Source organism: Mesoplodon bidens (assembly GCF_964165515.1).
Source record: "Mesoplodon bidens genome assembly, chromosome: 8".
NCBI classification, from domain to species: domain Eukaryota; kingdom Metazoa; phylum Chordata; class Mammalia; order Artiodactyla; family Ziphiidae; genus Mesoplodon; species Mesoplodon bidens.
This window is the reverse complement of record NC_138165.1, coordinates 24,393,309-24,681,666: the sequence shown is the minus strand read 5'-3', so window position 1 is coordinate 24,681,666 and position 288,358 is coordinate 24,393,309. Positions and strand designations below refer to the sequence as shown.

Below are 288,358 nucleotides of genomic sequence, written 5' to 3'. Positions count from 1 at the left end.
ATCGTTTGAATCTCTAAGTCCTCCATCCCCATTCCCAGCACTTGAAATAATTGATACAATTTTTTTTTAATTTATGTTTTGGCTGCGTTGGGTCTTCATTGTTGTGAGCAGGCTTTCTCTAGTTGTGGAGAGCAGGCGTTTCTCTTGTTGTGGAGCACAGGCTCTAGGCACGCAGGCTTCAGTAGCTGCAGCGCGTGGGCTCAGTAGTTGTGGCTCGCAGGCTCTAGAGAGCAGGCCCAGTAGTTGTGGCACACGGGCTTAGTTGCTCCAAGGCATGTAGGATCTTCCCGGACCAGGGATCGAACCCGTGTCTGCTGCATTGGCAGGCGGATTCATAACCGCTGTGCCACCAGGGAAGTCCCAATACAATTGTTTAAACATTATCAGTCATCAGTTTAGAATACAGTTTAGAAAGGAGTCACCAGTCTCCTTTCTGGAAAGCAAGTTGGAGAAGAGAGTGTGTAATAAAGAAGGGAGGGAGGGGCACAGTACCTGAAAGCAGAGGGGAGAGGAGCTGAGGACTGAGGGGCTGGAGGGAAAACAACCACGTCCTGTGGATTTTTGCACAAAGTCACTGAAAGTTTACATCAGGTTTTGGGCCTGACATACCTGGCACCACTGCTGCCAATTAAACCTGGTAATAAGTAACTCTGGGAAAATGCACCCTTGTCTGCAATAGAAGGGCCTTTCCAGGAGTTCTGGAGGCGTTTGATTACTTCCCTGAGATGCTGCAGGCCTCCAGGGATTCTAACCAGCATAATGGATTTTTTAAGAAAATGGAGACAGCTGAGCAAGGAAGCTTCGTTCAAGTCCCGGGGGGATGATAATGGTTTGGTTTAGGACTCCTTCAGATCTGTCTGAAGGAAGAAATCTCTTACTGGAATCGTTTGTTCATGGTTAGGGAGGGGGAGAGGGAAAAGGCATTGGATTTTGTATTATGAGAACCAGATGGATCCCAGGCCCTGCTTTAAAATATTGAACGATCTCTCCATATATAGAATGAGCTAGCAATGCTCCTCTTTCCCTGCTTCCCAGGTGCGCTGCAAGAACAAATGGGACCAGCACTGCCACTCACTGGCTTTGTGACCTTGGGCAAGTTCTTTAAACTGTGCACCTCGGTTTCCTCGTGTGTCAAATGGGACACTACTTCCCTTAATCAATGAGATAATCCACAGAAAGCTCTTAATACAGGGCCTGATATAGAGTAAGCGCTCAATAAAAATCAGCTAAAGTTATTGCTAACACCCTGAGCCATTTGGACAAGTTTAATTGATGATAAAAAGGCAGCTGAACTACCAAAAGGCAAGATAGCGTCAAACTGACCCGTGAGTCAGCAGCATCAGCATCAGGGGTAGCTTGTTAGCAATGCAGAGTTTGGGGCCCAACACCAGCCCCGGTGTGTTTAACAAGGTCCCCAGGTGATTCATATTCAAGTTAAAGTTCAGGAAGCAAGAACGTAGAAGCACTGACATATCTACCACTTAACTCTCTAGGTCACTTTGGGCGGGCTCCTTAATCTCCCCGTGCTTCTTTTGTCATCTATAAAACCCTGGCTCTCGGGGCCGGGCCGAGGTGGTGGTTGAGTGACGTAATCTGGGCTAAGTATCTGGGGTGGTGTCTGCACGGGGTAAGCGCCCTTCAGGATTGGCTGCTCTGCTCTCCAGCCCCACCCCAAACCCTCCCCTACCCAGGAGCCTTTGCTGCTCTGTTTTCCAGCCCTCCCCGCAACGCGAGAGACTTGCACCTGGGGCCATGGTTCAGCAGGAACCGGACGGCCAGGTTCCCGTGCTGGCTCCCCAACCTGGAGAAAGGTCTGCCTGTCTGCCTGGACAGCCACCTGACTGTTCCAAGTCTCAGTGTTCTTTCCCTCTGTTAAAATTGGACCAGTGACTGTGCCTAGCTCTTGGGGATGCCGAAGCACTGAGTGAGATGTGCAGCAAAGGGCCGGGCCAAGGCTCGCACTTGGGTTTATCGTCGGGCACGTACTGATTGGAGTCCACGCTCCAGGCTCAAGTGTGTCCCTGACCCACTGGAGCGCTCTGCCTCTTGCTGCCCAACCAACGGGTGCAGGAACTCCCTGGGTACCAGGGAGGACAGGACCCAAACCCTTCCAGGCAAAGGAGAGAGAGAAGGCAGGCTGGGCCAGGTGAGTAAACCAGCCTGACGCCTCCCCAGGAGCCTCACCTGGATTCCCCTCTAGCCCCTAAGCCCATGAGGGTGGGGCTCAGCGGCAAGTTTGGGGAGCGTCTGGCGTTTTGCCTCCACATAATGAGTGTATGTGCTAGGTGTACTGTGTGGATAAAGAATAGAAGAGTCCTGGGGCTTCCCTGGTGGCGCAGTGGTTGAGAGTCCCCCTGCCGGTGCAGGGGGACACGGGTTTGTGCCCCGGTCCGAGAAGATCCCACATGCCGCGGAGCGGCTGGGCCCGTGAGCCATGGCCGCTGAGCCTGCGCGTCCGGAGCCTGTGCTCCGCAATGGGAGAGGCCACAGCAGTGAGAGGCCCGCGTACCGCAAAAAAAAAAAAAAAAAAAAATAGAAGAGTCCTGAAGGCATAAGCATGATGACCAGACGGGAGACTCATCCCCATCTCTGTCTGTTCTGGGCCTGCCAACCTGTGCTGTTAGGATTGAAGGAAAGGCCAGTATGTTATCCCATCTAATCGTTGGCTCTAACACCTTGTTTTCACAGTTCCTCTCAGTGACTCTGGTGGCACCACAAGAAGTGTGTCCTTTTAAGGTATGAACCCGAAACTCCAGTGGGCTTCTCTAAAGTTAGTGGAGAGCTTTTCACCTACTTCAGTTAAATTGGTGGTGGGAATCTCATTGCTTGGAGAAGAATCTTGCACAATGAACATGAGAACAGTTTTTTTTGTCTGTTTTTGTTTTTTATTATATTGAAGTATAGTTGATTTACAATATTGTGTTAGTTTCTGGTGTACAGCAAAATGATTCAGTTATACATACAAATATATGTATTCTTTTTCAGATTCTTTTCCATTATAGGTTTTTACAAGATGTTGAAAATAGTTCCCTGTGCTATACAGTAAATCCTTGTTGTTTATCCATTTTACATATAGTAGTGTGTATCTGTTAATCCCTAACTCCTAATTTATCCCTCCCCCCCTTTTCCCTTTTGGTAATACATGTTTGTTTTCGATGTCTGTGAGTCTATTTCTGTTTTGTAAATAAGTTCATCTGTATCATTTTTTTTAGATTTCACATATAAGCGATATCATATGATATTTGTCTTTCTCTTTCTGACTTCACTTAGTATGATAATCTTTAGGTCCATCAAGGTTGCTGCAAATGGCATTATTTCATTCTTTTTTATGGCTGAGTAATATTCCGTGTGTGTGTGTGTGTGTGTATACAGATATGCACAGTGTACATAGCATGTATGTAGTAAAATGAATTATTTTTAGTACTGACATAGCACTGTAGTTTTGTGAATGTCTTATATCTTTTTTCAGGGAATAGTTTATATAGAATTTCAGCCTTGGGTGCTAGCAGTGAAGTATAGTACTTCTTCCTGGAGTCTTGGGGAGATGTGCTGTTCTCCATTTTCCGGTTTACAAGACTGGGGTATTGTGTTATACTACAAAGACTCTTCATTTCAGGAGCTTGTTTTCAATGAGACTAATTATTGGTATTAATACTAGAATTAAAAGAAAGTATAGGATAGATGCAAGCTGTCCAACAGCCATATATGGGTACTCCACAGGCTGTCCTCCGATTCATGTTAGTGTCAGTAAGTCTGCCACTAATACACAGAACAAGAATTGACTGAAGGGCCAAAATATTATGCTTCGTTGTTTAGATGTATGGAGTATGGGAATGAATGCCAGGATTAGGATTGAGAGCAGCAGGGCTAAGACTCTTCCTAGTTTGTTGGGGATTGATGGTAGAATTGCATGCGAATAGAAATGCATGCGAATAGAAAGTACCATTCTGGTTTGATGCGTCGTGGCGTGCTGAGTGGGTTTGCAGGGGTGTAATTGTCGGGATCTCCTAACAGGTCGGGTGAGAATAGCGCTAGTATTAATGAGGCTAAGATTAATAGTAAAGTGCCCAAAATGTTTTTTTTTAAATGTATATATTTAATTGTGTAATAGGGGGTGGAATGGGATTTTGTCTGTATCGGATGGTATTCCTGTGGGGTTGTTGGATCCTGTTTCATGGAGGAATAATAGGTGAACGGCCGCTAGTACTGTGATGATGAAAGGGAGAATGAAGTGGAAGGCAGAGAATCGTGTTAGCGTTGCTTTATCTACGGAAAAACAACCTCAGATTCATTGGACAAGGGTGGTGCCGATATATGGGATTGCTGAAAGTAGGTTCGTGAGAACAGTTGCGCCTCAGAATGATATTTGTTCTCAGGGTAGGACGTAGCCTATGAATGCGGTGGCTATGACTATAAGTAGCAGGATAATTCCAATGTTCCATGTTTCCTGAAAGGCGTAGGATCCACAGTATAGGCCGCCTCCTACGTGGGCATAAAAGCAAATAAAAAACATGGAAGCTCCATTTGCGTGTAGGTACAGGATGATTCAGCCGGAGTTGACGTCTCGGCAAATATGTGTTACTGACGAGAAGGCAGTTGTTGTGTCTGGTGTGTAGTGTATTGCCAAGAATAGGCCTCTTAGGCCTTGTAGGATTAGGCAGATGCCTAGTAAGGAGCCAAAGTTTCATCATGAGGAGATATTTGATGGGGTGGGGAGGTCAATGAATGTGTTGTTGAGAATTTTTATGAGCAGGTGGGTTTTTCGGGTGTTGGTCATTGGTGTTCTTGTAGTTGAATGGTAATGATGATTTTTCATGTCATTGGTCATGGGTGAAGTCCATGTGAGAATAATGATGACATGTATTGTATTTATTTTAAGCATTATTTTTGTGATTAGTTTTGTGGGGTTTCTTCAAAGCCTTCTCCTATTTGTGGGGGTCTAGGGTTGATTGTGGGTGGTGGTGTTGGGTGTGGGATTGTGTTAAATTTTGGTGGTTCATTTCTAGGTTTAATGGGGTTTCTGATTTATATAGGGGGAATATTGGTTGTGTTCGGTTATGCAACGGCTATGGCCACCGAACAGTGCCCTGAGGTTTGGGTTTCTAATAAGGTTGTACTGGGAGCATTTCGTTTAGGGTTGGTAGTAGAGTTTTTAATGGTACTTTATATTTTGAAGGATGAAGATGTGGAGATTGTGTTTGAGTTTAATGGGCTGGGAGATTGAGTTATTTATGTTACTGGTGATTCTGGGTTTTTCAGTGAAGAGGCTATGGGAATTGTGGAGTTATATAGTTATGGTACTTGGTTGGTGGTTGTTCCGGGTTGGTCATTATTTATTGATTTTGTGGTTATTATGGAGACTACTCGGGGTAATTCAATAGGAGTATGCTGAGGGTGATAGTAATGAGGAATGATAAAAAGTAGAGCTTGATAAGGCCTTTTTTGATTTGAGACTAATGTGGAAGATTTTAGTTGAATGAAAGCTGTAGTCTTTGGTAGGATGGTTTCTAGTCAGATTAAGTCTAGTAAGGAGGTTGCTAATTTTGGGCTTATTAATAGATTTAGATGGGGAGGTAGGTGGTGTATAATGGTGGGGAAGTATCCTAAGAGAGTGGAGAACTTGGAGGAGTCTGATGGGTGCATATATTTTAAGTTTTGTGTGTTAAGGTTGATTTCGAATGCTAGTACAAAGCCCAAGGTTCTTACTACAAGGGCAGTCAATTTTAAATGTAGGGGTATGGTTATTAGGGGGATGGTTGTTGGAGGAATGCTGTTGGAGATGAGGAAGCCAGCAAAAATACTTCCGATAAACAGGCTCTTGATGGAGTTGATTAAGAGGGGGTTGCCTCTGAAGGAGAGAAGCGGGGCTGTCGTAGTAGTGCAAAGAAGATAATGCGAGTGCTATAGATGGTTGTGAGGGAGGTAGCGGTTAGAGTTATTAATAGGGCTCAGGTGTTGGTATAAGACGTAGTGGCGGTTTCGATAATTAGGTCTTTAGAGTAAAATCCGGTGAGAAAATGTATTCCTGTTAGTGCTAGGCATCCAATGATAAGGGCTGTTGCAGTGAAGGGTAAAAGGTCTCGAATAACGCTCCTACTTTTCGAATGTCCTGCTCGTTGTCTAGGTTGTGAATGATAGACCCAGAGCATAGGAACAATACAGCTTTAAAGAAAGCGTGTGTTCAAATGTGTAAAAATGCTAGATGAGGTTGGCTGAGGCCAATCGTTACTATAATTAAACCTAGTTGGCTGGAGGTAGAGAAGGCAATAATTTTTTTAATATCGTTTTGGGTGAGGGAGCAGATAGCTGTAAACTGGGTGGTAAGGGCTCCTAGGCAGAGCATTATTGTTTGACTGAGTTTGTTGTTTTCTATTAAAGGGTAAAATCGGATAAGTAGGAAGACTCCTGCTGCAACCATTGTGCTTGATTGGAGGAGGGCCGAGACTGGGGTAGGACCTTCTATTGCTGAAGGGAGTCAGGGATGAAGTCCAAATTGGGCTGATTTTCCAGCTGCGGCTAGTACGAGTCCCGCGAGGGGTAAGTTTAAAGAGTTTTGGCTGAGCATGAAAATTTGTTGTAGGTCTCATGCGTTTGTGTTAGATAAAAATCATGCCATTGATATGATAAATCCGACATCTCCCATGCGGTTATATAAAATTGCCTGAAGAGCGGCTGTTTGCCTCTGCTCGCCCTTGCCATCATCCGATAAGCAGGAAAGATATGATTCCTACTCCTTCTCATCCAATAAAAAGTTGGAAGAGGTTGTTGGCTGTCACAAAGATTAGTACAGTGATAAGGAAGAGGAGTAAATATTTGAAGAATTGGCTGATACAAGGGTCGGAGTGTATGTATCATATTGAGAATTCTATAATGGATCATGTGATGAACAATGCTACTGGTACAACTGTGATTGAGAAATAGTCTATTTTGAAGCTAAGTATTAGTTTGAGAGTTTGGATGGTAATTCACTGTCAGTTTGAGATGAATATTTCTTGGCCTATGTGAAGGAATATTATTGTTGGGATTAGACTAGTAATGAAAGCACAGGAGACAGTATTTTTTACATATGATGGGTATTTGTTATTTTTGCAGAAGTTCGTGCTGGTTATCATGATTGGAATAATTAGTATTAGTGATGTAATTAGGGCAAAAGAAGAGAATAGGTTTATTACTTTTATTTGGAGTCACACCAATTCTTTGGTTCCCAAGACCAATAGATAACTACTGTCCTTTAAAAGTTTGAAAAAACCATACTATTAGGTATGGGGACATGATTTAACAGTTCTTGCAATACTTTTTTGGTAAATAAGAAGTCTTAGTCTTCTGTTGCTAGATTCACAATCTAGTGTTTTTAAAAAATATATCTACAGTACAGGGGACCAAACTAGGGGTTTAGTGATAGGAGTAGAAATGGAAAGGTATATAGGGTTATAAGAGCATGTTCTCATGTGTAGAAGGGTATAATGTTATTGACATGGTGTGTATGTTTGCCTCGTTGTGTTTTGATTAGTATATACATGGAGTACAGGGTTGTAAGTACAATATTGGTTCCTATGAGGATAATAGTGAGATTTGATCATGAGAAAGTTGCCATGACTACGAACAGTTCTCCGATTAGGTTAATGGTAGGGGGTAGGGCGAGGTTTGTTAGGCTTGCTAGTAGTCATCAAGTAGCTATCAGTGGGAGAAGAATTTGTAGGCCCCGGGCCAAGATTATGGTTCGACTATGAATTCGCTCGTAATTTGAGTTTGCTAGGCAAAATAACATAGATGATGTGAGGCCAAGAGCAATTACTAGGGCGGTAGCCCCTATATAACTTCAGGGGGGTTGAATAAGGATAGCTGCGATAACGAGTGCTATGTGGCTGGCTGAGGAGTAGGTGATGAGCGATTTTAGGTCTGTTTGATGTAGGCAGATAGAGCTAGTTATGATTATTCCTCATAAGGAAAGCATAAGGAAAGAGTATGCTATATATTTTGTTAGAGGGTTAAGTATTGATGTGATTTGCAGCATGCCATAACCCCCGAGCTTTAGTAGTATGGCTGCAAGGACTATGGAGCCTGTGATAGGGGCTTCTACATGTGCTTTGGGTAGTCAAAGATGGAGGCTGTAGAGGGTCATTTTTACTATAAATGCTATCATGCAGGCTAATCACATACAGACGTTGGACCAGGAGATGGGTAGTGGTTGGGTTCAATATTGGAGTAATAGGAAATTTAAGGAGCCTACAATGTTTTGTAAATATGTTAATGCCACTAGTAATGGAAGTGATCCAGTTAGTGTATAGAATAGAAAGTAGAGTCCTGCCTTAAGTCGTTCTGTTTGGTTACCTCAGCAGGTAATGATAGTAAGGGTGAGGATTAATGTGGCTTCAAATATAATGTAAAACAGGATTAGTTCTGTGGCGGTAAATGTTATGGTTAAAAGTGTTTGAACATGATTAGTACTGTGAGGTAAAGTTTTTTTTCCGCATTAGTGGTTCTTTGAGTAGGTGGGATCGCCTAGCCATTAATATTAGAGGGGAGGAGTCATACTGTTAGGATTAGTAGTGGTGTGGAAAGGGAGTTGGAGAAGAATGTTAATGAATAGTTGAGGCTATTGTCGTTGAACTGATTAAGAAGAAGTAGGCTTGTGAAGCTAATTAATGGGCTGTGGGTTGTGGAGTTGATTCAGATCATGTTGTTGTTGTTGTTGTTGTTTTTCTCGGTTACGCGGGCCTCTCACTGTTGTGGCCTCTCCCGTTGTGAAGCACAGGCTCCAGACGCGCAGGCTCAGCGGCCATGGCTCACGGGCCCAGCCGCTCTGCGGCATGTGGGATCTTCCCGGACCGGGGCACGAACCCGTGTCCCCTGCATCGTCAGGTGGATTCTCAACCACTGAGCCACCAGGGAGGCCCTCATGTTTTTTGATAGCCAGGTCGGGGGTATTAGTATGATTGTGGGGATGATAAATTTTTAGCATTGGAGAATGTTGAGGTTTTGTACATAATCAGTCCCATATGTATTCAATACTGTTACTAATAAGGCTAATCTGAGAGCTGCTTTGCAGGCTGCGAATACCAGTAGGATGATTGGTATTATGCTGGCTAAGGTGAAGTGCGAGTTTAAGATTGTTAGGGGGGCTTCCCTGGTGGCGCAGTGGTTGAGAGTCCGCCTGCCAATGCAGGGGACACGGGTTTAAGCCCTGGTCTGGGAAGATCCCACATGCTGCGGAGCGGCTAGGCCCGTGAGCCACAACTACTGAGCCTGTGCGTCTGGAGCCTGTGCTCCGCAACAAGAGAGGCCGCAACAGTGAGAGGCCTGCGCACCCCGATGAAGAGTGGCCCCCACTCGCCGCAAGTGGAGAAAGCCTTTGCACAGAAACAAAGACCCAACACAGCTAAAAATAAATAAATAAATAAATAAATAAATTTAAAAATAAATTTAAAAAAAGATTGTTAGGGCTGCTAGGATAAACAGTGATAATATTATACCTTGTAAGCAAAGTAGTGAGGATATTAGATGAGATCGGTATATTAGTAAACCTATAAAGGATATGGTGAAGGTTATTATAATGTTTATATGTACTAGAGACACTTGGTAGTTATGAGTTTAATCACAATCTAATGAGTCGAATCACTTGTTTTATTTTAAACTAAATACCATGTTCAGCCCACTCCAAGCCCTTTTGAGTTCACTCGTAGGCCAGGCTGGTTGCTAGTACTGAAATTAGAAACAGGGTTATGATAAGTATTGTTTCTAGGTTGTTTGTTTGGGTTGCTCAGGGGAGGGGTAGTAGGAGGGCAGTTTCTAGGTCGAAGGGAAGGAAGGTGATTGCTACTAGGAAGAATTTTATAGAAAAGGGTAGGTGGGCGGATCCTGTAGGGTCAAATCCTCATTCGTAGGGGCTTGTTTTTTCTGCTTAGATGTTTAGTTGAGGAAGTCAGAAGGCCATAAGTACGAGTAGTGAGGCTAGTATTGTGTTTGTTAATAGGGTCAGTACTAGGTTTATTGTTCTTTTTCGGGGTGTACTGAAACTAACTGATTGGAAGTCAGTTGTACTAATTAATACTAAAAGGACTATGAGCCTCATCAATAAATAGATACGTGAAGAAATAGTCATACAACATCTACAAAATGTCAGTATCAAGCAGCAGCTTTGAAGCCGAAGTGGTGGTTGGATGTGAAGTGGAATTTTAGTTAGTGCAGGAAACAATAAGAAAGGTGGATTCCAATGTAATCCATGGAAGCCTGTGGCTACGAAGAAAGTTGACCCATAGGCCCTGTCTGAGATTGTAAAAGGGGTTTTGTGCATATATATACATACACATACATACCACATCTTCTTTATCCATTCATCTGTCAATGGACACTTAGGTTGCTTCCATGTCTTGGCTATTGTAAATAGTGCTGCTATGAACATTGGGGTGCATGTATCTTTCCAAATTAGAGTTTTTTCCGATATATACTGAGGAGTGGGATTGCTGGATCATATGGTAGTTCTATTTTTAGTTTTTTAAGGAACCTCCATACTGTTCTCCATAGTGGCTGTGTCAATTTGCATTCCCACCAACAGTGTAGGAGGGTTCTTGTTTCTCCACACCCTCTCCAGCATTTATGATTTGTGGTCTTTTTGATGATGGCCATTCTGACTAGTGTGAAGTGATGCCCCATTGTGGTTTTGATTTGCAGTTCTCTAATAATTAGCAATGTTGAGCACCTTTTCATGTGCCTGTGGGCCATCTGTATGTATTCTTTGGAGAAATGTCTACTTAGATCTTCTGTAGGTGGGCACAGTTTTGATTCCAAGTCCAGAAGGGACTAAGGGAGTAAGCCCTGTGGAGGTTGGGACTTCTTCACCAGCTCCACGGCCTCCCTTCCAAGAGGGGCAGCGTCTGCCCAGAGAAGGGCCTTGAGTGGGCAGGCAGGCTGGGCCAGAATCCTGGCACTGCTACTTCCTTGCTTCCTGCATGACGTTAGGCTAATTATTTCTTTCTCCTGAAAATCAATTTTGTCTGCAAAATGAAGGTAATAAAACATCCTTGTGTAGCATTGTCATGGGAATGAAAATGGAACATAACTTTATAAGAATCCAAAGTGAAACACTTGAGAGCGTGAACGGGTCGTTATTAGTAATTCCACAGGAGCCCGCCTAGCGGCACTGTCCCCGACAAAGTGGCACATGGGGTCTCCTTAATTAAAGGGCACATGCTAGGTGCTCAGTGAGTGGTAGGTCATTTCTATCGTTACATCTACTTAAGACAGGATTGCCAGATTAGCGAAGAAAGGTTGTGTCACAGGGCCCAGCAGTAAGGTGAGAATTATGGGGTTAGAGATAAAGTAAATGTAGCCAAGATTCAATCCATGAATCACTGGGATTATTGCACACAATTAGCATGAAACACAGGTTAGTCAAAGTAGGGAGGAAAAGAGGGTGGGTAATAAACCAGTCCCAGGAGTAGTTTGGGAAGGAGGTGTCTAACACAGGCAGTGGTCTCTGGTCCAGCAACAGGTCTTGCGACAAGCGTGAATAGAAAGTCACCCTCTGGGGGCTTCCCTGGTGGCGCAGTGGTTGAGAGTCCGCCTGCCGACGCAGGGGACACGGGTTCGTGCCCCGGTCCGGGAAGATCCCACGTGCCGCGGAGCGGCTGGGCTAGTGAGCCATGGCCGCTGAGCCTGCGCGTCTGGACCCTGTGCTCCGCAACGGGAGAGGCCACAGCAGTGAGAGGCACGCGTACCGCAAAAAAAAAAAAAGTCACCCTCTGCTCTGACAGGGCCTCCGGTGTCCCCTGTGGAGCTGGGTTCTCCAGCGAAGAACCTTCAAGTCAGTGGACTCAGTGGTCCCATGTTAAGGAGTCTGCCAGAAGCGAATGAGACTGCGCCCCAGGGGGTCTTGTCTCTATCAGTTGCTCCTCCTGTTCCAGTGAAGTTTTTCCGAGGACATTACCAAACAATTTCCTTATCTAAAGTAACAATTTATCACACAAAGACACCACAGTCCTATACTGGATGTTCCAAAACAACTAATATGGAAGTTCGTGTTGGCCACTGCAATTCCATCTTGAATTACTTAACACAGCTTAAATCCTATGAGTTTCACACCAGATGAATAGGAATCATGACATGAAAGAAATCACATCATAACACAGGGTCTGAAATATTGCCTGAAAGTACTTTTAATAAAAAATTAGTTGTTGTTTATCTGAAATTCAAATTTAACTGGTTATACAGGTACCTTATCTGGCAACTCTTGTTTAAGAGCCTCAGGTCACAGGGACTTAAGTTATAGAAGTAAAACTTTTACAGCCAATGCCATGAAGAGGGATTGCCTCTTAGAAACAAACGGTTGCATTGGTTCTTTTCTCCCAGCAGTCACTGGGGTTATTTTGGAGCTGGCTTTAGGAGAAGGGGGAAGAGAAACCAAATGAGGGTGAGGGGAATGGTGGGAGGTGATGGAAGGTCCAGAGAAACTGGAGGGAAGATGACTAAGATCTCCTGAGGAACAAATGGAGACAACCCTAGACCCTTCCAGGGTGTGGAGCTTTAAGAGATTAAGGACAGAATGAGCCCTTTGGGGGAAAGACAAAGAGGAGTTTGGAAAGCTCAGAGGGAGGTGATGAGTTGTACTTCCAATGCCCTGAAGGCAGGAGGATGGTTACTGGTAACTGGTGTAAAGTTTCCGGTGTTGTCTATTTCAACCCTGACTTTTTCCGTTTATTATTTACCCGGAATGTGCAGAGGAGAATATGAGCGGGGCTTTTTCTTCATTTGCTCTCTTTTTTTTTACCTCAAAGGTGATTTGAGAGCTTTCTCTCTCCTGTTGGTGTGAGAAAAGACAGTAAGAGAAGGAGGGAGATGAACCATGGTCACCTACACACTGAGTGCTGCAGGCGCACGTGAGAATCAGTCCTGGGGCTGTGCTGCGGGCAGGAGTGGGTCTGGGAAGAGGTGTCCACCGGCAAGGCCAGGGCTCCGCAGTGGTCCTGTCTGACTCAGAGGGACACCTGCTTGTTGGTGGCGGGGCTCCCCCTGGACTCTGCAGAGCCAGGACTAATGTGAGCACCGAGGCTGTCATTTTTGCAGCAGGGCCCTGGGAAGACTGGCCTCTTGGCTGGGGCGTTGCCTCGGTGGACCCTCAGCCCCTTTAGCCCTTCACTGATGGGCTCCCCCTCTTTGGGAGGGGGTGGTATATTTAAGGCAATTTAAGGAGTGATGCAAGGGATGCAAGCTATAGGTGTCTTTCTCACTACTGCCCACAGACATTCAGTCTGGGTTAAGCCCCTGTATACACACAAACACACACAGAGGCATCCCCTTTTTCTGGTTGTGAGAGGAGCAACTGAGAGCCTTTCCCCTTTCTAATCTGAGTCCTGGAGTGGGAGGGAGAGAATTCCACCACCAGTCCCTTCCTGAGATCAGACGGCTTGGTCGTATGGAGGTGACGCAGTAGAAGAGGCTATTTGATAAGCCTTTCTAGAAAGCAGAGCATAAGACAGCTGCAGGCTCTTACTCGGCTGTTTACCTCATGATCAGGAGAGAAGTTTGCTCCCAGCAATTGGGGTCAATTCCTTCTCTCTTTCCCCTTCCTCCCCATAACCCACACGAGGCCATCCGCATGCTCCCCTACAATCCAGCCAACCAAACCGCACACTGGGGCCAAGACATTGGAGAGAAGTGGAGGGTGGCACCGAAGGCAATCACCTGGCTCCCGCCTTTCTCCTCTATGGGATTCAGAGTTTTTCATTTGATAATCCCCTCACTCAGGTTTCAGCATCAGATGGTTTCCACTTTAGCTCCTGTTCCCCAGGGATGTGACTTCTTGCTCATTCGCACACACAACAAGGCAAACCTGAGTGAGAGGATTATCCAATGAAAAGAAACTATGAAGCCAGTTAGGAGAAACGTAGGCAGAAGATGGGTGTCAGGTGTGTTCCCTCGCGTCTGCCCTCCGCTTTCTCTCTCCAATATTTGGATTCACATGTGTGGTCCAGAACTAGAGTTAAATGTACTCAACAGAAAAAAAAAAAAAAACTTCTTTATTCTGAGATTATGCCCTTCCTAATTTTTGGTGTTAAAAGTTCTTTTTTTCCCATAAAATGAAGGTCATAATAAATGATGATTTAAAAACTGTTCATAGTTAGCAATATAAGATGTTAGCAGACTCATGTCAGTCCCTGAAAACAATTTCTTTAAAATATTTTACGCTTACACTTGAAATCCAGAAGTCTGGGAAGCACTGAGTTAGACCCTTGGCGCCCCAGGTGGCTGGGCCACAGCAAGCATTCACATTCAGGTACCCCACGTGGCACTCACAGGCACACCTCTGCGCTGCAGCATCCTTTCAGGACAGGCAAGGAGGTGACGGAGCAGACTCTTTCCGACATCATGGATTCTAGGGTAGAATAAATCTAACCTTCCACTGGTGTCCTTATTATACCACAGAAATTGATGAGAAATTCAACATGCATTTTGGCAGCAAAATGTTGCCGTGTTTGAGAGTTATGTGTACAAAGCCGCTGAAATACATTCTCCACCGGATTCTGCATTTTTTTTTTTTTTTTTTTGCGGTACGCGGGCCTCTCACTGTTGTGGCCTCTCCTGTTGCGGAGCACAGGCTCCGGACGTGCAGGCTCAGCGGCCATGGCTCACGGGCCCAGCCGCTCCGTGGCATGTGGGATCTTCCCGGACCAGGGCACGAACCCCTGTCCCCTGCATCGGCAGGCGGACTCTCAACCACTGCGCCACCAGGGAAGCCCCCGGATTCTGCATTTAATTAGCCCTGTTGCTTTCTAATTTTGTTAAATTGAACAAATATACATTTGAATCCTAACTGGACAAACATGGAATGAGGGGCTGTGGGAAAACTAGGAGTGGATCAGATGTGGCCTCTGCCTTCCAAGAGGTTACAACCCAGTAGGGTGATAAGAAAATGACCAGCTGTGGTAAAGGGAGGACAGTGGGGGAAAGGCATGAGATGACTCAGTCTCGGGGGTGGGGGGGTGGGGAAAAGGGGAACAGTTCAGAGGAGGCAGAGGTCACAGTTGACAGGGGACCAGCAAAAGCATGAGAAAGGTGACATCTAGATGGACCAAACTATGTGAGCAATGTGGGAGCTGCAACTGTGTAATCACCTGAGTGTCCCTAGATCCCTGTACCCAGTAAGTGCTCAATAAGTGTTTGAAGGGTTAATTAAATAAGTATTACTGGTGATATATGTGCTAGTTAAAATAAAGAGTTACTAAACACTATGTTTTTCTTGGGCTTAGAGCATTTGGGGAAAGCTCTTAGTTTAAGCAAGTTTTATGTGTATATACTAAGGGATGCTTTCTCACATTTCAATTCAGTGGCTGCAGTACTTAACATTCAGCACAAGAGGGCGCTGCTGCCCAGCTTACTTAACTAAAATAGTATTTCTCTAGGTTTGCCTATTTTTTCTCAAATTACAGTGTAATATATTGTGCCACTTAACTGCCCTCCCCCCAAATAGCCCACCAACCCCAAATTTCCTATCAATACAATAAAATTATTATCGATGGTGCATTATTTTCTGAAAAGAATTTCTCCTGTTACATGATTAGTAGGAAAAAATATATTAAAAAACATTTAAAAATATATAAAATATATTTTAAAAGTTTTATAAACAAATACCTTAGACCAGGCAGACTGTTCTTCAGAGCCCTAAATAATCCAGGGTTTCCCGGTAATGGGAGCTTTGCTTATAAAAATGCTTTAGGACTTCATATATGTGGGCAACAAATCTGAGATAACAGTCACTTCTACGTGCCCAAGGTTTCATGAGGATCAAAGGCTAGGAGAGATGTTAGTTGAGTCCAGACCTTTGAACTTAGGATGTGCAATTTCTTTTGCAAGGAGCTACAAAGTGTAGATTACGAAGTAGCCAAAATTCTTGTGTCTTGGATAAGAACACCTGGTATTTATAGTAATCAGAGTTTGGGGGAAAATTAGCAAGTAATTGTGTATATGATTTCAAAGGAGTTCTGATTTACTAACGAATTATTTACAGAGTTTTTCCAATAGCAAGCTTCCTAGTACTGTACATTTAAAAAAAACACTTGAATTCCCCAAATCAAATCTACATACTGTTTTTCAGTGACATTGTTTCTGTCAAAGTGTGTGCTGTTATCTAAAAACAGCCCCTAAAAATGACAGTGTATAGAAAATTTAAATGTGGGAGGTAGCATTATTAAGGTAAAAGGAGAGCAATGTGTTTTTAGCCACCTGCCAATGAAATAATAGAAAGAGTTTAAAGTGAAAGAATATTTGCCCAATTCATGAGCAAATTCAACCTATGTAAAGAAATCTGAATTTCATCTGAAAGAAAGAAAACAATCCCTCTGGTCTTCCCAGAACTATTTCATTATTTATGATTCTTTTTGGAACTGTAAGTCCCAGATTTCTGCCCTCACCAATGGCCACACTCTCCCATGTCTCAATGCCCATGTTTGTACATCACCTTCTACCTGTACTGTTGTTCCATGCTTTTCACTCTTGAAGGGCAAGGACCAGGGCTTCTTGATTTTTGTGTCACTTACAAAGCCTAGCCAAGGGCCAGTGGTGGGCTCTTCATTCACGTTTAGAAAAAAGTCACAGTCAAGGGTGACAGATAAATAAATCAAGGAGGAAGAAAATGGGTTCTTAATACTTAAGGGTTATGTGTTTGCTTATTTCTGGATGATTGGTTGTTAAATCTTAATGCTTCAGTCAAGAGGTAGCAGGGGTGGTGAGGAGCATGGACTCAGGCACCTTGGGTTCAGATGACAGCTCAGCTGCTTCTAGCTGTGTGTTCTTGAGTAAGATTCCTGTCCTTTCCATGTCTCAGTTTCTTATTCAGTAACGTGGGATGATGCCGATGTTGATATGAAACTTCCCACATAGGGTTTATTTATAAAATGTGCAGAACAGTGTCTGACATACAGTAAATACTATTAGTGATTATAAAATAGAATAATTATATTGACTGAGATGTAGTCAAAGTGTACATTGTTCATTAAAAGCCAAATAAAGCTTAAAAAATGTAATGGAGATGGAGTGATGAAAATGTTCTCAATTATATAGTGGTGATTGTTGCATAGCCTTGTATACTAAAAGCCACTCAATTGTATACTTTCAAATAGTGAATTTTATGGTATGTGAATTATATCAGTTACAAAAATGTAATGGAGAAAAATTCAATTCAACAAATATTTATGGACACATAATAGGTACTCAACCTTGTCCTGGGCTTGGTGGAGGATATAAAGCAGTTTAAGACATAATCTTTGCTCTGGAGGGTATTGTTTAAGGAGCACCTGCAGTGTCATTGGCACCTTCCCCAGCGTGCTGGAGGACACCACTCTCCACATTTCTTACACTGAGACTCAGAACGGTTACGTAGCTTGCCCAAGGTCCCACAGGAAATATGGGTAGCAGGAACCCAGCTGCTTTCTTCAGGTAGGGACAGTCTTGTTGAGGACAGATGATTTACATCTATAGAGTAACTAGTGAAGCAAACATCACAGGAGGTCATCAGGCCCAATATGTGGAGTAAGGAAAATCAAAAACAGCAGCCAGTGGTAGGGAAGGTTTTCTGGAGGCAAAGGCCTTTAGAGGGGTCTTTATAAAAAGGGGAGATTTGTGCATGTGAGTCACAGTGGGAGTAGGCATCCTAGATGTGTAAGAAGTGCTCTCTGACCTGCTTTTCCTAGAATTATGCATATTCTCAGGTTGAAAGCCTTATAGTGGTCATGTTAACAAACACGACATATGAGACATTCAGCTGACACAGTTGAAGCCATAGGCATTTGTTTGGACCAATGACACCAAGGTAGGATGTCAATGAGAGAACAGGAGAACCTAAACACAATTTAATTTGCTTGACTCACCACCCATTTGCTTCTTTCGTCATTTATTCAGTACTTTTTTTTTTTTTTGAGCGCCTACCTGACTAATACCTGAGAATATAAACAGAAATAAAATGCAATCTTTGCCTTTCAGGAAGATTCCAAGCTAGGAGTTGACATCAGACAGGTATACAAGAAAATAAAGTGATAAGTGATATATAGCAAAGGGCTATAGAAAGGTGAATGGAAACACAGACTTAGAAACACTACGCTCAGTTGACGTTCAAAAAATAAAGATTGGGGCTTCCCTGGTGGTGCAGTGGTTGAGAGTCCGCCTGCCGATGCAGGGAACATGGGTTCGTGCCCCGGTCTGGGAAGATCCCATATGCCGTGGAGCCTGCGCGTCCGGAGCCTGTGCTCCGCAACGGGAGAGGCTACAACAGTGAGAGGCCCGCATACCGCAAAAAAAGAAACAAACAAAATAAATAAATAAAATAAAGATTGTTGAAGAGGTTTATTTTTCGGGCTAAAACGTATACTCTTGCAAAGTACCTTAACAGGGCCTTTCCCAGCTGATAGAAGGACAAGAAAGGCTTGGGGAAGAGGTACCCAGGGCTGGGAAGAGACAGGAGACCCCTCCTCACTCTGCTCATGTGAGCTCCCTGGCTGGTGGGTGGGCCACTTGCCCCAAAGTGCTTTTAAATGTAAAGTGGGACCATTTCTCTTCTCTACCTTTCCGAGTGACTTCCTGAGGGAAGATATGTTGGGGCCTGGTTGGAAGAGGGAGCCAGGCCCCTTAAGGATAGGATTCATCTCCCCCAAGAGGAAAGCAGTTTCTCTATCTGGGCCTCACTTTCACCCAACCCTCACTCAGGGACTATTTTCAAGGATAAGAAAGGAGCAGTTTTTGATTTTAAACAATAATACTTTTAATTGTGGTAAAATACACATAGCATAAAATTAATCATTTTAACCATCTTTTAGTGTACAATTCAGCAGCACAAAGTTGTCCAACCGTCACCACTGTCTATTTCCAGAACTTTTTTCATCATCCCAAACTGAAATTCTGTACCCCATTAAGCAATAACTTGCCCCTCCCCCCAGCCCCTGGTAACCATATTCTACTTTCTGTCTCTATGAATTTGACTACTCTAGGTATCTCATTTAAGTGCCATCATATAATATTTGTCCTTTTGCGTCTGGCTTATCTCACTTAGCATAATGTTTTCAAGGTTTATCTCTGTTGTAGCATGTGTCAGAATTTCATACCTTTTTAAGGCTGAATACTATTCCATTGCATATGTGCATCACATTTTGTTTATCCATTCATCCACTGATGGACACTTGGCTTGTTTCCACCTTTTGACCATCGTGGATAACACTTCTCTGAACATTGGTGTACAAGTATCTGTTCGAGTTCCTGCTTTAAATTCCTTTGGGTTTATACCGTCAAGTAAAATTGCTGGATCATGTGGTAATTCTGTTTTGCTTTTTTGGGGGACCACCAAACTGTATACCATAGTGGCTGCGCCATTTTACATTCTCAATACCAGTGCACAAGGGTTTCAATTTCTTCACATCCTTATCAATAGCAACTGCAGAAGAATGTGGAAAGGATCCTGAACTTGAGTTGAAAGAAGTCAAGTACCGTTTCTGGCTTTTCCTTTTTACACCCTTCCCTTCCCAGCTCTGCTTTGTAATAAAATATTTATAGGGGAATAATTTTAGATTTACAGAAAATTTACAAAGATAGTAGTCTTAGTCTGTTTGGGCTGCTATAACAGAATACCTTAGACTGGGTGAACAACAGAAATTTATTTCTCACAGTTCTGGAGGCTGGAAGTCTGAGATCAGGGTGCCAGCATGGTTGGGTTCTGGTGAGGATCCTTTTTGGAGTTGCCAACTACAGACTTATTGCTGTGTCCTCACCTGGTGGAAAGGGCCAGTTAGCTCTCTGCAGCCTCTTTTTTTTTTTTTTTTTTTTGCGGTACGCGGGCCTCTCACTGTCGTGGCCTCTCCCGTTGTGGAGCACAGGCTCCGGACGCGCAGGCTCAGCGACCATGGCTCACGGGCCTAGCCGCTGCACAGCATGTGGGATCTTCCTAGACCAGGGCACGAACCCGTGTCCCCTGCATCGGCAGGTGGACTCCTAACCACTGCGCCGCCAGTGAAGCCCTCTGCAGCCTCTTGAACAAGGGCCTCTTAATCTCATTCATGGGAGCTCCGCCCTCATGACTAAGTACCTCCCAAAGGCCTGACTCCCTAATACCACCATATTGGGCATTAGAATTTCAACATATGAATTTGGGGAAGACACAAGAAATTAGACCATCGTAACAGTAGAGAGAGTTCCCATATGCCCTTCTCCCAGCTTCCCTCACTATTGACATAGCATGGTACATTTATCCAAACTAAGCAGTTAAGATTGGTACAATAGGGCCTCCCTGGTGGCACAGTGGTTGAGAGTCCGCCTGCCGATGCAGGGGATACGGGTTCGTGCCCCGGTCCGGGAGGATCCCATATGCCGCGGAGCGGCTGGGCCCGTGAGCCATGGCCGCTGAGCCTGTGCATCCGGAGCCTGTGCTCCGCAACGGGAGAGGCCACAACAGTGAGAGGCCCGCGTACCGCAAAAAAAAAAAAAAAAAAAAAAAGATTGGTACAATACTATTAACTAAATTATAGACTTTATTCAGATTTCATCTGATTTCCACTAAGGTCCTTTACCTGTTCCAGAGTCCAATCCAGACACCATATGGCAGTAAGCATATCTGCTTTTTAACTTTTTTTTTAAAAATAGAGGTATGAATGCCAGATAACAGCATGTTAGTTTCAGGCTCACAACATAATGATTCGATATTTATATACATTGCAAAACAATGACCACAATAAGTCTAGTTAACATCCATCGTACATAGTTACAAAAAATTTTTTCCTGTGATGAGAACTTGTAAGATGTACTCCCTTAGCACTTTCAAGGGCTTCCCTGGTGGCACAGTGGTTGGGAGCCCGCCTGCCGATGCAGGGGACACAGGTTCATGTACCGGTCCGGGAAGATCCCACATGCCGCAGAGCGGCTGGGCCCATGAGCCATGGCTGCTGAGCCTGCGCGTCTGGAACCTGTGCTCCGCAACGGGAGAGGCCACAACAGTGAGAGGCCCGCGTACTGCAAAAAAAAAAAAAAAAAAAAATGCAGTACAGTATTATTAACTATAGTCACCATGCTGTACATTGCATCCCTGACTTATTTATTTTATAGCTGGAAGTTTGTACCTTTTGTCTCCCTTCACCCATTTTGTCCCCCTCCCCTCCAGTCCTCACCTCTGGCAACCACCAATCTGTTCTCTGAATCTATGAGCTTGGTTTTGGGTTTTTATTATAAATTACTTTTTTTAAGTTTCCATATATAAATGAAATCATTCAATATTTGTCTTTCTCTGTTTGACTGATTTCACTTAGCAGAATGCCCTCAAGGGCCATCCATGTTGTCTCAAATGGCAAGATTTCATTCTTTTTTATGGCTGAATAATATTCTTCTTTGTGTGTGTGTGTGTGTGTGTGTGTGTGATATTTTCTTTATTCATTCATCCATTGATGGATATATAGGTTGTTTCCATATCTTGGCTATTGTAAATAATGCTGCAGTGAATGTTGGGGTGCATATATCTTTTTGAGTTAGTGTTTTTGATTTATTTGGATAAATTCCAAAAGTGGAACTGCTGGATCATAGGTTAGTTCTATTTTTAATTTTTTGAGGATCCCCCATACTGTTTTCCATAGTGACTGTGTCAATTTACATTCCCACCAGCAGTGCATGAGGGGCCCCTTTTTTCCTCATTCTCTCTAGCACTTGTTATTTCTTGTCTTTTTTTTTTTAATTGAAGTATAGTTGATGTACAATATGGTGTTAGTTTCACGTGTACAGCAAAGTGATTCAGTTATATATATATATGTGTGTGTATGTATATATATAAATATAGATATATTTTTAGATTCTTTTCCATTATAGGTTATTACAAGATACTGAATATAGTTCCCTGTGCTATACAGTAAATCCTTTTTACTGTTTATTTTATTTATCTATTTTATCTATTTTATATATAGTAGTTTAGTATAGTAGTTTGTATCTGTTAATCCCATACTCTCAATTTATCCCTCCCCCTCCCCTTTCCCCTGTGGTAACCATAAGTTTGTTTTCTATGTCTGTGAGTCTGTTTTTGTTTTGTAAATAAATTCATTTGTATCATTTTTTAGCTTCCACATATAAGTGATATTACATGATATTTGTCTTTCTCTGTCTGGCTTACTTCTCTCAGTATGATAATCTCTAGGTCCATCCAGATTGCTGCAAATGGCAATATTTCATTCTTTTTTATGGCTGAGTAATATTCTATTATATATATACTGTATCTTCTTGATCCATTCATCTGTCGATGGACACAGGTTGCTTCCATGTTTTGGCTACTGTAAATAGTGCTGCTGTGAACATTGGGGTACATGTATCTTTTTGAATTATAGTTTTGTCTGGGTATATGCCCAGGAGTGGGATTGCTGGATCATATGGCAACTCTATTTTTAGTTTTTAAAATACTGTTCTCCATAGTGGCTGCACCAATTTACATTCCCACAACAGTGTAGGAGGTGCCCTTTTCTCCACATTCTCACATTCTCCACATTCTCTAATACTTGTTATTTCTTGTCTTTTTGATGATGGCCATTCTGACAGGTGTGAGGTGATGCCTCATTGTGGTTTTGATTTGCATTTCCCTGATGATTAGTGATTGAGCATCTTTTCCTGTTGACCATCAGTATGTCTTCTTTGGAAAAATGTCTATTCAGGTCCTCTGCCCATTGTAAAATCAGATTGTTTTTTGCTATTGAGTTATATGAGCTCTTTATATTTTGGGGATATTACCCCCTTTTCAGACACATGATTTGAACATGTTTTCTCCAATTCAGTAGGCGGCCTTTTCATTTTGTGGATGGTTTCCATTGCTGTGCAGCGGCTCAGCAGCTTTTTATTTGCTGAGACCCTTCTGACACTCTCCTCTCTGAGCCTCAGTTTTCTCACGTGTCCAATGCGAACAATGATAACAGCAACCTCTACCCACAGGGTACGGTGAGGACTGAGTGGACAGAAGTGAGGGTGTTTTGTGGGCGGTAAAGCTTCATGCCCGCAAAAAGGAGCATCATTGATGCCTGCAGCCTCCCTCCTTTCACCAACTGGCCTCCCTGCCCTGCACCAGGTCTTGTGCCTCTTGCTGACTGAGCTGCCAAAGGCCGTCAGAGGGAGGCTCTGCCACCAGGCCTGCCCTGGCCAGAGGAGTCCTGGCGCTCCTGGCCCCGTAGGTGGCACTGACCTGATTGAGGGCTCTAGCCTCTGGCGGGGCCTCCTCCCACTGCTTCCTCTGTATTTATAAAGCTCCTCCAGGTGCTGGCAGTTTGACACTTTGGGGATGGAGAGAGGCTGGAGGTTACAGGCTCAGCTCTTTCCCTGGGCATTTGAGATGACCACTTGGGATATCCTCTGGCCACAGAGGGAGGAAGAAACCATGAGTTGGCTCAGCTGCTTTTTAATTCTCTCCAGGTTGGGGTCGGGGAGGGGTGGTGGGCTGAGGGTGCAGGGGTGATATTCTGAGTCTGGTTTGAGAGATTGCAGGAGCTGAGCTCTGCATGCTCTCTCCACTCCTGGCTCCCTCTGGGGCTTCTTGGAAGGATCTCTCGTTTGCTCATGGCCACTCTCTCCCACATGGCTTCTTGGTTAGTGCTTGTAGTGGATTGAACAAGGGCCCCAAAAGGTCCTAACCTCTGCTACCTGTGAATGTGACATTCTTTAGAAATAGGGTCTTTGTAGAGGTAACCAAGTTGAGGATCTTGTGATCAGATCATCTTTTAGGCCCACCCTAAATCCAATGACAGGTGTTTTTATGAGACATAAAAGGAGGCAACACAGAGGCAGAGGAGGTCATTGAAGACAGACACAGAGATTGTAGTTATGCTGCCACAAGCCGAGGAACGACAGAGGTTGCGGCAGCCACTACAAGCTAGGAGTGAGGCGTGGAGGCCATTCCCCCTCAGAGCCTCCGTAGGGAACCAGCCTGTCAACACCTTGATTTTGGACTTCTGGCCTTGTCCTAGTCAGCACTGGCTGTCGTAACAAGGCACAACAGACTGGGTGGCTTAAACAACAGAAATTAATTTTATCACGGTTCTGGAGATTGGAAGTCTGAACTCGGTGCCGGCATGGTTGGGTTCTGGTCAGGGCGTTCCTCCTGGCTTGCCGACTGCTGCCTTTTCACTGTGGCCTCACATGGCAGAGAGAATGACAGACAGCAAGCGCTCTGGTGTCTCTCCTTAAAAGGGCACTAATCCCATTATGAGGGCCCCATTTTCATGACCTCATCTAAACCTGAACTCCCCAAAGCCCCATCTTCAAATATCATCACACTGGGGGTTAGGGCTTTGACATATGAATTTGCAGGAGGGACACACAATTCAGTCCATAGCAGGCCTCCAGAACTGTAAGAGAAAACCTTTCTGTTGTTTCAGGCCACCCAGTTTGTGGCAGTTTGTTATGGCAGCCTTAGGAAACTGAGACAGTGGTCCCCCCCACTTCCCTAGGCACCCTCCTCAGTGAGACCACCAGTCCAACAGGAGACTTGCAGGCCTCAGCGGGGCCAAGGCAGGTAGCATGCTTGGGGAAAGCTGAGGATGTGGATGAATGGTGTGACAGCGGGCCTGGACCCTCTGGGTCCAGACTCAGTGCCCCCGGGAGGACTGGCACTGGGCAGCTGGGGGCTGTCGTGGGTGCCCCTCGTCTTCGGCTACATCACTGGGGAGGGGGACCTGGCACTGCACTTGGCGGTGATTCATCAGCATGAGCTCTTCCTGGATCTCCTCCTAGGCTTGCGGCCTGGGCCTGCAAGATGAGCTGGGCCAAACAGCCCTGCCCCCGGCAGCCATCCTGGGGAGGCATCCAGGGTGCAGAAGTCACATGTGGCAGGCACCAGGCTGCACATGGTGGGGCCACGCCGCGCTGCACCTGCTGTGCCACATCGCGGCTCAGGTGCCCACCTGGTGCGCGAGGAGCTGCCCACGCCTACCTCAGTCAGGGCCTGACCACAGCCCAGCACCAAATGCCTCCGCTGCCTTGTACCTGGAACCTACTTAGAGAAGCGGTGGGTGAGGAGGACTAGAAACTGCAGCTCTGGTCTGAAAACTAGGAGGGCCACGCCCCACTCCACACGCCGTCATCCTCGAAGATGCAGAGATGGTCCAGCTGCTCCCAGGAGGTCGAGCTGACCTCAGCAAACCAGGACCCACGTGAGGCCGGAGCCCTCTGCCCTCGGCGGTGGAGACCCAAGCAGCTGACTGGTGGGAGATTCTCCTGAGGGCAGGCTTGGGCCCTGCCGCCCCCAGGCACGCGTGTGCACCCTCCGGGGCAGCCCTGCTCCTGCCCACCCCCTCCTCGCCTGGCTCTTCCGAGCATGGAGCATCTGAGTCTGAGGAAAGGATGACAAGCCTAGCTTCTGCAGCAGCAGTAGTGACAGCCCCTGCTGGGGTGAGGGCGTGAGTCGAAAGGATAGATTGGACGGTCCAGCAGCGGGGGCAGGGTACACTGGCGGGTGGGAATGGGGAGAAGAGATATCAGGCAGAGGACTGAGACCGACCGTGGGCTGGAGCAATCGGAGAACTCAGGCAGCAGAGTGCACGTGTCCTCTTGGAGCAGTCAGCACAGACTTGGACAGTAGTGGTTGAAAATTAAAGCAACGGCAGAGGTAGGACTCAGGCGGAAGTGGAGACCGTGGGCCATAGTGATTGGCAGCCAGAGGCAGTGACAGGTGATGTGGGGGAGCGAGAGGTGAAGCACTCAGGTGGAGGAGAGAGACTGCAGTGGCTTTGGCCGCTGAAGAACTGGAGCGGGGCTAGGACTCGAGCAGTAGCAGTGGGGGAAATGACTTTGAAAATGGTGGGTTGAGAACTAGGAGCAAGGGAACTCAGGCTTCAAAGCAAGACCCAACTGTTGGGGTGTGAGGAGAGAACTCAGGCAGCGAGGAAAGAGGCAGCCGCCTGCGCCCTCTGCCTCGACCCCCTACCCCCAGGGTGAACACGATGGCATCGTGGTCCCCAGTGATTGGAGCAAAACCACATACCTCCCACCTCAGCCTCGAAACGTCTCCGCATCTGATTGGTTTGATTGTTAATACAATTTCCAATTTGATAAAACCCCAGTTCTGACAACCAGAAAAGAAAAGAAAAGAACTTAGGGATTCGAGCTCTGAATAATTTCTGCTTCCATTTTTCAGTCTATAATCCCCACCCCCCAGGAAAACTTACCCGTCTTGTTCCAGTTTGAGGATGCTCCTTATTTCCCAAGAAGTCACCCCTTTACCCAGACACACTCATCAATAAAGCCACATGGGGCAGGACAGGGCTGGGCGCTCACCTCTAGGTGGGGGCGACCGATCCCAGCCTTTCCTCCCGTTTCATCAGGAGATCAGCCCTTAATGAAGGGGAGAGATTCCAAAGGTGAAAGTCCTTGACTTGGTGACAGATTGATGCAACAGGTATTTAGGGGCTGGTGGGGCTTCACACTGTGACATTGTTGTACCCACTCAGGGCCACCCTGCTGGCTTCCCGGACAGGTGGTGAGCAGGGAACATATTGGAGGGCCTCACTTTTAGGGGAGAAATGGGCTATTTGATGTAAAGGAAACAGCATGAGGGCAGGAGTTAAGAGACCTGGCTTGTCACTAACTAGCTCTGTGACCTGAGGGAGGTCACTTCTCTGAGCCTCGGTTTCCTTGTCCTTAGAATGGACAACATGATTTTTTAAGTTCCTCCTCTGAATCAATAGTGAGTCCTGGGGGACTGTGATAAATTAGGCAAGCAGCAGACTTGGGTGCTGAATCTCTCTCCCTCTCTCTTTTTTGGCTAATTGTAGTAAAATATACAGAATGTGAAACTGGCCATCTTTTTTCATTTTTATTTTATTTTTAATTATGGTAAAATACACATAAAATTTACTGTCTTAACCATTTTTAACCATTCAATCAGTGGCGTTAAGTACATTCACAGTGTTGTACAACCATCACAACTGTCCATTTCTGGAACTTTTTCATCATCTCAGGCTGAAGCGCTACCCATTAAGCAATAACTCGCCCCTTCCCCAAACCTTGGTAATCTCTATTCTATTTTCTGTCTAATGAATTTGGCTACTCTAGGTACCTTCTGTAAGTGGAGTCATACAATATTTGTCCTTTTGCATCTGGCTTATTAGCATAATGTTTTCAAGGTTGATCTGTATTGTAGCATTTATCAAAATTTCATTCCGGGCTTCCCTGGTGGCACAGTGGTTGAGAGTCCACCTGCCAATGCAGGGGACACAGGTTCGTGCCCCGGTCCGGGAAGATCCCGCATGCCGCAGAGCGGCTGGGCCCATGAGCCATGGCCGCTGAGCCTGCGCGTCCGGAGCCTGTGCTCCGCAACGGGAGAGGCCACAACAGTGAGAGGCCCGTGTACTGCAAAAAAAAAAAAAAAAAAAAAAGTTTCATTCCTCTTTGGGGTTGCATAATTCATTATAAATGTATGTATATGTATGTGTGTGTGTGTGTGTGTATACATACACACACCACGTTTTGTTTATCTATTGATGGACATTTGGGTGGTCCACCATTCGGCTATTGTGAATAATACTGCATTGAACTTTGGTGTCCAAGTATCTGTTCAGGTCCCTGCTTTCAGTTCTTTTGGGTGTATACCTAGGAGTGGAATTGGTGGATCATATGACAATTCTATGTTTAGCTTTTTTTTTTTAATATCTTTATTGGAGTATAGTCGCTTTACAATGTTGTGTTAGTTTCTGCTGTATAACAAAGTGAATCAGCTATATGTATACATATATCCCCATATCTTCTCTCTCTTGCGCCTCCCTCCCATCTACATTTAGCTTTTTGAGGAATTGCCAAACCTTTTTCCCTTTAGTTTACTCTTAAATGAAGGCACTCAGTCCTGCCACGGGTGTGTGATGGGGAGTCCCATGGAGATGTAGATTGCACCCACCTGCATTCAGACAGGCTGCCTGGCACTGCCATTCCCCGTTCTCCCTGGTACTGATGTGGATCAGATGTGTTCTGGGGAGCTGATGGCCATTACTGAGCCCAGGGCTACACATATTCTAGTTCTGGGGTGAACTGCCTTGTGGCTTATAGGTTGCTATGGAGAAAGGAAATAATTTTCTCTCCTTGTCCAGAATTGCAGAAATGATGATGATATGTGCACACATTTCTGATTTCATTTATAGAACTAGAACCCCAAACAGGAGTGGGGTAAGGACTGGGGGAAAAGGCAGGTGGTTTAATTGGGAAGGCAGAAAGATGGCTGACACTAGGACTGAACCTCTCAGAAACACTGACCAGAGTCGCAGGATGGCCCAGATGGAGCCAGAGTTGATCCAAAGAGCAAGCGAGCAGATGAACTGGCCCAGCCCAGAGCTGCTTTGAACCTACAAGGTCTAGGTTCAAATGTCAGTTCTGCTTTTTATGGGGGGCCATGAACTTAACCTTCCTCAAGTTCAGTTTCCGCATTTGTAAAACAGGGACAGTCATGAGAGTTCTGAGGATAAATAAAAACATGCCTGCGAGCCCATTCCCACAGTGCCTGGGCCCACACTCAATACAGGTTAGGACCTCTTTTCCCTCAAACACCAAGCATCAAGCTCAGGTGCTGTGTTAGACTGGGAAGACCTTCCCTCACCTCCAAGTTCTACTTTAAAGCATGAGTTTTTGAGCAAGTTTGCATTGTGGTGGCCATTCTAGAATTTTCATATTGTCTTTCTACTGCTTTCTTTCTCTCCAAGTCAAATGTTTTATCTTTTTGGGACTGGTAGATGGGGCTCTTTTAGCAGGTACAAAACTGACTTTTAAGCAAAGGATAGACTCTTTGCGTAAAATTTAAAAATTTTAAAAACTAACAGAAAAGCTCAGCTATCCTGGGCAAAATTCTTCTGGACACTGTTGGAAATGAACGCTTCATGTAGCAATCCAGATTCATTTACTGCAAAGGGTTCACTCTCCAGGCAGCTACAGCAGGAGCGAAGGGAGAAGCAATGTGAAGACACTTTGAGGCCATAATCTTATGTAAACAGAAACTTTTGTCATGAATAATAAATACAGAAAATTAAATGTTTGATAAGTGAGCATGTATCCAAGTAGACAAATTTCCCTGTCGCTGAGCTTCCGCTCAGCTTTCTGCTCATCCTTGCTGATTTAATTCAATGAGCCGACCTGCAAACACAGCCAGCGTTCCGATGATACAGACGAGCATGAAGACTCCGAGGAGAATGTGGTCCATCACCATTGCAACATACTTCCATTCCTCGGCCGCCTGGGAGAGAGGAATATGTTAGAATTTCCGTAAGATGATCATGGACTCACGATGTTCGTGCTATCCATCATCTAGGGGCCCTTCAATCTGTTGATCATCCCTCCACTGGCATTATGATCTTTATTTTTTAAATAGGTTATTCACAATATGATGACTTGCTAAGATGGCCTAGGGGGTCTCTGGGCACATCTTACGTCAGTAGCTGCCCCTTGAACGCCAACCTTCCCATCAAGCCAAACCCATCCCTCTGTGCTCGAGCATTTGACCATTTAAACAAGAGGTGCAGATCTCAAGCCACAGAGCTTACGTTATTGGACTCCTGGTCTGACTTCATGGTCTCTGCAATGTATTTGATGCCCTCAATGGCACTTTTCACCTCGGGGTGTTTGATCAGGGGAGAGTGGAAACCCATGGGTGGAGGTCCCGGCTTCCCAGAAATGTCAGAAATATCAATGTCTTCTGTAAAAATTTTTTTGTCTTGTTTTTCTCTGGATGGTCTTTTCATCGTGGAGAAGAACATGATATTTGGGATAGTGTCGATAAAAACCTATAACAAAATAAAAAAGAAGTCCATGTATGGGAATTATTGTCAGCAGGGCAAGCATCAAAGTCTGATTTTGCATAAGCAATGTGACCTTACGCGAATCATTCAGCTTCTCTGGGCCTCAGCCTCTTTGTCCCTAAAACAAAAGGACTCTACTAGATTTTCTCAAAGCTTCCTCGTCTGTATCCTGAGACCTGTCAAATGACTAAGGCTAACAGAGATGATTCTGTAATGCCAGCAGCTTGCCACTGGAGGGAGCCTGTGTGCAGCTAGTGACTCAAGAAACCAATGAAGCTTAAGCTTCCAGACCCTCTGTAGGCACCCACTTCTTTCGAGGCCTGTGTCCTCATGATCAAAAGGTTAAAGAAAGGGCTCCTCCCACTAAAAAAATATATATAAGGTTCCGGCCCCACACTGTTTTCTTCTGTTTCTTGTTCCTGAAGAAATGCAGCATAGGTATTGCCAGGAGTCACTTGGCCTTTAGAGAAGCAGGGGACTGTCTCTCCTCCCAAAAGAATACATTGCAAGCAGTAGTTTCTCTGTCAATTCATAACAAATCTTTTGCATTGTGCACAAAAGACTGGACGTTAGTGTCTCTGTGAAGATGTATAAAAGAACCAACATATTGGAAATGTTAACACATTTTAAAATTCAGTAATGTAAATATTTGAGACCAAGTTCCTCACTAAAACTTTTTGACAATCTCTCATCAAGCCCCCTCCCTACCCCCACTCCCAATTTCTAGCCCTTATTCTAGTCTCAGCAGATGATTCTACCAGCAAAAAAATAAGCAGTCTGTTCACAAACTGGAAGACAAAAACAGACATCTCAAGATTTCAAAGCATTTGAATAAAAGGATAGTGATTTATTCATCTTCTCTAATCAAAGAGATTTTTAAGGTTGAGTTTGGAATGGGCTTTGTTAATTCTGGTTTTCTTATCTCCCTGGGGTGGTTGCTTGAGTTATTTATACCCAGTAAGAAGCCAAAGAAAGTTCCTTCCCCAAAACCCCTACAGCCCAGAAAGGACTTTCCGTTCCTAAGTGCCCACAAGGGTTACCTAGGAGGCCACTGGCCATACAGAAGAGTAGACCTGCGGATGCCTTGAGGGAGGGGCGGCCCTGTGCAAAGTGTGCCGGGGCCTTGCTCACTCACCTTCCGCACCCACTCAGGCATGACGTGGGTGCTGGGGGAGCGGTGGTGCGTGTTGATGACGATGACGGTGATGATGATGGATGCGATGACGAACACCATGGTGAACAGCATGTACTTCCCAATCAAGGGCACTGCACTGGAGGTGGAAGGGATCAGCTCCACAATGACCAGAAGGAACACGGTTAAGGACAGCAGGACAGAGATGCTCAGAGTCATCTTCTCTCCTGGACAAAAGAAGAAACAAACACAACACACCTGTTATGGGCTAAATTGTTCTTCCGCCCTAATTTATGTGTTGAAACTCTAAGCCCCAGCACCTCAGGGACTGTTTTGGAGATAGGGCCTTTAACGATGTAATTCAATTAAAATGAGGTCTTAGGGTGGGCCCTCATCCAATATGACTGGTGTCCTTATCAGAAAAGGAGATTAAGACAGCCACACACAGAGGAAAGACCATGTGAGGACCCAGGCTGAAGACAGCCATCTGCAAGCCAAGGAGAGAGGCCTCAGAGGAAACCAACCCTGCTGACGCCTTGATCTTGGACTTCCAGCCTCCAGCACTGTAGGAAAATAAAGTTCTGTTGCTTAAGCCACCAGTCTGTGGTCCTTGGTGAAGGCAGCCCTAGCAAACAAGCACACCACCAAAACCCAAGGGTGAGAGGAATGTGACCGTCATGTTCTCAAGGTCTCGTTGTGGGGAATTTTTTCTGCAGAATTTCCTATGAGACCTTGGCACCTTAACTCTGCTGATGATGGCAAGTGGCAGGCGTTTCCATTAGAGGCTGCCAAGCAGGAAATTCTACTTCACCTCTTGCCCAGCATTCCGTTTCTTGGCGGAACTCAGGGAACCCAGGGAGGTTCTGGGTGGTAATCGAGACCCCAGATGGCAGTTTTTCCATCTGCAGCAGAATGTCTTAAACCTCACCAAACTGAACTGCAGCCTGGCCTACTTGTTACCCAGCAGATGGATGGGCAGCACAGAAGTACATGTATCTTTTTCTCATTGTGGGAGCAAGCTGCAAGACCAAAGCCGAGAAAGGACAAAATCAATGATTTCACACCACTCACTTTCTCATCTTCATCTAAGGGGATGATTTGGGTTTTTTTTCTTGTTTTGACTTTTTTTGTTTTTCATGCTAAGGGATGAGGGATTCCCCTTCCCCTGAATCTTTTCTCCAGGCCCTACAATTTCAGGGTGAACAATTCCCAGATGGTGTCTTGCTTGGACAAGTAAACAAGAAAGCCAGGGGCTGGATGGCACTGGAATATTTTTGTGGGGATTGACCAGCTCAGATGCAGTAGAGAGACTTTGGAAGGGACTTTCCTTGGGATGGTCTTGGTGTTTGTGTCCTGGGAAACCCCTCGTGTGGCCCTGCTTTACAGTGTGGAGCTTTTTGCATTCTGGATGCGTCCAGATGCTAGGAATATACACAGGATCCAGAGTGGATGCAAACAAGATACTGTCAGTTTCTGGTGGGTAGGAAAGTCTTCAAAAGTAAAAAAGAAAACAGAATTATAAATATAAAATATTGATCAAGGTACATCAAATTTCTTGATTAATGATAATGATAGCTAACAATTATCAAGCAGTCTCACTGTTCTAAATGCTTTTCAAGCATAAATTATTTAATATTAATAGAAACTCTGATTAGTTTCCATATTGCCCTGCCTAGAGTTTTCTCTCTTTAAGAAGCTTCATTTGATTAGAAAGGTGAAAAAATACTTGTTTGTGATCATTTGTTTAAGAATGAGTACAATCCCTAGAACATATGTTCTCTGGGGAAAATTCTGCCTTATTCTCTACCTTATCCCTGTCTTGTAACAGTTGTTTAAACGGTATATGTTGAGTGAGTGAATGTGTAAGGTTTTTTTTTTCTTGTTGGAAAGTTGGATTTAGACTTCTGTGGGGTGTTTTTTTTTTTTTGGCCTTCTGATAAAATTGTTATCTCTCATAAGTTTGAGGACCACCTTACCATCTTTCTTTTTTCCCTGCTTGTCTGCCGTAAATCATTTAAGAGCAGTGACTTGCTTGCAGGCATATGTGTTCCCTTTCCCCCTTTTCTGTAGATTGTTGGTGTCTGGTGAAATTATGTCACAGATGTGATTACTCAGTAGGAGGTAAGTAAGTTGTCCAGGCTGATATGGGAGAAAGAATTGCCACTTGGGAAGTATGGTGTTGTGTGTAAAGATACTGCCATCTGGAGAATAGATACACAAAAGCTATTTTCAAGGGGCAAGCCGTGGGCAAAGGAGGCAAGACCTGATTAGTCACATACAGCAAGTGACTTCATGGGGAACGAGGCATCGGTAGTGTCTGTGATCCACGCCTTACCCAGCACATTTCGGGGCACACAGCAGGTATTCAGCAAATAGGTGCTGGTGGTTATTCACTTAACCAGACTGAGCTATGTATGCGCATCTTCAGGGTCCCATTCAGCTCTCTGCCTGCTCTGTAGTCTGCCCCAGCTGGGATTTCACCACTGCACATGGCCAGTCAGTACACGCATCCTCCCAGGGATGATGATTTGGGTCCGTCTGCCTGTATTTGTTTATTAGCCGTGGTTATTTCTGGCTTCCCCCAAAATAATAGCCCGAGATCCGTCAGGGTCAGCAGCTGCCGCCATGGCAGCTGCACCCACCTGAGTCTGTGGGCAGGTAGAACACCAGGCCGGTTAAGAAGGAGAAGAGCAGGCAGGGAATGATGACGTTGACGATGAAGTAGAGAGGCAGGCGCTGCATGACAAAGTGGTAGGTGATGTCCAGGTAGGGGGTGGAGGGGCAGCAGGCGTAGAACACCCAGTGCTTCCAGCCCCGGGACTCCTTGATCACCCATTCCCCACTCTCCATGAAGTTGCTTAGGTCTGGCTGGTCGCTTTCCTGAGAAGATGGAACGAAACTTTGAATTCCCAGCCTCCTCACCCTGAGGAGGGGGAGGGTTTCCTAATCAGCTGTGACAAGGCAACCGATCCCAGCACTGTCACATACCCAGGAGGGACCCTGGGTTACCTTCGCTTTGGGGTAAAATAAGGGGGTTTGGACTATTGGGATTCTCCATGTTGACTATACATTCAAGTCACTTGGGAGCTTTAAAATATATTGGTGCCCTAGCTCCACCCCAGTCTGATTAAATCAGAATTCTTGGGCCTGAGCCTGGGCATAGAGAATTATTTAAGCCCCAGGTGGTTCTCTTATACAGTGCATCAAGAGCCTTCCCAACCAATTGAGAACCATCAAACTAGACAATCCCCAAAGTTCGAATGGGTGCTGAGAGCCTATGATAATGGAGGGGCAGAGTTGGAGACCTGAATCATGCTTTTCCTGCATCCAACCTCCTCACAGTTAGGTCACCACCTACCGGGTTGATGGCCACCACGGATCCGTCATAGGTCCAGGTGCCCAGCTTCATGCTGCAGTTCTGTTCGTCAAAGGGAAAGTGGGTGACGATGATCTCACAGTAGCTTTTAAAGATGGCGGGAGGTGTCCACGTGATGTGGCCAGTGTAGTCCAGGAGCACTTTGGTGAACTTGACAATGGCAAAGTCACCATCTGCACTACAATTGGGATAAAAGAGGAACAGGGATCCAAGTGACAGATGAGCCTTCAATTCTGCTTGGGGATGTTAACGGGAGACAGTTGTTAATTATTCAGGTGCTAATTATAGAAGCTTTCTTTTGCACTTCATCGCTTTTTATCTGTGGCAATGTTTTTCAAATTTGTCTGATAATAAGGGTCACTGGGGTGCTTGTTTAAAATATAGATTCCTGAATCTAAAAAATAATACAAGTGAATCTTTACAGAACAGAAACAGATTCACAGATAGAAAACAAACTTATGGTTACCAAAGGGGAGAAGGAGGGGGAGGGACAAATTAGGAGTATGGGATTAACGGATACAAACTACTATACTTAAAATAGATAAGCGGGCTTCCCTGGTGGTGCAATGGTTGAGAGTCCGCCTGCCGATGCAGGGGACACGGGTTCGTGCCCCGGTCTGGGAAGATCCCACATGCCGCGGAGCGGCTGGGCCCGTGAGCCATGGCCGCTGAGCCTGCGCGTCCGGAGCCTGTGCTCCGCAACGGGAGAGGCCACACAGTGAGAGGCCCGTGTACCGCGCACACACACACACACACACACACAAAAGATAAGCAACAAGGATTTAGTGTATAGCACAGGGAATTATATTCAATATCTTGTAATAACCTATAATGGAATATAATCTGCAAAAAATCTGAATCTCTATGCTATATACCTACAACTAACACAATATTATAAATCAACTACACTTCAATAAAAAATAAAACAAAATATAGATTCCTGAGCACCATCTAAGTGCTGAATCAGGATATCTAGGGATGAACCTGAGAATCTACAGTTTTAAAGGAATAACAAGTGACACGGATTCACTGCATCCCAGATTTTTCTTCCCAGTCCTCAGTAGTATTTGTGATGTCAGTCTCCATGTATCCCTTCTCTGATATACTTTGAAAGTTAATTGAGAAGAAAAACAGGAATTTTAAATAAAAACATGTCTAGTGGCTCATTACGGTGACAAGCACGTTAAAGAAGGGGTCTATTACCTTTAAAGAACTATTTAGACCCCAGTGGGGTGGGGTCACAAACTCAGATGCTTCCAGGGCCACGCAGGCAAGGAAGGAGGGAGGGTTGAGCCTGGCATGGGGAGAGACCCTCTCTCCTCTGAGGAAGACACCACTCAGCTCTGCCGTGGTGTCTGCGTGGGAGCAAAGGCTCCATGTTGCCTGATATCGGATTCTTCCTTGGAAGCTGGGAATCAAGACTTTTAATCCAAAGTTGCCACATATATATATATATATATATATATATATATATATATATATATTTTTTTTTTTTTTGCGGTACGTGGGCCTCTCACTATTGTGGCCTCTCCCGTTGCGGAGCATAGGCTCCGGACGCGCAGGCTCAGCGGCCATGGCTCACGGGCCTAGCCGCTCCGCAGCATGTGGGATCCTCCCGGACCAGGGCACGAACCCGCATCCCCTGCATCGGCAGGCAGGTGGACTCTCAACCACTGCGCCACCAGGGAAGCCCCAAAGTTGCCATATTTTTGAATGTTGGATTTTTCTAGAGAAGTTAAAAATTCAGATTTTAATGTATTTCCCAATTTTCAAATGTTGGCAATAATTTCTCATTAAAAAAGGCAACATGGTAGATAGTAAAAAATAACAAACTATTTCTGCAGGTCTTGTTCAGTGGGTGGTCTGCTCATTCCAGAACAGCCTGCGCTCCAGGGCCTTGGCAGAGAGCAGGACAGTATAATAGGTGCTGAAAAGCGGGTGGGGTCTACCTTGCTGGGCTTTCAGGGACATGTGTTATATATTGTGCCTCACTTCATAAATCAAGAGATTTTCTTCTCATTAATTTTTCCTTGGGACTGAGAAGAGGCTCTATCCAGAAAACTATGCAGCTTGAGACCCTCCCAACAGAGCAGAGGGAAAAGATGGTCTGTCTCTCCTTCTAAGCAAGTGAAACAGGATTCTCTCCCCTATGAGGGTCTTTCTGAGTGAGCTTAGCAAAAGGACCTGAGGATTTTAATTGTTTCCCTCAGATTCTCAGTGAAAGAGAAACTTAACTCTGAGAGATAGACACTCTGTCCCTATGAACATACTTGTCCAAAAGTTTACACAAATGATTGTGTACTTTGACTCAAGTTTGAATCCCAGGTCGGATTGGAAAATATGTAATAAAATATCAAAGTTGGGGAGGGTCGTCTTAAAAGGTATCATTTCTGCTCACTAGCCCTGGCCACCTTCCCTGGTGAGTCTGCTAGAACGCACAGCCTGCTCGCTCCAGACACGTGCTGTAGAATGTCAGACCACAAATCCTCTAGGCCAGTGTTGAATGCTCCTGCCTGGGAAGGATGCTCTTTGCAATGAACATTCCCTGACAAATGAAGGGCGTATGATAATGAACGTGTCATTAAATTGGAGTGTCTTGAATCACATTATAATTTCACAACATGCAGTCTGTCACAGAGCCCAGTGGATGGGCTACATAGGCATCCCAGGCCATCAGCAGCACGCGGCATCTTGGGATGCTGTGAGGGTGTGATGAATAACAACCCCAGGAGGTTCAGACCTATTGGTTGGAAGGACATTTAATTCCAAGGAACTCAATTATATGACGTTTGGGTTCCTTGGATAGTTGCCATATACCCTACAGGAGCTCTCAGGGATTAAATGTCCCCCACCCTGCAGCCCTGTTTCAATTTGGCTCTGATAATTGTTTCTATTCATAACACGAGACACCATATGGCACCCCTAGCATGTCAACTTGGCTCTTGGTTTTTAAGGGTTATTTAATGTGAACAGTGGTGAGACGCATGCCAAGAGTGGCAGCCCTTCCGTTAGGGCACTTGGGCTCCACCTGCCCCCATAATGTCGGCCTCCTCATCCTGTCTGTTTTGCTTACTTGTTATAAAGAACTAGGTCTGGGCGCCAGATCTTTTCCGATGGAATGTGAATTTTTTTCACGCCACCATAGTCGTCTGGGTTCCATTTTAAGTTGTAATCCACCCATTGCTAGAAATGAAGACATTTCGTCGATTAAAAATATTTTTAAAATCTAGGGTTATCAAGAGCTCTGATGAGCATGGTAATTCAGGTATGGACAGAAATTGTGTTCCAGTAAGAAGGGTTTGATTCAGAATTCAGTTTTCCCTTTAGTAACAAGTAAGAGCAAACACAGAGCACTGAGTACATGCAGGAACTGTTGTAGGCATTTTACCCATATTCATCATTTAGACCTCACAAAGTTCCCATGAGGTAGGAGTGATTATTGACCCCATTTTACAGGTGAGAAAACAAAGGTAGCCCCAAGTAACGCCACCACATGGTAGCAGATCTACCAGGTACACTGCCCACCTTAGGAAAGGAGAACGACCCTATTTGGAATGTTTTCCTCAAGCAGGCAACATCATATTTTTAAAAAGTATTATATTTTCTTCTACATTATGAAAGAAACGTATACCCAATGCAGCAAATTTGGATAACACAATGTTGAATTGTCTCCCCCAAATTAATATGAAGTTCTAACCCCCAAGACCTCAGAATGTGACCTTATTTGGAGTTAGGGTCTTTACAGAGGTAATTAAGTTAAAGTGAAGTCATTAAGGTGGGCCCTAATCCAATATGACTGGTGTCCTTATAAGATGGGGACATTTGAAGACAGATACATATTCAGGAAGAAAGTCATGTGAACGTGAAGAGAACCAATTCTGAGCAAAGCAGAGAGGCCTGGAGCATGTTCTCCCTCACAAACTCAGAAGGAACCAATTCTGCCAACACCTTAATTTTGGACTTCTGACCTCAAAAACTGTGAGACAATAAGTTTCTGTTGTTTAAGCTGTCCAGGTTGTGACTTTGTTCCAGGAGTCCTAACAAATTAATACACACAGAAAAAGCACAAAGTACAATAAAAAATAAACACCAAAACATGATCCACAGTCCCACTACCCCAAAATATCTACTTTTAACATTTTGGTACATATCCCTGCTACCTAAATTGATTCCCTCTGGGCCCATGTTAAATTTCAGGTGAATAAAAACAACATGAATGCAATTATCTAGCTGAGTTACCTGTTTCAGACGAACATTGGTTGTCACGATCTGATTTACTTCATCCTGAAAAAAAGATAAGGCCCCATCTTTAGGAGGACAAGAGGGGAGCCAGGGGAGGATGCTCCAGGGTGGGAGGTGTAGAGAGCCTGGAGCTCTCTTGTCTCACCACGTTGATGAGCTGTATCAGCTGCAGGCCCACCGTCACCTCCACGGCCTTGCGGTGGTCTTCCACGGGCCGTACGACGCTGTTGTAGTTTTCAAATAGCTTTGCCACCAGGCGGGTCTCATGTTCGGAGCCCAGGACGAGGCCAGCTGAGACAGCAAACAACACACTCACTGTCAGAGTCTGCTCCCACCCTCGACACACACTGACTAACGTGGGTAACTGAGGTGTGGCCAGCTCATGGAAGGCACGCAGGCCCCCTTGTTGAAGGGCTCCCTGATGCAGCTATTATTGCCTTGAATTCCTTTCCAAGTGCAGCTGCCAGTGTGGTCCCTTCCCAGTGGGGCATGCCAGATTATCATGCATTTGTACTTTGGACAGATGACATTCCTTCATCCCGCATCTGGCTGCATCAAGTTTGCTAGGAACACGCACACACAAGAAGAAAGGTCCACACAAAGTCGGTGTTGGTATTTCAGAATCTGGTCATGATGCAATGAAATCTCAGATTGGCTGGCCTCAGAGCTCATGATGCTATGAACAGCCCACAATTGATGCTGATTCACACCCACTAGGATGTTATTCCATAATTAACAAAATTAAAATTGACAAATATTGGTGAGGTTACAGAGAAACTGGAATCCTCATATGTTGCTGGTGAGACGTAAATGGTGTAGCTGCTGTGGAAAGCAGTTTGGTGGTTTCTCACACAAGTTAAACACAGAGCTACCATATGACCTAGCAATGCCATTCCTGGGTATATCCACAAATGAACTGGTCATACAAAAATTTGTACATGGGGTGGAGGGTGTATAAATTAGGAGGTTGGGATTAACGTATACACACTACCATATATAAAATAGGTAACCAACAAGGACCTACTGGGCATTACACTCAATATTCTATAAAGGAAAAGAATCTGTAAAGGAATATATATACATATATATATGACTGGATCACTGTGCTATACACTTGAAACTAACACAGTATTGTAAGTCAACTATACTTCAATTTAAAAAAGAAACCAAAAAAACCCCAAAGCCAACAAAAATGTGTACATGAATATTCATAGCAATATTTACAATAGCAATATGGTAGAAACAACCCACATGTTCATCAATGGATAAATGGATAAACAAATTGTGGTATATCTATGCAGTAGAATATTATTCAGCCATGAAAAGGAATGAAGTTCTGATACATGCTACAGCATGAATGACTCCTGAAAACATTATGCTAAGTGATAGAAGTCAGACACAAAAGGGCACATTGTATGATTTCATTTATATGAAATATCCAGAATAGGTCAATCCATAGAACAGAGAGTAGGTTAGTGGTTACTAGGGACTGTGGGGACTGGGGAATTGGAGTGACTGCTAATGGGCCCAGGGTTTCCTTCTAGGGTGATGAAAAAGTTCTGGAATTAGTGGTGATGGTTGCATAACATTGTGAGTGTACCTAATGCCACTGGATTGTGTACTTTAAAATGGAAATTTTATGTAATGTGTATTTTACCATGGTAAATCTTACATACTTATGTATTTTTCCATATTTTTTTTTTTTTTTGTGGTACGTGGGCCTCTCACTGTTGTGGCCTTTCCCGTTGCGGAGCACAGGCTCCGGACGCGCAGGCTCAGCAGCCATGGCTCGTGGGCCCAACCGCTCCGCAGCATGTGGGATCCTCCCAGACCGGGGCACAAACCCGCGTCCCCTGCATCGGCAGGCAGACTGTCAACCACTGCGCCACCAGGGAAGCCCTCCATAATTTTAAAAATAAAAAAATAATCACTGCTGATGGGCCCATGCCCCAATTAAGTTGCTAAGAGTGAAAACCACATGTTCTGCTGACCTGGGTTTGGGGCTCCTATTTGGAGCATGAATGATTCCAAAGAATCTTTACTACGTTTTCCTTCAGCATGGAGGGCAATATCATCCAGTATTCTCAGAGCCCACAGGCTTTGTGTGTTGAGCGTGATGTGGTCCTCACCAGCAGGCAGGCAGACATTCTTGCCTGAGATTCCGAGAAGTGGGCTGACTTGTCTGCGGTCATGCAGCTAGGGCAGAGCTGAAGTTAGAGCCGGTCATTCTGTGCCGTGCTCCTGTACTCACTTTTAATGTTATGAATGTGCTGGAAACTGTACAGCGACATGTGCCATTATTCCTATGAGAAAATGTGTTCCAAATTCCAACAAGTTCCTTATGAAGGATCTCTGTAACTCAAGCCTGCTGTGGTTTGGGGGTTGCCTGTTCAGGGCTGGGAGAGGAAGTAGACACACGATCCATTTGCCCGGATTCATGTAACCAGATCTCCCCTTTCCACAGGTTATTGCTGAAACTACACTTTTTCCCTGGGCCAAGACAACTTTAAAATTGAAATGAGTGAGATGCTTTCTCTTTTTTCCCAGTTGTGTTAACTGATCACCGCTAAGGCAGGTGATTGGTTTTTTATTTTTCTCCTTCAATCCTAAGTTTGGAAGTGTTTGTCAACAAAATAATTATTAAGTAAAAAGTAATTCCATTTTCTATCTTTATTGATCAACAAAAATAATAACTAACACACCCAACTTGTTTTGTGCCAGACATTTTTCTATGTGCTTTATATGTACTAAGTCTTTCAATCCTCATAACTGGGTGTGGTATGTACTATCATTGTCCTCACTTTACAGATGAGGAAATTGAGGCCCAGATTTCATAAATGGTGGAGCCAGGATTGACACCCAGAGCCCATGCTCTCAACCACTATTTCTCATCCAGAACTTTATATCAGTTTGAAATAACCAATGCTATGGAATGAATTGAAACATTTTCATGCTCCCAGAAGTATGTGTTTTAATTAGCCTGTAGAGCTTTATTAAAGGTCCTGTATTTGTATTATCTTATTGAATCCTTATAAAAATTCTATGAGGTCAGTCTTTACTCCTACTTCACAGATGGGAAAACTGAGGTCTGGAGAGCTGAGCCATGCATTCATCACTCCCAGCTAGTTAGAGGTAGGATTATAAGTGGAGGCTGTCTGACGAGAGGGCCTGTGCTCTTTACCACCTCCCTAAAGGCAAATGTATCATGTCCATTCGAATTTTTGAAGGTTTCAGTATAGCTCAGATATCTTCATTATGACCTTCCTGGACTCTCTATATTGAATGCCTTACCTAGCCTACCTCTTCATTTCTAGTTTCCCAAATTTTCTGAACCTAAAAGGGTCTGTGCAGAGCTTTCATGTGGCATCTCCCCCAAACTACCTGCATTTGAGGACCCTTAGAGCAGCATGTTGTCCAAAGACCCAGGTCTTGCAGGTGCCCCACTGAGCCCCTGGGATGCAGCTGTCCTCTGTCCTCCACGCCTAGTCTATCCCGGGGCCCACCCAGCCCACAGTGGGAGCAATGGGGGACTGGCGTGGATCACTGAGTGCCTTGGCCACTGGGTTTGAGGTTATCGCTTTGGTGTTACCTTGGGCTGCTTATTTTTAAGTGACCGTTTATTCCAGTTTGACAGGAAGAACATACTAGAAAGCAACAGAGAGAGCAGATGGTCAGCATTCTGTGGCAGGAAAACTATGCAGGCCAACCCTAAGTTCTGCTAGGGAGTAGGGAGCACTGGGGAGCCAGGCACGGTCAGGGTTCCGGGGATACTCACTTCTTCCTCTGCACCCTTGCCAAGGCCAAGGGGCCTTGTGCCTTTCGTAATGAACTTCTAAGGAATTTCCAAGGAGGTCTCCATTTCTTAGACCATATTCGTTGGTATTCTTTTCTTTTTCCTCCCCAAAGCAGGGTAGAGTGATAGAAAACTTATAGGACCTGAACTCAGAATTCTAGGATTCTGTTCCCAACTCCAGTATGGTCTGGAGAATTGGACCATCTCTTCACGGATTCAATAAATCACAGTAAATACTTTCTTTAAAAGGCAGGATGTAAATTAATAAACACAGACAAACACATATGTAATGTCAGAGTCTCCCTTTTCAGCCAAATCATGCTGGTCATCCCTATTCAGATGGTGGTAACATTAATTCAGTCACATATTCGTTGAACATTTGCTGTGTGCAAAGCATTTTTTGAGTAGCTTTGAGGTTTTCCAACATGAATCGGATACAGATCCTGTCTTCCTACCTTCATGGACATTGATATTTTCCATTTATATAAATAACTGTAAACAAGCTGGAAAGTAATATGCCATAAGCAAGGTGGTAATGAAGTGCTTGGGATTCCTGAGCTGGGGGAGAGGAAAGGTTGTAATGAATGTGCTATAAAAATAGAACAGAGATCATTATGTGTTACGCTAACATGGGAAAAAGTGTCCCTCACTCTTGCCCCCAAAGGACTGAACCTAAGTAGGGGAACCCAGCCACAATTTTAAAGTGTTCTTTTGTACCATACTAGTCCAATCTGTATTTTTATGTGGGGAATAGCTTGGTGGGTTGGACAAAAGGAATTCTGTCCTGTTAATAGTCACCTTGGGTAATTCTTATCTCAACCTGGTACTGTGTTTCTTCCTACCTTTTCAATTTCAGGCTGTGTTTTCTGACCATGCACATAAAAAATGGAGTCTGATCACATTCCAAAGTTTGTACATGAAGTGACTTTGGGAAGGTCAGTCCATGTCTTTTAGACTCAGTTTCCCTATAATATAAATTTGAAAATGTTGGATTGCCTCATCTTGCTCTAAATTTCTGTTAACTATCCATGTGAATTGACACCAGCAAACTCTAGGTTTGATCTAAATACATATCACATACTTCAAAAAATAGCTAAACTTGCATTTTTGGAGATCCTTGGTGTCCTAAAAGATCTCTTAAGGATTTTTATATATAAACATATCACTTAAGAATTTCCATTGAGTGTGGTGTTTGCAAACACACATACACACACACACACACATACACACACACACCACCACCACCATCACCACCAAGCCAGCTTTGGTTTGATCGAGTCCAAATCCCAGAGGATATAGTTTATCAGAGTTTAGGCTATTTCCTTCAACTCTGCTATTGAAAACCATTTATAATAAAGCTCTTCACCTCTTTTGCCCAGAAGACCTGTGTTTGTCAGAGCAATATTAGAGAATAGAAATCACAGAATGTCAGTCGCCTTGTTTCTCAGTTGAGATGATATCACCAGTAAACTTTTATATGAAGCAATCAGCAAACATCTATTTCCCTCGACCGGAAGTTTGGGATTCAGGATAACTTTTCAGCTGCTGTGTTGTGACACATTCCAGAGCTGAACGCAGGTCAAGGGCTGTGCAAGGTTTTATGGTTTCAATTAAACCCAAATCTACATATAGTAGTGTCCTTAAAAAAAAAAAAAAGTAGGCCGTAATGCATTCATACGAATTTTTTTTTTAGCTTCAGAAGTTTAAAAAATTACAAAATATTTCATCTCTCATGGAGAGCGTTTAGTTACAGTTATGAAAAGGTTTCTCCCTCCAGCACATGGAGCTGTCAATCAATCCTCTTCATTATCAGAATTCTCCTAGAGCCATAAAAAGACTTGTTAACTATATTGCTTGTGATTATAAGTCACCCTTCTAAGTTCCTATAGTTGTTCAACTATGATAGCAGCTCCGGGATGGTAGAAGAGGTGCTGAATCAGATCGTACGGATTTACTAAGATGCAGGCACTGAAGGAAAGAGAGATTGCATGTCTACTTTGTACCTTTTGATCAGGCAGCTCCTATTTTAATTGGATAACCCAACTAAAAATCTTTATCCACAAACCCAATCAAGCCAACATCGGTGAGAAACAGGACAGAGCAGCCTGGGGCTGGTGAAGCCCTGCCATTCTGTGTTCCCATCAAAGAAGCAAGACTCTGGTTCGGGGGCTTCTAGTGCTTCAGCCTCAAAGGAGAGCCCCGCAGCCCTGGCACTTACCTGAGCAGAGGCCAAGGAACAGCAGGAGTGGCCGGGGCTCCATGGGCTAGTGGTGGGGTGTTCGCCTGGGCCGCTCTCTGGCTGGACACTCAGCTGCTGGAGGGTTTGGCAAGTGAGTGAGCTGAGCCAAGCTATTGTTTACACCACCTGTTTGTGGCAGTGACAGCTGGGCTGCCCGGAGCCCTGGAGCCCGGGGCTGAGGTCCTTACGTTATTGCAGGGCGGACAATTTACACAACTGCTGGACCTTTGACAAGTTGAGGGTGAACTGCACGGTGTTTTCAATGCACCATGAGTCAGGTCTTCATTAAAAAAAAAAAAAAAAAAAAAAAAAAAACCACGTTAGAGTAGGGAATGAATACTCCCTCCCTTTTGTATAAACCAGAACCTCATCTGTGTAGATTGATTTGATCAGGGTCACTGGGTCTGAGTAGCTAGTCAGCTGTGTGTGTAAGACACTGATCATCCTAAATCACAAAAATCCACATTCTACAAAGAGGAAAATTTATTTGCTCTGGTTCCCTCTAGGCTGAGAATGCCTGGGGCTTCTGTGAGGGAAGGAATTTGAGAAGAGTGGGGTTGGTGTCGCTGGAGAGCATTCCATGTTTGGTTGGGTTTGGTTTCAAACAACGGTGGCTTCTTCCATAAAACTGGTTTTACGATGGCCCCCGGAGTGGCTGTCCCCAGCCCTGTCTCTGTACCAGGCAATACCTATCCTGCGGTGCGCCATTAGCGACAGCAAACAGCTCACCTCCCATGTCCTGTTATTCAAGTGAGAAGTAATTAATGGGAAACTTGTCCCACTGCATAAGCGCCGTTCCAGGCTCCTACTTCCTGCGGTCATTCCTCTGCCTACTCTCACTCAGGGAAGCAAAGAGCAGAGTGCTTCAGTTTTTCAATTTATTTGTATAAAAAAAAATATCCGGGGCTTCCCTGGTGGCGCAGTGGTTGAGAGTCCGCCTGCCGATGCAGGGGACACGGGTTTGTGCCCCGGTCCGGGAGGATCCCACATGCTGCGGAGCGGCTAGGCCCGTGAGCCATGGCTGCTGGGCCTGCGCGTCCAGAGCCTGTGCTCCGCAACGGGAGAGGCCACAGCAGTGAGAAGCCCACGTAATGCAAAAAAAAAAAAAAAAAAAAAAAAAATCCCGAAAGCCAGTCGTTAGTGATTGCTCAGTCAGAGAAGGATTTTTACCAAAATAGAAAAGGGAGCAGTTATTTAAAGACACCCTGCCGGTTCCTTCCTTGCTTCCTTCTCAAATTGAATCAGGTGATGAAGCTCCTTCACCTCAAGCCCAAGAACAGCATCCTGGCCAATTCCTCCATTCCAGTGAGTCCAAAGAAAGAATTAGGGAAAGGGCTGGGAGTGTAGAGAGCTTAGAGTCTGCATTATTTATATATTTTTTACTTTAAATTGTGGGAGATGTGCTGTCAACAGAAAAATTGATTCCCTCCTTTCACATAGCATGGCACTGTGGCTACAAAGCCAGGGATACATCCCTTCACCCTGCCCCTTACATCTACATGGAGCCATGGGACTGAGTTCTAGAAAATGAAATGGGAGGGGAAATTTTATGAGACTCACCATCCTCCCACTGGAGCTCATCCATGCTCTTCTAGTCTCTGACTGGCTGGAATGGACATGGAATGGACATGACCCCCAGGGTGACCTTGGAAACCACATGTTGAAGGGGACTTTGCTTTTGATATCCTGAATCCTTGAATGACTCCAGGGAGGAGGGCGCCCCATTGACCTGGTTACCACCCAGCTCTATTTCATGAGAGAGAACAAAACTTTGACTGTGTCAAGCCATCAAAATTCTTGGGTTTATTTGTACAGAAGGTAGTTTTATCATTGTTAATACAAAATTTACTCCCTTGCATTGGGGATCTTAAAACATGTAGCACAGTGGGGAAGGTAAGAAAATTGGTACTGGAGGCAGAAAAGATGAAGATAATAGCAAATTACTTAATAAAACTGTTGTCCTGGATTTCTTTCTGAGCAGAGTATGTACCAAGCCGGTGGCTCTAGAGGAGGTTGGAAAACACAAAGTCAGTGTTACTTGTTTTGTTTTTTGACCACACAGTGTGGCTTGCAGGATCTTAGTTCCCTGACCAGGGATCGAACTCACGGCCCCTGCAGTGGAACGGTAGAGTCCTAACCACTGGACCTCCAGGGAATTCCCAGTTCTTACTGGCTTTGCTTAGGGAGTCTGTACAAGGAAGAGTCAAGCTCAGGCAACATTGGTTGGTTCAAGAACAGAAATGAAAGGGATAGGATGAGTCCAGAAATCTGGAGCCTTCCACTTTGAGCCCTAAGAGTAAGTGATAACATGGAGGAAAAAAAAAAAAAAAAAAAGGCTCTGAGCAACAAAAGCCCATTAGGACTTCTCAATACCTGGTCTCACCACTGTAGCAAAAATCGCTTAAGGTTGCTCTCTTCACGCTCAGGCCAGTTTCTTTCCCAGAGGGCTTCAAGATGGTTTCCATTAAGTTGGAGGAGAGAAGCCTAGGGGCTAGGGTGCAAAGAGGTAAATCAGGCTTGAGAATTGTGTCTGGTAAAGAACCTAGGTGTGCATACTGTCATGCGCGAATGACTGCAAAGAAAGATTTCAGAAGCTTACTAAATATTTGAAGGAATTGTATGGCCAAAGAATTCTGTTTTTTTTTAAGAGTTTTTTTTTAATGTCTTTATTGTAGTATAATTGCTTTACAATGTTGTGTTAGTTTCTGCTGTATAACAAAGTGAATCAGCTATATGTATACACAATCCCCATATCCCCTCCCCTTTTTTTTTTTTTTTTTTTTTTTTTTTTGCGGTATGCGGGCCTCTCACTGTTGTGGCCTCTCCCGTTGCAGAGCACAGGCTCCGGACGCGCAGGCTCAGCGGCCATGGCTCACGGGCCCAGCCGCTCCGCGGCATGTGGGATCTTCGTGGACCGGGGCATGAACCCGTGTCCCCTGCATCGGCAGGCGGACTCTCAACCACTGCGCCTCCAGGGAAGCCCTATCCCCTCCCTCTTGCATCTCCCTTCCACCCTCCCTATCCCACCCCTCTAGGTGGTCACAAAGCACCGAGCTGATCTCCCTGTGCTATGTAGCTGCTTCCCACTAGCTATCTATTTTACATTTGGTAGTGTATATATGTCCATGCCACTCTCTCACTTTGTCTAGAGTCTGTCATACAGAGTGAAGTAAGTCAGAAAGAGAAAAACAAAAACCGTATGCTAACACATATATATGGAATCTAAAAAAAAAAAAAAAGGTTCTGATGAACCTAGGGGCAGGACAGGAATAAAGATGCAGACGTAGAGAATGGACTTGAGGACACGGGGAGGGGGCCGAAGAGTTCCTGAACTCAGACTACAAAAACTCTTGTTGCCCAAGCCTTGAATCAGTCCTTGGGTGCCCAAAGACGCACTGGGGGAAAGCAAGCTACAGTCTCTGCAGGAGGGCACTGTCCACACTGCTCACCTCACATGCGGCCTTGGAGATAACGGACCAGGAAGAACCCCGGCAGAGGGCACATCCAAGAGCCACAGAGGGCAATGGACAAGGGAGCTCCGCCCAGAGAGCAAAATCAGAGACTTAACCAAGGAATTGTTGCAGACCCTCTCAGCGCCCAGCCACGTTCCCTTGGCTTTCACCTCGACTTGGAGAAATCTACTGACTGCCCACACCTGCAACCCTCTACCTGAGATTTTTTTTTTTTCCTGGCTGTAGGACAGGGGACACGATGGAAGTGCAAGGGAATTAATGCCCCGCAAAACAGCCCTCAACCACTGTCGGAGGATAAATTCCCGCCTAGGATGGGATAACTGAGGCACTCTCTGCACTGCGTCCTAGGGTTCGTCCATGGGATGGAGTCTTGGTTGCCCCTAGCGTACGTGGCCTGACAGCCTTGCCTTTATTCGTTTCTGTCTCTTTTCTGTCTCAGTGTCCCCACCCTGCCACCTCTCTGATAACCCCTTGCTGGGTCTGCTTCTGGGGAAATGCAAATCAAGACAGAATTTCTTGCACTGTCTGGGCAGGGGATCTTCACGATGACGTGAGTGGGTGCCTTTCCCACGTTTCCACCATCTTACCTATTCTCTTCTGTGGGTGAACCGCTGGAACTGCAGACTAAAAAAAAATATATTAAGGGGCTTCCCTGGTGGCGCAGTGGTTGAGAGTCTGCTTGTCGATGCAGGGGACGCGGGTTCGTGCCCCGGTCCGGGAAGATCCCACATGCCACGGAGCGGCTGGGCCTGTGATCCATGGCCGCTGAGCCTGCGCGTCCAGAGCCTGTGCTCTGCGGTGGGAGAGGCCACAAGAGTGAGAAGCTCACGTACCGCAAAAAAAAAAAAAAAAAAAAAAAAAAAAATATATATATATATATATATGTTAAAACTGCTATCATCCACAGGAGTAAACCTATTTTTTTCATTGAAAAGTTTATTATTAAAGTAATTCAACTTTCTTATAGAAAAATTGGAAAACAGATGAACAAAAAGAAAAACTTTTACCCATGATCCTTCTACCAGAAACATCTATGGTTAATGGGTTATTTTATATACATTCAGACTCTTTCCATGCATTTATGTATGTTTTATGTATTTGTGTATTTATTTTCACTGACCCCAAACCCTGCTTTATGTTGCTTGAAGTCAAAAGATTTCCTTTAAGTTTTAGGTTTTTATGCTAGGGAAATGATATTTTCAGGAAAAGATTAATTTTTTTGCAGGTTTATTGAGGTATAATTGACAAATAAAATTGTAAGATATTTAACGTGTACAATGTGATGATTTGACATCCATATACATTGTGAAAGGATTCCGCCCATGGCTTCATTTATTAAAAATTTTTGTCACTGGGCATTGCTATGTGCCAGGCACAGTTCTAGACATTTGGAATACATCAGTAAATAAAATGAAGATTTCTGTTCCTTGGGAAAAATGCATTCTAGTTGGCAGAGATTATCAATAAAAAAATATATAGAACTATACTCCAATTAAAAAAATAAATATATATACAGGTAATAAGTGAACTATTTAGTATCTTAACAGGTCAAAATGCTATGGAAAAAGTAGAGCAGGGTAAGGGGGATCGGGACAGCTGGAGAGGGCGTCGCAATTGTAAACGTGGTAGGTTGAGGGTACGCTTCGATGAGGATGAGGCATTTGAGCAAACACCTGAAGGAGGCGCAGATATCTGTGGTATGAGCATTCTAGGCAGAGTGAGCAGCAGTAGAGGTCCCCAAGGGGAGTGGGCCTGGAGTGCTGAAGTCGGAGCAAAGAAGCCAGCCCGGCAGGAGCAGAGTGAGGGACGGGGAGACGGCCAGAGGCTGAAGTCAGAGAGTAGCCTGGGGGCAGAGGGGACTCAGCACACCTTGTAGACTTTTACTCTGTGTGAGATGCGGAGCCCCTGCATGGTTTTGAGCAGGAGTGACATGATCTGACACATGTTGTAAAAGGGCAACTCTGGCTCCTGTGGCGACAAGAGGCTATAGGGGAGACAAGTTAGGAGCTACACAGTAATCCAGGAGGTGGATGGTGGTGGATGGGACCAGAGTGGATGCAGTGAGGGCCGTGAGAAGTAGTTGGATCTGGGAACTATATTCTGACACTAGGGCTAACGGGATTTCCTGAAGGATGGGAGCTGGATGCGGGGGAAAAAAAAAAAAAAAAGAGAGAGGATGATGATTAAAGATGATTTGCAGGGTTTTGGTGTGAACATTATGAAGGTTTTATGTGCCAAGAAGTGAATTAAGGAAGGCTGTGGATGGAGCAGATTAAAAGGGAGGAAAATCATGAGTTCTGTTAGTTTGAGGTGTCTATTAGAAATCTGAGCTGGCAGTTGGATTTAGGAGTCAAGAGATTAGAGGAGAGGACTAGACTAGCATAAATGGTGCTTAAAACCACGACTGGATAAGATCAAAGGAATGAGGAGAGAGAAGAGAACTAACATCACAACCACAATGAGTTATCACCTCACACCTGTCAGAATGGCTGTCATCAAAACGACCACAAATGACCCATGTTGGTAAGGTTGTGAAGAAAAGGGAACCCTCGTGCACTGTTGAGGGGAATGTAAATTGGTGTAGCCACTGTGGAAAACAGGATGGAGGTTCCTCAAAAAACTAAAAATAGAGTTACCATATGATTCAGTGATTCCATTCCTGGGTACATATGCAAAGAGAATGAAAACACTAATTTGAAAAGATACATGCACCCCCATGTTCACAGCAGCATTATTTACAACAGCCGAGATATGGAGCAACATAATTGACCACCAACAGATGAACAGATAAAGAAGACGTGGTATATGTATATACAATGGAATACTACTCAGCCATAAAAAAGAAGGAAATTTGCCATTTGCGGCAGCATGGATGGACTTGGAGGATATTATGCTTAGTGAAATAAGTCAGACAGAGAAAGACAAAGACTGTATGAGATCACTTATAGGTGGAATCTAAAAATTACAACAAACTAGTGAATATGACAAAAAAGAAGCAGATACAGAGAACAAACTAGTGGTTACCAGTGGGGCAAGGGAAGGGAGAGGGTAAGATAGGGGTAGGGGATTGAGAGGTACAAACTACTGTGTGTAAAAGAAATAAGCTACAGCAAACGGAATATAGCCAGTATTTTATAATAACTATAAATGGAGTATAACTTTTCAAAATGGTGAATCACTATGTTGTACACTTGAAACTTATGTAATGCTATAAATTAACTATACCTCAATTGAAAAAAAAAGTTGGGAAGAAGAGGAGGATGCAGCAAAAACTGAGAAGGAGGAAACACTGAGGCAGGAGGAGATTCAAGAGAGGATGGGGTTCTGAAAGCCAGGTGAAGGGCTCTGCAAGGAGGAAGGTGTGGCCCGCTGTGTTAAATGCTGCTGATGGAGCCCATGAGACGAGGACGGAAATGACCACAGGGCTTAGGAATATGGCGGCCACTGGTGACCTTGACATGTACAAAACCTGACTGGAGTAAGGTTTAAGAGGGGAGAAATTAGAGGGGCTTTACTGCAGGGCATAACAAGGAAATGAGAGAGAAGTCATCAATAGAAGTTGTTTTGTTTTGTGCCCTTTTTGGGGAAGGGAAAAATAACAGCATATTTACATGATGATTATAATGACCCAACAGTAACAAGAAAAAAAATTGATTGTGTAGTAGGGAGCTGGAAGAAAACACCCATATAAATGTTTTCAAAAATGAGATTTACTATACATACTTTTCCATAACTTACAGAGTATATAATAGGCTCCCAGTCAAATAATGTCTCTACATTTTCATTTTTAATGGCTGTAGAGTATTCTATTTTTTAAGTGTATGATAATTTGTTTAACCAACCCCTTATCACTGGACTTTTGGATGATTTCCTTTATTTATTTATTTATTTTGCTGTTACAGGCAGTCATGCAGTGGACATCCTTATAAACCAGGTAATTTTCTGATTGTTGCCTTAGGATAAGCTCCTATAAGTACAAGTACTGGGTCAAAGAATGAAAAGGTTTTAAATGATTTTAATGCATATCAAATAGCCCAAATCCCTGTTTTAGAATTGATCAAAGCCATTCAGGTCTGCCCTTATCACAATTATATTTTTCTGTTATACCTATCACAGTTGTGTACTGTTACATTTATTTGTGTGATTTATGTCTGTCTCTCCCACTAGACTGCCGACCAGTGAGTGCAGAGACAGCGCCTGATTTTGCTCACTGCTGTATCCTCAGCTTTTGGCCCAGATCCTGACCCATGGTAGGCATTCGGTTAATAATTATTGGTGATGGAATGAATAAATGTAAAGCTTAGTTCAATGCATAGGGGAGAAGATCACACTGATCATGTCATTTGGAGGTAGAATGAGGGATGGCAATGAATTGCTCCAGTGCCTCTCAGGGTACCTGGTACATAGCTACAAAAGTGTTTGTAATTGACTAATTAAATAATGCATGAATGAAGGGTACTGCTTTTACAAAAGTTCACCTTCTTGTGTGGCTTAGTGAATGGAATAGTTGTGGATCCTCCCAAGGTCACTTCTTTGGAGAAAACCCTCAGTCTGTGTCTATTTTGGTGCCTCTCCCAGGAGCCTGGCTATCCCTTAGCCAAACCCTCCTGTTCCCAGCACTGAGCTCCTCCTTCCAGCGGCCAGCAGGTGGCAACAGTGGGTCATTGAAGTGACGGTGGGGCGGCTCTCCTGCCTGGAGCACCGCCCGCGGTCCCCAGGGCCTGTCGGGGTGCAGTCCACCCGGAAACCTGAAGGCAGGAGGCTCAGATGTGTTCCTGGGGACCCCGGAGCGGTGGTCTCCCCTCGGGAGAGTTGGGAAAGAGGGATCAGCTCTCAGCCCAACGACAGAGTCTATTTTATAGTTCACAGTTGAGCCAGGAATCCTTACTGGACAGCTCAAGAGCTAAATGAGACTCATTTGAAAACCTGGACTAGTTCTGGCTCTGAGATTTTATCCAGTTCACACCAACTGACCCGCCTCTGTCATTGTCTCAGTCTGTCTGAAATGGTCAGTTTCTTTTAATTCAGTTTTTTTTTCAGCCAAGCTCAGTGCCCGGCAGTTCAGGCTGACAGTTTTGTAGGAATTACTGGATCTGTAATCATTGGGTTACAGAAATGCTTCTTATGACGTACAAGACAGGTTGCTGCCCGCTCACCATGGGTCCACCTTATCTTGGTGCTGTTTTATTCCAGAGGCTGGGATGGATTTGCCCCCATCCACCTTTGCTCTCTCTCTCTCTCTCTCTCTCTCTCTCTCTGCTTTGTCCCCTTGAGACTAATGATAGGGAGGAAACTACCATTTGCCGAGATCCAGCCGTCTACCATTTCACTCTCACAGCCACCAAGAGGGGTGGGTGTATGTTAATGTGTCCAAGCCCACTTAGGTCGTAAGTACCAGAGATATTTCTAATTCCATATGTGGTGCTCTGGCCACTACACTCATGGTCCAAACTGTGCTCCAAAAGGCCCCTCAGAGGGGAGATGTGGCCTAGCGGTGGTGTTTCTTGCCTCTCACCTTTGCTTCATCTAGAGCAACTGCACTTGGACTTAAAAGAAAAAAATTATATACATATGGGTGTGCGTGGGTGTGTGTATATATTCTCCTTCTAAAAGGAAAGCTTACATAATATTTTATGTATTTATATAAAATATAAGCAGAAGTTCTGAGCCTCACAGGATATGTTGATTCCAGGGTGCATTCTGACACGTGACTCATGACAGAAATGTGCACTGTGGCTATAAGACAAAGCAAAGTTCACGGGAACTGCAGCAAGGCCTTGGCCCTTGCAGCGCCAGGGTCTAACCACTTGATTAATTCAGGAAATGCTTTGATGACAAAATCCTTCTGCATCTGGCTTCTCACGTTCTCTGGGACAAACACACATCAAGGAAAATGAATCTGACGCAAAATCAAATGTGTCCCGCTCCCACTCTCTGCCTGTAACAAAGGGTGTGTTTTGAACTGTTCTTTGTCACCCAGAGTCTGGGTAATAGCAGTCTGAAGGAAAACTAAAGAAGCCTGTGAGGCCAAGTTGAATGACAAGTGAAAAACTGGGGCAGAGAAAGAGGGAGTGGAGAGAGAAAAGCCTCTGGCGGGGTCTCTGGAGCTGGGAAGGGAGAGAGAGAAGGAGAGAGTGCTAGTCAGAGAGGAGTCCAAACAGTATTGTTAAGGAACTTTGCTGGAGATTTAAAGTACACTCCTACCTTTGGTATTTTCTCAAGAGACAGAAAAGATTTGAATTGTTTTAATTATATTTTCCTGCAGGGCTGGGTCCAAGACTGGACCGTGTAGGATTCTGGGTTTGTATCGGTTACATAAGCAAACTTCAGTCTTTGCTGTCGTCTGGAAGAGTCAAAACCATGCATGTTTTTCAATTTCCTTTTGTCAGCTGCCTGAGTTTCTATTCTGAGAGGTGCAAACTGTTAAACATTGTTGTTCACTTGTGTTCCCTAAATAACTTTTAATTAGTTTTAATTTGGACCAAGAATGTTCCACTGTTGACATAGTGACAGGAGTTATCAAAAGTAAAATTAATAAGGAGATCCAGAAAAAAACTTGCACTAACATTATAGTATTTTATCATATCTATCTCAGCAGAGACACAGATAATTTTAATTTTGTAATGTTGGTGTTTTAATGATTTTCTTCAAAGTAATGATTGCATTGGAAAGAGGTTACTTAAACCTTATTTTTTACTTCTCAGGCATCTTTCACAATGGAATTTTTGTGTTGTCTTTCAATGAAATTAACTGCATTAGTGCAAGAAATGCAGTCATATCAGCAACTGTATGTAGCCTTTGAAACCTCATGTCGAGCTGGATAGTTATTGCTTTCATTACACAGTGGAAAACAGTGAGCAATGACACTTTCACCTAAAAAACTGCCAAAGAGAAAAGCTTGTCGGGGCTCTCAGAATATCATAAAGCAGACAACACAAGAAATTTCAAAATGTTGGAGTTTTTAAATCAGCTCTCTCCTCTCCCCTCCCTTGTCCTTTAGGACAATGGTGTTAGTGGTCCCCTAGCCATTAGTGCATAATTCTAACAAAGACTTGCACACCCCTTTGGCTAAAAAGTAGCCAAATATCAAAGAGCTACTAATCTTGGGGTCAGCCCTTTTTCCAAAACGAGTAAGGCCTTCTGTATCCTTTTGGGTAAAAATCTGGCAAAGATCACAGAGAATTTAGTAAAGGTTTCTGATACATCAGTGGAATATCCTATGAGGATTCCGCCCATGAGACTAATCCAAGCATGCTCTAGTTTAGTCCAAAAACCTATAAAGTCATAAATGCATGAGCGGGTTTCTTTAGTGAAAGGCTGTGACCTGCGGGGTAAATTTGCCAAGTGCAGCAATCAGCTGTGATCCTGTCTACACTCTCATCTTCATCATGCTCTTAAGTACTATGTAATTTGGTCCTGGGACCACTTAGCTAACTACAGGTTAGAAGGATGGAGCTTGAATGTTACTGAACAACTGACAGAATTATTTAGTATTCTGCAGTTCAGTGAAAAGAGTATAGATGTGCTTGAATATTTATGGAGTTTTACCTTCTCTTTTTGTTATAGAGTTCTTACAACAAATTAAAACGTGTGTCAGCGCCATAATGATCTAGATAGACTTTTAAGGATTGGCTAGCCGAGACTGAATTTTATTCAAGCACTATTTCATTTGTCATGTTGGTGTAACCGAGCAAGGGCTCGTGTGCCCACAGTGCAGAAAGCCAAACTCTGACAGTGGGTGTTTGTGGCAAAGTAAGGGTTTATGTCAGGGCTCCAAGCAAGGGAGTGGGTGACAAGCCTCAGATCTACTCCCACTTGGTCTTCGAGCTAGAGGTTTTCTTAAAGGGGAAGAACAAAGAAGCTGGGATTAATCATTGTCTTGTGACATTTCTTATTCATAGTTTCGGGAGTCAGGATGCCTACCGTTTTACGTCTCTGGTCTGGTGGTCCATGACGGGAGCAGTGGGGATGGGGTATGTCTGTTAGCTCATCTTGCCCTGGAGAAACAACCTGAGTGTGTACGTCAATGATGTTACTGACCACAGCAATTTTAGTCCTCTGACTCTGGTGGATTAGTGTGCAGTTAGCAGAGGATTGAGGTCAGAGGGCACAAGAAAGGGAATAAAGTTTTGGATAGAGAGGTTAATCATAAACTCAGCAGGGGAACTTGGTTTTAGGGAGACTCGGTTTCACTAATTTTAAGTATTTTAGCCTATTGTATGGCTGTGATTGGTACTGTTTAAACTGCCAGCGTCTGTGCGTCCCTTCTGTGCTCCCTGACAATGTATCAGTGGCACTAGCTTGGCTTTGTCACAGCTCTGGGCACAGTGGCAGTCCCTGGGGGTCTCTGGAGCTCCTAGATAGACACGGTGCATCTGCCTGGAGCTTCAGTTTTACATGAAGCCTTGCAGAAAACAAAAGTAATCAATTTAACCATTTATTTAATGTGCTTCCAATTCTTTATTTAATTTGCTGTGAAGCAAGCAGAATTAGGCATTAACTATGTTATGATTAAAAACTAAATATTGGCTAATACTTGCAGTGAGAGAATAACAACTTGTAAACCAAGAAGTGTGTCTGTTTAGCTGGCAGAGTTCCAGCCAGAAAAGAACTGGTGACATGGGGGAAAAAAAAATATGATGACAGTTGTCCTAGGAGAGTGATGGGCCATAGTCCCACCTGGCCCAAAGGTGAGGCAGCCCAAAGCCTGCTGCTCTCATCTCCTATCAAAGTCCTCTGTCACTGGACAGGAACTCTAAGGACTACTGTTTCCAACCCGAGGAAACAGGACCCGTCCTGTTATGTGAAGTCCTGAAAAACCTGGACCAGCTGAGCATGGGCAGAGCCATTAGAGAAGTTCCCTCCCACCTCATCCTGGCCTGCACTGGGCACAAGGACATCCTCCAAGAATTGTCCCCATTACTCTCCCAGACTGGCTATGGCACCTCCCAACTCCTGTGCCTGAGGTGCCACGGATGGCACCTTGAATGGGCACCACCCTATAGCACACCCTCATTGTACCCCTGCCCTCACCCGTCTACCGCACTATGGGCAGCACAGCCCTGCTCACATCCAGTCCTTGTCCCTGGTCCAGGCTTTGAGTTCCTGTCTTTGTGTGGCCCATTCCCAGGAATAAGGACTGAATCATTTAAAGCCTGATTTTTCTGTGAAAATAAATATGACTGCAAAATTCATATGACCGTGAAGACCTCAAAGAAGATGGGTGCTGTTTGTGGCCCCTTTGAGCGGTCCCTGGGGGTGCATTCATCCTCCTCCGCTGTTAGAGCGCCACCAGTATGTACACTTGAGAAGCACGACTCCAGGGGGCATCACAACAAGGTGAAGGATGCATCTGTGATGTCCTACCCTCCCCACCCCCAAATTGGGGACAGTGCTCTTCAGAGGGTACGTGTCCTGCTAGAATCAGGGAAAATTCCATCCAGTTCCAGATATCCGGCCTCCTAACTGAACACCTGCAATGCCTTTGTCCCCTCCTGCCAATCTGTGCAAAATGTTAGGGAAATAAGCCAGTTTTCCTTCTTCGTGGGCTCACAAGTTGTACCAATTTAGTGCAGACTGGTCCTTTTCTCTCATTTTCTGTAAATTTGTTTTCAGAAGTATTTGAAGTTGTTTTAGTGAAATTCAGCTCTACATTGCTTGTTTTTCGTTTCAAGAAAGACAAAGGCAGCTTTGGCTGGTGCTGGGGAAGCTGAGCTCAGAAAGCTCAGGTAGGATCAGGGGCTGTTGTGGCTTCCTTGTGATGATTTGTGCAACAAAGCACGTGGCCTGGGCTCCATCCTCTTCCCTGCCCCTTAGAAACTTGGGGAGCCCAGGCAGGAATGAGAAGCCTTTCTGAGCATGTGACTGTCTGTGGATGGAGAGGTCCTGGGATGACCTTTTCCTGGACGATTGACTGCTGTCCCTTGCCTGGCCTTTCCTCCTTTCTCCTGCCCTGAGGGCTTTCAGGATGCATTTTGGGTGGGAAGAAGTGTACCATGGGGGTCACTCATTGGAGATCTGATTGTGAGAGTCTTTGGTTCCAGCCAGGCTGGTTCCAGGCCCAATTCAGTTAATTCTGGATTAAGATTGAGGGTCTGACCCTTCTCAGAGAGCCCTTCCCTCACAACCTCTTAAAACATAATTTCCCAGAGACTGATCTTTGGTTTGTGTTTCCTAGAGAATCACTGGCAAATTTGGAGGATTATACTTCCGTATTCATTTCTACGCTGGTGGCTAATTAGCACGTTGGTTAAGAAGGATCTTGCACATTTATTAGAATGGTCATCTTAGCAGTGTGTCTCCAGGGTCTGGCTCTGGGACAAACATCCCCACCCTCCCAGCTGCACAAGGTTTGTGTGTCCCTTTTTGTCCTAAACCAGAGTTCTCTCTTGTACCATAAGCATGAAGACTTTGCAGATGGAAATTCATCCCTGAGACACGGGGGCAGAGCCTCTGCCTGCCCCCAGATGGCTTAGGAAGGGCGAAGAACGGTTCAGAGGAACGAAGCTAAGAAAGCGAGAACCATAGAACTAGGTCAGCTTAATTCTAGGGAAGAACTGGGAAGCAGGTTTGGGGAACGAGAGGTTACTGTCAGAGACTGAGGGAGACGCACCAGGGAGCTGCCTAGGAATGTGGGAAAGGACCCTGGTATCAGGGTGGAAAGACCCATGACTTCAAGGAAGAGAGGCTGAAGAAAATCCTGGCTGGCTGTGAGCAGGGAGAGGGTGAAGGTGTGGGGTGTGGGGAAATGGAGAAAGAAATTAAGGAGAAATTCAGACAAGCCAGGTAGTGCTGGCCTGTACAGGAACATGTGACTGGCCTGCGTTTATTGGGTCCTAAATTTTCTCACACATCAGTAAAGTAACTCTTCCACCTGCATTAGAATGGGATGCATGTATACCCCTTCTCTCTCCCTGCCACCCCCAAGATGATATAAGGACACTTGTTTGGGGACATAAATTCTAATATGTTTGATTTTTTAAAAATTAGTTTCATCACCCCAAAGTTATGCTTGGTGCATTCATGGTCTGCCTTTATGCTCTCTGAATTTGCCTTTTCAAAGCCAGGCTCTTCTCCAAAAATCCACTCTGGCAGGAGATCAAGGGTGGGCCCAATGTTCTTCAGCTAATGATAAAATTCCACAGTGAAGCTTTCCCAGCATCATCCAGAAAGGACCCAGAACTAGCAATCTGGCTCTGAAAACCGCAGCATATGTCCCTATACAGACTGTGCATCTCGTCTGAGCAGCATCCCTGTCACCGGCCAGCAGGAGGATGGCTCGGTCAGGTGGGGGCAGATGGTGCCCAGAACAGCATGCCCCCAGGCTCATCTCTGGTGTCCCTTCCGAGTCTTTCCCGCACCCCATAGCCACGGCCCTGCCCCTTGCCCCAGTGCCAGTGCTGTGGTTTGCTTATTTTGACGTATTCATCCCCGACATGTCCAGATGAAAGGCAGGAAATGGGCAGTTCCAGTTCCCATAGCAGGAGTGGTTAGACCATATTGCATCACATCTCCAGGCCGGTCATGGGATCCTGGAGGCAAACTCAGTGCAGGTTGACCTCAGGCACCGCACACACTGGGCGCCAAACCCCCTGCACGGAACCCCTTCTCACCACGGACTGCCGGCAGCCTCGCTCACTCCCACTACTGCCTGTGGCTGAAGCCACCTTCTCAGAAGGTCACTCGCACTGGGACTCCCCACTGCCCCGAGGGGCGTGCCCCAGAGCCAGCCCACTTCCTGCCAGCCACTCCCAGGCCCGGGTGGCCTGACTGTGTCTGAGCAATTAATGTGGAGCTTTCCCTGCGAACAGGAAGTGCCCCCAGATCTTCAGGGCAGAAGTTTGAAAACCCCCAGGATTCTAAAAAAGTGGCAGAAGTTGACCCACCAAGACTCAAGCAAAGGAAAGAAAAGAAAAAAGAAAAACAAGCCAAGGCTTTGCTGTTTTCCCTGAGTGACTACTGGCTTTTCCTGCAAGCCACCCAGTCAGCTAGAAGATTCTTCTGTAAATACGTCATCTTTTCCATGAGACATAAGTAAGCATCGCTTCCACCCACACTCAGGATGTTAAAACATTTGAAAAATGATTTGTTCTGGACCAGAAAAAACCTTACAGGAAGAATTCCATTCCTCTTCCACCAGGTGTGTACCATGTGTCTGGGTTATGGGGACGGTGGGGACTGTAAGTGTACAGTTCCTGGCCTTGGTGCAGTTACACCAAGCTCTCGTCGACAGGCCACACAGAAAGAGCATTTGTGCATTTCATTTCCTCGGGGATGATTTTTGAAAGTGGCTGTAATGCACCTGATCACATTCAGATGTGTTCCGTGGGAAGCGGGTGATTTGAAAGTGCCGTAAAGCCAGCTTGCAAGGTGCCCAGATAGAGTGCCACTTCTTGTTCAACAGAAGCCACTAAAGACGAATACTCAGGGATGATAATGTGCTTTTGTGCCTTTGTCTGGGGCAGCTTATTAAGGTAGAGACCCCTCAGCGTTGACAGGACAACCCCTTCCTGTGTGTTCTAGGAGAACATAATTGGCTACAAAACCTTTTCTCAGTGTCACCACTGCCACATACAAACCCAATTAGCAGCAGTGAACTCCGATGACTCCTGGGAACATGGAAATCGCACGTTCTACAGCTAATCAGACCCGTGGAATGGTGGCACATATCCCTGTCCTCAGGAAGGTGGGATCCGGGGACCACAGCGGGGCTGGGTTCTCGCAGAGCCCCCATATTCCACTGATTTCAGAGCCCCCCTTTTTGGGTGAATTACACGGTCTTCAGGGATTAACAGTCAGAGACCGGCTTCTGTCTGCTCAAGGCCTCTGGGTCTGGGAGCACCACAGTTTTACTGTGAGGCCAGAGATATTCAAAAGGAGTCATCTATTTCTTAATTCAAGCACAGCCCCTCAGTCCTCTCCACAACTCCCTCCCCACAAATCTGGATGGATTTAAGAAACCCTTTGTTTCTTGTGATCTGACCCTCCTCCCAAGGACTAAGGAATCGTACGTTCTGACTCCTGAGAGACGAAACAAATACATAATTTCAAGGCATGGAAGGATGCTCTGGCCCACCCCTATCTCAGTTTAAATAAATAACATAAATGCCTGCAGGCAGGTGCTAAAAGCATGTGCAGAGAGAAAAATATTAATGCAAAAGGACAAGACCAAAGGAAATACTTGCCTAGTTTTGGAATCGTTATTATGACGGGACTATGGTGATCGTTAATCATTGCCACGTGGGATCATAAGCTGGAACAGGCACACTAGGCTCCGGGCACCTTGCTCCTAGTAATAAAAGTCCCATTTAGAAATAAGCTTCTGGCTAGAGCAGCTGGGCTCAAATCGACTGGCCCAGCAGCCATGCAGGAGGCTGACACAGAGCCTCTCTGGAGGTCATGCTTTACCCTGATTGGTGGTCTGGTTGTTTCAGGCGCTCTCCACTGCCCATGGGACAGGTCACTCCTCTTTTTCCCACCCAGCGATTGATGGGAAGAGCCCACTGGGTGGGGGAAGCCTGGCTATTAGGGTAGGCCTGCAGGGCTGGTGCCAGAGTTGGAGGCTTTCTCTTTTTTATTTGACATGTGCTGTGCTGGGTTCGTCTCCATGGAGTTGGGTCTGCTCTGGCCTCTGGCAGCAGAGAATATTTGGAAAGAAGTAGGGTGGAAGTCTGTGGAATCAGAGACCTGGGGAATCAGCTGGAACTCTCACCTGTAAGCAACGGAAGCCAACTCTTAAATGGCAGAAAAGGACTCTTAAATGGTGATGGGATGGTCCAGGTTTACAGGGGGGCGGGAGAGTGAGCTTGGAAAAACAGAGGCCTGAGGGTTCAGCCACAGTCAGGCCCACAGGCAAAACGACTCCCAACCCGTCTTTCCATGACTCTGCGCCCCCTGCTGGGGATCTCGGGGCATCGCAGCCCCCCAGGCACCGCTGGGACTGGACGCGGCCACCGTGGCTGAACGGCTGCCTTCGGGCCGCAGACACAGGACCCCAGAGCGCGGCCACAGGGCTCCTTCCTGGCTCCTGCCACCGTTCTGGCTCCTCATTCAGGTCCAGAGCTGCCCCAAACGGTCAAGACCGGCCACTTGCCTGTGCCTCACAGGTGTTTATCGCGTTGCTTGTACGCCTGAGTTCTGATGCCGGTTCTCCCACTTTTATTGTCAGTGGGCTTTAATGAAGATGAAAGGAGACATCTCCTGAGCTCTGGAGGTTCCTCTCCTGTCCCTACACCCAATCACCTCTGGTCCAAGCCTAGTATTCTACTTGGTGGGTATCCATGCCCTTCCCTTCTCTTTCTCAGGTTGTTGTCATTTTTATTTTTCGCCTTAGAAACTACATCGGGCGAGAGGGCGGGTTGTGGGCCAAGATCAAATGTGCCATTGCTCTGCAGAAAGTTTAGGGGGGCAGGGTGGAACCAGTGGCCAACTAGCGGCCAAGGCAAAGGCGAGACCTGATTAGACAATGCTAAGCATCTGTCAGAATTCCCAGCACCTGGAACAAAGCTTCAGCTGGGGGCTTCAGCCAGGGTCTGCAGCTTCCACGGGGAGTGGGGGAATCTCCGAGAGCAAGGAGACATCTCTAGCTGCAGGATGGAGCCGGAGCCAGGAGAGCTCGTCCCCCAGCCAGGTAGGTAGGAAACGGAGTGGGCTGGAGAACATTGGGAGGTTTTGAAAGAGTACAACAAGACTCTGTTTATCTTCTCCCTGGCTTCTGCAGCCGGTCTGCAGTTGGGATAAATTCAGCACAGGAGGAAGAGGCAGTATTTCCTCCCCCTCTCTCCTCCCATTTTAGGTGAGAGGAGGAGGTGGCATGGGGGATAGAGAAAGATCTGGCGAGCTCACCAGCTGGTGCTGCGGGGCTGAACACAGCGAGCTTGCTCTGTGCTCCCACAGAGAGGGACCCAGACAGGAAGGAGAGGTGCCCTCTCTCTTTATCCCTTCCCCCATCTCCTTGAAATCAGGATGGAGGGAGTAGGTAGCCCCTGACACGGTGGGATCCAAGGGTCTCCACAGTCAGCACGCCCCAAGCAGAGCCCCACCTACCAAACCGGGCCATGTAGCTTCTGATGGGGGCCGTGATTTTGGAGAACAGCATTGCTTCCCGCAGACCCAGGTGAAATGCAGTCCTGCTGCCTGGGGACAGTAATGACTAGCTCCACCCCCTCTGCAGAGCTGGTTACTGAGGGGTGGGTGAGAGATTTCCTCGATGCTAGTGAAGGGGAGGGGGGAGGGAGCACAGTGGCAAGTGCTCTGGGCGTAGGGGTCACTGAGGCTCTTGGAAAACAAGGGGCACCTGGGAGACTGGAATGAGTGAGCAACAAGGGATTGGGGACAGGATAATCAACTCATGGCCTCGTGGCCACTAAGATACAGCCCCACCTCTCTGTAGCTTGAGGAAGAAGCTAGAAAGCTTTGCTCCAGCTTTCCTAAGCCCTGTTGAAGCCTCTCACAAGAGCCTGGGTCCGGACAACATGCCTAGATGCCTCTCGGGCTGCGTGTTGGCTGTGGAGATGGTGGAGGGAGCCCAGAGGCCAGTTCACTTCGCAGGGAGAAGTAACTCTCACAGCCGGCTCTAGGGACAGTCTTAAGCAGGATTTTATTTATTGTTTCTATTTTCTAAATGGTTCGTTTTAAAATTTGGTTCAAGGCCTTGTAGTTATGGAGACGAGATACTCGGTCTCCACTTAGCTCATCTTGTGCTTTTTCAGGAACCGTACAAGGGCCTGCCACATCTGGTCTTGCTTTGAGCTGCAGTGTCTGTACTCTGAGAGCATTAATGCAGGTTATAAAATTATAATGCTGATGATAAAAGTCTAGCTGTAGTGTTAGCTACTATGGAAAAATTCTTGTCATTGGTCTTTTCTGTGGATTGGGCTAAGCACCTCTATCTGTATACTGCTTATCACCATAAGTAAGGGTCAGGTTTGGCTTTGTTTTGCTTCATGTGTGTACTGGTGTTTATAGCCAAGCTGAGAAGCAAACTATTGCCACTCACCATTAACAAGTAAGGGCTGATCCTTTGGTTGCTTGGGCTCCTTATTAGGAAGTGTGATATTTGGTTATTACTGAGCTCTGCCTGGGTGGGAGGGTCATTTTGAGTGGGCCCAGCTTGGGACCTGGAAGCCAGCATTGCCAGAGGGTGGTTGGCCACTGGGAAGTCTAAAAACCTAGAAGGGAGCTAAGGGAGGTGGGTGAGAGCCATGTCTTGTTATGCTGTTTTGATAAAGACATCACAAGTAGGCGAATGTTACATCATATGTGTGATATAGACACATGTATGCAGATATGTTAAAAAGTAATCTTCTGGTGGTGGAATGTGGGTGAATTTTTTTCTTCGTGTTCTGTGATTTCCAGGTGTCTGCTCTGAGAATAGCTTACTATTGTGATGAAAGGAAGAAGGCCACAAATATTAGTTTGTAAAGAGAAGGAACAAATTTTTATTTTCAAATAACATGTACAGTAGGATATTTTTTCTAGAATTATGTGTATAACTTGTGTGTCCATCTACCTGTCCATCCACCCATCCATCCATTTATCCACCCACCTACCCATCCATCCATCTTTCATTTATCCATCCATCCATCCTTCCATCTGTGTATTTGCACAGAAAGATATCTGGAATTGTGTTGACCAGATGTTTGTGATGGTTATTTCCGGGTGGCGAAATTTCAAATGCCTTTGTGTTCTTCATACTTACCTCTGTTACTTGAAATTTGTAATAATGAGGTACATTTTTTAAAAAGAGCGTCTCTCTTCTATTCCTGGGTGAGCCCCGGTCACAGAGCCCAAGTGAGCGCTCCCAGCAGGCAAGGCCAAGCAACACCCTGACCTCAGGCCCCTGCTCCCTAGTGACACTGAGGCTGCCTGCTGAAGCCCTAGTATGGCAGGTGTGCAGCTCAGCAGGGAGGGAGCCAAGAGGGAGATGCAGGTGACACCTGAGCTCTGTTTAAAACCCACAGCCAGTGGCATCCTGAGCCTTTGATGTATGTTTTATGCCCGGCTGGCTGGGTCTGTAGCTGGCTAGGGCTTGTGGTTCACAGCTCCAGGGTGGCAGCTACAAGCCCCCGGGTCCCTCTGCCCCTAAGAGTCTTATTCTTGTGCGGTGTCTCTCTCACCCCAGTTACCCTGAAACTGGCATAGGGGCTCCTGTGGAGGGATCTCCAAGGGTCCCTGGGTTTGGAGGTTGCCAAAGTCAAGGATGTGTCTGTTAAATGTTTTTAGCTCAAGTAGAAGAGCCAGGCAGGCGCTCCTTGTATACGGGTTTGCAGAGCATCTTCTGAGTATTGGGGAGCTGGGAAGCAGCAAACACTTTCTTACCTGGGGTGAGAGTGAGAACGACAACCACTTAGGAAAGCAGGCTGGCATTTATTATCTAGTAGAGGGGAAGAGATACAGACACTGTGACCAGTGAATGCTGTGCTTCTGGAAATGTATAAGGATGATCATTGGAGTGTTTTACATAATATCCCCAAACTGGAAACAACCCACCATCCATCAACATGGATAGCATACATGCCCTAAATAACTGAGCTATGTCTGTACAATTGAAGGCTATACATCTGTAAAGATCAACTAACTACAAGTAGGTGCAATGACGTGGATGTAACTCACAGACATAAAGTTGAGTGAACGGAGCAAATTCAAGAATGTATACAGCATTAGTCCATTCATGCAGAATTCAAAAACAAGCACAACTAAACCATCTTTTTAGGGATTGCATATAAAAGTGGTGAACATATGAAAAAAAGTCAAGAAAAATTATTATAAAAGTTGGGATAGGGTTACCCCTGGTGGAAGGGAAGTTAGAATCGGCCAGGGTTTCCCAGGGTGGAGGGGGCTCCTGGGGTGCCTGGCAATGTTCTCCTTAACTTCGGTGCTGGCGACAAGGATGTTTGCTTTACAATTATTCATTCAACCCATCAATTACATCTCACCTGCTTCTTTGAATATATGTTATATTTCACAACAAAAATACTAAGAAGAAAAAAAAAAGCAAAATGTAGCAAAGGGATCTTCCAGCCTCCATGTCTAGAAATGGCCTCTTTTTTTTTACCTGTAGGCTCCCTTTATTTCAAGGACCTCAAGCAGCATGTTTGTCCAAGTCTCTGACCAGGGTCAGAAATCAGTAGGCTTTTATTCCGCAGGTTCGTCTATGAGCTTAGCCTTGTGCCAGATACTGGTGGGAGTCAGAGTGGGGAATGTGCTGCCTCCAAGACGACAACACATTATGAATAACGGTGAAAACACCAGACCAGGCTACAGCGACTTCCAGTGCCAGGGCACTTCTTAGGAGATGGAGCTCTGTGAAGGCTTGACCATCAACTTCTGCTGCTCCCGAGGATGGGTTGGCTGGTGACAGCAGTGGGTGTGGGGAGGGTGGGAAGTAGGAGAGGGTGTTGTGACGAAGGAAAGGATGTCACGAAAGATGTAGGGAGTTGTGGAGGGTTGGGGAGGCCAAAGAGGCCTGCCTGACCAGATGGCCAGGTCCCCATGGGTGTGTAGGGGAGGCCAAGTGTTGCTGGATTGATGGGGGTGGCTCAGGAGGGTTTAGAACACCAGGATGATGAATTTCCCCTGCATCCCCACCTTATTGCTAGTCTAGGTCACTCAGTCAGTCAATAGATCATCACTCTGCTGCCCCCAGGCACGTTATAGTCTAAACAATCAATAGAAGAGAATTGAACTGAGAAGACATGTAGAAACCCTCAGAGAAACATAGATGAGTGAATATGAGAGAATTAAAATATAAATACAATGACGCTCTTTGCCAAACTCCATTAGGAAAAAATTCTCATCTACCCCCGGAAACACATTGATCAAAAGTCCACAGGGACTGGGAAACAGCATGATACTTCTTCAAAAAGTTAAACGTAGAGTTACTATATGGTTGAGCAATTTTATTTCTGGGTATATACCCAAAATAATTGAAAACAGAGACTCAAACAGATGCTTTGTAAAGCCATGTTCATAGCAGCATTAGTCACAATAGCCAAAATGCGGAAAAAACCCAAGTGTCTATCAGTAGATGACAAAGTGTGGATAGACAAAGTGTGGAATATACATACAATGGAATATAATTCAGCCTTAAAAACGGAAGGAAGTACTGATACATGCTATAACATGCACGAACCTTGATTGCATTAAGTGAAACAAGGCAGACGCAAAAGGACAAATACTGTATGATTCCACTTATATGTCATCGTTTAATGGGTAGAAAATTTCTGTTAGGCATGGTGGAAAATGTTCTCGAAATAGAGAGAGGTGTTGGTTGCACAATCTTGTGAATGTTCTTAATGCCACTGAATTGTACACTTAAAAATGGTTAAAGTGGTAAATTGTGTTATGTATATTTTACCATGCACTTGGAAAAAAAGCCTATAGGGGCTGTTATGAATGGAATGTGTCCCCCTAAATTCATATGTTGATATCCTAACAAACAGTGTGATGATATTAGTAGGTGGGACCTTTGGGAGGTAATTAGGTCATAAGAATGAAACCTCATGAATGGGATTCATGCTCTTATAGGATGAGACAAGAGAGCTTCCTCTCTCTGCTGTTAGCTATGTGAGGATACAGGAGGGCAGTCATCTGTCAACCAAGAAGCAGGACTTCACCAGACACTGGATCTACTAGCACCTTGATTTAGGACTTCCAGCCTCTAGAATTGTGCGAAATAAATGTGTGCTGTTTAAGCCACCTCATTTGTGGTAATTTGTATTAGCAACCTCAGCCAACTTAGACAGGCTCAAAAAATTGTTCCTGCATGTTGAGATAGAGGAGAGAGACCAGGGCTGTGGAATCATTTCTGAATAGCAGGTAAGACAGAAAACAAGGTAAAGTTTCCTCGTTGAAGACTGAAGAAGGAGAAGAAAACACTGTCCTTGGTGGGTTTCTGGAGCTCCGCCTGTAGCCCCGTCAACATCAGAGATGACCCAAATGACCAATGACCGGGTAGACTTGGCCATTTCTTGAAAAGTAGCCCAGCTCTCTCCTTCCTGCACTCATGCCTAAACAAAGGCCAACCCCAGCTACCCTCCAAGGAGCCATTCCTTGAAAAAGTACTTTTTAGAATTCTTCTTTTAGAAGAACAAAAAAAAACCCCCAAAGTTAGCAAAAGGAAAGGAATCATAAAGATCAGATCAGAAATAAATGAAAAAGAAATGAAGGAAACAATACCAAAGATCAGTAAAACTAAAAGCTGGTTCTTTGAGAAGAGAAACAAAATTGATAAAACATTAGCCAGACTCAACAAGAAAAAAAGGGAGAAGACTCAAATCAACAGAATTAGAAATGAAAAAGAAGTAACAACTGACACTGCAGAAATACAAAGGATCATGAGAGATTACTACAAGCAACCATATGCCAGTGAAATGGACAACCTGGAAGAAATGGACAAATTCTTAGAAAAGCACAACCTTCGGAGACTGAACCAGGAAGAAATAGAAAATATAAACAGACCAATCACAAGCACTGAAATTGAAACTGATTAAAAATCTTCCAACAGGGGGCTTCCCTGGTGGCACAGTGGTTGAGAATCTGCCTGCCAATGCAGGGGACATGGGTTCGAGCCCTGGTCTGGGAAGATCCCACATGCCATGGAGCAACTGGGCCCGTGAGCCACAACTACTGAGCCTGCGCATCTGGAGCCAGTGCTCCAGAACAAGAGAGGCCGCGACAGTGAGAGGCCCGCGCACCATGATGAAGAGTGGCCCCCGCTCACCGCAACTAGAGAAAGCCCTTGTACAGAAATGAAGACCCAACACAGCCAAAAATAATTAAATAAATTAAATTTAAAAAAAAATCTTCCAACAAACAAAAGCCCAGGACCAGATGGCTTCACAGGTGAATTCTATCAAACATTTAGAGAAGAGCTAACACCTATCCTTCTCAAACTCTTCCAAAATATAGCAGAGGGAGGAACACTCCCAAACTCATTCTACGAGGCCACCATCACCCTGATACCAAAACCAGACAAAGATGTCACAAAAAAAGAAAACTACAGGCCAATATCTCTGATGAACATAGATGCAAAAATCCTCAACAAAATACTAGCAAACAGAATCCAATAGCACATTAAAAGGATCATACACCATGATCAAGTGGGGTTTATCCCAGGAATGCAAGGATTCTTCAATATACGTGAATCAATCAATGTGACACACCACATTAACAAATTGAAGGATAAAAACCAACAGATGCAGAAAAAGCTTTGGACAGAATTCAACACCTATTTATGGTAAAAACTCTCCAGAAAGTAGGCATAGAAGGAACTTACCTCAATATAATAAAGGCCATATATGACAAACCCACAGCCAACATTGTTCTCAATGGTGAAAAACTGAAACCATTTCCACTAAGATCAGGAACAAGAGAAGGTTGCCTACTCTCACCACTGTTGTTCAACATAGTTTTGGAAGTTTTAGCCACAGCAATCAGGGAATAAAAAGAAATAAAAGGAATCCAGATCAGAAAAGAAGAAGAAAAACTGTCACTGTTTGCAGATGACATGATACTATACATAGAGAATCCTAAAGATGCTACCAGAAAACTACTAGAGCTAATCAATGAATTTGGTAAAGTAGCAGGATACAAAATTAATGCACAGAAATCTCTTGCATTCCTATACATTAATGATGAAAAATCTGAAAGTGAAATTAAGGAAACACTCCCATTTACCATTGCAACAAAAAGAATAAAATACCTAAGAATAAATCTACCTAAGGAGACAAAAGACCTGTATGCAGAAAACTATAAGACACCAATGAAAGAAATTAAAGATGATACAGACAGATGGAGAGATATACCATGTTCTTGGATTGGAAGAATCAACATTGTGAAAATGACTATACTACCCAAAGCAATCTACAGATTCAATGCAATCCCTATCAAACTACCAATGGCATTTTTCACAGAACTAGAACAAAGAATTTCACAGTTTGTATGGAAACACAAAAGACCCCGAATAGCCAAAGCAATCTTGAGAAAGAAAAATGGAACTGGAGGAATCAGACTCCCTGACTTCAGACTATACTACAAAGCTATGGTAATCAAGACAGTATGGTGCTGGCACAAAAACAGAAATATAGATCAATGGAATAGGATAGAAAGCCCAGAGACAAACCCATGCACATATGGTCTCCTTATCTTTGATAAAGGAGGCAAGAGTATACAATGGAGAAAAGACAGCCTCTTGAATAAGTGGTGTTTGGAAAACTGGACAGCTACATGTAAAAGAATGAAATTAGAACACTTGTAACACCATACACAAAAATAAACTCAAAATGGATTCAAGACCTAAATGTAAGGCCAGACAATACAAAACTCTTAGAGGAAAACATAGGCAGGACACTCTATGACATAAATCACAGCAAGATCCTTTTTGACCCACCTCCTAGAGAAATGGAAATAAAAACAAAAATAAACAAATGGGACCTGATGAAACTTAAGAGCTTTTGCACAACAAAGGAAACCTTAAACAGGATGAAAAGACAACCCTCAGAATGGTAGAAAAGATTTGCAAACGAAGCAACTGACAAAGGATTAATCTCCAAAATATACAAGCAGCTTATGCAGCTCAATATCAAAAAGACAGACAACCCAATCCAGAAATGGGCAGAAGACCTAAATAGACATTTCTCCAAAGAAGATATACAGATTGCCAAGAAGCACATGAAAAGCTGCTCAACATCACTAATCATTAGAGAAATGCAAATCAAAACTACAGTGAGGTGTCACCTCACACTGGTCAGAATAGCCATCATTAAAAAATCTACAAACAATAAATGCTGGAGAGGGTGTGGAGAAAAGGGCACCCTCTTGCACTATTGGTGGGAATGTAAATTGGTACAGCTACTATGGAGAACAGTATGGAGGTTCCTTAAAAACTAAAAGTAAAACTACCATGTGACCCAGCAATCCCACTACTGGGCATATACCCTGAGAAAACCATAATTCAAAAAGAGTCATGTACCAAAATGTTCATTGCAGCACTATTTACAATAGCCAGGACATGGAAGCAACCTAAGTGTTCATTGACAGATGAATGGATAAAGAAGATGTGGCACGTATATACAGTGGAATATTACTCAGCCATAAAAAGAAATGAAATTGCGTTATTTGTAGTGAGGTGGATGGACCTAGAATCTGTCATACAGAGTGAAGTAAGGCAGAAAGAGGAAAACAAACACCGTATGCTAACACATATATATGTAATCTAAAAAAAAATGGTTCTGATGAACCCACGGGCAGGACAGGACTAAAGACACAGACGTAGAGAATGGACTTGAGGACACGGGGAGGGGGAAGGGTAAGCTGGGATGAAGTGAGAAAGTAACATTGACGTATATACACTACCAAATGTACAATAGATAGCTAGTGGGAAGCAGCCACATAGCACAGGGAGATCAGCTCAGTGCTTTGTGACCACCAAGAGGGGTGGGATAGGGAGGGTGGGAGGGAGACGCAAGAGGGAGGGGATATGGGGATATACGTATGCATATAGCTGGTTCACTGTGTTATGCAGCAGAAACTAACAGAACATTGTAAAGCAATTATACTCAAATGAAGATGTTAAAAAAAATTCTTCTTTTATTGTGTGAGCCCACCCTGGACGCTATTTGAAAAAGAAAATAAATTTAAAGATGCTGCAATGTGTTTACATATACCCAATGGAAATTTTGCTTCTCAGACTGCTTGAGCAGAAAACCTCACATCCCCATGGCAACCACATTCCACCGTGACCACGCATCTCTGCCAGGTCACCCACCCATTTGTAAGCCTCAGCTCTTCAAGCCCCTCCTGTCAAACACATGGGGCCCAAGTGATACCACCCACTGCGGTAGTTCCACGCCTCCAGGATTGTTGGTGAGGGCTTGTTCTAATCTGTAAGGGACATTTCCAGAGACCCATGTAACCTGGGGCAGGGACCAGCTCTTCTTGGAAGTCATTAAGAGACAGAGAACTCTGGGGGAAGCCATCGCCCTGTGGAAATGCAAGGCCCTTGCAGCCTACTCGGGTTTGGAGCACGGAGATGAGGGGTGCGCCGCTGACCGGAAAATCAGCCCCTTCGTAATCACAGGAACTGCGAGTCCCACATTCAGTAAAGACTCAGCTGATAATTAGATCCTTAATGCTTTATTCCCTTGAACAGAAATCATGACCCCTTTATAGGGTCTCCATTGCCATCTTCCCTTTGATGTTTCAGAACAAGTACTTCTTTCAAATGTGTGTTCTCAGTACCATTTTCAAATAGCATTTCGGAATGGCTGACCTATGCTAAGGCCACCTTCCCCTTCCTCAGTGGGGTAGCCGGGGGCCTGTCTTCTCCCACAGTCACCCTTCCCTGCTGACACAAGAAAACCTTTGCAGGGGGTTGTGGGTAGAAATGAAAGCCTGCAATTTTGATGTTTCAGGGTCCCCAGCCCCTGACTGGCCAGCATTCCCCTCATCTCTCAGTTTTCATAATCAGCGAGTTTTGAGATTCCAGGCCTGAAGTCTCTTTCCCCACAAAATTGCAGAAAGCCTCAGGCCCTCCGAGAACTAACTTGGTATGTTTGCCCTTTGGATTATATTTGATTGGGTCAGACTTCCAGTATAAGGAAGACATACATGAAAGAAAGCAACTGTTCATGTTGTTGGTGGATCACAGGGTTTTTTGTTTGTTTGTTTGTTTTTCCTTTACTGCTTTCCCTTGCCTTTGAGAAAGTACAAAGTAGGGGAGGGGGAAGTGCTTCCTAACAGGCAGAGTTTCTCTGCATCTTAGGCTAAAGCTGGGCTGGGCTAGTCCTCTGCTGGGCCTTCCCTGAGGCTCCACAACACCCGCCATTGAGGCGGGTACTTGGCAGGTATTCCTTGCGCAATGTCCCCAGCTCCCAGCTCAGAGTGACCTTCCACCAAACCCTTTGCTTCCCCCACCATAAAGCTGGAAAAAGAAGAAAGAACAGTGGTTTATGGGGTGTAGGCAAGAAAAGAAGTCTTTGACATAACCCATATTCAGCTCAGTAGACATGGAGTGGTATGGACTTTGCAGAATGAGAATCTGAAAAAAAAATGTATAACTGAATCACTTTGCTGTATTAACATAAACACACTGCTATATATAAAATAGATAACGAACCAGACCTGTATAGCACAGGGAGCTATACTCAATATTTTGTAATATAAGGGAAAAGAATCTGATTTTGCAGAATGAAAAGCTCTGGCTTTCCTCTGTAGACAGAGCTATCAAATGAAAGTGAGCAGCAAGACAAAGAAGAAAGCATGGAGGGGAGAGAGAAGCAGGGAGAAAGCGGGAGAGAGGATCAGTGTCTCCAGGAATCCAGGCCTGACTGTCTAGCCCAAGCATTTTTAGGTAACGCCTGGCTTTTCCTCCCCTCCCCTCCCCTCCCCTCCCCTCCCCTCCCCTCCCCTCCCCTCCCCTCCCCTCCCCTCCCCTCCCTTTCTTTCTTTCTTGACAAGATGAAGCTTCTTCCCTTAGGCAGCTCTGTTTTATCTTGCTATACCCAGCCAGAGCTATAAGGATTCAAGCCTGTCTTCACAGATGTTTCCTTTTAATCACCGTAATTAATATTAATGGTGATTAATTTTTAATTAGGACATATCAAGGAACACACTGGCAAAAGTGCCCACTGGTCATTTGAATAAGCTTGATTTTGTGAGGCCATCGTCCTTTTGGCTTGGCCACCTGTTTCACAGACAATGCATCGGATCCCAGAATTCTCTGATAATGTGTTAATTTCTCCTCCTAGATCTGGAACAAAACCAGGGTGTTTCCAGAGCAGAAACAGTGGGGAAGTGAGCTGCCCTGACTGATTTCTCCTCCCACCTCTGAGGAGGCTGTGAAGGGACTCAGTGGGGGGAATCTCCTCTGATCTTTCAGCAGTGCCACCGGGAAGAGGAATTGTTGTTACCTGGTGAGCATTCACTGAGGCTCATTCTGTGCAAAGCACAGTGCAAAGTCAAGTGGCTTTGGGAATCCAAAGCCAGAGGGCATCCTGGTTCCTCCTGCTCTGACAAAGTGGATGGATGCCTTATTCATGGGCCTCAGGGAACAGTCCTCTGTAGACAGGCTGGTGGATGCCAGTGAACCCTCCCTCACTAATCATGTAGAAACCATTCATAATGTGCAAACTACCCTCATCCGGCAGCCAGCCCAGCACCAAGGTGCTGATGGTGGGTGAGGACGCTTCCGGGCAGGGAAGCCTGGTGTCAGCTCCCTCACCAGCAGCTTCAAGACGTCAGAGTTATATATTATTGATTCGTGCCTAGTACTTCTTAATTTCTCTCCAATCATTCATGACTTTACCTAAATCAGTGTTTTGAAACAGATGTTAAGGGAGAAAATGTTTTTAAAGAAATTAGTAAGTTTGCAGAAAAACAAGGCTTTCCATGTACAAGTTGCCAGTTCACTTGATCTCAAGTTTTTTTTTTAAGGCAAATCTTTTCAGACTCCTTATTATGCTAACATGATTGCAATCTTTATTTATTGATTTATTATTTTATTTATTCATTCTTGGCTGCGTTGGGTCTTCTTTGCTGCGCGTGGGCTTTCTCTAGCTGTGGCAAGCAGGGGCTACTCTTCGTTGCGGTGGCTTCTCATTGCGGTGGCCTCTCCTGTTGTGGAGCGTGGGCTCCAGGCGCGCAGGCCCTGTAGCTGTGGCTCGTGGGCTCTAGAGTGCAGACTCAGCAGTTGTGGCACACGGGCTTAGTTGCTCCATGGCATGTGGGATCTTCCCAGACCAGGGCTGGAAGCCGTGTCTCCTGCATTGGCAGGCGGACTCCCGACCACTGCGCCACCAGGGAAATCCCATGATTGCAATCTTAATAAAGGTGGCATTGACGCTTAAACAGCTGACCCTTGAACAATGCGGAGATGGGGGGCACCAACTCTCTGGCACAGTCAAAAATTTGAGCGTAGCTCATAGGTGTCTGTTTCTGCGGTTCCTCCATTTTCATGGTTCTACTTCTGCTGATTCACCCAACCGCGAATCCTGTAGTAAGTATTTATTGAAGTGGACCTGCGCAGTCCAGATCCCTGTTGTTCAAGGGTCAACCATATAGTGTTTCCCAAACTTATTTGACTCTAGAGCCCTTTACTCTTGAAATAACTGTTGAGCTCCCCAGTGTATTATCAGACTGCCTGCTAATAAAACCAAACTAGGCTAACTGGAATTGAAGGCACTAAGCAGAGAACCACGGCAGCCGAGCAGTGTTGCAGAAGGGGGACGTCAGAGGGGGGCTTTGCAGGGTTTCGGGGGTCTGGGCTCAAGTGTTTAAGATGTGTACTTCAAGGTGGGGGAATAGAGTCATTTAAGACTGGTGAACATAGCAAGGGTCTTGAGAGGTAGGCTGTGGTTTGATAAGCAAGCTGTTTGCCCAGGTGAGGAGTCTCAGGTAAAGGGATCTGCAGGAATTTCCTGAAGCAAAGACTTATCTTCCTCAGGCAAAGGTCTCTTGGAACAGAGAGCTAAGTCATGTTGACACAAGCTCTTAGGCCTTCTACCCGTGTGAGGTTGGTGCAGGTTGTTGTAGTTCTGAGAACAATTTGTATTTCTTACACTTTGTGGAATGTTAGTCTCATCAAATGTGGTCTGAGAAATATGGACTCCTTCTTAAAGTGGTTTAATATGGTTCCTGTTAGAACCCATCTTCTTCTTCTGACTTAATATCTAATTTAGGTTAGGCTATGCGATTTTGAACAAAATTTGAGTAAGAAAAATATTGAGGACAGGATCAGACTTAGGTCAGAAACTAGGAGGTGAGACTGTGAAGGAGAGCACATGAAGCCAACTACATGTTGGACTCTTCTTTCTTATTTTCTGTATTCTTGATGTTCTGGCATTTGAGGCCTTCATCCTGGAGAGACCGGCTGACCCAGGGTTAGCTAAGTCCTAGAGATTGCAAAGGACTCTTAGGAAAGTTGCACGTTTGATGTGCAAACCAACCAGTCCAGAACCCACATCCCCAACTGTCTTCTTTATTAAACTCTCACAGACCAAGCCCATATTTCCCCTGCCTTAAGTCACCCTAGTGTCAGGTCCTGGACAACCAGGGACCACCCCTATAGTCCAGAGCCCATCGAAATTATTCAAACTATCCAACCGAAACCAACTCAGGGAACCCACCCTGCCTTGTTCGCTCCTTCCCAAGAGAACCCCAATAAAGACTCTGGGCCATGCTCTGCTGTCTTCCCTACTGCTCCTGACAGACCCTGGTCCATCCCCCTGTGGCCCTGCATGGCTCCTGTTCCTAGGGATCAGCATTTCCATGTCTGTATGTCTTACCATACCTGATTAAAACAAATCCCAGGCACGTTTTAACATACCAAGAGGAAATGCAACAGTCTGCACACCAGGGACACATTAGAATCACCCGAGAAGCTGTCTGCCCAGCGCTTGCGCACAGAGGGTTTGATTTAATTGGCCTGTAGTAGGGCCTCAGGTGACTCTAATGTGTAGCCAGGGCTGAGAAACGCTGAGCCAGTGGTTCTCAAAGGGTGATCCTGGGACCAGCAGCATCAGTATCACCTGGGGCCTTGTTAGAAATGCAAATTTTGGGCCCCCACCCCAGATCTCCTAATTCAGAACCTCTGGCAGTAAGGCCTTTATCACATTCTCCAGGTGACTCTGAAAGACGCTAAAGTTTGAAAACCATTGCACTGGGCTAAAGCAGGGCAGAGTCAGAGAAGCAGGCCACCGGCGGGCTGAGGGCCTGGAGCCCTTACCTTTATGACTACATTTAACGCCATCTCCTCGTGCTGATCAACCACTTCTTCGCTTCCTAGAATCACGGCGCACCCCATGAATTGTGGTATGTTGTATTTCCATTTTTGTTTGCCCCAAGGTATTTTTTAAATTTCACTTTTGATTTCTCCTTTGACCCATTGGTTGTTCAGTAGCATGTTTTTTAGTCTCCCCGTATTTGTGTATTTTCCAGTTTTCTTCTTATAATTGATTTCTATTTTTATACCATTGTGGTCAGAAAAGATGCTTGATATGATTTGTCTTCTTAAATGTATTGACTTGTTTTGTGGCTTAACATATGATCTAATCTGGAGAATGTTCCATGTGTGCTTGAGAAGAATATGTATTCTGTTGCTTTTGGGTGAAATGTTCTATACATGTCTGTTAAGTCTGTCTGGTCTGATGTGTCATTTAAGGCCCATGTTTCCTTATTGATTTTGTCTGGAATCTATCCACTGATGAATTAAAGTCCCCTCCTATTATTGTATTGCTATTCTCCCTTCAGGTCTGTTAAAATTTGCTTTAAATATTTAGGTGCTCTTAGATTAGGGGCATAAATATTTATAAATGTTATATCCTCTGGTTAGACTGACCCCTTTACTGTTATGTAATGGCTTTGTCTCTTATTATAGTCTTTGTCTTAAAGTCTATTTTGTCTGATATAACTATAGCTATCCCAGCTTTCTTTTGGTTTCTATTTGCGTGGAATATCTTTTTCCATCCCTTCGGTTTCAGCCTGTGTGTATCCTTACTTCTGAAGTGAGTCACTTGTAGGCAGCATATAGGTGGGTCTTGCTTTTTTTTTTTTATCCATTCAGCCACTTTTATGACTGTTGATTGGAGAAGTTAGTCCACTTACATTTAAAGTAATTTTTAATAATTGTGTACTTATTGCCATTTTGTTAATTGTTTTCTGGCTGTTTTTTATTTCCTCTTTCCTTTCTTCTACTCCTGCTCTCTTCCTCTGTGACTTGATGATTTTCTGCTGTGGTATGATTAGATTCCTTTATCTTTTGTGTATTTACTATAGGTTTTTGCTTTGTAGTTACCATGAGGCTTACATAAAACAACTTATAACAGTCTATTTTAAGATGATAACAAGTTTAAGTGCATTCTAAAGCTCTACATTTTTACTCCCTCCCATGTTTTTGATGTCAGAGTGTTCCTAGAATCTTGGGACAGAGCTGGCACTGATGTAGTTGAACTTAACCTTTGTATGCCCCTATCATCTCCTCTCTCATATAGTTTGGATACTATTTTTTAAAAAAACTTGAGCAAATTATTCCTCAAAACTATGAATTTTCTTTGGTAAGAATAAAAACTGTCTTAGGAAAATGTTCATTCCTATGGAGAGGCATCCAAATATCAGGCCAGGCCTTGATTTTTTGCACAGACAAGCCCCAGCCTGTGGCCACATTTTACCTATAGACACATCAGAGGAAACTCACTGGTCTGAGATTGGTACAGTGAAAATCAGAAGATTTTTCTGTTTTCAGAACATTCCAAGTTTACAACATTTTACCTCTGGAGGGCCCTTCTTGCTAATATTCTTCATTTTAATCTCTAAACATTACCTCCTCTGCTTTTTGTGTTACCACAGTGACATGGGCAGTTAAGTAGTTATGATTCAGAACTAGAAATGCATCTTGCTTCACATGCTGACGTTACCTGCTACAATTAATCGTGACTGTATCTGAACAATAATAAACACCCTAACACTTTCAGAGCTCCAAAAACTCGGTCAGCAACATGCTTATACTTCTTGTTTTGTGCTATCCTGTGGAATAAGCAATAATGGAAAAAATTTACATTGTCAAATATGCTATTACTGACTATATTAAAATAGTCTCTCTTCAGCAAAGAACAAAAAAACCTCATAAATCAGGAGTTTCCTTACACTGTGTGTTGATGAATGAATCATATTTTTAGCTTAGCTCTTTCTTGATTTTTGGTTTCAACACATGAAATATCAATTGATGTGAGATGCCTGTGTGATATGCCAGACTGGTGAAATAATTTTACTTTAAAAGTTATTTAAGCATTTGCTGAGAGGCCCCAATGACTTTGATAAGGTGGAAGAATGTGTTGAAATCAACAAATGTTTGAATCTATAATAACATTATGAATACAACCTTTTCTAGTAAACTTGCTAATTGGTCTTAAATAGGATTTGGTATACTAGTAATAACCTAAGTCCTTGACTATACAAAATCTAGAGAAAACAACTTCAGTTTTTTCCCTTCATTACTATTTGGGAAATGCTAGGGCTGTCACAGTCTGTTTTAGATAAATGGTGACTCTGAGCTGTCAGGTTGAGACGGCTTTTCCCAGAAAGACTGCCAACTGTGCGTGGAATTGGCCAAAATGAGCTAAGTGCACTCAGCTGCAGTAGACTGATACCATCATTGCCGAGCTTCGTGTGATGCCGGGAAATTAGAGGCTAGTGAATCCACAGCAGAGGATGGCATGACAGGGCCCTTTCATGCTCTGTTGTCCCATTCCAGACTGCACACTCTCTTCACAGGGATAGGCAGCTAGTGTCGAGGCCCATAGGAAATAAGACAGTGAGGAAAAGGACAGGATTCAAGTTTCCCTAGGCCAAACTGATCTGGTAAGTTCCTTGAGAACTGGAGCTGACCTTGTTCCCAGGCTAGCACAGTGCCTGGCCCGTGGGGAGGGAGCAGGCAGGAAATGGGTGTGGAATGAGGCGTGCGGATATATCGGGATGCAGGTCTGGGCTTCACTTGTTGAGAGAATGCAAGTGAGAACTAGATTGCTAAAAATTGGAGGCTCTGGCGGATCCCTGACAACGCTATACTCCTCTCAGCCTTCTATATCCTCACACAACGCGTGCCGGTCAAGGGTCAGAGCCGCCCAGTGTCCCGTGGAGGTGTGAGGTGCGGTAATGATGTATGTAAAGAGCACGGCTACTTCCGCTCGTAAGAGTAATGCCTCTCACTTAACACTAGGAGACAAATGTGAATGCTGTACAGTTGCTACAGGCATATGAAGTTAAGATGCTTAAAGAGTTCCATAAGAAGTTATCCTCCCAATGACAAAAATATATAGTTGGGATAAGAGTTTGGAGTATTCTGCTTTTCCAATGTGCATTAAAAACAGAAACACTTCTGGCTTTTTAGGTGGACTCACCAATAATACGTAATCAGCTTTGGGGCTATAAACGCTAAAATATTTTGTTATAAATGAATAGTGTTGGAGCCCTGAACCTAATGTATTCAGAGGCCTTCTATTTGAGCTCATTAAGTAACCAGAAACATTTTGATAAATATCCATTCTTCCACTTAGGGACACGTTTTTCATCTCAATTCAGTGAAGAACTACTTCCTCTGGCCAGCTGGTATAACTGGCATTAAAAGCTAACAAAGAATGTAGAGAAGGGAAAATCTTCCGTTTTTCCATAATTTCCTTAAAACTATATACAGAGAGTTGAGAAGAAATGGACTTTATGTTCAGGGTAGAGGATCGGCAGTGCTGCCAAATCTGTGGGTGATGGTGGAGCGGCTCACGGGTCCCTCCTCCCACTCCTGATGGGATGGAAGCTGAAGCCGCTGCCTCGTGTTATAAAAGGTCACGATTTGAGAAATCTCCAAGTAGTCTTAGAAAGATATGTATAAAAGACTCTGGCAAATTACTGAGTCAGAGCCTCCCTTAGCGACTGAAACTTGTTCCTTCATTTCAAGAAATGTCACCCGACAGTCCAAAGGTGCTCACAGATGACGTAGCTGTGATTTGTATCCGCACGTCCTGGGGGAGTGAACCACACATCCATCTGTTTAAAAACATGCCCAGTGCACTTGTTCACAAACCTGGTAAATAGTAACCTTGTCTGAAGACTTACTCAGAATTTTATCTGAACATCTGCTTCTTATGTACTATGATCAGGCACTGCTCCTGTAATACAGATACACCTGTAATTCCAGTAAGTGCCTGCTCTAAAGTCAACCATATCTGTTACTTTTCAGGGAAAAATTAGGGTGATTATATTCTAATAAGGCAACTGAATTCTCCTTTAAAAGGACCTTGTACAAAATGAACTTCAGTCCTGAGCACGTAGCAGCAGTTCAACAGATGTACCTAACCCAGGGACAGACCCATGTGATCAGATTTCCCTGACAAATGTATTTCATGAGTCAAAAGCATCCCCTTAGTGTTTAGTGCTTTTCAGTGACCTCCATTTTAAAGAAAATATCTATACTATATAAAACAAATCTCTGTACTTTATTTATCTATATATCCCATGTTGCTTAGTGCAGTGACATTTTTCATATAGGTGACTGTGGTTGAGGAGATGGCTGTAATGAACTGCACCACCACAGTTTTCTGAATATAGACATTAATAAAACATACAATCAACTTCCTACTATAGCCCAAGGGTAAAAATATGGAAAAACTCCGTATTTCTGTCAGTTTCCGTTATCTTTGAGACAGTCTTGAAAGCACTAAGGATCGAAATGGCAAACATGGAAATGTGTCTTGTATTACTTTTTCAGTTTTTTTTCCCAAATAACTTTACTTATTTTATTTATTTATTTTTGGCTGTGTTGGGTCTTCTTTGCTGCATGCGGGCTTTTCTTTAGTTGCTTTCAGCCGGGGCTATTCTTTGTTGTGGTGCACGGGCTTCTCACTGCAGTGACTTCTCTTGTTGCGGAGCACGGGCTCTAGGTGTGCAGGCTTCAGTAGTTGTGGCACGTGGGCTCAGTAGTTGTGGCTTGTGGGCTCTAGAGCACAGGCTCAGTAGTTGTGGCACACAGGCTTAGTTGCTCCACGGCATGTGGGTTCTTCCTGGATCAGGGATCGAACCCGTGTCCCCTTCATTGGCAGGCAGATTCTTATCCACTGCGCCACCAGGGAAGTCCCACTTTTTTTTTTTTCAGTTTTTAAAGCAGGATAGAACTTTAGTTCTGGGAGGGCGCTCATTTGACAGATAAGGAAACAGACTCTAGATGATCATTAGCTCAAAGCCATGTGGGTGGCTAGTGACAGTATCAGGCCCATTGCCTGGGTTTCCGGGCCTTGTGTTGTGCGCAGAACACCCTTCCCTAGTTGTCAGGTTGCTACCTGAGATTCCTCTCAGGCAGTGTGGTCCGCTCAACTGCACGTCAACATCATGCATCTCTGACAAACCCCCGAGCATTTAGAAAAGTCATTCTTTTTAGTTAGCCCTTTTTCTTTTTCTGATGGCTCTAGAAGGAACTCCTGCCTGCGCTCCCCACTGTCCCAAAAGGTTGAGAAAATATTCTAGATTTTTGCCCGAGTATGCAAGAAGAAAAATAAATTCAATGAATGGGTATTCTATTTCTAAGCAGTTTTAAATTATTTTTTTAGGAGCTCAACGTAAAACTTTCAACAGTAAACAAAAGAGGTGAGAGGGTGTACTCAGTATTAAATAAATGGCCAAACACATTTTCCCAAATACTCTCAGTCATGCGAAAAAAGTGAGCTATCAATATTTTTGATTTCTAAAAGCCAAATTTAATAAATTAATAACTGCATGCCAGATAAAAACACAAAATTACAACTGAAAACCAAGAATAATTTAACAGAAAATGCTCTGCGTTGTACTTTTTTATTGGTAGAGATAATTTACTAAAGTAACAAATCTGAAAACACATTTTGCTTTTGCTGGAAAGAAAGTACTATGCTAGAGAAGAACTAAGAGAAACCAGAAGTAAAGCATTTGAGAAAAGCAGGCATATGTTATAGTCTATGGCGATGCGGCAGCCAGAGGTGCTGGTTTCTCCATTTGTGTGCATGTTTATGGAAGCATCAGAAACCAGTGACGCAGGACCCAAAAGCAAAGTCACGACAGAGTTACTCTGTGAAACATGCTGGACTACAACCACAGGCGACCCAGGACGAAGGGGTGGCGCAGGCTTGGTGTCTCCTTTGTATGGGGTTCCCTTGCCAAACAGGGGGCTAATCATGCACTAGCTTGAGTTTCTCTTAATGTGATAAACACCCAGGACTACTAGAACTGGAAAGCATGTGTTCACTGTTTTACAAGGACAGCGGAGCAGTGCTATGAAAACAACGGGAAGTTCCTTCATTTTAATCTGGTTATATGCCCAAACTTCTAACCAAGAAATAATTCAACTACAAGAGCCAATTAAATTACTATAAAACATTCCTTCATCTGTAAAACATTTCTTTTTTTCCTTCAAACTAAAAATCTAAAATAAAATGTCTTCATTTTTGATAAGCAGCTCCACCACCAGTCTCTGATATCGTATATCGTTCAGGGCAGCCATGGCGTCTAGTTCTGGAGATCTCATGAGGGTTGGGCCGAAAACAATCCCAAGGTTCTCTGCATTCATCAGATTCTCCTTTTCGTGGAGGGTCACTCTGAAAAATACAAGGGAGGGAGGGTGACTTCATCTAGGCTACGGGGGTCTTTGGCGTGCTGAAGCACTAAAACAAAAGATTCACAGTAAAGGTTTGTGCCCACTGATCAGCTCTTTCGCTAGGTTATTTCTCTGCGCTTCTCCTTAACTTCAATGTACTGACTTTCCTTAAGGTAAATGATGTTAGTAAATAATTTAAACTTCTGGTGATCACTGGAGCTGAAGCCTGAGTTGATGTGCTGGCCTGAGTGGAGTCAGTTCTATTTGTGGATCCGCCTGCCACAGCCTAGAGCTGCAGGGGTGTGTTTGTAAACAGGGAAGGGAAGGGGTCATCTTGATAATTCCATCAGCTCTCCCTCCACTTTGGCGGGATCTTGTTTCCTATAGAGCATTTTTGCCAAGTTGAATGGTTTATTGAGTAGTTAGGGAGAGAGTGGTAGCCATATTAATAGGAAATGGCTCAAGCTAAGCAACCTCGTCAGGGAGTGTATTTATATTCTTTTTACTGCTACAGCAAAGGCACAGAGACTGTAATTTGAGAGTTATTCCTTTGTTTTAGTGTGGAGTTCTTAACTGCATCCATATACACAGCAAACTTGAATTTACAAGTGAAGCATATTAAAACAAGTTTGAACTCATGGTGCTTTTAAGGAGGGAAACCACGTAAATCCTTAAAAGCACTGTGAGTTAAATATTCACTTCTGGGTAACTTGCACCTAAAGGTATACAAAGTAGATGTCAAGTTCTGCTGGGTTTTTTTTGTTTCTGATTGGTGCTATATTTGGAAATCCTAAAGCCACTAAAACTTGGTCATATAATTTTAAAAACCTTGCTTCAACTGGGAGAGATGGAGGGTGACCAAGCAGGGAAATAAAGCTATATCACCATCAATCGCTTTAAAACATTCAACCAGAAGTAACTGAAGTATTTTATTTTCCATTCTTCTCTTGACTCCTTACTTTACTCCATCACTTTTTACAGCAGGTTTCAATGCTGGCAATATTAATTCAATAATCTAAAATGCCAAGTCTGAAGTGCCTATTTTGGAGCAAGACATAAGTGAGCTTCCTTGCAAGTTGCTTCGTTCTTCCTTTATTATACTAATGCTAGTGTCTTTACAGCTGCAACCTTTTCCCTTTCCACAAAAACTAATGCATGTCCTCGGCAGAATACTGATATTTCTAACATATTTGGAACATATACTTGAACTGCGAATACATTTATGTCGGAATCAAGTCTGCACTCAGTATTGTAGTGCATTTTTTTTAGCATTCCTTCTCAATGTGTGTGATTTTACACAAGAAGACAAGATACCTATGTATTTATTCATTCATTCAGTAGATCATTTGTCCTTTCTTTCACCTTTGCTTTCATTTGATTCTTAACATTTGGATGTGGTACAAGTATAAGCGTCCGAGTTGGGAACTTGCCTCTTTAGATGCGCCATGAGATACCGGAGGGTTTCGCAGTGAGCGGGCGGAAGCAGTTTCAGTGCTTCATGAAGGGTTTCTAATTGCTCATCAGGATCCATAATTTCTACAGTAGCAAGATGAATACCAAGGAGAGAAACTTTAATAGACAACTGGTACAAATGGCCCATTTAATTCTATTCTTGTGGTGATCTTCTAAAACTGACAAGAAGTGCTTTCTCACAGGTCCTTGCCCACAGCTTTGGAAAGTATTTTTAAGGTTCAAGTCTCAGATTTCCAAAAGTTTAGTGTCAATGTGGCAATATCATTTACTTGGACTTTTGGGGAGAGCACCCAGTGTTTTCACTTGAGGGTCCTAAAGTCTGATAAATATGAAAATTGGATATTGGATATATAGGATGTAACTATAAAAAATTCAGACACATAAACGTATGCAAGGATAAAAACTTATATATTCAAATAAGGTCATCTTAGAACATTACAGACATATTGAAACAATGTTGCACTGTTCAAAATATTTTGAAAATCTCCTTTCAGCAATGGTATACAAGCGATGCCAGCCCAGTGCCCACTGCAACCCCTGCCAAAGTTTTATTAATTGATATTCATGCTTTTTTCTTTGTAGACCAAGAAATGTATCATCCAATATTTACTTCCTTTATTCATTAGACTTAGTTTTAAATTATTTTGTTATATAAAAAAGTCAATTCTGGGCTTCCCTGGTGGCGCAGTGGTTTGGTGTCTGCCTGCCGATGCAGGGGACACGGGTTCGTGCCCCGGTCCGGGAAGATCCCACGTGCCGCCGAGCGGCTGGGCCCGTGAGCCATGGCCGCTGAGCCTGCGCGTCCGGAGCCTGTGCTCCGCGACGGGAGAGGCCGCAGCGGTGAGAGGCCCGCGTACCGCAAAAAAAAAAAAAAAAAAAAAAAAGTCAGTTCTACTCTCAAAGCACAATTCTTCTACTTAAGATATTCAGAAGAATGCAGTACAGACTTTGAAGACAATTCCAAACGTTCTGAGTGACAACAGGATCCCTGAAATAAATGTGACTCTTACAAAGGTGTAAACTTCGAGGGGGACAATCTTCATTTGGATATTTTAGTTCTGTTTTGGCCAAAAAACCACATTCCTTTGAGGTCACAGACTGCGTTTAATTCATCAACCACTTCCATATTCAGAAACAATAGACATCTTCGGAATTTCATGCTCTCAAAAAGAGGACCACAGCACATTCCTGCTTCTACCCAAACGTCAAGAAGATGGGGTGCCTTTAAACGCTGGGCTTCAGGGCAATTGCCTTTAAGTGTTGGTTAGCTGCCTTGAAATGCTGGAAGGCCATATCTGACCAGAATACAACATTTTAGACACAAGACCAAGAATCCTACTCTTTCTAATTTATAAAACAAATCAACTCAACGGCAAAGTACTGGAGTCAGGTAAAAACTGATATAAGATGAAAGTGAAAAGTTCCTAGCATTGGCAGAGCAGATGTGATAAATTTCAGAATGTGAACCGTGACTGAAGCTTTTTAATTCAAAGAAACTTTGGCCATTTTACAGTTTCTGCCCAAAGCTTCCCCAGAGTTCTTGGTTCATTTCTTAGCAATAAAGAATGTATTATTTGCCTTTTGCTATGATAAATAATGCATAGTCTTTGAACCATGGGGCATTAAGGTTCAACGTGCCAATTCATAACAGCAATAACATCTCAGATACTGAAATCCAATCATTTTATTTCTAGAACAAACGAGAATTCCATTTACTATAGAAAACTACTATTTAGTTTTTACTTAGCTATAGTTTTTATGATTGGACTAATTAATTTGAAACGACAGTATTCTGGAAATTGAAAAAAGAGTAACTTAGTTTCCTTTTCACTTCTATAGTTAATCTTTATAAGGAGACTCTTGAGATAGTGTGAAATTAAGGACAGTGTAGGTGGCCGAGCAAAGAAACAAAATTCCCTGTTCACAGAGAGCTTACTTTCTACTGGAGGCAATAGACAATAAATATTCTATCTTACAGTTTATACTAGATTAGAATGAGCGCTATGCAGAAAACAGCAGGATAAGAAACACTGGGAGGGCTGCGAGGGTGCAATATTACATGGGATGATCAGGATAGGCCTTAATGAGAAGGAAAGTCTCGTGTACAGACTTTGAGGGAGGGAGGGAATGAAACCCATGGAGATCTGGGTGAAGATGGTTCCAGGCAGAGGGACATCTGTGCCACGGTTCCGAGGGGAGAATGTGCCTGTAATGTCTGAGGAGAAGCGAGGAGACAAGTGTGGCTGCAGGAGGCTGAGCAGAGAGGAGCAGACGGGGGTGAGGTCAGAGAGGTAACAGGGCACTTGATCACGGCAGGTGCTGCAGGCGAGTCTAAGAACACGGCACTTACGGAGAGAAATGGGAAGGTTCTGCATGAGGGAGGGTCAGGATCTGACATACACTTTTCACAGTATTGCTCCTCTGGCTGCCACGTGGGAAACAGGCTATGGAAGGGCAAGAGTGAAAACAGAAAGACCACTCTGGTCATGATTACAAAAATCCAGGTGAGGAATGACACTTGTCTAGACCAGGTGGTGGCAGTGAAGGTGGTAAGAAGTTGCTGGATTCTGGGTATATATATATATATATATATATATATATTTTTTTTTTTTTTCTTTTTTGCGGTACGCGGGCCTCTCATTGTTGTGGCCTCTCCCGTTGCGGAGCACAGGCTCCGGACGCGTAGGCTCAGCGGCCACGGCTCATGGGCCCAGCCGCTCCGTGGCATGTGGGATCTTCCCGGACCGGGGCACGAACCCGCGTCCCCTGCATTGGCAGGTGGACTCTCAACCACTGTGCCACCAGGGAAACCCTCTGGGTATATTTTGAGGGTAGAGTCCAGAGGGTTTCTTGATGAGGGCTGTATGAAAAAGAATAATCAAGAATAAGCCAAGGGCTTCCCTGGTGGCGCAGTGGTTGAGAGACCGCCTGCCAATGCAGGCGACGCGGGTTCGTGCCCCGGTCCGGGAAGATCCCACATGCCGCGGAGCGGCTGGGCCCGTGGGCCGTGGACGCTGAGCCTGCGCGTCCGGAGCCTGTGCCCCGCAACGGGAGAGGCCACAACGGTGAGAGGCCCGCGTACCGCAAAAAAAAAAAAAAAAAAAAAAAGAATAAGCCAAGGTTTGGGCTTAAGCAATTGGAAGGATGGAGCCTCAATCCACTGAGATGGGGAAGATCACGGATGGAGGAGGTCTGGGGGGAAGGTCAGGAGTTCTGTTTGAGATGTCCTTCAGGCGTCCAAGTGAACGTACTGACTGTGGATTGATCTGGGGTTTAGGGAGAGGTCCGGACTGGAGATATAAATTTGGGAACATATGACAAAATGCATTTGAATATATGGATGTTAAATTGACAAAAATTCTTCCCTGGAATTCATTTCTCTTTTTTCCCCACTTAGAAGAGTCTTGCCCATGATCAGTTCTTCAGAGAACACAAATCTTTAGCCTTAAGAAAACCACAGCATAATTTAAGAGCGAGACAGACACAGTGGAATGTACTCTGAGATGAATGGCCACCATCAGTTGTTCAAGTATACGAAAGGCTTGCATGTGGGAGAGGGTGACACTGGCACCACCGCCAATGGGAGGGAGTTAAAAGCAGGCAGATTTCCCTGCGCATCTGTCAGTGGACATCTGTCCACCAGCGGACGGGCCGCCTAGAGAAGCAGTGATCTTGCAGTTACCGGGTATTTAAAAAAGAATGTGTTGTAGAAGAAAGTCCAGTTATGTGACCCCTTAGAGTATCTAAAAACTCTAAGATTCTATGGTTCTTAATATAAAATTATGTTTACTCAACAAATATTTTTGAGTACCTATTACGTGACTGGGCACTGCGGGAAAGCAAACAGGAGAGGACCCCTGCCTCTGAGGAAGTTACAGTCTACTAGGGAAGACCAGACATGACTATAACTTCGGCAGGAAGGAACAGGCTGTGAAAGAAGCCCAGCCAAGTGCAATGGGAATCCAGGGGAGAAAGGCGGCCTATGGCTGCGAGGTGCAGGGAAGGTCTGGAGGATTTGGGGATGTGGACATTGTCAGGGCAGGAAATGAGCACTCTGAACCTGCGTCAGATCTAGTTACAAGCTCTTTGAAAGAATGTATTGTCTAATTCTTTACAGAGAAACTCAAATACAAGAAGAATAAAACTTAGGCAAGCAAAAGGGGTGAATCAGTGGCAGAGCTGAGGGGAAACTCGGCAAGCTACCAGGCTTCTCTTCAGGACATTTTAAGTTGCTGAGGACAAAGAACTCTGGGTTTTCTCTCTGAGTTGATCTGACTCGCTCAAGGTTACACACTTGACTGAGCCATGTAGCTTTTCTAAGATCTGCTGGGAAGAGCTCTTAGACTCCTTGGCCAGAGGAAGGTTTCTCCATTCAGCCTGACCAGGAGCTCAACTGTGGCAGTGCTGTTCCACGGTGGTTGGGAAGCCTCCGTGCATGCTGGGTTATTGAGCACGACCTGTGAGAAGCATCTGTCTTCTGGGCCTTCGTATTGTAGGGCACCAATGTCATCACTGGGGAGAGGGAATGAGGAGGAAGTGCTGGGTAGACTAAGGCTTCTAGGTGGTTCGTAAGTGAGTTTCCAGGGGATCACGAAGCTCTTCAAGATTCTGGTTGGGATGCCCTGGCCTCCTCCACCCTTGAATCCTTTTCTTCATTTCCTGCCACCACTCCCTTCCAGCTTTCACCCAGCAGTTTCTCCAAGGGAGGCTGCAAGAGCAGAGCTCAAACAGCTTTTGCAGGGGAAAGCTTTAACACAAACTCTGATTTTTTTGTTGGCAAGGGCTGCTAATAAATGCCAGACACCTGAGACCTGAAAAACACGGCCCCAGTTGTTTTAGTGGCTGAGATACAAAAAAGTTCTGAGATACAAAAAGCTCATCGGGAGGGGTGAGCTAGCCCTGTCCTTTGTTTGGAAAGGGTTCGCGCCTCCCCTCCCCTCCTATCTTCCTCCTCTGTTTAAGCCTTTTGTACCCTGTTCCATCAGGCGAGCCAGGCTGTGTGTAGAGTGGAGACAGCACGGCTTTGACAGATGTGGGTTTGAATGCCAGGGCCACCTCCTCTCACCATGTGACCCTGGACAATTTACTTATACCTGTAACATCTCATTTCTTCTAAAACAACATCATGGGTGTAAAGTGCCTAGCACCATTCCTGACACCTGGTATATGCTCTATAAATCTTAGCTTCACTCATCTTCCTTATCTGCTTATACAGATAAGAGGATGGCTATATCTGTGCATTTAAAGAATAAAACAGACTCTACTACTAGGAAAGACATGTTACAAGGACACAGTGTTCCACAAAATTTTTGATATCAGTATCAAACACATACAGTAAACGTTTATATTGTGTGTAACTATTATGCCAGGGTTTTTTATGTCACACATCAAAACAGTTTTCTATTAGAAGGAAATGGAATTTCTGTCTTGATTTAGAAAGTTTCTTTCTTACAATGTGCTTTCAAGAGCTCTCTGAGGGGTGACATAAGGGGGCTGGCTGATTTCACACCGGAGGGCTGTTTCAGATACAAACCCAAGAACAGTGACAAATGCTTTGGAAGAATAATAAAGAGGGGAGATTGTCCTCAGCAACTCAGGTGGGTGTGGGGAAAGAAGGTGAGGTAGTTTGGGTGTGTGGGGCAAAAGGCCTTAAAATTCATAAGGAGTGCTTAGATTTTTCTTCTAAGTAGATAAAGGAGTTGTGTAGCGTTCACACCTGGGGTTTGAATCCTGGCTCTGTCCTGTGCTAATCGGATGCCCTTGGGGTAGCCACACAGCTGAGTTTCAGTTTTACTTGCAAGCAACAGGGGGCAGGAACACCATCCAGTGGAGCCCCCAGAGTTGTGCCGGGGGTCAGAGCAAACTGAGGTCTGAGTAGCCCTTCGCGATACAGGTGTATGTCAAGTGCCTTCCAGGTTAGTGGCGATCTGACTTATCTCTCTGGGGAGGAAACCTCTGCCCCACCAAAGAAGAACCTGTAAGCTCCCTCAGACAATTTTCATGATCTGCCCTGAATCCCCCATTCCCATGGAAGAGATCTAGAGTCTTTTCAGGCTTCTAACATGAAAGTTTGTAAAAACCAGTGTAATTCTCACAGCTGTTCTCTACATGAGAGCTTGAGCTGACCCGTGAGAAATCAGGGCTCCATGGAACTAACCACAAAAATTCTCAACACAAGCTCTGAAGGGGAAACTGAAAGTTAGAACAAAGAAAGTTTGTACTTGTGAAATTTCAAAATCAGAAAGCAAATCAGTGTTACTAAGGAAGTGATGTTATTATTGAAAGATTAACACAGCATATGGTTTTTAAGAGAGAAAAGTAAATGACAGAAATAGCCTATCTTTTCTAAAAAATGGTAATGCCAACACTTAAAATCTGTTAAGAATTCCCTTCTTTAAAAAAAAAAGTGTAAATTACAGGTATGATTTTTGCACCATAAATAAAATTTGGCAAATGAGCCTTTGCTTTTTCTCATTTTCATCTTAACTAAAACTTAAAAAATAACTTTTTGATCTAAAATAGTGCTCCTTAAAGTATAATCTGTGAACCCGTGCCAGTTTGCAAACTGCTTATTAATGGCCTGTCACAGGATAAGGACAGAAATTGAGAGTAAGAATTTATATATTTTATAGCATTCTGACAGAGTAATCTTCACGCTTGCTGAATCTAATAACAAATAGTTGGTCTTGTTTTTTCAATTTTATTTTTCTAGTTATTTTTATCTTATTTTACAAAAGTACTGGTCCGTATCTAGGAGAACTGGTATAAGCCTTACTTTGGAAAATACATTGCAGAGATGCTTCTGATGGTAGAAGTCATAAACAACCTATGTTAGAGAAGAGTTCAGAATTCTTGTGAGTGTATTAGCCATGGAGAGAGGCCAGGGAGAAATAGTTCATAAAATGCATTCAAGATACTCAGCAGAAAAAACAGGAGATGTGATTACCAAGAAGAGGCGATTTGTCAGGTTACAAATGCACGCCGTCATACTTACTGGCAGACTCTATAAACTTAGGGTAGGCGTCGTATGTGATGAGTGGAATTGGTAAATCTCTGAAGTACAGTTTCAGTGCACCGGTGATAATGTTGATATCTTCATACATGTTCACAGAAATATCTGCTTTCTCACCATCTTTGAAGGATGTTAAAAGAAGTAAATATCTGGATTCATAGCACTTTTAACAAATAACATTTTTGTATACTGTTTTTAAAGATGAGCAATGCTTCAGTTTTTAACATCAAATTCACTGTGCTGAAATATATATATATTTTTCTGTGAAAGAATCAATTTTTTTGAATTTTATATTCTGAAGTTACTTATTTTTCCATGTTTAATGATGGAGGGGAAAAGTAGGAGATGACTGAGGTTAACAGAAATATTTTTAAATTTCATGAGTACTTGAGAATTCCTAGGGGAATAATGTGGGGTTACTTTATTTTCCTTTTTAAAATAAACACAGAGAATGTGAAAAATAACAGCTGAGGTCCTCCCAACTGACAAACGACCCAGCACAAGAGGCCACCTTTGATTCACTCCAGGTTCCCACACCTAACGTTAGATCTTGCCTGAGCCCTGGGGGTAGGAGAGGTAGTGAGAAGTGAAAAAGCAAAACAAAACTTTAGAGTGTTGAGATAACAAGAGAAAAAATTATAAAACAGAGGAAATTTTAGAGTTGCTGGGCCTTATGACTCTGAAGCAAAGCTGGCCTTCTTCCCTTCTGCCCTCCCCCTGCACTTAGTACTTTGTTAAAACAGCTGAATTTTCATCTACTAAAGACTTAATTAGTGTCTACTCTGAGCTAGATCTTATACTAGATTTCTTTTATTCCATTTAGCTTATGAAAGATTTTTAATGATTAAAAAGCAGCCTCTTAGATTTGGTAGTGTATATATGTCCATGCCACTCTCTCACTTTGTCCCAGCTTACCCTTCCCCCTCCCCGTGTCCTCAAGTCCATTGTCTACGTCTGAGTCTTTATTCCTCTCTTGCCCCTAGGTCCTTCAGAAACTTTTTTTTTAGATTCCATATATATGTGTTAGCATACAGTATTTGTTTTTCTCTTTCTGACTTACTTCACACTGTATGACAGTATCTGGGTCCATCCACCTCACTACAAATAACTCAATTTCATTTCATTTTATGGCTGAGTAATATTCCACTGTATATATGTGCCACATCTTCTTTATCCATTTATCTGTCGATGGACACTTAGGTTGCTTCCATGTCCTGGCTGTTGTAAACAGAGCTGCAATGACATTGTGGTGCATGACTCTTTTTGAATTATGGTTTTCTCAGGGTCTATGCCCAGAAGTGGGATTACTGGGTCGTATGGTAGTTCTATTTTTAGTTTTTTAAGGAACCTCCATACTGTTCTCCATAGTGGCTGTATCAATATACACTACCAAATGTAAAATAAATAGCTAGTGGGAAGCAGATGCACAGCACAGGGAGATCAGCTTGGTGCTTTGGGTCCATCTAGAGGGATGGGATAGGGAGGGTGGGAGGGAGACGCAAGAGGGAGGGGAGGGCTTCCCGGGTGGCTCAGTGGTTGAGGGTCTGCCTGCCGATGCAGGGGACACGGGTTTGTGCCCCGGTCCGGGAGGATCCCACATGCCGCGGAGCGGCTGGGCCCGTGAGCCATGGCCGCTGAGCCTGCGCATCTGGAGCCTGTGCTCCGCAACGGGAGGGGCCACAACAGTGAGAGGCCCGCATACCGCAAAAAAAAAAAAAAAAGAGGGAGGGTATATGGGGATATATGTATATGTATAGCTGATTCACTTTGTTATACAGGTTGCTACCTTTCAGAGAAAAAGAAATGCCTAACATTCAATCTGGCGTAGATTCAGGGTTGTTCCTGATGCCATTACTTCATGTCATTTTCTTCAATCTTATCAAATATGTGGGCTGACCTAGATTTCCTCCTACTGGGTTGGTAATAATATCTCATTTATTTTGTCTTCTGTCTCTGTTGGCTGTAAGAGGTCTGTGATGGGAGGGGAGTGTAATGGAACTAGAAATATGTGCTTGCAAAGGAAAGAGGCTCTTTACGATCACAACTCCTATTCTGTTTCACTTCCTGTATTCAAGTTTACAGTTCCTTGGTACCACCTATTCCAGTGCTCAAAACAAAGACAAATTGGAGAACCATGGCAAGAAACCTTAATTTAAACGTTAGTTAAAAGAAAAGAAGTCCCATTGAGCTTTTCTTTGGCTGGGTCCTTCCTCCCACAGTGGGAGGTCTGATGCCAGAAGGTCCCCAGTTCCTCTCAGATTCCTGCCCTGACATGAGCTCAAACTTTCATAATGAGATGCTGGGGAGGCATGCATGGCAGGCAGAGTTAGGTGGGCCACCGCAAACCTGGAAATTCTGAGATCTGCAATGACTTAGATTCCCTCCCCTACTATCCACCTCCACTGTTTTCTCCATGGTTCTTGGTAAATTTAACTGCTATGTATACATTTTGGTGAACGTGGACCAGGCTTGGATACTCAAATGTTGGTAATACAGTTAAATTTTATGCTTATTTCTCACCCTGAAATTTAACAGTTTAATACTTACAACTAATACAAAAAATAATAAAAATTATAAGCTAAGTTTTTTCATTTGGCATAATGATCATGAATGATTTAGAAAAATAATGGAAAGAATAACGTAAGAAATTGTGCCTTTTTTGGCAGAGAATTATTGTCCTAAGTTAATGAACCTGCTGGAAAACACACCTCTGTCAAAAGCCATCTTGACATCTTCAATTAGGTCACTAAATCCTGAGACTCGGTACAGTCCTTCAGAATTAAGACCTGTAGAAATAAAGCAGGGAAGCTAATTAGTTTCTTTGGAATTATGCCTTTTCTTCAAATTTTAACTTCTCATACTTTAGGCTGGGGAAGTCATGTGTCAGGAAGAATGATGAAATATACATGTTTAGAAACCTCTTCGCACTTTTCTCCCAAGATAAAACCATTTCACTCACAGTTCTTTACTTCTGACCTACCGTCAGTCACTTGAACATCTGTAATTTGGCTCATCATTTTGTCTAACGAGATCAAATACCTTAGGTCTTAGGGGAAATTATTTCATCACCGCCCTTACACCATAAATTCTTTTACATAACGGAAGACTAAGATAAACTATATTAATAGGCATCTAGCAGTTTTTCCCAAGTGGCAAAGAATAATTAGGGTGCATGCAGTTCTGGTGTTTGGTGTTTTGGCCTAGGATAGTTTTAAACAGAGCATTTATACCTTTGCTTTTTGGACCTAAGAAAAAATATTAAAACTGAAAAATGAATTGGTACCTACATATCAACTTTTACAGACAGGAAGCATCAACCATCAATATATTTTAAGCATATTTCTTATAACTGGTTAAATGTACCTTGGAATCATGCTGGTTAATTACCTGTTAACTGATTTCAGACTTTCAGATCATTTGTTATCTGAATCGTTCCCCCTAAACTGGCAGAAGAAAACCTGGCTGTGCAGTGAGTTACGACTGCCCTGAACCTTGCTGGAAACGCCTCACCTCGAGATTCAATCTCCCTGATGCACATGTCCACCACCATGGGCCGCTTGGTGATGTGGGCTTTCACGAGTGTGGTCAGGTCACAACTGTACACCTTCTTGACATGTTTCAAGTCTGGCTTACAGTCATTTGGGACCATCTTGGAACACTGCTTATGAACATTCAAACCACAGTCTAAAGAATAAAGAAAGGAAAAATTCATTATTATTTTCAGAATGTTGAGCATTCTGGAGTGTTTATTTTGGCAAGACACTCCAACTTGAATTAGTTTTAAAAGGGGACCAGCTTCCAGCCTGCAGAGTGGGGGAAACATTCCTCTCATTCTTCAGGAAAATTCTGATTTTAAGTTAGAAGACTAGAATTCTCGCTCATGTTCTGTCATTTACTTGCTGTATGATCTCAGGAGAATACCAACCCAGGCCAAACAAAATTAGTAAGTGTTCAATTAAATGTCTACAAAATGTAATATTACACCAACTAGCCAACTAAAAATTTAAAGTTCCGTTTCTTTAAAGTTATATAAAAAATTATATTCAATGTGGATATAACTGCATTTTAATAAATCTGATATGAGGTGGAATTGAACCTCCAAAAGTAAGAGTATCCCAGGGCCCTCTTAAATTGATGCTGCTCGTATTTGTATCTACTCCTAACTCTTTATATATATGTATAAGAAAATGAATATAGAATACATCTAGGAGCTAAAAATAGCCACAGTTATTATTTGTTACTACTATTATCAACAGCTTACTAATGCGAAGCACTATTCCAAGTGCTTTACATTATTTACAGAAAACTCTATAAACCAGGTACTTTTATTCTTCTCTTTCATAAACCTGATGAAACCAAGCATGTATGTGTTAAGTAACTTACCCATGGCATTTAGTACATTTGAGCTGAAATTCAAGCCTACAAAGATTGTATAGTCCACGATTTTAACACCTATACCATATTGCCTCTACTGAAGTTGTTCCTTTGCTTTGTTATTTTATTGGGTTATAGCTTCTAAGATGCCAGAACCCAAATATTTTCTAGTTAATATTTTGAGGTATTTTATTTTCAACAAGAAGAGCACAATGGCATTTTAGAAGAAATAGAGAGGAATACAAATCTTTTGCTAAATTGGACCTAAAAGACATGGACCATACCTGAATAATTTAACTAAAAATAACACCTTTATGTTTGTTTAAAATATTAACCATTTGTTTTTAAGTTCATGAAAACTTGTTGCTGACCTCTCATAAATCCAGTCCAACTGAGGTACACACAATTTATAGCCAGGTCTTAATGCATTTGAAAACCATACAGTCCCACGACCACTGTCTGTGGTCCTTGGGCAAGCTTCAGTTTTGCTTGCTGTTTGGGCAGAAATGGGAGCATAACATTTACCTTACAGAATTGTTATGAGAATTAATAAGCCAATGCATTCAAGGTGATTTGCATATTATAAAATGTTAGACAAATACTGATGATCATCATCATTATTATGACTTTTGGTAAAGCTGAAATCTAGTTATATATATGGCAGTAACAGTCAACAAAGACAAGGAAAATTAGCCAAAACTTATAAATAGAATTGTTCTTTCATTAAATGTGTAGATATTATCAACTTGAAAAAAGAACTTAAGGCTTGTGGTGACTCTAAGGGAAGAAGTCATGTGTACTGAGCACCTCCCATGTGCAAAAACAGGCTAGGTGTAGAGGGAAGCTGAGTCTTTGAACACGTGTGTGTAAGTGAACAGATGAACGTGTGTGTAAGTGAACAGCACTGGTGATGGCACAGCCCATGCTAATAGTGTCCAAACATCATCATCACTAAAGAAGAACAGGTGCTTCTTTGAATACGTAAAGGCTGCCAGGGCAAGGAGCTCGATCTGTACCATCTGAAGAAATGACCCAACACTGTTCTGTGTAGTTAAATAATGTCCAAATGAATACATAACCCGAACCCCAAATTCCTCTTTATTCTATATTAGATATAAATAAGATTTCTGATTCAATCATAAGGCAACTCAATGGCAATGGCCACTTAAAGGACCTCATTTCCCCTGAAATTTTAATGTTTTGTATAACTTCCGTAATTTAGAGTTAGATCTAGAATCTATTAGCTGTGTGATTTTGAGGGGGTTACTTAAACTTTCTGTGCCTCAGTTATATAAAATGGGAATAATAATAGTATTTATCCATTAATATTAGATTATTAGGTTCTATTATTATGTTAATGTGAGGCTTCAATGTTAATACACATAAAATGCTTGCACATAGTAAATTATAATTGTTTACCATGACTCTGTTATTATTTAGAAGAGTGAAACATTTTGAGAGGCCTTTCCTAGGTAGTGCCCCAGGGTTCACTGTAAGGCATTGTCATAATCAGCTTAAGGTCAGGAGCTAAGCTGACTTCTAGGCCAATTCTGTGTTCGTCAGATGTGAATGCCAGGTCCTGAAAAGGACTTGGATGCTGGGGTTATAGCTGCTTCCTCATCTACACTGTTCTTTATACACTTCATTTACATAAACGTACCTCCAAATAGGTACATCATTTTTCTCTGACTGCTTTCACCAAATCTGGGGAGTCTTCAGCCACCAGTTTTTCAAATATCTTCCACCCTCTCACTCTTTATCCTCTCCTGGGACTCCCAACAACACAAATGCTAAATCTTCTGTTACTGTTCTACAGGTCTCTGAAGCTCAGTTCACTTTTAAAAATCTATTTTTGCTCTCATTTGAATTGGATAATATCTACTGATCTATCTTCAGCTTCACAGATTCCTTCCTCTGACATATCGTATCTACCATTGAGCCCATCCCGTGGGTTTATTTGTTAATAAAATGTTCAGTTCTAAAATTTACATTTAGTTCTTTCTTATATCTTTATTTCTTTTCTGATATTTCCTATTTTTTTTCATTTGTTTCAAGAGTGTTTCTAATTGCTTCTTGGAACGTTTTTATGATAGCTGCCTTCCTTGTCTGATAATTCCAACATCTCTGTCATCTCAATATTGGCGACTGTTGATTGTCTTTTTTCATCTGAGTTGAGATTTTCCTGGTACTTGGTATGAAATGTAATTTTGAACTGCATCCTGGATATTTTGAGTGTTATAAGACTCTGGTTCCTACTGAAATTTTCAATTTTAGCAGGTAGTTAACCTGTTTAGATTTAGAATGCACATCCTGGCACACTTTCATAGGCTGTGTTTCAAATGTCAAACTAGTTTACAAAGCCTTTGGAATGCTATTGCAGTGCCATTTTGCCTACCAAACTTGTATGTTACTCAAATGGCAGGACCCTACCCTACATTCTGGGGAGGGAAGAGGGCCATATCCTAGTTATTATTGCAGGGTAGGGATGGAAGTCAGGGTTTGCCCACAGACCTGGTTGGGGAGGAGTGCTGTGCTGCATGGAACTGCAGGGTGGGCACGGAAGAGAGTTCCGATCATGGTCTCAGCTGCCTCATTACTGCAGGTCAGGGATGAAGACAGGGCTCCGCCCATAGACTTGGGCTGAGTGGGTGCTGCTTCTACTATAGGCGGGGGGATGAAAGTCAGGGTTCCACCCACAGTCTCAGCCAAGGAGGGGTTCCACTTTCTTCCTGCAAGATGGTGATGGAAGACAGAGCTCTGCTCACAGACTCACAGGAGAGAAGTGCAACCTTGTTACTGCAGAGTGGGATGGAAAATAGGGTTCTACCCACAGACTTCTGCTGCAGCATCTAGCAGAAGTCCGTGGGTAGGGGTAGCGATGTGGCTTTATCATGGTGTTCACCTGGAGAATGGTAGATACGGCTAAAAGACTTCTGTCTGGCTTGGGTGCCCTTTTCCCAGGGCTTTGGCTAGGAAGAGCCAGCTTTTCTTGGGATTTGTCTGTGCCTATTGGCATTTATGGGTTGTGGGTGTCTTTAATGCTCAGGCTGGGACACACAGGAGTTTCCAAAAAACCCCAAATCCAAAATACCACCAGGCAACTCGCTTCTGGGCTCCTTGAGTCCTGAGGTCCCTACTCAGCCTTCCTTCTTTTACCCAACTTTCAGTCTTTTGATAATTGATGTATATATTCTGTCCAGGGTCTTTTGTTATCATTATTGTGAGGAATAAAACATATTTATTCAACTCGTCTAGAACTGGAAGAACTCTTACATAATATTTTAAAAGTATAAAAGTCAGCAGAGCTTCATTATCTAAAAATAATGTTGATGTGGCTCATACTTTGTGTACATAGAAGTCACAGATCCAGCTGGAGATGGCTGTTAGTAACAACCTACCCCAGTGTCTTCTTTTCACAAAGACAATGAAGCTCAGAGAGGCTAAATGACTTGTTCAAGTTGCTCAGCCAGAAACTGGTAGAACTGAGATTTAAACCTTGGCTTCCTAATTCCCACCCTGTGCTCTTCCCACTGAGGGATATATATACCACTTTTCACCAGCAGTACACCATGTACGCTGAGTTACTGTTTTCAGGGTTGAAGATGAATTTGCTATTTTCAACCTCTTATTCAATAATGTATGTTGTACCTATTATTTGTTGTATATGCTTGAGTTTAAAAGGCTCTGCTATATTTTACTGTTACAGAAATCTATATGTGATTTGGCAAGGACTTTTAAAAAGCAGTGATAAAACCTACGCATTATATTCTTGTTTTGTCACATTCTTTCCTAAGTAAGTGGAAATCCACTAGAAGGTAAAACAGTAAAATTTGGATGCGTCCACAGAATATCAAAACATCTGAATGGCCCTAATGGTCTGATACTAATATTAACGTTTTTCCTTTGAATGTTTGCAGTTATCTCCCATTTTACACATCAGCAAATGCCTAATTTATTTGTGACTCAGTGAAAACTGGATAAAGAGATGACTGAGCTCAGATTTAGGTATTTAACAAGAAGGGAAATGTTTCCTAAACTGATATTCTTTCTTACATTTGAATAAGATTAAACTATGGGACAATATATTATGCTCAATTTTAGAAATAAATTTCAAAGCCCAAATTTTTTGGCAGGATTGGATATGAAGTCCTTCAAAAGACCAAAGGATAGGGTAAAGTCATTAAAATGAAGTATCGTTATACCCTTAAGTTCACAGTGCAATATACCAGCTCTGCGCTTGCTCTGAAAATTGCTGCTTCAGGGACTAGCAATATATCAATATTTCAGGTTGCCATTAAGACTTTATTTGGTTTTCATACTTATTTATTAAAGTCATATAACTCCTATATAGTTCAATTTCTCCCAGGGAAGCTCTACAGTATGAGTGAAAAAAAAAAAGTCCATAAAAGATTATTTCATTTGTTGCATCTCTTGGTTTGGTAGGTTATTTTTATGTTACAATTAAATCACATTGCCCCCTCCCAATTCTTCAAGTTAATAAGCACAGAATAAACACATAAAAGGAGGAATGAGAAATTCAAATCATATTTCATTCTGTCCTTATTAATCAAGTATTTCTATTAGAATACTAACTTGAGGTTACTTTCGGATTTTCTGGGCTTGATTTCTCTAAAAAACATGCGTGCTTTATATCTAAAAAGCACAGAAACCTATTTTTTGAAATAAATAGCTGATATTATTTATATTCTATTGATAGGATTAAGGGGTAATGTTAATGTGTGTTTTGAAAGGAAAGGTAATCATTCATTCTTTTCTATGAGTGTTCCTATTTTAAATTCATTGCAAATAGAAGTTTTATTTTAAAACATGTCTCTTAGCTGTCCCTACCTCCACCTCCACGCCCACCCAGGAAAAGTGGGACTAGCCCATTTCTAACATGCATCAGAAGTCATTATTTTCACAAGCAAAATTAAGAAGAATACTTTGTTCTTTGGGATATTTATGAAAACACTGCTTTCAATTAAAAGGAGCTACATGAAAGTCGTAAGCAAGTCTAACCAATTTCTCATTGGGTTACAAGGGCAAACATAACTTTTTAGGTACAATAAATCAGTAATTAAAATAGAAGAAATTACTTCCCCTTCTCCAACCTAAAAGTTAAGCACTTGTATACGCAAAGCAATAAATACATTTTATTATTAGGAAAAAAACTGCTGCTATTTCCTTTTGGGGGCCGGCAGCAATGATAATGATACACTGGAAAAATGAAGTCACTTTCATAAATAACCAACACTAAGTTGATGTGTCTGATTTACAATTATTATCCGGCTTAACTTCTTAGAATATTTTGGGAAGGCTAAAATGAAAACAATTCAGGAATGCTGGTGGAATAATGGTCTTTTTCATGAGAGAAATGTTTGGTGATCTTATAATAGATTACTTTAACCTATAAGCTTAAATTTCATAAAGAAAGGAAAAATGGTCTGGGAAAATTATTCCATCTGAACAACAATGATCCTTTGCACTTAACTTTTGAAGGCCACTTACTTTTTTTTTTTTTTTTTTTTTTTTTTTTTTTGTGGTACGCGGGCCTCTCACTGTCGTGGCCTCTCCCGTTGTGGAGCACAGGCTCCAGACGCGCAGGCTCAGCGGCCATGGCTCACGGGCCCAGCCGCTCTGCGGCATGTGGGATCTTCCCAGACCGGGGCACGAACCCGTGTCCCCTGCATCAGCAGGCGGACGCTCAACCACTGCGCCACCAGGGAAGCCCAGAAGGCCACTTACTTTGATCGTAAATATTTTAGTAGGAGGAGCACCACTCCCAAGCTGCAGTTAGATGGTCTCTTGCAACGTCATTTTACTCACTTTAAAGAAGCCTAAAGTAAGGGAGACTGTGGTAGGTGAGACGTTTAACGCCGACTGTGGACCCTCATGTTGTGGAGTTTTGGAAAGATCATGTCTGCAATGACTGCATCCCCATGACTGTCCCTGCTGCTCCCTCAGTTGTCCTTGTCAGCTGTGGGTGTTGAGCAAGCCTAGAGCTTTCAGTACTGAAGGGACAGCTTGCTTGCTATTAGCTGGATCAGTCTGATTCCTTCAGCTACTCTGCCACCAGCCTGGTGACTGGAACACCACCCAACACTTTGCATAATGTTAAAAAAAAAAAAAAAGTGGGTGGTGGTGGGATACAAAACTGCTGCTTTTGGCAAACATTCCTTTAAAAATTCCTGACAACCTCTCTTCTGCCTTGGTGGATTTTGAAAAAAGAAACCAGAACAAAGCAAGCTGTCTTAGTGATCAAAAGCAGATAAATACATCTCTTTTCTGACAGGCAGTATTACTTCCATTTTTCTTTGGAAGTAAAAGCTTTAATGCTTAGTGGCTAATGTATTAGTCTCCTGTTGCCGCTGTAACAAATAACCATAAACTCAGTGGTTTAAAACAATATGAGTGTATCATCTAACAGTTCTGGAGGTCAGAAGCCCAAAATCAGTTTCACTGGACTGAAATCAAGGCCTTAGCAAGCCTAAGACCTCCTTCCGGAGGTTCCAGGGGAGAATCTGTTTCTTGCCTTGCCTTTTCCAGCTTCCAGAGGCTGCCTGCATTCATCGGCTCATGGCCCCCTTCCCCCATCTTCAAAGCTAGCAGCATAGCATCTTTGCTCTTTTCTGACCTCTGCTTCTGTTCTTATACCTTTTATCTGACTCAGCCTCTTTTGCCTCCCGCTTACAGGGACGCTTTGATTGTGATTACACTGGGCCCCTCTGACAGTCCACAGTAATCTCCCCATCTCGACTTCATTAACTTAATCACAGAGTCTCCTTTGCCATGAGAGGAAACAGTCACAGGTTCTAGGCATTAGGAAGTAGACATCTCTGGGGAGCCAACGTTCACCCTACCACAGTTAGTTCTCTCTCTCTTGAAGTTCTTAATTCTTTGCATTCTGTTTTATATAAAGTAGATGGCTCAAAGGTCAGGATGAGCCACTTCCGATGAAAGAATCCCACCGTCAATCTAAATGTAATTAGTTGTCATAGAAAACAGAAGTAATTCAAATCCCAACCTTCCATATTTTAAAAAAATGGGTTGAATTCTTCTTATATTGCTCAGTAATAGGGTTCCAATCACACAGAATATAATGCTTTTGAAGACAAGATATAACATAAAATGAAAAGGCTTTTCTTTACATGGTTGACCTTTACTCAAAATAAAAAGTGGAGGCTATCAAGTGGGTGGCTATGGGATGGGGTGAATCATTTTCTTTCTTCTTTTCCTTCACATTATTACTATCATAAACATTCCAAAACATTTCTTCTAAACATGATTTGGGGTTGTAGCGTATGGCCAAAGATTATTCACATGTGCTGTGCTAATTCTCTGCTAATAGCTGACTCAGAATTTCCATGTAGATGGCCTTCACTCTTTCAAAATGTAAATGATAAACATCATCACTCTAGTAAAAGAAAAGCTTTTGAATTAGTGACAGTCTTAAAAAATGTGTAAGAAATGGTTGCAGTCTCAGCTGGTCAAGGCTATGTCATAAAGGCAAACCAGGCTTCTTAAGACGACCATTCTTTGAGCAGGTGATTTGTGCTTTGGAAAGGGTACTCCATTTGCCTTTGAAACACCACAACGACGTGGATGTTCTTAACTACGCGACTATGTTCCGTTCAAAGGCTTAACCACAACCTTCCTAGTGATGGGTCCTCATCCTGACTCTGGGTAACCACCAGCCAGAAGGATAATGTTGTCCTCATTTATTCTCTGGGCAGAGAACTGCAAATGGGGCTGTCAGCCCTCTAGGATGTTGGAGGAATTAGACTGGCTCTGAGCTGAGGCTCTCCTTGACGGACACCTCTGCACAGTTCAAAGTCAAGACGTGAGGAATTCATCCCCCTCCTCATGGCAGCGAGGTCCCTGAATGGATCTGGCTAGTGATACATGCCTGGAACCTTATCATGCCTTAGTGGTGCTAAGGGAGTTATAACCGAAGGAAGGGTGACTTGGAATGTGCACATGCAATGCATACCACACCTTGCTATTCAAAGAAAAGGCAATTTAGAAATAAGAAAAATCAAACCCCAGAAGTTTCTGCACATAATGGACAACAAAAATATTCCATTAGGAATCATGCCACAAAATAAATGTGGATTTTTACAGTGCTAAATTTGACAGAATTACTTCAGTTACCATTTTGAAATACTTTACTCTTCACATACATTTTTAGAGTTAAGCTTCAGGCAAAAGACATGTAAGAAGATACTTTTTAGTTTTACAATTTAAATACCAGAAAGAAACTTCTATGACCTAACATTACACATCTGAAATTTAAATAATTATTTTTAAGCCTATACCAGAATTTAGAGCAGTTTGAATAAATGGCCAGTACTCAGTATAGTTGTTCTATACAAATGAATTTCACATTATGTGAATAACTACTTATTTCATAAAGCATTTCAATAAATCCCTGAGTTGGTTATTTCTTCATGTGGAAACCTTCAAGTTTCTAAATTTAAATCTAAAATACTATGGTCATATTTTATAAAGAAGATAGGGCATATTCAAGATTTAAAAATGTCACAAACAAAACATTAGTGACTAAGTGGTTTTTCAGAATTTGGTAATCATCTTTTGAGATAAATTCACAGATTTTTAAAGCTTCAATTTGATTTCACAAAATTTAGTAAGGACAATTCAGCTTAACAAGTTATCTTTAAAATTCAGTTTCTAAGGCAACAATCATAGGTCCCTGTACACTGCTTTAAAAAAATCATTCTTATAAATTTAGTTGCTGCAACATCAAAGGCAAGGCAAATATAACTGCCTTACTTTTGTCTCCTTTTATCAGACTTTCTGAACAAGACAACTTCTCTCTTTTTAATGGACCAGACTGCTGCCCATTAAGTACAAGAAGGTGAAGGGCAGATAAAATATCAATAGTCACATTGGCTGCCTGAGAATCCAGCCTGTTGCATGTTAAGAGCAAACGGGGGTCCAGCCCATTATATGTGCAGAATAGCAAAGCTCCTCATGAGTTACTCCTTATAGCTTCATAACTTACACAATCAGGCGAAAAGGGAAGAGCTCTTACCTGCACATCTCACTCCCTGAGCAATGAGTCCCCACATGAAGTTGGCACAGTATTCACACCAGTGCGGCCCCCTGAATGTGTGGACCTGAAAAAGAGTAGTGAAAAAGTGGCCCGAGGGGAGATTACAGATGAGGAGATTATTTCCCTTTAGGGCAGTCATACACAAGCCATAGTCAGTATCAAGAGGCACAATATGGTTACAGTTAGAAAAACCCTGGTTGAGTGGAACTGCCAAGCAGTTACAATTTCCTTCAGAGCTTGATTTCCTCTTTGTTTTAGAAATGGTGATAAATCAAACCAATATTCTGCTATTTACTTTTGAAAACAATTTCTACAGTGGAATTTTCCAACTGGTCCCCTCCAGCTGGAAGCAGTCTCATCTGTGCCCTATACAAGTATGGGCATGTTCTGAGCACTACGGTGTGAAGGGGGGTGAGGAGTGATGGAGACAGAATCTGTCTGTAAGGATTTTGTCAGATGATCCATCTCCTGTCCTCTGTGACCACAGTTAGGGCCACGGGTGGTGAAGGTGGTATTTAGTGGCTGGTTACAACAGAATCATCAAAAAGGGCTAATATCTGCTCAGAATCATTTGATACTATGTTAGCAAAAGAAAATGAATATATTTTAGAAACTGCAGAAGCTACAGTTGATCAGAAACCCTGTTTGAATACAGTAATTATTCAGTCATCTTTCCAGCTCATAAAGGTTTTACTGCATTTGATTCTTTTATCCCTAAGAAAGGAACCTCCAAAGAAGAAGGATTCAAATGCCAAGATACCTATAGACTTTATGGATAGGAAAGAGAAGCCATTCTAGCTTAACCTAAATGAAAAAATATTGGTAGAATAGAGAAGCAATAAATCCAAACCCCAAACATTAAAGAATAAAAGAAAAAATATCTTGAATATTATCAGTAACACTTTAAGACTTCTGAGCAAATATTGGCTAAAAATGTACTCAAGAAATAAGTCAAAAGAAAAGGGAAAGGGAACAAGGAAGTTACTGATCTGTATCAAATTGCATTTACTTGAGATAATTTCTTACATATACATGATTTCCTCCAGCAGAAAACAGTAGTACAAGAGAGTGAAAATCACAAAGTGTGACGATTTGATTTCAACACAAATATCTGCCAAACAGCTAGGGCAAATAATGAAATTCACAGCTAAGACTGTCATTTTTACTACTGTTCTATTTATATAAGTGATTTTTTGTTTGTTGGTTATCTGTTTTATACACAGTAGTGTGTATATGTTAATCCCAGCCTCCTAATTTATCCCTCCCCCTTTCCCCTTTCCTCTTTGGTAAACATTCTGTTTTGGAAATAAGTTCATCTGTGTCTTTTCCTTCCTTTTAGATTCCACATATAAACGATATCATATGGTATTTGTGTTTCTCTGTCTGGCTTACTTCACTCAGTATGATAATCTCTAGGTTCATCCATGTTACTGCAAGTGGCATTATTTCATTCTTCTTTATGGCTTAGTAGTATTCCGTCGTGTGTGTGTGTGTGTGTGTATGTGTATGTCTTCTTTATCCATTCATCTGCTGATGGACATTTAGGTTGCTTCCATGTTTTGGCTATTGTAAATAGTGCTGCAGTGAACTTTGGGGTTCTTGTATCTTTCCAAATTATGGTTTTCTTCAGATATATGCCAAGGAGTGGGATTGCTGGGTCATATGGTAGCTCTATTTTTAGATTTTTAGGGAACCACCATACTGTTCTCTATAGTGGCTGCACCAATTTACACTCCCACCAACAGTATAGGAGGGTTCCCTTTTCTCCACACCCTCTCCAGCATTTATTGTTTGTGGACTTTTTAAAGATGCCCATTCTGACCGGTGTGAGGTGATACCTCACTGTAGTTTTGATTTGCATTTCTCTAATAATTAGCAATGTTGAGCATCTTTTCATATGCCTTTTGGCTATCTGTATGTCTTCTTTGGAGAAATGTCTATTTAGGTCTTCTGCCCATTTTCTGACTGGATAGTTTGTTTGATATTGAGCTATACGAGCTGTTTGTATATTTTGTCGGTCACATAGTTGGCAAATACTTTCTCCCATTCTGTAGGTTGTCTTTTCATTTTGTTTATGGTTTCCTTTGCTGTGCAAAAACTTTTAAGTTTAATTAGGTCTTATTTGTATAATAGTAAGTGATTTTTAATAAACAAACAAACAAACAAACTTACTTCAAACTTAAGAGGCTACTGAACATAAGACTTACCCTGAATGTAAGATACATATATTCCATTTAGAAAAACCATGCCAATTAATTTATGACACGCCACTGATTATAAGCTTAATCCCAATTTGAGATGTTAAAATGAAAAAAAAAAGCATATAGTAGAATCAATGAAATATGGTATATCAGAATTCGAAATACTACTACTGGCCAAAATATCCATATATGGTAGCAGTGAATAACCCAGGGTTCATTCCAAGCAGGTATGTGCTTGTGACTCTGATCACTGCCAAGTAAGCTCAAGTACAAAATGTTGTGTTGATTTTGAAAAGGCGGCCATAATCCCTTCTATGTCTTTTATGGAAAAGGGTCAGGAATGCAGATACAGTTGCTTCTGGATTGTTAATGATGTTCACAGCCTGTAAATTGAAAGCATTTCCTGGAGTTCCTGAAGCCGAGCTCAAGATCAACTTTCAGATAGTCTGTGATGTCTTTATTTTCTTCTGTGTTCCTCTGAGTGAATAAAACTGGATAAAGTATGTAATCTTGCTTTTAATCTGAGGCGAATGAGTGAAACAGATAGCACTGACTCATATTTTAAAAGTTATATAATCATGAAATAGCTAGAGAATTGTGAAGTTATTTTTAGGGGAAGTCTCAGGATAATCCAGTTTTACTTAACTTGGTAAGGTTAATAAACTGGATAAGAAGTGTGGAGGAAGTCCGGTTTTGTACCTGCCAGTTACTCATGATAAAGGGTGTTAAAGTTCTACTGGTATGTAAACCACTGAAACAGAGAAGGGCTCTTGGCAAACACAACTGGGTATTGAGATGTGTTAGAACCAATTCCCTTCCTCACCTTCACAACGCAGTAATGAATGTGGCCTTTTGAAAACCTTGGGGCATTTCTTCATATTATATATGCTGAAGGAAGGGTTTCACTGTATGAGCGGTCCAATGTTCTCTAATCAGAGGATCACACATGTATCTCAGAAAGTAATCTTCAGGAAATTGTTCTTTATACATTTCCTTCTTGGACAGGTTTTTATAAAGGCATCTTGCCACTTGGGGCTGGTTTTAGTGGTGGTGGTGTTTTTACTTTCGTTTTTTTTTTTTTTTTTTTTTTTTTTTGCAGTACGTGGGCCTCTCACTGTTGTGGCCTCTCCCGTTGCAGAGCACAGGCTCCGGACGCGCAGGCCCAGCAGCCATGGCTCACGGGTCCAGCCGCTCCGCGACATGTGGGATCTTCCCGGACCGGGGCACGAACCCATGTCCCCTGCATCGGCAGGTGGACTCTCAACCACTGCGCCACCAGGGAAGCCCTACTTTCGTTTTTTTGAACTGTTTGTAAGGCAGGTTATGTAGCTCTCCAGGAAATGGTTCTAGAAGTAAGCCTTGAAGCACTGGAAGCTTACTAAACTTGTATTTGTATAACAGGATTTAACTGGATTCCCTTTTGAACTTTTGTATCTAAATTTTTTTGTTTGTTTGTTTTTTTGTTGCGGTACGCGGGCCTCTCACTGTTGTGGTCTCTCCCGCTGCGGAGCACAGGCTCCGGACGCGCAGGCTCAGCGGTCATGGCTCACGGGCCCAGCCGCTCCGCGGCACGTGGGATCCTCCCAGACCGGGGCATGAACCCGCGTCCCCTGCATCGGCAGGCGGACTCTCAACCACTGCGCCACCAGGGAAGCTCTAAAATTTGTTATTTCTTTCTTTTTTTTTTTTGTGATACGCGGGCCTCTCACTGCTGTGGCCTCTCCTGTTGCGGAGCACAGGCTCCGGACGCGCAGGCTCAGCGGCCACGGCCCACGGGCCCAGCCGCTCCGCGGCACGTGGGATCCTCCCGGAGCGGGGCACGAACCCGCGTCCCCTGCATCGGCAGGCGGACGCTCAACCACTGCGCCACCAGGGAAGCCCAAATTTGTTATTTCTTAAATTTTGTTTTGTGACTTTCATGACGCTGGATTGTATTTGTAAAAATGGAGTATTGTAGTCTTTTTATCTTTTTTTATTCCCCTAGAGGTCATCAAAACAAATAGACGTCACTCATTAATTATTCTTATTCATTCATAAACAGTTATTAGGTGATGACATATACAAAGATTAAACCAAATATTGGCTCAAGGAATTCACCATAGGTTTCTCCTGTTAAATATAATGTGAAAAGCCTCTTCTGAAAGTGTCTGCAAAGTGTGAGGGTAGCTGGGGTGGGCACTGCTCAGGTATTATGTGTGAGCTGCGGTTTCCGGGATGAGCAGGGTCAGCCAGGTGAGCAGATCAGGCCTGAATGGGGGTAGGCGTGTTGGAGCGGGGTGCATTAGGTGACCCTAATGACCGGCGTGGCAGGAGTTGAGAGGCAGACGGGGCCTCTTCCACACCTACAAATGTATACTGTGTTCAGTCAGCAATGCAGAGCCACTGAAGATTTGTAAGGAAAGTGACACAGTCGAGGGGACAAGGCTGGAGGAAGACAGACAAGGGTGCTACAGCAGTAGTCCAGGTAACAGATGACACGGATCTGAACTCAGACAGTACTGATGGAGAACATGGGGCAGAATCAACAGCGCTTGGTGACTAACTGAATCGGAGGCAAAGGAGAGAGGAAGAACGAGGGCTAACTCTGAGGGGGAAGATGGCATTAACGGGGAAGAGAAGTAGAAGGACAGGTTTGGAAGTGAGGTGGGGGCGAAACAGTGGAAGAGGTGGAAATGGCTGATTGAAGATTGCTGAGAAAGAGGAGGTAACCCATGGAGTAAGGTTCCTGAGGGCATCCAGTGGAGACGGGAACCAGGGCAGAGGGATTAGTTTTGAATAAGAGAAAATTCAACTCTTCCCCTTCCCTGTGTTGGCAGGGCCAAGGGTAAGGGGGAGAGGGTGGCTGTGCAGTGCAGGAGTGGGGGGGGGGGCCTGGAGGCAGAAGGCTAAGGGAGTTCATACCCAATGGTCTAGTTCCTGTGTGTTAGGAAGTAAGTTCAGTCATGGAGCCAATGAAGAGTTTAGAAAAAGTGGGGAATAGGAACTGGAACTGGCCAGAAATTCAGAGAAGGGCTGTTGGACTTGAAAGCAAGCTTCTTTCCTGGATGTCATTACAGTCATACTATAACAGTGTCAAGTGCATTAAAGAAAAAGTGACAAATACTTTCTTTTAAAAAGGGTGATTGTGTTATATCTGAGCTTTATCTAAATGTTTTATTTTATATGCAGTTTTACGTTATCAGTGATGTTTTTTTTATCACATATTTTACCAATTCAGAAAAAGATATCTTTAACAAGTCAGTTGCACAAATTGTACAACTTAGAATAGCTCTGCAGTTGTTCTCCTCTACCTAGCACGACGGAAACAGGGCGCTCGCTGTTCCTGCAGCTGAGGCTCTAGGGCACTGACACCTGCAGATAATTCTGCTTCCTAGATATGGTTGTATTTTGATTACCCGTCTCAGAATGATCAAATCAGAATGTAACAGGCATTCAAAACGCAATAATTAAAAGGTCAAAAGTTGCATCTTGGGGGTTCTTTCTGCTTAGGAGAATGCTAAGAAAGAGCTAGGGTGGGATCTGGTAGAAAGGAGGCCTGAGTGGTTCACAAGGAGTGCAGGAGCTCGGGCCAAGCCCTGGTTTATAAGACAGAGTGACTTGTGCCTGTGATTCCCTGTAGCGTAGCAGACGCCCTTAGACATCCGCACAGGTCAACACCCAGGGAATCAAGATTACTGATGTCTTCATAACAGAACACAACGAACACTCATTAAGTGACATTTTCCATTTTTAGGGGATTTCAATTCTAAATTGCCCCAGATTTTTATGTTTTCATAAGTTTGTGTTTTAGTTTTCCTGTCTCTTCTTATTCTCTAAAGTTGTTGGCTCTTTTTCTTTCCTCCTAACCCTTCTCCCTTTTCCATCCACCAGTTCTTAGTTATGGACCAGGAAATCTGATAACCTTGCTAGCACTGGATATAAATCAAGAAAATGTGTCATCTGTCTTCCTCTTGAAGGTGTTAAGAAACCAAACCAAACGAAACCCACCAAATTTCTGGTTCCTTGTCTGTGTTTCTTGTAGCTGAGGCTGAGGGACAGTGGTCTTGTGAGAAAGGAGGTGTTAACATCTTGCTTTTTATTCTGTGACATTCTTTAGTCTCTAGTTACTGTTTCATATAAGCAGAAGCCACCTCTGTTTCTGCTGTTTACTGTATGACCATAATGACATACACTGCCTTTATAAGGTGGGAAAATAACCAATTCCTTTATAAACAGGACTGTTTCTCCCTTAGAGTTATTTAAACAAATCACTTGATCATTTTATAAAAAAGGGATTCCTTTGGGGGATGTTTTGGTAACAATCAGCATCATCATATAACAGTATTAGTGAGGTCAGAGATGGTCCTGAGAACAGTAACCTCGTAAGTTGGCCACAAGTATTGTTTTCCTAGGCCACCTCCAAAGCCTTTGGTGTATCTCGACAAATGAAAGCGACAGAGTACACGGCTTGAATTATACCTTCATGAACAAAGGGCACCGCAACTTGTTTTAAAGACCTCTTCTCTTTTGCAACTGGAAAAAGGACAACATGGCATCTGAGACTGCTCTCACCTGTGAATACCTCCTTTCACATTAGTCACCTTAACACTGGAGATGACAGACTGGATTAACTAATGGACCCAAAAGAACCTGTCACAGGCAGGGCACTGGTCAGAAGCAGGCTGAAAAGGACAGACAGCAAGGGAGATGGGTGGGCTACTGAGAGGCCCACGTGGCACAGGCCAAGGGTCCTGTGTCTCCTGTGTACTGACCTAGGTAAAAACTGAAGCCATTCTCACTGGGCCTACCGTTATACTGACCCAAACCCTGGCTTCTATAAGAAAACCAGCAGGTCTGCTGCTCATGTTTCTGACGTTCACATCTCCAGTTTGAATGTCAGTAACAGAAACAGTGGGAAAGAATTCCATGCTATTAGAAGAGAAAGAAAAATTCAGCACAACTTCATTATCCCTTCCAAGCCGTAACACTACCTCTGGAAATAAGCATGAATGCAAACAGCCAAGGAGCATGCCTGCAAAGCCTGCTGCAAATGTAAACTGTGTTGGAGGCAGTAAGAACGTTGGGGGAAATGAAATTGTGCTTGAGAAGGTGGGGATGACATTTCAGCTGCTGCTCTTAATTTGGGAGGCCCTGATGAGTCAGTTCTCCAGCGCGGTACTGGGCAATGAACGGAGAGAACAGATGATCAAAATCGAAAGGAAAGGAACATAGGTAGGCAGGCAGCTGGGCAGGAAAGGCTTTCTCTCTCTCTTATTTTTTCTTTTCCATTTTTATCTTTAGGGCAACCAGAATGTACTCTTTTAAGTAACCAATTTTAGCCTCACCAAGATGGCTTGTTTTTGATCCAAAAGATTTGGAATTTAGAATTTGGGTCCTAATTTGACCTCTTCAGTTAAAGTATATGTTGATTTATACTACGTGATGAGAAGAGAATGTAGAACATTGGCTATGATCATTAACAACAAATACATAAAATTGTATAGAGGTTCCCTACAGGAAAAAAAGGTAGGGAGGGGGAACTTAGAAACAGGAGTATCTGTAGTATCAAAGCAATACCTTCTTGCCTTGTTATTTAAACTATTAGTGGTCTTAACATTCTTCAGGAAAAATCTATAACAAACAGTAAGGTTTGGGTACGGTTAAGCCAGCAGCACTGATACCACGCTGACTATGCCTCCCCCTCTTGTCCTGATGGAATGGACATGAAAGGTGGTGCCCACAGCAGGAAAGGCAGAAGGAATGCCCGGAGCACTTGCTGAAACATGGCTTCGAGCAGTACTTGGGGCTGGTGAGTGCCTGGTCTAGGAGGAGGGGCACACCCTCTGGCCAGCGGCAGACAGAATCTAGGAGGTTCTGTGTGCCTGGGGTTACTGGACAGCTGGTGAAGGGGCGCAGGTGCTAATAACGGCTTCTACAACTGGCTGCTACACATGGTTGTGCAGGGACTCTGTGAGGCACACACTTCACCTCACAAGTAGTTAACACCATCAGAAGCATTACTGTGAAAAGCATGACAAATGACAGAAAACTCAGTGACCTAATGTTTCAAGAGTGAGAAAACTGTTCAAAATTGAGGGAGATAACTATAAAAGCCTGCTGGACATACCATGGTCATATCACAAATAAGTGGTATCCCCTTAAATATGAGAACTAACTACAGGAAAAAGCTGATATAACATGGTCAGGCTATGACAACGCTAGTTGTACTTTACTAGTAGGGCAATTACTAGGACAATATTAATAATTTAGCTCTGCTTCCACATGAAAAACATAAAAATGGTTTTTATTAATCGGTATATAAAACAATACTTTAAACATGCACAGATAAAATAATGAATTATTATCAATTCTACTCACACAGTCCATTCACCATAATCCTATACAGGGCCTTATTAACAAAGTTTAAATTTCTTTATGGCTTCCTTCATGATCTACATTTCCCTATCAACACTAGCCCAGTGAAGGAGAAATATCTCTAAAATTACAGCTGAGGGACTTCCCCTGGAGGTCCAGTGGTTAAGACTCTGCGCTTCCACTGCAGGGGGCACAAGTTCGATCCCTGGTCGGGATCCCGTGCTGCGTGGTGTGGCCAAAAGTAAGTAAATAAATAAAGTTACAGCAAATGAACTTGCTTAGAACCGTACACAACCACATTAATGCTGGAACACGAATGCAGTTTCTGGTGTCAAGGTTCTGTTCTAAGCTGCAAGAGTGGCCCCTTGCACAAAGCCATCGACTTGAAATCCAGAAATCAGGCAGTGGAAACACCAAAGTAATCAAGGCATTTATGTTATTTATTTATCACGTTACAAGGTACAGTTTGTATAATAAATGATATAACAGTAAATATCACCCAGTAATTAAAAAACACTTTCCATTTCAAAATATGGGTGTTTAAAGTATTAAAAAACGTGTAATTTAACGTTTAGCCATTTTCCAGGTTTCAGAAGCAAATTTCTTTTTAATTTCTTTTCATAGGAGCTCTAGTGAGAGCTTTACCTCTAAACTGAATAACAGTTAAAGTTTAAACATGTCACATGCCATACCTAAAACACTTCTACTTTGACAGTTTAGTTTCATTACTTAGAATAATGTTTGCATTCAAATACCAGTAGTAAAAAATATCGACACAGTGAATCAATACTTCAAAATACCAATCTCCTAAAGTTGTATTATGAAGGTATTGATATAACAGGAAAATAAAATCAGTGAATCAACTTGGTTGTGCAATAAAATCCACTGTATAATACACAGCTGAGTGACAGATAGTTTCTATACCGCATTGCAGTATGTAAACTGAACACTGAGAGACTAAAAAAGCCTCAGACTAATCCACGTTATCTTATGATCCATAATTCCACAAAGCCTCAAAGTCTGTACTAATATTAACATTTCCACAAAACCAGATTTCAATTTCTCTTTGGTTTGGTTGTAAAAATGTCATCTAAAGCAGTTTGCTGTTAAAACATATTATATTATGAATAAAGTATTCCTCTAATACACCTGGAAAAAGGTTTGACTAAAATGTGCAAAAAAATTATTAAACTATGTAGTTCAAACCCTTTTTAAAGCTCTAGTAAAAGAGATCCAGACTTTCTCTATTTTTCTATTGGTTTAATTGGGTCTTTTTCTAGTTTCCTAAGGTGGAAGCTAATTGATTTGACCTTTTTTTTCTTTCCCCAAATAAGCACTTAATGGTATAAATTTCACTTTAAGCACTACTTCAGCCACATTCCACAAATTTTGATGTGTTGTATTTTTCTTTTTATTCAGTTCAAAATATTTTCCAATGTCCCTGTGATTACTTCTTTAATTCATGAGTTATTTAGCAGTAAGTTGTTTAATTTCCAAATATGTGGGAACATTTTCAGATATCTGTTATTGATTTTGAATTTAATTCTGTCATGGTAAGAGGATATACTTTGTGTGATTTCAATCCTTTTACATTTATTGACACTTGTTTTATGGCCCAGAATATTGTCTATCTTGGTGAATCTTTCATGTTCACTTGAATAGTATGTGTATTCTGCTGTTGCCAAGTAGAATACAAATATCAGCTAGGTCAAATTGGTTGATACTGTTGTTCAAGTCTTCTAAGTCCTTACTAATTTTCCATTTGTTCTATTTCTCTGTTTGTCTATTTGTCCTATCTCTGAGAGAGAAGTGTAGAGATCTCCATCTATAATTGTGGATTTGTCCATTTCACTTTTCAGTTCAGTTGTTGCTTTACATATTTTGAATCTCTGTTTTTAGGTGCATATAAAATTTAAATTATGTCTTCTGAATGAATTTTATTTTATTTTTTTATTAATTTATTTTTGGCTGTGTTGGATCTTCGTTGCTGCATGTGGGCTTTCTCTAGCTGCGGCAAGCGGGGGCTACTCTTTGTTGCGGTGTGAGGGTGTCTCGTTGCAGTGGCTTCTCTTGTTGTGGAGCACGGGTTCTAGGTGCACGGGCTTCAGTAGTTGTGGCATGCGGGCTCAGTAGTTGTGGCACACAGGCTTAGTCGCTCTGCGGCATGTGGGATCTTCCCGGACCAGGTATTGAACCTGTGTCCCTTGCATTGGCAGGCGGATTCTTAACCACTGTGCCACCAGGGAAGTCCCCTCTTAATGAATTTTAATGTTTTTACTGCCAATAAGATTTATTCTGAAAACTATGTTTAGTATAAATATAGCTATTCTAATTTTCTTTGAATTATTGTCTACATGGTATATCTTTTTCTTTTTACCTCTCTGTGTCGTTAAAGTGGGTTTCTTGTGGATAGAATATAGTTGGGTCTTGGTTTTTAAATCCAATCTGACAACAACCTCTATCTTTTTTTTTTTAAATTAATTTATTTATTTATTTTTGGCTGTGTTGGGTCTTCGTTTCTGTGCGAGGGCTTTCTCTAGTTGTGGCAAGCGGGGGCCACTCTTCATCGCGGTGCGCGGGCCTCTCACTGTCGCAGCCTCTCTTGTTGCGGAGCACAGGCTCCAGACGCACAGGCTCAGTAGTTGTGACTCACGGGCGCAGTTGCTCCGTGGCATGTGGGATCTTCCCAGACCAGGGCTCGAACCCGTGTCCCCTGCATTGGCAGGCAGATTCTCAACCACTGCGCCACCAGGGAAGCCAACCGCTATCTTTTAATGGAGTGTTTAGTCTAGTTCCATTTAATGTAACTATCAGTATAATTGGGTTTAAATCTGTTATCTTGCTTTTTCTTTATATTCCATTTGTTCTTTTTTCTCTTTTCTTGCGTAATTTTGGATAAATTACATACTTTTTATGAATCCATTTTGCCTCCTCTATTAGCTTGTAACTATTTTATTCTTTAGAGTTCTAAGGTTTACAGTACACATTTTAATAATATTATAGTCTACCCTCAATATTATACCACTTCATGTATACTGTATCTTACAACAGTACATTTCCACTCCTCCCACCCTGTACTTTATGATATTGTTACTTGTTTTACTTGTACAAACTACATAATATATTACTATTTTTGCTTTAAACAAATTTATGTTTTAAAAAACACTAAAATGAAGGAAAAGAAACATTTTACACTTACCTATATGTTTACCATTTCTGGCATTCTTTATTGTTTTGTACAGATCTAAATTTCCATCTGATATTATTTTCCTTCTTTCTGAAGAACTTCCTTTAATATTCTTATAGCATAGGTCTCTTGGTGATGGATTCACTCAGTTTTTCTTTGTTTAAAAAACAAATATTTTATTTTGTCTTCATTTTTGAAAGATAGTTTTGCTGGATATAGAATTCTAGGTTATAGTTTTTGTTGTTGTTGCGTACTTTGAAAATATTATTCCATTGTCTTGCATAGTTGCTGATGAGAATTTTGCTGTCATTCTTTATTCATCTGTATGTAACAAGTATTCTTCCCACTTCCCCTGCTGCTTTTTAAAGAACTTTGTAAAATATGTAAGAATACCAGTGACAAAGGAAAATAATCCATGTTTCTTCTGTTGACGTATTTTTCCTACCTTGAAATAATCTTTATTTAAAGATGTTAATAAAAAAAACAGTAGTGTAATTTTCTTCTTTTAAAAAAATGTACTTCTGACTCCAAGTACACTGAAGTTAGGTTGATTGGCATTGTCCCACTGGTCACTGATGCTGTGCCCCCACCCCGCGAACTTTTGATTCTTTCTGTCTTCCATTTTGGTTATTTTTTTATTGCTATGTCTTCTGGTTCACTAATCTTGTCTTCTGTGGTACCTAATATGCCACTAATACCATCCAATGTATTTTAAATTTCAGGTATATTTTTCATCTCTAGAGATTCCATTTGGATTGTTTTAAATAGTTTCCAATTCTTTCCTCACTGCAGCCTTTAGTATACTGCTAATTCAGTCATGTTACTAAGATGATACCATTTTGAGGACTTTTAAACAATGCCTTATGTTTTATGATGTCTTTCTATTCCGACTGGTGGGCAAAACTATATGCAGCCCAGGGACAATTTCAGTAATTATTCAGCCTATTGCTTTCTAGTGGTTTTCTGATAGTTTTTTCTCATGCAGGTATAGATAAGTACCAAAGACTCATGAAGACTCCTATGCAGATCTCCAGAGCTCTTTCTGTGTACAGCTCTGTCCCCCAGGTACCCTGCCCTAGAAATTTTAGCTGCTTTGTCTTGCCAAACTCCAGTCTCTGTGTCCTAAACTTGGTTAGACCAGCAGGTCCTCTTTGGATTCCCGCTCCATGTGCTGTGGCCTAGAAACTGACTCCAGGAAGTGAGAGCAATCTTAAGACTCATCTTGTTTGTGTTCCTTCTTTAGGTATCACAGAACTGTAACACCTGTGGTTCAATGTCTGACTGTTGTTTTATATACTTTTTATGGTTTGCTAGTTGTGTAAGATGGGAAGGTATATCTATTTCTTCCATCATGGCTGAAAGTGGGAGTTCAGATTATATTCTTGTTTCTAAAACTGATCTTTCATGTGAGCTTGAACCTGACATTAACCTAATCAGCAATTCTCAATGCCCTTTATATAGGCTGAACAGCTTCAGGATTCCTTTACCCTCGTGCTCTACAAGCATACTTCTCTCAGCAAAGTGTTACATTAACATTGTTGTATTCAGTAGGCTGTATAGTAGGGTCTTGTAACTGGTGATTTCATTTATCATTTAATGTTGTAGTGGGCATTTCTTTTTTTTTTTTTTTTTTTTTTTTTTTTTTGCGGTGCACGGGCCTCTCACCGCCGTGGCCTCTCCTGTTGCGGAGCACAGGCTCCGGACACGCAGGCTCGGCGGCCATGGCTCATGGGCCCAGGCGCTCCGTGGTATGTGGGATCTTCCCAGACCGGGGCACGAACCCACGTCCCCTGCATCAGCAGGCGGACTCCCAACCACTGCGCCACCAGGGAAGCCCAGCATTTCTTATTTTTTAGCCATGCAGAATAGATGTCTTGTCTTTGGATAACGGTCCTCAATCCATGTGAACTGTATGGAGCTGATCCTATTCCAAGCTCCAGGGGAAGGTATGCGACCTAGATCTAAGCCAATAAGCACATTCCATTCTCCTAAACCAGAGCTAATGGTTCACAGATGGGCATACAAGATAACTGTGTGAATGCCTACCAGGCCTAGACCTTTTGCTCAAATAGTCTCTTTTTTGGAGCTGACTAGAATCTGAGAATATACACAGCTGGAGCCTTTGCCAGCCATCTTGTCACCAGAGGGAGCCTAAAAAATGAAGATAGAGCTGGGAGACAGGATTCTGGTAGCATTTTAAGCCCCTGTGCTAAGGGATACCTTCAACTAACACTGAACTTTTCCTACTATGTGAGTTAATAGCTTCCCATTTTGCCTCCATGAGCATGGGTTGGGCTTTCTGACACTTGCAATGTAAAGTCTCCCATCTGTTCCATCAAATGGTAAATATCAGTTATGGGTTCCAAGTGGATTTTTTAAAAAGACACACTGAAGCAATGTCATACAATTGTGGAGTAATGAGCTGTAATAGCAAACCATCAAAGCAAAATCACATACCTCCAAGAGATGGACCTTCTCTTTATGAATGCACTGTGCAAGCTTGTAAGGCAGAGCCACAAGCAGCCATCAGGGTGTGGAACATGTAAGGGCTAGAACTCCAAGAAAAGGGAGTTCTACGAAAGAGAAAGAACGAGCCTGACATTTCAGGCCTGATCTGGGCAAATCCATTCACATAGCCAAAAACGTCATCTCTACTACAACAGTCTGGAGGATATCATCTACTATGTCAAGAATCCTCTGGCTCCCATGACCTAAAAATGAATATATTCTTTTCTTTTTAATTTTTGTCTGGACAACACTTTAAAAAACACACCCAGTTCTACTTTTGCTCCCCCCAAAATATAAACATGTAGAAAATAAGCAGTTGACAATGTTCTTCAGAAGTGTAACACCACTGGGCTATTTCCCCTTTTCTTTTTAGCTTTCCTATTTTGCAGCCAGAAGAATAGTAAGATAATTTAATATGAGAAGTTAGTAAACCTGAAAAAAAGCTATTGGTATAGTATTTATCAGGAAAATAATCTGTAGTGGTTTTCAGATACCAGCAGTGCTGTGGTAAAATATCTAAGAAAAATCAGTATCTGCATGTGTTCTCTTCACTTAAAAAATTCTTTCCTAGATTTATATTCCACTTCCTTTGCTGTTTATGCATGTCTCTCTTTTTTTCTCTGCCCTTTGGGCAACGATATTTTTGTGTCAGATACTATTACATACGAATACTGAATACTAATAATGATAATAATTGTACTGAGATATAGGGAAGTAAGATGTTATGAAATGTACATAGTCAAAGCATGTGCTTGAGGAATATTTTATTAAAGTCACAATAGGCTTCACTATTAAGTAAGACTCTTTGTCCTCCGAGGAATGTTGATATAGTGTGTCATGAAGATGAAGTATAAAAGTATAATTTGTCAAACAAGGTTTTGGAAAACAGAAATGAAATATTATACATGTATCTCTCCTATTAACTTACAAAATAAGCAGAATAGAATTAAGACTTAATCCTCAGTTAAATCTGGGGGTGGGGAATGGATATATGATACAAATGACTATAAAAAGTTGCCTTTAAAGTACTAACATGTCCCAAATCCTTGAAGGTTAGATTACTGTGTGGACAAAAACTAAAGTATTAAGAGAACAGAATTCTGGAGGAGGTGACTTTTTAAAATTGTGTGTTCTTCCTAAGGATTTATGTACATCCTTAGCTTGTTATTGTGTCAGGAGTCACATGCCAGGCCAATTCTCTACTTTGGGATAAATTTTAGAGAAACCAAACATTAAATCAGCAGGATATACATACATGATGGAAATCATCAATACCACATTAGATGCAGTTGTCTACCAGAGGGTCTCAAATTAGGATACTGGTTGAAAATAAGAACTAGGATAGGTGCTGGTGAGAGAGAGTGCCAGGCTCCTCCTTAAGGTGTTTAAAAGTGGCAACCCTAACATCTTAAAGGCTGGCCTCAGATTTTATTTTTAAAATTGTTTGGTTTTTAATTTCATAAAAGACATGGTACACCTAGTATGTTCCACTAACAGTCTCCTAGTGAAAACAAACTTGCAAATCTCTCCCCAAATGTTAAATTACTAATATTTTTTGTTTCTTAATTCTATAAAAGAAATAGGACACCTAATAAGTTCCACTAACAGTCGCCAAGTAAGAAAAACTTCCAAATCTCTCTCCAAATTTGAAAGCAACAAAAGCAAAAATAGGCAAGTGAGACTACATATAACAATAAATCTTCTGCACAGCAAAGGAAATAACCAACAGAGTGAAAAGGCAACCCATTGCTGGATCATAATAAAGTTTTAACTTTTTGAGGAGCCTCCATAATGTTTTCCATAATGGCTGTACCAATTTACATTCCCATCAACAGTGTACAAGAATTCCCTTTTCTCCACATCCTCGCCTACACCAGTTATCTTTTGTCTTTTTGACAAACAGCCATTCTAACGTGTGAGATGATATCTCACTGTGGTTTGATTTGCATTCCCCTGATGATCAGTGATGCTGAACACCTCTTCATACAGCTGTTGGCCATTTGTATATCTTCTTTTGAGAAAGGTCTATTCAGGTCCTTTGCTCATTTTTAAATCAAGTTTTTTGTTTTTGGTTTTTTTGCTATTGAGTTGTATGACTTCCCTATATATTTTGGATATTAACCCCTTATCAGATATACGATTTGCAAATATTTTCTCTTATTCCATAGGTTGCTTGTTCACTCTGCTGTTTCCTTTACTGTGCAGAAGTTTTTAGCTTGATGTAATCCCACCTGTGTATTTTTTCTTTTGCTGCCTATGCTTTGGTGCCATATCTAAATAATCATTGCCCAGACCACAGTCAAGAACGTTTTCTTCCCTTATGCTTTCATCTACTAGTTTTTTGGTTTCAGGGCTTATATTTAAGTCTTTAATCTGTTTTGAGCTGGTTTTTATAAATGCTGTGACACACGGGCCAATTTCATTCTTTTGCATGTGGATATTCTGTTTTGTGTTGGTTTTTATAAATGCTGTGAGATAGGGGCCAATTTCATTCTTTTGCATGTGGATATTCAGTTTTCCTAACATCATTTATTGAACAGACTATCCTTTCCCTATTTAGTGTTCTTGGAACCCTTGTTGAAGTTCAGTTGACCGCAGATGTATAGATTTATTTCTGGGGTTTCTAGTTCATTCCATTGGTCTACAAGTCTGTTTTTATGCCAGTACCATACTGTTTTGATTATTGGAGCTTTGCAATATATTTTGAAATCATTAAGTGTGGTGCCTTCAGTTTTGTTGTTCTTGCTCAAGATTGCTTTGGTTATTTAGGATATTTTGTGGTTCCACATGAATTTTACGATGTCTTTTTCTATTTCTGTAAAGAATGTCATTGGGATTTTGATAGGCATTGCATTGACTATGTAGATCACTTTGGGTAGTATGGACATTTTAGCAATATTCTTCTAGTCCATGAAATGATGAGTTTCTCTTGAGTTAAGTACAATATTTAAAGTTCTCTAGCTCCATAAAGTGGTTATGAAGAAGTATAAGCAACTATGTGCAAACCAACAAAAACCTTGTAAAATGTTTCATTTTGGAGTATTAATGTTAGGCAGTAACCCAATGACCTTAATGATCTAAATCTACACTCAAGGTGTCATAACCAGTTCCCCAGCCAGCATTACAAAACACAAGAAGGATAGACAGGACTGAGGTCAAGAGGGCCACAGTGCTGGGGTGCAGTGTACAGGCCTGGATGGAAGTGCATGATGAGTCTCTGTGGTCCTACTCACCACGAGCAGCAGCAGAAGTAAAAAGTGGAGCAATATGTGTTCATTTTTGGCTTCCATATCATCTGGTAAGTACTGTACTGGATAGCAACAGAAACACAGTGCCTACAGGGACTTTACAGATGATCTTGTCTAATCTCTTAGTTTCTCTCCATCACCCTCTACAAGTTTGACTGCCCTAGACAGAGAGAACCCCCCCCACTATGCTCTGATCTTTATTTTTATCTTCCCTTGCAATGGACCCACATTAAGAATCAGGAACTCTCTGTGTGTGTATATATATTCATATCCATGTATAATACAGAAATTTATAATATAATTCAGTTTAACCTCCTACTTGGAGAAAAACATTATGTATTCTTTTAAAATGTTTGTTGGACACTCCATGTTCACATCCACGGGAGAAGCAACGGTGACTGACATTATTGCTGAAGGCTAATTATGAGACATTTCAGGTTTACCATTTCCATTTTGTCATGCTGCATTTAACTTCTTTTAAATTACTATTAATTCAAAACAATATTCAAATTTCCTAGAACTTAAAATGTGAACACAGATTCTCCAGTCAAATATAACATGATATTTTGGGTTTTATTTTCATTTGAAAAACTCACGTGAATTTGACTTAAAAATTTTTGTAACAATATAGGTTTTAAGGTCATTAGAAAAATCTATTGTTGTGTCAAAATTTCCTGCTGCATGAAAGTAGTTTCAAAATAACAACTACTACCACCACCACAACAAAGGTCCCCCATCTCACACTGTGTGCTCATTTATTTAATGATTCAATGGATGCTTCTTGAGCATCTACAAGTCATTTTACTAGATATGGGGACAAGGGAAGGAAGAACAAAGGGAGAAAAGATGGCAGGAGGTGGTGTTATGGTTGGTGAAAACAATACAAAGGACATGGTAGATAATGATCCTGGAATATGACATTTCACTGACTGTTAATATAACTAGTTAAACTATATATGAAAGAATTTTTTTTAACAATGGAAAAGAGAATAATTACATTAACAAATCTAATACTTCTCAATATAATTTAATCAGAGAATTTAAGAGCTGTTAGAGAACTTATAGATCCTGTAGTTTAACTCCACATTCTATACTAAATCTATTTTTGTTGTTTCATCTTGTATTTTTTTCTCAAATGTGAATCAAATGAAGACCATAGGGCTCAGATTTGTCTGTGTCCTTCGAAGGAAAGGAAGGACCACTTTCCACAGGAGTGCTTGCCATTTCTAACCTTCAGTTTATCAAATAGTAGAACATCTGGTCTGGTGGCCAGGATTGACAGGTTAACTATTACCACTATATCCCAAGTCCTGAATCAGTAATTTTTAAAATAATATAAGGTTCGTGTTATAGAGTTAATTTAATTACATTATCAATTAATATTTCAGGATTCATTGCTTACCTATTATCTTGGCAACATTAAATCTATTAATATGTCACATCTTTCACTTCTGTATAGAATGCAAGTGTCTGAAACTCTAAATTCAACCAGTCACCACTTGAAGACTACCTTAGAAAAGAACTAAACTCATATTTTAAAGTATCTATAATTCTTCAGCAGCCTTTTTGCCCGAGGAACTCTGGTCTGAAGTGAAGCATGCAAAGCCTCTGCATGCCACCCCCAATGAGCAAGTGACACTAGACTCAGCATGAAGGAAAAGAAAAAAAAAGAGGAGACAAGATGGCTGAGTAGAAGGACATGAGCTCACCCCTTCGTATGTAAACACCAAAATCACAACTAACTGCTGAATAACCACTGACCAAAAAATGCTGGAACCTATCAGAAAAGATACTCTACATTCAAAGACAAAGAAGAAGCCACAAGGAGAAGGTAGGAGGGGCACACCATGATAAAAACAAATCTCATACAGGCTGGGTGGGCGAACCACAAACTGGAAAATAATTATACCACATAAGTTCTCCCACAGGAGTGAAAGTTCTGAGGCCTGTATCAGGCTCCCCAGCCTGGGGGTCTGGCAATGGGAGGAGGAGACCCCAGAGAATCTGACATTGAAGGCCAGCAGTGTGTGATGCCACAGGACTGGGGTACACAGAAACTCCACTCTTGGAGGGTATACACAGGGTCTCGTGCACACCAGGACCCAGGAGAAAAAGCGGTAACCTCATAAGAGACTGGGCCAGACTTACCTGCTAGTATTGGAGGGTCTCCTGTGGAGGCGGGGTGCTGACTGTGGCTCACTGAAGGGACAAGGACACTGATGGTGGCAGTTCTGGGGAGTACTCATTGGTGTGAGCCTTCTTGGAGGCTGCCATTTTCTCACCAAGACCTGGCCCCCATGCAACAGCCTGTAAGCTCCAGTGCTGGGATGTCTCAGGCCAAATAACCAACAAACAGGGCAGGAACACAGCCCCACCCATAAGCAGACAGGCTGCTTAAAGTCTTCCTGAGTAAACAGCTGCCTGATAAACACACCCCCTGACCCAGCCCTGCTCACCAAAGGGACAAGACCCAGCTCCACCCACTAGTGGGCAGGTACCAGTCCCTCCCACCAGGAAGCCTGCACAAGCCTCTTAGCCTCATCCACCAGGGGGCAGACAGCAGAGCAAGAAGAACTACGACACTGCAGCCTGCGGAACAGAAACCACAATCACAGAAAGTTAGACAAAATGAGATGGTAAGGGAATATGTCCCAGATGAAGGAACAAGATAAAACCCCAGAACACCAACTAAATGAAGTGGAGATAGGCAATCTACCTGAAAAAGAATTCAGAGTAATGATAGTAAAGATGATCCAAGGTCTCAGAAAAAGAATGGAGGCACAGATCAAGAAGATATAAGAAAAGTTTAACAAAGATCCAGAAGAAATAAAGAACAGAGATGAAAAATACAGTAACTGAAATGAAAAATACACTAGAAGAAATCAATAGCAGAATAACTGAGGGAGAAGAACAGATAAGTGAGCTGGAAGACAGAATGGTGGAAATCACTGCCACTGAACAGAAAAGAAAAAAAGAATGAAAAGAAATGAGGACAGTCTAAGAGACCTCTGAGACAACATTAAATGCACCAACATTTGCAGTATAGGGGTCCCAGAAGGAGAAGAGAGAGAGAGATGACCTGAGAAAAATTTTGAAGAGATAATAGCTGAAAACTTCCCTATCATGGGAAAGGAAACAGTCACCCAAGTCCAGAAACTGCAAAGAGTCCCAGGCAGAATAAACCCAAGGAGGAACACACAGATACACACAGTAATCAAACTGACAAAAATTAAAGACAACGAAAAAATATTAAAAGAAACAAGGGAAAAACAACAAATCATGTACAAGGGAACTCCCATAAGGTTATCAGCTGATTTTTCAGTAGAAACTCTGCAGGCCAGAAGGGAGTGGCACAATATATTTAAAGTGATGAAAGAGAAGAATCTACAACCAAGAATAATCTAGCAAGCAAGTCTCTCATTCAGATTCGACAGAGAAATCTTTACAGACAAGCCAAAGCTAACAGAATTCAGCATGACCAGGAATTCAGGAACTTACTTCTCTAGGCAGAAAAGGCCACAACTAGAAACAAAAAATTAAAATGGAAAAGCTCACAGGTAAAGGCAAACATATAGTAATGGCAGAAAATCATCTGTACACAGATGTGACATCAAAATGACCAACTGAGAGAAGAGGAGAGCACAAATGCAGTATATTGGAAATGCATTTGAAATTAAAGGACCAACAACTTAAAACAATCTTGTTTTTATACTGTATCAAAATCTCATGGTAACCGCAAACCAAAAAACTACAATAGATACACAAAAAAGAAAAAGGAATACAAACACAACACTAAAGTTAGTCATCAAATCACAAAAGAAGACAACAAAAGAGTAAGGGAAGAAAAACAAAACAAATCCCAAACGATTAAGAAAACGGCACGAGGAACACACATATCAATAATTACCTTAAACGTAAATGTATTAAATGCTCCAACCAAAAGACATAGATTGGCTGAATGGATACAGAAACAAGACCCGTATATATGCTGTCTATAAGAGAACCATTTCAGATCTAGGGACACATACAGACTGAAAGTAAGGGGATGGAAAAAGCTATTCCATGCAAATGGAAATCAAAAGAAAGCTGGAGTAGCAATTCTCATATCAGACAAAATCGACTTTAAAATAAAGAATGTTACAAGAGACAAGGACGCTACATAAAGATCAAGGGACCAATCCAAGAAGATATAACAATTGTAAATATATATGCACCAACATAGGAGCACCTCAATATATAAGGTAAATACTAACAACCATAAAAGGAGAAATCAACAGTAACACAATAATAGTGGGGGACTTCAACACCCCACTTTCATCAATGGACAGATCCAGACAGAATATCAATAAGGAAACACAGGCCTTAAATGACACATTAGACCAGATGGACTTAATTGATATTTATAATGCATTCTATCCAAAAGCAGCAGAATACACATTCTTCTCAAGTGCACATGGAACATTCTCCAGGACTGATTACATACTGGGCCACAAAGCGAGCCTTGGTAAATTTAAGAAAATTGAAATCATATCAAGCAGCTTTTCTGATCACAACACTATGAGATTAGAAATCAACTACAAGAAAAAAATTGTAAAAAACACAAACATGTGCAGGCTAAACAATGTGCTACTAAACAACCAATGGATCACTGAAGAAATCAAAGAGGAAATCAAAAAATACCTAGAGACAAATGAAAACGAAAGCACGACAATACAAAACCTATGGGATGCAGCAAAAGCCGTTCTAAGAGGGAAGTTTATATATGTAATATTTTTATATAAATAGTTTATATAAGTAATATTATAGCAATACAATCTCACCTCAGGAAACAAGAAAAATCTCAAATAAACAATCTAACCTTACACCTAAAGCAACCAGAGAAAGAAGAACAAACAAAACCTAAAGTTAGTAGAAGAAAGGAAATCATAAATAAATGAAATAGAAATGAACAAAACAACAGAAAAGGTCAATGAAACTCCTTTGGTTCCTTGAAAAGATAAACAAAATTGATAAACCTTTAGCCAGACTCACCAAGAAAAAAAGGGAGAGGGATCAAATAAATAAAATTAGAAATGCAAAAGGAGGAGTTACAACAGCCACCACAGAAATTCAAAGGATCATAAGAGACTACTACGAGCAACTATATGCAAATAAAATGGACAACCTGGAAGAAATGAACAAATTCTTAGAAAGGTACAATCTCCCAAGACTGAACCAGGAAGAAATAGGAAATATGAATAGACTAATTGCAAGTACTGAAATTGAAACCGTGATTTAAAAACTCCCAACAAACAAAAGTTCAGGACCAGATAGCTTCACAGGTGAATTCTATCAAACATTTAGAGAACAGTTAACACCTATACTTCTCAAACTCTTCCCAAAAAATTGCAGAGGAAGGAATACTCACAAACTCATTCTATGATATGAGGCTACCATCACCCTGATACCAAAACCAGACAAAGATACCACAAAAAAAAGAAAATTACAGGCCACTAACTGATGAAGATAGACATAAAAATCCTCAACAAAATACTAGCAAACTGAATCCAACAACACATTAGAAGGATCATACACCATGATCAACTGGGATTTATCCTAGGGATGCAAGGATTTTCAATATCTGCAAATCAATCAGTGTGATACACCACATCAACAAACTGCAGAATAAAAACCATATGATCACCTCAATAGATGCAGAAATAGCTTTTGACAAAATTCAACACATATTTGTGATAAAAACTCTCCAGAAAATGGGCAGAGAGGGAACATACCTCAACATAATAAAGGCCATATATGACAAACCTACAGCTAACATCATTCTCAATGGTGAAAAACTGAAAGCATTTCCTCTAAGATCAGGAACAAAACAAGGATGTCCACTCTCGCCACTATTATTCAACATAGTTTTGGAAGTCCTAGCCACAGCAATCAGAGAAGAAAAAGAAAGGGAATCCAAATTGGAAAACTGTCACTGTTTGCAGATGACATGATACTATACATAGAAAATCCTAAAGATGCTACCAGAAAGCTACTTAGGCTCATCAATGAATTCACTAAAGTTGCAGGATACAAAATAAATACACAGAAATCTATTTCACTTCTATACACTAACAACAAAAGATCAAAAGAGAAATAAACAATCCCATTTACCATCGCATCACAAAGAATATCAAGGAATAAATCTACCTTGGGAGGCAAAAGATCTGTAACTCCAAAAACTGTAAGACATTGATGAAAGAAATTGAAGATGACACAAACAGATGGAAAGATATACCATGTTCTTGGATTGGAAGAATCAACATTATCAAAATAAGTATATTACCCAAGGCAATCTACAGATTCAATGCAATCCCTATCAAATTACCAATGGCATTTTTCACAGATCTAGACCAAAAAACTTTAAAATTTGTATGGGAACACAGAAGACCCCGAATAGCCAAAGCAATCTTGAGAAAGAAAAACAAAGCTGGAGGAATCAGGCAACCTGACTTCAGACTATACTTCAAAGCTACAGTCATCAAAAGAGTATGGTACTGGCACAAAAACAAATATAGCTCAATGGAACAGGACAGAAAGCCCAAACATAAACCCATGCCCCTATAGGTAATTAATCTTCAACAAAGGCAGCAAGATTATACAATGGAGAAAAGACAGTCTCTCAATAAATGGTGCTGGGATAACTGGACAGCTACATGTGAGAAAATGAAATTAGAACATTCTTCAACACCATACACATACACAAAAATAAACTCAAAATGGATTAAAGACGTAAATTTAAGACCAGATACTATAAAACACTTAGAGGAAAATACAGGCAGAACAGTCCCTGACATAAATTGCAGCAATATCTTTTTTGATCTGTCTCATAGAGTAATGGAAATAAAAACAAAAATAAACAAATGGGACCTAATGAAACTCAAAAGATTTTGCACAGTAAAGGAAACCATAAAACAAAAAGACAACCTACAGAATGGGAGAAAATATTTGCAAATGATGTGACCGACAAGGGATTAATCTCCAAAATTTAAAAACAGCTCATGCAGCTCAATATCAAAAAAACAAACAACCCAATCAAAAAAATGGGCAGAAGACCTAAATAGACATTTCTCCAGTGAAGACATACAGATGGCCAAGAGACACATGAAGAGATGCTCAACATCACTAATTATTAGAGAAATGCAAATCAAACCTACAGTGAGATACCACCTCACACCATTCAGAATGGCCATCATCAAAAAGTCTAACAATAAGTGCTGGATAGGGTGTGGAGAAAAGGGAACCCTCCTACACTGTTGATGGGAATTTACATTGGTATAGCCACTATGGAGACCAGTATGGAGGTTCCTTAAAAAACTGAAAATAGAACTACCATATAATCCTACAACCCTACTTTTCCTGGGCATATATCTGGAGAAAAACGTGGTTTGAAAGGATACATGCACCCCAATGCTCACTGCAGCACTGTTTACAATAGCCAAGACATGGAAGCAACCTAAATGTCCGTCAACAGATGAATGGATAAAAAAGATGTGGCACATATATACAATGGAATATTACTCAGCCATTAAAAAGAATGAAATAATGCCATTTGCAGCAGCATGGATGGACCTGGAGATTATCATACTAAGTGAAGTAAGTCAGACAGAAAAAGACAAATATCATGTGATATTAATATGTGGAATCTAAAAAAATGATACAAATGAACTTATTTGCAAGACAGAAACAGACTCACAGACTTCCAGAACGAACTTATGTTTACGGGTGTGGGGTGTTGGGGAGGGACAGATTGGCAGTTTGGGATTGACATGTACACTGCTGTATTTAAAACAGATAACCAACAAGGACCGACTGTAGAGCACAGGGAACTCTGCTCAATACTCTGTAATAACCTAAATGGGAGAAGAATTTGAAAAAGAATAGAAACATGTAAAATATATGTATATGTATGCATATAAATATATGTATGCAATATAACTGAATCACTTTGCTGTACACCTGAAACTAAAACAACGTTGTTGTTAATCAACTATACTCCAATATAAAAGAAAAAAGAAAAAAATAAAGTGTCTATAATTCATGTCTTCTTTTAATTATTTAATTTGCCTAAGTAGCCAGGTTTCTGTTATTATTATATTATATGTAATCTTGATTTTTATAGAGCTGTTGGAATTAAACATACCAAATGGAACACTGAATGATTTGAAGGAAGTAAAAGAAATACAGAGGATTTCACTGTATTCTGTGGTGCGTGAAAATGCACTGCTCTTACATAACATCTAACTGTGCCTGGGAGCTAAGAAAGAAGCAAGAGCTTTCTTTAGCACCACAGTCACGCCAGGGTTCTCAACTGCATCATGCTCTCTGCTACTGGGCAAGAAACAGTCTTGACGTGGATTCAGAAAAAATGCCCACTTAGGGGTAATTTGTAATAACAAGAACAGTGGGTACCAAGTACCTACACATACCAGGAATTCAATTTTTCTGATGCAGAACCAGAGGTTCAGAGAGATGAAGCAGTCTGCCCAAGGTCATACAAAGAGCAAGCAAGTTCCTCAGGGCAAGGGCTGGGTCTTAGTTATCATCCTATCTGGAGAGTCTCAGATGTAGGATGCAATCACTGTTGGTGGGGTGCCTGTGTCTGACTTTTAATGGCAGAGGTGGTCTTGTTTTGCTTAGTTTTTAAGTTGGTTTAGTTTTTAAGTTGGTTTAAGAAATTAGCACTTGTGTGCTCACTCACTCTCTCTGTTGTGTTAGGATGGGGCAGTTCTTAAAATGAGAGGTTGATCCAGGAGACAGTTAAAATTACTTTCACTCTAAGTTACATTGACAACTTATAGGGTAATCATTTTTAAAGGATGTGGTACATTTATTTTTAAAATGATGACCTCCCTGAGAGAAACAACTATCTTTTTTGTGATAGATGCTTTATCAAATCCTTGTAAGTAACAATTGGGGAAAAAAAAGACTGTGTTATATAACACAGCAAAATGGGAAGACTTCCTGGGTTTTTTTTCTCCTTCTATTAAAAACAAACAAAAACAACAAAAAACAAACACCTGCCTGGAGTCTGCAGTAAGGCCCAGTTGATTTTTTTTGGGGGGGGCGGGATTTCACCTTGGTGAATGCTTTCACCAAAGGTATATGACACTCATGGTTTCACCTTCTGAAATGAGACTTGACAGCTGTTCGACACCACAGAGCAACGTTATATAACAAGGCAGTTCAAGAGGCAAAAAAGAAAACCACATTGAAATGAGTTTGGTGAGTGGGTTGGTGGTTAGGCAGAGTACACTTTCACCAACATAGAAAATAGTCAATGGCAAGGCCACGTGAACAATTATCATTTTGTAAATGCTCCAGATTTTTCCTACAATAAATCTCTGAACTGGACATACTTACATATCACAGGCAGTGACCTTCTAAGTGAGCATTTGTGTGGGAGAGCACTGCTCCTGCCACAGAGTCTGAATTCTTTTAGGGATGTGCCCGGAAGTCAAGTATGACCCCTCCTTCTCTTTTTTATAATGGCACCCCACAGAAACAGTTTTTAAGAAACAAAGAGTAATTTCAATGGAAGGAGTCAAATCCTTTTGAGAGTCAAAGACTTTTGACCTTATTAGCAACTCTAAAAAAAATATGTAATGCAATTCACTGTCCAACATGAGCTCTTCCTGAGCATAAATATTTTACTTTTTTTTAAAACAGTGAGCCCAAGCTCGTTTTAATTTTTTAGCTCCAGAGAAGGAAGCAGGCTTCTACCGTTTAGCATGCCTCTTTAAAAAATATAAAACAAGTATCTTTAAAACAGCGTGGGTACCAAGCTATGAGTCACAATTGGTCCCATAGTCAGTACTTTCTGGTTATACAAAAATTTGCTCATGAAAGCCATGTGTTAAATTAAAATTGAGAAATTACTGGAAGACACAACCAAAAAAAATTAGAGAATGTGTTTGTTTATGCAAATCCTTGAACAGCTCTACCCTTTGCTTTTTATCAATATTGACAGAAAGCACGTACAATGAACTTAGCACTAAAATGGCATCCCTAATAGGTCAATCTGTTCCTGCTTAACATACCAGAGGGATATATTTTAAAATCGCAGCCATTTCTAAAAAGTTTGCATAGTTTCCTGCTTAGGAACCTAAATGGCTATTTTTGAGACCGAACATGCACATAACTTGGTATTTGCAAAAGGATGTATTTGGGGTCATTTTCCTGATAAAAATCCTGTTAGACCAGGTTGTATATCATGCAAGAAGACACTGAGGACTAGTACCTGCATGGACTGTTTAGGTTCATAAATGGAAGAGGTGGTTGAGACTGGATGCACACACTGAATGGTCTCAATTTCATTTTACATCAAAGATACTGGTTGAAAGATCAGGTCTTTAATAATATGTTTAGAGAGGAAAAAGAAAACTCTATTTGGTTTACCTTGAAATATTAGCAATCTTTACACAGCCCATACATTTTGGAATGTATCCTTTATCCTCAAATAATCTGAAGTTCATAAAAATCTTTTTCACTATGGAAAAAGCAGAGCATATTGGGGGCTGGGTATTTAGCATTTGAGTAAAATTAATGCTAGTGTTAAAAATCAGGATAAATTGCAAATTTGGAATGAAATGTCTTACTACAGAGCCTGGTGCGTTCTATCTGCTGAATAAATGTTGAATAAATTAATAAATAAAAGGAAGATCAGGGTTTCCAGCTTTATCATCTTTTGAAAACAGATACCCGCTAACATCAAAACTAATGCCATTTTGTCTACACTAACAATATTCATGTCTCAGGAACTTCATCATAAAGTTGTATAACTATTGGGAAGTTACTATAGAAATGCTAGTGCATCTACCCATGAAGTGTAACTGGGTCTCCTTATGCACAACCTCACATTGTATGTTCTCTGAATTAGGTTGCAAAGGACTGAACTTCAGGGTCTTATATCATGCTATAAATACAGGCAAGATTTACACACAGCTTGAATCAACACACACACACATCTTGATGAAAAATGATTAAAGTATAGTTGGTAAAACACAGTAACACAATAATTAAAAACTACACACACACACACAAGAGTGAAAGAAAATACTCAAAAAGTGAAGAGAAGCTGCTAATGTCAGCAGCCTAACGGTCCCATGGTAGCCATCCTCCTTTCATCATGGTCAATTCATTAGAAGAGGAGAAAAGACAGAAACTACGGGAAATGCACACCATCTGCTCAATCCAGATGCAACAGCACATGCCTCTTACAGCCAAAGCTTTTTACCAGAAACGGAAGGAGATGAGATCTAATCCTCTCATAAAATATCCCACGAAGGTAGTTAGACATATTTGCATCACAAATAAATATAACACCAAAATCATTATTAGATGAGATCTTTTAAATATCAGTCAAGACTTTTACCACTCAGTACACACTGATCAAACAGAATACTAAATCAGCATCAGAGAAAATGGGGTTGGATTCTATCACCTTTATTAAGCTACTCCTTAAAAAAAATCTTGCTTAAAACATCTTCATTCCCTGAATAGCAAGAACATTTTAGTCCAGTCTTCCTAGTTTTAAAAAGACACACTTTAATATTGTATATTTCAAGTAATGTGCATTTCCTTTCTTATAACAAAAGGTTAAAAATAAATATTCTTACCTTGAAATTGTGAACCTTTTCATATTTTGGAATTTGCTCGTTTTCTTTCAGAGTTGCTCTTCTAACAAGTGATGTCAACTGCGAATAAGCAAAGAGTTTCAGAGGTTGCCAGATTGTCACAGACGACTTTTGAGAACCCAGTTTCATTCCCAAGGCTGCTATCAATAAATCTTGCTGACGGCCCTCTTGTTTTGATTTGTGAACTGTAGCTCTATTAGTTTTCCTACCCGACCAAGACTCTTTGGATGGCATTTTGAAATTCACAGGAAATAAGAAAACCTATATTGATCTATGTCTGTCGATGAACTCTATTCAGCTAACAAATGAGCATTCTGCCAGCCAGCACAGAACCCTACCCTACAGAGAGCTGCAGAGAAACATCACGGAGAGGTGGAGGAGGATGATGAAGCACTTCTTAAAAAGAGGTCGACTAACCAGAAAAATTCTTCTTTCTTCCTTTTTTTTTTTTTTTAAAGGGCTCTATATTTAAGCTTCTGAAAACTTAAGAGTCTGAACAGAAATAGAGTCGATGCTAACATACAAAACATTCAGCATTTCTCCTTTTTAAAAAGCCATGCAATTTTGACAAATGACACATTTCTAAAAGCTTTCTTTTCTAGTCAATATATTGATGTCCATTCTGAATGAAAGATGCCTACATACTGCCTGCAGTCAGTTTCTAGCAACTGACACCCTGTGAAGCCCCTGGCAGAGGATGGGGGAGGGGAGGGATTTGACAAGGAAGGCTGGATTAGACTGGTCACCGTTAAGAAAGGAGATAACCAATGAAAATCAAGCAACAGTATTTAAGTACTGTATTCCTCAACTCACTGTCTGTTTCTCCCTCCTCTCATGTAAGATTTTCTTGCTGGCTCAAGGCAAAAAAAAAAAAAAAAAAAAAAAAAAAAAATTAGTGGGAAGACAATGAACACTGAATGAGTCATGCATCGTTACAAAATGGATTTTTTTTAACCTATTAAAAGTAAAGGAAAATTAACACATACAACAAGTAGGTTTTAAAAAGAATGCACCACTGCCAGGTAAATTATGAAAGGCTGATCTGTAATTCACCTTTGTGCATATGGACTGAGGTGAGTTAACTAAAACCCCATTTTATTAAAGATGAGCAAAAGCTGATAAGTATTTTGATGAAAAAGAAAAGGAGTTTAACTAGTTATCATTCTATTTTCATGGAGAGCAAGAAGCATGCACATAATGCTGCCAACACCCTGGGGTGGTCAGTTCTGACTTCCTACCGTGAGTAGTTTTGTTGTGGATCTATGCTTAAATAGGTCCAACCACTAGTTTCATTCTTAGTCTCAACATTCTTCATTCAAAGAGCTTCAGGCCAGGTCACAGTGCAAGCCGGTTGGGAATAATTCCTCATGTTCACAGGTCCCAGATGTAGTGTAACTGTGCTTGTTGGACCTTAGGTGTTTTTGCTGATGTAGAAAGGCGGGTGCAGGGCAAGAGACTCAAATCCAGCTCCATTTAAGAGCAATACCTATACAATACTTTTTTACTAAGGTGCTATATAAGCTTAAGTTTTCTCATATTGGTTCCTTAAACACCTCCCATCTGTTTCCTCATGCTATAGTAATTAAGTTTAACCCATTATGATTCTAAGGTTACACTGTATTTAAAGAATCTAAAACTATACATTGAAATGAATTCAGTCTATTTGCTTAGATAATTGCAAAGATTTTATCTCAGATTTCACAATCTACAGGGGTTATGGGCCCAATGCAGATTCTAATTTAATCAGGGCATGAAGTGGTCCTTAAACCATGCTAGATATTGATGATACTGAATGACTGATTTTCTAAACACCCCCAAATATTTTGAGTATACAGTTCCAACTTTTAAAACGGTTTATTCTTTTAAAAACATTTCTAAGAAAATAGAAGGCAAAAGTTAATATTTACATCTACAGATGTTTCATTTCCACAAATTTATATCCTAAAGTGATTAGCATGAGAAAAAAAAATTTTTTCCCCAGAAGAAATAGGATGGAAAGAACTTTCCTTGCCTAACCTAAATTACTCTTCAGCTTAGACTTAGTTTGTCACATGATGACTAAAAATATAAAGGCCAGCCAACTCTTTAGTCACAAATAACCTAAAGTGAAGTTTATCCGATTCTCAGTGGGCCCAGAAAAAAACAGATTCTGAAGGCAAATTTAACAGTAATTTTTTTCTCCACAACATTTAACACTGAATGTTAAAGTTACTAAGTTAAAGAAAACAATCACCCATGTAACCCAACTAACTTTTTTTTCCTGAGTATTTCCGATCAAGGTCCTTTATTATAGATCACCCCAGTCCTTCAGCTGTAGTAACTAAAATTCAACCAAAGCATAAAAATATTCAAGGTAGATTTATCCAGAAAATTCATGGCTGAGTAAAAATGAACATTTTGTCACTGAGGCCAGGTCTACTGCAGACTCTGCAGAGTCATACTGTCTTTCCTGAGTAATTTTTCTACCTAAGCAAGAAATACTGGAATAATTACAACTTGGGCAACTATCTAGGGCACTAAGGAGACCGGAAACAATGGTTTAGGATGAAGAACTTCTTAGCTCCCCTCAGGTGGCTGGGGGTTTGCTCACTATTACGCCTTCCATAACTGCAGCTGCATTTCTGCATTAATTCTGAGGAGCTCTCAAGTCAGAACTGCTAACTCTCGAATTCAGAACCAGTATCAAAGTTCTGACATTCCAGACAAATGTATACCACACTTCCTTATATTTTTTCTGGCCATATCTGTCTACTTAGATAGATACAGCATCTGTTAATTATGCCTATCGTTCATTGATTATTAGGCACTTATGCTCTAAGCACCCAGCTAAGCACTTTACATACAGAATCCCATTAATTCCACAGAAAAATGTCTATGAGGCATATACTATCCTCATTTTATAGCTGGAAGAACTGAGTAGAAGGATGGAAACACCAAACACTTCTTATGGAAACACCAAAATCACAACTAACTGCTGAAGAACCTCAGGCAAACATCCACCTCCTTTGTAACATCATGATGACATCACAGACTCATGATCTCAAGCCCCAGTTAACTAAGCTAAATCAACATTCCATCCAAAAAGCACCATAAAGGATTGTTAGAGCTGGCCTGGCCCTGATGCTCCGGGAGAAGAGTAGCTGGATTGACTTACTACTGGGTGATCTGAGTCACTGGTTTAGGTTTAGCAAATCCTGCAATTTCTATAAAATGTTAAAATTGAGATATAAACACAGCTCTTCCACTATCAAAATTTGTAGATCCAAGCAAATTCAGCTCACTCTAGATACACAGATTATTCATACATTTGTCCCCTGAATTATCATTTGTAACCTAGTTTCTCACCATTAGAGCCAAAAGTAGAATATATTCAAGGTACTTAACAACAATATGTCAGCTTACATTTATTAACTGACAACTACATGGCACTATACTAGTAAATGCTATACATGTATGATGTAGTTTAGTTGTTAAAACAATAGGGCAGGGCTTCCCTGGTGGCGCAGTGGTTCCCCTGAGAGTCTGCCTGCCGATGCAGGGGTCATGGGTTCATGCCCCGGTCCGGGAAGATCCCACATGCCGCGGAGCGGCTGGGCCCGTGAGCCATGGCTGCTGAGCCTGTGCTCCGCAACGGGAGAGGCCACAGCACTGAGAGGCCCGCGTACCGCAAAAAACAAAACAACAACAACAAAAAAACAGTAGGGCAGGTGTCACTTTATAGATAAAAGAAACAGAAGCTCAGAGAGATTAAGGTCACCTAAGTAATACGTGGTGAGAATAGGAGTTGAACCCAGGTCTACGTGACTTCAAATTCTGTGTCTTTCCTCTAGACTCTCCTGCCCCTCATATTACCTATAGTTATCATGCAATTTTGAAAGACTATCATTTGAATAAGTTTCTGGATCATTTATATTCTAATACCTCTCAAATCACTAGCCAATTCAGTACTGCTTATATTTAATTTATAGCATCTTCCAGATTCATCACCTCCTCAAAATGTTCAAATGCATTTTAAGTCAAACATTAGAGATTTCTATACAGAACTCTATAAATTCCTTAAGTTAACATTGGGATAAATAACTTTATGTTGCATAGGAAACTCTTAAATCCGGCTAGGGCTCTAAGTTTTTATGCTCCTGGCATCAGTCACATCATAATTCCTAACTCAGTCTTCATTACATAGCTGCCCTAGCCTTAACGTAATGTCTCTCTAAACAGATAACAATAAGGCACATCAATGCATTCACTTCAGTGTATAATAAATTTAAATTACTCTATATTAACAGTCACACTACCAAACTCTGTACACTCTAACATGTTCCCTGACTTACATGCAATAATTATAAACAGAAAACATTTGAAAACACAATGCGAACAAAAAAGCACAGCCCCGCATTCCTTACCCTTTCAAGAAACAAGAGAAACGACCAACTTCTCCAAGCACCAGTTTGAGGAAGTGTTTTGCACACCAGGCCCAGAGAGGAGGCGGCAGAGTGGCACCCAGCCTGGTTACCAAGCCTGGTTCTGACAGATACCAACGAAGTCACTGAGCTTTTTGTAAGGCCCAGCTGGACTAAATGAACTCCATGGTCTTCTTTATATTTTTAACAGAAATTCAAAACGAAAAAGGAAGGTTCGCACTCATTTAGCACATAGGAATGTGAAGATGTGAGTGTGTCTAAGTAGGAAAGGCCAGCTTGGCTATGAGTGAGTCCCTTCAAGGTAGCTCTGGCTAATTTACTACAGGCTTTTGTGTGGGACTCAGTTTTGCAGGCTCAGAAACTTAATTTGTCAGCAGGGAGATCATGTCTATTTCTCAAGGGGAGAGAAGGACATTATAATACCAAGCTCATGAAACTGGTAAGTAAAAGAATGATGGCTGTCTAGTTTATACTAAGATATGAGATATAATTATCATAAAGTGGGTGACCAACATGCCCTTTTTTGGGCAGCATATCTACACTGGAAACAAAAAATAATTAGGAAGCAGATGAGAATGGAATCAGACAAGTGGAGTGTGTTAGATGAACTGAATATTTAATGCATAGAATTAAGACATCCTTTGAGTCCTCTACAATTAGGATGGCCCTGCCACAGGACTAGAATGCTCAGTGCCCATTTAGTGAGAGGCACCTTCATTTTCAGTCAGTGCTTAGATGGGCATAAGCAGCTCTGAGCTCTTTGAGTCTCCTTTTTCCAGGTGTCTCTTTATGATGATTTTGCATATCTCTGTCCAAATATCTCAGGTGGTGATCTTAAGGTTAACTCATAGGACACAGTCTTATTTTTTCATTTACAAGTTCTTAATGGATGCTAGATTGTAGCCCTGGTGTATTGATAACAATTTATATAATAGGTGCTTTGGGAAGATAAAATAAAATAAATGGCAGATGTTTTCCTGCCCTGAATCATCTAACAAGTTAATATATACATGTAATTATATATAAAATTACATAATAAGAGTAAAGTATTCTAGTCTAACACACTCCAGTATTTGGCCATTCGCAGTGATGGTTGTATGATGATGATCATAATGTTCTTTCCCAGTTCTTCCAAATGAAAAGCTGAAACTGGCCCCCACAGGAATTTTTTCTCAATTTTCCCCCCTAAGTGAAGTTGAGGGCTCATTAGGGAAATATGTCATTACCTTTTGGTTTTTGTTTTACCCCAAATTTTGATACCTATTGCATGACTTAAAGAAACACTTTTATTGTTCTGTAACAATAGAGGAGATGAAATTAGAGAAGCTCTAACACTATATCAACAATTAGAGACTTTAAATCCAGTGCAAAACTCTGAGATCATAGATGTTTTCACTTCTTCAGAGAGCTTTTCATTGTAATATACATATGTAGGTATATGTATACACATATACATACATATACATATTAAAAAGCAGACTCAGATCGACATTAGGAGTATTTTCAGATTTTAAACTGCCATTAGAGGTTATTTCAAGTTATTGCAGTTCAGTGAACATTTCACAATCACCAATTTAACAAAAGCAAGCCAGTGAATCAGAATAAAAGCCAGGCACTGTATTTTCAGTTTTCTCATTCCACCACTGACTTCAACTGATTAGGATAAGATGAAGTCTATGTGATATGGTTATTTTAAAAAGGACCTGTTACCGAATTTCTTAAAACTTAAGTTATAAAAGCTGTTTCCTGTATGTGTAATTTGATAAGAATATTCCAAATGTAATTTATTTTAATATTCATTTTAAGCCTCAATAAAAATAAACGTGGGCTCATGGTATAAAGTGTATTTGTGAAGTTCAACCATACATTTGAAAGCCTATTTTTAATATTTGAAAATGGCAACGTGGGCTCATGGTATAAAGTGTACTTGTGAAATTCAAACATACTTTTGAAAGCCTATTTTTAATGTTTGAAAATGGCAACAGTGGCCTGAAGGTAACAGATTTAACTTTCATAAATAATCTCCCTGAGAAGAAGTATAAGCATGAGAATTATTCATAGATGTGTTAACTGTTCACCTCACTGCCAAATATTGTCTTTTCTTTGTAATGACACTACCACATGGCATGTTTTACATTAAGATAATGATGTTGAAAAAGTAAAAATAGCTTGCATCTCGGCATTTTTCTAATATAAACTTTATATCATGTCCATAGTATTTCATCTTACGAAATTCCTGTTAGTTCAAAGGTTCCTAATGAAATTGAAATTCCCCTAACTTGAATGTTCTTTTTCGTAGAAGAGATAACTAGATTCTTTCATATATATATATCATACATACATATGATATATATGAAATCTATATATAATTAGATTCTTCCATATATGTGTGTATGTATGTGTATGTGTGTATATATATATATATATATATATACTGTGCTCCATTTGAACCTTGACATCTCATGAGTGATTTGAGGCATCTAGACCAGGCCCACAAATGATTAGCACATTAGAAAATAAGACACAGAAAGTCAGACTGCGATCAACTTCCTGTGAGAAGGAAGAAGGAAAGATTAAAGGATGATTTAACATCTATCTTTCAGTGACATTTTAATGTATTGAGAGGGATCTACCTTGCCATTTTCCTCCTCCACAAAGGACAGGTTAATGGGAGATAATTTAAGGAGCAATTGAAGATCTTCGGTTGATAAGGTCAAAAGTTATTTAAGGGGGCTTCCCTGGTGGCACAGTGGTTGAGAGTCCGCCTGCTCATGCAGGGGACGTGGGTTTGTGCCCCGGTCCGGGAGGATCCCACATGCCGCGGAGCGGCTGGGCCCGTGAGCCATGGCCGCTGAGCCTGCGCGTCCGGAGCCTGTGCTCCGCAACGGGAGAGGCCACAACAGTGAGAGGCCCGCGCACCGCAAAAAAAAAAAAAAAAAAAAAGTTATTTAAAGGCTATCTGGCCAGCTTCAGCTAGTGCTTTACTACCCTTTCTACCAAAATGTCCCCAATAGCAACCAACAGTGAACAGGGGTGTGCAGGGATCCAGGGGTGGCTCTTCAAGCTCCCCTAAATGTGCCCATATAAAATGTTTAAAATAAAAATGTTTTCGATCAATGACTATTGAGTAAAATCGATGCTCTGGGAAGATGGGTCACAGTTAATCTTTAGGTTTAGCATGTCCCTGCCTAGTAGCAGGAAATTATCATCTAGTTTCAGGAAAGCAGGTTTGGGTGACTGGGGGAGTCTTACAAAATCCATTCCAGCAGCAGGCCTGGTTCTGTCACCATGGTGCACAGCAAGAAGTAATCTGTGAGGTAAATGGCTTCATAATCCTGTTCCAGTCTTACTTTACAATAGCTTTAATTACTGTATTCTTCTGCTTGGTTTAAAAAAAAAAAAAAAACACACCCAGGCCCAACTCTTTCACTGCCTCCAAATCAGGAGCACTTATTTAGTCAGAGTTTTAGATTCTACAAACTGCTTTGTCACATACACAATTTCACTGTATCCTCACATTCCTGTTTTTCAGAATGACAGTGCAAAGGTGTTAAGGTACTTGATCAGGGGCAGAAATCATTAAGCAAAGGAGCAGTGGTAGGGAACCCAGGCCTCCAGACTTCACACCTACTCCTCTGTCACTCCACCTGCTTTCTTGGGACCTGGAGATAAGATTACTCATAGTGTGAGGAAACTGACTCTTACTTTAGTAAGGCCCCGGGCTGCAAACACCCAGGACCATAAGCAAGCAGAAGTATTCACAGCTGAAAATGACCTTCCCCAATTCAGTGCTAAGCCTGACAAATGGCTTACAACATTCAGAGAAGTGAGGTCAGCCTTGGTGATTAATTTCTGGCATTTTAAAAGCCTTTTAAATTATTTTGAGGGTAGTGGGTAAAATGATATGATGCTCTTCCTTAGATACATGCAGCTCCTTCATCAAATGCCTACTAGGGCTTCAAGGAAAGTTACTGAGCAGCATGCCTGGTTTTGTTTTTGCATTGACTTTTCCTTTTATTATTTTTTAAAATTAAAAACAAATCAACAAAACTATCCTCCAAATGTGAATTGAGAGAGGGGTCTCTTGAGCAGCTAATTAAGCTGTCTTTAGAAACAGGTAATTAAACTTTCCATTAAAATTCACCAGACAAACATAATTTACAAGGTGGAAAGCCATTCCAATCTCATGGGTAAACAATCAACTAAGGCTTGTATTTATAACAGAGATTCCAGAATGGCCAATGCAGTGAGTAACTACATAATTAAGATGCATTTTATCTTTAAAAGAATTTGAGGTTCTGGACATGTGGTCTGAAAAAGTGTAAATACTTCATATAGCCCACAAATTCATTAAAAGAAGTACAGAGGGCTTCCCTGGTGGTGCAGTGGTTGAGAGCCCACCTGCCGATGCAGGGGACACGGGTTCGTGCCCCGGTCCGGGAAGATCCCACATGGCGCGGAGCGGCTAGGCCCGTGAGCCATGGCCACTGAGCCTGTGCGTCCGGAGCCTGTGCTCCGCAACGGGAGAGGCCACAACAGTGAGAGGCCCGCGTACCGCAAAAAAAATAATAATAATAAAGTACAGAAATGGTCAATGCATACGTGTACATTACAGACTCTCAAATAATTTTCATTCAATACATATTTTATTGAGTATCTACTATGTTCCAGACATTAGTGAAACTGGTGAACACCAGAGAATAGGGCACTATGCTATTTTCAACAGGACCAGTTATTAAACAAATAGATATATATTATTGAATTAATAATAATTAAGTGGTGGATGGGTGATGTATTTTTAATCCTAACAATCACATTTTCTTACAAAGGTGGAATTAATTCATGAAATTTATGTCTATGCCCTCTTTCCAAGCTATTTCCTGCTCTCATGGTCCTTCTGAGACTCTAACCGGTGACTTCTACACTCTCCATCTCAGCTCTCTCTTGCTCTCCTTCCCCTATGGATGTGCCTTCCTAAGCCTCCTAATGCCCAAACCACAGGGAATTTTGCTGAACACCCCATATAGTCTTTTTATCAGAAATAATGCACACAGAGAGCTGCTGTTCTATTTACAATAGCCAAAACATGGAAGCAACCTAAATGTCCATTGACAGATGAATGGATCAAGAAGCTGTGGTATATACACACAATGGAATATTACTCAGCCATAAAAAAGAATGAAATAATGCCATTTGCTGCAACATGGATGAAACTGGAGATCATCATATTAAGTGAAGTCAGAAAGAGAAAAACAAATATCATATCACTTATATGTGAAATCTAAAATATGATGCAAATGAACTTATCTATGAAACAGAAACAGACTCACAGACATAGAAAACAAACTTATCGTTCCCAAAGGGGAGAGTGGTGGGGGAGGGATAAATTAGGAGGTTGGGATGAACATATGCACACTACTATATATAAAATAGATAACCAACAAGGACCTACTATGTAGCACAAGGATCTCAAGGAACTATACTCAATATTTTATAATAACATATAAAAGAATCTGAAAAAAAAATATATGTATATGTATAACTGAATCACTATGCTGTACACCTGAAACTAACACAACATTGTAAATCAACTATGCTTCAATAAAAAAAATAAATTAAAAAAAGAGAGAGCTGTTGTTTATAAACTCTCCTCCTCAATCTGCCTAATCACCCTTGCCATAAAGATTTAAAACAATTTAAAAAAATTTAAAGTTCAGTGTTATCTACAGTTAAGTAGTTAAGAGCTTGTCTCCTCTGTAAAAGAATCTCAGCTTCACTTACTAGTTACAGGATCTAAGGAGAAGTCTCAGTTTCTTCATCTGTAAAACTGGAATGATGACAGAAACTACCTCATAGGGATGAGATAATGAATGGAATATATGTAAACCTGTATCTTTAGTACCCAGAATACAGAGAGTTCTCAAAGCTCTCAAAGCCCAGGTGGTGGTAGTGATGTTGACACTGCTCACATCATTAGCATCAGTCTTATCACCTAACAGAATGCTTGGAACAAAGGAGGTGCTAAATGTTGAAGCAACGAGCTCACAAAGTCATGGCACATTTGCAAGCCTTGCTGAATTCTTCAGACTCATAGACAAATGCCTGTCTGAACGGCTCCAGCTTCCTGCTCTTATGATATGGTCAGAATAGATTTAATATCAATACAAAGAAAATGGCCACTTTTAAAAATGTCTTAATGGTTTTTAAAAAAGTATCAGCTGGCCAGAGGTGCAAGGAAGCAGTGCATCTTAAATATTGTTTCCTCGTTTGATGGCCAAAATGTATGCAAATATGAACTGAAAACATGTTAAATAGAAAATGTGTGACAACGAAGGCATCTTAGCAACATAGCTGACTAAAGGATGAGACTGGATTGAAAGCATTTGTTGTGTGAAGAGAACAGGTGCCACCTGAAATACAAAGGATGCTTGGGATTCATGAATTGCAGTTTCCAATTCTAAAGATTGTTGAATCGAGGTTTAACTTAATATGCAGGACCAAAACAACTATTATGGGAGGAATAGTGCAAAGTGCCATGAAAATTTATGGATGAACAAAAACTCTCTGTATTGATGAGTTTCAAGGAAATGTTAGAAGGAAAAGGGAATTTGGTTATATCTAGCATTTGTAAGCCTAAAGTTTGATTATTTTTCTTCCCATAAACTCAAACCATAACTTGCTGGAAAATTCCAAGATGAAACTATTTTCAAATGCATGAATTAATAAGGAAGACATTAAAATAAGAAGTATGATGTTAAAAAAATAACTTGCCAAAAATATCTCCTCCTGCAGGATCAGCTGTAGATTTTTTAAAGTGGATGCTCTGGTTGCATTTTTCAGTGTCAGAAATATTAAATCACATCATCAGTTGAACAGTGTTTCTCTGTTGTTTTCAGTTTCAAAAGAGCCTGGTCTTTCGGATACTAAGTATAGAATTTAATGCATTATTTTATACCAGTGGTAGTGCTTTTAATGAACAACAGCATATTAAAATTAGCTACTGTGGGTCACATATTTAGACAGTTTTTTCCTAACCCTGTTTCCTCTGTTGTTTCTAATCTGGATTACATTTAGAGATGTGCACCTCCACATTTGAAAAACTCTCCAAAAGAGGAAGAGTTAGCCCAGATGATGTAAAAGACATCTGGGATCCTTGTGGGGATCGTTTTCTTTAGGAGAAGTATTGCTTGAGGTGAAAGCTGAGCTGGCGGTTTTTTCCATGGAATACCATTTTTTTTTCTTGGAAGAACAACTAACATAAATTCTGGTTATTGAGACTGGGCATTTTCTCAAAAATGAACAAACTGAGCCTGTCACCTCAAGGAAAATAACTGACAGTGAGTGATAAAATCTAAACTTTCAAGTGAAAATAAGAATTTTGGGGCTTCCCTGGTGGCGCAGTGGTTGAGAGTCCGCCTGCCAATGCAGGGGACACGGGTTCATGCCCCGGTCTGGGAGGATCCCACATGCCGCGGAGTGGCTGGGTCCGTGAGCCATGGCCGCTGAGCCTGCGCGTCCGGGGCCTGTGCTCCACAACGGGAGAGGCCACAGCAGTGAGAGGCCCACGTACCCCCCCCCCAAAAAAAAAAAGAATTTTGGAAATTCTGTATCTGCCACCCTGAACGCGACAGCTTCCCACTACTTAGATGAGTTTTCTGATGAAATTAATGATGATACTAACAAATGTGATTTTTTTCATCATTTACATTAATGTTTCAATGTTTGAAAGACCTAAATAACTCACTGAACCAGTATTTTCCAAATGACCAATGCATGATGTTACAGAATAATGCATAGTTGAAAGATCCATTCAGAGTCCAAGACAGACCAATGGATTTTAGTGTAACAGAATAAGAAATGCTTATTTATAGCATTTCAGATTCTACATTGCAAGTAGTATTTAAGAAACTACCACTTACCCAGTTTTGGTGTGATAGCAAAGAGAAATATCCAAATTATCTGAAAAGTCTCTTAAGGATACTCTTTACCAAATGTGTATTTGTATGAGGTCAGATTTTCTTCATATACTTCAACCAAAATAAGATACTACCAGAGACTGAATGCACAAGCATTTACAAGAATCCAGTTTTCTTAATATTAAGACATACATTAAAGAGATTTACAGAAATGTATAAATGCCACCCTTCTACGTATGTTTCATAAAATATGGTTATCTTAATAATAATGCTATTATGTTAACATGTAATGGGTTTATTATTGTTCTTTTTTGTTTTGTTGTTGTTTTTTTTTGTTTTTTTTTTTTTGCGGTACACAGGCCTCTCACTGCTGTGGCCTCTCCCGTTGCGGAGCACAGGCTCCGGATGTGCAGGCTCAGTGGCCATGGCTCATGGGCCCAGCCACTCCGCGGCATGTGGGATCTTCCCAGACCAGGGCACGAACCCGTGTCCCCTGCATCGGCAGGCAGACTCTCAACCACTGTGCCACCAGGGAAGCCCCTATTATTGTTTTTAAAATGAATTAATAGGTATTTTAAAAAATCTGTTTTAATTTCCAAGATAGTAAATATCACAGATATAACCCACATAAATAAAAGTTCTTTTGGCATCTTCAACAATTTTTAAAGTGTAAAGGGATCCTAAGTCCAAAAAGTTTGAGAATCATGGACCTAATCCATTAGTTGTAACCTTTACAACAGGATCTCACACATACACACAGAAAGACAATTATAGTAATAGATGTCTGGGCCCTGTGATGATTCTACTGAATCAAAATTTCTGCAGGTATCTCTATTGTATATAAAGCTTAATTGGTGAGTGCACTGATCTGACTTGGCCCTTTAATAAAAAAACTATTCTTGACTGTATATTTTATTTTATTTATTTATTATTTTTTAAACATCTTTATTGGAGTATAATTGCTTTACAATGGTGTGTTAGTTTCTGCTTTATAGCAAAGTGAATCAGTTATACATATACATATGTTCCCATATCTCCTCCCTCTTGTGTCTCCCTCCCTTCCACCCTCCCTATCCCACCCCTCTAGGTGGTCACAAAGCACGGAGCTGATCTCCCTGTGCTATGCGGCTGCTTCCCACTAGCTATCTATTTTACGTTTGGTAGTGTATATACATCCATGCCACTATGACTGCATATTTTAGAACTTTCCCAAAAGTTTATTTTAAAGTTATTTTAAAAAATTTTCTTCATTATTTTATTTCTCAAAAGTACTAATATTAGTAATAGTATCTTTGATTTTTTTCTTTTATAGTTCTGAAGCAAATCTTTATTCATTGTTATTGGTTTCCCTGCTTCTGAGAGATACCATGAAAAGTGGTAAACTTGAATTGTGTTAAAAAGCTGAGAGTGTTTTTTGTTTGTTTATTTTTCTTTTTGCCTCTAAATCATAATAAACTCGCTTCAGTAAGTTTTACATATAGTCTCTGGAGTACTGATTTGAAAGACACTTCAACTGCCTTCAAAATCTTGTTTATTTAGGAGATGACTGTCAACTCAGAGGTCTTTTGTCAGTTTCAAAGAGCTAAGTAAGCTTCAACTTTGACAATAAAATGCTAATAAGCATTCTGAAGACTGAAATGATGAAAACCTGAAGATGTCAAGCTAAATTTAAGTCAACTATTGAAAATGTATGTGTGCTGACATCTTAAATATAATAAATTTATATTATTATAAATATGCTTTATATTATATATATAAGCATATACATGCTTTATTATATTATAAATCTTAGTTACCATTATATATTATTAATACTCAGATAAATTATGTTAATCATTTAATATGGTTCCGTTGTAAAAACTTTAAAAAAATTAATCCAGATCTCATTCTATTAAGTATACTGCGATTTAAAATACACATGCTCAAGTCCATCCTCTACGTCTGCGTCTTTATTCCTGTCCTGCCCCTAGGCATGGGGACATGAGGACATGGTGGGGGGAAGGGTAAAATGGGACGAAGTGCGAGAGTGGCATGGACATATATACACTACCAAATGTAAAATAGATAGCTCGTGGGAAGCAGCTGCATAGCACAGGGAGATCAGCTCTGTGCTTTGTGACCACCTAGAGGGGTGGGATAGGGAGAGTGGGAGGGAGATGCAAGAGGGAGGGGATGTGGGGATATATGTATATGTATAGCTCATTCACTTTGTTATAAAGCAGAAACTAACACACCATTGTAAAGCAATTATACTCCAATAAAAATGTTAAAAAAATAAAGTAAAATAAAATAATTATTCACCCACATAAAAAAATAAATAAAATACAATACACATGCTGTCGGGCTGTCTGGTGGTGCAGTGGTTAAGCATCCGCCTGCCGGTGCAGGGGACACGGGTTCGAGCCCTGGTCTGGGAAGATCCCACATGCCACAGAGCAACTAAACCCGTGCGCCACAACTACTGAGCCCACGTGCCACAACTACCAAACTCCACACGCCTAGAGCCTGTGCTCAGCAACAAGAGAGGCCATTGCAATAAGAAGCCCGTGCACCGCGACAAAGAGTAGCCCTTACTTGCTGCAACTAAAGAAAGCCCGTGCGCGGCAAGGAAGACTCAATGCAGCCAAAAATAAATAAACACATACATTTTTATAAAGAAGCCTACAGATTAAAAAAAAAGAAATAAAATATACATGCTGAATTATTGGCAGCTTTGCACATTTATGTATAATTTACACCATCACATAAGTATAAATCCTTTCTTATTTATTTGTGTTGTTGTTGTCCCTATGAAAGGAACAAAACTATTTGGATTTGTACACTTCTGTGGTACTTAAAGAAGGGAGGCAACCATTTGATACAAGCAACCATTAGAGAACTAAGCTACATTATAGGGAAAGAGAGTTTGTTTTAGTTTTTTATATTTAAAATTTGAACATAGGCTTTCTTATTCTGTAATCTAGAATCTTCTTCTTTTAATATTTGATAAGGGTGTATTTTAAACACTGAACATAAGAGTTGCAGTTCTAGAGTGGCATGCCTCAATGGGTGAAGGGCCCATCTGAACTATGCTTCAACTTCCTTTGGACAGATTCCAGGATGTTTTAACTTCTCTCTTGAGTAACCCAATTACTCAAAATACAGTGATCCGCTTAGTCTAAATACTAACACAGTCCAGTGTTCAGTCTCCATGATGACACCAAAGGGCATCTTGTGGAAGGGTCTGGTTGTTCTCCGTGATTTCATATTTAAAAATAAAGGATGCACTATTAAAACACACCCATAGAATCCCTTGATAACTCACCATAAACCTATCATCCCCAAAGATACCCATGTTATTATAATACCTACTCTCAAAAGGATTGTTACAAAGATTAAAGGAGATAATCCGGTAAAGTACTTAGACTTTCTCACATAAAGAGGCTCAATAAATGTTAGTTACTACTGTTATTATTCTTAGTTTTACAACTTTTAGAGGATCTATACTGAGGAGCAAGAGGAGACCTTCAATTTCCTGAGGCCAAAAAAAATTATATGACCAGCTCAAAGACTTAAAATCCTCGTCAGCAGCAGAGTCAAGCCTATAGTTAAATGTGCATGTTTAAACTTAAAAGCTTTTGCACAGCAAAGGAAACCATAAACAAAATGAAAAGAAAACCCACAGAATGGGATAAAGTATTTGCAAACGAGACGACCAACAAGGGATTAAATCTGAAATACACAAACAGCTCGTGCAGAAACAAAACAAACAACCCAGGCCCTCCTCCGCCATCTTGAGCTGCAGCTGCAGTGTCGGGGCAGCACTTCTGCACAGGGCTCCGCCCACCGAGCTGAGGCGACAGTGCAGCCATTTCCCGCTAGGCACTCTAATCTGAACTGCTGGGCACGAGGCCTCTGCAGGAGGTACCCTGTGGACAAGTGAAACCAGACAAAGCACAAAGGCAAAGAAAAGAAAACCAAGTTGTAAAACCTCTGAAAAAATGCCTCTGTACCTCTAGTCCTTGAGGGGGTTGGCATCTTCAGTGGAGTTTCCTACTGCAGGGGCACCGTCAAGATGGCGGAGGGGTAAGACATAGAGATCACCTTCCTCCCCATAAATACATCAAAAATGCATCTACATGTGGAACAACTCCTGCAGAACACCTACTGAATGCTGGCAGAAGACCTCGGACCTCCCAAAAGGCAAGAAACGCCCCCACGGACCTGGCCGTGTGGCTGACAGGGTCTTGGTGCTCCAGCCTAGTGTCAGGCCTGAGCCTCCAAGGTGGAAGAGCCTAGTTCAGGACACTGAACTACCAGAGACCTCCTAGCCCCACGTAATATCAATAGGCGAGAGCTCTCCCACAGATCTCCGTCCCCACACTAAGACCCAGCTCCACCCAACGACCAACAAGCTCCAGTGCTGGACGCGCCATGCCAAATAACTAGCAAGACAGGAACACAACCCCACCTATTAGCAGACGGGCTGTTCACAGACACCCAAAACACACCACTGGACACGGCCCTGCCCACCAGAAAGACAAGGTCAAGCTCCAACTACCAGAACACAGGCACCAGTCCCCTCCACCAGGAAGGCTACACTAGCCACTGAACCAACCTCATCCACTGGGGGCAGACACCAAAAACAATGGGAATTACGAACCTGTGAAAAAGAGACCCCAAACACAGTAAGTTAAACAAAATGAGAAGACAGAGAAATATGTGGCAGACAAAGGAGCAAGGTAAAAACCCACCAGATCAAACAAACGAAGAGGAAATAGTCAGTCTACCTGGAAAAGAATTCAGGGTAATGATAGTAAACATGATCCAAAATCTTGGAAATAGAATGGAGAAAATACAAGAAATGTTTAATATGGACCTAGAAGAACTAAAGAGTGAACAAACAATGATGAACAATACAATTAATGAAATTAAAAATTCTCTAGAAGGAATCAATAGCAGAATAACTGAGGCAGAAGAACGGAAAAGTGACCTGGAAGACAAAATAGTGGAAATAACTACCGCAGAGCAAAATAAAGAAAAAAGAATGAAAAGAACAGAGGACAGTCTCAGAGACCTCTGGGACAACATTAAACACACCAACATTCAAATTATAGGGGTCCCAGAAGAAGAGAAAAAGAAAGGGACTGAGAAACTATTTGAAGAGATTATAGTTGAAAACTTCCCTAATATGGGAAAGGAAATAGTCAACCAAGTCCAGGAAGCACAGAGAGTCCCATACAGGATAAATCCAAGGAGAAACACGCAAAGACACATATTAATCAAATGATCAAAAATTAAATACAGGGGCCTCCCTGGTGGCGCAGTGGTTGAGAGTCCGCCTGCCGATGCAGGGGATACGGGTTCGTGCCCCGGTCTGGGAGGATCCCATATGCCGCGGAGCGGCTGGGCCCGTGAGCCATGGCCGCTGGGCCTGCGCGTCCGGAGCCTGTGCTCCGCAACGGGAGAGGCCACAGCAGTGAGAGGCCCACATACCGCAAAAAGAAAAAAAAAAAAAAAAAAAAAAAATTAAATACAAAGAAAAAATATTAAAAGCAGCAAGGGAAAAGCAACAAATAACATACAAGGGAATCCCCAAAATGTTAACAGCTGATGTTTCAGCAGAAACTCTGCAAGCCAGAAGGGATTGGCAGGACATATTGAAAGTGATGAAAGGGAAAAACCTACAACCAAGATTACTCTACCCAGCAAGGACCTCATTCAGAATCGACAGAGAAATTAAAATGTTTACAGACAAGCAAAAGCTAAGAGAATTCAGCACCACCAAACCAGCTTTACAACAAATGCTAAAGGAACTTCTCTAACTGGGAAAAACAAGAGAAGAAAAGGGCCTACAGCAAACCCAAAACAATTAAAAAAATGGTAATAGGAACATACATATGAATAATTGCCTTAAATGTAAATGGATTAAATGCTCCAACCAAAGGACACAGACTGGCTGAACGTACACAAAAACAAGACCCGTATGTATGCTGTCTACAAAAGACCCACTTCAGATCTAGGGACACATACAGACTGAAAGGGAGGGGATGGAAAAAGATATTCCATGCAAGTGGAAATCAAAAGAAAGCTGGAGTAGCAATTCTCATATCAGACAAAATAGACTTTAAAATAAAGACTATTACAAGAGACAAAAAAGGACACTACATAATGATCAAGGGATCAATCCACGAAGAAGATATAACAATTGTAAATATTTATGCACCCAACACAGGAGCACCTCAATACATAAGGCAAATACTAACAGCCTTAAAAGGGGAAATTGACAGTAACACAATAATAGTAGGGGACTTTAACACTCCACTTACACCAATGGACAGATCATCCAAAATGAAAATAAAAAAGGAAACACAAGCATTAAATGATACATTAAACAAGATGGACTTAATTGATACTTATAGCACATTCCATCCAAAAACAACAGAATACACTTTCTTCTCAAGTGCTCATGGACATTCTCGGGGATAGATCATATCTTGGGTCACAAATCAAGCCTTGGTAAATGTAAGAAAACTAAAATCATATCAAGTATCTTTTCCAACCACAATGCTATGACACTAGATATCAATTACAGGAAAAAAACTGTAAAAAATACAAACACATGGAGGCTAAACAACACACTACTAAATAACCAAGAGATCACTGAAGAAATCAAAGAGGAAATCAAAAAATACCTAGAAACAAATGACAATGAAAACACAACAACCCAAAACCTATGGGATGCAGCAAAAGCAGTTCTAAGAGGGAAGTTTATAGCAATACAATCCTACCTCAAGAAACAAGAAACATCTCAAATAAACAACCTAACCTTACACCTAAAGCAATTAGAGAAAGAAGAAAAAAACCCCAAAGTTCGCAGAAGGAAGGAAATCATAAAGATCAGATCAGAAATAAATGAAAAAGAAATGAAGGAAACAACAGCAAAGATCAATAAAACTAAAAGCTGGTTCTTTGAGAAGAGAAACAAAATTGATAAACCATTAGCCAGACTCATCAAGAAAAAAAGGGAGAAGATTCAAATCAATAGAATAAGAAATGAAAAAGGAGAACAACTGACACTGCAGAAATACAAAGTATCATGAGAGATTACTACAAGCAACTATATACTAATAAAATGGACAACCTGGAAGAAATGGACAAATTCTTAGAAAAGCACAACCTTACAAGACTGAACCAGGAAGAAACAAAATATAAACAGACCAATCACAAGCACTGAAATTGAAACTGATTAAAAATCAGTTTAATCAGTGATTAAATATCTTCCAACAAACAAAAGCTCAGGACCAGATGGCTTCACAAGTGAATTCTATCAAACATTTAGAGAAGAGCTAACACCTATCCCTTTTCAAACTCTTCCAAAATATAGCAGAGGGAGGAACACCCCCAAACTCATTCTACGAGGCCACCATCACCCTGATACCAAAACCAGACAAAGATACCAAAACCAGACAAAGATACCAAAACCAAACTACAGACCAATATCACTGATGAACATAGATGCAAAAATCGTCAACAAATACTAGCAAACAGAATCCAACAGCACATTAAAAGGATCATACACCATGATCAAGTGGGGTTTATTCCAGGAATGCAAGGATTCTTCAATATATCAATCAATGTGATACACCATATTAACAAACTGAAGAATAAAAACCGTATGATAATCTCAACAGATGCAGAAAAAACTTTCGAAAAATTCAACAAAACTCTCCAGAAAGTAGGCATAGCATGAAACTACCTCTACATAATACAGGCCATATATGACAAACCCACAGCCAACATCATTGTCAATGATGAAAAACTGAAACCATTTCCTCTAAGATCAGGAACAAGACAAGGTTGCCCACTCTCACCACTATTATTCAGCGTAGTTTTGGAAGTTTTAGCCATGGCAATCAGAGAAGAAAAAGAAACAAAAGGAATCCAAATCAGAAAAGAAGAAGTAAGACTGTCACTGTTTGCAGATGACATGATACTATACATAGAGAATCCTAAAGTTGCTACCAGAAAACTACAGGAGCTAGTCAATGAATTTGGTAAAGTAGCAGGATACAAAATTAATGCACAGAAATCTCTTGCATTCCTATACACTAATGACAAAAAATCTGAAAGAGAAATTAAGGAAACACTCTCATTTACCACTGCAACAAAGAGAAAAAATACCTAGGAATAAACCTTCCTAAGGAGACAAACTATAAGACACTAACGAAAGAAATTAAAGATGATACAAACAGATGGAGAGATATACCATGTTCTTGGATTGGAAGAATCAACATTGTGAAAATGACTATACTACCCAAAGCAATCTACAGATTCAGTGCAATCCCTATCAAACTACCAATGGCATTTTTCACAGAACTAGGACAAAAAATTTCACAATTTGTATGGAAACACAAAAGACCCTGAATAGCCAAAGCAATCTTGAGAAAGAAAAACGGAGCTGGAGGGATCAGGCTCCGTGACTTGAGACTATACTACAAAGCTAAAGTAATCAAGACAGTATGGTACTGGCACAAAAACAGAAATATAGATCAATTGAACAAGATAACAAGCCCAGAGAGAAACCCATGCACATATGGTCACCTTATCTTTGATAAAGGAGGCAAGAGTATACAGTGGAGAAAAGACAGCCACTTCAGTAAGTGGTGCTGGGAAAACTGGACAGCTCCAAGTAAAAGAATGAAATTAGAACACTTCCTAACACCATACACAAAAATAAACTCAAAATGCATTCAAGACCTAAAGGTCTTGAAGGCCAGACAGTATAAAACTCTTAGAGGAAAACATAGGCAGAACACTCTATGACATAAATCACAGCAAGATCCTTTTTGACCCACCTCCTAGAGAAATGGAAATAAAAACAAACAAATGGGACCTAATGAAACTTAAAAGCTTTTGCACAGCAAAGGAAACCATAAACTAGACAAAAAGATAGCCCTCAGAATGGTAGAAAAGATTTGCAAACGAAGCAACTGACAAAGGATTAATCTCCAAAATATACAAGCAGTTCATGCAGCTCAATATCAAAAAAAACCAAACAACCCAATCCAAAAATGGGCAGAAGACCTAAATAGACATTTCTCCAAAGAAGATATACAGATTGCCAACCAACACATGAAAGGATGCTCAACATCACTAATCATTAGAGAAATGCAAATCAAAACTACAATGATGTTTCACCTCACACCAGTCAGAATGGCTATCATAAAAACAAACAAACAAACAAACAAACAATAAATGCTGGAGAGGGTGTTGAGAAAAGGGAACCCTCTTGCACTGTTGGTGGGAATGTAAACTGATACAGCCACTATGGCGAACAGCATGGAGGTTCCTTAAAAAACTAAAAATAGAACTACCATATGACCCAGCAATCCCACTACTGGGCATATACCCTGAGAAAACCATAATTCAAAAAGAGACATGCACCACAATGCTCACCGCAGCTCTATTTACAATAGCCAGGACATGGAAGCAACCTAAGTGTCCACTGACAGATGAATGGATAAAGAAGATGTGGCACATATATGCAATGGAATATTACTCAGCCATAAAAAGAAACGAAATTGAACTATTTGTAGTGAGGTGGATGGACCTAGAGTCTGTCTTACAGAGTGAAGTAAGTCAGAAAAACAAACACTGCATGCTAACACATATATATGGAATCAAAAAAAAAAAAAACGGTTCTGATGAACCTAGGGGCAGGAATAAAGATGCAGACATAGAGAATGGACTTGAGGACGGGGAGGGGGAAGGGTAAGCTGGACGAAGTGAGAGAGTGGCATGGACATATATACACTACCAGATGTAAAATAGATAGCTAGTGGGAAGCAGCCGCACAGCACAGGGAGATCAGCTCGGTGCTTTGTGACCACCTAGAGGGGTGGGATAGGGAGGGTGGGAGGGAGACACAAGAGGGAGGGCATATGGGGATATATGTATACATATAGCGGATTCACTTCGTTATACAGCAGAAACTAACACAACATTGTAAAGCAATTATACTCCAATAAAGATGTTAAAAAAAAGCAAATAACCCAATAGAAAAATGGGCAGATCTAAACAGACATTTCTCCAAAGAAGACATACAGATGGCCAAAAAGCACGTGAAAAGATGCTCAACATAAATAATTATTAGAGAAATGCAAATCAAAACTACAATGAGGTATCACCTCACACCAGTCGGAATGTCCATAATCAAAAAGTCTACAAACAATAAATCCTGGAGAGGGTGTGGAGAAAAGGGAACCCTCCTACACTGTTGGTGGGAATGTAAATTGGTACAGCCACTATGGAGAACAGTATGGAGGTTCCTTAAAAAACTAAAAATAGAGTTACCATATTATCCAGCAATCCCACTTCTGGGCATATATCTGCAGAAAACCATACTTTGAAAAGATACACATACCCTAATGTTCATTACAGCACTATTTACAATAGCCAAGACATGGAAGCAACGTAAATGTCCATCAACAGATGAATGGATAAAGAAGATGTGGTATATATATATATACACACACAATGGAATATTACTCAGCCATAAAAAAGAATGAAATAATGCCATTTGCAGCAACATGGATGGACCTAGAGGTTATCATACCTAGTGAAATAAGTCAGAGAAAGACAAATATTATGATGTCACTTGTATGTGGAATCTAAAAAATGATACAGATGAACTGATTTACAAACCAGAAATAGACTCACAGACTTAGAAAACAAACATGGTTACCAAAGGGTCAAGATGGGGGTAGGAATAAATTAGGAGGTTGGTATTAACATATGCACACTACTATATATAAAATAGATAATCAAGAAGGACCTAGTGTATAGCATAGCAAACTGTACTCAATACTCTCTAATAAACTATATGGGAAAAGAATCTGAAAAAGAATAGATATATGTATGTATATGTATGTATAACTAAATCACTTTGCTGTACACCTGAACTAACACAACATTGTAAATCAACCATACTACAATATAAAATAAAAATTTTTAAAAATCTGCATGTTTTCAGTCTGTTCTACTTCTCCAATAGTAAGTTCTCAGAAGTACAGAATCTTAAGTCTGAGAAACCTCGTGAGGGTTAATGAAAATTTATGGGTGACAGCTAGAAGGGACCTGAATGACATATGTGAAGCTGAGTCCTTCATTTCACAACTGAGGCTCAGAGAGGTTGATGACATGCTGAAAGTGACATTATTACTTAAAGTCATAAGATGAGGATCCTGATCTTTGCCAAGGAGATGCCCAATTAAAAAAAATTGTTTTGGGGGTGTGTGTGGGAATGACTGAATAAATAGGAGACAACATGTGATAATCAAAGCTCCTTTTGAAGTGCTTTTATGTGAGGAGTAAAGGTGGATCTTTGTGGAAAACAAATCTCAAAGAATAAGGAATTAAGAGAGAAAGGGAGTAGCCTAAAGAGAGCATTTGAACTAGATGCTGTGGACTGCTCCAAAGCTATGACCAAACACTAGCCCAGAGGGCTACAGAATTTCTTTTATGGGTTAAGACCGGATCAAATGTTAAAGATCCATTATTATTTATGCATTCTGTCCTAGAGCAAAAAAATTAATTTAGCTTAAAAGTTTAGAATATTTTTGTATGAAACTCAAAGTGAAAGATTAAAATCCCTTGTTTACAATCCAATATCACTATGAATTTAAAAATATGAAAAAAAAATCAGCCCCTTTGCAATAACTATGAACACTGCTTCCAAATAAAAGTATCTGTCATAATCGTTAATTAGGCAAACGCATTTGGGTGGGGAGGCTTTATCTAAAAGGAAACAATGGAAATTTACTATTCACACTGAAATAAGTGGTAATTAGAATGTTACGTCCACAAGATAGCAAAATATTTCTGGTTTACATAATAGTTCCAACTAAGTCCCTCTGTGTACGCTGCACATGGAACTTATCGAAATCCTTTCCTCTCAAAAAGCTTTGTTAATTTAGAACTGGGTAACTGTAAATGATACACAAGCTTGGCGTGCACTCTCGCTCTCTCACACGTGCGCGCACACACACACTCTAGAAGGATAAACAGCAGAATATTATTGGTTATGTTATCCGTCAATAGTAGGATTTGGTGGGATTTTTATGTACTTATTGTTTTTCACTGTTTTCTCATTCACTCACATTCCAATAGGCTTTTTTGAGGGAGACAGGAGAAAAGTTATAACCATTTCTCCAGGAATTTTAGACGACCCATAGTTCTTCCATGGGAGCTTGTTACACAAGAGAATGTCACTCTTCACCTGGGACTGGGCAGAGAACTCTGGTCTACAGGACTCTTGAGTGGGTTGCACCTGCATGCTTTCAAGGATTATAGGGAGAGAAATATAAATGCTTTAGTGGTCTCAATGAAGCTGAAAAAAAAATGTTTTAGTGGTGTTCCATAGGGAATTCTGGAATCATATCATTGCCACAAAGAATGCCTTTTTCCCTTGGAGTAGACTGGGAGGATGAAGCAGAAATGGTAGTTTTTCTCATTGTGATACCCGGTACCATGCAGTAACAGTTCACATTCAGAGAGCAGGGGACACCCTTCTTTTCCATCAACTTGACCGTGACTAACACCCTGCCATGGGACCTAGCCCAGGTCAGAGAGGAATGGCAAGGAGAACAGCCAGTGATTGATTGAGGGCTGACTGAGTTCTTCCGGCTCAGGTCCAAGACCCCAGCAGATCTCTCTCCCTGCACCTAAGAACCCTCTTTCATTGTGTACCCAAATTTATTACAGTCTTTATTACAGATTACAAAGTGAAGAGTCCACACTGATAGGGCTGAACTTCAACAAGTTATAGTATTTTGTGAGCACTACTACATACCAACAATTCCTTTGTTGCTTATATTTCCCTAAAAATACATGACCTGAGAAATTTTACATCTAAAATCAGGGATAATGAAGATAGGTTTTTAAAGATATTAAGATGATGTGTTTATAATAAATAAAAAGAAAAAAGATGGAGGTCAGAAGTGCTATAAATATAGGAAGTTAAAACATTAAATAGGATGTCACCTGTCATATCAACCATTAAACAAATTTCTTGTCAGATGGAAATCTAATCAGTAGTTGCCTCAGGCAGGGGGTAGAGGTGGGATTTTCTACAAAGGGGCACTAGGGAACTTTCTGGAGTAATGAAATGTTCTATATTTGATTGTACATGGTGGTTACACAGGCGCGTACATTTGTCAAAGCTCATCAAACTGTATATGTAACTGTATACATTTTACTGTATGTAAATTATATTCAATAAATGTCACTTATAAAGAATTCTCGGAAAACAAGCCTATAAAGAGGTATGGGCTCATTTGTAGAGTTTTCCCCGTTATATACAAAAACAGAACTTTCTCAAGGGATAGGGCACCAGTTTTTTCCTTACTATGAACTTGGGCAGCAGCCCAAAATCATTCTAAAGTTATGAAGCAAACTATATCCACAATCAGGGATCTCTTCCTGCTGAGTGGGCAAAAGGAAGGGAGGTATAGTCTCTTAACAAGGTGCTAAACAATCTGCAGCTTATATAAAAGCTTCTGCTTTTGGAGGGAAATTTTACAGCAAAGGTGACCTTTTATCAAACACTGCTGGTAAGTAAGTATAGTAACTTAGAAATTATCAAGGAAAATGTTTAAGCTGTATGAGATGTAAAATTTAATAATGTAAAATAGGTCATCAGCAAACCTACAGCATCAGTGGATTTTCACTGGATGGTTTCAGAAGCTAAGGAAATAGAGGATAACAGGGCTGATTCATTCAAGTTACTGAACAAACCACAGTGAAAATAATGTAGCAGCACTAAACTTAAAAGGAGACATATAAATAAGGGTACAAATAGTAGCCACTAGAGATGTCTATAATTTCTTACTGAAAGAATCTAATTATTGCAATATAAAGTTCAGGTTTGAGTATTTTTGACCAGTTATAGTAACTTGAAGGAAACCCAAGAAGAGTTCAGGACTAACTTATGAGGCCATAAAAAACCATTAAGTTTTCATAACTTACAAAAAGGCTCAGGGCATGGCTTTGACTGATCAGTCTCTGAGAGACTCTAAATATTAGGGGGAAAGAGAAATGACTCCAAATATAAGGGGGAAATATGGAGCAAAAAGCAGAAGATGAACATTATAGATCCAAATCATTAAGCATAAGATCTAATGTAAGGATTTACTAAAACTAGAGAGCTGATTCTTTTAGAATTGCCCACAAAGTTAGTTCGTGAGCAGCATGGAAGGCCAGATTATTGCTTGATAGTCTCCACTTGCTTGGGACCCCAAAATGCTATTACCATCATCAAGCCACCAGAGTTTCTTTCTGTTTCTCAAAGTTAATGGACAGGGATCTTGCCATCCATGATTATTTTCCCACCAAAATGCTAAAGGCTCTGAAATAGCAATTATGAAAGAATTTCTAACAGCTTCCTTTTCCAACCTGCAAACCAGTAAATTAAGAGTTATTTATTTAATTGGCTCATATACAGAAATCTTCCAAAACTGCAGCTGGCTTGGAGAATTACGATTTGGTCTTCCGTTGTCCTGGTTCTTTGGAGCTGAGGAACTGTTGTTTATCTTCCATCTTCCTCCTTCCATCTGGTTTTCCCTAATGGCTTTCAATTACTAATCCTTTCTGTGGGTGATAAGATGGAAGGACGGCTGAGATTCATGCAAACAATTTCCTGGGCCCCATTTGAGTTTTCATTAATCACTTCAAGTATGATTCTCTGATGGGGTCTAGGCTGTCCTGACACACGACTGACAATGTAAGTTTGGGGAGATGCTGTCTGCCACGTTGGCCTCTTTGAGCATATCCCTAAGGAGGTGCATCTACCACCCTTCACAAACTATTGCATATCACAAAGATAATCTCTCTGTAACTCAAATGGTATATCTGTGGAAAGAGGAATGGCCCTCCGTGCCTCACAGGGACATTCTAAAGATTCTTAGCTCTCAAAGGGAAAAATATAGAGTCTCAAGTTGAATTAGTATACTTTTCTTTCTCAGTCTTAGGACTGAATTATATTAGGGCCTTGGATTTGGCCGAATTCATAAAATATAGTAATTTATTCATTTGTTCATTTAGTCAACAACTGTTTATGTAAAACTCAAGGTGCGGATTCAGAAGTGAAACAATATTGAGGGATTAAAGCCTTTGAAACCGGGGTAGATGCCAGAATGTCATATTCATTTCTGATTCATGATTCTGAAAAATTAGCATTCTTATCTACAAAAGTGTTTCCTGTGATCTGCTGGGCTATTATAGTAGCAAGCTCAAATCAGAGTAAGTCCAACTTAATATCTGATGAAGACCTGTAATATTACATAGATTATATAGGTGGCTTGCCTCTTGCTATCAGGATGTCTGTGTTAAATAGGGTAGAAACAATGAAAACATTAAAATATAAGCTCTTTGAGGCAGGGCTTAAATCTTGTACATCTTTTATTACTTCCAGAGCCTGGCCTGTTTCTTTACAAATAGGAGGTTGAATTACATGCACTTAATTTTGACAGGAGATGACTTAGTTCATGGAAACCAAGGAAGAAATGGGGATGATATTCTGCTGTGCTCTTAATTTGCTTAAGTTCCAAGACAACTTTTGACTAACATAATTTCTTTATATAGATAGCTCGTGAAAGACTACTTAGAAAATAAAGTGTGAAGACATTAAAGCAAAGGAAGGAGAGGGTTTACCCAGCTGGAGTTAAGAGAAGAAGCAGACTTAGAAGTTAGGGGAGATTTGAGAGATCCTAACAGTCTCAGCAAGGAGTGCAGGTTCAATAACAGTTCACTGACAGGAAGAGGACCAGAAGGCTTTACTTGTCTTACAATTAGGGGAAGTAGAGTTAAAATACTGGTCAATCCTAAAATGTAAATATGACAGGCAAATAACATATTTTAGCCTTAAAAGTCATTAGCACATTATTGGGCAAAGACACATGCTTCTTAATTGGACACAATTAGAGGTATCACAGTCTTTGTTAAGAGAAACTCCACTTTTTGATGAAGCAAGTAGGAGCCTTTTGATGTTATCTTGTGAACTCAGAGCGCAACTGAAGCACTGAAAAGACAGATCTTGAAGAGAAACCTGAATATGCTGTTTCTAGCGAAGGCGTGGGAACAGTACTGAGACCCATGAAGGGACATCTGGTTGGTGATGGCTCTGAGCCTAGAGTGCAATAATGCGTCACATACAAGGAAGGCCACTTTACAAAATCTCATTAATACTCATAAACACCAGTGCAATGGAACTCACAGACCTTATTTTAGAGATGAGGCAAACTGAGACCCAGGGAGGTTAAGGGCTTGCTAAGAACACACAGACTAATATATACTTATGTACTGACCATGTAGGCTTTTCTTTTTTTTTAAACTGTATTTGCTTTCTCAAGAAGGACAGTTACAGAGGTGGACAAACCCACTATTAGAAGTTCTGTATGGAAGTTGTAGTCTCCTCATAAATTACTAAATTGATTTTTTAATACAAATAAGTGACCTTGGGCACATCTAGCAGTTCTCTAAGGGCCTGTTCACCCTGAACAACTGAGCCTAACCTTGAACAAGCCACAGAGGAGACTTGGGCACGTAAATCTGACGAAGGGTAAGAGGGATGGATGTGGATAAAGGCAGAGTTAAGGAGAACAAAAGGAGCACAGCTTGGGGAGGAACAAGGAAGGAGAAAAAAAGGCCCAAAAGACTGGGAAAACACAAAATCCAGAAACCAAACACAGTTTTCTTCAGACTGCTCCATGCTACCCACTCCTCTGGTTTTTTTTTTTTTTTTTTTTTTTTTTGCGGTACATGGGCCTCTCACCGCTGTGGCCTCTCCCACTGTGGAGCACAGGCTCAGCTGCCAAGGCTCATGGGCCCAGCCGCTCTGCAGCATGTAGGATCCTCCCGGACCAGGGCACGAACCCGTGTCCCCTGAATCGGCAGGCAGACTCTCAACCACTGCGCCACCTGGGAAGCCCCTATTGTTATTTTTAAATGATTAAATTTAAGTATTTTTCTTGCTGATTTCTACATTGAGATGATACAGAAACAGAAAATGTGTTATATATATATATTTTTTTTTGTTGTTGTTGTTGCGGTACGCGGGCCTCTCACTGTTGTGGCCTCTCCCATTGCGGAGCACAGGCTCCAGACGCGCAGGCTCAGCAGCCATGGCTCATGGGCCCAGCCGCTTCGCGGCATGTGGGATCTTCCTGGACCGGGGCACGAACCCATGTCCCCTGCATCGGCAGGCAGACTCTCAACCACTGCGCCACCAGGGAAGCCCTGTTATATGTATTTTTAAGCGAAGTAAAAACATTTAGAAGACTGGGTTTGTGGGAGACTAAGACAATTAGCAGACAGACAGTCCGTGCTCCTTTGACAGGGATATAGACTCCTGTCATTTTATGGAGGTAACCAAAGAATTCCAGTAGTTATGGCAGTTTTTGGCAGGGCTTTCATTTCAACTTCAAGTTTCACAAGGCTTTTCGATACATATGCAGTCTGGCGATCCCCAAAGAAGTCTTTGATAAATGAAATTTAAATGTACAGGAAACTCCTTAAGAATAAATTAATATGAAAATATGCCAAGAACTGCATTCATTCCAAACTTCCAGGGAAACAAAACATATATACACACACACACATAGACACATGTAGCTTATTTAGCTTGGTGAACTTCCATAAAACCAACAAGCCAATTTTGCCGCCCCTCGCCATCACAGGTCATTCTTACATGTGAGACAGGTTTGGAGCTTGGAGGACTAAGTCTGAAAGTAAAGAGATTTTGGCTAGAGTCAGAGTTCTGACTCACAGTATGGTTTCTGAAATGCAAATTATATATTTTATTTGACAGTTTATATTGCTAACAGTCATGTGAGACATTTTCAAAAGCATGGTTTTGGAAGATTTAAAGTTACGTTACTAATAAGTGTAAAATTATCATAAAACCATTGCATCCTGCCATAGGTCCAGTATCTGTTGAAGCAAGTGTACTATATTCACTACTTAAAGTGTACTATATTCACTACTTGGAAGAAACTATTCAAATACAGTTCCAAGATAAAATTTTTAAAATTAACTAATAAAAGTTGGGCTCTTGGCCAATCTAGACTGCCAAAGGTAAGCTGTTCTAGAAGAGAAGGAAGTCTGGCTTTTCAACATGCTACAGCTTCATGATTAAAAAATATTTTCAAAAATGTTGAGAGACATTTCAAGTTCCTAATTGACTGTAAAGCAATTATACTCCAAAAAAGATGTTAAAAAAAAAAGAGAGAGAGAGAGAGAGAGGGATATCAAAGAAGGAATTTCAACATCAGAGGGTATACTTAAATTGCTTCTGAAACATGGTAACCTTGAAGGCCCCTTCCAACTCCATGATTCTTTGATTTATGATTAGGAATCACAACAAATTTTATGAGTAAACAAGAGAAGAATGTTTTGAAAAAAGCATTCACACACACACACACACAAGTTTCTAATTGATATTGAAGCTGAAGAAGCAACTTTAATAGTTAATGAGAGGGACTTTCCTGGCGGTCCAGTGGTTAAGACTTCACTTTCCAATGCAGTGTGTGCGGGTTCGATCCCTGGTTGGGGAGCTAAGATATCATGCCTCGTGGCCAAAAAACCAAAACATAAAACAGAAGCAATATTGTAACAAATTCAATAAAGACTTTAAAAAAAATGGTCCGCATCAAAAAAAAATCTTTAAAAAAATAGTTAATGAGAAAAATGACACAGATAACGCTTGGAAAAAAAATTTTTTCCCTGCACAACAGGCCACCAGATTTCCTAGGGACAACAAAGAATCTTCAGGATTCACTTTCTGTAGCAAAAATACTTTATGGCCATAAAACCTGCCAACCTTCCACAAAAGCTCAGACACTCAACTTACACCTTAAGGACTGAAAAAAAAAAATACGCATAGAATTCTCATCCCTAGATGTTAGAACAAGGAAAGACCTTAAGAGATCATCCCGTTCAAAATTTCCCAAAGTTGCTTTCATGAAACATTATTTTCCCAAAATGTTCTGAATAGTGGCGAGGTGATTCAGATAAGTTTGGGAGCACTCCTGAGAGTCGTAATGCACATTAGGCATTAGCAAAGCTGAGAAGCCTACAGAAAACAAATGGTTAAGGTTTTTTAAAAAAACTTAATTTTTATCAAACCTATTTGAGCACAGAACCCTTTTTGCAGTAAGTATTTATTAAAATCCTGTAAAATTAATGTTTTGTAGAAAAACCCTTGTCTTATATACGGAGGAAGTGAAGCCCAGACAGGCTAGGGGATTGTCTCAAGGTCATACACTTAGTAGATAAGAAAAAACAGATCTCTCCTTTCTAGACCCCACCTCAGTGCTCTTCCTCGTGCTGTGTTCTCTCCTACAAAACCTGCACTCCCTGAAGGATCACAGAATATATAAACCAGACCTTGGATGTCATCTAGTCCAAAGCCCTCCTATTTAAAGGTGGGAAACAGTCTCCACAGAGAGACTGAAAAGTGACAGAGAAGTGAAAAAGAAAGTGACACAGAAAAATCAATGCCTGTAGTAGAACCTAGCTCTTAATTCCAACGCTACTATCCTTTCCACAACAGCATACTAGCTCCTGCAGAGCCAACACTTTTTGCCTCTGAGGAAAAGGACTGATGAATGAGAGGGGATTTAGCTATGCAGGACCCAGTAAAATATTTATTAAACCACACTTGTGTCAGTAGGTATCTTAAATCAGTTAAACATGATTGTCTTTACTTACAAATGTCATCCACTGTGACAGGGAATCAATGTTTCAAGCTGTTGAACAGGTCATCATCCCTGTCCTGTTGGATGACACCTGTAAATAAAATAAATCTAGTTTTGAGTGAGTAGATTTTAAGCCAACTAGATTTAAGATGCATGCAGTTTAAAGCAAAGAGTAGTTTTTAAGAGATGATTCTTAATCAAGGTTTGCTGAAGAGAAACCCTTTCTGGGCTAGCTACTTCACTCTATGTCACTGGCCTTCAGCACAAAAAAATCCAGGTAATTTAACAGGTAATGTTGCCAGAATACATAGGGCATCATGGATCCTAGAGTTAAAAGCGTCCTCTAGGCACTAGCCACCTCAGTCTCTTGCCTCTGTGAATATTTACTTTCATTTTGTAGGAGGGACAACTAAGGCCCTGTGAGGTTAAATGACCAGCCCAATGTTAAATAGCTAAGTGTCTGTAGCTTGAGTCCCTTAATGTACAAAAATGTATACAGAACACATTAGCAAAGGTTATCATTAGGTTGATCAAATTTGAAAGACTCACAGGTACGTATTTAAACAAATATTTCACAGATGTTAACTTAGAATATTCAAGGCACGTCTTCATAACATATAATATAAGTATTAGGTATTTAAATACAAGCATTACTGAAAAATGCCATGAATGAAAAATAACCAAAAGTGAGAAAATGGGAACTAGAGTGAAAAGAACAATATTAAATACAGCATGCATTTAGGGCTCTAAATTCTGGTTACTTCCAAAAAAGATGTGTAGTTCCTAACAACTTTAAGTGTATGAAAAACTATTTCCTACAGACTATAGTTTAAAATGTTGGTTTCTCTGCAGCCACAAAATGCCACTCTAAGTAAGATCTGCCAGAAACTAAAATTTGAAATGGACAATGAACATTTGAAATTTCCATTCTGTACCTAAATACTCCAAGATAATGGGAAGTATTTTAGGATGCCACCATGAGGTAATATGACTGTCACAGTAACATTACCACCAAACTCATATTGAGTGCTCACTTTGTGCCACGCCCTGTTTGACTATTTTATACATACTATCTCATTCAGTCAATTCTCAGCAGTTGATTGTTATTACAATTTTACAAATAAGAACATTAAAGCACAGAGAATTTAAGTAACTTGATGAAGTCACTCAACTGGTAAAATGATAGAATTTGAGCACAAATCTATTTGGTGACAGAATCAAGCTCAAATGACTATATAATACTACATTTCTTTAATATGGCAACTTAAGATACTAAACAATATAAGAATTAGCTAACACAATTACAATTAAAATATATAAAGTTATCCCAACTAAATCCCACACAACATAAAACATGAGAAAATTCTCACTTTTTCTTGGGGGACGAAAGGGAGGCTCAGGACAATTTTCAAAGTAAAATTATCTTAATGCCAAGGAATTAAAACTTCTGATGTTAACCTTAAACACAATACAATTAAAATATGACAAATGAAAAACTTAAATTGTCTTTCATAATTAAAGAAAAGTATATCTTCCGGATTTAGTTACTTCGTAAGTCCATAAAGAGAAAAATACTCCTGTTACTCAAGGCTGACTGATTCTCAAAACAGTATAACAGTTATTGATAGACTGAATTTAATCATGTGTATTTGAGAATACATATTATCTATCAATTTGCTAAAGAACAGAACTTTCATAAAGTAAATTATCTTTAAGGGAAACAAAGTAAGTTTGATAGACAATGTGACCCCCTTAATTCTTTATGTAATATAGCTAGTGTAAGTTATGCTTCTGACCAAAACCCCTGCTGAACTTCTTTACTAGGAGTCATTTTTCCAACAAATTTTTAAAACTGTGAAACTGACAAAATAGGAAATAATCAGGAGTACAAAAATATACCTGACATATTTTAACTGAACAAGAATTAGATATACCAAAGCTCAGCATCACAGAAACTAGACATTAAGGAAAATGCATATCCTTTCCAAAGCACTGTGGAGAAGTCACTTTCTTCTGGCAATAATGGTTTTCTTATAAGAACCCCAAACAGAAGACGACAAAGTGTGGTTTCATGGTAGCTTACCCTTTTCTCTGATACCCCATCCTGGCCTGTAGAATCTTTCTCATCAAGTGTCTCTTTCGGGACTGGCATATGTTTTTGGTATGCTGGCTCTCTGTTTAAGGTTGTGTATCCTATGTGCTCATAAATTGGGTTTATCGTCATCTTGGCAATGTATTCTGCTGCCTTGGTTTCAATATAGAGAGTAATCAATCCATCAGTCACCAGATCGTGGATGGACTCAAAGCGCTTCTCCCCAACAAAGTGCTTTCCATCGTAGTAGAGCCTGAAGTTTCTGGTTTGACTTCCAAATCTGCCTCAATGAAATGGGAAAGATGTTTTTAAGAAAAGTAAGCAAGTGAATTCCTTCTGAAAAAATATTTAAAACTATTGCTTTGTGTGTGTCTTCTTTGTTTAAATAAACTGTGGCTAATCTCTATGAGTTGTCTGGAATATGGAAAATTACACTTTTGAACACAAAGAATGAATCTGCAACAACTAGGGATAACTAGCCAAAAGCATGCCTACCCTAGTAGGAAAACCTTGCTCTTATTCATCTTTTTTAAGCCACTTCATTATGCCTGTAGGAAAAACAGGGGAAAATAAACCTCATATACTATTAGAACACATTCAATAATCAACTGGTCAACTACATAATATATGAAATTTCTATATTAGCATGTTCTCTCCAAGTTGATCAATAAAAGTATTCAATGTACTTCAGACCCCAACATTCATATCTTTCAATGGGAAAGCTCCCTTTACAGCTCACCTGAGTGTGATGCCAGCAATCATTTAAAGTAGAGCTGATTCCAGAACCTGAGTCATACAGTAGAGCAGGATGGCACAGAAACATACTTTTGCTATTTCTAGCCATGGGTCAAGGACTTGCTCTTCCCACTTACATAGTCATTCTTCTGTCTGCTTGTTGAGTTTGGGCAAGATATGCTTGCAATATATATAGGGCATATAAGTTATCAACTATTAAACTCTAGAAATTCTGTTCTCCCTTTCGAGTCATCTTTCAGTGACATTTTAAAAAACCTGAAGAATGATTTACTTTTATGATAATTTCAGTATTTTGCTTCCTGTGGCAAACCTTGGAAATGGATCCAAGTTGGCATGACTAGCATCAGTGTCCTTCCAAGATGACAAAGACAAGAACATGCACTGACTTTAATAAAAGCTGGTGCCAAAAGGCACCAAGGGCCAAGTCACAGTCTCTGGAAGCTAGCTCCGAGTGAGCCTAATTTAAAACTAAACAAATCAGAAAGGATATATTTAATTTCACTGTTAAAAACACACAGAACAGAGATGAACTAAAATACTAAATTAATAGCTGTTTAAGTAAAGTGTTTAAATAGAACTGCAAACTTATGCAACAATACTATTCTGGCATAGGTTACATTTCAGGAGGACAGGAGTTAGAACCTTCTTAAGATTTCACTTTAAATGTGCCCTAAAAAAGGGAAACAAAAACAAATTTTTAATAGTCGCCTGAGGTATCTCTGTTTCTGTCGTTCAAATTAAGACTTTAATAGTTATTTAATCTAGAACCCAATATTCTATCCATACTGGTCCTTCTTCTAAAATAAAATTGATCTACCTTTTGGTTCTTTAAAAGCAATTAAATTTTGATTTATACTCAAGTGAATGATCCATATAATTCCACTTTCCCATTCTCATTTTCCTCTAATGTTAAAGACATATTTCTCCTAAGTAAATTTTCATTATAATGCAGGTCTAAAAAGTTGGAAGGTAAAACTTCTACACCAAAGTTAAACATAAACTTTTTCTCAGTTTAATATACTGCTATTTCCTTTTCACTAATTTTCATCATCTGTTACTGAGAAATAAACAGCCATTTCATACATTTTATAAGGTTCATATAGCAATAAACACAACACTGTTTAACATTAAGTTCCTTTATATTTCAGTTGTATTCAGAGGCATTTCAGTAAGGCATTTAGACCATTTTACTCCTGCAGGGGCTTAAGATTTTACAATAAGCAGTTTCACAATGGGTATAGCACTTAAAATAAAGACTATCTAAGTAATGGTGGCAGGTATTTGTCACTCAACTGTCTTCTGAAATCTGAGAAGTATGGGAGCAGAGGGTGGAAGGGAAGATGGCTAAACTGGCCTATGTGGGTTGGGATGGTTAATCGAAAGTGGAAATCTAAGGTTAGATTTCTTGGCACTTGACAATGGAGTTGTTTCTAAGCCATCCAAGGAGAGAGTTTCCTGGCTACCTCTAGGTTATTGGGCAAAAAAGTCTAAATAAGTTTGTCCATTTCTCTTTCTCAACTCAGTGACTTTAAGAGACCCTATGCACAATTCCCAGTTCCTCTTCAGCCTGTACTTGAGCTCTAGACTTCCAGTCCAATCAAGCTTCCAGCCTTAAGGAAGCTGATCAGATAACTAAAATAACTCATAATATGGGTTGATTAAAACAATATCAAAGGACAAGAAAATGAACTTCCATTTTGGAACTATGACAATTATGACTGAATTTTTAAGAAAAATTGCGTTGTTTTTACTAAAGGAACTATAAGCTTTGTATGCCTACTCTGAACATCCCTCTTTTTTATTTTGGAAGCTACATAAAAAACAGCATCGCCCTACAGAATGACAGAGAGACTTCTCCCCTTCCTTGATCTGAAAAGGCATGACAGAGAATCTTTGAGCAAGGTGGGGAATGAGTGTGTCTATTCTACAAAAAAGAGTCATAAAAAGGAGATGCCGGGCTTCCCTGGTGGCGCAGTGGTTGAGAGTCCGCCTGCCGGTGCAGGGGACACGGGTTCGTGCCCCGGTCTGGGAGGATCCCACATGCCGCGGAGCGGTTGGGCCTGTGAGCCATGGCCGTTGGGCCTGCGCGTCCGGAGCCTGTGCTCCGCAACGGGAGAGGCCACAACAGTGAGAGGCCCGCATACAGCAAAAAAAAAAAAAAAAGGAGATGCCAAATCTAAGGGCAAATAAAGAATCCTTCCTTATAAAACTTATCGCTCACAGACTGTCATTTATACAATAGACATTTAACAAAACACCCAGGAACTCTTAAATATTAGGTAGCTCATAATAAAGTTCCTGTTTCCTCGATAACCTCAATGGGAAATAAACAAACATAAAAACAAGTCAATACAAAGACAAGATGAAATTGCTGAATTTTAAATAGTTCATCTTTAGATTGATTTCTAAAAAATGGTTATAATAATGTGTATAACCTTGTTCATATACAGAAAAGTTACATTTCTCTACAGTGATACATGAAACCAAGTAAATCCAGTATCTCCCTCACACTAAGAAAACCAAGAAACTCACTGTTTAACTAGATCTGACATATTACACTTAAGCCTACATAAGATCTCAGAGCTACTGTTTATGTCCCAGTACAAAAGACCTTTGCAGTCCTGAAATACGGTTTGGACAGGGACAGGCAAGTCCTGGGTCCTATGTGTTTAACAGAAAACCTCAGGCTTCAGCATCAGACAATTTAAGTTTAAATCCTGGATCTGCCACTTAGCTGTATGATTTTGGGAAAATCATTCTTCAGATTCTGCATCTAGAAAACAGGAATAACATTACCCTATACAGTAATAACATTACACGGCTGTGAGGATTACATAAGAATATTTAAGTTAAAGCTAAGTACAGCTGACCCTTGAACGACACAGGTTTGAACTGCACTGGTCCACTTAGAGACACGGGTTTTTTCAACAGTAAATCCTACAGCACTACACTATCTGTGGCTGGCTGAATCCTCAGATCTGGAACCATGGATACAAAGGGCCAACTGTAAGTGATATGTGGATTTTCCAGTGTGCAGAGGGTAGGTGCCCCTAATCACTGTACTGTTCAAGGGTCAACTGTATATAGTACGTTCAACAGTAGTCCCCTTTCTCCTCTGTTAGCTTAGACCTCTGCAGAGAATGACAGATGATTACCAAACAATAAAGTAAAACAAAAGATGTTTGATAAATATGCACTGAAGACAGTTGAATAAATAATTGGTAATGCTGGTTGTATAGGAACATCTCTGCCCGGGCTGACTTTACAGTCAATGAAAGACAAGGAGTTCTTTGTGACTTTTTTTACTCAGGATACCCCTGAGTATGTTTATACTACGTGGTTAACTGAGTGGAAATACAACAGAGTGCAAAGAGGGGAGGAGAGAAGCTGGGAGAGTCCTTCCACAGGGGCTTGGGAGTCAGGTTTCTGATTTCAAGGAAGAAAGGTCAGTAAATATACTTGTATTGAAAGCAGGACATATTAAATGGATCTAGTGATGACTACTGAACTCTTGAAGGCAGAGTACTGATTTGTAAAAACTGTTAATGCTAAACCATTTTCCCTGCATTTTTATAGGAAAATATTCTTTTCACTTTTTCTTATATTTATTCCCTGCTTCTATCCTTTCTTTTACATATCTGTTCATTTTTTTGATGAATATGTTTGAAACTGTATAGGTCCAACCCTCATGTAGATAGAGTTCAACAAGATGAAAATTCATTTTCTCCAAAGTGGTACTGCAGCTAACAAATAGAAAGACTGGGATAATCTGCTCTGAACTGCTACTGTTGTATATAATTACCATTTTCTACAAAGAATGTCTTTTTCTCCAGTGATTCCAGGTTTTGGTTTTCATGTTTTAAAAAATTGTTTAATGCTGTGCCCAGCTGCATTCAAATGAATTTCAAAATCATAATTCTAACAGCTAGCTTTAAAAAGTGAACAAAACCCTTAATACCATCCTTTCTATTTTTTAGCAAGTAAATTGCACTCATAAAAAATTCAATCTAGAGGTACAAAGTGATGAAAATATATACAGAGAATAACCTTTGGGATCTTACTTTACTTTTTCTAAAACCAAGAATTAGTTCTGATTTGAGGCCAAAGTATTTGGAAGTATCTCCAAAGGAAAGCTCCAAGCTAACAGATGTTTTCTGTTAACAAACAGGAAACAAAACATATACAACACACTTGTCTAAGTTAACAATAAAATGTTAGAACTATTTCCAGAAACCAACACAGGAAAACAATTTTATTTATCACAAATATGTATTTGTGTATTGTTTAGCAGAGTCAAAGAAGCTAACCTAGTGGTGAAATAAAAAATGTTTCGGGCTTCCCTGGTGGCGCAGTGGTTGAGAGTCCGCCTGCCGATGCAGGGGACGCGGGTTCGTGCCCCGGTCTGGGAAGATCCCACATGCTGCGGAGCGGCTGGGCCCGTGAGCCATGGCCGCTGAGCCTGCGCATCCGGAGCCTGTGCTCCGCAACGGGAGAGGCCACAACAGTGAGAGGCCCGCGTACCGCAAAAAAAAAAAAAAAAAAAAAAAAAAAAAAATGTTTCATAAATTCTTCTAATCATAAACATACTCTCGGAACAAGGGTTAAAACAGAGACAAGAATATGATGAGGCATTCACTTAAATACTAAAAAATGAATTTAGATTGACTAAGAAAGGCTAAGGGAGAGAGAACTTAGCTATATACAATTTCACAATATTTTCTCCATCTAAAATTTTGTTAGGATACTACTTTTTTCTATCTTGCTGTGTAATTCTGGGTGGCAAAATGGGGTAAAATATTAAAATATGTGAACTCATGATGACATTCCCTTGGCAAAATAAATCATCTTCAAGAAAGAAGCGAACCGATGTACCTAACCAAACGTTCAAAGGTGGCACCAGGCAGCTCTGCAAGGTGGAACTGATACGGAAGAAGAGTTGAAGAAAGTCTGTTTAAGAAAAGAGTTAGACATCCCCCCACACTCCCTAATCCTGTCCCCAGTGCAACCCCTTCCCCACTCTGGTGGAAGACTTGAGCTCTGTTCTCTGGATAGTAAGTCAAGGAGATTTTGAACTGAGGAACGCCAGACAGAGTTGAAGGGAGATACCATCCTGAAAACTAAGTGAAAGTTTTAAATACTGAAGATTGAGACTTCACCTCTCTTCACCACCAGGTTAGAAGGCTTGTACCTTTCCTTATAAGAAGAGTGGAAGATTCTTCTCTGGGAAATCCTATCAGCTCAACTGAAAAGACTTAAGAATAGAGACATCATCCTATAATTGGGAGGCTTCTCTCAAGCTCCCAGAACTACCAGTCAACTTTTTAGTTTTTATTTGTCTCAAGAAATTTTCTAATTTCCCTTGTGATTTCTTCTTTGATCCATTGGTTATTCAAGAGTGTATTGTTTAATTTCTATATATCTGTGAATTTTCCAGTTTTCCTACTGCTCTTGACTTCTAATTTTATTTCATTGTGATTGGAAAAGATATTTGATATGATTCAATCTTCTTAAATATGTTAAGACTTGTTTTGTAACCAATGTGCGATATATGAATGCTCTCTGTGTGCTTGAGAAGAATATGTATTCTGGGGCTGTTGGGTGAGTGTTCTGTATATGTCTGTTAGGTCCAACTGATGTATAACATTGTTCAAGTCCTTCTCTTTCTTATTGATCTGTCTAGTTCTATCCATTTAGTACCAAATAAACTTAAATATGAGCAAGCAGCTAAGGACCACCTGACATCTGAGGAAAATCTCTCTCATGAAGAACAAAGATAGATAAACAAACAGAATCAAACCAAGCTGAAGGAAACAAATCATGCAAAGAGATGACAATATTTTTTAAAATTATCAATGTTCAAAGAAACAAAAACGGGATGTTTCCTATTTCTATTCTTGAATAGGATTCAGCAAGAAATGTTAGGATGCTATAAGAAAAGGAATAAATATAGAATACATAGAAAAATAAGTAAAAAAAAGGAAATATAACATAAATGAACATTTTAAAGAAGAAATGAAAGATAAAGTTGAGAAAATATTTAAGAAGAGCAAAAAGACAAAAAGATGAAAAATAGAGGAAAAAATAAGATAGAGAATCAATCCAGGAAGTCCAACATCTAGATAATAGGAGGTCTGGAAAGAGAAAAGAGAAAACAGAAGGGGAAGAAATCTAAAAGGTAATTCAAGAAAATTTATCACAATTGAAGACTATAAGTTTATACAATAGACAAAAATAGGCCCACACCAAGAGGGTAAACATGAAAAGATACTCAAAGAGTAGTCCAGTAAATACAAATTATATCTTTAGAATGATGAAATTTTACAAGTCTGACAATACCAAGAACTGGCAAGGATACAGAGCCACTAATATAACCAACACCAGGCATACTGTTTAACTAAATGGTTTTAAAATGTCTAGTAAAGTTTAATACATGCATACCTATGACATAGCAATCCTATTCCTAGATAATATTCCAGACAATATGAGTGATTATGTGCACTAGGAGAGAAACACACACACACACACACACACACACAGCAGGAAGAGTGTTTAAAATGCCTAAACCTAGAAACCACACAAATTCCCAGTAAAACAAACAAACAAACAAAACTGTGGTACACATACTGTGATGGTTAATTTTCTGTGTCAGCTGGAAGGGTGTTTTCAGATGAGATTAACATTTAAACCAGTGAACTTTGAGTAAAGCAGACTGCTTTCCGTAATTTGGTGGGTCTTATTCAGTCAGCTGAAGACCTGAATAGAACAAAATGACTGGCCTTCCTGAGTAAGAGGGAATTCTCCAGCAGACTGCCTTTGGACTTTGCACCACTGGCTCTCCTGGGTCTCAGGCCTGCAAGCTCACACTGCAGATTTAGACTTGCCAGCCTCCACAATCATGTGAGCTGATTCCTTGTAATAAATCTCTTTCCGTATATATACACATCCTATTGGTTCTGTTTCTCTCAAGAACCCTGACTAATACAATAAAATACTATGCAGCAAGGGAAATGGATACATGCAACAACATGAATGAATTTTAAAAATGTCGAGAAAAAAGAATAAGTCACAAGAGTACATATAGTGTGGTTCAAATATATAAAGTCCAAAGGCAGGCAAAATCCAACTGCATTATATCAGAATGTACATATGATGGTAAGACTATAAATAAAAGCATGAAAAAGAAGAGAGTCCAGTGGTTAACTACAGTGAGGAAGGTAGAGATAATAATAAGAAAGGGAAACATGGGAACCTTCTGGACTACCATTAAAATATTATATCTTGATGTGGTAGGGATTATATAAGTTCACTTATATTTAAATGCAATCTATTTTAATACTGTACATGTAAGATTTATATACTTTTCTGTATGTTTTATTTTAAAAAAATAAAAGCAAAGAATATAGCATCCAAATGACAGTCAAAGACCTTACCCTGGAAGAAGAAGCAATCAGAAATATATTCTTTATAAGTGCTTTACATGGAATCTAAGAATATAAATTTAATAAGAGAATTCAATGTTGAGTTTTTAAAATAATGACATGAAAAGGGGGATTACAGAGCTAAGACAAACAAATTGAGTATCAAAATAATATTACTATAAATCTAATAAATAAGTAGAAATGGTAGGGAATAGGATCAACAAGACTGAAAAACAAATTGGTGGCATGGAGGTAAGGCTTGAATAAACATACTGAATGCACAGGAAAAATAAAAGACTAAATCAATTACAGGGCAGATAACAAACACAGAAGACTAAGACAATAGAACATAAAAAAAATGCCCCTGAGGTTCAGATGCCAACAAATGGAACAGAAAAATTACTCAGAAATATAATTTGGGAAATATTCCATGAAGAAAAGAAAGAACCAAATCTCAATAATGAAAGAGCACCCTGTTTGATGGATAAGTTTATTAAAGAACTAACAACATTAAAATGTATCCTAGTTTAAGTTACTAAATTTGAAGAATAAACAGAATTTTTCAGATAACCAGGCAAGAAACAGTTCACACTGGGGGACAAGCAAGACTGTTCTTAGATTTCTCTACAGTAACTATAAATGTCAAAAACAGTGGTATGATAACCATACAGTGTTGAGGGTAAGAAAAAGTACAGTGAGGACAGTCTATCCAGACAAGCTGTTGTTTAAATTATAGACAACAGGAATACATTCTAGATATAAAGTTACATCTTCTTTTCAAAAAGTCTTTAGAAGTCAATGAATGATAATGTTAACTTGGGGTATTTTTATTTTTGTTTTGCTTTGTTTTTACAAATACTGCATTAAGTAGTAGCAATTTAACATTTTAAAATATTGATACCTTTAAGAAATGTCTAGAATTTTACTTATGTTAATAAGTGACCATCCCTCACAATAGAACTGTATGTATTAGAATTTCACTTCCATGAAATCCAGTGAACCTTTCTTAATTATGAACTGGTGGATGAGTTCCTTTATGTCTTTAGGATACCAGTTAACAGAACTGTTGTAATGAAGCCAAATCCAAGCAAAGACTTGATAAGTAGGGCCAGTCTTGATGACCTGTTCAAGAGGCCCCCGAAGTCCCTTAAATGCAGGGAGAAGCTTATTCCCTGGTAAAATCTCTTCTGTATACAATTATAGTGATAGCATCTTGCATCTTTAAATTTGTAAAATCTCTCTCCTACTCAACTCTTCTTCCTATACCTGCTCATTCTTGACAACCCCCAACTCCCTCGTTTCTATCGTAATCTCTTATTAACCAATGATCATTAAACAGAATGTCAGGGGTAAGTCAATGGATGTCAGTCAAAAACATGCACAAATAAAAGCTTTCTGCTCTCCTCTGTAACACAGCCAGTGATGCCATGTTTTATATTGACTAGTAATTGAGTAAGGTTGAGAAAAATAATTTATTTAAGCAAGTATGTCAATATCATTCCAGAGACGAAGGTATGTACCATACAAATTTACACCATCACAGAAACACACCTCATATTTCAGTCAACTGTTTATCTTCATAGCCAATAAAAGTATAATGAAAGATTTTAAAAATGAGAACATGTTAAGATAATTTAATGCATAGGACCCAGTCAAACATATGCGGAAGAAGATCAGAAGACTTAATTTTCTGGAACTATAATGCCTGGCAGAGCTATTAATTAATAATGTGCTTTGTTGAGCCTTATCTATAGCTACTGGTTTACTGCCAATCATGAAATACAAATGTATGTTGAAAGAGTAAAGTATAATAGTTCTAGCTTCTCCTACTTTACAAAAATCTTAAGTCTGAAAGATAAGACTGTGGAATTAGAAGAAACCTTTGTGATTGTCTAATCCTTTGTTAATGTTTGTTGGAAGGCCCCCAGGTCCCATCCCAGACCTTCAGGTTCAGAATCTGCATTTTTAACAAGATCCTGAGGTGACTTTAGGTGCATTAAAGTTAGAGAAACACCAGTCTAATCCAACTCCCTCACATAATAGATGAAACAACTAAGAGATCTGAGCTCCCAGAACAGTACAAGAGGCAGGCTAATAAAGACAAACCAAAAACCCCAAACAAAACAAAAATTTAAAAAACCCAATCCATCGTTTAAAGTAAAATGGTTCTTTTTCTCCATCAGTAAGGACTGCTTTATAGTCTCCCTGGAGGCCTCCTAGCCCAGCCTGATTTCATGTACACCATTCTCCCCAAGCATCTCTAAGCACGGCCAAATCAACAGGTCCCCTACCAAACTTACCAACTCTCTCATCTCCCCCTTCAGAAAGCCATTCCTGCTCCAACATCGCTTAATAGAACCACCACCCACCCTGTCAGCCAGCCAAAACTTCCATAATCATCTGAGATTCTTTGATCTCCCTCTATATTTAAAATTGAATCTTTTTGAATCTATGCAAACTGCACCCATTCTGCCTACAGCTACCAGAGTTTGTCCCAAGACAGATTTTCTATCTTGAAAATTGTTAATGCTTCATTACTGTTGAATAGGATTAGTAAAGTCTTCATTAATACTTTCCCCTAAGTTGGCCAGCTAAATGTAACAATAAATGTATTCTAAAAAATACTTGTGAGTAACACAGAATTGCCAAAATATAAGCAGATTACTACAGTTTAGTTGCATGTAATTTTTAAAAAGTGGTAATTATCATGATATATTGTTTATCATTTAAAGAGCTGTAATGCTCTGGATAACCTATTGACAACTGGAAGTAATAAATGAAGAATAACCTTTCTAATGCAGTGAACCAATCATAACTTCTGCTACCTTTGTTTTCATTTTACCATTAAATCAGAGAAACACTATTAAGTATTATGTCCAGCCAGTAAGTAAATGTATATGTTTACTTACAGAAAAGTGTTGTACACATATTATAATCTTGTTAAAACCAGGGTAGGTCCAGAAAGAATCAATGTATTTGTGTAATGAAAATAGATTTGGCTTATTCAAGATTTGGTGATCACTCCCACTAAAAGCTTATTACAATTTTGTTTTCATGAGTCTATTACTTCAGTATAAAGTCACACTACTACAGAAGTTTACAAAAGCATGGAGTTACATATGTGTGCGAGTACTTGTAGAGTTCTGTAAATGTGTAGAAGCGTGTATGTGGGGGTTACAAACATACACACTTCTACACAGATGTTCATATACATTTTCCATATTCCCACTATTTAATTCCTTTAAACAAGAAAATGCTTTTATTTAATCATTTCTGTATAAACTACACAATTCTAAGTATCATATACAGACTATGATTTAATATTTTTCTTGAAGGCTCAGGTTCATTATCATGAATGTACTACTAAAATTTTAGTGTCTAAATACAGAAATATCCCAGAGGCTACTGTAGTGTATTGAGTTGCCTTACCCGGATCTTCACTGCCCCTAATTATTGAGCTCATAGTTATTGAATCTAGTTTTATATTTAAAAAATCTTCTTTGCAGGTTATCACCTGTGTTCCTCTTTTAATTCACTACTTTTAACCTGCAGTAAGTTTAGAAAAAAGACAAAAGGACTTATTAATAGTTTGTATAAAGCTGTATTAAATAGACTGCAGTAGGGATTCCTGAGCATTCCTTTGCTATAAACATATGGGCTCTGTGGCAGCTATTCAGCCACTTAAATGCATTTCCCAGCCTCTTGGCCATATTTTGGAGACCCGAGGTTGGCAACAGTCTGACCTCCAGGTAAGTAGGATGTTACTGTAGATGAGCTGAGGCAGGCTTAAATTGGGTTACAGCTTTAAGTTTATTACCTAGCAGTCATTAACAATCAGCAAATTCCTACATTAAATGCATTGTAAAATGACTCACTTTAGAAATCAATTTATTAGTGTATAATTTACATACAATAAAGTGTATCCATTTCAAGTGGACAACTCAAAGAGTTTTGACAGATGCTTCCATCACAGTCAAGATTCAGAACATTTTCAACACCCCCTAAAGTATCTTCATGTACTTTTGCAGCCTATACCTCTACTTGCTTGTCCTATTCAACCTCTTATCCACGTTCTGTCACTATAAATTTCTCTTTTATGTAAATGGAATCATACAGCATATATTCTTTTGTGCTTGTATGTCTCAGTTTCTAACATAAAGATTTACTTTAAACTGATGGATATTATTCTCATCAGATTTTAAATACAACTAGACCAGGATTTCAGGCTATGAAAAAGCAATAACACAAATTTGTAATTGCTACTTTGTTTCTGAAGTTGTTTTTAAATACCCTCTTATCTCTAATGATGTTAGGCATCAGATATAATCAACCTGTTAGCTGGAAAAAAAAGAACCATCAACATAGCCATGGTTGTCACTTGTTGACTTTTAATGGCTAATAAGTAAAAGCTTAAAAAGTAATACACAATGTATCTGTGTGTGTTCATTTTAATAATACTATTTAATAATTTTGAGTGTTATGTGCTATACACTAGGCATGTATTATCCCAAATAATCCTTCCAATACATATGAGGTATTACTATTACATCTCAAACTGACATTTAGGGAGACAAGCAATTTGCCCAAAGTCATACAGAATATGCTGGAACCAGAGCTTGAATCCAGGACTGTCTGACTGCAAAACCATGTTCTGAACCACTGACCATATATACTGATTTAAAATCACAGGTCCGGGACTTCCCTGGTGGCGCAGTGGTTAAGAATCCACTTGCCAAGGCAGGGGACACAGGTTCAAACCCTGGTCCAGGAAGATCCCACATGCTGCAGAGCAACTAAGCCCATGCGCCACAACTACTGAAGCCTGCGCACTCTAGGGCCTGTGTGCCGCAACTACTGAGCCTGTGTGCTGCAACTACCGAAGCCTGCGTGCCTAGAGCCCATGCTCTACAACAAGAGAAGCTACCACAATGAGAAGCCTGTGCACCGCAACTAGAGAAAGCCCACGCGCAGAAAGAAGACCCAATGCAGCCAAAAATAAATTAATTAAAGAGTAGGACACCTTGCTCCTGTAACACCAGAGAATCTGCAGTATCAAGACAGACACCAGACAACACAACAGATTACAACGTCCTGAAAAAGAAAATGACAAACCTCTTTAATTGGGAAATCACACACAAAAGCCCAGAGAAGTCACATCTCCCCTCAAAAGGCGTCAGAGGCCCCCACAACCTCTACCTGGGTTGACTGGTGAAGGGCTTCCTCTGCATGAAGCCAGTCTAAAGTCTGGGAGAAGTAGCTATTTTACAAATGCATAAAACTCAGAAAGAAAATCACAAATTACATGAAGGATCAGGGAAACATGGCCCAAGCAACAAAAATAAATCTGCAGAAACCAACCCCAAAGAAATACAGATCTATTAATTACCTAACAAAGAATTCAAAATACCTTTCAAAGAGGCTCAATGATCTAAGAGAACACAGAAAACTAAATGAAATGAGATCAGGAAATGATGCATGAACAAAATAAGGAGATCAAAAAAGTGACCAAAAAAAAAAAAAAAAGAGACAAAGACTATTAAAAAGAACCAAACAAAAATTTTGGTACTAAAGAATATAATAATTAGAAAGGCTCAACATCGGACTTGATCAAGCCAAATACGGAATCAGAAAACCTCAAGAGAGGTCATTTGAAATCTTTGAGACAGAGTACCAAAAAGAAAAAAAAATGAAAAGTGACATTCCTAAGGGACTTATGCTACATCATTAAGGGGCCCAGTATATGTATTATAAGAGTATCGGAAAGAGAAGAGAGAGAAGAAAGCACAGAGAACTTATTTGAAAAAAATGATGGCTGAAAACTTCCTAAATCAGAGGAAGGAAATGGACATCCGGATTCAAGAATATCAAAGAACTCCCACCAGGATTAAACTGAAAGAGGTCCATACATTATAATAAAATGTCAAAAGTCAAAGACAAAGATAGAAACTTGAAAGCAGCATGAGAAAAACGACTCATCATGTATTTACAAGGGAGCTCCAATAATATTATCAGTGCCTTTTACAGCAGAAACCTCACAAACCAGAAAGGAGTAGGACAATATATTCAAATTGCTAAAAGAAAATAATATTACCAACCAAGAATGTTACATCTGGCAAAAAAGTTCTTCAAAAATGAAGGAGCAATAAAGACTTCCCCCGATAAACAAAAGCTAAGAGAGTTCATCATCACTAGAACTGCTTTATAAGAAATGCTAAAAGAACACTGCAAGTCAAAACAAAAGGACACTATACAGCAACATGCAAACATATAAAAATATAAAGCTTGGGGCTTCCCTGGTGGCGCAGTGGTTGAGAGTCCGCCTGCCAATGCAGGCGACACGGGTTCGTGCCCTGGTCCGGGAAGATCCCACATGCAGTGGAGCGGCTAGGCCCGTGAGCCATGGCCGCTGAGCCTGAGCATCCAGAGCCTGTGTTCCACAACGGGAGAGGCCACAACAGTGAGAGGCCCGCGTACCGCCAAAAAAAAAAAAAATATATATATATATATATATATAAAGCTTGCTGGTAAATGTTAACTACATAGAGAAATACAGAATACTGTAATACTGTGCAGTGGTGCATAAAGAACTTTTAATTCTGGTATATGCATATTATACATATGTATAATATAACAGTTACGTTATATGTTAATGAATACATAATTTATAAAGAGGTAATTTGTGAGGTCAATAACATAAGTGGAGGTGGCAAGATATGTATTTCTGTATACAATTGAAGTTAGGTTTTATCAGCTTAAAATAGATTGTTATAAGATGTTTCATGAAAGCCTCACTGAAACCACAAAGAAAATATCAATAGAAGATACACAAAAGAAAATGAGAAAAGAATCAAAGCACATCAGTACAGAAAAAAAAAAAAGTCAACAAAACACAAGGGAAGGTAGGAGGAAAGCAGGACAAAAACAGATATAAGACAGACAGAAAACAATTAACAACATGGCAAGAGTAAGTCCTTCCCTATCAGGAATTACTTAAAATATAAATGTGTTAAACCCCCCAGTCAAAAGGCAATGAGTGACTAAATGCATAAAAAAAGATTTAACTGCATGCTATCAACAAGAACTTACTTTAGATGTAAAGACCAACATAGGTTGAAAGTAAAAGGATGAAAAAAGACATTCTATGCAAATGGTAACCAAAAGAGAGCGGAGGTGGCTGTACTTATATCAGACAAAATAAACTTTAAGTCAAAAGCTGTCACAAGAGACAAAGAAAGACATTATATAATGATAAAGGGTCAATGATTCAAAGAAATGGAAACATAACCCATGCTCTTGGATTGGAACAATTAATATTGTTAAAACAGTCACACTACCCAAAGCAATCTACAGATTTAATGGGATTCCTAGCAAATTACCCATGACATTTTTCACAGAACTAGAATAAATAATCCTAAAATTTATATGGAACCATAAAAGACCCAGAATTACCAAAACAATCCTGAGGAAAAAGAACAAAGGTAGAGGCATAACCCTCTCAGACTTCAGATAATATTACAAAGTCAGAGTAATCAAAACAGCATGGTATTGGCACAAAAACAGACATATGGATCAATGGAACAGAATATAGAGCCCAGAAATAAACCCGCACACCTGTGGTCAATTAATCTTTGACAAAGGAGGCAAGAACAGACAATGGAGAAAAGACAGTCTCTTCAGCAAGTGATGGTGGGAAAGCTGGACAGCCACATGTAAATCAATGAAGTTAGGACACACCCTCACACCATATACAAAAATAAACTCAAGATGGCTTAAAGACTTAAATTTAAGACATGACACCATAGAACTCCTAGAAGAGAACATAGGCAAAACCTTCTCGGACATAAATTGCACCAATGTTTTCTTAGGTTAGTCTCCCAAGGCAATAAAAATAAACAAATGGGACCTAATCAAACTTACAAGCTTTGGCACAGCAAAAGAAACCATAAACAAAACAAAAAGACAACCTACAGAATGGGAGAAAATATTTGCAAACTATGCAACCAACAAGGGATTAATTTCCAAAATATAAAAGTAGCTCATACAACTCAATAACAACAAAAACCAAAAAAACCCAGTCAAAACATGGGCAGAAGATCTAAATAGATATTTCTCCAAAAAAGACATACAGACAGCCAATAGGCACATGAAAAGATGCTCAACGTTGCTAATTATTAGAGAAATGCAAATCAAAACTACAATGAGATACCACCTCAAACCAGTCAGAACGGCCATCATTAAAAAGTCTACAAACAATAAATCCTGGAGAGGGTGTACAGAGAAGGGAACTCTCCTACACTGTTGGTGGGAATGTAAATTGGTGCAGACACTATGGAGAACAGTTCCTTAAAAAACTAAAAATAGGGTTGTCATATGATCCAGCAATCCTACTCCTGGGCATATATCCAGAGAAAACTCTAATTCGAAAAGATACATGCACCTCAGGCTTCATAGCAGCACTGTTTACAATAGCCCAGAAATGGAAGCAACCTAAATGTCTATTGACAGAGGAATGGATAAAGAAAATGTGGTATATATACACACACTGGAATATTACTCAGCCATAATAAAGGAAATAATGGCATCTGCAGCAACATGGATGGACCAAGAGATTATCATACTAAGTGAAATAAGCCAGACAGAGAAAGAATTATCATATGATACCACTTATATGTGGAATCTAAAATATGACACAAATGAACATATTTATGAAACAGAAACATACACACATAGAAAACAAACTTATGGTTACCAAAGGGGAAATGGGGTGGGGGAGGGATAAATTAGGAGTTTGCAATTAGCAGATACAAACTACTGTATATAAAATAGACAAATGACAAGGTCCTACTGTATAGCACAGGGAACTAGATTCAATATCCTCAATGTCCTGATTCAGTTTCTTATATATATATATATATACACACACACAAAGACACACATATATATAACTTTTCTTTTTCAGGTTCTTTTCCCATATAGGTTATTACAAAATATTGAGTATGGTCAAATGATCTTTGACAAGGGTGCCAAGGCTACACAATGGGAAAAGGATAGTCTCTTCAACAAATGGTGCTGGGAAAACTGGGTATCCAAATAAGAGAACGAATACGAATGGACCTTTATCTTATAACATATACAAAAATTAACTCAAAATTGATTACAGACCTACATGTAAGACCTGAAACTATAATACTCCTAGAAGAAAACAGGGGAAAAGCTTCAGAAAAATGGAATGGGCAATGATTTCTTAGATATGACACCAAAAGCACAAGTAACAAAACCAAAAACAGACAAAAGGGACTACATCAAACTTAAAAACTTCTGTACAGCAAAGGAAGCAAACAATAGAGTGAAAAGGTAACCTATGGAATGGGAGAAAATATTTACAAACTAATATCAGATAAGGAGTTAATATCTAGAATACAAGAAGAACTCATAAAACTCAAAAAAAAATTTTTTAATGGGCAAAGGACTTGAATAAACAGTTCTCCAAAGACGATATACAAATGGCCAATAAGCATATGAAAAGATGATCAACATCACTAATCATCAGGGAGATACAAATCACAACCACAGTGTGGTATGGCCTCATCCCCAACAGGATGGCCACTATCAAAAAGACAAAAATAACAAGGGTTGGAGAAGATGTGGAGAAATTGGAACATTTGTGCACTATTGGTGGGATTGTAGATGGTGTAGCCACTCTGGTAAACAGTATGGAGGCTCCTCAAAATATTAAAAATAGAACTACCATGTGATGCTGCAATCCCACTTTAGGGTATTTATCAAAAAGAACTGAAAACAGACCTCAAAGAGATATCTGTACATCCGTGTACACTGCAGCATTATTCACAATAAGCATGATGTGGAAGCAACCTAAACGTCCACTGTCTGATGAATGGATAAAGAAAATGTGAGCCAATTACAAAAAGCTAAATACCACATAATTCTACTTACATGAGGTATTAAAGCAATCAAACTCATAGAAACAGAAAGGAGAATGGTGGTTGCCAGGGATTGGGTGAAGGAGAAAAGGGAGAGTTGTTGTTCAATGGCTACAGAGTTTCAGCCATGCAAGATGAAAAAGTTCTAGAAATCTGCTGTACCAATACAACAATGTGAATAAAGTAAGCAATACTATAATCTACACTTAAAATTATTAAGTGGGTAAAAAGATATATATGTATATGTACATATGTAGTTCAGAAAAATGAGGGTATAGATTAGGAATACCAAAGGGATACTCCATTGAGACAAATTAATAACTGCTCTTTCCCCAGCAAATCCAAATCCATCTCTTCATACAAGACAACAGAAGTTACTATCCTCAACCCGTACACTGTACATGAGGCTATTTGCAAAGTTATCCCTATCCATGGCAGAGGAGGTTTCTGAAATCTGAAAGACTTTATTATATTTATTAATTATATATATGCAAAGTTTCCACTTTCCCCTCAGCTCAACTCACAGGAATTGTTCATTTTTAGTGACAGAGGAGAGCTGAAGGCTTATTAATATTTTCAGTCAGTAGAGGGAAGACAAACGTGATTGAAATCTAAACACTGAAACATTTCTGGTACAAGGAAAAAAATGAAAGCCTTCACCAATTAATTAAGGACAACACCTATACTGAACTCTAAAGCCACACTTATAAATACTTACATGACATTTATAAAGTCCTTGACTATTTTTGGCTTCAATATTTTTTTACTCATATAAGCTGGAAAATGATGTCACAAAGGTTAACTATGAAATTTAAAAAAATCCACCTTCTTTAATAGGAGATCTCTATATATTCATTATAGCCCCAACAGAGTATAAAGAGCCAGTTTATACTCCTGAGATAGAACTGGATGCTGCTACATAATTCATTAACTTCACTATGTATTGGGTATGACAAAGGTTAAGTCTGTAAAAGAGAAAACCACAAACTCCTTTACGTCTTTGTGATCTCTCCCCTCTTCCCAGTCATAAGTACATACTTGATTTCCTTCCATTTTCAGGTGTCACCTACATGTCACCTCTTCCTAATCTTTGTTAGTTCTTTAAAAACTAAATACAATTAAGTCACAGTTTTCTAAAAAGTACGTGGTGACACTTGGCTGGGGCAGGGAGGGCAGTTTAATTAGGTTGGTGCGTGAATATAATATGTATCTGTTTCCAAAATCACTGTACTTAATTCTGCTTATCAATAAATCTTCAAAATTCATATTTGTTGCTCAAATGCCAGACTCAACTAGTTAAATCTTAATGTATATCGCCAATCATATATATAATATGCACCTATCATATACTGGTATAAATTATACTTTTATCTATACTATAAATGTCATAACATTCAAATCACATATATGCTTTAGTGAAATGCCTTATAAATAAGAAAAACAGGGAAGGAGGAGAGAAGCAAGGAAAGAGATGAGTTGTTTTTCCCATTTTCTATTGACATATTCTGACAAATTCTAAAATTGGTATATTCTGAAATCTGTTCTGGCAAAACCTGACTAGAAAAAAGTTGGTTTATTATTTGGGACCTAATGCTTTTTATTCAAAATGGATGTTCCACTTTGTGAAATCCACTGAAATTTAGAGAATGGAAAGATGATTTTTCCCAAAATAAGCAAAATCTGAATCACTCTGTATACTTACTGCATTTCTATTATTTTGTGCATGATAATCTGAGAGAAAATGTATTCATTCTTTTATATTTTGACAGGGCAGGAGTCTATCCTTGAGCAGCTGGCAGCATAAATGACAAAAGAGTGGTATTTGCCTTAGGATCATGACAAAATTATCTTCAAAGAAATCTGTGTGTGTGTCTGTATGTGGGGGGTGTGTGTATTATGAGAGATATAAATACAGATATACATAAATGTATTTTTTCAAACATTTCTAAGATACATTAGTGCTATTGTCAGGATAATTTTAAAAAGTTAAAACACTCCAAAATTCAGCTGCACAGAATAAAAAGTATTCCTCCTCTTCCTAGTTTATAAAATCAGTATGAAGTTTCATCAACCTATGTCGTGATCAGTTGAGCTACATATTATGTATGCTATTTTGGAAACAAAGAAACACATAGTGATTTAAAAAAACACAAAAATAATTACAGTGGAACTGGAAAGCTTGCTAAACAAGATAGCTCTGACAACCGTAGAAAGACTAGGCTCCCCTGAACTGATCACAGTCTGTTCTCTCCTGGGACTAGCAACAAAAAGATGTGGTGAAAAAGGGAAAAAAAAGGAAAGAACAACCAGCTTTTAGTATTTCCCAAAATGAATGACCTGCCTCTAAATAAGACAAAGTCTGAAAGAAACCTGTCATTTACTTTTGCATCAGAGACTGCTGATAGTCTCCCAATATCCATTCCCCTCTTCTTCCTCCACAAAAATAACCCCCTGATTTTCTGGTGTGAACATGGATCCCTAAACTGAAGACTAAGTTTCTCAGCTTGCCATGCCTTGCTGTTAGGAGTAGCTTATGAAAACTAAGTGAAAGTGATAGGGGTCGTCACCCCTTCTGTCTCTTATTAGCTGGAATGTGGACATAGTCTGGCACTCCAGCAGCCACCTGAGATAAACTCAGAAGCCACACACAGGAAAACAACAAGATGGGACCAGTCTGGATCTACCATCTTTTGGAGGGCCACACTGGCCTTGAAATACCTCCAGATTTTTCGAATGTGGGAGAAAAATAAAAATCTATTTTGTGTTAGGAACTGACACTTACTCAGTTACTTTTAGTCAAACCTAATCCCAATTCTTATTCCTTACCACAAAAGATAGTCCACTTTTGTTTCCGTTACTTGGGGATTTTCCTTTATGAGGTCATGTCTTTCTGACTGAGTATGATATAAAAAAAATTTTTAAGTAATACTATGAACAACTTTCTGCCACCAGTTGCCACCAGCTACCCTAAGAATTCTATGACAGTAACAGAATAAGAGAGCTAAAAAATGTGCAAACAGAAAGGCTCTAATTTATTTTCCATTACCTAGATATTACCACCCCAAAAGATGCTTTTGTTTGTCTGTTATAATGGTATAGTGGAAATCAAGAGTAGAATTTAAGTTTGATGGTGACTGGACTTGCTTGGAAAATTCCCAGAAAAATCCAGAGTTTTAAACTCCTTAGTCTGCCAGTCGGACAGGCTCCATTGCCTCCAAGGCTCCCACACTACGTTGCCACTTTCCTCACTTCCTTTTTTTAAAAAAATTTATTTATTTATTTATTTATGGCTATGTTGGGTCTTCGTTTCTGTGGGAGGGCTTTCTCTAGTTGTGGCAAGTGGGGGCCACTCTTCATCGCGGTGCGCGGGCCTCTCACTATCGTGGGCTCTGTTGTTGCAGAGCACAGGCTCCAGACGCGCAGGCTCAGTAGCTGTGGCTCACGGGGCCCAGTTGCTCCGCGGCATGTGGGATCCTCCCAGACCAGGGCTCGAACCCGTGTCCCCTGCATTAGCAGGCAGATTCTCAACCACTGTGCCACCAGGGAAGCCCCTCATTTCCTTTTAAATGTGCATTTAAGCCAGCAGAATCTTTTTTAATAAAACAAGAATAAAAAATAGCAGAAAAAGTTTTGGAAACTGAAAAGGTAAGGGTGCTCAGGAGAGGACAGACATGGCAAATACAAATTAGAAAGAGCCATCATGGTATAGATAAGTTTAAAAATCACTGATAAAAATAACAGGAATTATATTTGGACAACAAAAGCAAAATGAAATTGTAAAAACATCCTGTAAATATCTTCTTTTCCCTGTGGCTATGACCCAGTATGTACATCAACTCTAGAATTCATAAGGTCAAAGATTTGACAAATGTAGTAGCAGAAACACAGACAGTGCCCTACATCAGGGGTTGGCAAACCATAGCTCACCGGTCAAATCCAGGCCATTATCTGTTTTTGTAAGGCTAACGAGCTAAAAATGGATTTTATATTTTTCAATGGTTACATTTAAAATAGCTGTATAAATACCTATATAACATAATATTCTCAATTGGCCTGCAAAGCCTTTAATATTTACTACTGGATCTTTTACAGAAAAGTTTGCCAACACCTGATCTACATGACTAACCATGTCTTTTTAACTAAGGTTTAAAGAAGGGAAAAATAAATATAACTTCAATTTTGAGCAGCTTGGCAAAGTTCACAGTATAGTTGATAGCAGTGTGGTTAAGAATAATCCCTAACAATTGGGGAAAAAAAGGACTACTTAGAATTTGAACAACTGGTTAGCAATTAGCAGATAAAGCTACTTGGAATTATCTCTTATGGTATGAGAGGTATTAATAAGTACTATTTATTGCCAAAAAGTTAGGAAAATACTTATAGAAAGTTGAACAAATTATTATTTTTTATGTGTGTTTGTCTTGTTTTACTGTAAGACTCTCAGAGTCTTTTAAAAAATCTCCAGAACAGGATATAGTATGCACCAATTCCAAAATTCATTTTACCTTAGTTCTGTGAAACCAATCAATATCTGAAAGAAAGTATCCCAGATAATACAGTTGGGGAAATATTTACCTCATTTGACATCAAAATAAATTAGTGGGGGATTAAAAAGTTAAATGTATAAAATACATAAAATCTAAAAGAGAACCAATTTAACTATCAAATCTCTTGTGGAGGTGGTGCTTTCCAGGCTAAAGAAGAATGGAGTAAATCATTAGAAAAAGATTCACTGAAAATGTAACCAAATAAAATTAAAATATTTTTATGTTAAAACCAACAAAAAAGAGAAGCCACGTACAGTAAATATGATAGATGGTTGCATACATAATATGTAAGGAATTTATAGGGCCTAACAGGTCACTAAGAGAAAATCTAACAAGTAACTTCCTTGTGTGTTCACTATTGCTCTCCTTTTGCTGTTTTTCCTACTAAAACCAAAAAGAAATTCAAACTTGGGTCAAATCACAACCCAGTTTAAAACTTGGCCATGGTTCCCTCAAGAGCAAAATCCTTAACATGGCCCACAAGAGGCAGATGGTATAGCCTCATCTCTTCATTCTCCAGCTCACTCTGCCCCTCAGCTACATTCTTCTTTCAGCTTCTTTCAGTTTTGCACGAGGCTGCTTCAGCATTAGAGCCCTTGCACATGCTGGTCCTTCTGCCTGGGTTGCTCTCTCCCTCACCCTCCCTCACTCTCACTCTTTTCCCTCAGTTTCTTTTTTCTCCTTATTATTAATTTTTATTGGTGTATAGTTGCTTTACAGTGTTGTGTTACTTTCTGCTGTACAGCAAAGTGAATCAGTTATACGTATACATACATCCACTCTTTTTCTTAGATTTCCTTCCCATTTAGGTCACCACAGATCACTGAGTAGAGTTCCATGTGCTATACAGTAGGTTCTCATTAGTTATCTATTTTATACATAGTAGTGTATATATGTCAATCCTAATCTTCCAATTCGTCCCACTACCCCTCTTTCCCCTTTGGTAACCTTAAGTTTGTTCTCTACATCTGTGACTCTATTTATGCTTTGCAAATAAGTTTATCTGTACCATTTTTCTAGATTCCACATAAAAGTGATATTATATGACATTTGTTTTTCTCTTTATGACTTACTTCACTCTGTATGACAATCTCTAGGTCCATCCACATCTCTGCAATGGCACTATTTCATTCCTTTTTATGGCTGAGTAATACTCCATTGTATACATGTACCACATCTTCTTATCCATTCCTCTGTCGATGGATATTTAGGTTGCTTCCATGTCCTGACTATCGTAAATAGTGCTGCAATGAAGATCGGGGTGTGTGTATCCTTTCAAATTTCGGTTTTCTCCAGATATACATATGCATAGGAGTGGGACTGCTGGGTCATATGGTAGCTCTATTTTTAGGAAATCAACAGTAACACAATAATAGTGGGGGACTTTATAACACCCCACTTATACCATTGGTAGATCATCCAGATAGAAAATTAATAAGGAAACACAAGCCTCAAATGACACATCAGACCAGATAGACTTAATTGATATTTACAGGACATTCTATCTGAAAACAGCAGAATTCACTTTCTTCTCAAGTGCACACTGAACATTCTCCAGAATAGATCACATCTTGGCTCACAAATCAAGCCTTGGTAAATTTAAGAAAACTGAAGTCATATCAAGCACCTTTTCAGACCACAACGCTATGAAATTAGAGATCAATTACAGGAAAAAAACTGTAAAAAACATAAACACATGGAGGCTAAACAATATGTTACTAAACAATCAATGGATCACTGAAGAACTCAAAGAGGAAATAAAAAAAAATCTAAAGATAAATGACAATGAAAACACGACAATCCAAAACCTACAGGACGCAGCAAAAGCAGTTCTAAGAGGTAAGTTTACAGCAGTACAATCCTACCTCAAGAAACAGGAAAAAACCTCAAACAAACAACCTATCCTTACACCTAAAGCAACTAGAGAAAAAAGAACAAACAAAACCCTCAGTTTCACTCTCAGACATCCTTCAGTTTCCAAATCAGACTCTATTTTTTCAGAATAGCCTTCCCTGACTGTGATTCCTTGGATTTAGATCAGATTCTCCTTTACACAGTGATAGCACCTGTGCTTTCCCTCCACAGTGCTCACCTCAGTTTTTAATTCTATATTTGTGGGACAATTTCGTTAAAGTCTAACCCTCTCACCATCTGACAGACTCCTTAAGGCCTGGGATCTTGACTGTCCTGTTCATCCTTGTATCTCCAGCACCCAGAAGAGTATCATTACAATTTTTTTAGAAACAAAACAATAACAAAATACTTTTTTTTTAAATGCCAAAAATGTTATTTATTTTGGGGGCAGTTAGACTATAGGTAATATTTTTCTTTTCCTACTTTTCTGCATTTTACATATTTTCTGTAACGCACATGTTAATAAAAAACAAAAGTTGGGCTTCCCTGGTGGTGCAGTGGCTGAGAGTCCGCCTGCCGATGCAGGGGACACGGGTTCGTGCCCTGGTCCGGGAGGATCCCACATGCCACGGAGCGGCTGGGCCCGTGGGCCATGGCTGCTGGGCCTGCGCGTCCGCAGCCTGTGCTCCACAACGGGAGAGACCACAACAATGAGAGGCCCGTGTACCGCAAAAAAAAAAAAAAAAAAAAAAAAAAAGTTTATGATGGACCTAAATTTAAATAAACAAATATAACTACTGAAAACCAGAGTTTTAAAAAATCAGGAGGTGAAACCAGACCTTATGAAGAATTAATTCAAATAACAAACTTCGGACATATTTACTGACATGGAAAATGTTCATGATATACAGCTAATTGAAAACATATGCCATAAAATAGTGTACTTGGTATGAAACCATTTCTATTCAACCCAGAAAAGTACTAGAATTTCATACACTTCAATTTTAACAGTGATTATCTCTGACTAGTGGGATTAGAGGTGATTTTTTGCTTTTCCTTCTGCTTTTCTGTTTTTTCCCAAATATTGTTTTCTGTATTATATATCTATATGTTAGGAAAAACCGATCTCTTTAAACAGCTATGCACTCTTGTGGATTTACAATACCGTTCAATTTGCAACCCATTTTTAGGAATACACCTATTTTTTTCAAGTAAGGGATGCTTTATATTAAACTACCCATTCCCTACTGTGCCATATTAATTACTTTCTATAATTTGTTTTATTAAAGCCTACTTGACCAGAGGGTCCTTGATAAGAATTATTACACCAATTTTTTTTTAATTTCTTTTTTTTATTTTTTTGCGGTACGTGCGCCTCTCACTGTTGTGGCCTCTCCCGTTGCGGAGCACAGGCTCCGGACACGCAGGCTCAGTGGCCATGGCTCACGAGCCCAGCTGCTCCGTGGCATGTGGGATCTTCACAGACCGGGGCATGAACCCGTGTCCCCTGCATCGGCAGGCGGACTCTCAACCACTGCGCCACCAGGGAAGCCCTACACCAATATTTTTTTAAAGCTTATGGCACTGACAACATGGTATTACATTTTAAAGTAAATCATGCTATTGTTTTTATCAATTTGAATTTTCTGACATTGCAGGACTACTAAATTCTATGGTTGTTATGTGTTTTATCACCTACTCTTATATTCATAAAATTTCCCCAAAAGTGATTCACAAGCTTAACTAAGAGAAGCAGAAAAGCATTTTTGAAAAATTATTCTGCGGAACACTATTTTCCACTTATTCCAAATAGCACAACAAAGAGGCTTGCAGGAAATGAAATGAAACCATGGTAACCAACTAAACCTATCATGAGCTACCAGATCAAGAGAACACATAGTACATTACACGTCAACGCCTACCAGAAGCATAATCCTTCCCCAGTTCCTTTTGATCCTTCTTCCTAAACATGAAAAAAGCTTTCAACTAATTTTCATATTTTAAAAATGTGAAAGCCTCTGTACCAATGACTTTACCCAGGAATTCTTTGGCTGGGTTCACTTTAAAAGTCAACCTAATGATCTAAGATTCAATTAGAAATTGTTTTTTTCAATCATTAGCAAATTACATTTCCTACTTCACGGCATTTCATCATTTTCTAATACAATAGCAATAGTTTCTTCATACTAAATCTCAGAGTTGTAAAGATTAAGTAACATTCTCTCAGGAATTCCTTAATAGAATCTTACCAGCATTCTAAACCCAAAGTCACAATAAATTAAATCACAAATGCATTTACATAATAGGAAGGAGCCCATTTTATCATCTTATTGCCCATTCTACTACCAATCATCAACCCCTATCATAGAAACTGAAGCTAAACTCACAGAATATAGCTCAACATGTTCTTAAACTACCAACCATCAGCTAAGACTAAATAAACAAGGTATTGATGGCTTTTATTACATAACTATACAGCCAGGCAGACAACAGGGCAAAACTTGTGGAAAGACTAGAGATGATCTTTGCTGCTATGGTTAGCCACTACCAAATAACTGTCACATATAATAAAATACAACATACATACATGCCATAAAAATATATGTATATTTTATGCACAACCAAGTTCTTGAAGGACAGACAAATAATTGTGAATGGCATTATCTCTATGGAGTGGAACTAGAAGTATGTGGAGGGAAAGTAATGTAATTTATCATTATATACAATTCTCTTATTTGAAAAAAATATTTTTTTACAACAGCCATATATTGTTTTCATAGTCATAATAGAGATGTGATAAATGACATGGATGCAAGTACACTATTATTTTTACAGATTGTTATTGCTGTTTTTCTCTGAAAAGTTGTCCAAACTCACTACAAAATTATTTTTATAAGCACATATGATCACCAAATGATTTTATAATGTAATTTTAGCTTAAATAATTAAACTTTACATATACTTAATTTGGCTTTTCTCTTTTTGGGGAGAGAGGGGTGGAAAGTTAATCCCTGAGAATTAGTTGGAGTAAATTTCATCCTTAAAGGCTTTAAACAAAGGTTTATCTGCTTTATAAAAATGGTACTGTATTGACAACTTAAAAATCTTTATTAAAAACTCATTGACTGGGACTTCCCTGGTGGCGCAGTGGTTGAGAGTCCGCCTGCCGATGCAGGGGACACGGGTTCGTGCCCCGGTCCGGGAAGATCCCACATGCCGCGGAGCGGCCGGGCCCGTGAGCCATGGCCGCTGAGCCTGCGCGTCCAGAGCCTGTGCTCCGCAACGGGAGAGGCCACAACAGTGAGAGGCCCGCGTATCGCAAAAAAAAAAACAAAAAAAAAACTCATTGACTTAAAAGCTAAGGGTTTACTCTTGTGCCACACCCCTTTTCAACTTACATGGTGCTACATGTTTTACTATTACTTTGGATGTTGTTTTTAACAGGTTATATTTTCTGTTTCTTAGCTTTTTTTTTTTTTTTTTTTTTTTTTCTTTTTGCGGTATGTGGGCCTCTCACTGCTGTGGCCTCTCCCGTTGCGGAGCACAGGCTCTAGACGCGCAGGCCCAGCGGCCATGGCTCACGGGCCCAGCCGCTCCGCGGCATGTGGGATCCTCCCAGACCGGGGCACGAACCCGTATCCCCTGCATCGGCAGGCGGACTCTCAACCACTGCGCCACCAGGGAGGCCCTGTTTCTTAGCTTTTTGTTCTTGAGCAAGTTAAGCCTCAGTTTTCTTGTAAAACGCAGAAAATATAGTATCTACTCCATGGGCTGATTTTGTAGATAAAACTGAGTTTTCCAACCTGTTTGTCAGGAACAGAGGTTAGAGGCTACACGATATCAAATCTGCCAGCCCTTTCAGAGGCCGGGACGGTCTGATGCAGCTCAAGTCCTGGCACTGGCCACATTTGGCCACAGTCAGCCCCCTGCATTTACTCTCAGTGTGCCATGTGACAGCATGATTTTCAATGGGTGCCACAACATGAAAAAGCATTAGAAAATACTGAAAGATAATTCACATAAGGTATTTACCACAGTGCATGACACAGTAAATATTCAGTAAACATTAACTATTATCATATGTATAAAACCAGTAGGCCCATTAATAAAATACGTGGGTACACAACTCGTTCATAGGAAAGGAGGCACATTATCAACACATTCTGGAGCTGTCTCTGGTTACCAAGAAACAGACCTTACATTAAAAGAACCTGGTATGTCTCCTACTGCACCTTAAAGTAGATATACAAGTCAGATTCCAGTTTCTCTTTCAGGGTAGACAGCCAGAGAGTTGGAATTTTATCTCTTATATCAAAGTTCCTGTTGATTAGCCAGAAATGTACTTGAAACTCAATTCCACCCTAAAAGAACTGCTCGGTGGAATCTGCCTTATGCTGTGCCTTAAAAATGCAAAACCCAAAAATATCTTGAAATCTGCTTTTTTGATTTCTCTACCTTCTGCTTTAAACCCATTGCTATAGATGCATACTTTCTGAGAGGGAACTGAAGTTTGAATAGAAAGAACATCAGTTAATAAAAACCATGCTGTGCATAAAATCTGAAAAATGAAGTACCATTCGAGAGTAAAATGCAAATCAAAACCACAATGAGATACCACTTCACACCCACTAGGATGTCACACCCACTGTTTAAATCAAAGACATGGTAACAGGTATTGTCGAGGAGTGGAGAAATTAGAACCCTCACACATTGCTGGTGGGATTATAAAATGGTAAAACGACTTTGGAAAAAAATCTGGCAGTTCCTCAAAATGATAAACACAGAGTTACAATATGATCCAGCAATTTCACTCCTAGGTATATACCCACGAGAAATAAAAACATATATACACACAAAGCCTTGTACACAGCATTATTCATAGTAGCATTATTCGTAATAGCCAAAAAGTGGAAACAACTCAAATGTCCATCAATTGATGAATGGATAAGCAAAATATGATATATATCCAAATACTGGAACAGTATTCAAATATTATTTATTAATGTTAAATATTAATATTTATAATTTATTAATATTATTGATATTAATATTAAAAAGAAATAAAGTACTGATATGTGCAACAACATGGATGAACCTTGGAAATATGCTAAGGGAAAGAAGCCACTCACAAAAGAACACATATTATATACACAATTCCACTTTTATGAAACATCCAGGATGTATAAATCTACAGAGATAAAAAAGTAGGTTAATGGTTACCTGAGGCTGGGAGGATTGGGAGAAATGGGAAATGACTGTAAATGGGTATGGAGTTTCTTTTTAGGGTGATTAAATGTTCTAAGATTGATTATGTCGCATAACTGTGAATGCACTAAAAACCACTGATTTGTACACTTTAAATGGGTGAATTGGTATGTTATTTATAACTAAAAGAAGGGAGAAGTTTAAAAAAAGACAACACACGCAAAAGCCACACATACAACACATGCAAAAAAAAGACACACATGCAAAAAGACACAACACATGCAAAAAAAAAGACACAACACATGCAAAAAGACACAACACATGCAAAAAAAAGACAACACATGCAAAAGCCAAGCTTGGGAATAAAGTTAGAAAAAAAGAAAAAGGCTGAATTTTTGTTAATACATAGAAACAGTGCTTGGTTGCCATAAGTACATGTTTCAGAACACTCTTAGGATAGGAGGTAAACCTTTTTTGGTACAGGGAAAAAAATCAGAAAACAGGAAGAAAAAGAACTGGTGAGGTAACTAGGTCTTAAAATTTTTTTCCTCTATCAACTGAACACTTTAACAAGAAGTCTTTTAGGTTCATTTATCAAAAAGGGGTCTGAAAAAAAAAGAAAAAAAAATGGGGAGGGTGTCTATCTGACTTACCAAACAGAAGAAACCTGGTAAATTTTTATCCTTCTTTTCTCCCCTGTACTCCCAACATTTAATTCTAATTTATTAACTGAAAGTGAGAAATAACTCAAAGGCTCTTAAGAGTCAGACTATACATTTTAAGTTTTTTCCTCCCTGTAGATGAACCACATCAGAAAGCATTAATCAGAAAGTTACATTCTATGAGGCCACCATCACCGATACCCAAACCAGGCAAGGATACCACAAAAAGAGAAAATTACAGGCCAACATCACTGATGACTACAGACGTAAAAATCCTCAACAAAATACTAGCAAACCAACTCCAACAGTACATTAAAAGGATCATACATCATGATCAAGTGGGATTTATCCCAGGGATGCAAAGATTCTTCAATATCCACAAATCAATCAATGTGATACATCACATTAACAAACTGAAGAATAAAAACCATATGACCACCTCAAAAGATTAGAAAAAGCTTTTGATAAAATTCAACATCCATTTATGATTAAAGAAAAACAAAACCCTTCAGAAAGTGGGCACACAGAAAACATACCTCAACATAATAAAGGCCATATATGACAAACCCACAGCTAACATCATAGTCAATTGTGAAAAGCTGAAAGCATTTTCTCTAAGACCAGGAACAAGATAAGGAGGCCCACTGTGGTCATTTATATTCAACATAGTTTTGGAAGTCCTAGCCACAGTAATCAGAGAGGAAAAAGATATAAAAGGAATCCAAATTGGAAAAGAAGAAGTAAAAACTGTCACTGTTCACAGATGACATGATGCTATACACAGAAAATCCTAAAGATGCTACCAGAAACCTACTAGAGCTCATCAATGAATTCAGTAAAGTTGCTGGACACAAAATTAATATACAGAAATCCTGCATCTATACACTAATGACAAAATATAAGGAAGAGAAATTAAGGAAACAATCCCATTTACCACTGTATCAAAAAGAATAAAATACCTAGGAATAAACCTAGCTAAGGAAGCAAAAGACCTGTACTCTGAAAATTGTTAGATACAATGAAAGAAATTAAAAATGACACAAACAGGGCTTCCCTGGTGGCGCAGTGGTTGAGAGTCCGCCTGCCAATGCAGGGGACACAGGTTCATGCCCTGGTCCGGGAAAATCCCACATGCTGTGGACAGGCTAGGCCCGTGAGCCATGGCCACTGAGCCTGTGCGTCTGGAGCCTGTGCTCCGCAACGGGAGAGGCCACAACAGTGAGAGGCCCGTGTACCGCAAAAAAAAAAAAAAAAAAAAAGACATAAACAGATGGAAAGGTATACCATGTTTTTGGATTAGAAGAATCAGCATTGTTAAAATGACCATACTACCCAAGGCAATCTACAGATTCAATACAATTCCTATCAAATTACCGATGGCATTTTTCATAGAACTAGAACAAAAAATTTTTAAATTTGTACAGAAACACAAAAGACCCCATATAGCCAAAGCAATCTTGAGAAAGAAGAATGGAGCTGTAGGAATCACACTCCCTGACTTCAGACTATACTACAAAGCTACAGTAATTGAAACAGTATGGTACTGGCACAAAAACAGACATATAGATAATGGAACAGGATAGATTTGAAGTAAGTCAGACAGAGAAAGACTAATATCATATGATATCACTTATATGTGGAATCTAAAAAAATGATACAAATGAAATTATTTACAAAACAAAAATAGACTCACAGACATAGAAACAAACTTATGGTCACCAAAGGGGATAGTGGGGGCTGTGGGAGTAGATAAATTAGGAGTTTGGGATTAACATATATGCACTACTATATATAAAACAGATAAACAACAAGGACCTACTGTATTGCACAGGGAACTATATTCAATATCATGTAATAATTTATAATGGAAAAGAATCTGAAAAAGAATATATATATATGTATATATATAAAACTGACTCACTTTGCTGTCCACCTGAAACTAACACAACACTGTAAATTAACTATACTTCAATTTTTAAAATAGTTTAAAAAGACCCTCAAAAAAAAAAAAAAAAAGGAAAGAAAAGAAAAGAAAGTTACTTGGTGAACATGGAGTCCAGAGCAAGAGGAACTGAGTGAATTGAATGTTTAATAGACTATTTCTCAAAGAGTGTTTCACAGAGAGATTCCACAAAAAGAGGGTCTCATAATCAAATGAGTTTGGGAAATGCAGTATAGTTCTATTAAAAATGCTCACAGGATCTGAGAAATACTGCATCAAAGAAACCCAACTGATTATGCTTAGTGGCAGGGAGACTCACACAGTTCCTTTATGAGCATCTCCATACTAGAGATAGCACTGCCAATGTTGGTCAAGACTCCCCTCTCCCACAGACCCTGGACTCTAGAACACACCTCTGTGACTTCCCTTTCTATTGCCCCCAAGGCTGTCCCTCTCCTTCTGATCAATGATTTAATGATTAAATAAATAAATAAGGTGACACATTTCACTTGGAGTCATATCTTCAAAGACTTAGGAGGTACTGTCTTTCACTTTGACCCAAGGTTTCAGCTAGTGTCTTCAATTTTTCCCAAAATGAAAATAACCCTATTGATGTTTTTTGTCTGATTGTAAAAATGATACACATGGCATTGTGAAAAAAAATCAGACAACTCAGAAAGGTACAGAGAAGTAAAAATCACCTTTAAGTTCAAACTCAGAGACAACACTATGAACACTGGCAATCAGTCTTTTAGACAGCTGTCTACTTACATATATACCCTATACATACATACATACAGACAGACACACACGTATATTAAATAGCATGATACTCTACATACTGTCCTGTATAGTGAATTTTATTTTGTAGATTAACATAGGGTATACTTCAGAACTTATCAAATAAGAAATATTGTTTAAAGAAAATATATGTCCAAACATCACGCTTTCTCAGTTTTTTAATTCTTATTTGTTTTCCAGTACCTAAAATTTTTCAAAATAATTCTTATCATTATGGTCAGCATAAAATCAACAGGAAGTGCCAAGCACTGTGGGTATGCAACATTCTCTGGAATATTTCCAAAATCTGTTCTGGAATATCTAAACACAGGACTTGGAGACTATCAAGACTCTTACACGTGTGTCATCTTGCTCTTCTCCAAGTTTAGAGAAGCTAAAATGAGTCAGACTCAACAGAAATGTCCCTAGGGTTGCCAAATTTGGAGTTAACATTTCTCCTCAAAGGGAACCCTTTAAAATCAATAAGGTATCTAGAATCTCTTTTGAAGATCACTTTTCCATTGCCCAAGGAAAACTACTTAACTAAATTAATTATCAAATAATTCTGGTAAAACTTAATTCCCACCACCCAATCCACTTATTTATTCTTATTGCTCCCACAATAATCTTTTAAAATTACAAATGTTCAACCATTACTCTCTTCTATTAAAAGTCTTCAGTGACTCCCATTTCCTACAGATAAAGTCCAAATTCTTAAGCATGAAATACCAGCCTTTCCTGGCATACTTACTGCTAAAGCTTCCTGCACCCCCGAGTCCTAGCAGCCTGCCATACACCAAATGTTCCATGCTGTTCTATATATTCCTTCCTTGGCTTTTTCTTCTTCCCAAAATGCTCGTTTTTTTATAATCACATCCTATCCTCTACCTGGCAAACCTATATTCTACCTTTATGAGGCAGCTTAAATGTCTTCCTTTTTGACCCATTGGATAATATCTGGCAGAATTCAAAAGCTCAATAAAAGCTCCTAAATCATATGTAATATTATTTCTTATTGATGTTTGCAATCTGTATGGGTTCTCTTTTATAACAGGTTCTCTTTTATTTGATTTTGCTATGGTTTCTACCATGTGAAGAAAATTCCTATTTTCACAGCTACAAAGTAAATATTTTGGGATGATGTGCTGTTGTTTTTGATGATGCAGTTACCTGTGCTATACTGTGTAACTGGTATCCATTTTCCCTCCTCACTCCAACCTTCTTCTTTCTTTTAAAACAGGAAAAGAAAACCAGATTTTTATCTGATAAGAACCAGATTCTTATCAGGTACAGTGGTGGCAATGAGAAAACAGATACCACATATTTAAAAGGTCATTTCACATGATCACTTACACTAGCTCTCCACTAGTCTTTTCACCTTCTTATTTCACTATTTCCAAGAATTCATGGGGTGCTTACGTAATTCTAACAGTTACTTATAGTGAACAACAGTTTTGATAGGTTATAGTTCAAGAATATATAGGAAAAGATGGAGAAAATGCAGGAAACGATTTCATCAGAGGATTAGAATCTTAAAAAAAAAAGTAAATGGAAATTCTGGAACTGAATAACACAGTATATGAAATTAGGAACTCAATGAATGGATTTACAGCTGATCAAAAAGAGCAGAATAAAGGACTAGTGGACTGGAAGACAGGTCAATAGAAAATGTCCAAATTGAAGTTCAGAGAGATGAAAGTCAGGAAGTGAGAAGCTCAGAGGAAAAACAATTTGGAAAATTCAGGAAATAATTTATGATGAATAAACCTACAGTTATAGTATCATGATATTTAATAATTTTATATTTCTTATAACTATTCTTTTGTATACACTTAACATTTAATTAAAAGGATAATACAAAACATGCACAGTCCTATCTTTTTCACTTGTCACTCCATATGTACAACACTGAACAATTTTTCCTTCTAGTGAGAAAAACTATAGAATGACATAAAAAAATTTTTTTTAAGAATTAATTCTAAAACTATGAAAATCATACAAAGAAAAATGTTTTCTACAAAACTTCTTATTTTAGGTTACTTGCAGCTAATACATGCCATGATACCTCATTAAACTATAACTAATACAAATGTTATCAAAATCAACATACAGAAAATCCCGAAGTCATAGGAAACACTTCATGCTTCATGAGGTATAATCTAGTGCCTGGGAGAGCATCTTATCTTCAACTGCACACTCCAACTATGTGGATGTCTGTCTAGTGTTTCATTGTATAAAAGACTTTGAGTGACAATCATTTTTTCTGAACCAAGGGGTCCACATGGGCAAGGCAGAAAAGCAGGACAAGGCCTGGCCAGAAATTCAGGCTGAGATGGCGTGTAAGAGAAGATGATGGTGAAGAAGAAAGTGAGATGTCAACCACAGACGACCTTCCATGCCATGCAATGAAAATCTCCTTGCTGACTGCAAAAAATTGATACTGTGACACCACACATACAATACATCCTTGCCGAACTGATACCTCACATTATACACAAAGATCATCAGTAAAGGTTAGGCTTCCCCAGGTATGGGGGAGATGCCAGTGACAGAGGGAGGTGTGGCCTTTGAAACCTTGTGTCCTACTCAACATTACAACTTTGCAGATCACTGCATCAGATTTTAAGATTGATCACTCATGATACCATGGAAGATACATTAGAGGGGATAAGGCTGGATACAGGTAAATTCCTAATGAAACTAATCCAGGAGGTGGCTTGATTGAAAAGAAGGGGAAATTTTGAAAATTACTTAAGAAATAAAAGATTGTTGGGCTTGGCTGTGTGAGATGAGCAAGAAGAAAAAGTTCTTTTAACCATTAGATAATATAGGTACAGTACCTTGGGCTTTCCAGAGTCTATGAAAAGGTATAAAATATGAACAAAAAGGTGTGGCTCCAAAACATAAAAGGAAATCTAAAGTTAATTTCAAAAGCAATTTATATTTTAAAAAGCGAAGTTAACAGCAAAATATATATATTTGATATGGGATATAGTGTTTGATATGGAGGCCTCTAAATGAATAAGGCCAGGCCTACAAACATCTTAAAACAGAACTAAGAGAAAAGAAAAATGATGTCTTGCTTTCGGTCTTGTGAACTGGCTAAATAACAGTGTCACCAGCTATTAAAGGGATACAGGTGTTACAGCATATTTGGGAGGAAAACTGATGAATTCGGTTTTGGACATATTGTGAGGTTGAGGTGACTATGGAACAACTTGAAATCAAGGACTTATTCCTAATTTTAGCGCCTTTGTTTAACACAGTAAATGCATAATAAACACTGATGGCTGTAAATTCAAACTGCCTCCCTACCCCAGTGGATCATGCATTCTGTTAAAAACAGACTGACGTTAACTGGGAGAATCATTAGTTGAAATGGGGAATATCAGATAAGATTAATAGATATATCAATACAACTTCTATTTCACATTCTGTTTAACACTTCCCTGCCATACAGCTAGTTCAAAACAAAGAAAATCATATTTCAGCATGTACATTACTCACGATGCATAACTCACAAATTCCCTACCTCCACTACAAGCCCTTTTACTATTTCTTTTCCATGTAAAAACTTTATGATGATTTTCAAAAACAAAAGGAAAGCTGCGTGTTACCCCAGACCTATACATTAAAAGCACTGTCATCAATCCCATGTTGCTCTATTCTTCAATCCAATTCTAGGATTTCCTGGGCCAAAGTGGACGGTGAGTGATTATGAAGTCATGAGTAGCATGAGAGAGGGTGAGAGGGTGGGAATGAGGAAGAATTTGGAAGATCTGGGTGCTACTTTTCTCCACACTGAATCCTTGGCCCTAGGGCATTTGCTGGTGTTATTCAGTAAAAAACAGCGTGAAAACCACATTATGAGGCGATGTAGAATAGAAAGTACCTGAACTTTGCAATGAGGTGAAACTGAGTTAAAATTCCAGTGATCTCAGAAGAAGGTGGAGAGACGGCAACAAAGGGAAAAGGAAGAGAGTATACAGATTACTTTCTTTCCTTTCACCCCACCTCCTTCTTGCTTATTTTGGCCCACTAGCCTGCACATCAAGGCTTATCTACCCCAGACACTCAGATGACCATCTATTTGGATATGTGGTATTGTAGAATCCTAGAATTATAAAATGTTAGGAATAGAAAGATGAAGCAGCTGGCTTCAAGAATACCTGTGATTTGCTCCAAATTAGTCGTCTAGCTCATTTAGTGGCAAAATGAGTAGGTATTTAAATTCTCAGCCCAGACTTTTTCCCCTATATACCAAAATTTAAACCTGAAAAAGCAACATAATTAAGTAACTGAAAGGGGATTTACGCTTTATAATTTTCCATAAAAGCAGATTTCCATGAACTCCTGTTAACAAGCTCTATTGTCCAAGTATGCTATTGATTCAGAATTCAGCATGAGGAAATACTGAATTATACCATTCTTTTGCCAGAAAGATTAATAATAAATCTGGTGGATGGGAGTAAGAACAGTCCCTGCTCACTCACCTAGGCATAAGTGATTGGAGAAGGAGTTGGACGTGGTCATATCAGAGTCCTAAGCAATAATATTAGCTTTCTCTTCTCTCTCTGTGGCTACCAAAAGAAATGTTATTTCTTTGACCTCTTTCTTCAAAGTTTCTACTTTTAAATCTTTCCCAAACAATGCATAAATGAATGCATGAATGAACAAATGAAGGAATGAACAAAGACGATAGATAATTATTCCAAGCCTCTAGAGAGGCAGCAATGTAGAGTGATTAAGAGCATAGACTCTAAAGCCAAATTGTCTGGGTGTGAATACCAGCTACACAAATTATTAAATGTATAACCTTGGCCAAGTAACTCAACCTCTAGGTCCTCTGTTTCCGTATCTGTAAAGTGGAGATAGAAATTGTACACACATCCTTGACCTGCTGTGAAGATTAAATGAGGTTAGAGTCCTGGCAGGAGGTTAGCCCAATGGATAAGCATGCTATTGTATTATTGCTCTGTTATTATTGCAGGGTTAATGGAAATACTTGTTTCTGGCCACTGTGCTGTAAGCTAAGAACAGCCAAAATGCTAGGCAAAGTTCAGTAGATAGGAAAGAGCCAGGAGTTCCCAAGGAAAGCTGCTTGAACCAAAAGCCAGCCCAAGAGAAATGACATCGGCTTTAATTTTACGAGGTACAAAGGTCTCTTCTCTTTAGTTCCTTTCCTTATTCAAGAAATAGATGGGAGCTGATACAGCAGGACAGATGGGAGGGAATGGGTAAGATGAAATAGAAGAAAGCAGCTACAATAAAAATGCCTTAAAAGTTTTTCAGTTCTTAATTACTGAGTCTACCATTCATGAGGAACTTTTTAAGAGTCTCAAAGCTATTAAAATGGTAATTAGGTCCCAAGAAAACAAGAACCAATTCAATTACATGCTGGATGCTTTTAAAATTTAAAGCCCTCTATTAAGAGGGTTTTAAATGAGGCACAGTTATAATCACAGGTCCATGACCAACCTTAAAGCCAAAGTGTAGGTTCCTGGCTGACGCTGGCTCTCCCGAATGAGGTAGCTCCCCTCAGCTACACTCAAGAGCTGGTCTGCCGCTTCTCGGGAGATCATGCCATGAAACCTAAGAAACAAAGTCAATTCAGAAACTGCATGCTTTCCACCTTTTTCAATAAAACAAGATAAAACAAAACCTCCCACCTTCTCTTGTTGATTTCTAGACAAAGTGCTGCCATAAAATTGAAGGGGAGCAGTTGGGTTTAACTATGCTTGTGTTTCTCTGGGCCTGGCCCGGGGCCAGCTTCTCTGTGGTGCCAAGAACAGCACCGAAGTAGCTCTCCAATCCATTTAACAATCACGGAATCAAAATTCACATCCATCTACGGAAGACCAACCACCTGTCTCAAGAGGACAATTCCCTTCTTATGTAGCTGCCTGACCATATGGACATGCTAAAAAACACTCAGCAATGTGTCCCACTTCCTTTCTTCACACCAGTGGCATTGCTCCAAAAATTTTGGCTCAGAGTCTAAGTTGGCAATTTTCCAGGTACCCTGGGTTGCCCTTAATTGGCATGATTGCTCAATAATGTGCATAATCTGCATCACTGCATACTCAAGCCAAAAGCAAACAACTGTAATACTTGCTTTCACTCCCTGTTAAAACCCTATTTTTGATTAACAGAGAAAAAAGGAGGAAGAAGAGTAAACAAAAATAACACACTCCTTATACAAACACAGTAGATTCACCTATAACATTCTGACATAAAACACTGAAAAATTAAAAAACATCCATGGTAACTAATGATTAATATTAAAAATATAAAACCACCTTATATTCGTATGGTGATGTACAATTTATAAAGAACCTACACAAATATTATGTCCTTTCATTAACTCAAAGAAAACTGAATTGAACAACTGCTCACATGAGACCGTAGCTTTTAAAGGTACAAAAAACCCAACAGTCCCTTGAATTTGGAATGATATTTTGAAAAGGCCCTGAAATAGCACCTTAATAATTTAAGGACTTTACGAGGGTTCAAGTGGCAACTTTTTGAAATTTTTCTCATGGGAAAAGTTCGGTCTTTCTCAATTTAAGTCTTAAAGCAGTTTGTAGTACATATGCTGAAATCATGACAATTAGAACAAGGAGGTTTAACAATGGGCTCCTAGAATTTCTTATGTCCTTAAATTCCTCAATCTTTCAGAACCAGGTCCACTCTGATTCTGTAGGAGTAAGAAGATAGTAACCTATCTGTGGTAATAACACATATATTAGATTAGCATATTGGTATATTATTTTAAGTTTACATGACACCAACTAATAAAGTTAGTAAAATTTAATATCTCCTTGTTTTTAAAAATCCAATTAATTCAGAAGAAAATCTCATTCAAGGAAACAAATTTTGGAACAAAACTTGATGGTGGTATTTAAAGACTCTTAAAACTATTCAGACCAGCTGACCCAAAATTTCCGCCCCAGAAAAAGATTAATGCACTAAGATATTTCTTATGGTGTTACTTTTAATACTACCGTTTAAAGTCAACCTATATGCCAAAAGCAGAGAAATGACTAAATTATGGTATAACCATAAAGAACACCAGTGGCTCCCCTCAACTCCTAAGTACCTAGGTTCTACTCATAAGAGTCCTGAAAACTTAAACAGAATTTTAGATAATTTAAAAATATTTGTTATATACATTATTGTTTATCTGATATGATCTTCAGCCATGAAAAACAAATGATTTTATTTGGGGAATGATGGGATTATAGGTGATTTTTATTCCTTTCCTTGAAGGGTTATATTTCTTTTTTTTTTAATAATCAGAAGAATTAAGGACTTTAAAAATTATTACATTTTTCATAAAAGAGAAAAATGCTCATTATTAATATTAAATGGAAAAATCAGGCTACAAAAAGTATATGTATAATAACTCAATTTTCTAAAAACCATTAAGAAAATAGATCTTCAGAAGATAATACTTCAAACTATTAACATTAGGTATTTCTGGGTAGCATGAATTTACTTACAGAAAATTTGGAAAATAAAAGTATAAATGTAGAATAAACCACCCATACCTTATTACATGCATACATGTATGTATATGTATCTATATGCTTAATAAACACATACAATCAAATATATACTTTTCCTCATATACATACATCTAGCATTATTTATTTACATATATGGCTTGCATCTTTATTTTAACATTATCACGTACACATTTTCCCATGCTATTTTCTTCTCTACACTTATCTTTATTTTCTATATTTTCACCAACTACAACATTTACAATCAGAAAAATAATTTAACTCATTCAAACTTGAATACCTCCTTCCTCTTGCTTTTATTTTTTTACTAAAAGCATCCATTTACCTGTCTCTCTTATACATTCCAATCTACAAAATGTTTTCTGATAATCCATACTTACTCTCTTCCGTAATACTTTGGTCTATTTTCTACCTATTGGGAAAGAGAAAAAAGGATATTTGTAAAAATGGAAATGTTCAGAACATAACTCAACATTCTGAATATGTGACAAACTAAAGCATATATTAAGAAAAAGAATTAGAATAAGATTAGAAAAATCAGAGTCTGGGGTTCCAGTCCTATCAGCAGATTGACTGTGCCATTTGGACTGGTCACTTCATCTCTCAGACCTTTTTCTTATCTATAAAACACTGTGTGTGTAAAAAGAGTCAGACTAAATTATCTTTCATTTCTAGGATTTTATGAATCTGAAAAAATACTTACATCACTTTATCCAAAAGGTAAAATGAAACATCCAAAAACTTAATGCCACGATTGTGTCAGAACAGATTGTGGCTTTCTCTCCCATCCTCTCCCTTCCTGTTACACCATATTCTCCATTCTGTTAACATCTCCATATAATCTTGCCCTTCTGTTCTCCCACCAGCTATTCCCTCACCACAGTTTATCTCCCCTAGCTTTTCATGGCTGGTGTGCTCACTATACCTAAAGAAAGGTCCAGGAGAATAGATTCTAAGGAACTTTTACTAGGGGTAGACTTAAAATATTTGCCCTGTTCATTCAAGAAACATTTATTTAGTGGCAAATAAGTGATAAGCATTGTCCTACCTGTAACATGACAAAAATAGTGATTACTCTTTTGAGACTTTCTAATGATGAGAGACAGACAATAAATAAGTTTAAAGAAATAAAACAAACAAGAAAATAGGAAGTAGTGATAAGGGCTGTAATGAAAATAAGAATGAGTAACAGAAAAGTGAGGACTAACGAGGTATTTAAGTTGGATAGTCAGGAAAGGCCTCTCTGAGATGACATGTAAACTGGGTCCTGACAGGAATGGAATAAGCTTTCCCGAGGAGGTACCTGGGTGACACCATGGACTACATTTATTGAGTTTGTGCTTTGTGCTATAATTACATTTGGAGATCATTTAATCCTCACAATGAGATGAATTATCCTACTGCATCCTCATTAAGACAGTATTATCATTCTCATTTTATTGATGGAAGAAAACTGAGAATCAGAGAGGTTAGAGAACTTGTTCAAGGTTTCTTGGTAGAGCCTAAGGTAAAACTGGGATTCTTACTCAGGAATAGCAAGAAGGCCCAAACTCTTTGTCTATTTGACACTGACTCATCTGAATTAGTTAAATATGGCAGTTCCCAAAGCTAAACTCAAAGTCTATCCTTTCAGTGACTGTCTTCCCTTCACCTCTACACAGAGCCTGACTACCAAGTCTAGGTTACCTATCCACAGGTCATCAAGGTCTGGTACTGTTTCAGCAAACTTGAGATATTTATTCGTCTTGGATAAATAAATTTTGTATTTCAATGAAATGCATGATATATAGCATACACTGCTGGCTTATGTAGCCCAGATCATTGTCTTTGAGCTATTTGGAACTCTATAAGATGTAGGTAACTGATACACACACACACACACACACACACACACACACACACACACACACACTTTTCCTGTGTGGTAGTGATTTTATTGACTTCTTCCCTACCCCTTCTCAGGGGAAAAACAGGTTTTGTTTTTAACTACAATTCATCTCAACATTCCTTGAATTCCTATAAATATATGCTATTTTGACTTTTCCCTTTGAACTGATTATTAACATCTGCCTGGTTTCCTCATATCACATGAGAAAATACATTTTTATGGCAGGGGGCGGCTGTGTCGAGTCTTCGTTGCAGCTCACGGGCTTCTCTCTTCTTGTGGTGAGAAAATACATTTTTAACACATGTTCATCTTCATTTCTGTAGGAGAGACACGATTTTACCTCTTCCTGAACATTATATTTAAATAATACTTTACCCTTTAGGAATCTTCTGTTGTCTGCTGACATTCTAGTCAGGTTATTTATATTCTCAAAGTAAATTCCACCTGATTTGGTCTTGTTGCATAATTTCTCTGCTCATAAAACTCAGTGTACTAAAAATATACCAGTTGGTCCCTATAGCTACAGAGGATGGCTATTCTATTTTTAGGTCCAGAGCTTATTAGAGTAGGGTCATGCATCTACTTTTGTTTGAAAGCAAACTTTTGCTTTTGAGAAAAAAATTCAATGTTTAGGTCTTAAATAATTAATTTACAGTTCTACTGTATTATATGGTGAAATGTTATCCGGAAGAACAATTTTGCAGTGTCTATTCAAACTAAAAATGTGCAAACCCTCAGTATTTACTGTAGAGGAACACTCACACATGTACACATGAAAACATATATAAGAATGTTCACTGAAGCACTGTTCACAGTCATTTTAAAAATGGAAGTAAATATATACCAATAGGGGAATAACTAAACTGCTTTATAGCATAACATGCATGGTTTTAAGGAATGATGTAGAACTACAGGAACTAACATGAAGAGGTCACCAAGACAAACTATTGAATAGTATAGTTATAAGCTATAAAATAAGTAATACAGTATGACACCACTTAGGAAAAGCACATGCACATGCAATAATATATATTTATAGCATAGAGAGATATCCGGAAAAATATTCAAATGGTACCTATAGGAAGCTGGGAGGTAACTGAACTGAGGGGCCCAAGGGAAAAGCAAAAAAGGGACTTTAGTAGTGTCTGTAAAAAAAATTTTTTAATAAAGAACGTCACCTTTAAAAAAACAGAAATCAAGATTAACTTCCATACAACCTAACAGTGGAGTCTCAGACACATTAGAATGGGGGCCCCCAACATTTTGAAAAGAGGAGATCATGGCCTTTCCGTCAAATCACGAGATCTTTGCAGGTGGTTGAAGGTAAAATACTTTATCAGGCCTATGAGACTGAGGTAAAAAGAGGAAAGTTCTTGAATACACTCTACTCATTGATGAAAATCCTGGACAAGCAGTGAAAGCTGAGGGGCTGGTGGTGGCCCCAAGTGGTGTGGCAGCCCAATGGTGCTGAAACTGAGCAGGGTCCTCCCAGGTACAAAAGCCTCTCGATAACCCCTATTTCTTGTTTGTAGAAAAAGGCTTCAGTCTCCCAGGCCCTCTCCTGAGTTCCAAGGAACAGACTCAAGCAGTTACTAATTAGGGATGTGAAGAAATGCAGAGGAAAAGCAGTCAACAAACATAGTTCAGCAATAGAGTCCTAGTTCCTCCTCAAAGGGTATACACAACAATCTGACATATATTTTTGAGTTGTTCTGCAGGAACTAAGACCCATACACAGATGGAGGATGGCGACTATGTGCTGACCACAAGCACGTAAACCCTAGACTGACTGGAACCAGAGGGGTGATGATTAAAATTCTTGAAACACCACCCCATAACCTCACCACCAGCCAATGAGAAGAAAGCCATGCACCGTGCAGCACTCACCCAAAATGCTGTCTTTAAAAGCCCTTCCCTGAAAGCCATCAGCGAGTTCGGTACTTTTGACCATGAGGTGCCCGTTCTATTTGCTTAGCCATGCCATAAATGTACTTCTCTTCACCACAACCCAGTGTCAATAAGTTGCCTTTGCTATGCGGGTGAGTGGACCCAAGTTTGGTTCAGTAATAGTGTTACAACCCCAAACAAATACTGATTATTTATTTGATAGTCCTGCATTAGTCCACAATATGTTTCCATTGATTACCTAAGTAATCATCTTGATGACATAATTGATTTTGGCCTTATATTGCTGAATAATTATTTTCCTTTACCCAAAAGAATCTTGAATTAAAAGAAATTAAGTAAACACTGTTGATTAATACAGTACTGTTACAATAGCAGTAAGTCCAAAATAAAATTCACACACCAATTATACCTTTTCTGCATTTTTATAACAGAAATGTCAAATAAAACTCAAATTTAAAATAATTTTTTTCTCATATCTAGATAGTGAAGGGGATCAGAATATGCCACCCCAAGATATGCCACTTTAGCATAAGGATTATTTTGAGCTGAAGGCAATTAAGAAAGAGCAAACACAGGAGGAGCTATCTGCCCTCCCCATTTCAGCCTAAAAGTAGGGCACAGATTTAATTTCCCCTTGTAAATGTGTCCTCCTCTCCCAAAACAGAAGGAGGAGAACAGAAGGACTTCAGAGACACCCAAGATGACTTGAATCTGCATAATAACCCTTACTAAACAACCCTTATTTACTATACATTTCCTAATCACCTTCCCACAATTTACCACCTCCCTCAGAAGCCCAGACTCCCTTTTCCTTTGTCTCTTAACACCCTTTATTAAAATGGCATAAAAGCCCCTGGGTGTAACTGCCTCTTTGGGGCTTTTATTTGCCTGCTGTGAGCCCCTCCTTACCCATATGCATATGAAATAAATCTTTTCTCCTGTTAATGTCTCTTTTGTAAGTTTAATTTGTAGGCCCCAGACAGTGAACTTAAGAGGGTAGAGAAGTTTCTCCTCCCCAACTACAGCATTTAGATGTCTTAGATATCATTATTTAAGTACTGACTTGGAACAGTCTTTTCAAACTCACAGACAGTGCAGCATTACACTAATAATCAAAATAAAGTATTAGTCAGTAATATGACCACCTTACAACCAATTTGAAATTGATTCAATTGAAATCATACAAATAATGTTTATGAATGATCCCAAACTAGTTTACTTGCAAATAGATCAAACTGGGAATTTAAATGTTATATGCAATAATAAAAATATGCTATGTGTATATAAACATTAATACGCTTATTTCTAAGTTTTTAAAGTGCATAATAACAGTCAATGAACTTTTTTCAGACTAAAACTGGTTGAAGTCAATATGACTAAGTAAGACATGATTTTACATTAGTACTTGTGCTGAATTATATGCTTTGGTTTCCCTAATTTTCTATATTTAGTAGGTAACATTTCTTTTATGATAGCATATCATGAGTAGAAAAAAGGGGAAATGAGGAGAACAAAAAACTCCTAAATAAAAATAAAGGTGACAAGCCTCTTAGATAGCCTAATCCACCAGAGGGGCAGACAGCAGAAGCAAAGAACTACAATCCTGCAGCCTGTGGAACAAAAACCACATTCACAGAAAAGACAGACAAGATGAAAAGGCAGAGGACTATGTACCAGATGAAGGAACAAAATAAAACCCCAGAAAAACAACTAACTGAAGTGGAGATAGGCAACCTTCCAGAAAAAGATTTCAGAATAATGATAGTGAAGATGATCCAGGACCTCGGAAAAAGAATGGAGGCACAGATCAAGGAGATGCAAGAAATGTTTAACAAAGACCTAGAAGAACAAACAAACAGAGATGAGCAATACAATAACTGATATGAAAAATACACTAGAAGGAATCAATAGCAGAATAACTGAGGCAGAAGAACTGATAAGTGACCTCGAAGACAGAATGGTGGAATTCACTTCTGAGGAACAGAATAAATAAAAAAGAATGAAAAGAAATGAAGACAGCCTAAGAGACTCTGGGACAACATAAATGCAACAACATTCGCATTATACGGGTCCCAGAAGAAGAGAGAGAGAAAGGACCCAAGAAAATATTTGAAGAGATTATAGGTGAAAACTTCCCTAACATGGGAAAGGAAATAGCCACCCAAGCCCAGGAAGCACAGAGAGTCCCATACAGGATAAACCCAAGGAGAAACACGCTGAGACACATAGTAATCAAATTGACAAAAATTAAAGACAAAGAAAAATTACTGAAAGCAGCAAGGGAAAAATGAAAAAATAACATACAAGGGAACTCCCATAAGGTTAACAGCTGATTTCTCAGCAGAAACTCTACAAGCCAGAAGGGACTGCCATGATATACTTAAAGTGTTGAAAGGGAAGAAACTACAACCAAGATTACTCTACCTGGCAAGGATCTCATTTAGATTTGATGGAGAAATCAAAAGCTTTACAGACAAGCAAAACCTAAGAGAATTCAGCACCACCAAACCAGCTCTACAACAAATGCTAAAGGAACTTCTCTAACTGGGAAACACAAGAGAAGAAAAGGACCTAAAAAAACAAACCCCAAACAATTAAGAAAATGGTCAAAGGAACATACATATCGATAATTACCTTAAACGTGAATGGATTAAATGCTCCAACCAAAAGACACAGACTGGCTGAATGGATACAAAAACAAGACCCATATATATGCTGTCTACAAGAGACCCACTTCAGACCTAGGGACACATACAGACAGAAAGTCCAGGGATGGAAAAAGATATTCCATGCAAATGGAAATCAAAAGAAAGCTGGAGTAGCAATACTCATATCAGATAAAATAGACTTTAAAATAAAGACTGTAAGGGCTTCCCTGGTGGCGCAGTGGTTGAGAGTCCACCTGCCGATGCAGGGGACATGGGTTCGTGCCCTGGTCCGGGAAGATCCCACATGCCGCAGAGCGGCTGGGCCCATGAGCCGTGGCCGCTGAACCTGTGCCACCGGAGCTTGTGCTCCGCAACGGGAGAGGCCACAACAGTGAGAGGCCCGCATACCGCAAAAAAAATAAAATAAAAATAAAGACTATTACAAGAGACAAGGAAGGACACTGCGTAATGATCAAGGGATCAATCCAAGAAGAAGATATAACAATTATAAATATATATGCACCCAACATAGGAGCACCTCAATACATAAGGCAACTGCTAACGGCTATAAAAGAGGAAATCAACAGCAACAATAATAGTGGGGGACTTTAACACCTCACTTACACCAATGGACAGATCACCCAAAATGCAAATAAATAAGGAAACAGAAGTTTTAAACAACACAGTAGATCAGATAGATTTAATTGATATTTATAGGACATTCCATCCAAAAACAGCAGATTACACTTTCTTCTCAAGCGCACATGGAACATTCTGCAGGATATGTCACATCTTGGGTCACAAATCAAGGCTCAGTAAATTTAAGAAAATTGAAATCACATCAAGCATCTTTTCTGACCACAACGCTATGAGATTAGAAATGAATTAAAGGGAAAAAAACGTAAAAAGCACAAACACATGGAGGCTAAACAATACGTTACTAAATAATCAAGAGATCACTGAAGAAATCAAAGAGGAAATCAAAAAATACCTAGAGACGAATGACAATGAAAACACGACGATCCTAAACCTATGGGATGCAGCAAAAGCAATTCTAAGAGGGAAATTTATAGCTATACAAGCCTACCTCAAGAAAGAAGAAAAATCTCAAATAAACAATCTAACCTTACACCTAAAGGAACTAGAGAAAGAAAAACAAACAAAACCCAAAGTTAGCAGAAGGAAAGAAATCATAAAGATCAGAGCAGAAATAAATGAAATAGAAACAAAGAAAACAATAGCAAAGATCAATAAAACTAAAAGCCAGTTCTTTGAGAAGATAAACAAAATTGATAAAACATTTGCCAGACTCATCAAGAAAAAGAGGAAGAGGACTCAAGTCAATAAAAATTAGAAATGAAAAAGGAGAAGTTACAACAGACACCGCAGAAATACAAAGCATCCTAAGAGACTACTACAAGCAACTCTATGCCAATAAAATGGACAACCTGGAAGAAATGGACAAATTCTTAGAAAGGCATAGGCTTCCAAGACTGAACCAGGAAGAAATAGAAAATATGAACAGACCAATCATGAGTAATGAAATTGAAACTGTGATTAAAAATCTTCCAACAAACAAAAGTCCAGGACCAGATGGCTTCACAGGTCAATTCTATCAAACAAATATATTTAGAGAAGAGCTAACACCCATCCTTCTCAAAATCTTCCAAAAAATTACAGAGGAAGGAACACTCCCAAACTCATTCTAGGAGGCCACCATCACCCTGATACCAAAACCAGACAAAGATACTACAAAAAAAGAAAATTACACACCAATATCACTGATAAATATAGATGCAAAAATCCTCAACAAAATACTAGCAAACAGAATCCAACAACACATTAAAAGGATCATACACCATGATCAAGTGGGATTTATCCCAGGGATGCAAGGATTCTTCAATATACGCGAAGTCAATCAATGTGATACACCATATTAACAAATTGAAGAATAAAAACCATATGATCATCTCAATAGATGCAGAAAAAGCTTTTGACAAAATACAACACAGATTTATGATAAAAACTCTACAGAAAGTGGGCATAGAGGGAACCTACCTCAACATCATAAAGGCCATATACGACAAACCCAGAGCAAACATCATTCTCAATGGAGAAAAACTGATAGCATTTCCTCTAAGGTCAGGAACAAGACAAGGATGTCCACTCTCACCATTATTATTCAACATAGTTTTGGAAGTCATAGCCACGGCAGTCAGAGAAGAAAAAGGAATAAAAATTGGAAAAGAAAAACTGTCACTGTTTGAAGATGACATGATACTATACCTAGAGAATCTTAAAGATGCCACCAGAAAACTCCTAGAGCTAATCAATGAATTTGGTAAAGTTGCAGAATACAAAATTAATGCACAGAAATCTCTGGCATTCCTATACACTAATGATGAAAAATCTGAAAGAGAAATTAAGGAAACACTCCCATTTACCACTGCAACAAAAAGAATAAAATACCTAGGAATAAACCTTCCTAGGAAGACAAAAGACCTGTATGCAGAAAACTATAAGACACAGAAAACTATAAGACATTTCTTTCTTTAAGATGAAAGAAATTAAAGATGATACCAACAGATGGAGAGATATACCATATTCTTGGATTGGAAGAATCAATATTGTGAAAATGACTATACTATGCAAAACAATCTACAGATTCAATGCAATCCCTATCAAACTACCAATGGCATGTTTTACGGAACTAGAACAAAAAATCTTAAAATTTGTATGGAGACACTAAAGACCCCGAATAGCCAAAGCAGTGTTGAAGGAAAAAAGATGGAGCTGGAGGAATCAGACTCCCTGACTTCAGACTATACTACAAAGCTACAGTAATCAAGACAATATGGTATTGGCATAAAAACAGAAACATACATCAATGGAACAAGATAGAAAGCTCAGCGATAAACCCACGTACCTATGGTCAAGTAATCTATGACAAAGTAGGCAAGGATATACAATGGAGAAAAGACAGTCTCTTCAAGTGCTTGGAAAACTGGACAGCTACATGTAAAAGAATGAAATTAGAACACTCCCTAACACCATACACAAAAATAAACTCCAAATGGATCAAGACCTAAATGTTAGACCAGACACTATAAAACTCTTAGAGGAAAACATAGGAAGAATACTCTTTGACATAAATCACAGCAAGATCTGTTTTGATCCAACTCCTAGAGTAATGGAAATAAAAACAAAAATAAACAAATGGGACGTAATGAAACTTCAAAGCTTTTGCACAGCAAAGGAAACCATAAACAAGACGAAAAGACAACCCTCAGAATGGGAGAAAATATTTGCAAACGAATCAATGGACAGAAGATTAATCTCCAAAATATATAAACAGCTTATGCAGCTCAATATTAAAAAAACAAACAACCCAATCCAAAAATGGGCAGAAGACCTAAATAGACATTTCTCCAAAGAAAACATACAGATGGCCAAGAAGCATATGAAAAGCTGCTCAACATCACTAATTATCAGAGAAATACAAATCAAAACTACAATGAGGTATCACCTCACACCAGCTAGAATGGGCATCATCAGAAAGTCTACAAACAACAAATGCTAGAGAGGGTATGGAGAAAAGGGAACCCTCTTGCACTGTTGGTGGGAATGTAAATTGGTACAGCCACTATGGAGAACAGTATGGAGGTTCCTTAAAAATCTAAAAATAGAATTACCATATGATCCAGCAATCCCACTACTGGGCATATACCCAGAGAAAACCATAATTCAAAAAGACACATGCACCCCAATGGTCACTGCAGCACTATTTACAACAGCCAGGTCATGGAAGCAACCTAAGTGCCCATCAACAGACGAATGGAGAAAGAAGATTTGGCACATATATACAATGGAATGTTACTCAGCCATAAAAAGGAACGAAATTGGGTCATTTGTTGAGACATGGATAGATCTAGAGACTGTCATACAGAGTGAAGTAACTCAGAAAGAGAAAAGAAATATCGTATATTAACGCATATATGTGGAACCTAGAAAAATGGTATAGATGAACCGGTTGGCAGGGCAGAAACTGAGACACATATGTAGAGAACAAATATATGGACACCAAAGGGGGAAAGCGGTGGGGGGGTGGGGGTGGGATGAATTGGGAGATTGGGATTAACATGTATACACTGATGTGTATAAAACTGATGACTAATAAGGACCTGCTGTATAAAAAAAAAGTGTCTTCTTGATAAAATGTTTAAAATTTTAAAAAATAAATTAAAAATAAAATTAGTAACATGAAACACTTTATAATTATTGAGGAGAGACTCCCTACAAAAGCCTTTAGATTCAGAAAAATCTTTAAGAGCATCTTGAAGTGAACAGAGAACTTTCAATACAGAAACAAGGCAGAGATTATTTTAATGATGTAGTTTCATGATAGATTATCTTTCTGTAATACTAATCACAGAATTGCTTTAAAGCACTGCAACAGTTATGGATCTCCCCAAATGCTTGGCAGGATGCCTTTGTGCACTCATTTACTAAAGGTGGCTTTTGCAGCTTAAAGCATCCTTCAGAAATATTAATTTCTAGTTATTTTAGATAACTCTCTTAGAAGATTCTGCTCTCTTTCACCAGTATTCTTATCAAATAAAATAAAAGGTAAAGTTAAGTTTCTCTAAGAGGCCAGGAACAGAACAGAATTAAATGAACTGGCACTAGAAGAGGGGAAAGGAAACAGGAAAGGACCCAGTTTCAGACAAGTGATTATGATTCAGGTCTTTGCCAACTCTCTCACTAACGTATTTGGTTGTGATTGGTATGTCTATTCTGGAAAACAATGCTTATGAGTAACTCATTTTGTAGCTTGAGAAGAGAAATTTAGGTGCAGCGTCAAGTTTCTGAAGGTTGAAGTTTAAGTTTCCTAAGGTTGTTATGTGGGGAAGGATTTGACTGATTCTGCAAAAGTCCAAGGACAAAACTAGAATTGAAACTAGAAGGTTCAGAGAGAGAGCATTTAATACAGCTGAAAAACAAACCTTTCAGCTAGAGCTCTTGGAAGACAGAATGGCTGCAAACGAAGTCATTAATTCCCCTGGAAGGCACAAAGCTATCTCAGAGATATGGTATAGAGGTTGGACTGGATGGTCTCTTAAAACATCCTATGACTCCACTGAAATAGGACCTTTGACAAACTATTGGTATTCAAGCTTCTAAACTTGTCCTATACAAATCATAGCCCTCAATACATGATAGTTGACAATTTTGATAGTTCTCTGAAACAGAGAAAACGGTGGATCATCATAGTGAACTAAGACATGATTAAGAAATGTAATGGAAAAACACAAGTCCATTTCTACTAATCATCTCTCTTTATGCCCATGAATAAAGAGCTCATCTTAGTTCAAAGATGAATATTTGAGAGGATGAGTAAAGTGAAGTCATCAGAACCTGTACGGGTGGAAAATGACAAGCATTTCTAGCAGACAAGGATGAATGAAGAAGAAAAACTTCAATTTGCTAATAAGCAGATAAAGTAGTAGCACAAGTAACTACCTAAAGCAAAATCAGCAATGTAGAAGCTTAGTTGAACAATATCTCCTCAGAAACTCCTTGGAACTTTATTTTTAACTCTCTCAGGAATAACTCAGAAGTCAAATTTATGTGTCAAAACATCTTCAAGATGTTATTTTTTGCAATATCATAACTAAAGACTTGCAGTGCTAAACATATACCAGTCTCAGCAGCAGTGGGCAACACAGTAGAATCTTCAAAGATGAGTAAAGGGCCAAATGGAGTCTGGTCTCTGTGCTGCCTCAGTACCTAGCTTCAGTACCTAGCTGGTGATGACTCACCTGTGGGAGGGCTGAGTCTACTCCAGGTCTCCCTCCAGGAGATTACTCCATACCAGGGCATGCATGAACTATCCTCTTTTTTCAAAGATTTTAAAGAAAAGTGTGCTGACTTAACATCTCTGTAGGTCAGAATCATTTGTGGGCTTCCTATACATACAGATTTCTGAGCTCCGTTACGAAAGATCATACTTCAAAAGGTCTAAGAAGGGGCCTGAACACATGTATTTTTTTAAAGGATCTAGAGGTGATTCTGATGCCCTTCCAGGATTGAGAAGGAATGGTTAAGGAGGTAGGTGCAGGGGGGAAAAAAAAAAAAAAAGGTAATCTTGGGACTTCCCTGGTGGTGCAGTGGTTAAGAATCTGCCTGCCAATGCAGGGGACATGGGTTCGAGCCCTGGTCCAGGATGATCCCACATGCCTCGGAGCAACTAAGCACATGCGCCACAACTACTGAGCCTGTGCTCTAGAGCCCAGGAGCCACAACTACTGAGCCCTCATGCTGCAACTACTGAAGCCTGAGTGCCTAGAGCCCATGCTTTGCAACAAGAGAAGCCACCACAATGAGAAGCCCACACACCACAACGAAGAGTAGCCTCTCGCTCACCGCAACTAGAAAAAGCCTGCACGTAGCAACGAAGACCCAATGCAGCCAAAAATAAATAAATAAAAGGTAATCTCATGAAATCCCTGCCTAATTTTGTAAATTCATTCCTCTGTGACTAACTATGTGCTTTCAGAGTTATTCAATGTTTTTTTAAACCAGATGTCACAATAACAAAATCCATTTCAATATTTTTTTAAACAATGAAGACGCAATTCTTTTCAACAGTATATCACAAGAAAATTACCACGACTTTATATTACCTAATATATAGTCCACATACAAATTTCTCCAACTGTACCCAGAATGTGTAGCTTTAAAAAAAAAAAAATATATATATATATATATATATATGTGTGTGTGTGTATAAAACCAGGACTCTATCGAGGTGCATGCATTGCATTTGGTTGGCATGCCTCTTTAGTCTCCTTTACTTTAGAATGGTCCCACAACTGTTATTTCTTTTATGAAAATGAAATTATTTAAAAGCCCAGAACAGTTGTGTCTTATAGAATGTACACATTCTGGATTGGTCTGACTTATACTTCATAAACAGATTTAAGTTAAACATTTTAGGCAGAAATACTACATAAATGATGTTGTATATGTTTCATTGCATCATTTAGGAGACACGAGTCAGTCTGTCCCATTGCAGGTAATGGTAGATTTGATCAGCTGACTGAAGGTGTGACTGTTAGACCCCTCCACTATGAAGATGTATTTTTCTCTTTGCAATTCATAAATAATCAAGACCATGTGATTATTCTGTTTACCTACAACCTTTTATTCAATGTTTTAATGTCTAGTGATGATCCTTGCCTGACTCAATTTTATCAGTGCAAATCATTATCATTCTTTCTACATTTTTAGGCACTAGTGCTGGAAAGAACAATTTTCTCCCCTTTCTTTTCCCTCTTTGTATTGGGATAGGGTTTTTTGTAAGTATCATTATAGACTTACACATTCTTTTTTCATTCAATGTGTTGTAATTCATTACTATCATTATTCTTTTTGATGTCAAATTGTCCCAAATTTTGCTTTGGGGAACTCTTCAAGTGGGCTCCTATGTGTTTTTGACACATCCTCATCCATTTTTGAGCCCTTCTTGCTTTCTGACATAAGATGTTCCTGGACCTCTCTGCCCCATATTCTACAATCAGGAATTTCCCTAAGGAGCACTGGCTCCTTTTAGTAGGAAGCAGTATTTGGAAACTAAAATTTGGGCACTGGGTTTATTCGTTCTTACTGGGGCATCACTGCTTCTAAGCCCTTTCCATAAACTGAGATGGAAAATACATTTTTAAAAATCTGTGATGTCATAGGTATTTATTAATACCTCCAATTCAAATTCAATACCACAGTGTGCCTCTCAATTTCCCCCATTCCATCTTAATATCTCCTAAAAACCTTTGTTCCCTAAAATCCAATCTAATTACTTATTTGCTCTATCCTATAATACAAGAAAATAACTGCAGAACTTCTAAACAAGTACCACTAACAATAACAAATCTAATAACTATAGTTAAAAGATCTTTTTGTAGGTTATGGACCTTAGACTATTTCCTTCTATGTTTGTATAGCCAAAATAATATGTTTTAAAACTACTTAATTTTGAGTGATTATGTTATGCATTTGTTAGGTTCATTTGTTGCTATTTGTATTCAATTTTAGGGTTTTTTTAATCATTTTTATTTAATTTCGTTACTTGAATATGTGAAACACTTGCATAGTTCAAAAGTCAAAACTATATAAAAACACACCCTCAGAGGAATCTCACTTCCATCCTTATCCCCTCTACATTGCTCCTCACCCAGTCCTTATGGAAAACTATTTCACGCGTATCTGGGTTAACTCTCCTGTGTTTCTCTTTTGCAAAAATAAACTTTATTTTTCTCTTATTTTCCCTTCTTTATTACTAAAAAGGGACCATAATTACTATATATACATTTTGCATATGGAAATCATTCCATATCAGCTCGTATAAATCTTCCTTATTCTTTTTAGCATTATAATTTATTCAATCAGTCGCCTATGAGCATTTAGAGTTTTTCCAATATTCTGCTATTACAAGTAATCCTACCATGAAAAACTCTGAGCACATGCTATTCCATATTTGTATAGGCAATTCATCAGAGTAAATCTCTAGAATTTGGACTGGTAGGTCAAAGGGTAAATGCACGTTAGATATTACAAAACTCTCATAAAGTTGTAGCATTTCACAGTCCCATCAGCAGTATATGCATGCCTATTTTCTCACAGGTTTACCAGCTAAGGAGTATAGTCTATGTTTTCGAACTTCTGCCAGTCTGAAAAGTGAACATTTTCACTGTGTTTTAATTTGCATTTCTATTATTAATGAAGCGGAACATCTTTTCATACACTGTCATGTCATGTATGTCGTATCTCTTTCGGTGAACTGTCCGTGATTTTGCTTTTGACGTTTGCTTTATAAAATCATGATTTAAATAGTTTTTTAATGGAAAAATTACTTCAATAATGCTACGATGATGCCTTCCAACTCTGTTTTAAAAAGTAAAGAATAAAACTAAAAAGTGGAAGAATGTACAAATTCACTGAAAAGAATACTAACATCACTTAAAACTATCCTGTCTTATTCTACCCTGTGTTCCAAACAGTCCATTAAAAGGTGGTAGTTATTTCAAGTGAGACGAACGTTAAGAAAAATGCATTCAAGTTACAATTTTATGATGCTAAGTAGCATCAAAAGTTAATCCCACAAATAACCATGTCACTGAGGAAGGTCAAAGTTTGGGAAACATAAATGATTGAGAGACATTTCGTTGTAATGGTTTCATTACACCCACCTCATTAGTACAGGTAATTCTCCGAGGATGAGGGGCTTCTTGTTGCAGTTGATATACTGGGAAGTTAGAAAATAAAACATGTCAGTTTCCCTTATGTAGAACATCTGAATATATTAGGAATCAAAACCTGCCTGCTTTTTTTATGTTCATAAGAAAACTGTGGTACGGTCCTATTTGTTATTAAATTAAATTTTTTGCTATGAAGCAAAGAAAGTAAACCAAACTAAATTTAGTGAAAGCCCAGGAGCAAACACAAATAAGAAAATCATAATCCACAGAAGTGTTATAAAAAACCAGTATTGGATATTTGGCTCTCTTCTCCATAATCTGGTCATTTATTTTCCCCAATTTTTGTGGATATATTACATAAAGCATGCCTCTGCTATAAACAAATACTAGTTGTATATTTTAAAAGTACATTATTAAGTATCAAACTTGAAACTAAAATTAGGATTTATAGGCTAGATGTAACACATACACTGTTTTTCTCCCCTATTTATATTGTGATCATCTATCTTCAAAGATAATCTCCCCTAGAAACAAAATTTCTGAGCCAAAGTTACCACCACTTATTCAACTAGAGTAAATGCAGCAAAAGAGAGAATTCAGACACTTAAATAGCTTGCCAGAGGATAATTTTTAGGGTATCTGAAAATGGACTGGTGAAAATTATACCAATACCATGTCCTTCTAAGACTCACTTCAGGCTCTTGACTTAAAATAAAGAAAAAATGAATAGAACGTGTAGTTATCAGAGAAAGTGTGTTTATGTAGGTCTAAGTTTATCTCCTGGAGAAAATCTGTTTTCTATTTCTATACATGTAATCACATATAACTGAATTTAATACTACATTTAGGGCTTCCCTGGTGGCGCAGTGGTTGAGAGTCTGCCTGCCGATGCAGGGGACACGGGTTCGTGCCCTGGTCTGGGAAGATCCCACATGCCGCGGAGCGGCTGGGCCCGTGTGCCATGGCCGCTGAGCCTGCACGTCCGGAGCCTGTGCTCCACAACGGGAGAGGCCACAGCAGTGAGAGGCCCACGTACCGAAAAAAAAAAAAAAAAAAAAAATACTACATTTAAATACATAGACATTTGGTCAATATAACATCAAACTACCCAGCATCTGGGGTTGTTAGACAATGTATGGCTCACATTTCAACTGTCATTATATAGACTCCACCTCTGATCATATTCATTCATATATAGTATAGGGACATATATAAACATATACAATTAGACTATGTATATGTATATATGTGTGTATACATACACTAAATATACTGAGAACAGACACACATCACTGTTCCTTATTGCTATGTAAAAGCAACAAGAGTATTGCAGTTGCAAATCTGAACTCCTGAACCAGACCACCTGGGGTCTGAACACTGGGGCTCTGCCTCTAACAATGCATACTGAGCCTCGGCTTTCATTATTTGAAAATGGGGATAATAATAGTTTCTACTTCATAGATTACTGAAAGGATTAAACACTATATGTGAAAGACTTAAAATAGTCTCTGGCACATGGTAAACACTCAATAAAGATTAGCTATTATTATATGTAGGTGACTGATACTAATACATAAAATTCTTTACAATAATATTTGGGTACCAGGATGCATCTACAGTTCATCACCAAAACATAACAACATGGTAATGCTATAATTTAAAAGGCGCTAAGAAGATACAGCATTACTGTTTAAGAATCAAAAAATAAACAAAACACTTCTCATTTAATAATGTTTGAAATCTACTGAGAGAAATGTATTCCTTTGCCTTATCCTCCTGGTTGCAAAAATCCCTAAGAGACGTAACATAGTTTTTCAAAAATACTACTGTGAATATATTTTTATGGATTAAAGAGATGATATGAAGGGAATAATTTTGAGATGGGGAAGGGAAGAAAGAAAGCACTGAAACTAAATTTGTCTGGCCCTGATAGTGAGAGCACATGTGTACCACTCAGAGATATTTGTAAATCTCCATCCTCCCAAGAGAACCAAATCATGATATGCAAAAAGGTCCATGCTTCAGGTCCATTCCTCCCAGTTGGTAACTATAACTCTAAGATGTGAAAATTCAGTTCACATTTCTATTTTGACCAGCAATTCTCAAAAGATCAATTGTTTCCCTTTGTCAAGCAAATGCTTTGGAAAGTAGGGTCACCTATAGAAACTGAATTATGAAAACTGAATGGTGGTCAAGAAGGACATTAAAAGTTACTACAGAAAGTAAAATGTTGATTTTGATTCAAAGCACAAATACTGTAGTATCTGGTTATCACCAGTAATGCATTTACCTATTCAGCAAGCAAATATTAAGATAAGCCAGTATGAAAAAAAGAGTGAAATATCATCATGTGAGAATTTCACCCTTTGTTTTAATCAGAGTTTCAAAGAGTATAGTTCTATTTCATGGAGAGGAGTAATTTTTAGACAAATGCCTCCTTATTGGCTACCAACGGTTAGTCTATCTTTAAGACTCATTTTTAATAAAAATATATATAAAGGGAGGGCCTTTGGATATTGTATAACTGAATATAACATATGAACTCAGGGAATACCCATCAAAAGGATCATTAAAAAATCATACATTGTAATAAAGAGTAATTAATTCAGGCCCTTCTCAATTTAGAGTTTTTTGGTCATTTAAACCAGAACTCAGCTGAAAATTTAAATGGCACCATCATTAAATGATTCACCAAAAATTAATAGCTAACTTCAAGATGAGAAGACATATGATTAAAGTACTCAACATTTTTCAATCACCTTAGAAGTGTCAATGTTTATGCACTTATTAATGAAATTCTCAGTATCTAGAGACAATACATTGTTAATCACGTTCAGAGATCACAAGTTGGTATCTTGAGGTCAAAACTGGCTCACGTGTGTCGTTTGGTTAGCTGTTTTCCAAATTACAATTTGTTTTTCACATTTAAACGTTAACAGATTTAACAACAACAACAAAAGCAAAAGAGAATTCCAGCTTCTCTTGAAAACTTAGAATATGTGACAACACTGGACTCAGAGTGCTAGATACCCACAGTAAAGGGGAGCTAATGATGAGCTACTCCCTACATACAGGGCATCCTCCCTCTGCTTTCTCACAGTCCCCACCTGCCTCACTTGCCTCATGTATTACATGTTTGGCCCCTGGTTTAATTCAAGCAATACATATTGAAAAGCAACAAAACTGTACTTGTCTTAAAAGAGTTCTCAACTTAGAATCTTGCTAATTCTATTTAATTATTGGTTTGAACTTGTAAGGTTTTAGAATTATGTTTTCACAAGCTCAACTAAACCAAAATCAGAAAGCACAAGAGAGGCATGGGTAAAATAAGTGTCTTATAGAATCACAGTGAAAATAAGTTTCTCATAGAATCACACTGTGAAAAGCTGTTCAGACCCCAACAAGCTGAAGACAGAAAAAAAAAAAAAAATCCTTAACATGCTGCAACTTTTGACATGAAAATGTAACTGTCCCCTTCAGTTTTACAGATGTAGTACAGAATAGAAGTGAACAATCAGAACATTCTGAATAGCTTTCATTCTGCTTGTATCTCCTTATGTGGACTGACATACCTGATTTTTTTAAAATCTCAATCCATTTAGATTTTATCACCATTTTGAGGAGTATTTTAATTACAAAAATTTAAGTCACAATACAGAGAAGATGACGAACGCATTATGGTTTGTCAGTCCCAAAGACGATCAAACAGAATTTGTTAACTATCAACTCTGATCAAGGCATATATATAGGAATTAAACAAAATGTCATGGCTCAATTATTGAGGGTACTGGGCAGGGCCTACTACTCCAGTAACTTAAAATTTCAGTCATTATTGATGAAATACGGGTGTCACAGGCTTGTCAGTTTAAAAAGTTTTTCCTACTAAAATGCACAGACTCTGGGACAGATGAACTTCATTAATAAAGATGAATTTTATTAATAAATACCTTACTGGAGATTATTTACAGCTAGCTAGACATAAAACTATAAAACTGACTGAGTGGTAAAGGCAAAACAAACAAAAAGAAAAAAGAATTCAACCTACATCCCAATTTTTTCTAGGATCAGAATTTTGACAAACACATTTAACAATCTAAACGATCATCACAACAATTACTTCAATGTGACAATGTAACTTTTACATGTTTTCTCATTAGTTAAAATTTGCACATATACAAATTCTTAGAAGACAACATCATGATTTCATAAGGAAATTTCACATGACCAGTTTTAAATATGGACCTTTCTGCTTGGCTTTAGCACAGTTTAATCATAAAATTTCCTTGAACTGGAAGTTTTTGCATTTGATGGTCAGAAAATAAAGTCTATTCTAATAATTTCCTCCCTGTTTCTACTGTTAAAATGATGGGGGGTGGCAGTGCTCTTCAGGCACTTAAGTCACTAAAAGAAACTATAACACTCAGTATTATCACCAAAAAAAAAAAGAAATATGCCATTTTTAAGACAAATGGTAGCTACTATAAGACACAGGAAGATACAGAAAATACAAATGGCATATACCACATTTAGTAATCAATATTCTTCGGGGGAAAAATCACCACCATGATTCAATAACAGTCTGAGGTTTTATAAATGCTCTTACATTAAAATGTGCAAGGCACAAATCAGAGCAAAGAGAATAAAGATAAACTGAAAACCAGAAAATGCAGAAAAGAATTTTAAACAGGCTTGCCGCCAATGAGATTATGAGACAAAATCTCTGAGAGGTAAAGAACATCAGTCATTTTTATACATTCTTTGAACTATACTCCCCAGAATCAAAATAGAAGCAGCAGGGGTGGGGGAAAACGCATCTATGGCAATATTTTTAGAGACTGTTCATATTTTGCTTACTATAATTAGCCCCCAGTGGCAACCTATTACAATAAACTATCCGTTGCTCTGGGAACATAAAACCAAGTAAGAATCTGAATTGCTGCTCTTTCAGTCAGCAAATTTCAGCAACTTACAAATATCAAAATTCAGAATAACTCAACATTTACGAAGATGCTAATAATCTGTATTTAAAGTATAGGTTTTTTAGGTTGCTTATTTGACTCTATAGACAACAAACAAAAGTTTACAGTACTGGTTTCTGCAACAGTGCATTCATGGATTTTTAAAAAACAACTCTGATTATATTAACCCTATTTCCATTTTTAAAAATTCTGAAACAGCTTTTACTTGATGCAATAATATTCTCTAGGCAACAAGGAAGTGGAAATAAAGAACTAAGAACCTAGACTCTTCAGAAAAAATCTGTATTCTAATGCCAAGTTTAAAGAACAATATAGATTCAATGTCTCTCTTACATTTCGGAAGGCAATTCCTAAAAAAGAAGACCACTTTTTACTCATTCTTTCTAGCAAGATAAGCCTCCTGACTTATCATTATTTATTTATTCCTTTTTTAATATAAGAAACAGGATCTAAGAATATTAGATTCCTTGAATTCTTAGCTTCTCCTTGCATTAGTTTTATCAGCCACTGTCAACAAGTGGTCTCAAGTTCCACAATACGGAATTCCATGCGAGTTCAGAGGGATGAGATGCATTCCTGACATGCAAACCATGACAGACTTTGTGGAAATGCTCCTATTTCCCCAGTTTCTTTTTCTGTGCTATTCACAAATTCTGTTGTGAATTAATTTTTCAATAATAGACACAAAATGGAATGACTCTTCATATCTAATGTTCCTGATATTTTTATATTACTTATAAAGCACTATAACCCACCCAATTTATTTGTATACTTACAGTAAGATTTCCAAACAGGAGGTCTATATTCATCTGTATCTGAAAGAATAAACATCAAATTAACATTACTGAATACTTATATTTTAAATGAGATATTTTAATCATTAATTCATTTAATACATACTTGTTGAGGTCTATTTGTTCTAGGCATTATGCTAGGCACTAAAGGGCATTCAAAGGTTTTTTAACCTTGGTCCTCCCTTCCTTGGAGTACAATTTCACAAAGATGTTCGAAGAAAGTTACTGTATTTATTCAACTACTTATCACATAAAAACGTCATGCTTAATTTTTACTGCTTTTACAGTCACTGAGGTAATATCAATAATGTCTTTGGGCTGAATTCTATGATCATTCCACTGAAAGATCCCTGAAATCATTGGAACTTTTCTATATTTCCCTCCATCACATTTGGGGGAGTCCAGTGAAACTGGTTTTACCAACATCAAGAGAGAAGAACAGCAAGGTACAGACCTTAGTCCTCATACATCCTGGACAATCAAAACCAGGAAATGAGCAACACTTCAATGTAGGACAGTGTATCTAGGGAGCCACAAAGAACATGAGGTGAACATGTGCTCTCCAGGTCCATTTCCCCTCACTCTGCTTGAATGTGAATTAGGAGACAGTGTGAAGAGACAGTGGAGAGAGATGGAAATACAAGCACACGAGGGAGACGAGGGAATTGGAGAAAGGAGAGGGGACAGCGTGGTCTGGGGCTTCTCATTTTGTGAAGCACAGCTGAGGAATAATCTTGCCAGCACAAAGCCCTGCCTGCAAGGCCATGTAGCCAAACCAGCAGACACAGCATTTTGGTGTGGAGAGGTGTGGCCAGACACATCACCTGGCTCTGCTGGCATCCAACAGAAACCCACTGAGGAATCTGATCCTAAAAATCGTGGTCTCCAAGGAGGCAAGAAAACTCCTGGGAAGTTTATTGAGAAGGGTGATTTCTTGTATAGGTAGCTCACATTAAAATGGTCACAGACTCGAAACATTCGGCCCCCAACTCCCAACCTTTAAAATGCAATCTCACACTTCATTTATGATGTGTTATCATAAACCACACAAATACTTTGAGTCAGAGGGCTACAGTAAGACTACTGATGATAGGCAAAAGAACATAAAAGGGAAATTCTAAGTCATGTAGAAATTGCTTGGCACCCAGGAGAAGTTTTCATATATGTTTTCTCAAAGAATGAATAAAAGATTACATGAATAAATGAATGAAGTAATGCAGCAAATACAGCTGACTCTCATTATTCACAGTAGTTATATTCTACAACGTCACCATAAACACTGAATTAACCAATACGGAACCACTGTACCTGGGGAAACACAAATTAGGTTCCTATGAGCCTCTGGTCACAACATTTTCATCAACCAATCAATACATAACTTTGTTTTCTGTGTATTTTTGTTTAAACACACCTTATTTAGTATATATTTTTGATTCATAAACATTGAACTCACAGCCAACTGTACTACAACTCATGCCTCAATGAAACTTATCTGACACATGTACTTTCTCTGTAAGATAACATCACTGTCTTCTTGCACTTAGAAGCACCAGACAGGATTTTGACACTATGCTTAGGGGCCATTTTAAAAAGTAAAATCACCAATAAAAAGCCACAAAAATGCAAAAAATGTGGCAATAAATAGGCTATGAAAAGAACACTTTTTAACAGTATAAGAGCTAAAACAAAGAAGGCAGAGTTGCCTTTCTCAACCTCAGCCGGGAATATTCAGCTCATGCAACTCAATTTGCCACTCTATAAATGTTGGCAAATGACTATGAAAGTGTCACAGGTATTTATTTTAAAAGGGTTACAAATAAATGCTAGCAAGTAAGCAAATCTGCAAGCACAAACAGAATCAAGAATAATGAGGACTGTCTGTATATGAATGAGCAATTATTCAGGAAAACTACCAACTCAGGTAAACTCACATAGGAATGATATTACATTAGGATGAAATATGACCTCAGCACAGTGACATATAGATATATACAGATTTACTTTGCTAGGGGGTGGGGGTGGGGTGTGTGTATGTTTGGAGGGTTAATTATACTGACATTTATCTTAATAAGCAAATTGAATTATATATTTTTAATATGAGGAAGAATTTGCTTCTAAGCATTCAAGTCATTTAATGATTTCATTGATGCCATATAGATGCTGTTACATTGCCATTCAATCCTAGGACAGTTCCAGGTCTAACAGGAGAGTGGACGTTCACTCTCCTGGCACTCACCCATATTCAAGTGTGTGTCTCAGCCTCCTTGCCAGCGTCCAAACAGCATAAGCTGCAGTGACCAGGCACCTCCCGACCCACCACGCGGAAGACGGCACATGCGGCCAGGAAGAGGAAGGGCACTCAACAAGGCTGAGACCCAGTGCAGTAAAGAATTTAACCTTGTGCCCCAGAAGAGGTCTGACTTTTGCCTTCAGCTCCTAGGAGGTAATTTTATTTGTCTGGGAGCCTTGGGCTGGCCAGGGAGTACCAATGTGACTTAGGGTGGGGTTTGGGGTCACACAGTGTCAGTCAAGCTGGAGAATGAGATCAACCATGTGGGCCATCAATCATAAAGCCCTCATTAAAAACTCTGAACTCAGGATTGGGAGAGCTTCCTTGGCTGGAAATACTCCATGTGGATCATCACGCATCAATGCTGGAAGAGTAGGCATCCTGACTCCACAGAGGATAAGAGAAGCTCTGCATTTTGTACTTCTCCCGGACCCTGTCTTATGTGCTTTTCCCTTTGGCTGATTTTTTTTTTTTTAAACCCACATTTGTTTATTTATTTATTTATTTTGGCTGTGTTGGGTCTTCGTTTCTGTGCGAAGGCTTTCTCTAGTTGCGGCAAGCGGGGGCCACTCCTCATCGCGGTGCGTGGGCCTCGCACTATCGCAGCCTCTCTTGTTGCAGAGCAAAGGCTCCAGACGCGCAGGCTCAGTAGTTATGGCTCACGGGCCTAGTTGCTCTGCAGCATGTGGGATCTTCCCAGACCAGGGCTCAAACCCGTGTCCCCTGCATTAACAGGCAGATTCTCAACCACTGCGCCACCAGGGAAGCCCTCCCTTTGGCTGATTTTAATCTGTATCCTTTCCCTGTAATAAATCATGACACTCAGTACAACAGTGTTTAGTGAGTTCTGTGAGTCCTTCTAGAGAATCATCGAACCCAAGCGTGATTTGAGGGAACCCCTTCCAACTTGCAATTGGTGTCAGAAGTGAAAGAAGTGTTTAGGACTGTGCCCTCTCACTTTGCAGTTGGCCCTAGCTCCTTGCAAACTCTGCGCAAAGCCTGTACCTGTGAGCAGGAGGCCCTGGAGATTGCTTTCACTTTGGAGATGGTAAGAGAGTAAGAGGCTAATAATCAAAGTTCTTTCTCTGGGGGATTGTTCATCTAGTCCTAGATAGGGCTTTCTTAGGGGAACATCAACCTTTGCTTGCTGTGTGACTTTAGGAAATTTACTACCTCTCTTTTCTTTATCTATAAAATAGAGTAACAATATCATCTAAAATGGGAATAGTAACAACACAGGTTTGTTGTGAGGATTATATTAGGTATCATACATTAAGCACCTTGCACTCAGGAGACCTTTAGTAAATGAGTACCCTCTCCTGCCTTCACCAAAAGCAAATTTAAAGACACAATGAGGGACTTCCCTGGTGGCGCAGTGGTTAAAAATCTGCCTGCCAATGCAGGGCACATGGGTTCGAGCCCTAGTCTGGGAAGATCCCACATGCCGTGGAACAATTAAGCCTGTGCACCACAACTACTGAGCCCACGTGTCACAACTACTGAAGCCCATGCACCTAGAGCCCGTGCTTCACAACAAGAGAAGCCACCACAATGAGAAGCCTGTGCACCGCAATGAAGAGTAGCTCCCACTCACCACAACTAGAGAAAGCCCACACGCAGCAACGAAGACCCAACACAGCCATAAATGAATGAATGAATGAATGAATGACATTATTTGAGATGCTACAGATCACAATTCTGTGGCCAAATAAAATGAGTATCTGGCAAATAACCAAGAAATATTGGGATTTAAGTTTGTGTTTCCTTTAATATTAAAACAATTCTAATTATTAGTGACATTTAACAACATAGTTTGCGTTTTAAAAGTCTTTTCCTAGCAATCTATTTTTTTTCTGGTGGAAGTGTAAACTGGTGCAATCTCTCTAGAGGACAACTGGCAATACATACCATAAACCTTAAAAGTGTGTAACAGGGCTTCCCTAGTGGCGCAGTGGTTGAGAGTCCGCCTGCCGATGCAGGGGACACGGGTTCGTGCCCCAGTCCGGGAAGGTCCCGCATGCCGCGGAGCGGCTGGGCCCGTGAGCCATGGCCGCTGAGCCTGCGCGTCTGGAGCCTGTGCTCCGCAACGGGAGAGGCCACAACAGCGAGAGGCCCGCGTACCACAAAAAAAAAAAAAAAGTGTGTAACAGGCATCTGTTAAGGAAGAGATTAAATGAGATGCTCCTTGAAAGGGAACGTTTAAAAATTATGACAGGGCTTCCCTGGTGGCTCAGTGGTTGAGAGTCTGCCTGCCGATGCAGGGGACACGGGTTCGTGCCCTGGTCCGGGAGGATCCCACGTGCTGCGGAGCAGCTGGGCCCGTGAGCCATGGCCGCTGAGCCTGCGCATCCGGGGCCTGTGCTCCGCAGCGGGAGAGACCACAGCAGTGAGAGGCCCGCGTACCGCAAAAAAAAAAAAAAAAAAAAATTATGACAGTCTCTCTTATGTTTAGGGGTGGAGACCCTAGGTCACCTTGGTATGGGCCATTTTGTTGAACAAGTTAGGCAAAGGGTAGGCACCACCGTCCTCAGGACTCAGGGAAAAGGGGCTCACTGGGAGGGGGAAGTTGCATGGCTTAGAAAAACATACCTTACACTCTTTTTTTTTTTTTTTTGTGGTACGAAAGTTAGAAAGTCTGACAGATATTTTAAATATTTTTAATCTTTAAAACAGTGTCTCTCAAACTTCTTGGTTTCAAAAACATGGATTCTAAAGGGCTTTTTTTTTTTTTTTTGTACGCGGGCCTCTCACTGTTGTGTCCTCTCCTGTTGCGGAGCACAGGCTCCGGACGTGCAGGCTCAGCGGCCATGGCTCACGGGCTTGGCCACTCCGTGGCATGTGGGATCCTCCCGGACCCGGGCACAAACCTGCGTCCCCTGCATCGGCAGGCGGACTCCCAACCACTGTGCCACCAGGGAAGCCCTAAAGAGCTTTTAATATCTACTGATATTAACCATATTAGAAGTTAAAACAGAAATTTTAATAGTATATATTTGTTAATTTATTAAAAATAATAAACCGATTATATCTTAACATTTTTTTTTTCCTGCAGTACGCGGGCCTCTCACCGTTGTGGCCTCTCCCGCTGCAGAGCACAGGCTCCAGGCGCGCAGGCTCAGTGGCCATGGCTCACAGGCCCAGCCGCTCCATGGCATGTAGGATCTTCCCGGACCAGGGCACGAACCCATGTCCCATTCATCGGCAGGCAGACTCTCAACCCCTGCGCCATCAGGGAAGCCCTATCTTAACATTTTTATGAAAAAAAACTTTAGTTTTCAAGACAAAACATTTGTTTTAAATTTTGCACATCTCTTTAATGTCCAGTATAAGTGAAGACAGCTGGATTCTCCTATCTGCTTCTGCATTCAATCTGTTGTGATATCACATGCCATGTACAGTCTGGAAGATCCAACTAGCCATTTGTGAGAAAATGAGAGTGAAAAAGGCAAATACTGTCTTATTACTATTACTTAAAATAGTTTTGACTTTGTGGAAACTCTGAAAAAACTTGGAGACTTCCAGGAGTCCCTAGAACATGCTGTGAGAACAACTGTTTCAAACCATGATTTCCTTGGCACATTTAGGGTATGGGGCAAGGTGGGATAAGATACATTTCATCTAATAGAAGAAATACAAAAGTTAACTAAGACAGGAAAAGAGAGGAAATCATGAATTCCTTTAGCAGAATGAAGTCCTTTCAGCTCGTTCAAAGGAAGTTAGCAAGAGCCTTCAGCTAGAGGTCTCAAGGACTCCCATCACTTCTTTTTGATTCTGTCAGAAAATCCACCCAAGCCAAGCATATCAACATGACAGACTTCCATCTCTAGAGCATGACTGCGAATGACAGCCTGACAACCTATAACTCAGTGACAGCTAATTTTAAAACCAACTTAAATTCAGGGACAGCTGCTTAAAATAATCTTAGCCTGGTATAGATGAGTGCTTAAATTAAGTATATACCCACAAAATCCATTTTCTCCATTGCCTTTACGTGTAAGTAATACTTTTCATTCACCACACAAAAGAATTTTATATAAATATCAAAATTATGCTGCCATACAGAAACGTTAAGACAATCAGAAAGTTCCATTCATTCAATAAATATGTATTAAACACCTTCTGTGGGTAAGAATGTCAGTTACAAGGTGGGTCCAGATGTAGTTTATGCCTTTAAGGGCAGTAAGAAAAATAAGATGGATATTATTACTTACTAACAAGGTAATATGAGTAATACATAAGAGTATAAGAGTAATACGTAATACTCTTCTACATAATGAGAGTTTCATAAACCATCATCTTGTCAAAATGCTTGACAAGAATAGGTCCCCAATAAGTATTTGCTGAGCTGATGAAAGAATGGAAGGGAAGAAGGAATCACTTTTGGCCAGAGTGTGAAGAAAGACAAATCAGAGGTGATATCATCTGACAGTGGCTCTGAAGGACGGATGATTTTTAAAGTACAGGGGCCGAGGCAAGAAGACTGGAAATAAAAGAGAGAACAACATTCTAAACAGAGGGAACACAGTGAATAGGACACAGGAACAAGAAAGTTCAGAAAGTGTTTGAGGAACAGTAAAAATGCAGAGTGGTTGAAATAGAAGACATGTTGAGGAAAGCTTGAGATTCAGGCCCTGGAGGGAACCTGGGCTGTGCTGCCCAGGAGGAATCCATAAGTAATGCACCATGTGTTTTCCTCTGTTTTGTGTATTAAATACTCAGGTGTCTGAGAGGAATACTATATTAGGCCCAGGTCAATTCTCATGAGTCAGAGAAAACAAGCCAAGCAGCAGGAAGGCCAAAGGTAAGAGAAAAAATCGATGGAGCAAAGACTCAGAGGAGGAGAAAGTAATGGACTCAAAAATCACAGGTGGTGGACAAGGCCTGGGAAGGTGGAGACATGGCTCTACGTCTAATCAACTGGGGAGGTAAAAAGGCGGGTTCTGTTTGAGACATTCTCTTCTGTGACTCTAAGTAAAAATCTAAACAAATAATTCAGGAAAACAAAAGAAAAAATGAGATTGTTAAACTATATGGAAAATAAGTAAAGGCCAAGTTGATTAGCACGTATAGTATGACCTTATTTTTTTTAAAGAAAAGAAAAGATATAAATGTGTATGTGAATGTGTACATGGGGAGGGGCACAGGGACAAGGAGAGAGAATATGAAAGATTCAGAATGACATATGCTAATTTAAGTAATAGTAGTGATCTCTAGGTCGGCCCTCCTCACCCAGGCTCCTCACCTGAACCACAGAGCACATAAAATGTTTTGAGTGGCATTTTCTCAGTTCTCCCATGTATGGTAGATAACCAGAGCCTTTCTAGAAGCAGGAGAGAAGTTAACTTATTACATACAGTGGATGTGCTGGGCCACTGGGACATCATTCTCTCCCCAGAACCATTCTCTTGATGGTGATTTTTACTTTTCTTACATATCTGTGTATTTTTAAAAATTATATAATGCATATATTCATTTGTGCTAAGGAGGAAAAAGCAACTACTAAAAACAAACAGTATATAAACGAACCAATCAAAAGATCGGCAGAAGACCTAAATAGACATTTTTCCAAAGAAGACATACAGATGGCCAACAGACACATGAAAAGATGCTCAACATTGCTAATTATTAGATAAATGCAAATCAAAACTACAATGAGATACCACCTCACATGGATCAGAATGGCCATTGTTAAAAAGTCTACAAATAACAAATGCAGGAGAGGGTGTGGAGAAAAGGGAACCCTCCTACACTGTTGGTGGGAATGTAAATTGGTGCAGCCACTATGGAAAACAGTATGGAGGTCCCTTAAAAACTAAAAATAGAACTACCATATGACCCAGCAATCCCAATCCTGGGCAAATATCTGGAAAAGATGAAAACTCTAATTCAAAAAGATTTAAGCACCCCAATGTTCATAGTAGCACTATTTACAACAGCCAAGACATGGAAGCAACCTAAGTGTCCTTCAACTTTATCCATGAATGGATAAAGAAGATGTGGTACACACACACACACACACACTGGAATCTTATTCAGCCATAAAAAAGAATGAAATATTGCCATTTGCAGCAACATGGATGGACCTAGAGATTATCAGATTAAGTGAAGTAAATCAGACAGAGAAAGACAAATATATGGTATCACTTGTATGTGGAATCTTAAAAATGATACAAATGAACTTATTTGTAAAACAGAAACAGACTTACAGACATAGAAAATTAACTGTTACCAAAGGAGAAAGAGGGGGGGCTGATAAATTAGGAGTTTGGGATTAACAGATACACACTACTATATATGAAACAGATAAACCACAAGGACCTACCGTATAGCACAGGGAACTATACTCAGTATCTTGTAATAACCTATAATGGAAAAGAATCTGAAAAAGAATGTGTGTGTGTGTGTATAATTGAATCACTTTGCTGTACACCTGAAACTAACACAATATTGTAAATCACCTATACTTAAATTTTTTTAAGTATAAGTTAACTATTTATAAGAAGAGAAAAACATGGAAACTGATTCAGATAGAGAAAAGCACCATTTAACAAACTCCACAGGAAATTATAATTGTTTTGAATGGGCTCTTGAAATAAATACCTTACCAGAGAAATAATATCTCCAGTCTGAGAGGCTTAGAAATCAACTACAAGCTTTGTGGCAAACATATAAATAACACCACCTCTTCTAAAGTCCTCGAATTCCCCCTGAGAACCTCTGTGGAGGTCTTCATTTACCTCTTCTCCCTGTTCTAAATGAATTTGCTGAATGGAAAAGAGAACAGCTTCTTAATTAAATGTTTTTCACTACTGGTTAACTGCAAGAATTATGAGCCAAGAATATCATCAAAAAATCTACAAACAATAAATGCTGAAGAGGGTGTGGAGAAAAGGGAACCCTCTTGCACTGCTGGTGGGAATGTAAATTGGTACAGCCACTATGGAGAACAGTATGGAGGTTCCTTAAAAAACTACAAATAGAACTACCATATGACCCAGCAATTCCACTATTGGGCATATACCCTGAGAAAACCATAATTCAAAAAGAGTCATGTACCACAATGTTCACTGCAGCACTATTTACAATAGCCAGGACATGGAAGCAACCTAAGTGTCCATCGACAGATGAATGGATAAAGAAGATGTGGCATATATATACAATGGAATATTACTCAGCCATAAAAAGAAATGAAATTGAGTTATTTGTAGGGAGGTGGATGGGCCTAGAGTCTGTCCTACAGAGTGAAGTAAGTCAGAGAGAGAAAAACAAACACCGTATGCTAACACATATATATGTAATCTAAAAAAAAATGGTTCTGATGAACCTAGGGGCAGGACAGGACTAAAGACACAGACGTAGAGAATGGACTTGAGGACACGGGGAGGGGGAAGGGTAAGTTGGGGCGAAGTGAGAGAGTGGCATGGACATATAAACACTACCAAATGTAAAAATAGATAGCTAGTGGGAAGCAGCCACATAGCACAGGATCAGCTCAGTGCTCTGTGACCACCTGGAGGGGTGGGATAGGGAGGGTGGGAGGGAGGGAGATGCAAGAGGGAAGAGATATGGGGATATATGTATATGTATAGCTGCTTCACTTTGCTATACAGCAGAAACTAACACACCATTGTAAAGCAATTATACTCCAATAAAGATGTTAAAAAAAAGAATTATGAGCCAAGAATATCTTACTTTTACATATTTTATCATGTTTATGAAAATGATTTCAATTTTTTCTTGCTTTTTTTTTAAACTCAAAGATAAAGATTTTAAGCATGATTTAGTGTTAAACATGTTTTTGCCTATAATTTTCCCTTCTGCTACTTCTTTCTGTAAATACTAATATTTTCAGGACATTCATTTTTCCTTTGAATATTAAAAACTTCAAGACACTTATCTGTATCTTTAGGCAATGACTTTAAAAATCTTAGTAAAATATATCTAGGATAATATCTTAGATATGATCAATTATAATATATACTATTAGGGCTATTTGGGAGGTACTCAAAGCATTCACTTATTGATTCACAAGGTTAAATCTGCTTATAAATACCCTAATGTTCTGAATTTTTAGATTAACTTAAAACATTGTATGATTGAGTAAATGTTTATGCTTTCTCCAATTAGATCCTATCTAGGTCCAGTCTAGCTATGGATGTCATTGAAAACAACTGACCTCTGAAAACAGAAAAAATCGCTGCGATCTATTGAAAGTCAGCCCTCGACACAAGGGTTTGTAAAAAGAATAAAAAAAAGAAGAAAAAATGAAAACAGAAAAAATTTTATTTCATTCTTTCTATTATACAGTTTTGTGTATCATTATATAGTTATGTCTTACGAATTCTTTGATTAGGATAATATTCCACTGATGAAGTTTAAACCTGCTTAACTTTTTATTTTAAAAAATAAACAGGGCTTCCCTAGTGGCGCAGTGGTTACGAATCTGCCTGCCAATGCAGGGGACACGGGTCCAAGCCCTGGTCTGGGATGATCCCACATGGCGCGGAGCAACTAAGCCCATGCGCCACAACTACTGAGCCTGCACTCTAGAGCCCGCAAGCCACAACTACTGAGCCCGTGTGCCCAACTACTGAAGCCCACGTGCCTAGAGCCCGTGCTCCACAACAAGAGAAGCCACCACAGTGAGAAGCCCGCACACCACAACGATGAGTAGCCCCTGCTCGCTGCAACTAGAGAAAGCCCACACACAGCAACGAAGACCCAACACAACCAAAAATAAATAAATAAATTTATATTTTAAAATAATAAAAATAAATAAATAGTTCATGCTTGAACAGACTAGAATGTTAAATATAAAGCTGTTTATTGTCTTAGGCTCAAAACAAAAAGGCTTTTACAACTTTTTAACAATATGATGAATTTTCTCAAAAAGGATTATGTTGCATTTTAAATGAGGTTTTAGACTTATGACATACTCACACTCAAAAACTATGTGATTAAGGCTTCCCTGGTGGCGCAGTGGTTGACAGTCCGCCTGCCGATGCAGGGGACACGGGTTCGTGCCCCGGTCCGGGAAGATCTCACATGCCACGGAGCGGCTAGGCCCGTGAGCCATGGCCGCTGAGCCTGCGCGTCTGGAGCCTGTGCTCCGCAAGGGGAGAGGCCACAACAGTGAGAGGCCCGCGTACGGCAAAAAAAAAAAAAAAAAAAAAAAAAAAAAAAACAACTATGTGATTAATGTTTTAAAGAATGTTTCAGATTGCCTTTGGTTTGAAAATTAACAATTTAGAATTGTTTAAAAATTTTAAAAATTGACGTTTATTGATAAGAAAAAGCCATTTTTCCCTTGAAATGAAGACTCAACTTTCAACCTACTTGCAAGAGATTCCCTGCCCTGCTTTAATCAGAAAATACAAGGCATTAATGATTAATCCCCACCTGTTGTGTACCAAATTTTGGCATACTAAAATAATAAGATGCTTGTGACCATAAAACTCTATTTTACTATAAAGTGATCTTCTAAAAGAACAAGGGCATAAAATTCACAATAAAAACCAAATAATTACTACAGTTAATATTTGCAAGAGTCATAAAGAAAACAACCCAACTTCTCACTCTAAAAGAAACACATTTTTTTTCTTATTAATTGCATTTATTTTATTGCTTTCTTGACCATATTGTAAGATCGTTATCAGTCAGCTAGGGCTGCCATAATAAATACCCCAGACTGGGTGGCTTTCTCTCCTTGGAGAAACACATTTTTTGGAAAACAAAAATTTACAGTAAAAATTAAAAGGCTCATAATAACATTCACAACTCTAAACTAAGGAGAAACCAAGTAAAAAAGAGCTTTGCTAGGTTTCTAGGTAACTCATATCTGTAAACTTCTTTCTTAAAAGATGCTTCAAAACACAGTGAATAAGCATTTTAACTAAGATAATTAATATTCACTCTGCAAAGTCATAGCCAAATCAGGTCAGTTAAGTTCAACCTTAGAAGAAACAAAGTCATTTAAAACTGCTCCAAGTTGAAAAGTGATGTGTCATGATACAATTCCGACAGAAATAAACTATTTTTAAAACTAAAGATAATTGTTTTTAATTCTTCAGAGAATAATGACCCAGAACTGTTAATACATGGGAAAAAGAACTTCTGAGACTGTGCAACTAGAGGGCTCACATGTAACTTCATCAAAGATCTCCAAAAACAAATATTCTGCAAGTGCAGTGTTCAACTCTTCACCATGGACCCACAGCATAGGCCAACAAAGCCTTCTAAATTAAATGCGACCCAAGCTTGGAAATCTCTTCTTTTGAAAACTCAAGCTTGGCCTTTAATTAAAGATCTAAGCGATGGTTCCTCTAACCAACTTGGCAGACCCAGCAAACAGACTACACAAACAAAGCCTTCTGCTTACTCAAATCTTTTCACAATACAGTACTCTTGGAACAAAAAGCTATACACAGGAACTGGGTCATTCAGCTCAATTCAAAGGTAAGGGCTGGCATTTTCCAACCTACTATTTCCCTTCTAGACAAGTCATATCTCTCTGAAGTTTTCTCTTTAAAAGGTTTGGTCATTTTTGATCATGTTTATCCTAACATGTTGGCTTTTTTTTTTTTTTTTTGATGTTGGGGGTAGGAGTTAATTAATTTATTTATTTATTTTTGCTGTGTTGGGTCTTCGTTTCTGTGCGAGGGCTTTCTCTAGTTGTGGCAAGCGGGGGCCACTCTTCATCGCGGTGCGCGGGCCTCTCACTATCGTGGCCTCTCGTTGCGGAGCACAGGCTCCAGACGCGCAGGCTCAGTAGTTGTGGCTCACGGGCCTAGTTGCTCCGCGGCATGTGGGATCCTCCCAGACCAGGGCGCGAACCCGTGTCCCCTGCATTAGCAGGCAGATTCTCAACCACTGCACCACCAGGGAAGCCCCGGTATTTTTTTAAAATAAATTTTCTTTATTTATTTTTGGCTGCGTTGGGTCTTCGTTGCTGCGTGTGGGTTTTCTCTAGTTGCGGTGAGCTGGGGCTACTCTTCGTTGTGGTGCGCGGGCTTCTCAGTGTGGCGGCTTCTCTTGCTGCAGAGCACAGGCTCTAGGCATGCGGGCTTCAGTAGTTGTGGCTCACGGGCTCTAGAGCGTAGGCTCAGTAGTTGTGGTGCACGGGCTTTGTTGCTCCCCGGCATGTGGGATCTTCCTGGATCAGGGCTCGGACACGTGTCCCCTGCACTGGCAGGCAGATTCTTAACCACTGCGCCACCAGGGAAGCCCAACATGTTGGCATATTAACAGAAAGTCCTCAGGCCCACTTAACACAAGGTTTCTCACAGAAAACTTCAAGAAGAGATTTAGCTCCTATAAAGCCTCTCAACATACCCAAATGGCTCCCATTTGGATTTTGTTTAACTAAGTAAAAAAAATTCAGCTTTACAAACATGATAGTTCCTAAAACCCTCTACCACAAAAAAATAGAATACACAAAACTCAACAAATACAATAGAGTATATACCCTTCTACTTGATTTCTCTGCAACTCACATATCTAAAATTAAACTGCAATAAATTAAGAAATCCTTGTAATTCTATATCCTTAAAAGACTATATCATGTGGTATATACATTTTACCTCACACAAAAAAAGAATACACCTGGGGAACACTTTTTCCAAATCCAACAACTCCAGAGCACTTGAAATTACAGATATTAAAAATGTAACCATGAAAACTCTTCACAGCAATTTTACTTTTTATAAATGCAAGTTCTAGAAAATAATCAACTAAAACTACACTTTTAGTAGGGATCTTCTTAGTCAGTTATTTAAGGACTATAACTCAGTTGTCTCAAATGCCCTCACCTCCTTCAGTATCCTCCTTGTTCTTTTCTTAAAGTAAAGTTGCAAACAATGTTTTTTCTCCTTGTAATTCATCCTTTGGGACAAATTATTCCTAATCCATACATTTCCCATTGCTACATAGTTTTATAGCAATGTCTCGCTTGGATCCTTGCCCTTGGAAAAGGAATCTCAGGCTTCAGAGTATGCAGTAGAATGTGTTTACTAGAATGTGCATTATTTTTTGATGCAGATTCATAGAATAATTAGGATTCCCCCAAGCCAACAAGCAACCTTTCGAAGTCTTGCCTTACATCAGCGTTTTCAAGCTTTATCAAGAGGACAGCTACTCAGAAAATAGGATATACTAACCCTTAAATTTAATTCTATGGGGAAAAGAGGGATAATGTTCCTATTACTAATACTTTGACATCACAGAGAAGTGAGACAGGAAAAGGTCACAACATTCCTCATCTTATCATGATAATTTCCAAATGTGCTTCTTCTTTTTTTTTTTTTTTTTTTTTTTTTGTGGTATGTGGGCCTCTCACTGTTGTGGCCTCTCCCGTTGCGGAGCACAGGCTCCGGACGCACAGGCCCAGCGGCCATGGCTCACGGGCCCAGCCGCCCCGCGGCATGTGGGATCCTCCCAGACCGGGGCACGAACCCGTCTCCCCTGCATCGGCAGGCGGACTCCCAACCACTGCGCCACCAGGGAAGCCCCAAATGTGCTTCTTTTAAACTGGACTTCTCTGGGAAAACCAATCAGAGTCTGTCTCTGTCTCTGTCTCTGTCTCTCTCTCTCTCTCTCACACACACACACACACACACACACACACAAGTAGATTCTGAAGAACATAAAAAAGTTTGCCTTAGATTACAAGATGTGGAGCCAAATGTGGAATAAGGCAGCTCACAGCTGTAGGAAGAAAACAGAGTCAGATACGGAAGTAATATTGTATAAACCACAAATGAGCAGAGTTGGGATAATTCTAAGCACATGCTAACTGTCCCAAGGTATAATAAAACGCTCATCATGTTTTAATTAACTGTGCTTTGACTGCGCACATGACAGTATGGACTGCCAAGATGCAAAAACTCTTTGGAAATGAGAACTTATGTTCCAAATTGATAGGTTACCTATGTTTCTTCCTTTGAGAACAGAACCCAGGGCATAAAAGATCTGGGGGCTGTGGTCTCTCCTGCCAACAACTGCATCCAGCAATGCCTAAAATGAACATGTAATGGACTTTTTGTTTTAAAGAAGTTCCTGCAGTGTGAGGACACAAGGAGCAACTAACTGAAAGTATAATAGCAACAAAGACCCACTTTTCTCAGTTCTCAAAATCTGAATGCTTTCAAGAGTAGAAGTATTTTTATAACTCATCTGGCAGCAAACTCTAGTCTGACCTGAACCTGAGAGTACATTTATAGTTCTTTATAACTCATTTGATGGTAAAAACCTCACCTTAATGGATGTGAGAATATTTAGTCCTTATTTATTATATGGAATGTGACTTCATTTCACTGCAGAAATATTAATGTGTGATTATAAAGTGATGTGTCAGACACTGCTAGGGTGTTATACATACAAGTATATATGTATATATGAAATGTATTACCTTTCTAAAATCTGAAAAATTCTGAATTCTAACATACATTTGTTACCAAGGGTTTTGGATAAAGGATTCCAAACCCGCTACTCTTATTATTATTAATTTTTTTTTTCTTTGTGGTACGCGGGCCTCTCACTGCTGTGGCCTCTCCCGTTGCGGAGCACAGGCTCCGGGCACGCAGGCTCAGCAGCCATGGCTCACGGGCCCAGCCGCTCCGCGGCACGTGGGATCTTCCCAGACCGGGGCACGAACCCGTGTCCCCTGCATCGGCAGGCGGACTCTCAACCACTGCGCCACCAGGGAAGCCCCCGCTACTCTTATTAATATTATGGCTGATCATGTTACAACGTTAAGTCAGAACATAACAACACTCTCCTGCTAGATTCTCTCCAATGGCTTCCAAAGAGCCAAGCTCTTTACAACAGTCTACAAAACTGCTATTCAAAGGGGACCACAACATTGACATCACCTGGTAATCATTAGAACTGCAGAACTGCAGGCCCCAACTCCCACCTGTGAATCAGAATCTGCAGTTTCACAAGATCCCCAGGTGATGTGCATGCACCTGATTTTCCAGAAGCACTGACCTCTAAGACCCTAGCTGATCTGCCCTTCTTACCTTGCTGAGTTCACCTCCTACTTCTCTCCCCTTCACCCACTCTGCCAGTCTCTTTGGTTTCCTTGCCATTCACGAGACACACAAGAAACATTCCCACCTAGCTGTTCCCTGGGACTGGAATGTTCTCCCCGCAAGAATCTCTGTTGACTTGCTCCTTTACCTGCTTCAGTTCTTTACTCAAAATGAGGCCTTCCCTGTCACCCTAACTAAAATGCTCAAAACCCCCTGACAATTCATATTCTCCTCTGTTTTCATTAGTTGTCATTGTATTCTTTCTCTTTAGTTCATATCACTATCTAAAATACTAAGATTCTGGGCTTCCCTGGTGGTGCAGTGGTTGAGAGTCCACCTGCCGATGCAGGGGACATGGGTTCGTGCCCCGGTCCGGGAGGATCCCACATGCCGTGGAGCGGCTGGGCCTGTGAGCCATGGCCGCTGGGCCTGCGCGTCCGGAGCCTGTGCTCCACAACGGGAGAGGCCACAACAGTGAGAGCCCCGCGTACCGCAAAACAAAAAATAAATAAATAAATAATAAAATAAATTAAATAAAATACTAACATCCTGCCAAACTATGTTGGTTTTTGTTTGTCTCTTTCTGCTAGGATGTGAACTTCACGAGGGCAGGGATTCTTTTGTCTGTTTTTCACATTGCTGTATCCCTTGGTGTGGTTTGTGAACCTCTGTGGCTCACTGAGGCTCTTTTAGGGGGTTATACAAGGTCAAGCCTATCTTCATAATTATACTAAGAAATCTGCCTTTTTCACTGCACTGACATTTGCTCTGGTAGTGCCAAAGCTCTGGTGGGTAAAACTGCTGGTGCTTCAGCACAGAAAGATGCAGTGGCACCAAACTGTATTAACTGTCATTAGCCAACATACATTGATAGTTTTTTTTAAAAAATTCAGTTTCACTTAGGAATGTCCTTGATGAAGCAATTTAAAAACTATTAATTGTGTTCAATCTTTTTTTTTTTTTTTTTGCGGTATGCGGGCCTCTCACTGTTGTGGCCTCTCCCGTTGCGGAGCACAGGCTCCGGACGCGCAGGCTCAGTGGCCATGGCTCACGGGCCCAGCCGCTCCGCGGCATGTGGGATCCTCCCAGACCGGGGCACGAGCCCATGTCCCCTGCATCGGCAGGCGGACTCTCAACCACACCACCACCAGGGAAGCCCCTGAGCTTTCTTCTTTTAAGCTAGACTGTAAAAATGTAAAGAACTGTAAAAATGTAAAAGAACTGTAAAATGTAAAGAACTGTAAAAATGTAAAAGAATGCCACTCTTCTCACTACCTTAAAAAATAGTTATGGGCTTCCCTGGTGGTGCAGTGGTTGAGAATCCGCCTGCCGATGCAGGGGACATGGGTTCGTGCCCCGGTCTGGGAAGATCCCACATGCCGCAGAGCGGCTAGGCCCGTGAGCCATGGCCGCTGAGCCTGCGCATCCGGAGCCTGTGCTCCGCAACGGGAGAGGCCACAACAGTGAGAAGCCCGCATACCGCAAAAAAAAAAAAAAAAAAAAAAAAAAAAAAAAATAGTTATTTTTCATAAAATACATTATTTATGCTAACATGCAATGGTTTATTCTTATTTTTAAATCAACGGATAACTTTTTAATTTCTTAATTTTATTTTCAAATACAATAAACAGCAATATATATAACCCACATAAACAAATGCTCCTTAGGTTGCTCAATAATGTTTAAGAGTGTAAATGGGTCCTGAGATTAAAAAAGTCTAAGATAAGGGGCTTCCCTGGTGGCGCAGTGGTTGACAGTCTGCCTGCCGATGCAGGGGACACGGGTTCGTGTCCCAGTCCGGGAGGATCCCGCATGCCGTGGAGAGGCTGGGCCCGTGAGCCATGGCCGCTGAGCCTGCGCGTCCGGAGCCTGTGCTCCTCAACGGAGAGGCCACAGCAGTGAGAGGCCCGCGTACCACACACACACAAAAAAAGTCTGAGAACCACTGGCCTAAAACAATAACTAGTAAATAGTAGTAAATTTTGTCACCCTGAACACTTACCATGTGCTGGGCTCTTGTTAAATACTTTTACACTGATTTATGCCTCACAACAATCTTATAAAGTAGGTATTATTGCCATCACCATTTTACAGGTAAGGAAACTGGTACTTGAAAGAGATCAAGGTATTTGTTTAAAGTCACAAACAGCAGCTGAGATCAGGTGACTCCAGATCGCATGCTCCTAACCACTACTGACACTATAATAAAGGCATGCTGGGTTAGAAACAAGGCAAACAGTGCGAAGCCAGGTGGCTACTTTAAAACTATCAAGGCATAAGAAGGAGCCAGAATACAAAGCCAAATGGTGTGGGGATTGAAGAAAGGCAATCTAAGAAGGTTCATGTGAGCAGAAGAAAGACCAGAACAACTTCTCAGAGGCAGAATCAGATGTTTGAGAAAATATTTCAAGCACAGCTCACAAGGTTACAACAACTACCACTAGGCTGAAGAACAGACAATAAAAACCCTAAGATGTCTATTTAGCTTCAAGACCAGCTTCCAAGAATAGTACAGACAAGCTGATATCCCTTATGGTCAGGTTCATTCATGATGCTGTTAAAGTCTTCTTGCTGCTGTTGGTTTCCCTGTATCTCAAGCTTGAGTATAACCTTCAATGAAATTCTGCGGTTCCCATGTCCAAAGAGAGCTTCCGCCTCATTATATCTACCCACTCCAAGAAGTGGCTCCTCTCGGGCCCACAGTCGGGTGATACCCTGAAGCTGCATCATCCTGACTGGATGAGTGACAAGAAGGGCATTAAGACATTAAGATGTCTGCATTTTATGAAGGAGTCCTATAAGGTCAAGAACAGTAATTCCTTTCCAATTTCAAATTTCCCTAAGCTAAAAATTCCTGCTAGAATATGCAGACATACCTCTCGAGCTTGAAGTTTCTACATTCTGTAATATTTAAACCATGACTCACTTTTGTTGTTAAGGATGATTGAAAAATGAGGGATGCGGGACTGGGGGAAAAAAAGGAGATGAAGTGGGTGGCAGAACAGTCATCCTAGCTTTAGCAATGCGCCACTCAGACAAATAATGGAAGTCAGGGCAAAGGAAGTAAAGTGAGATCTCGGGACCGTTCTCCTCACGCCATTGAGAGGGAGGCCATAACGTCAGGTTAGAGTGTTCACCTACGTGTAACGTGTTCAGTGCTGAGACTGGGAGGAATTAGGCTGTATAACCCTGTCAGAGAAAAATTCTGACTCAGCTATGCATATAGACGGTCAGAAATAGGAAAATATAACCTCTTGGTATGCCTAGTAACTGTGGCAATGGAAAAAATGAATTTATAAGCACAGTCTCAAAACTTTGGATGAGGGAAATCCTGAAAAGATTCTAATATACAAGGAATGATAAATGATTACTGACATTCTCTTTCTCTAGTCTTCTGTCTTCTTTTTCTATCAGTGAATATAAAAAGAAAACTATAAGGGCTTTCATAGCTTCACTAGTGATCCAGGATTACCCTAATGCTATTTTTGCCTGGAACCCTTAAGTTGCTCAACCACAAGTTCTCCTACATGGGGTCATCGAAGTAAAAGTCTAGGTTTTAGAAAGAGAATGCTAGGTAAGGATGATTATGCTCACTGGTGGTTTCCAGAGCTGAGCAGGCTGTCATCAGATCATCACGCCTCCTTCCCACCGCAGCCCATGTTTTGACATATGGTATACCCAACTACAGTGACTCAACATTTTGCTAGATCATAATACAGAAAACATGTATATGAAACACATTTATTTGTGTTTTAGATTCCTCAGTGTTCTGTGGTCTTTCTGCATGACAGTAATGCACCAACTTAGACCACTCAAAGCCCGGAACACAATTTTCTTAAGAAGGGCAGAAACCTAGAGCAGAAGTTGACAATATATCCAACTGGGTCAAAAAAATTAATGATGGAAACAATGTTCTGGGATATGTTTCTGTAAACATATCAGACAAGTGAAAGAACAAGGATGCCCGAGTGCTTTACCCCTGGGTTCTTAGGAGGAAGATGAATGATACACTGTGTGCCAGGCTGGCATGAGTTTTAGGACTGACTGTGAGGACCTGCCCCACTCTGTGCTACCAGCTTTGGCAGTACAGGGTAGTGGTTACAAGCATGGGCTCCGGGGGGTTTGGATACCTGCCTCTAGCGGCACTTACTAATTGTGAGTCTCACCTTGGGCAAGTCAACTCACATAATAATCTGTTATTATTATTATTAGCAAAAAAAATTTTAACTTGATTCCTTAGGTACTCGACCTTAAAGAAATTTCCAGGGAAAGAAATGTAGATATCACTAGTAAGACATTTCAAAGACATTCTTCAGAACATGTTATATGCCATAACCTAAGCCATTACAGAATAACATTCCTTTTTTGTCATTCCACAATGAGCATTTCCTATGCTACTAAGCATTTTCTGTAGAATGAACGGCAAACAGTTTAATAAAAGTGACTGATGTGGAGTCAAAGTAATCTAATTCAATTCCAGCCAACATTTATCCCCCATGCACATAACAATTATATATAGATGACATATATATATATATATAACAATACATGGCATATCTGACAATTTTATGTTTATGTATATACATATATATACACATATATATGTATAAAATATCAAGCATGGGATGGGGAACAGTGGGAAAAATGGTACTGGTTAAAGCCTTATGAAGAAATATATGAGTTAAAGCAGTACAAGAGATCTCTTACATGAACATAGCTAGAGCTCAATGAAGTCCGACCAGTTCTAATGGGAAGTGAGAACTACCATGTAAACAGAATACCTAGAAGTATCTCAAGAGACCATACTTTAAAGAATGTTCCAAAATATCCTTATTTAAAAGACATCAATTCTTTTTTTCCCCAATTCTACTTCAGGACTCAGAAAGAATGCTGTGCTAATGTCTAACATACTTCAGACATGAAATGTTACAGTCCAATAATAGTTCTACCAAAATGAAAAGGTAGATAATCAGTTTACTTAAGACATCTAAATGGAGTTTTCTGTTAACTCCAGACTTGATGCACCTTACTAATAAGCAATATTATTTGTTATTCAAAAAGCAGACTGAGTGATTTATGTCATGCAGCTGTGAACAAGCATTTTGTTTGAAGTACTGTCTGCATGCTTCACTGCACTAACATTGTTACAATGCCCTCAAGGATGCTGAATACTACAATTGGAGAACAAAAGGTCATTGTCACTGGAAAATGAAAAAAGACTTATCAAATTCAAACCAGCATCGACCACAGAGAAATGACAGCAATGGAAAAACATTTTCATGTGCCTTTATCAGTCAGGAAGAGAGAATTATTTATCTCTAATCAGACTTAAGATTCTTATATATATCATAACAAAAATAAATGAATTTTTACAGTTCATGAGTAACAATTAGATCAAATTCTGTTTCCTCATAAATTTTTAAATATAGCGTACTCTTGAAAGTCAATGCAAATATGCTAGTAGTAAACGTTTTCCGAGCAACCATGAAATGCCAAAAACAGAGGTAAAGTAATATAATTTCATTCATATCATTAATACCTACACATACATGAGACGGGTTTCTTTCATGCATATAATATATATATGGGAAGTAAACAATTTCAGAAAACGTGAGTTCTCAGTACAAAACATATGCCTGCAATTTTAGATAAAATTCTCTTGATTTTCTATGTAAACAGGCCATAAGGAATGATAAAAATGACACAGAACATATTGATGCAATCTGGATCACCCACTGGGGTTAACTGTTTTGACAAACTTGCCTATTACATAACAAAAATAATTTCTGCATTTTATTGGTAAATGTAATATTTTCTGAAAGCACGAGAAATTCTAAGAAAAGCCCTGGTGGCAAACAAATGCATATTATTAAATTCACCATTTTATTCCTTTACTGCTCAGCAGTAAAATGCTGATAGAGTCAGAAGCAAGCTAAACTAACCATTAAAAAATATGTATTTATAGTATAAATGCAAGTGTCCCCTCTAAAACGAAAGCGTATTAAGGGGAAAATGTTCTTTTTTTCACCTATTTGGAAGCCAACTTTTCATTTCTGTGATTTTTTTCTGTTTTTTATTTTGAAAATATCCAAACCTACAAAAAAGTTGAAAGAACAGGAACACCATTGTGTCTTTCATCTAAGCTGACTAAGTGTTAACATTCTGCCCCTCTGTTACCTCCTTCTCCCTCTTCTCCCTATATACCTCCCCCAAACAATTTCAGAGTAAGTTGCAGGTATCACAAAACTTCACTCATAAGTAGTTCAGCGTGTGTCTCCTAAAAATAAAAACACTCCCCTACCCAACCACAAGATCATTATCACACCTGAGAAATTAACTCTCTGTGAGCCAGGAAAAAAGTCAACACCGTTTACTTACTACCCAGGTCCATGAAACTTTATTTTTGTATATTTAAGTCACTGTATGAATAATTTATAGATGTAAGAATAAAAGGATGGTGGAAAAACAACATATTAGAAGTTTAATAAAAACTTAAACATGCAAGCCCAAATTTTATCCTGTATTTTTCTCTTTTGAAGATAATATGGCCAAAATAGGCAGCATTCTTTGAATGCAACCAACTGCTCACCAACTGTCGTGCGTGAACCTGCGACATATCCATTTTGTGAGTACTGATTCCAGGTTTCAAAAACATCTCTAATGGATTCTAGCTTATCACTGCACTGGTTCTTCTTGCACTTATACTGTCTAAGTGCAAGAAATATTTCATATTTCAAAAACATTTTGTTAATGTCCTAGCTTATTGTTATTTCTGGTTTTTCCTCATGCACTTGCAGCTTCAAAACATAACACTTGAAAACTTGGATGGCTCATACATTTTGTCAAAGAGAGGACAGCCATCTTCTTTGCTCCATAATTGCAAAACATTTTCATTTTTACGTTTACAGAAACTAATTAAAATGACCAAGCCAATAAATTTGTTCACTTCTACGTCACCTATTTCCTGCCTGTCACTTCTGTAAACATACCTGCCTTCGGCATTTGTCCACTTAAATCAGTCATATTTTGGTGCGAAAACATCATGAAAGATGGAAAAATAATGTCAATTATTTTTAAATTAGTAAAATAAGATGGTCCAGATTCTTGCTGCAAAATATGATGCCATGAAATCCTTCCTGTTGAATGACTAACTGAATTTAAATACATTATTCCCTTTTTTCCTTATACATATTGTTCATTGTCACCTTTTGAGGTTGAGAAACTTCACCTAAGACATTAGCTGGCAAAGTTTTTCTGTAAGGAGTCAGTAAGTATTTTTCACTTTACAAGCCAAACCACCTCTCTCAACTAGTTAACTCTGCCATTATAGTGGGAAAGTAGCCATAGACAATATGTACATGAGGGGGCATGGCTTTCAATAAAACTTCACTTATGAAAACAGGCGGTAAGCCAGCTCGCTGACCCTGGACCTATCATCATCTAATGATTTATATTGAGACTTCCTCTGTATGATAAATTTAACTGTCATCATTAGAGTCTAGAGTGTTGTTATCTGTTCATCTTCTGATTTATCTAATAATTTTGATACGTCTTCCTCTGTCAAAATAAAAAGATTTTGAAAAACTTTGCCATTATAGGCTGAAAGTAAAATATTCTAAACTTTCAACTGTGTTCAATGAAATGTGTGCAATGAAATTTTAATAAAACACAACTACAAAAATAGTGTCTCTGAGCTTCTTTTATACCTTCTTGAAGATGATGCAATACTGTTACCTAACCAAACTTGGGTCCACTCTCCTGCCACACAGCAAAGCCACTCTACTGACACTGGGTTGTGGTGAAGGAAAGCACAGCATTTATTTCAGGGCACCAAGCAAGGAGAACAGGCAACTAGTGTTCAAAAGGCCCAAACTTCCCAGTGGCTTTCAAGGAAGGTTTTTTTTAAAGGCAATATTTGGGGTGAGGGTTGCTGCTCGTGGACTTTCTTCTGACTGGTTGGTGGTGAGGTTACAAGGTGATGTTTCCAGAATCCTAATCATCAACCTTCTGGTTCCAACCAGTCTGGGGTCTAGTGCTTGTGGTTAGCATGTAGTCACCATCCTCCACCTGGGTAGGAGTCTTAATCTCTGCAGAACAACTCAAAGATACGTGTCAGATTGTTGTGTATACCCTTTGAGAAGGAACTAGGACTCTGCTTTTCCTGTGTTCCTGCATTCCATCACTTCTCTAATTAGTAATTGCTTCAGTCTGCTCGTTGGAACTCTGGGAAGGCCTAGGAGACTAAAGCCTTTTTCTACAAATAAGAAATGGAGGACAAAGAGGGGCTTTTGTGCCCAGGAGGGCCCTGCAGGGTCCTGCTCAGTTTCAATACTTTGGACAATGCAATAAGAAAACTGAAGGATGACAAAATAGAGATCATGTATTTCACAACTGCAGCATTCTTCTGTTTTCTTATTATTTTAGTATTTTTTCTTTTAGCATAATTGGGAATAACTGATAAGTAATAATGAAATAATTCCCAGAATGATGAAGTGGCAAAACATTTCAAGATACAGGAAAAGTAAGAACATAAAAATCCCTTAATGTACCTTAGATTTATAAAGAAACAAACTATATGATAATTGCAAGATATCGTTCTATTTAAAAAATTAGCTATCACAAATAGTTAGAACTGCTCAAAAAAGAAATTCAAAAATCAATAGTGAGTAAAAAAGGACCCTCATGGTATATCTAGGGTTAAACATGCTACCAAATATCCCCAATTATGTGGAAAATGTCCTTTTGTTTTGTTTTGCTTTGCTTTTTTGATGCAGGATGCAATTAAGGTTCATGCATCACCTTTGGTTGCCATCTCTCCTTAGTATTCTTTAACTGAGAACACTTCCTGCTCCTCTACCTTTTTAAAAAGCTTCCATGGGGGCTTCCCTGGTGGCGCAGTGGTTGAGAGTCCACCTGCCGATGCAGGGGACACGGGTTCGTGCCCCGGTCTGGGAGGATCCCACATGCCGCGGAGCAGCTGGGCCCGTGAGCCATGGCCACTGAGCCTGTGCGTCCGGAGCCTGTGCTCCGCAACGGGAGAGGCCACAGCAGTGAGAGGCCCACGTACCGCAAATAAATAAATAAATAAATGAAGTAGTAGGGCTTCCCTGGTGGCGCAGTGGTTGAGAGTCCACCTGCCGATGCAGGGGGTGCGGGTTCGTGCCCCGGTCCGGGAGGATCCCACATGCCGCGGAGCGGCTGGGCCCGTGAGCCATGGCTGCTGAGCCTGCGCGTCCGGAGCCTGTGCTCCACAACGGGAGAGGCAACACCAGTGAGAGGCCCATGTACCACAAAGAAAGGAAAAAAGAAAAAAAAAAAAGCTTCCATGACAATGACATTAAAAAAAAATCAGGAGAATTTTTCTTACAGAATTTCAACATTCTGTATTTCTGTGATTATTTCCCCATGATTCAGGTCAGGACCTGCTACATAATTTTCAAGTCCCTTGTTAAAAAGTTATTAAGAATTTCAACATGGCAACAGCGGAACATTAAACTAAAAACAAGGTTCTTCTGACTGCAAATCCTGTGTGACCACACGGGTCACACACCCATGAAGCCAGCCTTGATTCAGATTAAACATTTCTGCAAGCCTACTACACAGATGATGATTATATACTTCCCACTGCACCACATGAGGACACATACCATTTTGTAAATGCTAATTCCAGGCTTCAAATACATCTCTAATTAGTGCTAGTTTATCATTACCTCTGGTTTTTCTTGCATTTGCATTTGCCAAAATACAATAAAGAGTCTAGATTTCAAATATATCTCAAATAAATTCTAGCTAGTGGGAAATGTAGTTAATGATACACAATAATTTGAAACTGTTCCCAGCATACTATCTCCTCTCCTTCCAGACTGGCTACAACAATAAAATGTTTTCAAAATACCCTGGAAATCAAAATGGTATGTAAACTCTTAGTGACTCCAGAGATGAAAATCTATATTACCATCAGATAAAATCTCATCTATTCATCCACCCACCAAGCACGTATCAAGTACCAACTATCAATGGGACCTTGGACTACATTATATAGAAATAAACAGGCGTAAGACACTGTCCCTGTACTGAGAATTCCATAGTTTAGGGCTGAAGAAAGACATTACAAAAATCATAAAGCAGTATGAGAAATGCTAGAATAGAGTTGCTAATGGATACCAGGAGAGCCAATTTCAAGCCCAGACTTTGCCATTTACTAAATTGTACAAACACCCACAGCACATTTCACAGAGGATTCAGTGGAGTTACAATGAAAGAGAAAGAGCTTTGGAAACAAAATTATTAAGTGATGTAGAAAAATGAGAGGTATTATTATCAACCATAATAACTTGTTCCTGATACACACAGTAATTAATTTCATTTGATAAAATACTCATGAGCAATGGGAGGTTTTGTGGATTATAAGCTAAGTATTTATGTTAAAAGAAGGCAAGATCAACCTAATAATATCACTCAAGCCGGAATCTCAGTCCTCCATTCCTGTTTTCCTACAGTCAACCCAGGAAACCTGTCTAGTGGCAGGCTCTGGTCACCTGTAGCCCAAGGGGTACAAAGCAACACTTAGGATGCACACAGGATTAACATGGCGCATCCTTTCACAGCAATTTTATGCCAAGATTTAAAATTCTGGAATTTTTGTATTACCAGCTGACTCACGCTTTTCTCTGGGGATGGGGAAGTTATGAAAGCCCTAAGAGTAGAAATGCTTCTACACTAAAAAACAAAAAAACAAAACTGGAACTGTTGGCTGTTATTAGCATAACATAACTTTTATGTTATTAGGGCATTATTCTTATTGTCAAGTCTAAATACACTTAATAAAAGCTAATGCTTTTTAGCTAATGCTCTGAGAAAAAGACAGGCTAGTAACACTGACCAACACAACTTCTGCAATCTTCATTTCACCCAGAAGGGAGAAACATCCAACATCAAGATTTAGAAGGAAAAGAAAGCTTTCACCCTAGGAACAAATGTTTGGTTTGTTTGCTTATTTACTTGATATGCAAAAAAAAAAAAAAAAAAAAAAAAGGCCACAACCCCCCACATATCAGTTAAATTTCCTGCTGTAGTTGCATTTGATCACATTTGTAAGCACTACATTTAGTTCTGTTCCTCTGACATTATGAGTCTCCATAACATAAAAATACCTGAAGTCGTGTTTTTTCCATGTGAAATTTTACAGCCTTTATTTATTATGATTTTAAAACTGTTTTCAAATGGGAGCATGCATTACTGGTTTAAAAGAAAAGGGTTGAATAATCAAGCTTAAAGTACATTGGAAATACAAATGATTTAAAAAAAAAGAAATTCACATGAGGTATACCTGGTTTCCTAAAAGTGATTAGGATGCTGTTTTTCCTCAACCACAACTAATGAATCAGTAACAATTAGCAGTCATCATCCAAAAAGCATATCATGTACTAAAATAATTATTTTTTTAATGGGTTAACTGTTGTGAACTAGCAAATGAACCTAAGCCTTTATATTTTTTATATAAGAAATACCTGTAATGAAATTATCACTCTTCCAGTGATTTGTAATCATGTAAAATTTGAAGGAAAAGCCCCAAATATATTTTGCAACTAAACAGAAGACACGTCCTAGGTGGGAACAGTAAAGTAAGCAGCTCGACTTCAAACTAATTTGCAAATTGAAAAAAAGCTTAAAACTCTCATACAGGTTGGTTTGAGAATCACCTTGGAATGTGAAATTTGGCCAAATTTTGCACCTTGGATATAGGCTAATCCACATCTGGCAAGAGGAGGGACCCAATTGGAGAAAGGTGCCATCATCAAATGATATCTCTTAATGTGCTCTAAGATCTATTTAAGCAATTGACTGAGGAAGCTAATCTGGCTCTTTAACTTCAAGTTGGATAAAAATTCTAATAATTTGGTCTTTGTTCATATATTTATAATAATAACATCTATGTAGACATGTCATTTTGCAAAGTGATGATAAAGCAAGAGTTCTGAGACAAACTAAAAAATTCCACAGGCATATATCCAAGAGACTGGGCTAAAAAGAAGACAGGTAAAGTTATGTGAAGGTTCTCAGCATCAAGGCCATAAAGCACTGCAGAAGCTATTGTATCATTCACAGGACCATTATCTTTTGTCACTGAAAACGTCCCTTTAACAAATATTTTCATATGACAAAGCAATTTAACTCCTCAATAAGGTCACACCTACTGAAACTCCCACTAAGTGAAGTACAAAAACATTGCCCAGGCTATTCAGCATCCTTTCTATGACTGCCTGAACATATCTCCCAAAGTAATAAAAAAAAATTCTTCCCATTTGTGTTAACGAATTTATGAGCCCGAACACTCCTTAATTCAATGCAGTTTTCCAAAAGTGACATCTCAGTTCATCAGCACTCTGTCCATTAACTAAGGAAAGCAATAATAAATAATTTTTTCTGAGTTCAAAGAAATGCCACGCTTATGGTTATATCAGTTTATGACCCACAAATGTCCCCCAGCAATCACTAACCCCACCTATTTATTCTCCTCTGTCTTTGGCAGCAAGTGTGAAAAACAAATGTGAGGTTATGTTACTGTAGGTCCCTTTTTCTGTTGGCAACAGCACATACCTTCACCTGTCATTGACATCTTTCAGCAATTTAAAATAGATAGTGGGCTTCCCTGGTGGCACAGTGGTTGGGAATCTCCCTGCCAATGCAGGGGACACGGGTTGGAGCCCTTGTCTGGGAGGATCCCACATGCCGCGGAGCAACTGGGCCCGTGAGCCACAACTACTGAGCCTGAGCGTCTGTCTGGAGCCTGTGCTCCGCAACAAGAGAGGCCGCGACAGTGGGAGGCCCGCGCACCGCGATGAAGAGTGGCCCACGGGGCTTCCCTGGTGGCGCAGTGGTTGAGAGTCCGCCTGCCGATGCAGGGGACGCGAGTTCGTGCCCCGGTCCGGGAAGATCCACATGCTGTGGAGCGGCTGGGCCCGTGAGCCATGGCCGCTGAGCCTGCACGTCCGGAGCCTGTGCTCCTCAACGGGAGAGGCCACAACAGTGAGAGGCCCGCGTACCGGGAAAAAAAAAAAAGAGTGGCCCACGTTCCCGCAACTGGAGAAAGCCCTCGTACAGAAACGAAGACCCAACACAGCCAAACATAAATAAATAAATTTAAAATAGATAGTTATATACCAGGAAATACCATGTTAATTTTTTTAATTTATAATTTAAAATGTATTTTAAAAATACAGTGTTTCCCCACATACACAATTCCCTCCCCTTCTATGAGATTCAGAAGCATTTTACCGGGTTGAATTGGACTCTACTAAAGACTCTAATATGGAAAAGCATTTCATCCTCACCACCAAAAAGAAAAAATGCTGTTAAAAACAAAAACAAAAACAGGCAAAATTAAATCTATAGTGTTAGACGTTGGAATCGTAATAAACTTTGGGGAGGCTGGAGGGGATAGCAATTAGGAAGGGTTCCAAAGGGGACTATCTAGGATGCTGGCAATGTTGTATTTCTTGACCTGAGTAGTCGTTACAAGGGTATGTTCACTTTGTAATAATTCATCAAGCTTATGACATCTATATTTTACTATTTTTATTTATTGATATTTGTGTATTTTATTTAAATATGCTTATGTATTGTACATTTTTCTGTATGTATATGACACTTTAAAATGAAAAATAATCCTTAGGGAATAAATACGGCTCCTTACAGTTCCACTGTTATTAGGATAACGTCAGTAGTTCTACTGATCAAGTACAACTTGATCAGAGGGTGCAATAATTATCTCAAATAGTGTTTGTCATGGGCCAAAAAATCTCAGGGCCAAAAATCTCAAAGTAAACAGGCCACTGTTAGAGATTAGAAGAAGAAATGAGTAAAATGAGTAAAATCTAAGTCTAAATCAAGCTTTAGAACTCATGTATTCTAGAAACAAAAAAAAAGTCAGTCAACCAACTGAAAAGACAAATCCTTTCCTTGACAATTATATCCATGTCTACATTTTCTAAAGATGTGATGGGAAAGACCCACAAAGAACACATTTCAGTTTGAGCTATTTCATTTTCACTTGGTCTCAAGTGTGGACTGCGAATTTGAAGACATAAAGAAAGGAATTTTATTGCTTGATTTTTTTTCAGAACTTTTTTAGAATTCTAGGAGAAAATGTGGAAACAGGCACACTTGAAAGCACAATCTTCATTTTATCAATGGAAAAGCAATCTAAGCACTTTAAAAATGAAATCTTAAGATCTTAAGATCTCAGCATTCAAAGATGCCAATGGATGAATCAGCCCTGTGTGCTATGTGTGCTGTGTGCTATGTGTACATCCCCTGCATCTGTTCCCATGTTACATTTCTCTGACCAACGTTTCTCAGTAAGTTAGTAGCTCAGAAACTAATTTAGCTTAGATTCAATGTTTACGTAAATTCAATGAAAACTACTGAACTTTAAAGAGATTGTGTTATATAAGCCTTTTTAAAGAAGATCCTGTGCAAAACAGTATGATGTAAATGATGGCAACCTGAAACCGAACACTGAAGCCTTGATATAGGAAAGGGAAAGCTGACAAAGGAATGGTCTCAATGTGCAGCCTACCCACGGAACACATTAATTATGCAAGCTTAGCAGCCAGCACGTACGATAATTGTTTTTGAAAAGAAACCCTTAGTGATTCTTTCTCCATATATACAAGATTCTTTTTCCACAAACCTTCATAAGAATGGTGAAAAATGACTACTTTCCAATCATCTAAAATATTTGATTGTAAGCTTTAATTTAGATTTTCCAAGTTTGACTTCGTTTTCAACAGAAAATTCCTTTTACTGTTCTTATTTCATGACAGGCCTTTGATCCTACTGACCACTCTTTTGATTCTATTGACTACTTTTATGATGAGGCTAAGAAAAATCAGACTTATGGAATGCTACAGACCTAAACCTAATTTGCTCTAAATTTTACTGGATATACTTTCTTGTCTTAAGTTTTTTTATGAATATAGCTCTTTTCTTTGAAATTATGCACAGGATTTCACAAAACAATAAACAAATATAAAACTTCCCTTACCAACCCCAACATAATTTTAATATGACTCCCTTCCCTAACAATGTTAATGTAAACAGTAAACATGTAAAACAGTATTAATTAAATGCTAAAGGCACAAGAGTAAAAATGAAGCCTAATGTAATCCATATTATGACTGGGTGGATTCCTGTTACCCTTCATTACTGTTCCACTTATTAATTTCATTCATAATTAGAAATTCTAAACTATATTCCAACTCCACCTTCCTGTTTATTTTAGAACAATTACTACTGGCCAGGTCCTTATAAACATCAATCGTTTAAGATGTCTAGAAACTATGCATGCATATAGACTAGATGTCTCACAAATCACATATTAAAGAATCACATATTCTTTAAAAATAGGTGTGAATAAAAATAGAGGTGAATGGAGGCAGCCCTTGTATTATACAGATCCCAGTGTGTTTTCAAAATAGCCTTAAACTGGGCTTCCCTGGTGGCACAGTGGTTGAGTCCGCCTGCCGATGCAGGGGACACGGGTTCATGCCCCAGTCCAGGAAGATCCCACATGTCGCGGAGCGGCTGGGCCCGTGAGCCATGGCCGCTGAGCCTGCACGTCCGGAGCCTGTGCTCCGCAACAGAGAGCGGCCACAAGAGTGAGAGGCCCGTGTACCAAAAAATAAATAATTAAATAACCTTAAACTTTAGCAAAAACTCTTAGTTCCGATATTAGAAATGAGCACTTTTCAAAACGTTAAATTGAAGCTCATCAATTTTAAGGAGTCAAGCTTTCTGGAAGTCTAAGCTTTAGCATTTTAAATACATTAATATTTAGATATTCCTTCTTAAATTGTTGCCAAATTTCCTTAAGGTAAGGAAAAACCAAGGAAACAGGTTGGCAAGCGCCATCTTGTGGACTCCCTAGAAAATGTTTTCACTCTATTCATCCGTACAGTTCCAGAAGCAAATCATTCTAATATTCAATACAATGTTCTCAATATTCAAAATGTTACTTTAATTTAAATCAAAGTATTCAGTTTTCCAGGGCCCAAATACCAATAACTGTAATGAAGTACATTTGTGAATTTATGATCCTTCTTCTAAAGCACTTGGAATATTTATAGCCAAACCATCACATTTGATCTCAAGAGCATCCTCAGGAGTTAGGCTGGAGAGATATATTATGCAATTGTGAAGCTTGAGAATCTTATATACCAAAGGAATTTTAAGAGCATTTAGTCAGTGGAGAAATTAGAATAATTCTCCTAATTTTGTAATGTAGCAAACAGTCTTAGGATAGTACCTTGCAAAATAGAGGCCTTTTGTTGTTTATAAAAACTAAATCGCAAAAGTTAACAAGAATTCTAAAGTTTAGTGGAACTAATAAATAGATACATCCATAGATCCGCTGTGTGTGTGTCTTATAAGCAAAAGTTTACAAGTTGAGTTAGGAGTTAAGGTACATAGTATGTGAAGATGCCCCAGAGTCATGCTCATATGATCCTCTTCAGACTTTAGAAACAGCATCGTTTTATTTTTTCATATAGTATTAAAGATAAAATATTAATATTCTAAATTTACATAGTGGCCTAGAGTTGCCTCACCACCAACCCCAAAATATGTTTTCTTTGGCCCACCACAATGACTTTTTTCTTATTAGAGTTTTATAAATGACTATTTACAACATAACTACCATAATATTTTAGTTGCCTTGTGACAATATGATAGATAACACTATTTCTATAGCAGCTTTCTTGGGAGCTATGAATCTTTTTATAGTAAGGCACTGGAAAATAAAATGTGAAGACTATTAAATTTCATCTTTGGTTTGCTTTCTTTAGAAAAGAGTATGTAAAATGATAATACAGTGTTAAATATACCAGTTCATTCAAGTTTTCAGCATTAACAGTGTATTTTTAATTAGGAAAAAGTTTCAGATGGATATAACTTAAGGTAATAGATTGGAAATATAGAACATGAGAGTTTAAAGTGATAGACTTCACTCATTTCAGTTTATATTACCATTTCTAAGTCTGCCTTAAAATCACAACGTAAGTTTGAAAAAGTGCTGATTGAGAGAATTTATTATTAAAAGTGGCTGCATTTTCTCAATAAAAAAAATTTAGATATTATAAATTCTTGATCTCTCAATCTAGGGATTATTAATTAAATGGAGCTTAATTATATTTCCATAAGCCTTCTGTTTAAATTTTAAAATAAATAAAAATTGTACCTTGCCATCTAATTATGGTGGCTGAAAATACATAGTAAGCAACATATTAAAAGTACCCATTTTGAGCAGAGTTCCCTGTGCTATACAGTGGGTCCTTGCTGGTTACCTATTTTAAATATAGCAGTGTGTACATGTCAATCCCAAAATCACAATCTATCCTTCTGCTCAGTATTCTGTAATAACCTAAATGGGAAAAGAATTTGAAAAAGAACAGATACATGTATAAGTGAATCAATCACTCTGCTGTATACCTGGAACTAACACAACATTGTTAATCAACTAACTATACTTCAATATAAAATAAAATTTTTTAAAATTTATTTCATCAAAGAGCTGTAGTTTGCATTGTAAGATCTCTCTCATTCCCTGGTTAAAAAAAAAAAAAAAGTGCCCATTTATTTTAAATGTAACCTTACTAATGAAAAAGACTACTTGGGACAGATCTTTTGCAAATTATCTAACCTTAATACACGTAGCATACGTTAATGTTCCTTCTTCTCCTGGTAACGGAAAATAGCTTATTACAGGACCTGAAACGTTGGATATTTTCTGTAGCGACTTTTATTAACTTTTGATTAAGTGAAAATTACTTCAAAATATCATTTTTAAGTTTTCAAATGCCTCTGTTTTCCCTAAGGTCAATTATGATAACTGAAAAACAAGATGAAAGCAGAAAAGTTTTGATTAGAGGAGTGAAGTCAAAAGGAACCTGGAGCTGAATGAGGTCTCACCCCAGAGAAACAAGGGCTCTGCGTGTGCAATCACTGCTCCTTCCCTCCCATCCTTCCCCAGGTTGTGTGAAAGATTGAGAAAAAAGAGAGAGCAAGAGCTCCTCCGTCTGGAGAGACGTACAACAGCAGGTGGGGCAGGGGCGGCCCAAGAAAGAGGCTCTTGTCTCTCCAGAGAACTGCAGAGCCATCTGTCTGGAAAATTCAGGATGACAGGCCTCGAAGTATTCTGCAAGTCTCCCTACTGTAGAGCAACGTCTGTTTCCTCCTTTCTTTTTATTACTGTATGATTAATCCATCCTGTTCTTTTTTCTTGTTCTTTAGAAATAATTTAACCTTTTAAGTTCAGCTAAAAGAGTAAACTGACAAGTTGAGAATCATTTCTTATTCAAAGAATATAACTTAAAAGTCTCTGGTTCACTTATCAACATTATGATGAAGAAAAAACACACTAACTTTGCTTTTATGGCTCTCACCTTTAACTACATTTTTTTTTTTTTTTTTTTTTTTGCGGTACGCGGGCCTCTCACTGTTGTGACCTCTCCCGTTGCGGAGCACAGGCTCCGGACGCGCAGGCTCAGCGGCCATGGCTCACGGGCCCAGCCGCTCCGCGGCATGTGGGATCCTCCCGGACCGGGGCACGACCCCGTGTCCCCTGCATCGGCAGGCGGACCCTCAATCACTGCGCCACCAGGGAAGCCCTAACTACATATTTTGCACACATATATAATGAGCATTTTTATAACATCTAAATCTGAGAATATTAACAAATGTCATTGAAAGACTTAAATAGGTAGGCTCACCAAAAGCAACTTATAGGAGCGGCAAAATCATTTTCATAAAAAAATTTTTCACAATTAAATGAAGTATTACTGTCAATACATGAAATGTCCTATAAACCACAGACTTCATCTTTCTTTTTGGGTTTCAGCACATTCTGAAAAACAATCACTAGCATTAGCTTTTTGGTCCACTGCTTAGTGACTTCTATTCAGCAACTTTAGAAACACTTAATAAGCCAGTTTCCAAATGGCGGACTAATATACAAATGTCCTATGAACTTGGCTAACCCACCGAGTCCTGAAAGGGAGCTTGAACAAGGTAGGGCTCTTCACCATCCCCTTGCTAATGGCCTGAGAAAGTCTAAAAGAGCAGAGAACATATATGAAATCAGGAGAACCCATCATTTCTCTTACTTTTAGCACGGTCTCTCCACAAGGAGGGAGAGTATTCTGTTTTCAGGTGAATACTGGACACAATGCAACATTAAAGGGACCAGCAAAACAACCTAGATTAACAAGCCCTGTGTGTGTAGTATCTACTGTTTAGTGCCCCTTCTCCAGGATTAAGAGGATTTCTACAGAATAAAAAGCAGTATAAATTCAACCAGAATTTCACCAGAAACTTTTGGAAAAAGTCAAGCTAACAAAAGCAACCAATCACAAAATAAATGACATATCGGCCCTTGACATGCATCAATACTGCAGGAATATATGCATTTCTTCCTTTAAAGACTGAAAATAAGATCATCAGATGACAAAAACAATATATGAGAGATTCCGAGATATGCTTACTATTGTTAACTTGTTTAAAGTATTATAAAGTTATAGAAAAAAATTAGAGAATGCTTTCTATTTCTACTCTGGAAACTGTTCAACTATGAACTACTGTGGTTTAATAACTCTTTTATTCACTTAAATATTTTTTGTGCACCTGCTATATGTGAAGCACTGTGCCAAGCATGGTAAGGAGCACAGAAATGAGAATGACTCTTCCCTTATAGGAACCATCAGCCTAGAAAACATATGATAAAGATACATTACTACTGTGAAAGGAACACATTGACAAATGTCACAGGAGATTCATGGATAAAATGATAAAGAATTCAGAAGATGAAGGGATTCCTTCTGAATGGGTGGCAGGAGGCGGAGGGTATGGATTGTGGTACTGAAACGAAAGGCAGAGCAAGAGCTGGAAATAGAGAAAGGAACAGAACGGAAGCTATTGCAGAGATCAAGCTGCAAGAGTTAGCAGCTGATTGGGTACTAGAGGCAAGGGGAGGGAGGACAGAAGGACAAAAGCTAAGGATTTGGGGCTGGGAATGTGCAGAGTCAGAAATGTCCGCAGGGAATCCTGATAGCGATTTGGAGGGCATGGAAGGGCCGAGCTGGAGATGGAGACTTGGGACTCGCCCACACAGTACTCACTACTGAAGCCTATATATTCCCAAGTGAGAAAGGAAGGTCCATTCCTGAAAAGCAGTAACAGTTAGGGGAGCAAACAAGAGAGAACTGAAGAACAGTGAAAGGGAAGAAAAGAATAGCTAGAGAATACAGTGTTTGAAAGACGAGAAAAAAGTTTCAAGAAGAAAGAGGCAATCAAAAATAGCAAATAGTGCAAAAAGATCAAACATGACAACAGTGGAGAAGCCACTGTTCACTGGCTATGAATTGATAAAGCACTTCCAAACAGAAGCACAATGGAGGCTCTTCTTGACCAAACTTCAGTTAGGCTCCTCTAAGCCCATTTCTAAAGGGTTCAACCTTGACCCCTGGCCTTGCTAGGCCTGCACTGCCCAGTTTTAGCAACAATTCTAAGTCACTGTGGAAAGAATCCCACACCCTTGATACCTGATACCTAATCAAATTCCTCACCCCTGGGGACTTCCCTGGTGGCGCAGTGGTTAAGAATCCGCGCCTGCCAATGGAGGAGACACAGGTTCGAGCCCTGGTTCGGGAAAATCCCACATGCCACAGAGCAACTAAGCCCGTGCACCACAACTACTGAGCCTGCGCTCTAGAGCCCATGTTCCACAACGAGAGAAGCCACCATAATGAGAGTACCTCGCACCGCAACGAAAAGTAGCCCCCACTCAACACAAAAAGAGGGCTAGACTAGAGAAAGCCCGTGCACAGTAACGAAGACCCAACACAGCCATAAATAAATAAATTAATTAATTTAAAAAAAATTCCTCACCCCCGGCCCTTGATATTTGACCACCTGGCCTGCCCTCAGCAAGAATCCTGTTAGGTCAGTTTAACAAGAACTCCCCCTGTCCTTGTCTCCTCTTAGTAATTTTCCATCCACTGATCAATCACCCCCCCACCAATCTGCTCCTTGACTATAAATCCCCACTTGTTCTTATATTCGGAGTTAAGCCTGATCTCTCTCTCCTATTGTGATAGTCTTGACACCTATTGCAATAGTCTTGAAGAAAGTCTTCCTTGTTGTTTCAACATGTGTCAGAAAAGTTTCTCCTTTCGCAGTTGTCAATCTTTTTTTCACTAGAGATTAATGACATTCACAAATGTCTCATAACCAATAATGATAAAATATGGTGGCTGAGAAGAGAGAGTGTAGAGGAGAAGGGGGGGGTGTACACCGAACGCCATTTCAACAAACCTCTGGTAAGAAGAGGGCCACTAATAACTCCGGATGGCATGAGAGGGCTCTAACGCCCTCATACAGAATAGGAAAGCATGGCTGTAATCAGAGGGAAACGATCCAGGATTCAGGGGAGAGGAAGGAACTAATGATACAAGACAGAGAAAAACAAATTCCCACGCTTACTGTTTTTAATCCTCTTGCATTGTAAGTTTTTGGAAACCACCTCAAATTCTTTCTGGAACAATGAGAGGTATTAATAAATAATAAATAAAATTTTCCTTTTCTTTCCACTTAAAAATATGAATGCTGAAACTGTTGCTTATATCTGCTCTTCTAATGAATATACGAAAACTAATAGGAATGCTCATGTAGCACACAAATTTATTATTATGAGAGAAGGGATATATTGTTTTTATTTTCTGACCTCTAAATGGTTAAGTTAGCCACTTTCATACTGAATTCCTATTCAATTTGATTATGTTCGCTACTGTGAGGGTAAAGCACGAACAAACCAAGCTAATTTATGTGCAATTCCTTTGTACTATTGAAATGAAAAGGAACAATAGTTTAATGAAGTGGAATTTGTTATCTAATTATACCAAATAATTTAGAAACATCTGCGGATGCTTAGTAATACTATATTTAAACCTCAAAGAATCTGCTCCCAGAGAGATTTCCATTTTATTCAAGCTTTTGCGAGCTTCCAGTTGGGGATTCCATATTAGAGTATGGAACCAAGGGATGGTATGATGGCCCATTTACCGAATTTTTTTTCAAATGAAGAAATGAACAAAAAAATTATGAAAAACAGAGAGTGTGTATCCTATGGATTTGGGCCTTAAAATTAACTTCCAAATTGAAGGAATACAGTAGGCTACTGTAACATCATACATTCACTGAAACCTTTATTGTTTCGCTATTGAGCGGCTGCATCACAGTGGCAGGTAAGGACAGAAAGACAGCCATAGCTTTCCCACGAAGGAACTTCACCTAATGGGGAAGATAGGACAATACAAACTAACCATTATATCACCACATGAACAGTGGCAGGGCAGAGACATATACACAGCACTATGGATGCAGAAAGGTGTAACTAACTCACAAAGGCCACATAGAAGAGATGACTACTCAAGCTGAGTTTTGCGAGATGTGTAGAGGGGAGTGGGGCAAAGAAGGGCTTGAGCAATGATGCCAAAGCCACGCTGGGTACCATCCCTTCTGGAAACTTCAAGTCCTTCAGCATGCCTGAAGCACAGCCTCTGAAGAGGGGATAAGATATGAGGCCAAATAAATAGGTAAGCAGCAGTCCTACCTTTTGTGGTTTTTTTTTTGGCCTCACTGAGTGGCTTGTGGTTGGGATTGAACGCAGGCCACTGCAGTGAAAGCCCGGAATCCTAACCACTAGGCCACCAGGGAACTCCCAGCAGCAGTCCTATCTTGACAGCCTTATAAGCAAACTAGGGAATTTGGACTTAATCTTAATGGTGATGGGGACTCGCTGGAGGATTTCAGGTAGGGAAGTGAATTGTTAGACTAATAAATTTCTAAGAGGCAGGTTTGAGTTTCCAATTATGGACACTAATACAATAAGCAAGAATAACCCAAAATAATAAAGGAAGAAAAAAGAGAAGTGTTTAAACTGATTCAAGGTTGTTCACAGGATAAGTGTATAGAGTGACAGCCCACTGTTACATGTTTATTCTTTGCTCATTCACTTATTCACTCAATAAACTTGGATTGAGCACCTACTATGTGCCAGCCATTGAGCTCACAGTCCTTGATATATTTTAAGTGTCATGGGGGCTGGGGCTAGATCTGACTATATTCTGGATTACCTCCCAAGAGAGAAGTAAGCCTTGGCCAGTGTATTTTTTACATTTTCAGAGTGCACTAGAAAGTACCAAGTGCCCAGCACTATCAGAAATCTATCTGCTCTTCCCTGTACCTCCCTGAACCAGATCTCTACCAGAGCATTCTCAGACAAAGTCTACAGTGGCATGTGACATATATTTAGCCACACATACAAACAGAAATATTGCAGAACCACTTTTTCAAGTGGGTCAATAGACTTGTGAAAAAAAAGAGAGAAACTCTGTTGGTATCTTGGATCTTTGCTAATAGTTATCATAATAATATTAGTAACAATATTAGCTACTATGTATCTTCAACCACCGTGTTAAGGGAATTAGCCCCTGTTTACATATAAGGAAAATGAGGCCAGGATTTAGAGCTGACACTTGGCAGAGAAAGGACTAAACGTAGCTCTCTTACTCCAAAATCTAAGCCCTTTCCTCTGCACTTCATGCTATGTAAGTATCCTCCACGAGCTTCCCATCTCACTCAGAGTAAAATCTGAAGTCCTTACCGTGCTTTAAGGTCAGGGCCCTACATAATCTGTGACACTAACACTCCTCCTCCCCAGGTGTCTCTTTGCCTTCACCTCCTAGCACTTGCCGGGCTCACTCTGCTCCAGCCACGTTGCCCTTCCTCCTGTTTCTCAAAACTGCTGAGCACATCCCTGCCTTAAAGCCTGTTCCACGAGGTGATTCCCCATTTTCACAGGACTCTTTCCCTTAATTCCTTCTAGTCTCTGCTCAAAATCCACCCTTGCTGTGAGGCCTTCCCTGACCACTCTGCTGCATAGCTAGCCCCATCCTCCTCACCCTGCTTCATTTTTCTTCACAGCATTAGCCCCCTGGCACATTATACATTTTTCTCGGTCACCATCCACTGCACATATAAGTTCCTTGAGGACAGGAACTAATACATACCTCGCACATATTAGGCCCTCGATTCATCAAACAGATGAGTAAACGAATCACTAAATAGGAAAACACACCCCAGGCTACAGAGCTACTCCTTAGGAAAATTATGAAAGAGTAGGCTTCTTGTTTCTGCTTCCTTCTCCCACTCTATCATCCACTCCTTCCCCCTCACCCCAGATGTCCTGAGCTTTTATACTGCTTTGCTTATTACACCACCACCTACAACACAGGTCCCTCTTAGTAATGCCCCCCACTCCAAACAAAAACTTCCACAACTTTCTTTTCTCTTACAGTGTAGCTCCCTCAGTCAAAACACTTGTTTGTCTTACTACTTTAAGATCTTCAGTCCATAAATTAAAATCATTCTTCCATGCTATATGAAGATAAGTATCTATATTTAGCATGTTATTCTTTACAGGTAATACGCTAAAAAAAATCATGCTTTAATTTTAATATAATGGTGTAAAATTCATTCGCCATAAAAGGCCTACAGGGGAACTATTCCAGTCAGGCAGATGTTTACATAACCCTCAAATGCACATCTACCCACATACCTGTTGTCTGTCCCACCTATTACAAGCTACTTCAAATCCAAAAATCATCTCTGACAAAGTAATCTCACAGCCCTTAAGGAGCTGAAAAACAACATTCTGTATAAAAAGTACAAGACAGAAAGAATAAAGGCTGAAGCTATGTGTTAATCGCAGAAATGGGAAAATCAGGAAAGATTAGCAGTTTAAAGAGGACGCATTCCGTTTCTGAAATGTCAAGTTTGTGGTCATAAAAATCTATTCCAGTGGAGATAATGTTTCTTGGACAACATCCTTTTTCTGCTTGCTTTACACCGTGAAATATACAAGGTCCAATGAAATCCAAAGGTAAAAAGTCCGAGTGGAAAGGGAAAGGAACCACTTTCAGCACAGCTGGATGAAACACAATGAGGTGGCCCAACGCCACCAAGCTGCTGGCGGCAGGCCTGGCCTGACTCATCTTCCCTTCTCCCCCAAACTACTCCATTGTCTGGCAGTTAAGTCTTTCCAAGAAGTGCTTGCTTTTCTAAATTTAAAACCGCCATTCAAAACAGGTAGGGGGGGCCTCCCTGGTGGCGCAGTGGTTGAGAGTCCGCCTGCCGATGCAGGGGATACGGGTTCGTGCCCCGGTCTGGGAGGATCCCATATGCCGCGGAGCGGCTGGGCCCGTGAGCCATGGCCACTGGGCCTGCGCATCCGGAGCCTGTGCTCCGCAACGGGAAAGGCCACAACAGTGAGAGGCCCGCATACCGCAAAAAGAAAAAAAAAAAAAAAAAAAACAGGTAGGGGTATCTTAACGTACCAATTTTTAAGTTTGTTTTTTGTTCCTTGGGGAATAAAAGAAAAAAAAAACTTTCTAAAAACATGGAGAGTTCTAAAGCTTCCTGTATGTAAAACCACTCTTTTAAACATAGTATTTTCTGAATGAAGTTTTTTCTATTTGCAATCCATGGTGTCTGGCTCTTTTAATCTAACGGTTTGGCGTCAGACATTATTTTATGGTTTTGAATATAACATAGAAAGTTACAAGAGAAGCATTAATTCAATTTGGCAGGTATCTTTTGACTGCCTAATGTGTGCAAGATGCTGTGCAAAAGAAGATGCTGGAACAAAAGTGATCAGCTTATATCCTGAACAAATTAGCTGTTACTCAATAACAACAAATTAAAAATAAATAAAAATAAAAATAGTATTTTCTGTTTTTACAGTTTAAGTGAAATAAATTTTCCTTCTATTCAATCTGATTTCCTACCCTCCCCCCATGATTTTATTAATAATCTTATATTGAGATGAAATCACATACCATAAAATTCACCCTTTTAGAGTACACAAAGCAGTGGTTTTAGTATATTCACAAAGTACTCATCCTGCTTTTTAAATATAAGAAGCTAAATTAGGAATGTATATTTGTAACTTTATTTTGTCAGACATGATTCTTTTTTTAATATCAGTTTTCAGTATAAAATATGGTTACATCATTCTGCTTTCTTAGTTTTTCCTACTCTGTTTTTTAAGTACAGTAGGATAATATTAATAAATAAAAAAAATCAAAGTTTATGGGAATCATTTTCTATGTAAGAATGACTTATAACTGGTAATTGGTTGTTAAGGCCAGACTCAAGAATTTGTCTTTCATCGGGTTTGCAAAGCAAGTTCAGTGACTTCATTTAGATTATATATTGCAGATAAAAAGTTCTTTAAAGGTGCTGTTACTGGTACTTTATAAGAGTGAGAAAAAGAAAACATCAATTACCCATATCAAAGGATATTATCATTACTAGAGGGACTTTTGAGAAAAGCTGCACACACACGTCAGCCCCAGCAAGGAACTCTGTGTCACAGCTGCTCTCAAGATGACCCAAACTGGGCTTCCCTGGTGGCACTGTGGTTGAGAGTTCGCCTGCCAATGCAGGGGACACGGGTTCGTGCCCCGGTCCGGGAAGATCCCACATTCTGCAGAGCGGCTGGGCCCATGAGCCATGGCCGCTGAGCCTGTGCATCCGGAGCCTGTGCTCCGCAACGGGAGAGGTCACAACAGTGAGAGGCCCACGTACCACAAAAAAAAAAAAAAAAGATGAACCAAACTGTTAATACTTAAGTTAAATCAATCTGGTGAAAAACATATAGCTTACTGTCCTTATGTCATTCCTTCAGAACTATTATTATATGACATATAAAGCACAACCAAACAGTATTTTTCTGCCTAACTAATTATCTTATGATTGCTTTAGATTAGTCTAAAACATGTATTCTCAATGGGGGTAAGACTGCCCTCAAGGGAGCAAAACTTAGCTTCTGGGAGTCAAAAAACTTTACTCTATTCATGCATAAAGCAGACAAACATACAGTCCATAAACAGAGTCTCATGGAGGGAACAATTAAGAAAAAATGTCTAAAAGGCTTCTTACAGAGGGTGATTTTTTTAAAAAAGGTTGAAAAATACTGATCTAAAAGAAACTGAAACTCTTCTTGACAAATATGTCAAATGTTTGTAATTACGCATATCACTATCTTCTATCTTCAAAGATTAGAATGCTTATAGGATGGTTATTTGCAGGGACAGATGTGCCTCAAAAGACTGCATAACCAACATTCCTCTTACACTGCACACAGATGGTGACTATCAGAGGTATAACAACTATAATTCTTTTGTCTCTCTTACATAGTACCAAGTCTGCAAACACTAAAAGAAAAAATTTTAAGCTGAGATGTTAACTTTTTGACACCAGTTAAAGAAGGAATATGCACAAGTACTTAAATAAGGATGGTGATTTTAATGACAGCTGAAAAGATGAAACATTCTAAAAAAAGTAGCTGGGCTCTCACCATTGGAGCACTCTGCTGCTTAGGTAACTCCCTCTCATATTCCTTGATGAGCAATGTCTGAAAAATTAAAATGTCAGCAGAGAGTGTATTCAAGTGGGAGTTTCCTATAAAATTAGCTTTTTGTCAAATAAATCGTACTGAAAATATACAGCTGTCTTTTTAAAAATACATTTTAATGCCAGGACAGTAATGGAAATCAGAACATTTCCTAACTGTACCACAAAGAATACTCCATTCCCATTTAACTGCTCCAAAGGATCTCTGCCAAGATGCCCATAGGCAGGTGTGTCAGGATAGTGAAAGATGCCAAAAAGAGCAGCATAATGAAAGGTTTCCATGGCAGTAGAAGAGTGTGAGGAAAGAATGTAACAAATTACAGTGTAATCCTAAATATTAGAAGTGATCTATGGCAGTGGTGACGGTGAATAAATGGTAAGAAGAAAAAAAGGCGGGGAGCAGGGGCAATGTCAGAGCCAATTCTACCCAGGTGGAGAAGAGAGTTATTCAGGTTTAGCTAGCCTAGCTGAAGTGCAACTGAGTTCCCAATCTCATCAGTTGGCCGGGGTATAAACCAGAGCTCCAGTTTAGCTATAAATGACAGAAATTCCTGCCAAGGGATGACCCGACAGGATGCTTTTTCTCAGCTCTGGCAGTGGTTACTTTGGGGAGGCTTAGGTAGAAACTCTATGGAGCTCTGACCTTGATGGCTGAAAAGTCACACCTGTCTAGTTTCTTGTTCCTACCTTCTCTTCACCAGCTCTTAGAGCTTTATTTCATTGTTCCTCAGTTCTAGGTTGGTTATTAAGAAGGGATATGAGGTACTTCTGACTAAGACGAATTAGTTAAATAGTAATATCTAAAGTAAAAATCTGTTTCTTCTAACCCTTGGGGACTGCTCTATTCAAAAAGCTATTTTGAACTGGGCAAGTTTGAGCAAATCTAGTATTTCTCATTAATATAATAGTCCTTAAACTTGAATGTGCCTTAGAATCACAGAGGAGTTCCTTTAAAATCCCCTTCCTCTAAAAATGCAGATTCATACTCACTTCAGCAGCACATATACTAAAATTGGAACGACACAGAGATGTTCATTGCTGCTCTATTTACAATAGCCAGGACATGGAAGCAACCTAAGTGTCCATCGACAGATGAATGGATAAAGAAGATGTGGCACATATATACAATGGAGTATTACTCGGCCATAAAAAGAAAAGAAACTGAGTTATTTGTATGTAGGGAGATGGATGGACCTAGAGTGTGTCATACAGAGTGAAGTAAGTCAGAGAAAAACAAATACCATATGCTAACACATATATATGGAATCTAAAAAAAAAAAAGTTATGAAGAACCTAGGGGCAGGACAGGAATAAAGACGCAGACATAGAGAATGGACTTGAGGACATGGGGAGGGGGAAGGGTAAGCTGGGATGAAGTGAGAGAGTGGCATGGACATATCTACACTACCAGATGTAAAAATAGATAGCTAGTGGGAAGCAGCTGCATAGCACAGGGAGATCAGCTCAGTGCCTTGTGACCACCTAGAGGGGTGGGACAGGGAGGGAGGGAGGGAGGGAGGGAGACGCAAGAGGGAAGAGATATGGGGATATATGTATATGTATAGCTGATTCACTTTGTTATACAGCAGAAACTAATACACCGTTGTAAAGCAATTATATTCCAATAAAGATGTTAAAATAAATAAAAAATGAATAAAAAAATAAAAATGCAGATTCCGTGGGTCTCTGGGCAAAGGAATCTACATTTTTAACCGACATCTCAGATGACTGATGAGTGGTGTGCAGCCACACTGCTGCTCTGTCATTACTGAGAAAAGAGCCTCTGCACACAGATATACTTTGCTTTACAACAGAGGAATGTTCTTAAAAATTGTAACCAAATTGGATTTTGCAAACTAAATTCTATATTCCCACAAGATGACTTTAAAATTTTAAAGATATTTTATTCATCCTGCGGGGTGGGAGTGGTTTCTTATACCTTCTTCTAGAGGTCAAATTCCATGCTCTTCCATTCCTCACCTCTACCTCAGTAGTTAAAGATTTAATAATTTAGGAATCCATTTAAAAGAGCCTCATCACATACTCCATGTCTCCCCAATTTATCTGTTTTATTCATCGAGAATGCCAGTCTTTTAAAAATCATTGATTTATAAATCTTATCTTTGAAAACAAACCTTGAAAATGCAGACTCTCTTTAGGAAGGAAAGTCAAAAATAGTTTTAAAGAGAATTTACTGCAGTAGATTTTACTACTATGTATTAGCTACAACAATGTAAGATAAATGCTTCTTCAAAAGAAAATATCAACTATGAGTAAAGCCATCATTTTTAACTTCTATACCAAAAAAAGTCCACACTTAAGGAAATGCTTCTACTAAGTAATGCATATTTGATACAAGGTATTGAAAAACAAGAGATTTTTATTATTTCTTTCAGAGAAAGAAGAAACATTTTTAAAACACTCATGGAGAACCACCAAATAAGAAATATCATTTCTAGTACTGTGGGTATTTGGGCAAAGTAAGCATAGTCCCAGACTGAAGATTGACAGACTATGTCCTAGGCTCAGTTTTGCCACAAAAGGGCCATGTGACCTTGGGAAATAACCTCCCTGGGTCTAAATTTAATTTGAAATATAAGATTGTTAACTAAAAGTAATTCTTTAATTTCAGCAGATTAACTCACTCTGAAGTATTTACATCAAAAAGCATTGTGGTATGTGATGCCTATAAAGTGCTTGATCAAATGACATTTTTAAAATGTAACTGGAAGCTTGAAATTGTGAGTAACTCACTAAGACTGTCCTTGTAGCTATCAGGTACATATCATTGGACTTTTTTCCTTTGAAAAACTGAATACTTTGATCATCTAAATTTTCACATATTGAGTTTTCTTAAAGCAAGGTACGTTAAGTACCACAGTCTCTTTCTGTAAAAGAAAATAAAGTATTTTTTCAGTCCTTCTTTCCAACCCATTGTCATTACAGACTCTGGGGAAAAACAAAACAAAACAAAAAAACCTCTAAGTCTTAACCACTGAAATAATGTTACAGTAATTACACCACAGAAATAACACTTTCGTAAAATACTCAAAGATATTCACCTGAGACTATTTATCTTCAGTACCAACTTTCTTCTGTCTACTCTATTTGTTAGAGCAACATTTTCAATTTTAGCAAATATTAAAATAAATTCACCACTCATTCTTGTTTCCAAAGGAATATACCGAGTCCAAAAAATTCCCCCCAAATCCAACAGGAATCAACACAGGAATTTGAAAATTCCAGGGAGGTTGGGATGCACAGACATCTTGTTCAAAATGAATAAACTTTCCAGGACCTTTATTTACCGACTTGAGAAACATAGGTTTGGAAACAACCAGCTAACTTCGCTCCCAAGTTGGCATCTTAGAGAATCCTCCGTTTACAAAACACCCAGGACCTCAGAGCCTCCCTGCCCAGAATTGGCAAGGGGAGCACACGCCCATCGGCCCTGCCTGGAGAGGAAACAATGGGAGAGGCGCGAGGGAGCGAGCCCGGCGCCCCGAGCGGCCCAAGTCCGCGGCCCCGGCCCGCGCCCGACACCGCCTGCGGCGTCCCGGCCCCAGGCGCCCCGGCCCCCGCCCCCGAGCCCCGCGGCGCGGCCCACCTGCGGCGGCGCGGCCAAAGGGCTGCACTTACCAAACAGGGTCAGGGCCATTGTAAAGGCGCTTGGCAACTGCTCGCCACCGCCCGCCGGTCCACGCGCTCCTCCCAGGCCGGCCGGAGATCACCGCATCGGCGCGATGCGCTCACACCTCGGAGGGAACGGGGAGTCGGAGGGGCGTGGTGGGGGCGCTGGCGCGCGAGGAGGATGCAGGCCGGGAGGCAGGGCACAGCTGCAAGAAAAAGTTATTTACGCGTTATTGTCAGGCGCACCCGGACAAGGGGGGACCCGCTAGCCCTCGGCGAGCCGGCACTTGTCGCTGCCATCTGTGCACTACGCGGAGCGCGCGCGGGCGCCGGTACCTGCGAGGCGGGGAGGCTTGGCCGCGGCGCAATGGCAGGAGGAGAGGCGGCGCCGCAGTGGCGGCGGCGGCGGCGGCGGCGGGGAGAGGAGCAGTCTCGCAGAGCCCCCGGCGGGGCGCGCTCACTCTGCATCCTGCGGCCTCGCAGACGCCATCTTGCGATAGCGTCTCCCACTGGATCTGCCGCCGCGCCTCCTCCCGTCTCCCCCTAGGGCGGCGTAGCCCCGTGCGTTCCCATGGCAACGGGCGCGCGCGGGCGCCGGGGGCGCGCGCCCCTCCTGCCCCGGGCCGCTGGGAGCCGCCTGGGCCGCCCGGGAGGCGGCCTCCTGGAGCCAGGGAGGGGCGGGGCAGTGTGCGTTTTAGCTGAAATCCCCAGTTATTTCTGGAATGGGATTTGTGGAGGCGCAGAGAGGAGCTGTTACTCGAAAGAAGAGTCGCTGGAGGATGCTCCGTGAACACAAGGACCCAGCCAGGGTCATCTGGGGATCGGGTTCGTTTGAGGATATATCTCTCCCCCGGCGCCTCCGGGGTTAACGGAGAGTCTGGAGCCCTTGACGTGAAGCTATAGGACTCCGGGAAGGGAGCCTAGAGTCGAACAGAAGCACTGAATGTTGCTTTCCTCTCCATTTGGACTTAGGAGTCACTAAGAGTAGTTCTGGCCAGATTGTCGTCGGTTAAAAAGCATCTGGGAATACCTAAAATCATTTGTTATAAGTACTTAAGCCTAATTTTCTTCTTTTTACTTTACACCTCTTTGATATTGCCTCAGGAAAAAAAATCCACATTTCTCGCCGATTGGCACTTCTTTACCACAAAAGATTGTTCCCCTGAGCTTTTTGCATTTATCTGGTAATCACTGGTAACATCACTCTTTCTGTGATGTTCTCTGATCACCTCTGTCCTTGCCTTAATTAACGAGAAGCCATATAACGCCTTGAGATTATCAGCCAAAAGATGTTACTGAAAAGCTCGGTTATGATGGTTTTTGTCGTTTTCATTTAATGGATTCAAAAATTCAGTATTCCCTAGTTGCTATGATTGTTTCCTGGGGGTTTTTGTTTTGCTTTTGTTTTTATTTTTAACCCTCCTTTTTTCTTGTTTCTCTGCTTAGGGATTTGATACTATTTCAACATCTAATCATGTAGATTTTCTCTTTGGTTCTCATTTCTTCCTGGCTGCATCTTTCCTCTTTCAGTTCCTCAGGTTCCCTAATGTCCTTTTCCTCTTCTCTCTACTTTTCAACTAATTCTTTTAAGACTATTATATCAATATCTCCTATTTAATTTATCTTGAGGATCAAAATCGTTATAAAAATGAAAATTACTACTTCAAATAGAACCACAGTTAATTCATCATCCTTTCATAGCAGACTCAAAGATCAGAAGAAAAAGAAAAGCAGGTTGGAAGGAGGAGCCAGCCTTTTGTTTCACGTCAGTTACCTCAAGAGAAAAAGAAATAGTAAAATAATTCAACATCAGTGGGCAAATATTTAAGATGCTATATGTCTGAAATTTTCTGATGTAGTAAAAGGGCTCTCCTTTAGCCACTAATATCAGAATAAATCTTGAAATCCCCAGAATTTTAAATCTTTAATGAAAAGGACTCGATTTTGAACAGGCTTTCTGCTCGTGAAAAATTACAAACACACAGCTCATGAAGATAAATGAGACACTCAAGAAGGCTTTGTGGGACAGACTTTAGAACCATGTAAAGATTGCTGGTGATCTGCTCACAACTAGATAAAGCAAAAACTAAAAACACCATTTACTCTCTCAATCAGAGGTCCCCAAACTTTTGGGTACCTAATTTCCCTTTGAGGGTCAATGAAAATACTGTCTCTCTTCCTAGAAAAATGTTTACGTGTATACATACAGCCACCAAAATTTTTTCACACAATTTCAGGGGGATTATAGACTATTCAGGGACCTTAGGTTAGCCTCCAGATATCCTTTTTAATCTAGGAAAGTTTTTGCCTTTATAGTTAATTTTTTTAAATTCCCCTTTCATACAGAAGCATGGAATTTTGAACAGAAAGGGACCAAACCCCCCAATATACAGATAAGGAATCTGAGGGTGCAGCGGTCAAAAGAGTTTCCCAAATGTGTACACCTATATAGTGGCAGAACTAATAGGAAAATCTTAGGCATCTGGTGTTCTCCCTGACCACCTCTCCCACTCTCCACCCCCCACCTATTTACAGGGTACATGGTTTGAACTTAAAAAGAAAAATCTGTTTAGTATTAGAAGCAGAGTTGCAAGGGGTGTGTTTTTTCCTCAACCATTTTACATGTTTGGGTCTTCCTGCAGTTTGGGAAGTTGAATTTGGTCCAAAAGAATCTTCCTTCATGTGCTCTTCAACTCCCAACTATGCGCCCAATCAGGCTAAGAGGCACTTTTCTCCCTCTTTGTTAAGCTCTCTTTGAGAGGTAACAGAGCATCAAGGTTTTGATGCTACAGCTCAGCTTGTTGGTAATTCTCTCTATGCTTTGGAGAGATATCCTAGGGGTGAGTCAGAGGGGAATTAACAGTCCTGTGCTCAGATTTAGCCTCCCATTGTACAGCCAAGCTTTGGCTGGACCACCTTTGCACTCACTAGTTAAGGCTGATCACAGCTGAATCCTAGTGACAGTCTCAGCTTGGGCTCAGGTGGGGACCATCTTCCCCTCCCCTTCCTCTTTTCCGTACAAGCCTTATCACCCCCACACCCAGCACACACACACACACACACACACACACCCCAAGATGTTTTTAGGATACTGTACTATTTAAAACCATACAGCTGAATGTTTCCATGTTTCCTTTTTTAAGCATCTAGCTTTCCACAAGTCATTCTTTCAATTGACTTCCTAATGGTTTTATCCTCTAACAAAATGCTTTCTATACTTGATCAAAGTGCTATGTCTTGAAAATAGTATTCATTTTTATAATATTGTATTCTCCAATGAGGAATAGAGTGTGTTTTTTTTCTCACTTAGCTGGAAATTAAGGAGTAGGCTTTCTGCTACAGATTCAATGTAAGGAAGGGTGTTAACCACTTGGGGGTGATTATTATGGGTGGTGCCTTAGACTGTTTATTAACAGGGCAAAAAATGAATTGACTTTTCAAAACATTTATGTTTCCATTCCAAGATTTAATTTTGTGCTTAAAATGTAAGCACCTAGAAGGGCCAGATTTGTCTGCTCTGTTGCTAAATAGTTGTTCAATTTTCAGACCTATGTTATACTCTTTCTGGTTCTTATCTTCCTCATTTGTGAAATAAAAGAATGGGACTAAGTTATCTCTAATGTTCCTTTTAGGTTTGGCTGTCATTCTATGACATTTTAAAAATATATAAATCAACTGGATTATGGATAAAACAGAAGAAGACTTTTTTATTTGAATATTCAATATATTTCAGTGTTGGTATATCTAGTGAATTTAAGCATCCTATGTTACAGTTTCATAAATACCTAGTATGACTAAGAAGTTATATTTTATTAAAACACTGATACTGTGGTTTCATCTGCACTATGTTATACTGATGTTATATTTATTGTACAGAGAGCAACCTTTTTTTCAGGTTTAACAAGATTAAAATTAAAAAGATGCACCAAACAATCCATTTCAAATCTACTAAAAACGGTTTCTCATTTTTATTTAAGTTTTGTTGACTAAACAGAACTTAGACAACCCTTGAAAATTTTTTTCTACATTTTAAACTAATGACTTATCACAAGTGTTTTGGGTTTTCTTTTTGTTACTCATTTAGCTTCATTCCCATCGGTAAACATTGATTTGTTCCTCAGTTTTGAATGAAACAGAAATTAATTAGGCAGTTGCTGCCTCACAATAACTAGTTAAAATTATAGCACTTTATCATGTCAACACAGCTTTAAGCCCTAGGAATACCAGTGCTATTAGCACAGTTCCCAAAGTAGTGCAGAAGGTTTGCTGTTGAAAAAATCAGAGTGTATTTCTGCTGTGATAGAAAATTCTTCTATTCCTCCTCAGTTATACAGATTAAGGTTTCAATTATTTATTTAAAATATTCACTATAGGGGCTTCCCTGGTGGCGCAGTGGTTGAGAGTCCGCCTGCCGATGCTGGAGACACGGGTTTGTGTCCCGGTCCGGGAAGATCCCACATGCCGCGGAGCAGCTAGGCCCGTGAGCCATGGTCGCTGAGTCTGCGCGTCCGGAGCCTGTGCTCCGCAACGGGAGAGGCCACAACAGTGAGAGGCCCGCGTACCGCAAAAAAAATAAAAAATAAAAAATAAAATAAATAAATAAAATATTCACTATAGGGACTAACCTGGTGGTCCAGTGGTTAAGACTCCAAGCTTCTACTACAGGGGGTACGGGTTCCATCCTTGGTCAGGGAACTAAGATCCCACGTGCCATGAGCCATGGCCAAAAAATTTAAAAAATAAAAAATAAAATATTCACAATATGTGACATTCTCTCCTATGTTTATGTTACCAGTTGAAGTATTTATTTCCATAGCGTGGATTCATTTAGAGTAGATTTGGTCTGTTTTTAATAATGTTTTCCTTAAACACTTAATCTGGATGAATTCCCCCCCCTTTTTTATCTGAGGCTTACCTGATGTTTGCATGGAATTTCATGATTCATAAACAGCACTTTCACTGGACAAGGCCATCTGCTTTGTAACAGAGGCAGCATTTACTCTGAATTTAAGGATTTAGACCATGAAGCTATTTAGGGAAAAAAAAGAATATTTATGTCATAAACTGTAAAATTGGCCTTTGAGCTTAGATAATTCAAATTAATGTTTACGAGAGTTAATTGTGTTCTACTGACCACCAGAGGGTGTCTAAATTTTATCCATAAGAGTAATTTTGGATCTTAGAAATGAAATAAAATTTGAAAAATACATAAGGATCCTTATGAATTGAAAACTTTTTCAGTTCCCCTCCATAGTGCTTCTTATAGTAGCAGAAGATAATCCCACCAAAATTATGCTAAAAGGGGAGGTGGCTATTGGCCGGTGGGGCACGAGTTTGGAATTGCATATTACTGAAGAGTTGCACATTACAGAACAGTGTTTGCTCAGTCTTCATTATATCACTTCCAATGTTGTAGAAGGGCCGTGTGTGTGTGTTTGTGTGTGTGTGTGTGTAGGGGTATGAAGAGAGAGGAAATTGAAAGCAGAATGAAAAGGTTTTCTATCCCTGACCCAGGGTAATGGATTTCTTGTTAATTGCTCAGCTTGAAGAGGAAATTTTAGTTCAGTAGGTGGTAGGACCACAGATATGACTATGAACCTTAGGTTAGAATTTTCTGAAAGCCACTGGTCCTATTTTTTAAATTTTGTGGTAGAATTTATTTTGACAGATCAAAGTGACCACTGGTTTCAAGTGATCAGGAAAAAAGAAAGGGTAAAAGAGGTCTGTTTTTAATTTGTTTTGAAAACACGTTTAAAAGAATACTAAATTCCTGGTAAATAGTATAGCAGAGCTTTTGGAAATTTTTTTATGGGTTTAAAATCAAATACGTTTTCCAATACACACCAGATAAAAAGTACAGCAATTATGGCTCCTCTCAAGTAAAAGTTTTTGTTCTGAACTATAATCATGTTATAGTACTTTAAGCCAGCATTTCCATTTGTGTGTATTTTTCTGAGGTCACCAGGCATAACTAATGCACAGTGTAGCTAAAAGTCTATTTGACTTGAGCAGTTGGATTTCTGCCAGATTTTGTTTTCAAGGGGGTATAAGAAGATTCGGCTACAAATCAAATATCCCTAACATGGCCATGGTTTCTCGGGTTAATGTGGGTGTCCACAGTAAGATGACTTATTCAAGTTGATTACATTGTGAGTTATAAATCAGCAAAATAGCTATGAACTCTGGGTGAGAATTACACAATCTCTAATTGAATAACAGAGCTGAAAAAGAGGGAAGTGTACTTCCATGATTAAAAACAGTCTGGGCTCAAACCTTGTCTACCCCTGTGATGGATTTTTCGCAAAGCTCCTTTGTATGCTATTGTAAAATAGGACTTGTATTAAACATTCAAGACAAGGTACTGATTGGACTTTATCCATCCATCCTTCATCCAATCAACAAATATTTACTGAGTACTGGTGATATACCAGGCATTATGCTAGATTCCAGCAAAGGAGTCAACAATGTATCAAACATGTATCCAGACCTTTAAAAATTTGCAGCCCCTGGGGATGAGTCATAAATGGGACAATGACAGGGCCACAAGAGGTGTACAGATAACATATCGTGGGAGTTCAGAAGAGAGAAAGATTATTTGCAGCTGATGTGATACATGAAGTCTTCATGAGGAATGAATGATAATTTTTTAAATGCTGGAGGTGGGTGAACTTGTAGTTCTTGTCATCAAATCTCTGTGGGGAGACAGCTGGCTAAGCAGGAGAGAGAGGAAGAGGAAGGGGAAAAGGTCCTTAGAACTTTCCTGTCATGGGACCAATCAGTGCCACCACAGTGCCCAGACACTCCTCGCCCAGGAATTGCAAGGGGTCGAAGTATAATAGGTTCTTCAGAAGATGAGGGCCAGGAAGAAATTTATTTTACTGACAAGATTTTAAAATTGCAACCTGAGGTAGAAAAACCAACTTCCCGTTGAGTGTTGATTGTAGCGATGAGTGACTTCGTTAATACTCCTTATTTTCTGGGCTTGGGTTAGCCTGATTCCTAGGCTTTAAAAACATTGGAAATGCCCAGTACCTTTTAAGCTGTTAAGGGAAACCAGCTGTCTTAGGGTATGTCTTCCTGTGTTTCCTGTGTTTCTTCTGAGGAACAATGCAAATTGGAGAAAGATAACCTCCAGAGACAGGGTGAAATAAAGTGCTAGTCCTAACAAAGAGAAGAAAACATCCAGAATGGGAAAAAGCTCTCATACCCAGTCTTCACTCAGCTTGACCCTGCCTCTGTGTTCTCCACCCCTTTCCAGTCTCGGAGCACTAAGGTAAATTTGTCCCTCCAATTTCAACCGAAGTCTCCCTTTAGTCCAAAAAGCCTTTTCCCCAAAAACTATAATGGGAAACATTTGGCTTTCTACCGTTCAACACACATTTCTATCCCATTACTTGATGTCACAAGATGACTAATTGACTTCTCCAGCTATTTTTTCCTTTTTTTAACAATATAATCTCCTTCAGGGAAGGAGTGGTGTTTGCTCGTCTTACTGTAATCAGGGTCAGACTCAGGCATCTCTTAGAGTGAGGGGGTGGGGCTGCACTGCATATATATTCTATGGTCCTTCCCGGCCATCCAGACCCTCAGGGCCTTGAAACTGCACGCGTCCTTTTCCTCCCCCAAAATTGGGAGTTAGAGATTCATTTAAATGAACATATTTAATGCCAGTTCTTTAGGGCTTCCTATTAGTTTTCAAGTGTGTGTAGCCCATGGCAGTATAGAGATATGCTAATACAGTGCTTGGTGAAAGCAAAACCTGTGTGTGTGCGTGTGTGTATATATATATATATATAAATGTTAAAATATATAATGATACATTAAATACAATAATAGTAATATATATAATGATATATTATATATATATATATATATATATATAAAATGAAATTGTTCAGCTGAGGTCTCAAAACAATCATTTAAACTGAAATTCTCTATGAAGTCACCCCAACCAGAAGTAACAATCCTTACTTCCAGAGAACTCTGTGCTTTAAGTTCAAGTGTGTGTCTAAAATCACTTTACAGTTTCTTATAATTATTTGAATATATGTATGCAAATATATAAAATATGTACTTGTGAATATATATTTGAGAATAATACACAGACACACACACATACACACATACACATATTCTACCTTTCTACCCACTGGATCCTTAGTTCATTAAGAGTAGGGTTCTGTTGTGTTTTTCTTTATATTTCCCAACACATAGATACTCAGCAAACGTCAGTTGCATATATTAATGTAAATATAAAAGCTAGTACAATGATTTCAAATAGGCTTCCTCCATGCTGGACCTCTTAGTGGGGAGCATGCTAGGATATTGATGACATTCTGGTCAATGGTGTACATTGCCCTGCTCCACGCTGTATTTTGGCAAAAGCAAATGGAAGTTTTTGTTTAAAGTTTGCACTTACAGCATAGACTCATGATAGAGGATTAAGGAGCACCAGAAGGTAAGAAGGTTAATTGTAACTGCTGAATATTTGGCTTTTCCATGTTTCATTTGTTTGCAGTTCAGTTGAATAAGCTTTGCAAAGTCAAGCCAGATTTTTTTCATACCAGTTCTCAGAAAATCTTACTTTATATGATGTCTTTCTATACCCTACACCTAGTGGCCTTTTTGTACAGAGGGCCTACTTTTTCCTTTTAAAAAATATTTCAGGGCTTCCCTGGTGGCGCAGTGGTTGAGAGTCCGCCTGCCGATGCAGGGCACACAGGTTTGTGCCCCGGTCCAGGAGGATCCCACATGCCGCGGAGCGGCTGGGCCCGTGAGCCATGGCCGCTGGGCCTGCGCGTCCGGAGCCTGTGCCCCGCAATGGGAGAGGCCACAGCAGTGAGAGGCCCGCATACCGCAAAAAAAAAAAAAAAAAAAAAAAAAAAAAAAAAAAAATTTCAGTTACAAAAATATTGTTTTTCTACATATAACAATTACAAAGATATATATGCAAAAAAAAAAGAGGAAAGAGAAACCATTGTTAATTCCACTAGCAAAAAATAGCCACTAACATTTTAGTTTATATTCTTTGAAGTTTTTCTGTGACTTTACAGATGTGGCACATGCAAGCATGGATTTGCCCCATTCTCTGCCTCCTCGAATGCAAATGGTTACAACATGTTAGTACCGTGTGACTTTACCCTCTACCATAGCCATTTGGTAGGTCTATGGATGAACACCAACCCAAGCTGGGTCATTCAGAATTACCCTCTCTCTGAGGATGAAGCTAAAATGTTTAAATTAGGGGCTGCTGGAAATAATCTTTGACTGTGTAGAATAAGAAACAGAAAACAGTACAGCATTTAAGAGTTGTATTAAAAAAAAAAAAGTTAAGAGAGACCCTGACAGCATCCACGTGTCTGGTTCCAATTATTCTAAGTCTTGGAAGAACATAAACTTTCTTTAAATTCTGTAGGTAGAGTAGATGCTGTGGTGTGCTGACCAGATCCTTCCCATCAGGAGTGCAGTACCCATTCCCTCAGATGCCAGGAATGTCTGTTGCTGATGGCTCAGAGCTGAGTCAATCCCAGGACCTGTCCTTGGACTAAAAGAGCTGCTTGGACCAAGGTCACATACCTTCCCCACATAGGGGCAGCCTACATCCAATGATTGGTTGATATGTGGCTATAAAGGCCTGGGCTCCTTGCCTCAATATGGGACAACTCCAGAGCTCTCATGGCATTGACTGTGGCATTGATTATAACTTCACAGTTCAACTTTGCCCTCTGCCCAGTCTTCCTTTCCTCACTCCCTTACAGGTATTGATTCAAAGAGCACCGTCTGCTAAACTCTCTGCATGCAAATCCCTATATCCATCTGTTTCCTGGGGAGCCTAACTTAAGACAGCGGGTGTGGCAGAGATGTCTAGACATTCCACATAACACATTCTCCCTTTCATCCTTGTAATAAATCACTCCACCATTATTATTTGACCTAGAAGTGGTTTCTTGGTTTTTGTAACCAAAAGGGTTCTAACTAATATATTATTTCTTTATGATAAATTTCTAGAAGTAAAGTTAATGTTACAAAAGAGATACACATTTTTAAGACTTTTGATCTCTATTGCCACATCATTCTTCAGAAATACTGCATCACTTACAGTTTCATCAATAGTATATGGAAGCAACCATTTCCCAGACTCTGCACAACACTGATATTCTCTTTTTATTCACTTACTCAACAGATGTTTATTGAGTGCCTGCTATGTGCCCTGCTATGTACTGAGGGCTGAGGATAAATCCCTCATGAAGCTTGCATTCTAGGTATGAAAAGATAGCCAATTAACAAAATAAGTGAGTAAGTTGTATTGTATACCAGAAAGTGGTTAGGTGCTACAGAGACATAGAAAACAGGGGAAAGGGGCAGACAGTGCAGGGGGTAAGGGTGTCCA

At 40.0% G+C, this 288,358-nt stretch overlaps 2 protein-coding genes across 5 annotated transcripts; both read right to left on the bottom strand.

Annotated features, from left to right (window-relative positions):
- Positions 1-29,068: 29,068 nt before the first annotated feature.
- On the bottom strand, positions 29,069-44,566 carry CHRNA1 (cholinergic receptor nicotinic alpha 1 subunit; the record flags this gene model as incomplete). The annotated part of the gene is made up of 9 exons (XM_081242257.1): positions 29,069-29,200; positions 29,508-29,747; positions 30,898-31,121; positions 33,537-33,774; positions 34,253-34,448; positions 37,344-37,453; positions 38,510-38,554; positions 38,658-38,803; positions 44,524-44,566. The coding sequence occupies 9 exons, from the start codon at positions 44,564-44,566 to the stop codon at positions 29,069-29,071; spliced, it is 1,374 nt and encodes a 457-aa protein (XP_081098383.1).
- A 37,679-nt stretch (positions 44,567-82,245) lies between these two features.
- On the bottom strand, positions 82,246-278,492 carry CHN1 (chimerin 1). 4 transcript variants are annotated; one of them, XM_081242992.1, is made up of 14 exons: positions 278,305-278,492; positions 277,978-278,174; positions 230,470-230,508; positions 224,706-224,761; positions 209,397-209,428; positions 206,969-207,082; positions 168,377-168,665; positions 134,206-134,283; positions 105,033-105,117; positions 95,117-95,290; positions 94,315-94,392; positions 91,589-91,726; positions 84,552-84,657; positions 82,246-83,122 (listed from the first exon to the last, which is right to left on the bottom strand). In XM_081242992.1, the coding sequence occupies exons 2-14, from the start codon at positions 277,994-277,996 to the stop codon at positions 82,951-82,953; spliced, it is 1,380 nt and encodes a 459-aa protein (XP_081099118.1). In that variant the 5' UTR covers positions 277,997-278,174; positions 278,305-278,492; the 3' UTR covers positions 82,246-82,950. The 4 variants fall into 4 exon arrangements, with proteins under 4 accessions (XP_081099118.1, XP_081099119.1, XP_081099120.1 ...); XM_081242993.1 differs by lacking the exons at positions 168,377-168,665; positions 206,969-207,082; positions 209,397-209,428 and having other exon boundaries at positions 82,250-83,122; positions 278,305-278,491; XM_081242994.1 differs by lacking the exons at positions 168,377-168,665; positions 206,969-207,082; positions 209,397-209,428; ... (2 more) ...; positions 277,978-278,174; positions 278,305-278,492 and adding an exon at positions 166,307-166,385 and having other exon boundaries at positions 82,251-83,122.
- Positions 278,493-288,358: the final 9,866 nt, after the last annotated feature.

Excerpts from the sequence above, each read along its gene's own strand:
- CHN1 (XM_081242992.1), bottom strand. Across the intron at positions 207,083-209,396 it reads CCAAAGTATTACGGAAGAGA|GTTTCATGGCATGATCTCCC; the intron begins GTAAGTATGGAT and ends TTTGTTTCTTAG. Across the intron at positions 83,123-84,551 it reads CTCATGGCGCATCTAAAGAG|AGTGACCCTCCACGAAAAGG; the intron begins GCAAGTTCCCAA and ends TGTATTTTTCAG.